This window comes from Numida meleagris, chromosome Z (assembly GCF_002078875.1).
Source record: "Numida meleagris isolate 19003 breed g44 Domestic line chromosome Z, NumMel1.0, whole genome shotgun sequence".
Classification (NCBI taxonomy): domain Eukaryota; kingdom Metazoa; phylum Chordata; class Aves; order Galliformes; family Numididae; genus Numida; species Numida meleagris.
Window position 1 is genome coordinate 18,263,099 of NC_034438.1, and position 255,036 is coordinate 18,518,134.

The 255,036-nt window shown below is 39.6% G+C and overlaps 2 protein-coding genes and 2 long non-coding RNA genes across 4 annotated transcripts; 3 read left to right on the plus strand and 1 right to left on the minus strand.

Annotated features, from left to right (window-relative positions):
* On the minus strand, positions 35,970-41,617 carry PLK2 (polo like kinase 2). Its single transcript, XM_021381245.1, has 14 exons — positions 41,295-41,617; positions 40,894-41,001; positions 40,604-40,720; positions 40,285-40,414; positions 39,917-40,004; positions 39,416-39,511; positions 38,990-39,188; positions 38,748-38,895; positions 38,235-38,332; positions 37,468-37,591; positions 36,968-37,208; positions 36,743-36,872; positions 36,529-36,639; positions 35,970-36,412 (listed from the first exon to the last, which is right to left on the minus strand). The coding sequence occupies exons 1-14, from the start codon at positions 41,526-41,528 to the stop codon at positions 36,221-36,223; spliced, it is 2,016 nt and encodes a 671-aa protein (XP_021236920.1). The 5' UTR covers positions 41,529-41,617; the 3' UTR covers positions 35,970-36,220.
* Positions 73,170-78,972, plus strand: LOC110389259. Its single transcript, XR_002433096.1, has 3 exons — positions 73,170-73,208; positions 73,331-73,424; positions 77,897-78,972. It is a non-coding gene; the product is annotated as an uncharacterized LOC110389259 (long non-coding RNA).
* Positions 91,397-239,994, plus strand: RAB3C (RAB3C, member RAS oncogene family). The gene is made up of 5 exons (XM_021381225.1): positions 91,397-91,629; positions 99,890-100,117; positions 166,772-166,890; positions 218,846-218,970; positions 231,610-239,994. Exons 1-5 carry the CDS (start codon positions 91,606-91,608, stop codon positions 231,795-231,797), a joined length of 684 nt encoding a protein of 227 aa, XP_021236900.1. The 5' UTR covers positions 91,397-91,605; the 3' UTR covers positions 231,798-239,994.
* LOC110390050 lies at positions 141,391-147,041 on the plus strand. Its single transcript, XR_002433506.1, has 3 exons — positions 141,391-142,062; positions 144,518-144,792; positions 145,451-147,041. It is a non-coding gene; the product is annotated as an uncharacterized LOC110390050 (long non-coding RNA).

Consider the following 255,036-nt stretch of genomic DNA (forward strand, 5'->3'; position numbering starts at 1 on the left):
CTGCAAGGTAATTCAAGCACTCTAAGTCTAAACCCAGATATTAACAAGTTTGTGACAGGAAAACTTTTCAGGAAACACTTTACCTTTTCAAGCACAGCAGTAAGACAGTTTAACTGCCAGTTTTGATATCTCCTGCAGACTGACTTTTTGTCTTGAAAGACTTGGGATTTGAGGCTTTTTTCCTCAGTAGAATTAATCTGGTTTGAAATTCTCTCATTAAGATCTCATGTTAGTATTAACAGCACACACAGCATGAAAGTCTCACAAACCAAACAAAAAGCCAACTTACTGCACACCGAAAGTACAGGAAAATTTCTGCAAAACAGTATTTATGTTGGTGCAGCCAGATTTTTATTTAAATGAAATAATGGAGAAATACAGAAGTGAAATCTAGTCAATTCAGATAGGAATCACCCATTCCTTGTAAAATTCACTTTTTGGAAATCAGGTGCTTAATAATTTCCTTGGGTTTATGCTCAAAGGTTGCAGTGCCTGAGCGCGGCTGCAGCTCACCACTCACTCCAGCTTGCAGACCTCCCAGACACCCAGGGCCCTTGGGACTGAAGAGTCTGTCCAAATATGGGGCATGTCAGCACTCTTCAAACAGCTCTTGGACAACTGCTTATTCCTAAGTAGTTACTCATTTTAACCACAAGCATACACAGACTCCTATTCATAATACTTTGAGGTATCATAAAAATCTGAATGCTCAGCTAAGACTCATACAAAATATGTCCTTTTCCCAAAACATCTCAAATTTTATTTTCTTGGAAAACAAAGTTTTGGGTGTGATCTTTTCTTACAGTCATCTATTTAATGTAGTGATCTTGTTTTTACATGGCTGTTTGACACTTTGCAGTGGGTTAGAATACAAGAAAATACAGTGAGATTGTTAACTAACTTAATTGTTTACCACCAAATGTCAGCTGAAGACTTTAGGCTCTAGCAGAGTCACAGAGCAATTCAAAGGCGAAACTGGAGATTTACTGATGATTAATAGTTTAGTCTCTCCAAAAAAGGCATAAGAATAATAAACATCTGTAATGATCTGACAACATGGTTTCTTTATAGAAACATGTTTTAAAAGTGTTAGTTTGCATTTTTTCCATAAAGATAGAAATTTGATGCTCTCTGCAGTCCTCCTGTATTCAAGATCCCTCAGTTCCCTAAGAAATCTCGCTGGATGTTTTTAGTAGTTGTATATTTGCAGCTCTTTATTTCCAGGCTGGCAATCATGTGATAGCTCTTGAAGAGCTATAAAATCTTAAGATTTTATTAAATTAAATGTGGAAATGAATAACAAAATCAGGCCAATGATTTCCTTTTTAATTCTTTTTACTCACCTTAGATTTTTAATGGCAAGCCACCTGCTGTGGCGTACCCAGAAGCAGTCATGCAAATTCTATTTTACAAAATATGAAACAAAACCCATGTATCTGTAATTATAGAATTGCCATGAGAAGCCTAAAGAACTGGTGGATGACCTCATGCTCTGTTCAATTGTGCTTTTGACAATAGGAAGGACTGAAGCTTTAGATGGGTGGACAAACTCATTGTCTAGGCGCTAACGGAATATGCAGTTAAGCTGTCCCCTGCTAAGAAGTATTTCAGATTCATTTCAAAAACAGGTCTCTCTACAACACACTGCAAGCTGATATGGGAGAAAAAGGGGCTCCTTGTTCTTGTTGAACCTCTGCCACTGCATAGAAAGGACACAGTAGCTTTCTCCTGGCAGAGGTGAACTATGCTACCCTGATGCCAACTTACTTGTCTGCATTTTATGCAGTGACTGTTCACTTGCAATAAGAACTGTTAGAACAGGAAGGAACCAATGACTTTCTCCATTGACCTATCTACAGACTGGAACAATGCTGTGTTTCCAAAGTAATAGGCCTAGAAAAGCTGGCTAAGTACCTTGCTCCAGGTTACCAGGTTCTGAATTCTTCGTGGGGGAGGTATGCCAGACAGCACTGACTAACATGGAAAAGCCTTAGTGATGCATGGGATTTAAGTACATTTCGTTGTTGCTATTTCATGTGGGAGCACTCCAGGAGCCTTTTGCAGCTCTCCCCTAAGCTGAATCTCATCCCCATCCACATATACTGCACTGAGCTGCAGGTAACACTTTGGATTGCCGGGCAGTATCAGGTACAAAAAGCTTCATTTTACGATGTTGAAAAGTGTATCAGCCTCAGACTCTTTTAAAGAATGCCACAAAGCAGTAGGTTCATACAGAGATGACAGTGACTGGATGGAGAAAAATACCTCATTGCAATAAGAATTTCTGTAAGTGTGCATGTTTTTGCTTCCATGGGCTACACAGAATTTGTGAAGACTTGAATTCTGGTATGTGAATCTAAAATAACACAGCTTCAGGCTTGCAGAATATAGCGGTTTTACTTAAAACCAGGACAAATCTAAAGCTGCAGCGACCAGGAAGAAATGAGACAGCAAAACTTTGAAGCTGCAATGCTTCAGTGAACAACTGACACTGTATTAGCCACTGCAGCTTTCTAACGCAGGGAACATTTTGGAATCTGATTGCATTTGCTAAGAGAGAAGGACAGTCTCAGTCTCTTCTTTATTTAAGTATTATCCATTTAGTAGACTCTAAGCTCCATATAGGTCAGTCAGTGCGTACTAAAAAATGCATTGAAAAAATTATGCTCTGAAAAGTAATATTATGTCAAAAAGGGGAACTGCCTTATTTAAATATGGTCAGAAATAAGTAAAGTCAGTGATAAAGTTCACAGAAGGAATTCATGACAATGATAGCTCATGCTTGTACAGTGAAAGCTTTGACACAAAGCTTGTGTCACATTGAGCTCAATGGAAGGTTAGTCACTGTATATTAGTAAGCACTTGAGTGTATGATTTCCTAATAGAAGGTGCAGGACATGTCTGAACACTTTTTACAATAGTAAGAATGCCTTTTTCACATTGCAGAGCCTTGGTTCTTCCTGGAGGCGGGAGGGAACATGCAGTGCAAAGCTGTTCCGGTACTTTACCGAAATACATATCGATAGGAATTTATTTCTAATCTGTAACGACTCGCCAGCTTGGCTTTCATTAGCAGTTTGTCAGGCTTCTCCTATAAATCTCCATTTTCAGGCTTTATAGCTCAGACATAAAAATTCACTGCAGTCCAACAATTGGCAAGAAGTCTGAGCCTGTGGTGAGTGCAGGTCTCATCTCCATGCTTAAACTAAAATTAAAAACACCTTAAAAAAAGAGAAAGAAAAGAAAAATTAAAAACAAAAACAAAACAAACAACAACAAAACAACAACAAAAAACCAACCATGGGTATGTAATGAAGTGCTGCACCAAATTCAGAATGGAAACCCAGGGCCAGGATCTACACAAAAAGCTGGATGCTTTGTGTTGAATGCCACATCTAGCACTCAGGTATCGAAATAATTTCCTGCAGGGGACCATCTTCCTGTTCAAACAGTGTTTCACCATATACACACGCACCAAAACTGAGCCGGGCTGGGCTAGGCTCTGTTTCTCCATGTGTGCCTGTGAGAACCAGGCTGAACTTTGCAGCTATTTCCTTACCAATTGCCAAATGTAGATAGATGCTGAAACATCCGTTTTACTAGACCTATTAGTAAAGGAGATCTAGTAGCAGATCTAGGAGCAGACAGATCTACTGTCAAGTTCACTGGTATACTAAAGTCCTTCAGGTTTGGGAAAGCGTAGCAGAGAAATGGCTGCAATTGCATTGACCCATAACACATAGAATAACGTGCTATGAAGTGTCGTTTCTGGGTGCTTTTCTTTTCCATGCCTGTGCTGAAATCTGCAGGGAAAGGAAGAGTTGGTAGCTGTGCCAGCAATGTGTCTACCAAGGAACCCACCACACAAGCCTTCCCAGCTGGATAGGGTCTACTTCTTTTGTAGTGCCTGGCTGGCACAAGGGGATGACAAACAATAGAATTCCTTCATATTGTTTATTCTAATTTCTGTTGTAAACATATGCTCCAAGGATCCTGCATGCAATGCAACACAGACAGGAAGAGCACTCTCACGATTGTGGGTGAAGGTTTGTCTAAGCAGAGCTCTCATCTTTAGTTTCCTTTAATGTCTAAAGCAATTCTCCACCTTGTTATCCTTAGGCACTTCCTAATGACACATCTCTATTTAAACAGAGTTGTCATGGCCAAAACCCATGAGCAAAAGACAACAACCAGGCAGATCAGGCTGTCCTTGTAAGTAAAAAACAAAGGTGTGAGAGCTGTCTTTAGGAATCTGTGGTTTATTGGACACAGACTGAGAAAAAAATTTTAAGCCATATCCTATGCAAGCTTCAAGCCTTCTCAGCTTTCCTGCAAGACATCTTCACTGTGTTTCACGCCATCAGATCCATGGCTGTTCAAATAAGGCTTCCATACTTGTGCTGTGTGACCTGTGGGGTGGAACTGAGCCTTCAGAGACTAAGACTCATCTTTGAAAGAGCATTTGGAGGAAGATACTGGAAGGTTTGTCACTTAATTTACATAATGGCTTCGATACTGGCTTTTAAAATAAAATATATGTTTCATATAGACCTCATTAATTGCAATTAAAATGTGCCTAGTGCAGCAAGTTTTTAAAGAAATGTACTCAAAGCTATCCAAGCAATCTTTCACTTTACAACTAAAGATTTATTACTCAACCTCAAGTATGATAAGATGTTACTGATACTTTAGAATTTATTGGAGGAGCAGCTAATTTTACAGCAAATACAGAATTGTTATGTTGCAAAGCCTTATACATATTTAAAACATATAATTCCCTCCAGTTTCGGGGGATAACAGCCTCTATTATCTTTTTTTTTTTTTTTTTGCAGTGTTTCCTTAGTATCTGCCCACAAAACATAATGATGGGCATGAAACAAAATGATGCAGAGGTCTTCTTGCATCACAAGCATATTTTGAAAAATGAAAACATAACTGTATTTTCACTGGCTAGTATCATTATTAGCTCATCCAAATGAAGAAATGATAGATGCTTTCAGAGAATATATCGCTGCTTATTCATGCATAAGAGTTACCTGGAAAAATAAATCCTGATGACCATTTAAGAGGAGGTTTTACTTTCAACATGTAAGTGCTATATTATTGTGTGATTATTAAAAAAATCACATTTAAAGGCAGCCAGCTGCCAGAGTGAAACCACTGGATTTGGTTTGCTTATGCAATTTACAAAGATTGTTTCTCTGTCTTTTTTGCAGATTTAATTGATCTAGAAAACACCTGTGTTGGCTTCTGTCTAATTTTTTGCTTGGAGTACAATTTCATGTTCAGCAGTGTGTCTCTGTGGCTGAATGACAGAGATGAATATATTTTTTACTGTGTGACTTGGAAGATGCAAGATAGAAAGCTTAGCCCAAGGGGGCTTGAGAAAAGAAAATCCAATGTTAAGCAACCCTACCCATCTGCTCAGCATTAAGGCGTCTCACTGGTGACTCCCTAGAGACTTTATAGGCTGCTTTTCAATCAGAATGACCCTGGTCTACAGTTTTTCAGCCATATCCCTCTAATTGTGGGTGCTGTGAGGAAGGACAACATAAAATGGTTCTGTCAAGTCTGGACTGCAGTTTACACAAGGAGAAGTCCCTGAGGCTTTATTACAGAGTCTTTGTGTGCCTCTGTGGTGGTACTGAGAGGCACAGTGGATGGAAAAGGAATTTATCTTAAAAGCTCTTTTCTTTTAAAGGCAAGTTACAACAGATATCCCAGGTCCTACATTCAAATTAAAAGCACTGTCTCCCATGCTAGCTAACCACAGTGGAATTCATGCAGCGTCAATTCCATTCATAGCACTTAACCAAGATATTAAATTGATGCTGAAAAAAATTAACAAAAAAAAATATTGCTGAAGCTTCAGACTGATGGTTATCCTTCTTTGGTAAGCATGTTTTAATTTTTGTTCTCTTTTCTCCGTCTGCAACTAGAAGACGAAATGCCAAATGGAGGCAAAAATGTTGCTCTTGCCATATTTCTGATTCAGATGTAAGTCATACAAAAATATCTTCAGAATTTGTTCCAAGGAACTAAATCCAGTTACAAGTTACAGTGTTTTAATGAAGTTTCCAGCAATCTGGACATTTGAGAGCTTAGTCATTATCTGAAGCCTATCCGTTTTTTCATCCCTTTGGGTGCAAATCAGGCAAGTAGAGGTAACCTCAAGCAAAACTCACTTATCTGCTACACGGGAGCTGAAAATAAGGGTAACAAAAGGGTTATTCAAAGGATTCAAATTTGTCTTTGATCTTGAACACAGAAGAATACTTCTGAGCTAAAACGCAACTAGTAGCACTCCTATGGATTCATGGACCCCAGTCACTTGCACAGGCTGAACAAAGAGCTTCTTGTTCTTAATGCACAGAAACTTAGACAAAGATATGAAATCTACCTCTCCACAGTCCCTCAGCTGATATAAAATTGCTCATATTTTGTTGTGAAAAGAAGACAGTGCAGAAAGAATTTATATTGGCCAACATAATTAATTGCTCATAAGTGTTACATTTCCATCTCAATACCACTGTCAAGTGGTGGGATTTAAACAAGTCAGATCAAATTAGTCTAAAAGTGAAAATGAAGCTCTATTCCAAAAGGCATGAAATAGGGAGAAAAAAATTATTTTGGCAGTTGCTTGAAAAAATATCTAGTTTTTTTTTCCTGTCATATTATTTTCTGTCTGGCAACATGATGTAGCATATTAAGTAACATGTAGGCAATGCAACAACAGGCCACAAAGTGCCGTGCTATTCTTTCAGTTCTGCACATTTACTTATACATATATATTACAAATATATACAATATATATATATTACATATATAATTCATATATAAAGAGAGAGATAAATGTTTAAGAAGAGACATTTGTTTAGCATTTCCTTTTCAAAGAAAGCAGGATAAATATCACTTTCTTCTAACCAAGTAGAGCTGATTTTCAAACTAACCCCTACAACACAGAAGGGTCCAGACCCAGCCTTCTTGTTAATATCTATTGAGAGGCAGGTGCTAACTGGCGTCCAAGCTGCTAAGTGCATGACAATCAGCAAGTAACAAAATCTCTCTTTGTTTTTGTACCTTTATTTTATTTTCATTATGCTACAATCCCATAATCACAACTCCTAATCTTCACAACTGACAAATGTTGCTTAAGAATTTAACAACGAATATGCCTATAGCACTTCCATGCCAGGCAGCTGTCCCCATGTATGGGTATTAGTGTCATGGCCACATCAACAGATTTAAAAGTGCTGGCAGAGTGCCATCATCACATTTCATCCTTTCCTGTTAGGTCTTTAGATATGTGTGTTGTAGGAGAGAAAGATGTTTTGAAAAAAAGACATCATATCGAAGCAAGCTTTAGGGAACTTCTGTTGAGAGCCTTTCTCCTCCTCCTCAAAATGGGTCATTTTATGTGGTTGCTTTTCTAGATTCTAATCTCTAAGGCTGCAAGCCTGCAAACGCTCACGCATGTGATTAACTCTGACTACCCACATGCATAAAATGCTTGCAGGATGGGGGCTTTAATTTGTTGTGACAATGTCAGGCAGAAAGGAGCTAAGTGGGGATATGTGAGGAGAGCTGTATAACTGAGGCCATCAAGAGCAGGCTGCATTAACCCTGTCCTGGGCAAGACTTCGTAAATGACTGCTGCATCTCCTCAGACCATATTCATGTTATACTGAGCTTCGTTTCAGGAGTTGCCAGAATCGCTCAAAGAAGCTGAAAGGAGAGTACAAGGACCCATCATTCTGTAAAGTTTTATTTGGAGGAAATTCACAATGTTTTTCTACCATTCAACTTGGGATTTACTGTTGTGAAAGTTAAGGCTTTGCTTACTTGTCCAGGATGGCAAGAGAGCAGCACATAAAATGCTTTGTATTCCTGAGAACTAATGTGCACGTAGTGAAAAGTGTACCTCCTGAATTTATGCAACACAGTGCTATGGTCTCTTCCTCCATCCATGATACCCTGTGTCAGGTGCAGCTGCTCCACAGATTGTGGTTACTCCCTAATTATTTGCATGTAGGACACATAATAGGAGAGATGATACTGTGCTGAGTTGCATCCAATACCCAGAGAAGCTCTGCTTTGGGACATTTTCCCTAGCTGCAGTTTGTGCCAAAAAAATTGTAACTTGCCAAAGGAGTATCCTAGTGATGACAAAAGGTACCACATGTAAAATGCAGAATGCATGCACAGGTCCCAGTCAGGGAAATGAGACAATGACATGTTAGAAAAGACAAGATGTGGTACTTGGCAATGTGATTCCGTTTCAGTCATAGTCAGTTTACAAACCAAACCTTCTGCTGAAGTTCTACAGATTTTCATTCCTATGAGATGGTGTTATAAATGTTTGGCAAAGGTTGTGCCTACTGAATACAACAACCTGCATCCTATCCTTCATCTCAAGATAAAGGTAAGAATTGTTCTCATAATCTTAAACAGTTCAGGACAGAATGATTTTTCATTTTAATCACAGTGTAGTAAACTTTGGCAGACAAAATGATGAGCAGAACTTGTAGGAAAATATTGAAATGCCAATGGGAAGTGGAGAGAGGGTGGGCCAAAGCATTTCTTCCCAACTTGTGCTAAAACAAGGGCTGCAAAGATCAGCTTGCTGTTGTAATTTAATCTGAGCAATTTAATAAGAACAAAGAATACAACATTAGAAATATGATTAAAACTAATTTTTCTAATAGAATTTGGATAACATAATGCAAACATTTAAAACTGTAGCAAGTGTTGCCTCTTGTATACCTTTCTGCTCCACTAGACTGCAGGTGCCTGAGGAGATTTTGTCAACATAATGTATTATCAAGTGCCTTACTTTCAGTTTTCAGTTCTGTGAGCAATTCAACAGCTACAAATCAAAACTTCCTATTAAATGATTAATTCACTCAAGAGATCTCTGTCACAAATACAAAAAAAAAGACTTAAGGGATCATCAGGTGTTAAAGTGCAAACACCTGGAAATCAGGTAACGATATTGTTGTGGTCCTAATTCCATAACAATGACCAAGAGTTTGATAAAGCAAGTTCTATAAGCAATAGTATGACTGAAAAGTAGTCTCTCACAGTTTCCTGCAATGTGCTTACATTCTTGCTAAGAGCATTCAAGCTCTGATTGATGATTTTCTTGCTTTCAAAACATCTGACGTAGACTCTCGGAAATCAAAAATTAGGTAACATTGCAGTGCTTCTGCCCAGTGAGAGCACAGGATCATCTGATGGTTTGATTTGATTATTTGATGGGTTGATGGTTGGACTAGATGATCTTAATGGTCTTTTCCAGTCGTAATGATTCTATGATTCTATCTCTCACCACATACTTAAGACACTATTTCATGAAACATGGGGACTTCAATATCTCTAAGCCTTCAATACTGTTAATAAACACTGAAGATATTGGCCCAGATAGGCTAATACTTGGTAGAAGCATATAGGCTCTTATTACATAAGGTACACTTCTTTTGGAATTCTGGCTAGAAATGTATACAACATTAATGTCATTGCTGTTTTTCCATATGCCTAGATGTTTTGAATTTACATCTGTTGACAAGAAACAGAAATTGAAGGAGAATAAATTTCCAAGAAATATTTAAACTGCAGCTAAAGGGATTCAAAATAATTCAGTATGTCTCCTCACAAACTACTGCATTTCAGTGCACACTATAGACATAAGCCTTTTGCGATCTAGTGTACAGTATACCTAAATATGGAATCCCAAGTGTGCCAGTGCATATCTTGTTTATAAATCCAGTATACAGTTTGGTTTAGAGTGTGTCTCAGCATATCTTATTGTGACAAATGGAAAATTTGAACCTCTATATGGTGTTTTTATGGCTTATAGGATTTAAAAGAGTTGAAAAGAGTATGATCCTTTCAAAGTGTTTTGTTTTGTTTTTCCTGACTAGTCATTCAAAAGCTGCCATCATCCAGCCAGGTTACTGAGCATTTCTTTAATCTCTTATTTGGTCTATGGCAGAAGGTTCTATTTCTTCACAGTAAATAAAAGAAGCTTTCTCCTGGACTGGTTCGGTGCTGTTTGACCAGAAGAAGAGCTGCTGTTCTGCTGCAGATTTTGAATGAACAGAATGGGGCAATATCTATACTGGAAACATGCTTTAGGATATTTGCACCCCAATGCAGAGTCTATCATGTAAGCACACTTTCTGAATTTGATTTCTAAAAACCAAAATATTTTTCTGTTTCCATTCTAAAAGATTTCTGCTTCCAATTTTTTTGCTTTATTTCTTCCCCCCCCCCCCCCCCCCTTTATTCTTCAGTTTCTTTTTTTCTACATGTAGAATAATAATAACAGCTTTATAGGGCAATTATTTTCTCAATTTCTTCCCCCCCCCCCCCCCTTTTTTTAATGTTTGATCACAAAACTAGGTTACTTTTCCAAAGACAGGAATATTCAAAGTCAAGCACACAACAGGCTTTGTATATCATGTAATTTAGGATCACGCTACAGGTTCTAAACAAGCTGGAGCATTTACCTCATCCAAAACGGCTCAGATACCATAAGGATGAGAAGAATCAGAGCTGCACTAGTACAGTGCTACCTGAGCTAATTTACCTAACTCTTCCATGACAATTAATTAGGAGATAATAATGTGCTGACATAGCAATTCCACATCCATTACTGGAGTTAGCTCAGACACCTCTGCCAGGTACAGGTGGGGTGTGCACTCTCCAAAAACATTTCTAGAGAATGTTGTAATATTCTGCACTATCTTATGCTTAATTTAAAATTCACCAAAAATCTTAACATGTACTTAAATTCTCATACAAGGTGACCTTTTTTCCTCCTGTATCAGTCTTCTATCCAACAAATACAGAGATGCAAAAAAGACATAGAATCACAGAATTATAGAATCTTGGGATGGTTTGGAGGGACCTTGAAGATCACCTAGTCCCAAAACTGCTGTGGGCAAGGCTGCCACTCACCAGATCGGGCTGCTCACGGCCCCATCCAAGTTGAACACATCCAGGGATGGGGCATCCACTGCAGATTTTGTCACTGCAGGGTCACATGCAAAACCTTTGTCTACCTTCATTGAAGATGTTTGCATCAAAAAGGTTTAGTTCTGTGAGTTATAGATAAACGTTCCAGTCTTAATAGTATCATTACTTCACTTAAAGAAAGAATGCCATTTTTCCTTCAATTTTAAAAGTACTCCCAGCACACTTCGACTTATTTTTTAGACTACATGCCCCAATCTCCATTGAAGAATTTCTCTCTGTAAGCCACAGCACTGTGTATTAATATCTGTGTGACAGAAAATGTCAGAACTGATATCAGGAGTCTGGAGCATGGCAGACATTTCCTACACTTAGTACTACCACTTTTTATCCTCCCCTTAATACCAGTTTTGCCTCTTGGAATAATGTAAGACTTACAATTTGTATCAGAAGTCTTCTTGGATAAGTCTTAATGGGTCAGATTCATGAAACACAGAAATATGCATCCTGAGTGCCACATATGAAAGACTCTCTCCTAAAGATGGTCAGAATCTGAAGTTAACTGCTTCTCTGAAGAACAACTTTCCATAGCCACACCTTGGAGGAAATATTTCCTTTCCTTCCAATCTTTCTGGAACACACTTATTTAAATTTAATTTATACTAAGATGTTAGGTATGTCTTCCTTGCACAATATGTAGACTCAGGACTCAAATGTTAAACATGCTGAACCAAAAGCCAATAAGGCTGCATCTTCACCGTTAATTTCTATACACTTCAAAACATTCCCAGTACTGAGACACTGGCTGAAATTAGCCCATTTCTAGACTTTTAAATTCCCTCGTTACTCCAAATAGAATAATCATGATGATGCCTCTTGGGAACGCTACTCAATCCATGTTACATCCTTTGCCATGCCCAGGAATTGTTTGGCCTAAAGGCCCTGGCTCATATTAGAGGTGTGCCCAAGCCTAATGATCTAACAGTATAAACAATTGAGTTTCAGTGCCCAGGAATGCTGTCTAGCACTTTTTAATTTAGCCGTATAGATGAGTCCAACAATCTGCCAGTGAGAACGCAGACCTCTGAACAGGTGTATTTACCCTGACTGTCTAGAAGGGCTGAGCAGTATCAACAGAGTTCTACAGTGCTGCCACAGAGCTGCTAATTAAACTGTTATTTAAAAGCACTGTAAGTTTCTGTTGTGTAGATAAGATACACTGCTGTCTGGTTTCAAACACCTTACACTGTTTGAAAGGAAATTGCAAAGACACTAGGGCATGATTGGGCCCATGATACTCTGCACATATCTACACACAGATTTTTGTAAATTATTGCGCCAACAGCTTTGCACTGTTTTACCCGACAGAGAAGACATAAATTGTCTTTCTGTAGCAGTTTATGTTAAATATCCTCAATTCCAATTGAAGTCAGGCTCTCTACAGGGGATTATCCATTTGTTGTATTCTGTGATCATACTAGAGTGGAATAGTGACAAAGTAGTCCTGTGGAGACTGTTAAACACTTCATATAGCTGTACTTTATTGCACAGCAGTACAAAGTTAGCAAGATCTAGCTGCGCTGTTTAAAAGGTCCTTTTGCAAGAGCACCATCCAAAAATGTTTGTATAAATATTTCAGTGATCATCCCAGAACTCTTTTTGACCTAAATGTTTGTAGTGAAGATTAATTAAGTTATTCAAACTGCATCCTGTCATTGACAACAACCAGCACTGAATGTTGCCTCAAGAAAGATGTCTGAGAAACCTCATTACAGATAGCATAGGAAAAACATATCCTGTGGGAAGTTTCACTCTGATCTCAGGCAGTTTTCAATTGACTTGCATTCTAAAGCAATCATCTTTATTTCTCACCAGAAAAAAATATAGCATATTTTATGTTTTTTTTGTGAGTGATTGTATTTGTACAAGTGCCAACTGGCTTTTGAATTCTTTCCAAGTCTTGGCCTCACTGCATCTTTCATAAAATAGTTTCCCAGGATGAATATCTTTTTCCTTCTTAACGTATGCTGCAATTTCAGTATCACTGGATTCTCTCCCTATGGTATGTTTTTTGATTAGGAAATAGGACCACACAATTTACTTTCACTCAACTACTGCTATCTCTACCATCTCCCTCTTATTATTTTCTTGCCTAAGTCTTGCCTACTTCTTCCTAACTCTAGAAGGAAACTATTTCAATAATACATTCTTGATAGAATATGTCACATACTCCCTGCAGCTCTGCATCAAGAAGATTTGAAAATAACCACCATTTGCACGGATGTCTCTCCATTTGTAATAATTCAGAAGGTACTTGGAGTTTTGATCCAGGCTGTTGAATTGGCTTTCCTTTGTATAGATACTGCATAATTTTGTATTGGAGTAAAAAGAGATCTCTCTTATTAAAGTTGTTTGCCGAAAAATACTTGGAAGAAATAATATTAATGAACAATCAACAATAATTAAAAGAGAAAATGGCATGAGGAACAGAATGTGTTACCTTGACCACGTGCACATTTAAAGCAATGTCCTTCTTCATGCTCTGAATGTCAATGTGAAGTGGGAAGGAAAAAGAATCCTTTCCCAACAAATTCAGTTATACGTCTGCCTCAAAACAGAAGGAAACCAGTATGCTAGCCCTGCTTTCTTCCTTTTCTTCTCTGCAGGATTGGTGACAGTGAAAGAGAAGGCTGCAAACTTTGCTTGGGTATGAACCTGAAAGGATTTTGCGAACACAGATAAATAATCTCAAAATGCTCCTCCACAAGAGCTATTTTGCAATGTTCCTCTCACAGAACCATAGAGGTTAGAAGGGACTTCTGGAAATCATCTAATCCAACCTCCCTGCTAAAGCAGTTCCTACACGTACCTCTTTGCATGGCTATTTTGGATTATTTCTGCAGGTAGAGAAGATTCTAAATGGCAAGATATTTCCTTTCATTCATCTGTACTAAGAGTATTAAGTGTGTAAGAACTTGCAAAACACAATCACAAATATCTGTTGTCCAGAGAGCATTCTACCAGAGAATTTAACTTGATATGCTTAGATCCAACTTATGAATCTAAGCCTGGTCTGTGAGGCATTAGCTTTAGATCACTTTCATAGCACAGCATAGCTTCTGTGACTACAAAGAAACATCAGCAGTCTAGTTCTCAGAATTAGGCATTAATGAGGATGAGCAGCAGGATCAGAATCTGGTTTTAGGTGAATAATGTTTACAAAGAGCTGGAAAAATGTACATGTGTCCTGGGCAGGGAGCAATACCACAGGAAAGAAGGTCTGAAGCATGTAGAGCCTCTCAGAAACATCTTATATTGACATCTCTATTTAGGTGCCATGGCTATTTATTCTTCTATGAATATTCAAAGAGGCAGATGTCATACTGAAAAAAGTATGCCTCACACAAAGAAGAATGATACCTGCTAGGAGAAAATCTTACATATTTGAAAACAGAAACAAAACAGAAGAGATGATGACACAGTAAGGGTAATTGAAGGGTCCTAATTTTTCTGAGGAGGCTGAAAACACATCCCTTTACATTCTGTCAAGAAGAAATGTCTGGAAAAGCTTATACCCCGTTAGTGAACACAGCTATACAGAGAACTCAAAGGTTTAATACTTATAGTGGTTTATATTCTCCCACCAGGAACGAACTCATGTTTAAAATGTCCTGAGCTCTCCCCATGAAGGGCCTTTTCAACCTTCTTTTTTTGGGGATGTATTTGCAAATTTCAGACTTTCCACAGATAAGTAAATTTTCTGTCATGTTTTGTTTATGTCTTTGCAGGCAGAGAATAAAGAAAACTCCAAACCACCACTGAAAGTTCAAAGATGACAAGTATATAAAAATGGAAGAGACAAGATTATTTCACAGAAGGAAATTGTAACTTTCCATATTTAAAAAGGTTTGGGTGGATTTTATTGTTTAAGAAGGTATGAGGTGTTGACTTGAAACCCAAAGTAGGGGGAGGTTTAATGATACAGAAACAGAGAATGTTTGGAGATTATGATTCATCACACCAGCGTGTGTGTTTTAAATAGATACTTATGTATCTAGATAGATGGCTACCAATTTTCAGCTTTTTAACCTATTTAACTGTTCAAAGTTTTGGCATGAAGGATATGCCAAAACATATGCTCTGAGGTCAAACAGAATCAATGTTATGTATGCATAGAGATCAGTGTGCTTTCATTCCAGTTTGTTCTGTATTTCATAAAATTTCTCCTAACTCCATAGAAATAAATGTCACAACACTTTTTGCCCTCCTCAATGTTACGCATTAAATTATTTCATCATTATAAGCACAAAGACAGCATCATTTTCCTTAGACACGACACTCTTCTGAAAAGGTATAAAACTCATTACATTAAGTCCTTAAGTCCAAGATACAAGGGAGGGTCTTTCTTCAACCTTTATAAATAAGTACTTCAAGCAGATCTCATTAGTTAGGCATTTGAGGGTGAAACTAATGGATGTTCTGGAGTATGGTTAGACTATAACCTCTTCTATGACTACAACTCTAATAGGCACAGTAAGCATGATTAGGCACTGCCAGAAGTATGGAGCTCAAACATACTAGTCACTGAAGAACTTACCCAACACTCTGTTGGGTTTTGCAGCCTGTGCTGGACTCTGTACTACTGATATCCAAGACAATTTATATTAGACTGGATACATCTGCAAGGGAGACCTCAACAACAATAACAGCCTTACAGACAATTCCCAAATTGTCGATATTGCCAACTGCCAAATTTTTCCATAACTACCATTCTGTAGTTGCTGTTATCAGAATTCAAGTGGAATACAGTGCAGCACTACACAAGACACAACGTGGCCTTCAAAACACCTGTGAGGCATGGGAATTACTGATGGAAACGGTCTTTATTATGTTATATGTTATGTTATATCAACAGCGTTTGTTAATGTTATGGCTGGATGGAAGAGAAAGAGGAACTGCACGGATGTGGAAGACAGCCTGCTGCACTAGGTGCTTCTGAAGGACTTTTGACCTTATCAGCCAAAGGTTCTATCTGGATCTGGCGCACTGAAAAGAATTGCTCATGTTAGTAACTTGTAGTATTTTTATTCAAATGAGTATGTTTGTGTTTCCTTTTAGTTAGGTTTTCCTGTCTTTGCCAATAATTCCTTTTAGACAGCAAGGCAAGGAAAACTTTATCAATGAGGGAGCAAGATGTAAAGGCTGGAATATAGAATTGGAAGCATCTCTGGCCCAGAGAAATCACTGCAAATTAGCAATAGTTCCAGGATGCTTGATGTATCAGCCTTTAATCCTGGGAAGAGGGAAAAATGGGTCATCCTTTTCACATTGTTCTGCAGAGAGTAAAATCTGGTGAAATAACATGAGCTTGTTAGTTTCAGTTGATAATTTCTGCCCTTTTCAAAAACTGTCAAATCAGTCGGCTGAGAAATGAAGTGCTAAGGGTACAAGTGAATAATGCAATCAGGGGAAAAATGCTGAAGGATAGTTTTAGACAGTTCAATACACTGAGGAAAAAAAACATGGAGTACTGTTGAGCAGAAGCTAAAGAAAATATGTCCATTCACATACAGTGCTTGAAACATATGAAAGAGAGACCATATGTGTATTATGAGTAAATCACATACTGGATTTAAACTGTTTTTTACAAAAGGAGTTTTTAAAAGCTGATTGTCAAATGTCAATTTAAAAATACAACAAACAACATTAAATAAGCAACTTAGTTGCCCAGCTTTTCATGTAGAGCTGTTAATTTGTACTTCAGACATATGGACCGAATTTATTATTGGACTTCAGATTTGTTATATTGTTTTAAAAACAGTGAGAGGAAGTCTGAAAAACAGACTAGGAAGTGCTAATTATGAGGAAAGGATAAAGAAGCCTTGTAAAACAATCTTGATCACAAGGCAGTAAGATTTCTCTTCCCCTTTAGTAGCATTCCAAAATTATCTGAAATCAGAGGTCAGTGCTATTCCAGAATTTAAAAATAAAGAGATTTACCCATTTGCTTTGGTACTGCTTGCATTCTGGGAACTGACTAGAAGTCAGCTGCACCAACAGTGCCATGCACAGCAGCTCCGTGGCTGGTCTTTGGGTCTGTTCCCACAGCACCAAACAGACCAAACATGGCAGTGCAGAACTGGAGCATAGCAGCCCCAGCCTAGATCACAGTTGCCTACAAGATGCTTCCATTGCTATCTGCTGATAGATGAATTGGCTTAGATTTTTCCCAGCTGTGCTATGGCTTCTACACAGCAAATTTGCAAGGGCTGTTCTGCTGAGATTTTGCCTAGTGTGGTAAACTTGTATCCCAGCCTAGCCAGCTAGGAATTGTGCTCAGCCGTAGCCCTAGGAAGTTCAAGAATCAGATGGCTTCCAGGTCTGGTTTCATTACAAATAAGCAGTGACCAGCCTGTGTTTTTTAAATAAAAGAGTACATGAACTCCTATTTTAGATAATCACATTGTGTTAGCCTAGAGCACAGCAATGAGATGTTCAATTACTTTTGGGGAGAACAAAAAATGCATTAGCATATTTATCATTATACTTTAAAATAAGACTGAATACTCATTAAACATGCATAAAAGAATGTAAATGAAATTAAATCCCCGGAGGCGGTTTTCAAACACAGGACCTCTCCACTTCAACCAAAACCCTTTTGCCATGGTGATCTTTTGAGATTAAATGTACATGTAAATTGGTGTTTTCTCACTGCCTCTGCAAAAAAAAAAAAGCAATTACATTTTCAGAGTAGTTAGTATTTACTTCTCCTTTTACCCCTATTGTCTCCTTTTCATCCCTACCGTCAACAGTTTATGGGCGTTCGGTATCAGAAGTAGTAAGTAAGCTACTCTCTTTTTCTAGTCCAGCTACGTATGTATGGCCTTTGCTAGCACCTTCCTCCCAATACCAATTCCTGAAAACTTAAGGTACTTCCTAGAAAGATAATATTTTTTCCCTCAGTGGTTTTATGATCTATTCTGAAGAATCTGGATTGACTTAAAAAGATCATGTTACTCAGTGCATACTTATCTATGAGTGCCTGTGTTGAGGAGAATACATTAATTGTGATATTTAAAATCATTATTTTTAGAAACAAGATATGAGACTAATATAGAGTATCTACAAAATAGGCTGTTTGCCTTACTTGTCAAATCTGCATTGTTATTATTTATTATGTAAATAGTATCACTGACAGGTAGAGAAGAGCAGATACAGATTAGTTCAGTTTTCTCTTGATTTCAGCCATCACAGCAATCTCACAGTCTTACATAACAAATTCATAAGGTACAGGTCCAAGCCCCCAGCCTTCCCCAAAACAGCAATCTTTCTTACTAAATCCCCGTAAGTATGCCAAACTCACACTAAAATTATGATTGTTTATACATAGTAAGAGTATTATATTCTTGTATCTGCTGTGGCCTTCTCTAGGAGTTTGACTGGAAAAAGACTGACTGAAGTCTGAGAAAGATTTTGCAGTTTGGACTTGAGTCAGGAATGAATATTGAGAGGTAAGCCTAGCCTTTGGAATGCCTTCTCTTTAAATTATTTCCCCATTTCTATGGCATAAGCATAGAAATAATCACAGTATCAAGTATGACAAATAGAAAATGATCTTTTCTCTTTGAAGAACTTACATCAGAATAAGGGGTTGGTTCACCCACTATTACTAAATAAGAAATCAGAAATGGTCTTCCATTTGATAAAGTATAATGTTCATTTGAATTGCAACTATAGCTACAGAAAGATGCAGAAGATGACAGCAGTAAATAGGTCAGAGTGGAAAAGTACCTCATTGGTGCTGCTGTGGGAAAGGATTATCTCAGTGTGACATCCCTCATTATTCATGCTGATGGAAGTTTGGCATAGGGGAACTGTTAAATGACTAAATCTGCTTTAAAAACCTGATGTACAACATGAAATGGCTTACATCTTCCTAAGGAATAACTGTTCTTCAGGAAAACAAATGAAAGAAAAAGATGTTGTAGGAAGAAAATAATAAGCATACATAAAGCATTACTTTTGTAGAATTTTAATTTATATGAAATGGCAACTCCAAAAGGTTCAAGCTGCTCAATAACAGATGCATAAACTGGACAGAACATCAAAATAAGCTGTATTGGAAACTGCAGTCATCAAAACAAGTCCAAAGAAGGCTAAAGGTGACAAGTCTGAAAACAGTTTAAAGTTTAATTACTGTCCACTGAAGTTACTTGCTTACTACAAGTGGAATCTAGAGTCCTAGGTTAAGCATGAGGACGAGGCACCTCCAAAAACATCTGTCAAATACAGCACTGAAGATATCCAAAAATCGCCAACAAGAAACAGAGAGGAAAAGGATAGGTGTTAAACTTCTGAAGGGCTTGGACAGTTTTTTTCCCAATTTGTAAAGACGTGGTTCTGGATTTTTTTTTAAAGGTAAGAAGATCTGAAATACCACCTCACAGTAGAAGCCTACAGCAGCATTTCTCCCCCAAGCCCACCAGCAGCTTCCCTCTCCATGCCAGGAACTCAGTGAGCCAAGAAAGACCAGATTCTGTCAGATATCGGATATCCACCAAAGCTACATCTATTTCAAGTTTCTCTTCTGAATTGATCAGATGACTTTGTGCCCACTGAGGGAAGACTTACCTTCTCCTTCTAAGAGCAATTCTATCCTTCACTGTCAGAAAGAACTGTAAGATATAGTAGCATGGATTAGATAAACTGTTACTTCTATAAACCAGCCAAACTTCAGAAAAATTCTGTAGCTCAGTGGACCATGGTCCACCAGCCCAGCTTGTGTACAGTCCTACACAGTTAAGAATCACTCAGCAAGCTATAATTAGGGAAAGCTGAAAAATAATGGCAAAGAACAGAGAAAAATATTTCTTTCCTGTTAGAGGGATAACATGTATGTTACATTATGTGACAGGCAGGAAGTAGAAGAAACCATGTAGGCCAGTGTCCAGGAACTCTGATGCTGGTAGGGGTTTTTACGCTTCAGCATGGAACAATGTCCCTGTTCAACATACTGGGATAGGGCAACATGGATTTACCAATGGTAAATCATGCATGACTGGCTTGATAGTCATCCTTTTAGAAAAGAATGAAGGAAAAGTAGTGGATGTTGTTGACTTTGACCTTGGCAAGACTTTTGGTGTGATATTCCACAGCACATTTGCAGACAAATTAAGGAAAAGAGTTTTGGATAGGTAGGCTGCAAGGCAGCTGAAATCTGCCTGGTAGGCGGAGTTTTACCATTGCTGTTGTTTACCACTGAGATTAAAACTGATAGATACAAGCAGCATTCCTTCACGTTGATATGGGGGCTAACGTTGTTTAACATTTTCATAAAGAACAAAGACACTGGGAGGAGATGCACTGTCTGGGAGTTCATGGATGTCATTAGATTAGATCACAGCTCAATCCACAAGGAGAAGTGGAATCTGGCTGCCATCTTACTCTATGTAAACGACTGTTATAGAGAAAATAGAGACAGACCATTCTGAATATATGTACCAAATGCCAAACCAGACAGCTATGGATATATACCGCAAAATGACAAGTATGTGACAAGTTGAATTGTCGTTGTATGCAAGGAAAAAATATTATTCACAGTGAGTGCTGTTAGCACTGCACTTAGTTGCTCAAGCAAGTTGTGGGATCTCCATCCTTGGAGAGTTTCAGAACTGGGCTGGAAGAGGTCCTGAGCTAATCAGTCTGCTTGTTAATTTAGTTCTGCCTACAGATGCTCTACAGAAGTCTCTGCCATTCTAAATTTTCCTATAACTCTATTCCCACCTTCTTCAGACCTGCATGTGTGACAGAGGCATGCACAGATGAGTCTTATTCCTGAAGTGGAATGGTACTTCCCATAATAAAGTTTGTGTTTTACCAGTTTACAATGAAAAAAAAACATTTTGAAAAGCACAAGTAGCTTTCAAAGAATCTGGAATGCCCATGCAATAATAAAGCTTGTTATCTCATAGAACAGAAATACATATACTTGGAAAAATATTTATTTCTGGGTTGGCAATAAAGAGAGAGACTTATCTTATAAAAGTAAATTAATTGTATAAAACAAATACATAAAAATCAGTACACTGTTCTCACACTTCAGACTTCACCCAAGTATTTATATAGACTAGAAAAACACCAACTGGTTCATGGTATTACCAATTACGTTGTTGATGGATTCTGGTATGGTGCAGGACAGTTTTACTTTCCCACCCATGAATCAAAGATAGATTTGCATTTAAACAACATAGATTAATTTCTGCTCATCCTTTGAAAGTACTTCAAGAAGCCCTGTTAAAGCTCATGTCAAGAGGTTTCTTCACCAGTATACTTCACCAGTGTTACCTAAAGGAAATTTACTTGGTATTGTCATGTGAACCAACTTCTTATGCCAGGCCAGTGCTCCAGAAGGACATCGCAGAGTGGTTCATGATTTTCACAAGTTTGATGTGTTTTTGTGTGAACTTAAAGGAAATTTCTGAAGAGCCTGAATACGTTAAAATATCAAGTAAAGAACAACTTATGAGTGATCTAAAAGTAAAGTCCCATAAAACTGTTCAGGTGTGAACAAATGATATTCACTGAATTCCTACTGAAATCCCCTTGATCATTTAAAGTTTGCATGAGAATAAAATTTGTGTTGCAACATAATTTTCCAGATAAATAGACTTTATCAGATCTCAAGTCTAACAACACTTCTTTACACTAGTAATACCATATATTTGCCTATGCTGAGGAAAAAAAATTGCGTGCTCCTAATGATTACTTTTCTACATAGAGGAAAAAAAAAGAAAAAAAAAGTATTCTGTGGTCACTTTTATGCCAAATAACAATATTTGAGGATCTATTCCCAGTAGGAGAAATTCTCTCCAGTTAGACAAGTAAGAGTTAATAGTATCTGTGTGTACAAATATTCTGTGGAAATTCTTGCCATGTCCTCACAATACCTGCACAGAAGGGCAAGATCTTAGACGATTTCCACAAGAGGGTTGGGAAGTGAAGTTATAAGGCATGGCACACATGGCATGCCTCCCCAACCTCACAGGGGGATGTGTTGTGCTCCTTTTTAGCCATATCTGAAATCTACTCAATATTTGCCAGAATCTTATCAGTTAGTTTTAAACTTCCTCAACTCTTTTTCACTAATATACTACTACAGCTTGGTTCCTTGTGCCAACTGGCTCCATTGCTAAACTCTAACCTTTGAATTATCTGCTTGAGTATCAAAAAAGAGAGGGCTTGTGCTGACCTGTAAAGTACTCACATTTATTTGGATGATCCTATATAACATACAAACAAACACAACAGCAACAACACAACAGAAAAACCCAAACAAACAAAAAACAACTCTGAACACAATATGAAGGAAAAGTGAGGGTACTTGTACTCCTACATGAGAGAGCATTTTATACAAGGCATCTTTTTTTTTTTTCTGTAAGAATTCTTTACTATCCCTCCATATGAACTTCCCAGAATTATCTATAAAGGATACAAAAAGGTCACAGAACTTCCATTGTGCAAGAACCAGCCACACCAACACAATCAAACTTCACAACCTCAGAGAAAGGTGACAGAATTTAACTCTTCAGTTTAACCTGACCATAGATTATCAGTATACTGTTTGTGGGTTTTATTTATTTATTTGTATTTTTCCCAGATATAATCTAGTCCTAGATGGATAGGACATTTTATTTTTCAGCACAAAATTAATTCTCTTTCATGGGATAGGATAAATAAATTGCATTTATTTTGTGTGAGAGAAAAAAATAAGAGTGTCTAAGAGGATTTTATTGTCATCCATTTCAACATCAAATTAATTTAGGAAATAGGGTAGAGGTGTAAGCCACAAAAAGCTAATGGGAAATATTTAACATGTAAAAGCTAATGAGTTTACTAACTGAGTAGCTGCAGATAAGCTGAATAACGTGTTATGAGAAGTGTTAAATTATCTGGTAGCAAAATAACAACATTCACAGATTTTCGAAAGAGAATAATGAATTAGGGCATCTCAATCTTTTTTAATGAGGTTTCTTACTGGAACCAGCAACCCTCACCCATTCCCTGAGAAATGCATCTTTATTTAGCCTGGATCAAGTGTGAACTGCTTACCTGCAGGAGTTCTAGAATTCAGCTATGATTCGAGTAGCATCACTTTTTCTGTGATTAATGAGGTATCATTCACCATATAATTTTATATTCTGCCACATAAAGTGTTTATAAACCACATTTAATAAGGATTGTTTAACTTGTGATATGCATTAACTGTGATTTTGTTCTACTTCTAATACTAGCACACTAGTGAAATTAATAAGGTGGCAGGGTAAGCAAACAAATCTACTGTTTTCTGAGGAATTCCAGCAAGGTCAGACGAAGGGAAAGGCAAAGGCATGCACATTCACACACAAGTGTGTTATCTCTTTGTAGGCAAGCTACAAAGACTAAAGAATAAACCACCACAGCAAGAATCAATTGATATGGAGAGGAAAGCAGCTGATAAAGAAACTCAGGAAATCTTATCTGTCAGGTTGTCTCACATAGTAAGAGGACTACATATAAAATGATTTGGTCTCACTTAGCATATTAAAAACAAACAAAAAACTGTGAGACAGCTTTCATAATGCTTTTAAGATCAACACACTGTTTTTCGTGGTGTTTTGTATCCCACATTTCCCTGGCTAATGGGCAGCAGGCTGATGCAGCGTAATTATAATTCCCATGAAATAAATGCACAGTCAGTTCACTGTGTGAGTACAGTATATGTTTGTTCCTACTGACTCACACTTGACACTTGTACACTTGTATATTTTTAGCAGCTTTGACATAATAAGACAATTTCTCTTTAAACCAACTTTGAGTTACATGAATAAGATAACATTCCTTTGTAGGAAAATGAGAAAAGAACATGCAGAGAGACTAACTTCTGTCTAATTTGTGCTTTGGTGTCGGAAAGAGCAAAATATTCTAGGAGGCTTTGAAGAAAGGAACCAACATGGAATGGAAAGTAGGACCTATCCAGAGTTTAGTTCTGAATCTGAATTTGTATTATCAGGCAAAACTTCTTACCGGGAATTCTGGACAACTACTGTCTATGTGCCTTTGGAAGCTCTCCACATCAGCTTTTCATCCTCAAAAAGAAAGAGGCAAAATTAGGAGGACTGGTAAAAGCTCTGAAGATTTATGAAATTCATCAAATACAAACAGCTACCTCCACTTTCCTTAGCCCACAACAGGCAAGTATTATGCTCCACTGGAGGTGACAGATTTTCCATTACTGAGGGTCACAGCTCCAACCACAAGTATCGTGCTCAGAAATCAGTCTTTCACAAAACAGTCTGGAGTCCTTGCTCCAGAGCTCGCTCACTGCAAATTCAAGCCATGCAAATGGAGGGATGGGGGACATTCTTCAAAATGCTCCCAGGTAGAAAGCATGAAGGGAAATTCACACTTCAGAAGACATGTTTAGAGTTTACTCATTTGTAGCAAACATTAACACCACCTGAAAACACTCTAGACCTAGAACTGGAGATCTCAGCATTAGTGGTGATCAGGAAGTTTATACAGATGAGCACAATAGATGCGACCACCACAGCCTATTTTCCTGTCAGCCTGAATGTAAGCCAGCTCCATGGAGCTGTTGGAGCAGGTCCATAGGAGGGCCATAAATATGATCAGAGGGCCGGAACACCTCCCCTTGAAGACAGTCTGAGGGATCTGGGCTTATTCATCTTGGAGAAGGGAAGGCTTCAGAGGGACCTCATTGCAGCCTTCCACAGTGCTTAAAGGCAGCTTACAAACAGGTGGAAGACTGACTTTCTACACAGACAGATAGGACAAGGAGGAATAGTTTTAGACTAAAAAGGGGTGAGATTTAGATTAGATGTTAGGAGAGAATTTTTTACTCGGAGCGTGGTGATACACTGGCACAGACTGCTGAGAGAAGCTGTGGGTGTTCCATCCCTGGGGGTATCAAGGCCAGGCTGGATGCACCCTGGGCAGCCTGAGCTGGTGGGTGGCAGCCCTGCCCATGGCAGGAGAATTAGAATAAGATGATCTTCAAAGTCTCTTCCAACACAAGCCATTCTGTAATTCTGTGATTCCATCCAAAGGACATATATAAATACCACACCCAAGGTGTCTTTTCTCAGGGTGTATTTGGGATAACAGCTGCAAGGACCTGAGGTTCTTGCTTCTGACTAGCTTGGAGCACTACAAGAGAGAGCTCTGGTCAGTCTGCTTCTGCCTATTGAGACATTTTCTCAAAAGTAATGTCTCTGATCTTACTTGTGCTTCTTATTTAGGTTAATGGCCCATTGATCTAAGCAGTAACAGATAAAGTCATATCACCACTTTGCAATGTCCTGTTACCCCTGATTTACCAATGCCAACCATCTTTGTGATCATGTTCCAGCAGCTTTTCTCCACATCATACCCTCTACACAGAATACCTGTCCTGAGTTACTCTGCAAGTTCATTGTCCTGAATTCTCCTAAGTCCATCCCTCAGACACTCTCCTTTCACAACACCTTAGTAACATTAGCCAAAAAGGACATACACTCTAATTAGAATAAAAAAAAAACAAAACAAACAACCCCCCTTAACTGCATTATACTGAGCACCATCCCTTGCCAAGTGACCATATAATCTTATTGTTGTTTGTCCTGTCATTCCTTACTGCCTTATTACTCAACAATTATTCTATGTCTATAATTAGTACACAGCGCTGCAACAGAAGATACTAACTCAGCTCCTTGGGCTTGTCTGAACACTTCCTGAAATCAGGAGGATCTTGCAGAGGACAGCAGCCATTGCTGGCAACTGCTTGGCAAGTTCCTCAGGAGAAAGGATCTCGAGTCCTTCCTCTTCAGAAAGACACTTAGCCGTTTCTAGAAATCATTAGCACTAATCGCAATCCAAAAGACTGGTTATCTCTAGCCTTTATGTAATGTCAGCTCTGGCAACAACTACAGCTTCCCTTTCTCACTGCAAAAGTTCTTGTATCGGTGGAATTACTAATGTCCCAGCTGAGCATCTCTTTCCACAATAAGTATCTAAGGCAATAAGGAATGTATATTCTATCTAAGTTTCTATCTTTATTCTATCTGTATTCTGTCTATAATTCATATTATAGAATGATTTCTACATTCCTTCATTTTGGGGGAAGCATTAATTATGGGCAAAGTAAGAGTTTACTTTCTAAAATGTGGCCAATCAGTCAAATTCAGCCAAAATCAAAACAAAGAAATAAACAAACGCTAAGCAAACAAACAACAAACAACAACTTTGTGTTTGTTTTTAGCTCAATTTGGAAAAGAATAAGAAGCCAAAGCTGCATTGCAATTTGCTGTGTGGTATCCAAAATGCTGAAGGTTTTCTAAATTCAACTTAAAAACACATTCTGGATTTACTCACTCCTAGATAATACTAGGTATAGTCATCTTATTTGTTCTTTATGCTTAATATAATCTTACTTAGAGAGCATTCTTGAAAGCATGTGAATTAAAAGCTTCATGGTTATTTTATATCTGTTCATTAGTAGAAAACACTGAAGAACAGATCTCTCTAGTGAAATTAGAAATCTTTTTATAAACATTCTTAGAATTAAAGATATGAAAATGCTCTGTCTTTGCACTATCAAAGGGAGAATTACTTTAATGAAATTTCAGAAAGTCCTTGAAGTGGCAGAGGATACACTGATTACTTTTTGTTCCATTTTCTAGTTTAGTAGAGTTCAGGCTGGTTAAATAAAAAATATTATTTATAAATTTCTGCTATTGGCTGTAATTACAACTCCAGTGTCAAATATCCAGCCTTATGAAATGTCAGAATGGACCTTACTAGTAAATCAGTCAATGCAATTACAGTATCATCTGTTGTTTTTCCAAGACTGTTTTCTGTAAGTCCTCAGCATAAACTCAGTGTTTGAGTAATGAATTTGTGTAGAAAAGGCCATGGCTTCTTACAGAATTCCCTTCAGGGGTCTGTATTATTTTTCCACCTGCAAAAGCAAGGTCACCACTAGTTGCCAAGTTCCTCATTATCCAAGTTCCTACATGGAGAAACCAGTACCTGATCAAGAGAAATACTGAGCATGAGGAGGAGCAACTGATGTCAACAAGAGCTTTGACCATTTGAGAAACACTGGTGACAGAGATCTCAAAATAGTAATCAAATATCCTTTGAGCTCCGTTTTACTTTTGTAAAGCTGATATACTAGCCCCACTCATCTGACAGGATGGTTCTACATAGAAATATATTAGTATTCTGGAAGAATTCGTGAAGCAGAAGCCCTGCAGAAGAGCCGCCAAGTACTAAACAGATTCCCACAGGGACAATCACTACTTGAGGTACAAATCAGGTGTGGACAATAATCAAGAAGGGGAACCAAACTGAGTAAGAGAGCCAATGACATGGAAAATTCTTATTTGGGGTGAGGCTCCTGTTTCATGCTGCAGATTTGTTTCACTTTTTAGGTAACTGTATTTCCAGCTTCCACACACCTCTCTGAAATCTACTTGTCCCATACACTCTGCTTCTGTTCGTCTGTTCCAAAAGTTTCAGACTATCTGAGTTCTGTATGTCAAACTTGTGATCTTTAGATACAGAGGAAACATGAAGGCTCCTGCTTCCTGCTATATTAGCTGTTGCTAGTATTTAGTTTAGCTAATGTGTTTTCTGCCCCCCATATTTCTCCAATTACACAAATGTTGCATGATGCAAGGAGAGATAGTAACTAGTAAAATCAAGAGACAAGAGGTTTACAGTTGCCTTCCTTTTTCACCTCACTTTTCTCATAGAAAGATGGATTGTTACAACTATTTTCTACTGTGCCTCTAAATCTGAAACTACTTGAATGGGGAAACCTGAGGTAGAAGAAATAATCTATTAAGACACTAATTTCACGTCATATATCAATTAGAAAACAGAAGTTATATACTTTGTTTGTCATTTATATAGATGATGCACAACTAAATGGAAACTGCAACAACCAGGAAGTTGGAAAGCAAAGTATAGCAAAATATTTGGAGATGGGAAGTTCTTTGTATTGTTAGCAGCAGTACAAGATAGCTGCAGCATAAGAAAGCCACAGATCTCCATCACTGCTGAAAGCTAAGGTTTAGAATGTCAAGTGTTTAGTTCCAAAAAGGTCACCCAAATCTGACATGTTTCAAGGCAACAACTGCCTTGTGTACCCTTGGCCACCAACCCAACATAGTCCCTGTCCCAGCTTGATGGAAACAGGGTGATTTAGTTGCCTTACCTGTTGGTTAGTCATTAGCCTTCCCTCTGAAGACTTCCAGCAAGGATACCAATTAGTGCAAATGGCTTGTAATTAGCAGTGATGTTTTTTGTAATGTGGATACCTGCTCAGTATGAGCAGGAATAAGCCACCAACTCACTTCACATGGTCCACAGGCAACTGTCAGGAGGTAAAGATTTGCAGTTAATAAAGGCCCATGCAAGAATGAAACCAGTGACTCAGAGGAGCAACACATTGTCTTGCAATACTGGTCCCCAAAGCTACCACCTCTAATCTAACTGGATCATTCTTAATCCTTTGTTTTACTGAGAATGTGAACGTTTTCTAAGCACTCACTTTAAACGTTCTCTGCCACACATACTATACGTAATAAGCGTGCTGCCCCAGGCCTCCTGACATAGCACCTTCTCCTTCAGGCAGAGGAGAATTTACTCTCCCTGTTTGCATCCCACTTTACACCAGTCTCCTTCTGCCATGCCCCACTGGCACCTCGCTTGCATCTCCTGCCTTTATTCTCTCATTGCTAGTCCTCTGCTTGACCCACTTTAGAGCTGCTCTCCAGCTTTCTTGGCAGCAGAGGTACAAAGGCTACTAGTAAATAAGTTCAAATATTTTCCTTCTGCTCTCAGCTCCTCTTAATGGGGAAAGGCTCTAATTTTTCTGGGATTTTGAACTTTTGCACTCAACCCTTCCTTTTTCTTGATTTCTTTTGCTATCTTTTCCCTAGTCACATCACCTTCTTTTCTCTGTATTTCATCCCCAGTTCATGGCTGCTTTTATCACCAGAATGGTGTGCCAGCTGCCTCTTCTGTCATTTCCAGCCTCCTCAGAGTGCAGTCTCTAACAGCTTTCTTCAACACAAATTCATGAGATGACATTCAAGTTCACTGCCTTGCTCCAAACATGAGCTCTCACTTGCTCCTTCTTCCCTTTTACCGTAAAAGTAATGGATCAATTTAATTTCCTCTATAGCTTTTTAAAAAATATTATTTTCACTTCCAAAAAACAAAAACAGTTCTTCTCCCCCTTTCCAGTTGTCCTATGGGCTTCATGTGGGGCTGAGGTGGCTGAAAGTGTGCCTTCCCCCTCAGGGTCAACTGTGAGGCCTCCTTAGAGCCTGCCCAGCTCTGCTGTGAGACCCCACCTCCCCTAGGCATCTCTGGGCCTGCACTTCACTGCCTCCTCCTGCTCTGCCTCCTCAGCTCTCCATTTCCTTCACAACATATTTGTGCTGGGAGAGGATTCAAAACATGCACCTCCCTGGCTTCCCCAGCCAGCCCTCTCCCATGTTTCCTTCCCAGAGCTCCCTCCACTGACACATGGTCCTCCAACAACTTCCCTTCCTCCTAATGGTACAAGTTCCTCCACCTTTTCCAGAGCCCTTCTGAAAACTTAAATGTTCCTACATATCATCCATGCCCTGACTCACCTTCTTGAGCCAACCTTCTAATTATTTGTAATTAGCAATAACAAGAAGGAACTGGCATGTTGGGAAAGACGATCAGATGTGAAGATGAGAAGCTCAGTATAAATGCTTAGAGAGTCAGAAAAAGCATCATGTAACTATACTGTATGCTCTCTGCATGCGTTTGCCTTTCCACAACCACTTTTTAACAGCACCTCACTCTGTGTCATATTGTGAGATGTTTCACCTCCATGCTAAGTAGAGACCATCCACTTCTTTTCTATAGGTACTCAGCACTAACGGAGTTTGGTTCATCTGAAAATCAGGTCAGCTTTCTTCACTTGTGAAGTGAAACTTCATATAAAACTGTTGCAGCCTGTGCTAATATATAACAAAAGGAATTTAAATTAGCATGAGTTTGTCTCAACTGCCTTGTACTAAAAAGTCCAGCCTTTCCTGTTCTATCCATTTGTTGTACCTCTCATGCATTTTTCACAGCAGCTATCCACAACTTAATGTGATGGCAGTTATGAGAAGCTGGCCTTGAAGAGGATAAGCAAATTGCTTTTTTTTTTTTCCTTAGAAGATGAAACTTGCTTTGATGGCACAACCTTGCTTCCTTTCTTCTGTTCTCCTTGACTATCCTCATCTGCCATAGCCTACTTTATCAAGTACTATACTTCTTCCCTTCCACTCCTATCAGAAGCAGTAGTCTTCATCCGTTACAGCCAGAAGTGCTAACATCCAAGTTCAAATCTCATTTTTATTTATTTTACAAGTCTTACAATATATTAGATACACTGCAGTCAAAGGTCACTTATAAAAGAGAGAAGTAGGGGAGGAAGGAGTGTGGAACATACATACACACATTTCTCTCCAGTTTTACTTCTTTGTGACATGTTAGAATAGAAGCCCTTGAGAGAACTGGGAGTTTGAAAGATTTATTTGCTTCTTCACATTTTATTTTTGAAATGATAGCAACATCAAGTCTCAGTAACCCTGGTTCTGAAGGTTCTGTCTTGAGAGACAAAGACTGTGGCTTTCTTAGTTCTCAGCTACAAGTAGTTCTGCTTGTGTTTGTGTCTGCATTGGGGACAGTCTCCAGGAATTGCATTTCTTCCAAAAATCTGTTAATAGTTAGCACTGCAAAGGTGTTAAGAGAAGTGTATAAATAAATAAAAATTCAACCATCTTAAATGGACATTTGAAAATCCATTCCTCTCTGAAGTGCTCAGCTCCCAGTAAATATTATAATCACATAATCTAGTCTTTAGAAGAGAGGAAGAAGAAAGCTGCCAGTCCCTCTACATAACCCCCACCACTTTTTCCCTCCAGTGAATTCAAATACATAAACCTCCTTCCAGCTTTTCAATGTCTTAATTTATACTACGTAAGAAAAAAATGAAAAAAAAATGGAAAAAATGAAAAAAATAAAGGCTATTTATGGCTACAAGTCATAACTTAGAGTTTCTGTTTTAAAGATGAGAAAATTCCATGTGTTGAATTTTCTTGAATTGTCATTTTACACATTAACTTGATTCGAATGCTTGTGTCTGTGAAATCAGCATTTGAAACATGAGTGGGAGCAGCTGAGGTCTTCCGGAGTCTGTGTTACAATTGAAAAGTGACCTCAGAGTTCCTTTTATTTATATTGATAATAGTGTTGATATGGTGGTCATTTAATGTGAAATACTGCTAACTGAGTCTGTCAGAAGAATGGTCCACAGGAAAGACATCCAAAATGACTGGGTTCTAAATGTGATATTAGAATGACTGCAGAACTTTGGAGTCATCTTTGTCTGAGATGTGCATAGCTGTGTGATACATCAGCCCTAAATATCTTCAACACAGGTAAATAAATTATTTTATGTTCATTCTTCAGAGAAGAACTCTGAGAAAAAGAACAGAAAAAAAGAGGGATGGTGAAGAGAGGTGTCCAAGAAAGGAAAAAGGATTAACTGAGATCTCTAGTAATAGTAGTAGTAATTCTTTAAATATTCTGTGGACCAAGGCTCAACTTAATTCTTAAATGGAAATGGTTGAATAAAAAGGAATTTCAATCTGAGCTATCTATTCCTTCAATGTCCACAGTCAGATTACAAGTACTCCTCTGAACAAAACGTAATAAGTCAGGAAAAAGATGGGGTCTTCTCTGGTGGGAAGGATAGAGGTTGTGCTGAGATCATTGGGAAGGGCTAGAGAGGAGAAAGGGAGCACCTTGTGTGCCTGGGGCTCTGGATCAGAGCAGCTTGGACTGACTACCAGCTGCCTCTACTTTCTATCCACCTCTGCCTACAATTCTCCGTATATGAAAGGACACCCACACACTCACCTACAGAACACCATTGTTCCACCTTCTCCTTTAACTGCCTTTGAGATTATCAATGGAAAATAAGCAGTGACTTTCATGAATCATTCAAGATAAGCAAGGGAGGCAGACCATGGGTTAGTCCTCATCCCTGGCTTGCCTCAAGAGAAGACAAAGTGCTGAGGAGTTCATTCAGCCGAAGTCCTTTGTGGAGGTGACTATAAAGAACCTTACTGCAATTTAAGTTCCAAAGAAAAAGTGTTTAGTAACTCATTACCTGGGCCAGTTTCGTATCAATAATACATGTGTTCAAGGTACTGTTGATTTCATTAACACTTTTGTCATAGAATCACAGAAGCATCCAATCACTGAATCATAGAATCATCCTACAATCACAGAATGTTTTGGATTGAAAAGGACCTTAAAGCCCACCCAGTTCTAACCCTACTGTCATGGGCAGAGACACCACCAATCAGATCAGGCTGCCCCGGGGCCCCATCCAACCTGGCCTTGAATGCCTTCAGGGATGGGGAACCCACAACATCCTTGGGCAACCATTGCCATCACACCAGATTTAGGTGTCTCTTTATATAATACGCAAGAAAGAACAGTAAATAGTCAATCTGGATAATACTTTACTCCTGTTTGAAATACACAAACATAATAATAGAGACAGTGTAAAATGTTTTCGTCCTCCTGATTACACGGCTGAGAAAAAAACATGAAACAGTTTAAACTTAGCCTAATTCTATATCATATAGCAGAATCTTTCCAATAAATTTTGCTTCCATGCTGAAGCTAATTTACACAGATAAATCTCAGAGGCTTATTATATGCAAATTTCCAAAAACTGATGAACCACGGCATTCATTTCCAACACTTTATGTATATGCAGAGTTTAACTTCTTCCTTCAAATGCTATGCTCTAACATTGTGGCAATTCAGTCAAAGACTATTTATGCTAATATGGCATAAGGAGTTTAAAAACAGGCAAAAAAAAAAACCCACCAAATAAAAAATCTACAACAGCTTTAATAATTATCTTTAAGAATCTACAAATTGTTTTTAGAAAATTCACATTTGAATTTGATCAGTCGGGAAATTGTTATGGATAGACAGTTAAAGGATTACTTTCCAATCTGATTGTTTTCAGAAATAATGAAATTAGTTTAAAGAGACTGAATCTTTTTTATTGATTCATAACTAGCCTGGGCAATATATGGAAGTTTGTTGTATATTGCAGAATAACATGTAATGCAAGAAGTATTTTTTTTTCTTGTATACTGTGTATGAAGTAAATTCATGAAATGGAATAATTTCAGAACACCTTAAATGAATTACAGAATGACCCAGAACACTTGAAACACTAGTATCATCACTGGGTACTGCATTATTATTTTGAAGATAAACTGTTGGAATTGTTTCCTTGATTCGTTTGCTGGGCAGATTACCACACTGGGCTATGCAAGTGTTCATGTATATTTGCAAAAAAAGTATTTTAAGATTTGATACATATGTTTTGATTGAAATACAAAAGAGTATTTGTTTTTTGTGACAATGTTATTTCCTGGGTCCACCACTCAGACTAGGGAAACCTATGTGTCAACTTTCACCCTTAATCACCACATTTTCCTTCAAATATATATGCTTCCAAAATAAATGCTCAAGCTATGCTTGCTCTTGTTTTCAGTAGAAAAATTAGAATTACTGCCTAACAAGTGTAAAATCCACAACATATGATTTTCTTTCAGGAGAACCTAAGACACTTATTATATTGAGGAGTGGAAAAGTATGTTTCTAATATTTATTTTTTCAAATGCAGAATTACAACAGGGATTTTGTGACTGAGTAAAGGAGGTCAATTAGTGCACTACAGTGTCTTATTTAAGACTTGATCCACCCTGGGAAAGAATTTCAGAACCTTTGTTCTAGATACAAGTTCTTATGTTACAAGTTCTAAAGCAGGCACGAGGGCAAAGGCAGTGTACTTAAAAATGGGTATTTCATAGAATGGCCTGGGTTGAAAAGGACCTCAAAGATCATCGAGTTTCAGCCCCCCTGCTGAGTGCAGGGTTGCCAACCACTAGACCAGGCTGACCAGAGCCACATCCAGCTTGGCCTTGAATGCCTCCAGGGACGAGTATTTTTCCTTACTCTGATCCAAAAGCCTCCTTTATTTGGCAATATGAAAGTTAAAAGTGAGGTAAGGATATAGAAAACTAATCAGAAAGACACAGAAGGGTTTAGAAAACACCAAGGATCCTGGTACTATGTGTGTACGGCACACAGACAACTGATTGACTTAGCTGTATTGAGTGAAGTGCGTTACAGCTCTCCACAACCGATTAGTATTCTACAATAGGATTTGGGTCTTTCACACCTGCTTTTAATTATCCTGTGCATGAAATCTGTTTACTTGCTTACAGGAGCCTGAATTTCAGCCACACAGGAAAATAATTTTGATATTCAAAATTATTGCAATTGAAGTAAAACTTCATAATTTCTCCAAAAAAAACCACATTCAAAAAGTATTTTTTTTTCTATTTGAATAAATAAGCATTATAGAAAAAGTAATTTTTATGTTTCAAATTGTGCGCTGGTGTCATAAACAAAAAGTGAGGTCTTCCTTTGTAAGAAGAAAGGGCTCAATAGGGACTGCATGTGTGCAGCACAATGAAGTAAGACATGGCCTCCCAGGAAGAAAATTAATCATTGTCCCTCGAAAAAAGCAGATAGATGGGAAACTGAATTCTGCTCACTATAGCAAGTCCATATTTAACTTCACTGAAATGCCTAGAGTTGCATTAACGAATCCATTTGAAGAACTCCATTAGGTCTTCCTGTCTAGAGTTGAGAAGCAAATAAATAATACCTAATGCATAGTATTCAATATAGGAGAAACACTCACTTTTACATATGCTTGCTGCAAGATGAAGGAAGTCAGTGATATAGCCTCTGCTCCCTATTTTGGATTGCCACCTGTACTGTTTAGTCTGCACTTTAGTACATTGACTGCCTTCTCCTTGCATTCAGCTGCTTTGAAACACTGACAACAACCGAGTTCTGTCTTTTGAACAGACCTGGTTCAGTTATATGAAGATTAATCCAAATAAACAATTGAACTTCTGCTTTCTGCTGTATCAGCTGTTTGAAGATTGGTATGCATTTAGGTTTAAGTACTGTACTACTTGTAGCGAGAGAAATAAACCCAGGCCACAAGTAGACAATCCCATCCCACACTGAGTCATGAGTCCTCAGTAATCCCATCTATTTGCATACTTTAGTGGACAAATTGCATTCCCTTCAGTTTAGGAAGGCAAATGCTTTTACGTTTGTACTCTTAGGAGCAATGGGATTGCTCTGCAGGTTAGGCTCTCCTTACACTGGTCACAGCATTGAATTATTCCCCTAGAACAACAATTAAGATAACTAAGTGTCAATGTCTACACCATTGTCCTGTAGCTTCATCAACATGGATGCTTATGTGCACAGACATGTACAGACTTGTTCAACTCTGGCGCTTGTTACTCTTATCTTGACTCATAGCCAACTTTTTTTCATTTATTTTTAAGTGGCTTTAGGAAAGCAAACCTGCAAGATGTACACCAGGATGAAGCAAGGGATGTTAAGTTGTACTGTAAAAAGAGTGGACATAAATGCTTCAGGTTTTCCATTCACTTTATTTCCAACAGAATTATATTCAAAATGTCGAGGTCCAAAAAAAAAAAAAAGTAGTGTAATAAATACTTCACTTTGGGCTGTAATAAATAAAAAAAGTTATTAACAAGGAATGCACTTTGCCAGCCACAAGTGTGGGTAGTTTCTGGAAAAAAAAAAAAAAATTGGGGGGAAAAAAAAAAAACATATGGCCATAGTTCACAGTTAAGCAGCCAGAAGCTGCTTATTACAGCTATTCCACAACCATGGAGCTCGCCCTTCCCTCCCTTTCCAGATGCATATTCACAGTTTAACTCCATCAAAAATGCTCTCTTATAGGGGAGCAAGAAGTCACACTCTGCTCAGAATTCAGGTCAAAAATATCTTTAACACACACATGAAGCAAGGAAAACTACGGTCCGAAGAACTCCTTGTCACACCATTTTAGTCCAACAGTAGGTTCAGGCGTCTGTAACAGAAGCGTGCCCAGCACACTATGACAGTCAAGTTTTCGTACCACCACATATCCCCATTATCAACATACTAGTTGCTTCAGTATCCCCACTGTATATTTCACAGTGAACAAGAGGGTCCGTTTGGTTTAACGGAGTCAGTCCCTTCAGTTACATCGCTGCAGTAGCATGTTCAAAGCATACTCCATTCTATGTTTTAGTTCCAGTGAGCATCCTGAAACCAGAAGAGTTGTCAGACGAAACGTTGTGGATATCCTGTCTTCATTGATGTAGGTAAGGAGATACTCCTCACTCTGACTGCAAATGATGATTTTTGTGTGATCATGATAGAAGTTCACCTGCAAAACAGAAGAAAGTTCCTGTTTGTATACTTTCTCATCTTTGTCTAATACTTATCTAGTTTTGCAATGAAGTACTGCAGAAGCATTTTGTCAGGTGATGCTACCAAACTTACTTGAAATGTGCCATCATTAAAGAGCATCATCAGTGCTTTATCAGATTTAAGCCACTGTAAGAGGTAAAGCCTGGGCCTGCGTACATCTGTTAGGCTGGGCAGATCTCCTCCCTAGGAAAAAAAAAAAAAAAAAACATACACCATGTTAAGCACTCCATTCACTTAGCTCAAGGTTCACTTTTACAGCTCAAAATCCAGAATGTGCTGAACTTACATCCATGAGGTTTTCTTCCATGTAGTGGGAGAAATACTTCAGTACGGTCACTTGGCTAATGAACTGTTCGGGAGCCTCTGCAGCTGCGAAGACAGAGCACTGGCCTAGCTCAGCATAGTAGTGGACTGTCCTGCAAGAGCAGGAAAAAAAATATGGAGGTCAGAGATGGGCAATTTGAACTTGAAATTATCTCAAGTTAGTCATCTGTTTTGTAATCATTCTTACTTTTTATCTGGCAGAAGGCTCATATGCGCCCCATTGTTGAAAAGGACACCGACAGTGTGATCTGACAACTGGTACCCAAAGCCATACTTGTTAGAGTAGTCCACCCATTTTGTAACCCACTGGAAGGATGTTGTCAGCTGCTCTTTGGGAATGCTGTCTGCTTCTGGCATGTTCTCCAGACATCCACGCAGTACCCTCGCAACTGTATCTGCAACACTTCCCATGGTACTGTCTTCCAGGCCTGAAAGAGAGGGATTATTAGACTGACATGACCATACAGAGCACACTTTAATTCTAAATCTTAATTTATCTAGCTTGTTATTTTAAGACCATCAGCCTTTAGGACTTTCCAGTTTCATTTCTTCCAAGATACTGGCTGTGAAACGTGAAGTACTGAAAATAAGGGAGGGAAACAGCTGCTTTTTCATGCTTCCACGTCTGAGGTATGAAGAAAGAAGATGCATGGTTTAGCATTGGAGACAACATTTTACTGCACTTACATTCACTGCTACTGCTGCAGCTTCCTAAAGTTCCTCTGACAATCATCCGAATAGAGTCTCCAATCTGCTTTGTTTCTGGTAATGCTCCTGGCTTGGCTACTGTTGTGATAAGAGACTGGACCTCCTAGAAAAGATGTCAGACATGTTACATTTGATGTTTATATGAGCCAAGCCTTATACACAAGGTTTTGGATGGCTCTCCTGTCTATCAGTAAGTGATAAGTTCCAAGAAAACTAGTATTAGTGTACCTGGAAAGTACAAAGAACTGCTATTAGACTGAACTCAAAGAATCACGTCAGGTCTTCCCATTCTTCCAATCTCCAGTTTACATCTTAAACACTGTTAATGTTTTGCCAGGGCAGAAGAGCAGAAGACTGAAAAGCTGCATGCAGGCCACAACACCACATAGCAGGAATTAGAACTCAGCAGCTTATTCTCTAGGAAGCCCTACTTAATCATGAATTGAAGCCTTGTATATGGAATATTGGGAAAGAGCACCTGGCTAGGTGCTAGACTAGTTTCCACACAGACAACAATGGATGCTAGGCAGATACTGTAATTACTCAAAAGAAGAAATACTCTCTCTACAAAGGATACCATGCTTTGCTGAAGCTTGGTTAAGCTCTCTTAAAGCAACTCTGCTAATCATTTAAGCTTGATTATGCTGTGTACAGCCTCAGCTTTGAAATCCAAGTCAAATATAACTTAATTATAGCTACTCCACCCAACTGTTATTGGATTTGAATTGAACTTCACTTGTATTTACCTCATCTGTTCTGTGTTTGTGGGGCTGCTGGGTTATCGATGTCTTCTTCAAATCATGCCTGAGCTTGTAAATTTCTTCATCTTCTTTAGCTAGTCTATCTGCAACAAAGGAAAATAAAACCAAAAAAAGTTTTGATGATGCATCTAGAAGTGCTGCTCGATAACCTGCATTACAGAACCTAACAAACTAGCTGCAGTTTGTCTCCTTCCAGATGTATTTTTAAGCCTGCCACAGTCTCCCAGAACAGCAGTGCGTTTCATTATAAACAGATCTTTGAGAGTAAACTGGCTAACAGATGGCCCATATAGATTGTCAGAATGCCAGAAGAAGCCTCTACTTATGTATGTCGGTGTTGCAGCCTGCCATCTACCCTTATTGATAAAGAGGTCAAACCTAATCCAAAGAAGCAGAGACACAGATACAGATGCCTCATTGCCATCTCATAGCTGTACGTTACTGGCATGGTACTGATGGCTTAGAGATAAGTTTGAAGCACAATTATAGTTCACTTACTGTGTGTGTCGAAGTATCTGGCTTTATCCTTTTTACCACCAAAAAGAGCAGCAGCTGCTTTTTTGAAAAAGTTTTTAGCAGGACTTGACAAATGAAAGTCAGGAACGGTGTGACAACAGCTAGCAGAAAGTCTGTCAGGTGTGAAGCCCTGTGGAAATGAGATTGAAAAAGCAATTTTCAGACCACAGGGAGCATTTGCAAGGGTAGATAAGGTTTAAGCCAGAACACTAGATAAGACAAACCTGTACAAAAAAATCATGTCGAATTATTTCATCTAAACTGGGCCGGTCTTCAGGATTCTTTGACAGCATGCTAGCTATTAAGTGTTTTGCAGGTGCCAAGAGAGATGAAGGCAGACTGTATCTTGCTTCCCTTATACATCTGTACGTTTCTTTAAGATTTGTAGTCTCAAACGGGGGTCTTCCCAACAGCATTGTGTACCTGTTTAAAAGCAAAAGAAAGCCAACTTCATTTTGTGCACCAACAACACGAGCCTGCAACTACTAAAAACATTTCACCTGTCTCCTAGCAAGGAGAATTTCTGCTCTTGCGTTAAGCATCTAAAAAGGGCTGCAAACCAACGTAGTACTGCATCCATTTCCTTTGAACTCTTAAAAGCCTAAGCCAATGACAGAAATATTTTATTTCAAAAGCAGCAAAGTACTTACATTACACAGCCTAAGGCCCAGATGTCAGATTCACAGCCATGCCCTTGTTTGTTGAGGACTTCTGGAGAGAGGTAATTTGGTGTGCCACATATTGTTCTGTAAATCAAAGACGCCACAGAGGCAGGTTAGGTTAGGAACACAGAGAGAAAAGAAGCTATTTTTCATAGGGCAGGTTTTACTCTCAAATTTGGGCAAGAGCTCAGAGACTCCCAAAGAGGACTTTATGAATGCTAATAGTGTAGACGTGTTTCATGGTGTCTTCACGATACAGGAAAAGCAGACTCATATCTGCACTATTAGTCAGGTATCCTGCCTCAGGCATTTGCTATTATTCAAATGCTCAGAGGAGGAATGCAAACATGGTAAACTTCTCTAGGAGGGGAAATCTTGATTCCAGAGCAATAAGCTCTTCCTATGGAACAGGATCTCTCTCATTTTTAAGTGAATTTGGTTTCATACACTAAAAGGCTTTTTTTTTTTTTTTTTTTTTAATGCTCCTACCTCCTCCTGTGTTCCAGTGGTTCCAGCCTAGCTGCCAAGCCAAAGTCACCCAGTTTCAGTTCCATATTCTCATTAATGAAGAAGTTACCTAGCAGAAAGAAATTCTGGTTAGTCTTCTTGCAAAGCAGGAATGCATTTGCCACAGGTGCTGAGTCATACCTTATTCAAAGCCAGAAGCTAGCCAAAACTTTTTTTTTTTTTAAAACATATCAGTACTTAATATCACTGCTTAAACACTTCAGCTTTCCACTGTATAGATAGACTAAGCTGATTCTATTAATTAAGCTATCACCACACAAGTTTAAGGTGGTACAACCCTGACAGAGCTGGAAAAATATGTTTGGAAGTCATCGAGGAACAGAACTTACCTAGTTTAAGATCCCTGTGCAAGATTTCCTGTTCATGAAGATACTTTAGCCCTGACACAATCTGCCTGAGGTAGTATCGTACTTCTGGTTCTGTCAATACCTTCCGTGCTTTCAAGATGTGAGCCATTGACTGCAGAGGAAAAAACAAAGGCAGACATGTCAGCGAGCATTAACACACACAATTCACGTTCAGTAAATGAAAATTAACACATGAATGAACTAAAGAAGCCATAAAAAAATACCTTTTACATGCTACCCCTTTAAACTAATTACAGATTCCAGGCAAGTAAATACTGGATTTCTCCCAGCTGATGCTCACCCTTCTACTGCAGTACTCCAGAAGAATGTAAATATTCTCTCTGTCTTCAAAGTAGTGGTAGAACTGCACAACATGTCTATGATTAAGCATTCTGTGCAGCTCAATCTCTCTGTCAATCTGGAAAGATAAGAGAGGGGGAAAAAAAAAATCACTGTTAGCCGTGCGACCACAAGACTGGGAAGCACAGAGCAGGCAGCTCTGATGGAGTCGTTCCAGGAAAAGGGTTGGGCAATCCAGCACACAAAGAGAGTTTGAGGGACAAAAAGAAGAAGTCATTCGCGCACACACACCTTTTCCCTTTGATGAGGTTTCGCTACTCTGCTGTGAGGAATGATTTTTGCAGCATAAACTTTATTTGTTGTCAAATCTGTCATCTCATAACACTTGGCGAATCCACCCTGAAAAAACACAGGAGAAAAACGCAATTAGAGCAGGTAGGAAAGAAGCCCCGCACTTAGTCATGTACTAGCTCGCATATTATTCAATGAGCGTAACTTCCTTCGGACAGGACAGCCGGCTAAGACGCGGCGGTGGGCAGATGTCCCGCCCCCGCCCCACACCCGCACGATCCCCGCCGGCGCTGGAGGCACGGTTCGGCGCACGGACGAGAGGGGCCGCGGCCGCAGCGCGGAGCGGGGCAGCGCCGGGCGAGACCCCGGGACATGGCTGCAGGCGCAGGCGCGGCCGTTACCTTTCCGAGCACCTTCCCGCGGCAGTAACGCTTCCCCGTCGTGGGGTCGGTTATAATCCGGGAGACCTCGGCGGCAGGGTGCGCGTGCTGGTGGGGCTGCTCCTCCGCCTTCTTTCTCCGCGGCTCGGCACTGCCGGCCCTCCCCACGGCCGCCTCGCAGCCCCTGGCAGCGGCGGTAGTGCTGGAGGCTCCGCTGCCGCCCGGCGGGTAGGCGATGGTCCGCAGCAGCTCCATCTCCGCACCGCCGTCCCGCCCGTCTCCCACCTGCCGCTCCCCACCACTCCCCTCACCGCTCCCGACGCGCTCCCAGCTCCGACGGGCGCCCAGCTCACGCTTATATCGCGGGGAAGGCCCCGCCCCGCCGAGTGGGCTGGCCCCGCCCCGCGGCTCAGCCCCGCCTCCTTCTGCCCAGAACGGCCCGGCCCGGCGCGGAGCTCCGGGCGAAACCCGGCGCTAGCTGCGGGGGTTTTGCGCGGGACGTGACGGCCGCCCGCGGCCACCCCCGGCGGGAACGCGGCGAAGGGAAGGGCAGCGCTGGGCGCGTCTTACTGCCCCGGCCGTGGCTCACACGGGGAGCCCTCCCCAGCGACGTCCCCAGGCTCTCGGAGCTGTCTGACCACAGGACAGGGGCAGGCAGCACTGACGTTTTGTTTTCACGGACAGAGACGTTTCTTCAGACATCCCAAACGCACCTCTAAGGCAGCGGTACTTTTGCCATATAGGGCAGCCCTCGTCTGTTAGTCAGGCTGCAGAATGACTGCATTCATTTTGTACTGAACGTGCAGGCTGCCCTGGGCAGATGGTCACATCCCGGTTGCTCCTTTTTTTTTTTTTTTTTTTTCCAGAGATACTTCAAGTACCACATCCCATTCTCTTCTTCCTCCGGACACCTCCTCCCGGCAGCCCGGAGCTTTTCCCCACCAGAAGTCGCTTGCAGCGCATGGCACCGAAAGGGTGCAGCTGGGGGCAGGAGGACAGCCGCTGGGAAGCACCTCCTGCTGCAGCACACTCTCCCCACTTCCAGGACGCTGCTTTGCAGCTGACATTAAAATTTCTCCCTGCTTCACATCAGACAGTGGGGAGCACAGTCCTCGGTCTTTGATACAGATGTCTGAATAGGAATGGTCCTTGAAGAGTGTAGGGTGCGCATGAGAGAAAAGTTTTAAAGTGTGAAAGTTCTGCATTTCCTTCATTCTGGAAGTGCAAAACTTGCAAAGTTCCTTGGTTGCTGTACATTTCTGAAAACGTGTTTGCTTGTTGGTACACGCTGGGAGTACTGCTCACATACACTGCTGGTAAAAACAGAAGTCCAGTTAATTCAGTACTGATTAATATCTGAGCACATGACCGTGTAAAAGAGCGTGATATCTTTCCCTGAGCTTTTCTTCTTTCAGATCTTAAAATAACAGTAATATACAATAATTATACAGTGTCAACAGCAGTACATGTTTTCTCAGAAATCCCCAGAAAGAAAAAAAAAAGTGAAAATAAATATTTATGTTTTTCTAGATAGGTATTACTTTATGAAGGTAGTGCTTGAGTACACATACACTTGACTGTGTGCACTCTACACAGTCTGCCCATCTTCTGGTAGGTTCTGGCCATGTGTTTCTCCTGCAAAGAGGTCTCTTTCTTCATACCTCTCTCTGCGAATTCATGATAGTATTGTTAGAATTTAGCCAAAGGGGTAGGGGACAAAAAAAGGAATAAGGAAAAGATACCCAGGCTTCACTCCTCAGTTCTGTGACAACTTTTCCCTTAGCCTCACACCAATTGGCTTCCCAGGCCAACAGTATTTCCATCGCACAATTTAACTTTTTCCAAATTATTATAAGTAATTGAAAAATAAGTTGCTTAATGTAAAAATAATTTCACGGTGCTTTGTTTTCTGTCAGCTAAGTTGCTTTGGTCTGCTGTGCTGGGAGGCATATGGGAGAAGAGGACGACAGCCGCGATGGAAGTGCACGTTTTCCCTCCACTGGAAAGGAGTGGTACTACACATGGCAAAAAAAAGCAAGTTTAAGGAAAACAGGCTTTGTCACGAAAAGGGGAGACTGTTAAAGATATATTTTAAGAGGACGTGCACATATGCTTAGAGCTGAATACAAAGAGTGTTCTGCTAAACCAGGTTAGCACTATTTATTCTCATGCACTTTGCTGAAGCAAAGTCTTTAAGCACTGTTTCCTCTAACATTCCCCTCAAGGCGCCAAGCTTACCATGCTATTCATTGAGTCCTCACAAAGAAAAAGATCTTGCAAAAATTAGGATTTTTGAGAGCGTTCTTAAACCCATTGATGAATTGTGTTTCTGCCCTTTCCTGCCTCTGAACCTCTTACTTCATCTTTCCTTCTGTCCCGTCTTCCCACTACCTATCAAGTTCTGCCCTCAGGGAGCTCCTCAGGGAACTGTAGGCACTAAGCTCAGTACATAACTGCTGTGGAGGTCTCTAAAAGCCCATGCATTGACAATTATATTTCTAGCTTCTGTGAAGAGCTACCGCATATTTTGAAATCAATATATTTCACTTTTCCTTTTAAAACTGGATGAAATAGTCAACATTAACACAAGGACTTAAAAATGACTTGGGTATTTTAGAAGAGAAATCCATTCTAGCTAGAGTTCTGTAATTTATTTTGTCTCCAAGTTACACCAACATTGTCCCCAAGTATACCTGCAGCCTGCATGAGAAGCTCATCTGCAGGATTGGCAGAAGCTTTCCAGCTCTATCAGTATGCAAACTGCAGTTACTCTACCAAGAAGCAAGGCAACGTAACACAAACCCAGGCTTTAGCATTCTGTCTCTGGTTCCAGAAAACAAGTAATCCCTCATACCAACAGCTTCACTCTCACAGACACGCATAGCCTTTCCATAAAGCCTGATTATCACGGGACTTGGAAGCCTGGACAGACATAAATCTCTGGGTCAGGTGAGGAATGGGAATTTTCAGAGTTGCAACTGGCCTAATTACAGGCTTGTAGCTAGCCACTATGGCTGCTCTGGGAAGGTCTAGGCAGGAACTGCTTGTTCTTACCTGGAGTTTGGGAAAACAGGAGTTTCAGAGCTTACATTTCCAGAAAGCAGTGTGTCCAGTCCCTGCATATTACAGAGCCATGGCACCTGGGGTCAGGACCATGAATGTGATGAGATACCAAAGTTCTTATTTGAAGTCAGTGTCAGACAAGCCGCCTGGCCTACAGGTTGTCTAAAACCTGAACTTCCTTCCTCCACTGCCAAATAGGCTTTTCCTTCAGATGTTACAGCCCATAGGCAAGCAAATCGCTGCTGAGTTTGAGTGCTAAAATGGAGTTAAGGAAAATGAAGGCCTTTGAAAATAAAAGGTGAAAGATAACATTTCCATCAAAGCTTTCAGAAAGTTTTCTCGGGTGTTCCGTTTGTTTTCTCTTTGGGGGTTACCACCGGGCTGTTCGTATTTCCATAGCCGTGCCATCGCACCCGCCAGCAGCCCGGCCCCGCACAGCCCCCGAGCCGATTCTGCCGCCCCGCAGCCGGTCACGGAGTGCCCTCCTCTGGGCAAGCCGGGATATGACAGTCTGTTCAAAAGGGCGTTCTGCTTAGAGATGCAAAGCAGTGAGCCCCACGAAGGATTTTTCACTTGAATGTATACCATACGAAAGATAAAGTATACCTTATTTTTAGAAAATCAGTATATGGAAACACTTATTAAAACGGTGGCTTTTACAGCTCCAGGGTCCTCTGTGACTTGCCAGAAGAGATGGCAGTTATGTCTGAAGCAACTGACGCAAATCTCACTGTATTTTGGTGACTGAGTCTCAACTTCTCTTGCCTCTTCCTCTGCCCCATCCCCTTCATTTCATTCTCTAGTTCAACCTCTTCTACCCCAGCAGCTCCGCACCACCCTTCCTCCACCACTCCAGAGAGCGCTTTGCATTCTGCTTTTATGTTCCACTCTTCTCCAGGTCACCATATGTTGTGCTTCCAGTAAGGTACTCAAAGCCTGTAGAAGGCATGGGAATTGAGCACGGCACAGAACAAAACCTTTGATCTGATGCTGCCATGCAGTTCATTGATGTGTCATTCCCTTGCAGAGTTTCAGTGTCACAGATCATCCTTCCACATAGATATGACTCATTTTTCCTCCCTAACTTACTGCAGAGCTAGCGCAAAGAACTTGCTTCAGCTGTAATTCATATATTTTCATTTCCTTTGTTTGAAGCTTGGCAAAGCTTCCAAAGACCTGAATTCTCTCACAGTTCCTTTTGGAGTGATCAACCAATTAAAAAGCAGGCAGGCCACCAAAAGTTTAAGACAGTCATAAGTTTTCCCAGAAAATCTCCAAAAAAGCGGGTACTTGGCCCAGTGGGTCACAGACTGTGCAAGTGTTTGGCAAGGAGAGTAGCTCTGTTCCGACCATGCCGATTCTGCGTGAGTTCCCAGGCCTGGCAGGAAAGCAGAGCTGCAGCTGAGGTGGTGATAGGTTCCTGTATTAGGTCCCCAAATACAAGGGGTTTTATTTTGGCTTTATGTGCTCAGGATAAATTGGTGTCTCTGAAAGGTGCAGAGATTGAGTACAGGCAGATAAATGGAAGCAGTGTAGTGTCCAGTCAAGTGTCAGACTGTGCCAAGGAAAGACTGCTTTCTCTCATCCCTTAATGCTCTCACACTCTTTCCCTGTGCTACTTGGGGTGAGTAATGGCTCACAGCTTGATTTCAGGCACTAGCCCATGCTCTCAGCAAAGTGCAGTAATGCCTTCACACACCCTACTTTTATGAGTGAGGTCAGACCACAAGTTTGCACATTGTGGTATTTTACACATTTTGCTTTTTGAGTTTGACTTGTTTTTCTTGTACATATCAGATGAAAAGAAGATTACAGCAACCTCAAAGCTCTTAGTACTGAAAGGTGAAGGCCTTTGCTTCTGCCCCTAGAAGTTGATCAATTTTGTTATTTTTCTAAGCTTTACAAGGTTATTATCTGAGGATGTGTTTGCACAAACAATACTGTCAGATACAGTTTCCTTCACTGAAGGACCATACAACCTCCATTCTTCCCCAAGCATTGCAAGGTAGACAGTTAAGGGTGCCAACTGTATTACCCATCCTTAAAAAACAGTTTAACCTTATGATACAAACACTTGAGAATATTCATGCAGTGTCCTGTAGAATTATGCTCCCTCTGCCTGCAATGTGAGGGCTCCTATGTACCCACTTAGCCAAAAAATACCATAAAAGACCACAAGCCATTTAGCGAGATACCCTGACACTATAGTCACCTCTTCTGCCTGCAGCAGCTTATTCCAGTTACGGCTTTTGCTGACATTGGTGATTTTCAGCATGCTAGTGAAGGTGTTAGGAACTTCATGAGACCAAGATTTAAGATGGTGCATGCTAATGATATAGTGGTTATACCCAGAATTCGACTGTCTCCAATATAAAAGACTGCTAGACCTGTTATACAACTGCATCACTCACGCAGAAGGAACAAAGATCTGTGTGATGGTAAAGCATCATGCCCGGTATTAGAGACACTTGGCTTCAAACCTGAGGAACAATCAGAGTAGTGTTTTGTGCCCTAAAAGAACCGTCTTGATTCTTTTGCTTTTGTAGCCCTTCTCAAAGCCCAAATATCTTAAACATAAAGCCTCCTTGTTAAAGAAAATAATGCCAAAGAATAGTCAAAATCCTCTAAACAGAACAAAGATTTCAGTACTTCAGTCAGTTAATTTCCCTTCCTGTTCTCCTTTCCAATTTTCCGTCTTCAGTGGCTGCAGGACACAGGACAGGAATGTTTCTTAGCAGTTAATCTTGATGTTTGTTTTCTTACTATGGGTAGGAAAGTATTTTCCTGAATCCACAGAGAAGAAGTCAGTGTTACTGGTGCTCAGATTGCACGGACAACACAAAAACAGAGTTATGAGATAAATGGGGCAAAGAGCCCGTAGCCAGGTTATTATAACACAGCTTAGGTTGAAGGAGACCTTGAAGATCATTTAGTTTCAACCTCCCCTTCCATAAGCAGGGCTGCCCCCCACCAGCTCAGGCTGCCCAGGACCCCACCCAACCTGGCCTTGAATATCTCCAGGGATGGGGCACTCACAGCTTCTCTGGGCAGCCTGTGCCAGCACCTCGCCAATCTATCACTATCAGACCATGTAAAAAGTTAGTCCCTGCTCCTGCTTGTAAGCTCCCAAATCTGCAGCTCCCAATTATCTGTCTTCAAGATACTCCATAGAATCATAGAAAGGCCTGGGTTGAAAAGGACCATAATGATCACCAACCACTAGATCAGGCTGCCCATAGCCATGTCCAGCCTGGCCTTGAATGCCTCCAGGGATGGGGCATCCACAACCAGCTTGGGCAACCTGTTCCAGTGCGACACCACCCTGAGTGAAACACTTCCTCCTAATATCTAACCTAAATCTCCCTGTATCAGTTTAAAACCATTCCCCCTTGTCCTATCACTATCTACCCATGTAAACAGTCATACCCCCTCCTGTTTATATGGTCCCTTCAAGCATTGGAAAGCCACAATGAGGTCTCCCTGGAGCCTTCTCTTCCCCAAACTAAACAAGCTCAGTTCCCTCAACCTTTGCTCATAGGAGAGGTGCTCTAGCCCTCTGATCATCTTGGTCGCCCTCCTCTGGACCCATTCCAAGAGCTCTGTGTCTTTCTTGTGCTGGGAGCCCCAGGCCTGGACACAGTACTACAGATGGGGCTTCACAAGAGCTGAGTAGAGGGGGACAATCACCTCCCTCTCCCTGCTGACCACTCCTCTTTTAATGCAGCCCAGAACATAGTTGGCCTTCCGGGCTGCAAGCGCATGCCGCTGGCTCATGTCCAACTTCTCCAGAATAACTGTATCTGTTTTTCCATGTACATATTACCAGTAACCAGACATGTACAGGCTACTTCTTATATTCTATAAACATGGTGCTCAGAAAAGGAAATCAGGTATTTAGGAGACTGAAGGGATTTGTTTCCCTGTTTTCTACAATGAAGTATGCTTGCAAAGCAATACAGCAACAAATAACTAAATGCTCTGGCACGCAGGAATACAAATCAGTATTTATAATCCTTAACTGTTGCCTGTAATGTTCAAATTCAGCAAGCCAGTGTCTATCCCATGCATGCGGTGATCTTGAGGAGTTTCAGAAAGTTAGAGTTGAATGTAAAAGGTCGATGGCCTACAGAAAACTGGGTTACTTGGTAATTAGATACAAGCCAGCACTTCCAGCACCGCAGGTACTCCAGAGGCACTTTGCTACACAAGCAAGGCACAGCAGAAGCAATCCTGAGCAGAACAATTGATCAAGTGCTCATAAGGGAAAAGTGGACTAAAAGCTGCTGCTGTTAGAGCCAAGTGATGCAACTATGTCACCTGTGAAAGACAATATCCTGCACTCTTTTATCCATTGAGATTAAACCCAGCTAATGTTTCACTACGGCTTTCCCAGGTTAGAATATTTTTTACATTTATACACATATTTAAAAGTGATTGGCACTACGTTTAGCTTAGTGGAGTAACACATGCTGTGACTACTAATCCTAAGTATTAGATCATGTCATTAGGAAACTCTGTGTGCAAAGTCACAGAAAAAAAAAAAATTAAAGCCTCTAATGAAAGCCATGGTATCTAGGAAATAGAGACAGAAAAGTGACTCTGCTGGCCTCTTTAAGAACAGAAACAACAGCAGGTAGAGGTTAAGACAGGATGGATATAATTAATGAAAAGCATGCTCTAAATTGCTAGGTGTAATAGTGAAAATCCTATGCTTTTCCAGTAACTCACTTTGATCTGTGCATTCTAGCCTCCTTTTCTGATTGAAGCTCTTATTGGCATCAACCATCCGGGGAAGGTAGGTAGGTCACTACAGTATTTTCCTACTCCTGCATGTTCCACCAATGGCCATAGGCTTCAGGCAGTAATAGGATATCTGCTTTTCTAACTAGGTAAGCTGGTACCTTGCACAAAGGAAATTTCCTGTCTGGCATAAAGAAAATGCCAGGGCAAGGTATAAATCCAGAACTGTGACTAAAAATGACTAAAAATCAGAAGAGTTAACATTGCCTTCCAACTATGGAGAATCTATCTGAGGGTACTTACTGACCCCTCAGACTGACCGTACACTGGGAATTAAGTAGTGTAAGAACCTTCCCATCATTATAACAGGTGCTTTCATGCATACCCACATTAAGAAGAGAAAGTCAGGAGTTCCAAAAGTGAAACTGAATATCAAGTTCCACAGCTACATACATACTAAAGCATTTTGTCTAACATGGAGAATGTTTTGACAAACTTTAGTTCTATATAACCTTTGGTTCTATATTCAGTGCACATTTTTAATAAGTTTGGGCTGTCTGCTTTTAATGTCCTGTATTGCTTAAAGTGAAATACTTGGTTGTAAGATTTGAGAGCTGTTACTGTTGGCTCAGACCACAGCAAAAATATTGTGTAACAAGTATATCACATTTATGTCTAAGTACCTCCATAGTATTAGCCCACAGAAAATGCAAGATAACACAGAGGTACAAGCTCAACTGAAGTTAGAAAAACATAAAAACATGAACAAAATAGTTACAGAGCCAAGAGAAGCTGTGGTACCTGGCAAAGACCAAGCTCTCAGGAAGGAAGTTAAGTATCAGAAACAAGTTTATCAACAGGGTGTGATAGTGCAGTATACAACATGGATTACTGGACTTTTGAGATGGGTCTGGACTAATTTTAGCTCATTTCAAGCAGTCTAGAGCACTTCCTTCAGTGAAAGAGCAGCAATGACCTTCACAGTCAACAGTGAGGTTTCTCCTATTGATGTCTGCATATACAGCTTTACAAGTTCCTTCTTCTATTTTAGTCTTCCAGGAGGGCTGGTGTGCTGAAATATCTGTTTCTTTTTTTAGACACATCACTTTGAGTAAATAAAAAAATGTTACCTATCACTGTAAACCTTGACTGGTTTATATTTTTAGATTCTCACAGCATCGATGCTGCCACCACAAGCTTGCTGAGTTTTTTTTTTTTTCCTCTCCTTACATGGCTCATCACTGCGAGCCTTAAATTACAGTTTTGAAAAAAAGTGGAGTCAAACTTCTGTTTATGACAGGCATGGACATCTTTCAGTCATCTGTTAAATGGCAACAGAATCCCATGATCAGGATTCCAAGAAACACCCATCTGATAAATAGAACATATTGAGGTCTTCAAGAGTGTTCCAGATGGAGGTGTTGAAGACACAGATGTTGTACTGAGGGACGTGGTTTAGTGGGGAAGTATTGGTGATGGGTGAGTGGTTGGACTGGATGATCTTGGAGGTTTTTTCCAACCTTAATGATTCTATGATTCTAAGGAAATCCTCTAATACTCATTTTCACAAGGCAAACCTATTTCAAAAAATATAATTTTGGTTTCCTGACCTTCAGTTCCTCAGTGATGGTGTTTCTGAATACATGTACAGCATATAAGGAAATACATCTGCTCCTAGAAGAGCAATAATGGCTGAGATAGGCAGAAAGAGCGTACAACTTTACAGTCTAGTGGTTTACTGCCCTTTTGGCACTCAGAATGGCTGTTTACACTTCTGTGTGCTTTGCTAAAAGCAGGAGAAGGTCAGCTAAGTGGAAAACAATGTGGTGAGTTGTTTTGTAGCTACATTAGAGTGCTTTAAAAAGATGTATTGAGACATTAAATATACATAGCTACTGAAAGTGAAACAGACATTTTCAAACACGCTTCAGTCCCCTGCAGAGAACTGTATCAAAAACTCACTTAGAGCCGTCCTGGGTTCAGTTAGACTGGCCCCCAAGCGTGCCTTTGCGGGAAGAAACAGAGAGGATAAACTATATCTAGGGCTCTGATCAAGAAGTACAGTTCCTCAGGCCTGTAAGCATTAAGAGCTACAGACTTTAGTGGACTTTGCTAGACTTGGACATACTTTCTTCCCCATTACTCAGGGAATGGAAATGTTTGTCATGAGTCTGCCAAGAATTCCTTGTCCTGCATGGAGTTGACCATGCCCAGGAATACTTACTGAACACATCAGAGGACTTCTTCGTATTTGCAAGCACAGACCTAATTTAGACTAAGAAACTGTTTTCTTATGTCTCCATTCCCAATAAAATGTTCCTAGTTAACAGACTTTTCAGTGATACAGTTTCATCACAGGTGAGAACAAAGAGCTGACCAAAACGAAGAATAAACCAGACTGTACTATACTCCTTTCTGAAGAAAGTATGGAAAGAGCATCTGGATTTTCATTAGACTGACATAAATATATTTTTGGTAAAGGAATGACTTGGATATTAGGACTTCTTCACTAGAAAAGATCGTAGAAAGCTTTGGGAATAATCATAGAATGGCTTGGGTTGGAAGGGACCTCAAGGATCATCAAGTTCCAACCTCCTTGCCACAGGCAGGGTTGCCAGTCACTACACTAAGTACTAGAGCAGATTGCCCAGGGCTGCATCCAACCTGGCCTTAAACACCTCCAGGGACGGAGCAACCACAACTTCTCTGGGCAACCTGTTCCAGCACCTCACCACTTTCAATAGTGATAATAATTATCCCCTAATATTTTCCTGCTCCCTCCACTTGTGAGGGTTTCTTCATTCCCCCCCCCCCCCCCCCCCCCCCCCCCCCATTCTTTTAGTCATGCTGTCCTTGTTACGATTTTGGTAATAGCCTCAGATTCACTCATGACTGAAGCTAAGCTGGGCTTCCACAAAACAAAGGAGCAGCACTTCACAACAGTCTCTGGGGCAGTTCTCAAACCCTTCTGAGCAGCTCAGACAGCAGCCCTGGACTTCCTTCTTACTTGTATTAATTCACCCTATCCATATTGCCCTGGTACAAAGGAGAGGAATCTTCAAGTAGAAGAAAAGTCATGGCAGTTGTCTTAGGGAAAAATAAAACTTTAAAACATTTTTGGAAACATCAGAAAACAATGTGCAGAAGCATACAAAAATAAAGTTTATGGTAAGGGAGGAGAAGAAAAAAAAATAAGTAATATGACCAATGGAAATAACAGAAGAATGTGGCAAGTCCAGAGTACAAACAGTTTTAGAAGCTGATGTTTCAAAAGAAGTTGATGCCCAAACACTAAGCTAGATGTATTTTTAGGTTAGCAATGCTTGGGGCCAAATACTTCACAGATGTGGGTAATCTTGCCTGAATTTAACTGCTAGGTGTTTTCTCCTATACTGCTGTCTGAGAAGGAAGGAATAGTTTTCAGCAGTCCTCCTGAGATCCTGTATCAAGCAGCATTAAATGAATTACCAGGAGGTTAGAAAGAAGAGTATTACAGAGATAGAGATAACACCTCTCTGAACAGCAAAGGCTCTGGAACTGACAAACACCTTGTTCCATGAACATTTATTATACAGTTGCTCATTTTAAGAGCATCATCCTGTGCTTTATGAAACAGCGATGTCATCAAGGGAACAAAACAGTGCCTGTAAGGTGAGGGGAGATACACTCCAAATAACAATTTGGAAGTTAAATATCAGCTAACACATTCTCTCAACAGGTTTGATTCATTAATGTTCAAATTAGTTGCAGGGGAGAGGGGATAATAAAAGCAAACACCTGCTTTGTAATCTTATGAGAAATTACGAGAAATTCTTCCTCTGGGAGTGAAAATGAGGGACATGTCTGGGAATTAAAGTTATAAGGTGTTCATCTATGGTTGTATCTGTTTTGTTGCATATATGCCTAGTGGTCCAACCCAGCAGGCACCCCTGCCATTTGGCTGGTACCTGGCTGCACCATCCCATATGGCTCAACAGGCTGCATCCAGCAGCTTCCAAGAGCATAATGAAGATACATTAAAACAAGAAACACCATAATGCAAGAGGGAAGGAAAAGAAGATTGGATAACAGCAGATTCTTAAAGACAAATAGGTGTAATTTACACCTCCCACCCCCTCCTTTTTGGGGTGACAATTAGACCAATTCCCACTGATTTCTCGGCAGGTTCTATGATAACAGTAATCTCCTTTGGAAGGAAAAATAGCTTCAAGTTGAGGTGAGCTAGCACTACTTCAGTATTTCTAAAGAAGAGCATGATAGCTTATCTCCAGCCGTAGGTGTATCATACTGGACAATACTGCTTCTAAACAAGCCTAATATATACATCAAGATACTATTTAAAGATTAACATTCCCTTTATCAACTCTCAACAGGCAACTAGAGATTCATTACTGATTTTGGAACAACCTTCCCCTACCCTCCCTATCCCACATTTGTATAAACATGCCCAGGTACAAGAAATTTAGCTTTGCTCAGTTCTGAGAGTTGACATCTTTTCTGGAATGTCATAACTACAAGTGTGTTACAAGAAGCTCTTCTCAAGATCACCTAAGAGAAGAGTATATTTCTCTGACAAATGGACAGGACAGAACCAGTAGTAGTTTTTTTTCTATGACTGTCCTTGCCATATGTTATTCTAAACAGAGAAAGAGCATATGTGCATTGGCCCACCATGATTTAACCCAGCAGCAGGTCAGCACCTCATGGTGATTGACTTGTTCCCTAACAGGATAAGGAAGAGAATTAGAAACAAAATGTAACTGCTAGGCTGAAATAGAAACTACTTAATAAGATGAGAAAGGAAAATAATTTAAAAACCAATGATGACTATATATATGCATATATACACACGTATCCACAATGCAGCTATTTACTCCCAGCTAACCAATACCTCAGCAGCAATACAAGGCCTCATGCTTACCAACTAATGCTTAGCAAATCCCCAGTCAGTGGCTACCCCTAGTTAGCCCACAGTTTTATGGCCTTCTGAGCTATGTCACCTGCTATGGAATAAGCCTGGACTAATTCAGGCCAGCTGTTTTGGCCCTGTCCCACCCTAAGCTGCTGCTCCATAAAGGCTGCAGCTCTTCCCTGCATGTGCTCTTACCAACATCAACTAAAATGTTGGTGTGTCTGACTAGTACTGTACCATGTGAGACTAGGACACAGCCCATCCTCTGTTTCCAGGTTATGAAAAAGTAAGACATATTTCCATGGTGAAAACTCTAGAGGTTTCTCATTCTTAATACTTAATTTTCAGCAAGAAAACCAAAGAGCCCATTCTGTCTACTCAGGGGCTGCATATAATGAAGGAAGGAAAGCAGCATAAGACAAGACTGCATATTTTAAGCTTCTGTTTCTGAAATTGGACCCAATACTTCTTGTGAATCATAAGTGAACTCATCACAGAGCAAGGCCTTCTAGCTGCCTGAAATGAAGAAATTCTGGCCCCAACAGTCAAATTACCCCTCTTCAGCCACCTGAATTCAAATCCACTTCAGGACATGAGTTAATGCATTGAGTCAGACTTTTTCTTGACTGTGCCTCTCTGTGTATGGGGAAGCAGAGCACTGCATCCTTCCTACTGCTTGGCTGGTACTCTGTGAGAGGAAGACGTACCTCTGTCCTCAACATGTGGCTCATACTCATGTAATAGTCCCAGTGCCCACAGGTCAGATAGTCCTTTAATTTCAACATCTCCAAACAGCTCAACTGCTGTTATTCATCTCTTAACATGAATTATGTAAACTGTGACTGATGGAAACCCAGGCAGTATAATGATTTGCACCTTTTTTTTTTTTTTTTTTTTTTCCTCAGTACTGGGATCATGATGAAAGGTTAAAGGTAAATTTTGCAATTACCAGTTAAAAATCGTAAGTTGGTGTCACAGGTGCAGTTTTAGCATATAATTTTCTGGACCAGAACATTTTCTAGAGCACAAAGAAGTTAATTGCAGCACTAAGCCTCTCTTCTGTTTTGGACATCTGCCTGGCTGAACACATTGGCTGCTCAGAGATCTCAAATTGTTTGAACTATACCAGGGCACAAAACACTCAAGATTTAGTGGACTTGATACAATGTTTGCATTAAGTACTATATTGGCAACAGGAAGACACTGCACAGATTAAAGTACATGGAGCTCATAAAGGAGAAGAGAAGACAGAACAAGTGATGAAAACAAGGTAGTGAAGCCTACAAATAACAATTCCACATTTCATCTTGCACTAACTTTTATGGGAGGTTATGAACTACTTTTATTAAAGGATTTAGTTCATGTATAGTGTATATGAAAAATTAACAGGAAACTGTAGCCGTAAGATTGAATGACAAGAAGTGCTCCTGCTTCATTATACACAAAGCAACCCACAGCTCAGTTTTAAACCATCTATCTGCAGGCTATCCTTTCCACCTACTTGCAGAAAAACTCATTAATACTATGACATACTCAGGCAGCATTTAACAAGAATGGCCACAGGCACAGGATTCACCCACTGTTAAATTGACTAGGTTTTTCTCTGGAAATAGCATTCGAAATCCAAAATAAGCTCATTTTTGCTGAGGGACATCTCAGCAGTAATGCCACATTAAGAATAATATTTTTGAGTGAGAGTGTACAGCCCAGGGTTGGTGATCATTTACAGGCAGCCTTAGAAGTGAATTATGGCTACTGCTGCAGTTAACCAGTTCTGTTACAAAGGGCACTTCCACTTCTTACAAAAAAAAAAAAAAAAAAAAAGGCAAGATGAGGCACTGGAACAGGCTGCCCAGGGAGATGCTCAAGTCACCATCCCTGGAGATGTTCAAGAAACATTAAGATGTTGTCCTAAGAGATCTGGTTTGGTGGGGAAATATTGCTGGTAGGTGGACTGTTGGTTTAGATGATCTTGGAGTTCTTTTCCAACCTCGGTGATTCTACGATTCTGTGATTCTTTGAAGATAAACTAATTCCAAGCAGTTTTTAGCTTCCATTGTAGGGATCTCTTTAATGGATGCAATTTTCAAAAGTGAAGGTGTTTTTGGAGACAGGCAGGAGAGAGACATTCCAGTCTTCTCTCCTGAAAAGTAGGTCCTCCCTGCTCACTCCCTCCTCCCCCAAGCTTAAACCTTTCTCATATTTGGAAGAAAACACCAAGAAAAGCAAACTACTATGGAGAACTATAGAAGTATTTTTCTTCCTGCTGTCCTTATCTTCTTAGGGCAGGGTCTTCCACACATTCATATACCTCACTCAGGTAAGTGTTTTATAGCTGCTACAGGCAACAGTGTGTCTGCATGAGTTTTAATAAGTTAAACATCTGTACCAATAAATATTGATTTTTAATTAAGAATTCTTATATCATCTTAGTATCTTCTAAAGAGGAAGAAAATAAGAATGGCAATTTAGATGTCAAGTAATTGATTATTCCTTTCCATTCAGATAAGAAACAGCTAAATCATTATGTGTCTGTGCAAGTTTATTTTTCATAGTAACATATCTCTATTAATCTCACATTGCATCATTGTTTGTGGATAATAACCTAAGTGTTTGAGTTTCTCATACTTCTGTAAGAGGAATTTAGTAAAAAAATAAATATTTACACTCTAACCATATACTTAGATTCCAAGAGTGAGATGAAAAGCTAAACAGCCCTGTTAGGTAGTTGGCTGTAGAGTTTTAAGCATATATCGGCTTTAAAAATACAAATCTATTCCATGTATACATTAACCATTAGTTCCAAATTAGATACTTTTGAGTAATTTGAGTTCAACTTATGCAGTAAAATACAGATGTGATTTTGTCCTGAAATACTTAACTGTATATACTTTAAATGTGAAAAAATTATTTTCCTTTTTTCAGTATTTCCAAATTATAACCCTACTACCTAAGTCCTTTTAGGATGCATTATTTTTAATAAATAAAAAATACTCACTAAGAACAGTGCAGCAAAATTGCCAAGTCACAGCCTCAACTAATGGTTGAGCACCAAGTGAGAAGGGGTGGCTAACCCAGGGAGCTCAGGTGTAAGCAATGCACCTGAGTGATCAGAAGGGAGTGGAGACTGAATCCACCCCTGCTCACTCTCATTTAAGGGTTAGCAGCTGAGGGAATATCATCCCTCTGGATAGAGATTATGCTCATCTTGAGCTGTCAGTGGAAGGTGTGAGCTAATTTTCCTTCTTACCTGTTCTTGCTCTGTTGTGTTTGTGTCTCATTAGAAGACACTGTTATTGCTTTCTTTCACAGTACAAGCAGGAAGAAGCATTTCTATCTGTTGACACAGAAAAACAGTATAACTGCTATTATCAGGCATCTGCTCCCTTCTATCACCTACAACTCTAAGCAGAGCACAAAGGCATGTCAGATTTGGCTTCAGTGTCTTCAAACATCCCTGAAATCGGCTACAGTGGCACAAGTATTTAAATTTCTCAGGAATACTCAGCATTACTAAACCAGACTAATAGGAGGGTATTGCCATAGAAAACATAGGTGACTTTAAGCAAGAGAAGAAAATAAAGTTCATCTGCAGCTACACATCCCCTGCTCACCAGAGGTGCCCAGTGTGTCATATGGGGCTCTCCAGGATCTGGAAAAAGAAAAACTGGGAAAAACTACGAAAGAAGCCTTCTGGACACCTTGTCTGGACATGGGCGCTGGATTTAGGGAGCCCGTTTCCTGTCTTTCCAAGTGAAACTGGCAGAAGAAGCAATGCCAAGGATTATTTCCAGCTGTGTCCCACAGTAATGCGGAACAACGTTGATTAACAAGGGCTCCCTGAAAAGATGGTCCCTTAATGTGATCAGTACAGGCCCCTTCTCAGTTCCACACCTGTGAGCAAAACACTTTCTGCTGCTTCAGTGGCGGAAAAGGAAAAGTAAACACCCGTACACCGTGAGAAGTCTCGGGCAGAAGAGAGATTATTTTTAACAGGCAATCAGTTGGATACTGACATAAGAACCTGTTCTTGCAAGATATACAGAAATATGAATGGTACAGTTTGTTCTTATCAAGCTTCACCTTGTTTAATATCTGCATTTAAAAACAACATTTTCCAGCTTGTTTACTCAGCTCTTTCCTTCCTTATTTTCTCTGTTATTAATTACAATTGGAAGTGGCAAAAGCCCAGTAGCCCAAAGAATACTTTGCAGCAGCCAGCCACTCTCCTGTTGCTCTGTGTTGCGTGGTTCCTCCTGATGTTCAGCAGCAGTCTACTTCAAACAAGGAATAAAACCGGCTAAAGAAGAATCAATGCCCTGTCACTAAATATTATAGCTTGGATTGTTAGCAAAGGAAAATAAATCCATTTTGGATGTAACTTGCAGCAGTAAAAGGTTGTTTAGGTGAAGGTGCACAATTACAGTATATACCATACAGCTAATCCTTGTTCTTTTTATACAGGGGACAATTCCTAAAACGGCAGAACATAAACCAGTTTTCAATGTGTACAGGAATATTTTGTGTTAAGAATTAAATTTAAAAACTCTCTAAATGCAGTCCGTTGCCACAGAACATTTGTTTTAGGTAGCGACTCTTAGAATTATTAGTTAATTATTAATTAGAAATATTAATTAGAAATATTAGTTAATTATTAATTAGAATTATTAGGCATAATTTAGGTTACTGTGTGCTGCTTCTATTTTAGTAGTAGATAAAATGTGAAGTGAACAGGATTTGATGTTACCAGTGCTAGAATTTATGGGAATAGCTCTTTTAGTGTAATTTTACCACTTCATTGTCAGTAATTCTTGGTTATGATGTTATTAGCCTATCATTTAGCATTTTCTTAATTTGTGAAGGCAAAACCTGGAAAGAAATCCCAGGTAATGGGATGACACTCTGTGCAGTTCTCAGTGCATGGTTTGCTTGCCTCTGCTCCTGAGACATCCTGTCCCTCAGATCCAAACGTATCCTGACACAGCACCGCTCAGCTTTAGCCACACTCACCAAGTCAGGATGTTAGCCAGCTAAGGAAAGTAATGCCCCTAGTGATGTTCTAGCACGCTTGCCCACTAATATCAATTCTATCTGATATGCAACTCTATGAAGTTGTGGATTTTCTATTAGTTCAAAAGCACTCTAAAAGCATGTGTTGTACAATTTTAGTGATCAGTCAAAATCAGTATATCAGAGTATACAAAAGTTGAAGATTTTCTCTAATCAGTAACAGGTACACAAAGAATGGGACCCTCAGGGACCCTTTTCCAGGTTGCAGAAACTTGGGCCATGGGCCAAACAAGTGTTTATTCTTTTAATGGGTTTGGCAGTATTTTTTGTCACTATGCTATGTTTGCCTTGTATCTTTCTTTCGTTTAACATGTTGTCAATTGAAAGGTTGGCTTGCTGGATGGTCAAGCAAGCTAACATGACGATGTTTGTGTTTGATGTAATGTTGGAAGGTTTGAATAGTGTGTGATATGCGCTTTTGTAGAATAGAGCAGCTATGCTAACCACTATACCACCAACACCAGATTTCTTTTTGCTTAAGGCCATGGATGTCAGGGCTTGAGTCTTTTATTTTCAGGAACTGCTGATGGGAAGACTTAAGCCCAGTAAGCTCTAATGGAAAGAAGACCTCGACAAGGAACCGCTGATTTCTTCAAGAATCATTCTTTGAAGTGACCACCTGCTCATGGCGCGCTCATTTTCTCATTCTTTTGACTTAGCTCTTGGTGCTGCACACCCAGAATGGTATTTTTGTGTGGCACAGAAAATGAGCAAGGTGGCTTGACTACTCTGAGCACCTTGTCATCCATATGGAGTCTACTTGCTTGACATGATTCAGAAGTCAGGTGTTCATGAATAGGTGATGATTCCATTAAGGGCTGACATCGACTTCGTTTGGAGGACTGGGATCACGGCTTGCATAGATACTTAGAGGATTAGGTATAAGGTTTCTAATGCTTATTGTTATAATGTTATGCATACCTCGCTTTGTAGGATGCTTATAGCGTGTGAGGCGAATGTGATGGCCGCTACACTACGGAAACTTTGCTTACAGTGTATGATGAAGTCTTAGATCAGCATATAGAATACCATAGGCTGTGTGAAAGCTTGTAGTAAGTTTTAGGGCAGCTAGTAATGAAATATGCATTTATATTATGCGTGTGTGACAGAGTTTTAATAGTAGATAGCTTAGTTAAGAAATAGGCTTAAGGATAGGATATTTGCGGTCGTGTTTGCAGTCGTGTTGTAACGGGATAAAGTTTATAGAGCATGGGGAGGGGGAATATGTTGTATTAGGCATATAATGGAGCGCTCAGGTTGTAACGCAGAAGGCCCTTCCCCATTTCGCTTGCTATTGGTTGACCTACTTACTTGAACCCACGTCGTAAGAAGGAGAGGCTGTACCTCTTTGTTTTGATAACAAACTGCATGACCACCCCTTATATGGATTTTCAGAAGTGGGTGGAAAGAGCGCGATATTCAATATGATTGGCCAGTAGCCTGCGTGAGCTTCTGGAACAGTCTAGTAAAAGATAAGAAATACTATATAGTTCTGTAACTTTTAGCAATAAATGCCATTTTGCTGCTCATCATATTGATGAGATCATGTAAATCTTCTCCAAAATGACTTTTCTCCCCCTTGAAACCTAATCTAACCCTCAGGATCTTCACTGTAATATCACACAAAGTTATACTGAAGTATAAATCCTACCTTATCCACGTATGGGTGATTCAGATTAAGGAATCTTCCTAAAAAACAATGCTACATAGAATGACTACAGACTTCACTTGCATGGACAATCAGTTAAAGCATGAATGCTGATACTTAAGGATTGCAAACACAATTCATGTTTCAAACTGCATATGAAGTTATGACCTAAGCAATTCAGGCATTTTAGTGTACTTTAAATTAACAAACCAACAAAACAAAAAAGGCCACCAAAGATGGTGAAGTTTAATTTATTTTATTTTTTCATCTGCAAAGTCAACACTGATTGTGAATTATCTAACAGTAGAAAGGAAGTGTATAGCAAATCAAGCACATTAATCTTTATCTCTCAACCACCAGGCTAATATTTTGTCTTTATATTGCTCTTCCTCTGCATTGGGCAGCTTATACTTCAAATTGTTGATTCAATATAATAATTTATTCCATTCATTTATAGTGTAGTTGAGACTAGATAAGAGAGAGTGGAAATGTTCAATTTTTTTCATTTTCTAATAAAAAGACTACTTCAGGAATTGTCTCTTACCGTAGAAATGAAAACCAGTCACCAAATCAAACTATGCCTTCTACCAGTATGTCATAGCATACAATACATTGCTTTCAGACTTATCTGGAATGTCAAATTTCACAGTTACTGTTGTAACCTAATATTATGATGCTTGTATTGTATTTACAAGAGTTAAGAAAGCAACAGGTAATCTATTGCTATTTTTTTTTCTTTTTCAATGAGCCAAAAATGATTGAAGCATTTTGATCACAAGATGGGATAGCAACAATTCCATGCAGACTTCCAGTGTCCTCATTAGCTAGAAACCCCTTGCAGAACTGCTCCAGACTGTCCTTTGCAGAGCTAGGCCACATCCCCTATTCAGGTAGGGTATGGTGCCTACTCCTTTTTTCTGATCTGTTCTTCTCTCTCACCTTCAGAGCGCAGCTAACAGATTTGTGTTCTGTGCAGTGCGGGGGCATGAAGCGGGAACTGCTTTTGGAGAGTGGTAAAAGGATGCTGGTTTTAGTACACAGGCTGCTAGATGAAAGAGACAGAAGTTAGAGAACAAACACTCAACTTCAGATCTTTCAGTTGTGGAAAAATCTGAGGCAGCATTTAGCAGAAGAGGACAAGAAAATAATTCTGAAGCTGCAGGTAGGTTGGAAGATACGTTAAAAAAAAAACAAAAAAACACTGTCTAAACAAAAGGGCACAACTTTAAAGCAGTCTCATAGGGCTTTTGTTTACCATATGTTATGCCTGCTCCAAATAGGATTTTAACTCATGAACATTTGATGCTCCATGGATAGGAGCCTCCCTTTTTACTGGTGTTACAGGGCAGCACTGTGTGCTAATTTTTGCTGTTTTCATGACTTCGCAAAAAAAGGAAATTTTATCACTCAGGACTGCTTTGATAGGACAACAGAAGAGAGAAGGAAGTTTGTGGATTTCTAATGGACGTGGCCCCAACAGGAGAGACTGAACATATGCAGGGACCATCCAAGGACACAGTAAGAGGATGTGGTGCAAGGAGCAGGCCTCACGCCCTAACCCTCAGGACCCCTTCCTGCTCTGGCACACCAGGCCTCTGTGCTGCTGCCTAGCCACTTTCCTACGTCTGCATTTTACAGTTTTCCTGCAGGAAACAATTTGTAACGGAGGTCTTAGTGCCATTTCATACAGTAACCTTCTCTTCAGGATGGCACTGGTTTGAGTAGCAGCTTCCATGACTGGCAGCATTTGCCTGATATCTTTCTTCTAGTTCACACTCCAGGTATAAACATTTCCTGGCTTCAGATCAGACCCATACTTATATCAGAATCTGCTGGTGTTTTGACCCTCTCTGTATAGGTGAAATACACTCAAGCACAAACTTTTAAATTTTACTTGAACATCACTTCATGATTTTAGGGTCAGACTGGCTCAGGCAAACCAATATTTACTTAGAAGACAGGGCAAGACTAAGTTTGAAGGGAAGAAAAAGGGTCTTTCTCACCAAAAATGTGTACACTGATTCTCTTATTTGCCCACATCCAGCTGTCATAAGCATCATCTGTCTTTCTAGTCCCTTTTCTAATGGTGGGAATTGGCTATTTACTGGTTCCTTGTCTTCTTGCTAAAGCACCCGAGGTGCAAACCCCTGACTACATTGCTGTAAGGGGATGATCTACAATTAATTGCTTGAAGAAAGCATCTCTCCCCTCCCCTCCTCTCCCCTCCCCTCCCCTTTTTCCTTTCCTTTTTCCTTTTTTTTTCTTTTCTTTTCTCTCTCTCTTTTTTTTTTCCTTAAAGAACACTACTGACTGTTTAAAGGATGCATGTCCAAACTTTATTTGTAAGGATGAGCTCCCTACAGGGAAAACTTGGGGCCTGAAGGAATTGGTGGGTTTGCTGGACTCCTGATGCGGAGCTCTGTGGGTTGTAGTGGCTCAGTTGTTTATTCAGATGCAGCTTCTAAACCTCAGACTACTTTGAAGTCATTGGATGAAATGTAATTAGAGAATATGAAATGTTCAGTTTTGTTATTTCCTTAGGGATTTCTTTTTACTGAGCCCAGCAATGACCCAGATTCCTCATCAGATTTAGGACTGCTTCTGTTTCCTGGGAGCCAGAATAACAATTGCAGCTGTCTGGTGCAGATCATGAGCCTTTCACACTGATAACATATGCCTAAATACATTCTGATACCTTGCAGTAGCACTTTTGCTAGGATGGAGGCTTTGGTGCAACCAGCACTTCTATTGGCAGATGCAGCTCTCCAGGCCCCTGGGAGAGTGCTCGGGCCTCTCTGCAGAAACTCCCTGTCCTGCAGGAGGTGTGCCATTCTGTGTATCTGTGCTGGCCCTGGTTTTCATGGGGAATTTCAACCACCCTGACATCTGTTGGATGGACAACAGAAGAGTATAAACAGTCCAGGAGGTTGCCTTTCCTTGCCTTGCCTTACCTTGCCTTGCCCTGTCTGATCTCCTTTTCTGCAATGTCTAGCTTGCTCTGACATCCTCTGAGCTTTCACAAACTTTCTTGTCCTTCTCTGATATTCTGAACTTTTCTGAACCTCTATGACATTCTATGACCTTCTCTGCTTTTCCTGTGTCTTGTCTCACATTTGTATCTTTATTTTTCTCGGAACTGCTTTTTTCTAACTTCTCCTCCCTGTTCATTTCTCTTCTCCATCATTCACTACTTTTATCCTCTCTGCTTTTCTCTTCTATGACCTTCTTTTTCCCCGTCTGACATTCTTTTCCGCAACTTTCTATTCTCTAACCTTTTTTTTTAACCTGTTCTTCTCTTTCACCTTCAGAGTGTAGCTAACAGAAGCAGCTGACGGGCAGCAGTTTGTGCATCAGTCTCTGGTTCTGCTTTGGAAGCTTCAGGATCTTCTGTGTCCCTTAGAAAGAGGAGTGGATGAGATGGCTTCTAGAGGACCTTTCCAACATAAAACATTCTGTGGGCAAGATAAGTATGCCAGTTATGCTGTTTGGTTTTGCTCAGTATACAGACAACAGCCAGTGACATTAAAATGAGTGTCCAAATTATTCACCCTGAATTGAAGTTTGCATATTCCCTAGACTTTCTACATTTACATCTACAGATGGTACATGTTTATTGTGCTGCTGATATACATAAAAAAGATTATCTCCTCATCTTTTGTGCAGATGCAAAGAAAGATTGGACAAAAGGGTGTTACTAGCTTTTGCTGGACAGAAATTTAAATAGAGCATATAAAGACTGCCCTGTGTTTTGTTTTACTCAGTTTTTAATAAGGTAACATGGTTGTTCTAATTTGAAATAAATTATGACAAGGACAGATCTGCTTGTATTCTGTATCAATTGTGATATGTAATTTGACCTCCTGCCCTCTGCTTCATCTTGGAACACGTGTTTCAACTGTGCTGATCCAATTGCTCCTTTTTTGTGTGTATTTGTTCAGGGCAAGGGAAAACAGAAGTAAGCTTTTTCAAGCTTCAAAGACCTTAACAGTGATAAAAACATCACTTTTATAAGTGGAGTTTTCCAAACTGCTCAGCAGTAATACCTTAAGTAAACCATACTGAGGAAAACATTTTGTTCCAGAAAGAGATTATAGAGCTGAAGAATAAAGGAACAGAGGAAAAATAGAGGGGGTATTTGAAACAAAAGTGGCTGACTACTAAAAACGAGCTCTAAAATACATTCTTTCTTACTCTTATCCCAATATAAGACAATCAAATAAAGATCTGTGGCTTAATTTTCAGTTTCCAGAAAACACGTGGCATGAAAATTACTGAAATGAGCATTTTAGCATGAGGATAAGGAAAAGATGGCCAGTTACTTCTCATCTTCCACAGTACCTCCTCTCTGTGACAAGAGAAACCCTGATTTGCTATTGTGCCCTAGCTACTCTTCCTTTCCAGTGAGGCACCAGCCAGTCTGAGTAGCTTCTGAAGGTTAGATTAAGGTCAAAGGAGGAAAAAGGTGCTATGCTTACTGCATATGCATGCATGGTACTGTCTGTGGGACCCATTTCAGATTTGTGCTTTACAGTAGACTTCTTTATAACATTCATCTGGAAACCCATGCTGTTATTAAAAGAATTGATACTAGAACTGTTCCTCAGAGGTTACTCTCCTACCTATTAATAGACCCTTGGCCTCAGATACTGATAATGCTAAATTAGCCTTTCTGTTGGCAAGTGCTCCTCACAGTTCAAGCTGAGTTTCTTAGATGTCAGGAACCACCGTTCCTGACTCCATTCTGATGATTATAGAACATTTTATTTTCCTTCTTTTCAGATATTTGAAGAATGTCAAGTTGTCTCTCAGTCTTCTCTTGGTTAAATGAACCTCTGCCTACATTTGCTATTTAGTATCCTTTGGATACTTTCCAGTCTCTCCATACATCTCCAGAAAGAGGATCATCATGCCAGGAATCCAACAAGAGCTTCACAAGTGCACCATACACTGAGAGGACTGTGTCTTGTGCCTCACTAACTATGCTTATGATTTCATTATTTAGCTACTCAATTTTTCAAAGTATTGCTCTTTTTATACTGTGATGCTAATCATATGATGTTTATGCTCTGGATGCTCTTTCACAGAAATGCAGCACAATCAGTTTTTGAATTTCACACACCCATGCTTTTGATTGCTGTTACTCCCATGTATGGAACTTACCACTTTTTCTTCACTCATTCCAGAATATTTTTCGAGTAGATTCGGACCAATTAGTGTAATTATTATTTTATTTGTATATTTATTGTGTGGGCTGGGCCTTAGAGTAGATGCAGATGTATGCAAATCTTATGAACTTGGGATGCACAGACAACATTCCTGTGCTCCAACCCATGAACTAGCCCTGCTGAGTCAGGATGATGTAATTGCAGATCCCTCTGGTGTTCAGGACCTTACCTGATGCTATCTTATCAACAGCTACAAGCTTCTGCTCAAACTCCCCACTAAGCTAATCATGATTAAGAAGCTGAACAAATGAAACCTGAATCCTGGTTTTGGAAGGATAAGACTAAATCTTCCTCCATAGTGAAACTTCTGATAGGTAAAGATTTATTTTATGCTGTCCTATACAGTCGGCTTTCTATGCTCTGCTAGCCTGGGCTGACAATGACAATGTGATAGCACCAGGTTGCTCACTGCATTATTCTTTAATCAACTTAAAGCTTCAATGTCAGTTCCCCTGAAAACAGATGACTGCAGGCCATGCTTTTCCTTGCATTTGCAGGTGATTAAAATAGCCAAGAGTGACTTGCTGAAACAGTGCAATTAGCAGCCATCAGCCATTTAAAATCCCAGAAACAGGTAGAGGGTTATTGTATCACCTATCTTCTGCCAGTAACCATCACTCCCAGTAAGATCCATGATTGTTATCTGGACATGAGCCAGCAGTGTGCGCTGGCAGCCCGGAGGGCCAACTATGTTCTGGGCTGCATTAAAAGAGGAGTGGTCAGGGAGAGGGAGGTGGTGGTCCCCCTCTACTCGGCTCTTGTGAGGCCCCATCTGTAGTACTGTGTCCAGGCCTGGGGCCCCCAGCACAAGAGGGACGTGGAGCTCTTGGAACGAGTGCAGAGGAGGGCGACCAAGATGATCAGAGGGCTGGAGCACCTCTCCTCTGAGCAAAGGTTGAGGGAACTGGGCTTGTTTAGCTTGGAGAAGAGAAGGCTCCGGGGAGACCTCATTGTGGCCTTCCAATACTTGAAGGTAGCGTATAAACAGGAGGGGGATCGTTTGTTTGTGAGGGTGGATAGCGATAGGACAAGGAGGAATGGTTTTAAACTGAGACAGGGGAGATTTAGGTTAGATATTAGAAGGAAGTTTTTCACACAGAGGGTGGTGATGCACTGGAACAGGTAGCCCAGGGAGGTTGTGGATGCCCCGTCCCTGGAGGCATTCAAGGCCAGAATGGACGTGGCTCTGGGCAGCCTGGTCTAGTGGTTGGCGACCCTGCACTTGGCAGGGGGGTTGAGACTCGATGATCTTTGAGGTCCTTTTCAACCCAGGCCATTCTATGATTCTATGATTCTATGTTATTTAATTTCCAAACACTGATAATTCAACAGACATTGCAAAGAAGAGCTGAAATGACAAAAGTGTTGGGATGAACAGGGCCTCCATAACAGAAAAAAAACATTTATATACATATATATGTCCTTCATGTTTGTACTCTGAATTCTGTGAACATAGATGGAAACATGAGCCCTAGATATCTGGACTTATACATTTATTCTTAGCAAATACACTTAGGAACATTTAGATTGTGGTGTTTGGAAAATATTTGTGTTTGTAAATTAGACAATTGTGCTGAAACCTTCAGGATTTCACATCTTTGCTATCAGAGTACCTTATTCATCTGTAAAGTGTATACTTTTGCCTTGTTCCATCCAGTGGGTTTTGAGGGAGGTGAATCTTCTCCTGAGTCGCGCCTCCCCTAGTCAGCAAGGGATCACTACTGCGATGGAGTCATCCAAGACTCAGGGGAACAATACACATCAATTTATTGAGAGCTTTCTTAGCAACTAACAACAACTACTGATGGAGTCATCCAAAAATCAGAGAAATAATACACATTAATTTATTGATAGCTTTCTTAACAACTAACAACTACTTAGAGGTAAAACTGGCTAATTGGCTGATTATGATTAGTAAGCATTACAGGTAAAACAGTTTTAGGAAATGGCTATTACGAAGAGTGAAAGAACAAAAGAAGATAAAGAGAAAAGATAGAAAAAAGGGAAAGAGCGACAGACAGAGAGATATATAAACACAGAAAAGCAAAGTGGTTCACCACTCCTGGATCCAGCAATGTCTTGGTGTCAGATGTTGATCTTCAGTAGTGATGAGTCATCAGAGGTTGTGTTCTTCAGTTGATGACTACTCACAACAATGGTACAAACTTATTTATAAGTCCAAAGTGGTTGAGTCAGCTCTTTTTGGAGTGACAGCTTCTGGCTTAGGGATCTCAGCAGGAACTCCTTTGTTCCCATCTTCCAGGCCTTGAAAATTTAAGTCAGCAGACAAGAGGAAGTAGGGAGATGCCAACTTGGATCCTGTCTTCACAGGATAGAATGGTAGCATCTCCCAATCTCCCATATCAAGCTGGAGTTATTTGCTCACAGGCCACATCTTCAGCCAATAGACACCCCTGAACACTCCCTTTCGAAGGCAAAGAGCTCCAAAGAAATGCTTTCAAATGTAAAATTGTCCACAAAGTGATGCTGGTAGTCTCATGCTGATTTGAGACAGTCCTTACCAGTCTCAGACAGCTTTATTAACAATTACTGTATTCAGCAGCATTCTTTTTCTCATTAAAAAGGAAAGACCAGTCCTGAACCAACCTGACCAAAGCATTTCATCAGAAACAGGAAATGTTTAAAATAGCTTGACATATTAACTAAAAAACCTTTTGCAGCTGGAGAACATTTAAAACGTTAGCCTGTAAGAGCCTAGTGGTTCAGAGGTAGTCGCTGTTTTCTTGATGGCTATGGTTTCTGTGACTGCTCTTTTTGGGCGTTGCTGCTAATTAAGGATCATTCTGTGTGTGAGTAGTGTCAATAATGAGAGCTAGAGATGATCTTTAATTCTGTACTTCAACCTGCAAGGCATTTACATCCGACATTGATATATGTAGCCTGGGATGATGAGTCCTATTGACTGTCTAAAAGATAAGAGAATGTTGTTGTTCTTTCATGTAAAGCTATCTGCTCTCTAGCAACGATAATGTACCTGCTGAATTTTTTGTTGAGATAAATAAACTGATGGTTTACCTGCTTGTATTTTGCTAGTTCCCCAATAGTTTGTAGTTTGTGCCCCATATGTCTTTTCCCCATTTTCTTCCTCCCTTTTTACCACCAATCTCCTTTTACATCTCAGATAATATAAACTTTTTTCTTTTTTTTTTCCACAAGAAACTATCGTTTACTCTCCTGTCCTAAAAAATAAAGGTCAGAGAATTTTGCCCAGTGATATGTGTTTTACCCCTAACTATCTTCTGCTTGAACTGCTGCATTCAGGTTATTTTAGAGTCAACCAACTGTGACACTTCTCTTGGATTTTTTTTGTATCTTGTTATTTCTTTCAATGCTTATTTGTTCTTTCTATTAATCCAAGATTATTTCCAGTTTGAGCTTTGCTGACAAGCTTCCAAATTTTTATATCTTGCCCGTCTCTGCTAAACTGAAACAATATGGTATCATCAGCTCTCTGATAGCCATGTCTGCAGGGTGAAATTAAATAATCTCTTACATTCTTTCAGAAGGTAGATCAATTAGGTATCTGTCAGTTGTTAAAAAAAAAAAAAACTTATTTTTTAGGGTTTTTAAAAGTAAGGTCTTCTAATTCCAGTACAGGTGAGGGATGCTCACCTGATAAAGAAGACTGTATAGAAGAGACCTATGTGCATAAAACATTGCAGGGATCTGAAATGGTGTACTTCACACTATCATACATGGAATAACATCAGCATTGTACATGTTATAATACTTCTGCCAAGAGCTTCTTCTTTTTTAGTTAAGACCATACAAAGGACAATAAGCAGACAGAAATTGGCACCTTAAAAGGCCTGATATTAATACTTGGGAAGTCTGAGGATTTAGGAGTTATTTTTAACATAATGAGACCATCAGCCACTAGAGGCCCTTCAAGTCAAGGAGACTGACTGACTTAGCTAAGAGGCTGCAGAATATCCATCCCTCTGGTTTGATTTAGTGCACCCAAAGAGGAAATATTAAAAAATGAATAACCAGTGCTCTGAGAAGTAACATTCAGAGAGTCTGTCAGGCACCACTGACAGGATTTAAGCTCTTCTTAGTTTCCACATCACTCAAAAACTACCCTTGTACAAGGGTACAGCCTCTTCTCTCAGGGACATTTTTTACTTTTCATTCTCTCCTTCTCAGATTTTTCACCTGATTTCCTCAGCTGTTGAAACTGAACTATGGACACTGATATTTTATACAGTTTCTGGTGTTAGTGCCCAAGGCATCTGATTTGGAAAGCAGAAGGTGATCCAGGCAGCCAGGCAGGGGAAGCAGCAGCAGGGCACCTACACAGCACTACCATGTGTCTGTCCTCACTAAGAACAGATAAAGTACATGAGTTTGGATATGCCACAAAGTGGGGACTCAGACCTGCAAATATTTAACATAAGTGTGTAGCTGGAAGCTTAAGGGTAATTTGATGACTTACCAGAGTAGAAAGTAGGTTAATATTCTCTTGGGAAAGGGAAATTCAAACTGAATTACAATTATCTGTGTTACTACTAAGCAGGAGCCTTAATCTGAATTAGGGTTTTGTTGCGCTGGATGCTTCTCAAATAATAGTACATAGTTAGAGTATGATGCTGCCTCACCTCTGAACTCTAGAGGGCAGGACCTGGGATTTACTGGTATACAGAGAACAGTGGCTCCTAGAAGAAAAATGATCCCTTTGCCTTGTAAAAGAATGAATGTATTCTACAAATCTTCCTGAATACCAGGAGTGAGGCCTGACCAGACACAGCCATGCAGACACAACCCATGCTGTCTTTCAGAACACACACGCATTATCATGCAGAAAACCCAGCATTTCTCATGTGTCACCTTTTTTTTCTGACTGTGTATTGTCTCTATGAAAATTAATTATTACCTTTGTGGTCTTTAGTGTTGTTATAATATTAATACAGCAATTAAGATAGGATTCAAATTGGAGAATGAATGACCTTTCGAGATTGCAGTTAAATGAGAAAGAAGTTCTTTCAAATGAGTTATGCCCTGTGCAGGATCAAAATTACCCTTTGAAATGTCTGGCAAATCTTTGAAAGGCTGGTAAAATTTGGGAAAAGTCCTCGAGCTGATCAGACCAACCGTAAGAAGTGAAATAGTTGTGTATCACTGGGAATGTCATAACACATCAAGGATGATGTCCACAAAAGAAAGCAGATCTGTGTGAAGGACTTTAAATTTCAACAGGAAAATAAGCACATTTCTTAGTAACACTAAAAAACTTCACAAGGGACAGTCCTGTTTGAAGTGGACCAGTATCTCAGGCAATATTGGAGCTCAAAATATTTGAGATGTTGCTGGTGTCATGAACTAGAAGAGAGGGACAAAATTAATTCTCTGGAAAGATAGACCCATGTGGATAGCTGATAAGTTCATAGACCTTTTAATTCTTCCAGATCACTTTGCAAAAAACAATTAAAGTAGTATGTCAGAAAAAAATATTTTGTCAAGTACCTTAAAATACAAAATGTAAGATTGTCTGTGCAGCTGAATTGAAACTCCTTGTGCGCATGCTTAACTTCAGATTAACTGTGGTTTTCCTAATCTCTTTGCATAGGATATACAGCACTCAGTCAATGAAATTCCATTTAGTATATACCGCATACAGTTCACAGTCTGTTCCAAAGGCAATAGTATTAATTTTCTCCTCGTTTCTCGGTGTTTCTTATCAATATATTTTGTATTCCTGAGAATTTTTTCTTTTTTCCTTTTTTTTAGCTACTTTAGCTACTGGTGTAATTTAGTCATTCCCGTTTTATACTTAAGACTTAGATAAGAGAATATTCACTTTATTCACTTTTGTTTTTGATGTTGTATGCCCAGTCTTAGAACTCTTAGATATAACTTAAAGACAAGTAGCACTCTTCAGAGTCCAGTTCTGCAGCAGAGGCTATTTCCTCCAGATTCAGCGCTGCAGCTCAGCATACCCTATACTCATCACTAGAGGATGCCATATTTTTAAATTACATTTTAATTCAATTTTCAACAGAAAAGTGCAACCTTATTTTGAGTTCTTTTCTGCCTGAAGAAACAGAAAACTTTAGCGCATTTTCACAAAACTTAGAACCTTCTGGCAACTGTCTTATAGTGGTGGATGTCTAGCAGTACTAGGGTAAGCTACTAGTCCCATTTACTAAAAATGAAGGACTCATGTGAAGCAAAGTGAGAATAGCATCTTCTCTTCCCTCACTGTCCTTCTTATTTTTTTTATTGCTTTTTGTTCATTGAAGAAAAAAAAGGAGAGAGAGAATAATGTCAAGAGTCTGATCAAAAACTGATTTCTTTTTTATCACAGTCTTGTCAGATCCTTTCTATGTAACTTACACTTCAGATAAACAATAAAGAAAAATCTAGGACAAAGTTCCTGATCAACAATACCTCTTAACTAAATGAAGTAATGCTAGTTGTTGCCAAGATGCAAGCTGGAAAACAACAACAACAAAACAATGACAACAACCCTGCCAGTACTTTGAAAAAAATTGCATGAAAGTAGTTCATTTAAAATTCTTCTAGCTCAGCAGAATTTCAGAGTCTCATTAAGCCTATATTTGAATTGTCTAAGTCTTTTGTCTTGCTAAATTTATAGACTCTGGAGTATTTGTGCTTTTATTTTGTGGGTAAATCCCTTGTCTTAAAAGAAAAATCAGTGCAGGGAAAGATAGAATTATGCACACAGGAGAGAGCTGATCACCTTTACCTGACAATTTTTTTTGTGTTTGTTTTCCACCTCAGTATTGTTCAGTGTATAGATAGACTGCCTCACAGTTAGCTAGACCTTATCTAGACCTGCCCCTGCTGTTAAACAGACCTTTTCAAAGGTACTCTTTTATGCGTGAATTAGTTCAGATAACCTTCAGGTTGAAATGGAAGACATGTTTTCCTAAGTGAATTTTGAGCTACACCGAGTTGTACTGTCAAATGCTGGTTGTATAGAACTACTTTTGCAAAGCATTTCTGAAAAAAATTGATTTACTTTATAAGCTTGATATAATCAAACTCAAGTAGGGAAATTGAGAAAGACATTTGGAGTGTGTAGTGGAAATGCTAAGTCACGGCCTATAACAGGGACTGAGCACCTGCTGGGAAGGCAGGGCCAACCCAGGTGAATTCAGGTACAAGCAATGCACCTGAGTGACTGGAAGGGTTGGAGCCAGGATCCACCCCTTCCCAGACCTCATTTAAGGGTTGGCAGTGGAGGTGAGGGTATTTCTTGCTGGAGATCCTTGCCTACCTGAGGCCTTCTAATGGTAAGCAGTTCTTTTCTTTCATTTCTGTATCAGTAGCTGCTGCTTTTGGGTTCATTCTCATTTGTTGTAGCCAAAGACTTTACCACCTTGTTATTAATGCAGTACCTTCCATCCCATTATAGGGTGGCAGCCAAAGTTGCTGAATCTGATTCTTTGGTCCTTCAACATCTGCACAATTTGTGCTCTTGTGCAAGCTACCTGCAGTGGGTTACACATGTAAGTATGGGTGCAAATGTGTACAAACTGTTCACTGCCCTTACTGCTCCATGAGATTGCATCAAACAAAAGTACTTGGCCACTTCCTAGATGAGCATTTATGACTTTGGGTTGCCTAGAAATACTTTTCAAAACTTGAATACTGCAAGATTGAATGCATTCATGATAGAAGCATAAGAGCAGTTTTCTAGTTTATACTTTTGAGCCTTGGTGTGGACTTCTTGCTTATCTAGTTTAGAAACCTGGGAGACTAAGGGTTAGTAAGAGGGCTTTAGAGACAGGCAGGTGTGTTCTGACTGCCACTTATTCTACGTACTGCAAACTTTGAAACCCAAATGCATCCCACAAATGAGCTGTCTATGGGGAAAAGACTACTTTGAAGTAAGAAAATGTGTTATCGGGTAAATAAATGGCTCAAGAAAAAGGGGAGGAACAGCATTTCTAAGTAGTATGATGACCTGTAATAAAATCATTCTTTAGAAGATTCAAGATCTAATGGTTCTGTGGGACATGCTGTGTATCTAATACATCCATATGTGTATACGACTCTTTGATCTGAGTGAATAACTTGTACAAACACGTTGATCCATTCTGCCTCTCTATCAGATTTCTTGTATTTTCTTGCTGTTAGAAATTATGCAGAACTTTTTCTTCTATATTTCATGTCTTTGGGGGCTGAGGCTAATCCAGCCACAGTCCCAGAGGTCTGGGAGGTTTACAAAATATACAAGGATGGCAGAACAAAAAGCCTTCAAACACAAAGCTCAGAAAGAGACAAAGTATATTTAAGTCAGGGTCTACTGTCAGGAGTTGATGCAAGCAGTAAGTAAAGAGATTAGTGATGTAGGGGGAAATACTGCAAGGACAAGAATCTGTTTTAATTCAGAAAATAAGAGATAATCAAGGACCAAAGAAGGATGAAAATAGCATGGGATAATCATGATGGTAGGATAAGTGTTTTTGAAGTTATTAAATGTACTGTAAGGAGGAAACTAAGATAAATACACATTTTATTGAACTTTTTTCTTTTAAGTTTCATTCTAAAGTAATCCATAATCAGAAAATATCCATCATCTCTCCTGAAGGTCAGGCACATATGATCTTAAGAAAATTAGGCCTGCCATAGAAGTAAGAAAGAAACAAAAAACTATCATTGTATGAAGAAGAGATACTGGATGAAAGCAGTCAACACTGAGAAAAGCAAGGAGTGACTGTGGTCAGTGCAATCTGGACTTGAATAGTCTTTTTATTCAGTACCTTTTTAACAGAAAATGTAATTTAAAACACCTCAGAAAAGAGCAGTGGTAAATGAAGAAAAACATCTGCAGGTCTGTAAATAAGCGATGATGATGGCAGAACTAAGGGTGTGTATGCGAGCATGGGTGTGTGAAAAGCACTTTCCTCCAGTAGTCTGCGTCATGCCAAATCAAATTTCAGTTCTTTATTAGCGATTCTTCCAGAAGATGGAGTAAGCTCTTAGCAAGTACTGCACTGGCAATACTCCCTCTGCACATTCAACTTACTGTAAGAAATGAATAAACTCAGAAAACATTTGCCAATAGATTTGTGAAAATCAATCTCCTAGTTCAGGATCTAGTAGAGCAGAGATTACTCACACAGCAAAAATTAGGCAGCAGGCATCCTGCAAAAGGAGAGATAGCAGAAAACTACTTAGGAATCACATTGCTGCAAAACTTAGTGGTTAAAAACAAATTAAGGAAAAGGATAACCCAGCCAGAAATTCAACCTCAGCTACTGTGCCAAAATATTCACCCAGGTTTAGTTTTAATGTGATGGTTTTTCCACACAAATGAAATTTCCCTGTCAAGATTCCTTTCTTGGAATCTTTTAGCTACAGCTGATATGTGGTGCAATTTCATCACAGAAGATGGAAATGCACACAAAGCTAAGAACTCTGAAGTCTTGAAATTACACAGGTTCTGAGGGCTGAAAATAATGACCTGTTGAAAAATGACTATATGAAACACCTGTGAATATGATGAATATGAACTTCAGATGGAACATTAATATGCCAAAGAGCTCAGGAGATGAAAGTGGCACAAATGTCACTCCTGATTTTTTGCCAGAATCTACCGCCTGAGATGGAGGGGAGTCTTTCTGCTTAGGTCGTTTTATCACTAAATTTGTTAACAGTTGCTTTAAGATAAAAAAGCTGCCTGGATATATATTTAAAATGTGACGTGATACTACAAGGCTAATGATAAACTCTTATTACCTCATGATGAAGAACTCTGAATAAAAATACCAGGAAACAATCTGAAGTAAATATGAGGGAAAGTTCAGAAACAGAAAGTAATGTGAGCACTCAGAAGTGATATATGACAAGAAAATGATACAAAATTGTTGATGATCTCATTTAACTGTCATCAGAATTCAGTATTTTCAGGATATACTTTGATGAGAAGATACATCTGTGGAGTGGATAGAATTGCCGTGAACAGTAGCAAATACATTCAAAGTGTTTTGGAGACACTAGGCTTTGGCTTAACAAATGCTTAATTTGAAACAATGTAAACAAGATGGATAATGAGATTGAGCCAAATATAATCTGAGGCTATGGGGAGTGTTTATTCTCCTTTCTGTGCATTCAGGGATTTGTATACAGTAATTAACTCCTATGAAGCCACAGAAGATGTTGATGTGAGAGCAAATCCCTTGAGAAACAGATCCCTGTCGTTTCAGAGGGGCAAAGAAGATAAACGCAGAGATCGGCTAATCCTGTAAAATCCTTTTGCAGTGCTGCTCAGAAGTAAAGGAAAACAAGTCCTAAGCACATATCTAAAGATGCTCATCAATAGCAAAGAAATGCTGATCTCATGGAAATTGGTGGATAAAGAGACGTCCATGAACCTGAAGTTCCTTGCAGGTCTCCAACAATTAGGATGCATACCTGAAGCCATTTTCTCACTAGTTCAAAAGCAGTAGCTTGAATATTGCAGAATTCCATACAGATTTGAATTCACATTTTTAAGGGTAGGATCTCTGTAATTCAAAAAGCACAGCAAGGGAACTGAAGCATATGAAAAATTAAGGCACAAATTACAGCAAATGTGTCTTCATAACCACTGACACTTCTGAATAAGATTCTAACAAATCTCGGCCACAAACTGTTTCTAGTCCGCTTACCTGGAAGAACATCTTCTGGCCAAAGAGCAAACAAATGGTGTGAGGAAAGAGTGAAAATTATTTTAAAAGTTCCAGTTTAGTTTAGCTGCTTATTCTTTTCTTGGTAATTATTCCAGCCAATCCCCCTTTGTCATTTACCAGAGGGTCTGCAGAAAGAGATATAGCATGTGAGGCTGAATTGCAGCCGTAGAAGGCACAGTACAGATAACTTAAATATATATCCTGGATGTAATTACATGTGAGAAGACAATTCTGATTGCTTAGTTCTGAATTACTGGTAAATGCAATCATGACCTTCCTTAGCAGTTTGCTGACAGTTAAGGTAAAGCGGATTCAGACAGATATCTCAGGGTGCTCAGGAGTGGTAATATTAAGCTACTTTCTCATTTCCTGCTGGGTGAAAACATCTAACGAGAGGCAGCATATGTAACCTAGCACTTCCCATTTCCAATTTCTTTTGTGGTTGAGGAACTCTATGTATTACCACTAGTCGTTTTTTTTTTTTTTTTCTCCCAGAGAAAAATCTTTGAGAACTGACTTCCCATCTTTTCCAGAACCTGTTTGAAAGTAAACACAAATCTTTTCTGGTAGAAAGAGGTGGTAGAAGAAATGGAGTAGTAATAGTCCAAAAGAGCAGCTTGAGAGATGTTTCATGACCTTAGTCAGCCCTGATGTGACATCATCCTTACCAGGGTTCTGGGAAAGGGATGGCGGGAAAGGAACGTGAAGGATAAAGACAGAATTTTAAAGCATCCTAAAGAAACTCAGACTTCCTGTGATTTATCGTCAATCTCCATTTTTCAAAACAATTTTTTTTTAATATCCAGAATATATTGATAGTGCTTGCATGTTTATCTCAGCGTAATGGCTTGACTCTGACCCCAAATTAACACCCCTTTAATTAATCATCTATAAATGTAATCTTAGCAAAAATAACTCCAGAAAGGAAATATGTAGTTTATTCACTTATCTAGTAATTAAACATCAGATTGCCTTAAATTCGATTTAAGTTATACATAGTTAATGATACTGTCTTTGTTCAATTTATCAAAAATGTCAGCCAATGAATAGGATATATCTCATGATACCTACTTATTTATTTTCAAAGATATTGTGGACTTGATGCTAAAATTTATCAGTGTTTCTGTTAAACTTGTACAAATATTTTTATTTTCAAACATAGAGTTCTTTTATGCTTCCTTTCTGTATGCAAAACGGTTTTTGTTACTCTTCATAGTGTAATCTTCTCTTCAAGTATTATTATCAGTATGAAAATCAGCTATGCATAGTTAAATATTATGAATTGTCTTTACTTCCAATTTTAGGATTGATAATACAGCACAGCTACTAGTATTGTATTACAGAGAGCTGCTAACTTTGAACTATTATTTAAACTGGTATCAGAAGTACAGAGATATACAATATGGATGTAAATGGAAACGTCCAATCTGTTTCAAAGGACATGTGATGTACATGGAATTCTGGTGATCACAGAGAACAATCTCCCACACTGAAGATGCTTTCAGAACTGTCTATTCTCAGAGCCTTTACCAATAACAAGCTGAATATGGTTATTACAAAAAGAAGACCTAGTTTTCACAAAGAAAACTTAAGAGACAATGGCTAGAATTAAACACCAGCTAGATTAAAGCTACTGAAGGACAGCAGTCATTTGTTCTTCCTTTGGCCTACTATGCTGCTTTAGGAAGTGTTCTTTCTTACTAGATACACAGAACAAGACTATCTACAATGATCAGTGCCTGTAATATTGCTACAGATGGAATATTCTAACTCTGGAATAGAGCCAAGGGTTTGTGGGGGAAAAAAAGACTACTTCAGACAGCTCAAAACTTCAGGAACAACAAAACAAGTGCATAGCGACTAACCAGATTTCTTCTATCATGGAAAAGTGTTCTGAAGGAGATGGCATTAATGTTAGTATTTGAGCCTGGGCACAGCACCAGTATGCTTGTCTGAGCTGTGGAGGCAACTCTGGTAGGCTTGAAATTCTTCTCAGTGACAAACCTGTTGTAATAAGGGTAAATACTGTTCTTGCAAGTAAAATAGAATATGCAACAAGTTTCTATTAAAGAAGAGGTGCAGGTGACATCTTTGTGCTATGCTTTGATGCCAGCCTCCTACTGTCATTGGGAAGGGCTGACTCAAGAGCTGCTGCATAGGCACAGCATGTAGATCAATATATCTGCTTTTCCTATGTATAATTAAGGCTCCTGCTGACTTTCATCTTTGTTTCCTGATGCACTGGTGTTAGAAACCAACATCATGTTTGTTATCTCTAAAGTTGACTGTTCATGCAGTGAAATGGCTCCCATCTGAGAGGAACATACTGCAAAAAAGAATGTCCCCAGTTGGAAGGGACCCATAAGGACCACTGAGTCTAGCTCCAGGCTCCACACAGCACCACCCAAAATCCAAGCCCCATGTCTGAGAGCGCTGTCCAAATGCTTTTTGAACTCCGGCAGCCTGGGGCTGTGACCACTGCCCTGGGCAGCCTGTCCCAGGGCCTGACCACCCTCTGGTGCAGAACCTGTCCCTAACCCCCACCTGCTCTTCCCCTGACACGGCTCCACATCGTTCCCTTGTGCCCTGTCAGAGCCAGGTCTCTGACCACAGAGCACAGTGCTGCCCCTCCGCTCCCTGTGAGGAGCTGCAGCCGCCATGAGGCCTCCCCTCAGCTCCTCTGCTCTGGGCTGAACAAACGCAGGGGCCTTAGCCACTCCTCACACACCTTGCCCTCCAGACCCTCCCCCAGCTTTGTAGCCCTCCTCTGGACACTCTCATGTAGCTTTATGTCCTCTTCATACTGTGACACCCCAAACCTGCACCCAGTGCTGGAGGTGAGGCTGCACAGCGCAGAGCAGAGGGGACAGCCCCTCCTCTCTCCCACTGGCAGTGCTGGGCCTGGGGCACCCCAGGGTATGGTTGGCCCTTTGGGCTGCCAGGGCACACTGCTGGCTCATGTTCAATGTGCTGTCAACCAGCGCCCCCAAATCCCTTTCTATCTGGCTGCTCTCCAGCATCTCGTGCCCCAGTCTGTACATATATTCCGGATCATCCTGTCCTGGGTGCAGAATTCAGCACTTGCTCTTGTTAATCATAAAAATGTGTTATATGTGATTAGAAAATGTTAAATAAGTTTGAACAGTAGACATAACCCTACGCCTGCATGTCCTTAACCAAAGTATTCAGTCCCTTTGCTAGTTGACTGAACTAAATGTAGATCAGTAGCTGTTGCAGGGCTGGAGTGACCTAGAACTTTGGATGAATACAAATAAATTGATATGGCAGTATATATGTTTGTACTCTACAAGACTGATCAATTATGAAAGAAATCCTAGTGACAAATAAGTAAACAACTAGAAATCTTCATTTCATGTACTTGAAACTATTCCTTCTGACCTTGTGATAGGTTTCTAACTGGGTGAGAATAGTAATGTACTGCTCTGAGGAAGGAGGTACAGCTGAAGATAAATCCTTTCTTATGAGTGCACCTATTCAAAGAACATAAAGAATGATTCATAAACTAGAAAGAAGTTTAAACACAAACCATCAGGCCCTGAGAAACATTGACAAATATCAAAGAACATAACTGTCCTGGTTTCACCTGAGACAGAGTTGACTTTTTTTATAGTATCTGATATGATGCTGTGTTTTAGTTTCAAGTGAAAAACAATGTTGATAACACACCAGTGTTTAAGTTGTTGCTGAGCAGTGCTGTATAGAGCCAAGGATGCTTCCATTTTTTCAGCTTTTCGTACTGTCCTGCCAGCAATGGTGCTGGAGGTGGACAAGGAGTTGGGAGGGGACAGAACCACCGCAGTTGACCTAGACTGGCCAAAGAGACATTCCATACCATATGAAATCATGTGAAAAAAAAACACTATAAAACCAAGGGGAATTGCCTGGGGAGGACAGCCACTGCTTGGGAACTGGCTGGAATCAGTCAGCAGGTGGTGAGCATTACTTGTTTTGTAAATATACACACATACATATATGTCTCTCTCTCGGGAAGAGTACAAGGATGTTGCTAGGATATGCAGAGAGAAAATTAAAATAGCAAAATCCCAGAAAGACTTTAATCTGGCCACCAACGCTAGAGATAATAAAAAATGTTCACAAATATACCTACAGCAAGAGGAGAGCCAAGGAGAATCTCCATCCTTTATTGGATGTGGTGGGGAACATTACCACCAAGGATGAGGAAAAGGCTGAGTTTCTTAATGCTTTTTGTCTTTAATAGTCAGACCAGTTATCCTCACAGTACTCAGCCCCCTGAGCTGGAAGACAAGGATGGGGAGCAGAATAACCCCCCACAGTTAAGGAGGAAATAGTTAGAGACTGCTACTCCACCTGGGCTGTCACAAGCCCATGGAGCCAGATGGGATCTGACTGAAGGTATTGAGAGAGCTGGCAGAGGTGATTGCCAAGCTGCGTTCCAGCATCTATCAGCAGTCCTGGTCAACCAGAGAGGTCCCAGATGACTAGAGACTTGCTAATGTGATGCCCAACTACAAAAAGGGTGCAAAGGAGAATCTGGGGAACTACAGGCCTCTTAGCCTGACATTGGTATCAGTGAACATCATGGAGCAGATCATCTTGAGTGTGATCACATGGCATTTGCAGGACAACCAGGGGATCAGGCCATACTAGCATATGTTTATGAAATCCTGTTTCACCTACATTCTGTGACCAGGTGGCCTGCCTGGTGGATGAGGAGAAAGGGTGTGGATGTAGTCTACCTAGACTTTAGTAAGGTCTATGGCTCTGTCTCTCACGGTATTCTCCTGGAGAAGCTGGTAGCTCATGGCTTGGACAGGTACACTTTTTGCTTGGTAAAAAAACTGCCTGGAGGGCCAAGCCCAGAGAGTGGTGATGAATGGAGTTCAATCCAGCTGGCTACTGCTCACAAGTGGTACTCTCGGGGGGGACAGTATTGAGGCCAGTTCTGTTTAACATCTTTATTGATGACCTGGATGATGGGATTGAGTGCACCCTCAGTAAGTTTGCAGATGACACCAAGTTGGGAGGAAGTGTTGATCTGCCTGAGGGTAGGAAAGCCCTACAGAGGGATCTGGATAAGCTGGATAAATGAGCCAATTGTATGAGCTTCAACAGGACATAAGTGCTGAGTCCTACACTTTGGCCACAACAACCTTATGCATTGCTACAGGCTTGGAGCAGAGTGGCTGGAAAGCTGCACGGAGGAAAAGGATATGAGGATATTAGTCAACAGCTGTCTGAACATGAGCCAGCAGTGTGCCCAGGTGGCCAAGAAGGCCAATGGAATCCTGGCTTGGATCAGAAACAGTGTAGTCGGCAGAACTAGGGAGGTAGTCATCTCCCTGTACTCAGTAGTGGTGAGGCTGCACCTTGAGTACTGTGATCAGTTTTGGGCCTCTTATTATAAGAAAGACATTGAGGCCCTGCAGCATGTCCAGAGAAGGGCAATGAAACTGGTGAGGCGTCTGGAGCACAAGTCTTATGAGGAGTGGCTGAGGGAACTGGGATTGTTTAGTCTGGAAAAGAGGAGGCTCAGGGGAGACTTTATTGCCCTCAACAGCTACCTGAAAGGAGGTGGGGACAAGGTGAAGTTGGCTTCTTCTTGCAGGTAACTCGCAATGGAACGAGAGGAAATGGCCTTAAGTTGCACCAGGGCAGGTTGGATATTTGGAAAAAATTATTTTCATGAAGAGTATTAATGCATTGGGATGGGCTGACCAGGAAGGTGGAGGAGTTACTGTCCCTGAAGTGTTCAAGAAATGTATAGATGTGACAGTTACGGACATGGTTTAGTGGGCATAGTGGTGATGGGTTGACAGTTGGATTAGATGATCTTAGAGGTCTTTTGCAACCTTAATGATTCTATGATTCTATGACTATTATTATTACTGTTATTTCTCTCTTCATTTTCTGACTTACTAAATAGTTTTTAGCTCAACCTATGAGATCCACATTTTTTTACATTCTCTCTTCCATCCCATGAGGGCAGGGAAAGTAATAGAAGAGCTGTGTGATGTTTAGCTGCTTGGGGGTTAAACCACAACAAGAACATAAAACATTTTCTAGAATGTTGCATCTTCCTGAAGGAATATTTTGACTGAAGTTACCTGAACTGACAGAAAGAATACTGTCTGTGCATATTACCTGCAAAACCATGCAGAGAATATAGAAAATCCAAAGGAATAGAATCATAGAATCATAGAATTCATTTTTCATTCTCCCTAATTTGTAATTCATTTTTTTTTCTCCTGCATATCTCCCAAACTGCTGTCAATTAAGATATGAGATTAAAATACTGTTGCATTTTACAGAAAAGGAAATGGGAGACAAAGAGACTTCCTTGAAGCCACCTAATGAATCTGTAGTAAAAGTAGAACCAAAACCTACTTTCAAACAAATTTCCAGACCATATTTCACAGAATCTTAGAATTGCAGGCATTGGAAAGGACCTCAAGAGATCATCAAGTCCAATGCCTCTGGTAAAGCAGATTCCCTACAATAGGTCAAACAGGTAGGCATCCAGATGGCTCTTGAATATCTCCACAGAAGGTGACTTCACAACCTCTCTATGCAACCCGTTCCAGCATTCTGTCACCCTTATGGTAAAGAAATTATTCCACATGTTAGTATGGAACTTCCCGTGTTCCAGTTTTAGGCCATTACTCCTTGTCCTATCGCTACACATCACCAAGAAGAGCCTGACCTCATCCATTTGCCTCCCCCCTTCCTTTAGGTATTTGTTAACATTAGTCAGATCCCTTCTCAGTCTTCTTTTCCAGAACACACAACTTGGCATTTTGATTGTGCTTGCGAGAACTAAACATATATGGCAGTAAAACACTGTTTAGGTACCCTAAAACTTAGGAACATATATGTTTTCTACGCTGTGAGTTTCACTGCAGAAATGACTGAAGCAATGTAAGATTCCCTGTGCCTGTTAGTCCTCCTTGCTGGAGGTTTTAGCTGCTGGGTGAGACAATGGAACAACTTGTGTAAGTGCCCATTGTCAGATTCAATCAAGAATTGGCCAGCTCTACAGAATGTTAAAATGAGGCAATTGTTCCTTTAGTAAATGGACTATGAACTAACTATGGACACTGGGGCCAGCTGCCAATCTTTTGTTTGGCACCTTTTGCAGAATTAATGGTGGTAGAACTGGGTTCTCTTGCAAAACAGTCATAGAATCAGCAAGGTTGGAAAAGACCTACAAGATCATCCAGTCCAACCATCCACCTACCACCAATATAACCTCACTAAACCATGTCTCTCAACACAACGTCTAAAACGTCATCTATTGTATCCCATCTTTATCTATCTGCCTTCATGGTCTCATTTTCTACATATTTTCTAGGTGGATCTGTGGGCCTGCTGTTCCACTGTCACGGACACAGATAGATCTAGAGATAACTCTGTGACATGAAGTTAGCAAATATGGAGTAAAATGGAGGCAGACAGTATGTCATTAATCATAGAATCGTAGAAGCCAAGAATCCTTAGAGTTGGAAGGGACCTCTGGAGGCCATCTAGTCCAACTCCCCTGCATTGAACATGGACACCACAGCTAGATCAGGTTGCCCAGGACCTTATCCAGTCTCACCTTGAAGTCTCCAGGAACAGGGCATCAACCACATCACTGGGCAACCTGTTCCAGGAAAGAGCCAACTATTCAACATCTCTACTCCAGTGGAAAAATTAGTATGCTTTAAGAGATTCCAAATTATGCTGATGAAGTTAATCTGATACTTAAGGACAAACTGGGGCTCCCTCCTTAGGTATGAATTTCAGCTGAGCTTCAGAGTCTTATTCTTCACCTCCACAATGAAACAGGACTGATGTCTGAGTGGGCCTGGCGACTGGAATTGTAAGCACCCAGGCAGAATAGAAAATCAAGTAATGATTCTTTTCTTCCTGAGTCATACATAGCTAAGGGACCCAAAAATAGCTATTAGGTTGTTTCCTGCCACAACAGCCTCTTCTAACACAGCTGCACGGTATTCACAGGAAGTACTTGATAAAGTCACCATGATATCATTAGTAGCAGCTCTGTTTTTATCTTGAAATGTTTATTAGATGAGAAAAAGCAAGCAAAATTAGATTATATTAGAGCTAGATGTGCATATACTTACTTCCTCATGAATTTTTACATTTTTGGCTGAAAAATGTCCAATCTGTCTAGTTGCACTTCTTTTAGCTAGATGTTTCCTCTCTCCCTGCCTCCCACATATTTTTTCAGCCTAAAGTTACTGTATCAGAAACTTTCATTATAAAAAAAAAAATCTAGTACTTTGCACAAAGACTAAACAACTGCATCAGTATCGCTCACTGTCATTTCCATTAATTATTGGAACCTTTGTGTTAACATAATGCTGAGGAAAGACAGACAAATCAGAGGCAAAATGAATGAATGAACATAACACCCACAGAAGCTTCACTGATGATGCGCATATCTGATAAAATTGCTACGATTATTTCTTTAACCAACTGGCCTTTCACCAAGAGTAGAGAGCCCATTTGGCCTAACAGCCTAAAACCTGCCGTTTGCAGCTGCTGCTTCCCTTGGCTATTCTGCAGAACTTAATACAGCTGACATCATTGCACAGTGCTGTGTATGCTGTGCTGTTTTAACAACTATTTTGGCAATGCACACATAATTTGACAGCAGGAACTGCATAAAGATTTGCACCAGAGCAGTAGCCTCAGAACCTCTCTCTCTAGGTCATCTGATTATTGAACCATCAATGTCACCTAATGACTATCCAAACTGTGACATGGTATATTATTGATCTGACAAAACTGTATTTTGCTTGCTATGATTAAGAATTTCCATGCTCGATAAGACACTAATCCATGTTTTTTTCTCTTGCAAGAGCTTCCTCTCATCTAGGACTCATCTTGTGATGAATGGTATAGGAATGCAGAGATAAAGCCTTTCTTCTGAAAATACAGAAAGCTTATGATGATATTTTGCCATGAATAGAAAGCTTGTTGCAAAAGCATTACATAAGCAATATATTTCATCTGTAATTTAAGTGCATTGTTTGATTTGATGATGCATGCAATGCTACTAGAAATCTCTACAAATATACACACGATTCCAAGCCCAGTTCTTAGTTCCAGAAATTTTATAACCCTTAAAGCCTACCCATCATGATGAGTATATACACAGGTTTTCTTGAATGGTGGGCAAACTTGAGCATAATGCCCTTGTTCAGGAAACAGCTGAGCAGATGTTTTTAAGATTTTTGAAGTTACACTTTGAACCAATGCCTGTGCTGAAAGACTTACACCTTCATCTCCTGGTGGCAGCTTGTTCCTGCTGATATCACTGGATTTGCAGATGCAAAGCTGTGAGAGTGCTCAGATTTGGTGGTGACTGGAGTCAAGGGCTAAGAGGCTGTTTCCTGCAGCACCAGGACATGTATCAAAGGGAGACACCTTCACTTGTATGAAATGCTCATTTGATCTCCATTTACCAGGTTGAGCTTACCGGACACAAAGAAGTGTGCTACGCAACAGAAAAAACACAATGCAGATGTTACCTTTTCTATCCAGTGAAACAATTGCATGCAGTATATGAGGATGCAAGGAATGTGACAGCGTATATGCTTCTGTGACCCAGTAGCCATGGCAACTACAGTGCAAAGACACATTATCCTGGTGCTCAATTCCATCAGCAGCAGAACTGCAGTTATTTATGCTGGCCCCTTAACCAAAGAATGAAAAGCTGCATTTCAGTTCTGCATTACAGTTTTAGTGGCTGCACAGTTTCACAGGGAAGAGACTGTGACTGCACCTTCTACGATGAGAAACAGAAGAAAAACATTTCACTGACAGGAACCATTTATTTGTCTTTCATGGTAATGTGGACCTGTCAAATCTCATGTGCTGAGTATCAGACTTGCTCTTTTTGCCACTGCTATCTCATTCCCCACTGTGGCACTCTAGTTCATGCATCAGCAGCATACTGTCATGTGGCCTGATGTGACAGCCTTGTCTGCTGGGATTACAGAGGCTTCCAGAATCTGGCAAGGTCACCAAACCAAGCATCTATGCAGTGGTGAAACTTCTTCATCTGTTGCAAATATAACAACCTCCATCCTTTACTGCTTGACAAGATTCTGTTTAGTTTATCTGCCTTCTAGTCTGAATAGAAGTGCCTACAGAGATTTTCAATCTGAGATCTATAGTTCAGGCAGATTTTGTTGTGTTTCAGTGCCACATCTGCTCTCATCAGAATTTCTATTTTCATTTCAGAACCCTATTTTGTTAATTTATGCTTGCTTTCTTGATTAAATAGTATTAAAAACTGTAATTTGAAAGAACATTCCTGAGATATTTAGCTACCATTTTCTTGTTTACCGAGTCAAACACATTTAAAGATCCCATACTTTCAAAAAAAAGAAAGACAATTCTAAAGAAGGCATGCCTTAACATTTACATTTTGCAAGTGTAAGCCAAATTTGCAAACCTGACAGATAGAGTCAGGGTGAATGACATTTACTGCTTTCTGAAAGACGCATGCCTCTCTTTTTTTTTTTTCCTTTTCTCTGCATCCAAATTCCAGTCCCAGGATAAGTCAAATGGCATGCAGGAGTAGAAATACTGTGTCAGAGGAGAAAAGAAAGCTATTTGACACTAAGAAAGAAAATAGAGAAAAGCATTGTCAAGATCTATAGATATTTGCAAATGGCTGGCATCTTGTACCTAATACCTAACAAGAATATTTATTTTCTTTAATTACAAATTAAAGAATTTGTATTTCAATCTAAAAATTATCAGAGAGGAACAACAATCATCATTTAACACTTCTTGCTTTATTTCTCTCTTGCTTTGCACAGATTTCTTCTATGTTTGAATCATACTTGTTAATTTTATAGTATAGTCTACTCTTCAAGTTTCAAATCATAGAAGGTACATGCTCCCAATACATGCATTGAACTGGTGATGTAAAAGTTGAATTGCATTTATATTCTAGTTACGCACGCCTCTAGCAAGAAATTGAAACAGCTTTGTTAACAACGTGTCTGTCACTCCAGAATTCACTCATCCAGAACAACTCAGTTGGATATAAACCAGATGTCTCCTGATGCTATTCCTAATACAAGATGTATTCAGTATGCAGTCCTGAAATTTACTGCTTATTTTTTATGTACTATAAAATTAGCGGTTTAGGCAAAATAAAATTTGTGTTACAAAAACGTACTAAAGTCACAATCTTCTACGTCAAGATAGAACAGATGTATTTTATTAGCTATCTCACAGACAGCAGGCTAATACTGGGTTAGCTTTTGCGATGACTTATGATGACTTATGTTACCTGTACAACTGTTTGCTATCACTAAAAAAATATGAATTTTTCTCCTATTCTCTGCAGTCCAAATCAATGAATAACAGCTTCTTCTGTATATTCGTGATCTAGTATTTGGTACAGAAAAAAAATACGCTTGTGTTAGCAAATGAAAAAAAGGTAGTATAATCAAAGCAGTAATTGAAAACTTTAACTGATTGAAGTTCATGGCTGGTACTATAGTATTTTCTTAGGCTAAAGTAATTAGATATTTAACTGAAATGAGCGTGTCATATGTTAGCATTTTGTGGAAACAGCTAATTAATAGCAACTATGTACAAAACAGAGTTTTAAGCACACTGTGTCCCAAACTTATTTCATATGTTCTAATCGAACAAGAGCAAGTGCTGAATTCTGCACCCAGGACAGGATGATCCGGAATATATGTACAGACTGGGGCACGAGATGCTGGAGAGCAGCCAGATAGAAAGGGATTTGGGGGCGCTGGTTGACAGCACATTGAACATGAGCCAGCAGTGTGCCCTGGCAGCCCAAAGGGCCAACCATACCCTGGGGTGCCCCAGGCCCAGCACTGCCAGTGGGAGAGAGGAGGGGCTGTCCCCTCTGCTCTGCGCTGTGCAGCCTCACCTCCAGCACTGGGTGCAGGTTTGGGGTGTCACAGTATGAAGAGGACATAAAGCTACATGAGAGTGTCCAGAGGAGGGCTACAAAGCTGGGGGAGGGTCTGGAGGGCAAGGTGTGTGAGGAGTGGCTAAGGCCCCTGCGTTTGTTCAGCCCAGAGCAGAGGAGCTGAGGGGAGGCCTCATGGCGGCTGCAGCTCCTCACAGGGAGCGGAGGGGCAGCACTGTGCTCTGTGGTCAGAGACCTGGCTCTGACAGGGCACAAGGGAACGATGTGGAGCCGTGTCAGGGGAAGAGCAGGTGGGGGTTAGGGACAGGTTCTGCACCAGAGGGTGGTCAGGCCCTGGGACAGGCTGCCCAGGGCAGTGGTCACAGCCCCAGGCTGCCGGAGTTCAAAAAGCATTTGGACAGCGCTCTCAGACATGGGGCTTGGATTTTGGGTGGTGCTGTGTGGAGCCTGGAGCTAGACTCAGTGGTCCTTATGGGTCCCTTCCAACTGGGGATATTCTACAATTATGTGCTTAGTAATCACCAAAAACTCTAGCCCCATGAAAACAGCACTCTGTGAAGTACTGTCAGAGCATATAATTGGACTGGAATAGAGGAGCAATGTGAGTTGTGTCTAGCATGAAATTATATAATTCTGGTCCATTTCTTTCTCATCTTTTCCATCTTCAAATTATTTGAAAAAGAAGACAAAATGAAAATCACACAGTTACTGCTGGAACATAAATAACAAAACCTAAGGGCGGGGCAGGGGCAAAGTAACATCTCTGCAAACACATGAAGGAAAATTCCAGCATTTCTTAAATTTGTATGCATTTTTAAAATTAAACTAAGAATTAGAAGAGTACTGGTTATGGAGAGATGCTGTTTGCCTTAATGTTATTAGTTTTCATTAAAAAATGTCATCTTAATAATTTAAAGAAAGACATGCAACAATCTGAAAAAGAATCCTGCCTTATGTTTTATTGATAGTTCCCTGTATGGAAATTTTAGATGTGAGATTCTTTGGGGACTTCAATGATAAGATAAATTCCAATATAATAAAAAGATGTTGAAGATAATTGTTTTGGGATAAATTTTGGAACCTAGCACCATTTAAGTCTTATATTTTCTAATACAGTATCTGCAGTATCTTTCTACTTTAAAAGCTTAATAGAATAATAAATTCAGAGTATGTTTTCAAAATTCTAGAGTCTAAAGTTGCACTGAATAGTTGAATCTGCTGCTTCAAAGATCTATTCAGCTAAGATTTAAAATACCATTCCAAAATGAGAGCTTTTTTATGTAACACTATAATTTATTATATTAAAGATTGTGTATTGTATTTTTTTTAAAGCAAAACTCTAGACCAACACATTTCTGGGAATAAGAATCTCTCTCCTTTTCCCTAATTGCAACTGTTAATAAATATAATGTGCCCTGTTTTCAGAGACAAATATTACTCAATTATTTCTTGGTACATATTCACTTAAAATTGATAAAGAGAATAAATCTCGGGCATAAACATTCAACCACTAATGCACACACAGAGATAAGATTTTAAATGCAAGTATTGAGCAAATTCATAATGTCTGCAGGACCCTAGTGTCAGAAAGAGTAATGTCAAAGTCAGTTTTGTTCAGGAAAGAAGAAACAGCTGAAAGCATGCATGATGCCACATGTCATGTTTTGGAATAAAAATCAACACTGCTTAATTCCTATTTTCATGTTATACTGAGGCAGCTTTAAATATCTTTTAGTGACATTAAAAAACAGCAATTTTGAAATTACTTCTCATACACACTTTAATCCATACTCATGTCTCCTTCATACAGTTTGCCGAGGTCATAGCTCCTCTAGGTGTTGTGCTTTATGCAACATATACCATGCACACAGAAAGGGGTACTCCAGAGGACAGGCTCGTTTCCACACAGCATTGTCCAAACCACTTCCCCTCTGCTCTGCCCTGGTAACATGCAACCTCTGGCAAGCATCCCTGAAGCTGCTCATTTTTGCTGAACACAGCAGTGCTTTATCTTCAGCACTTTAGTAAGGAAGGAGATGTCAAATCTTAAATCTGATTGCAAAACCGATTATACATTTTCCTGCCTGCTTGGAACCTGTACAATCTGGGCCCATGATAATTAAGGACTCAGTAGAAGAGAGTTATGGGAGAATTGCTGAGAAAGATGTTTAAAGCAACTTCTTGGAAAACAAAGCCAGCCGTGGGAACACATGTGAAAGGCGTGCAGCTTTGTAAGTGTTTTGCTGGTGCTCCTATCTGACGGCCCCAATACTGCTGCCAGTAGCACATGCCACCACCCAATGCTAGGCGCCATTTCAGAGCAGGGCTGCTTCTACCGTGCAGCAGCACTACCATTTTCCAAAGCCCAGCAAAAAACAAAGCAAGGACACAGAAAAGGGACACGGAGAGCAGAATGTGGCCGAGAGCTACAGGGAGGAAGCCCAGGGGCTGCTGTACATACAGCACCGCGCTGCCCAGAAAGATGTACGGGAGGACTGCGGGCGAAGGGGCCACAACGCGGCGCCACAGCGGGGAAAGCGGGGACGAACCCCGCGCGGCCAGTGCTGCGTGGCGGCGCCGGGCGGGCAGCGCAGCCCGGGCAGACGCAGGGGCCGGGACGGCGACGCGGGAGCCCCCTGCTGCACGGAAGTGGGGCGACCCCTGCAGGCCACCGCCGCCTCCCGGCCCGGCGCCCTTCGCCCGCTGCTCTGGGCCCGGCGCTTCGCCTCCGCGCGCCCCGCGTGCCTCCCGGCGTTTGCTCAGCCCGAGGAGTCTCCCCCACCGCTACTAACTCGCACTGAGCCGCGCGGGCTGCACCGCCACTGCCCGCGCCCGCCTCCGCGGCAGGACGGCGAGCGCGAAGCATGCCGGGAGCTGTAGTCCTCAGCCGCCATCGGGGAGAGGGGCACCGCGCGGCTGGGACTACATCTCCCTGGGGCTCACGGGAGGGAGGGGCGGTGCCGTGGGCGGGGCGCGGACAGCTCCGGTGCTGATCGCGAGGCGGGTTTGCCGGCAGAGTCCGGGAGGGCAGCGGGCGGCGAGCGGAAGAGGGGCGAGCGGCGGCCGCGCCCGGCGATGAGGCACGAAGCGCCCATGCAGGTCGGTCCCCGGGCCGGGGGCGAGGAGGCGGCGGGCGCGGCGCGGCCGGGAGGCGGGCGGCGGCGGGACAGGGCGGGAAGAGACCTGAGCAGGATCTGTGGCGCCGCCGGGCTGGGCTCTCCTCGCAGTCGGCTGCCGGGAACGGCGCTCAGCAGCAGTGGCAGTGGCTCGCTGTTTCGGCGAGTGCGGGGCCCAGTGGGCGAGGTTCCCCGGCCTATCATGACCCTGCCCGGCTGGTGAGAAGCAGCCCCGTCTGTGGGGTTCTGTGTGCCCCATCCTGTGCGCAGCTCGGTGCTCCAGGCTGTCCAAGCAGGAAAGCTGGCCGTGCGATCCCACTTGGGGGGTTTGGATCTTTAGTGGTGAACCAAGCGGTGCCCTGCAGGTACCGTTAATGCCCTTTGAGTGCTCATCACAGTCCTCTGGGAGTAGGTGAGTGTAAGTTTTCAGGGGATGCTGTGAGAAATTGGTATCTGGGCGTGCAGGAAGTTGGTGAGTTGTCTCCACCTGTTCGTTTGTGTGAGAAGCTGCTGTCGGTCTCCAGCGGGGAAAGTGAGCTCATTGAGAGAGCTGGGAGCAGTGAAGAGGTGGCCTCTTTTCAACTATTTCACACATGGAAGGATGTCAGACACAAATGGTGTACATACAGATACAAGTAACACTGCACAGTTTGAAGCAGTTTCTGGGTAGTTGTTTCAAAACAATTTGTGCTGTGCGGTTAGCTGTACATTAATTATTTCTTACGACCCCTTTTATGATCTCTTGTGGGAGCTCTGGGCCCCCAGATTGTATACTCAAATACATGACTGCTTTCTAATAGGAGATCAGTCATGTTTCTGGTGAATTGGTAGTAATCAATCCTGCTGATTCTGTGCAATGCAGAGAACACTTCTGCAGTCAGTGGTGATTTAAGTTATGAACTGCAGCTCTGTTAGCTAATATTTCTCATGCTGGATGTCTCCTGTCAGTAATAAAATATCAGCTTGAAGGGAAGATCTGCATCTGCTTTAATATGCATGCTCAGAAAGCAATCTGAAATCTTAAGTTACAGTGAAGTGGCATTGGCTTTCTTTGACTTTGGTCAGAGAATGATAATTTCATAAATCTTTTGCAGAGCAATTGCTTGGATGTCATACGCCGAAATCTTTCAATCAAAGATGTGCACTAGAAATACACCAGTCTTCACTAAGAACGTCTTTCACTTTTCTGATTGGAGAACTGCAATAATTAGTCTGCTGTTTAAAGTGCCTTGTTCTGCATGCTTCGTGCATGTGTTAGGAATATTTGTATGGCATTTGCCATTTATTTACATGTGTCTATTGAAAAATCAAAGTCATATTTAGCATGTGTTGACTTTGGAGAGCATTTCATTAAAAGCAGATTCTTCTAAGAGAGGATGAAAAATACAGATTGGTCACTCTTGCATTTGACATTTGACAGGTCACTGGCATGGAAAAAAAAAAAGGTTGTTCAGTATTAAAATAAAATTTGAGGAAAACAAAGTCCATATTTAAAAACATTTACTTGGCATATATCAGAGAACTTCTGCTTTTTTTTTATATCTAGTTATCAGTATAAATTGAATTATTGTTTAACAAAATTGAATAAAAGCAGATAGCAGAGCCTCAGTATAAACAGCGACAGTGAACAGCTATATAAAAAAAAAAACTTCTGTAAATTCCAATTTTTCAAAGCTAGAGAGATGGTCAAACAATGTCTGTTTTTAAACATATACGATCCAAAATGATAATCATGTGAAAATGCAGTATGAAGTTTGATTTTCACTTGTAGTTTCTGTACATTTTTTCTTCTACTTACACCATTCCATGCATACTTGTATATTATTCTTATTAAAGATTCAAGTAGAACAATATTCTATTATGGACTCTTCTCCCTAAGAATCTTTTATTTTTCCATCATTAGGATAGAATGATTGGTTCTTGTTCAAACGTGGCTTAGAACTGGCTGGACTAATTGCCTGATTTCCATGAAACAAATGTTGCTTCTTTGTACACAACAGCTTTGTAGAACAGTCTGTTCTAGAGCTAACATCTCTCTGAACTGTAGAGCAACAGAAAAAGTGATTAAATATGTGTCTTTTGATCACGATAAAAAGAAGTCAGAGGAATGTGTAAGTGCTATTTTTTTTTCCATTTCCATCAAACAAGTATTAAAAAGAAAACTAGGAAGTTAAAATTTTTTAGAAGGATAAGAAAAAGGGCCTGTGCTTTAACGCAGGCTTTTTTATATTTATGAATTCTTTGTTTGAAATTCAGGCTCATTACATTTCTCTTTAGACAAGAAGAGCCAAAACTTACGAGAAAGGCAGCTCAAACAGTCCTTCCAGAAAAGAAGTTAACCAGCATAAGAATTGGCTATTGTCATCTGCTGGATCTGGGTCAGAGTTTGTGACTACTTTTGTCACTTGCTGGGGCAAATAATTTCAAAGATCACTAATGGCATAGAGATGAGAGAAAAGTAAGGAAAGGGAAACAATCTGTAAAGACAATATAAGCATTTCTGATGCTTTGTCAAGAAACAAATGAGAACATTTTTTTTCAGAGCATTCCACATCCTGTTGTCACTGACAATGATTATGCTCAGACAAAATGGTTTATAACAGACACATCTAAACAGAATGGAGAACATCACGACCAAGTAAAAAGAGTGTTTCTAGATATTTAAGAGTTTATAAAATTATGATGAAAAAGAAGCCAAATCAGATCTTTTAGACACAGAAGTTAGTATGGCAATGCATCTCCTATCAACAAACAAAATTATTAGATACATCATTCTTGGTTAGGATTAGAAGCACTGGAGAAGAGCCTGCCAAACCACTGAGTCCACACAAGTTGTACATACCTTTTTGTTAATTAATCATTTGGAGTCATTTTCTGCCACTACTTCTATTTGGAAGTCACTTCTTTGCTGGTTCCATACTTTCTAATGCAGCTCAAAAGTACAGAGGTCTAGTTTATACCCAGTTCTTCTCGATGTCCAGTGTCTGTTCCAGAATATGTCTGCCTGAATAGTTTTCACTCCCTAATGTTTACTCAAGGTTACTATCTGTGCATGTTTTACTCTTTTCTTAGATTTCACTCACAGGAGAAAGTTAGGTTAAAGAAAAATAGCTGAGAAATAACGCTTAGTTCACCATAAGCAGATCATTAGAATTCATGTGGTAAAGCTTTTCCAGAACTATTCTTTATTGTGCCTTGCGTGCTGCTGTCCTGGGCAGTAGCCAGTGCTTGTGGCCATATTCATGCTAGTTCTGCTGATACAAAGTAAGTAGAGCTTGTTTTAGATTCTCACTTCTCTGTTATCTCCTCAAATTCCCCCAGCTTGGCATTTCGTTATGTCTACTATAGTAAAGCATCTCTAACAATACTTTTCAGATTGAATATGATATGCTTACAAATATTCATGAATATAACTTCATAATACCTTGAAGCAGATAAGCTTCTCCTGACGCTGCCAAGTACATTGTTTGACAAGCTATATGCCACAGATGGCCAGCGATCCATAATTCCAAATAAGTGATTGTCCACTGGACTCTGTTAAAAATGAGATGATACGGGTGATCTGCAAGGCTTTGTGAGGACTGTCTGTGGCTTGCATCTGTGGATAGTAATGTAACTGTTGAGAGAGCAGCAAAGTAAGAGAAGTTAAGCATCTTGCTGAAGATATGAGGAAAAAAAAGGAAAATGGAAGTCAGAGTATACCTCTGAAAGAGTCAGAAATAAAACTCAATCTCTAGATTACTTATCTGTCTGTTACCTATAAAATCATTATTTTCTTCATGAGTAGGTAATATAGTCATAGAATAAATGAAATGCTCTTCTATATAGGGATCTTGATAATATCTTAAGTACACTGATGATGACCTCTGATCTGCAGTTTCAAGATGCTTACTTGTGGTGCATCCTACATTCAGTCCCAGCGGTTACAATTACTGAATTTTCCCCTCATATTCCATTATTTCCATTTCCACTGGCTGTCTTTGATTAGTAATATTTGAGAAGAAGGAAGATCCATCTCACAAAAAGCTGCCTGTGCACTGAGTTGCCTTTTTGCTAAAATAGGTTGTCTTTTGAAAGCAATATATATGTATGTATTTCTACACTATATATAGAAAATAAATCCTACTCTTTGAAACAACTATAATGTAGCCAATCAGTCTCCATCTATTCTTACTGTAGGTAGAAAGAGGACATTTTCCCCAGGCTTACTATTAATCTTTTTCTTTAAAATATGCCTGTTGTTATAATTTTTAAAAGAATAGAAAGTAGTTGTGGAATACACGAAAGAATGAGCCTTAGTATTCTCAGTCACAGCTTTTCTTTTTGCATCCTCTCTTCCAAGACCAATTCAATCTGCATAGACATCCAGATATGTATGGTGGATATGTAAGTTCAAAATGAAGTGATGTGCAGGCCGGGAAGGTCACAGCACACTGCCCTGCTTAAGTGAGAAAGCTGTTCAAATTAATTCTATCAAATATAAAGGTCCTCTAAGGCCATAGAGAGAAACACAGTGAAGTGTTTCATCATTATCATGAAGACCTTTTCAGATTTGTCTTCTTGGCCCTGTTCTATTTTAACCTGTTCTTTTGGAATCAAAGAAGCAACCATGCATGAGACTTGAAAAAAACTGAGCCTGCTAAAGAGAACTATACTTGATTATTAAATTTGCCTATGTCTTTAATTAATCTGCATTTAAGGAGCTTAAATATATGCTGAAAGTAGGGAAGCATACAAAGCCATCCTTTTTTGTTGTTGGACCACATTTAATCTGGGGATGAATCTTCTCCCTGGTTTTGGTAAGGAGCAGGAGTGTGATTCCTCCTGGCTATAGGTCTTCTGATCTTTGTCTTGAGCTTAGGTTTCCCTATGGGCTCTCAGGCCTGTTCTGAGTCCTTCAAGAGGTGGCATGAGGTTGCCTTTTTTGCTGAAATACTGATGACTGTGAGGATCTGAAGAGGCACTCATGCTGTTAAAAAAAAATGGTGCATGAAGTGAGTTAATGGAAACAGCTTTGCGCATCTTCTTTTTAATTTTACTAAATACAGACAAATTTTAATTGGAGAGAAAATTCAATGTGTTTTGCTGAATGTGTTGCTTGTGTAATGTAGCCATTTAATCACTTGAGAACTTTGTCAAAATAAAGGTGAAGTTTTGGCTTTCTTAAAAGCAGAAGATTATAGCGTTAGCAAATTTGGCATGTTTATCTTGTTCCTGTCAATATATATAGCATTTAATTAACATGCCTGAGTATGACTGTTCTGCTGCTTATTTCCAGCATTTTTTCCAAAGGAAGAATATAACATCAACATCAGCTTTTTCACATTTGTTAAATGCCTCCACTGTTGAGACAAGTCGTGTTAAAAGTTAACTGCAATATTAATTTCTCTGGAACTGGGCTACAGTGCAGTCCATACTTGAAGCCAGCAGTTTGCATTTAAGAAAGAGAAGCACTGCAACAGTATGCACAAATCCCTGCAAGATCAAGCATCTAGGTTTCTCTTCCAGTTAACAGAAAAATAGAGACTCCTCTATAGTATCATTTAGAGTGGGACCCTGGTGCACAATTTGAAGCTTATTACAAAATGAATGAGCTTTGGGAAGTAATGGCACCAGTGCTGAGTTTGATGTTTCTTCAGGCTGGTGCAGGCAATAGTACTCATCTGGGTTTTGGACACAGAACTCTGTGTACTCTCAGAAGACTGCTTCACTTTGCTGAAGTTAATCTCTCCAAACGATCTGAACTATTATTAGTAACTCACTAACCTCCTCATGATTTCCTAGATGGAAGGTGGAGAAATTAGTCCCTTCCCTTGCCTTTCATGTATGCTTTCTGCTATGTATAATAGGCAGAAATACTGAAATAAAAGTTGGCTGCAATTCTATGTTCAACTTGCCCTTAATTCTGCATATGGCACTGCAAATAATGAATCCATAGGTTCAAGGCATAGTGAAGTTGCTGAGCTTTATTTTTTAATTATTGTTAAGAACATTTAAGAAAACTACTGCATGGGTAATACACAAAAACATTAACTTAGAGGAACGGTGTTTAAAAGCATCAACAGGAAATGTTCTTACTTAAGAAGGCTACATAAAGTACAAGCTTTAGTGAGACTATTATTGGCACTATTATTAGAAACCAGGCCTCTTGATTACTCTGCTCACTGAATCATACTGTTTCTGAAGAAGTGTGAGGCACTGAAGTACTTAGTGATTAAATGTAAGGCACATGGGCTCCAGCAAGCTAAATATAAGGCTGGTGGGGACCAGCAGGCTTTGTCAAGAGGTAAGCTGAAGAAGATACATGGAAGTCTTCTTAGGAGCAAAAATCAGGAAAGTAAATGCTTCTTCCTTCTAGAACTGGTAACTTACGGTTTCAACTGCTAGATATGGAAGAGAGCCCAAAGAACAGCAGAACAGGCTGCTTACAAAAGCATAAAGACTACTCACTGGCATGCCCAGCTACTGCACAGCCTTTGGTTTGGAGGATTTTATTGACTTCCTCTTGTTGCAAGTTGTACAATACATTAGCTCTTTACTATTCGATAGCCTGCTGAGATTAGATTGGCATAAACACAATATAATTTTCTTTTTTACGTGTTCTAAGTAAAATATACCCGCATAATTTTACAACAAGGGAGAGTGGTGAGGATGGACAATATTTGTTTCTGTATTTCACTGGAGAAATAAGAAAGGTGAAATACTAGTGATATTCACACCTGTTAATTTTTACTTTTTCATTCTAAAACATTTTCTTGCATGTTTGAGAAAGAAGTGAATTAATATTAAAACTAATGCAAACACTCAGGATGCAAAGATGTAGATAACCAAGACTACATTTAGTCAAGAACTTTAGTCACTACCAAATAAAAAGGGAAATTCTGAAATCAAACAGTCCCTAATGCATTATTTATGAAATATAACTCCTACACTGCATTTTCCATTGAAAGCTTGATACTTGTATTGTCTCCTTCAGAACTTTTTGTCCCCACTTCTATATAACTCTCCATATGCCCAGAGAAGCTAGCATAGTGTTATTTGTATTAGAAGACAAAAAATTGGCTCAGAAGATTTATGCAGTGATTGAAATTCTGCTGAGAAATTCACTGAGTTAGTGTACATTCTTTGCCCTTCTGCGAGGTCCTGGTTTCAGCTGTCCTCTCAGACTGCCTGAATGCACTCTGGGATGTCTAAGTTAGAAAGCTTTGACACAGGCTGCTTTTCCAAAAACCTTTATGTTAGGATAGGCTGTTGGTCTTGCTGTCTGAAATTGGTGTGCAAATGTATTACCCTTATTATTGCCCAACTGCAAGAATTTAAAATACTGCCAGGTTCCAAAAATACTTGAGATTTTTCTTTGCATGTGTGTAAGGTGAAAAACTATCTAGTTTTAAGTTTTTGTTTTTGCTGTCTGCTTTTTAATCATTACAGGTAAAATTTCGATCAAGTTTTCAAGTTAACCTCTGTGACCCTTCTGAAAGTAAGGCATGCAGTTTATAATGGAACCTGTTATCTTTGAAGCCTCTAAGCACAATAAACTTGATATTCAGTAGCATTCGGTTTTTGTAATCTGTGCTTATTCAGGTGTTTTATATGAGTTAGAAGTCTTATTTTAAGGATTCAGATTTGAAGACATTATCAATTGTCATTTATTCCCATTCCAAAACTATACAAGATAGCAGAACTGAAAAATATCAAGACCTTATTTCAGAGGTATATACTGAACTCACTGTTTGATGGTATGATAACTGAAAGCCAATAATGGCAAATATATACAAAAGGCAGTAAGCATTAGAAATGACTGTAGCATATTTATAGTAAAATAAATTATTCAAGAATTATATCACATATGAATGAGATGAAGTTTTTGCTTGGAATTGTACCTCCTCTGTAATAACTTACACCGATCTCTTATTTATTCCTTGTGAAGGTGAAGAGAAGTATCATTGTCTATATTTTCACAATTTACTTAATTCCTCACATTTTCTGAAAGTAGGTCTTAACCATTATTCAAGAGCTGGACTTCTAGAAGGATCTTTTTTTCCAGTACAGTGATGTATAACTTTGATAAATCCTCTTTTAGAACTATTATCATGAATACAAGAATCATAAAAGTGTCTTAAACTTCTGTGAACTTCTTAGCTCTATATGCCTGTTAACAAAAATTCCAATAAAATCTAGAATTTTCTTGTTTTATATGACTCGAAAGACTATAAACTATTTCTCTTTATTTTGAATTACAGATGGCATCTGCTCAAGATTCCAGATATGGCCAGAAAGATACATCTGACCAGAACTTTGATTACATGTTCAAACTGCTCATCATTGGCAACAGCAGTGTTGGGAAAACCTCCTTTTTGTTCCGATATGCAGATGATTCCTTTACTTCTGCATTTGTGAGCACAGTCGGGATTGATTTCAAAGTAAAAACAGTTTTCAAAAATGAAAAAAGAATTAAGCTACAGATCTGGGTAAGCCAAGAATAATAATTCTATTAACTAAGCAAGCTGTAGAAGTTTGATAGATAGCATTTAAGCTACTGTGGGTTTCCACTGAATGTTATAATCTGTATATATGAAAGAATAATGAAAAAGAAATTCTTTCCTACATCATTTTACTGTCTTAACTCCTAGAACATAAACAATATTTTTAAGGCATTCAAATTCAGCAAAGTATATATTCTGAATTAAATTCTTTTAAGAAATAGCACAGGATGACATATATTTATAATCTGTGCAGCCAGGTGCAATATATAGTCTATTGAAAGTTACATATATATTAAAGAGAATTTCAAAGTGCTAGTTAGGACCTGTTTTGTTTTGTTGTTCCCCTCCATGCAATAATAATAATTATTAATAATATATTATAATAATTATAATAATAATTAATAATTGTTAATATATATTATTTATATTATTAATAAATAATATTATTATTATTATTTAGGAGAAATGGTAGTAGATGCAAACAGAAAGCATAATTTTTTGCTATGTCATCTAACTTTGTTATCCTGATCACCTGAACCCTTTTCCTTTTGTTGAAGAAGCAAACCCCTTGTCTTTTTCCTACACTTCAAAGATGGTATAAAAATTCTCAAATGAGGAAAATGTGATGGTAGGGGACAGATGTTCTTTTCTGCAAACTATCCTCTTCAATAGGAAAAGAGAGCAAAAAATTTTCATGCACCAGCTAGTGATACTTATATATCCTAATTTTTGGGTGGCAGGGTGATACTCAGCTAGAGAGATGTTAGAGCTTTTAACAGTGTGGGAGCTGGAGTTAAAGCTTCAGGTTTGTGCCATCTTCCTTGGGTGCCTGAGGATTTTCAATGTTTCCTTTGTAAGGTATTTGTAATAGCCTTATTAACCAAAGTATTCTTTTTTTGTGCATGAATACAAGTAATTTAAAAAATATATTTAATGATAGAAGCCATTATATCTAGGGAAGCTTTGGATCAAACATGACTATGTCGTCTAACATGTTTTAAAGTGAATTTCTTTTTAATATGGAATAGTTTCCCAGCAATCTCATTTTTTTATGATAAGACTGTGATCATCAAGGTAAAGCCAGCGGTGAACTTGCTCTTGTTTCCTAGGCTGTATCTCATTCATGTCATCTTAACAAGGCTGCAGCCCTTCTTATCTCAAATCATTTGTTGGTCTGTGCCCTCTAGTTACAGGAACACAGGCTCTTTTCCTCTCAACTTCTCTGCCTTTTTAAGCTTAGTTACTTGCTGTTATCAAGAGATATAAGAGATTGTGCAGCACACTAGCTATGTATCATGTGTTCTTTCACTTCAGTGTTGATGATCACAAGGTAATTCTCATTGACATTACCTTATTTTTTGATGAGAGCAATAGAAGTGTGTTCAAATTATTGTCTTTACACAGTCCTTCTTTTAATCACCAAGTAGCCTCTATGATTGATTTTATTGTTCATGTATCTCCTAGCAAAATCAGCAACATCAGTTTATAATGTTATATTAATATGATTAGTTTGACATCAGTGTATTTCTCATAATGTCTCTCCATGCCAGAGTACAAATATGCGCTTGGCTCAAAGCAGTCTATTAATCTAAATGTATTCAGGGCCATCCACGGCATAGAGAGGATATAGCAGCTGTACTTTTGCCAGCTGGAGTAAACTTCCAATTCTAGCCAGATGAACATTTTGTTGGTCTTTGTATGGCAGCAGCACCATATGGACTGCTCTGAGAATGACCCCCTTTGTTCTACACTGACAAACAGTACAGGAGAATCCTTGCCTAAAAATACTTGCAAGTGAAATGTGTGAGTCAAACACAAGTTTTTCATGTCCCACAAGGAAGAGGGGGCAGAGACAATGAAAAGAACCTCCCTGAAGACACTTATCAGGACATAGGGCTAGGAACAAGACTATATCATACTTTCAAGCAAAAGCTTTTTTCCCCAGCCAGCACTGCCTCATAAGTTTTCTTTGCTTGTTTGTTTTGCTTTTTATTTCTCCCCATTAAAATTTTAATGCTGGTTCTTAAAAGCCCTTGTCATTGCCAAATGAACTGAAACTGTAACAGCTCACTATTGCTGTTTGCACTTTTTAGATGAAGTATTAGAATATTGTGTTGCAGTTAAGCTTGCCGGTGTAAATCTGGTGTAGTGCCCCTGGAAACTTAGACAAAATCAGCTAAGTATCTCAGAAAGCTGTTGCAGTACACAAAATGTGAAATAGAGCACTATCACCCCGTCCCATAAGTTGTATCAACAGCTGCATTATCATTTATATGGAGTATCTGTATACATAGTACCTTTCTATTTTAAACATTATTACTTTGATTATGCGAATACATTTCTAAAATCAGTAGTTCTGCAATATCCATTTACATTTCAAAATACAATTATGAAAGACCATTTATATTACACAAAATATAAAACTGATTGACTCAGTGTGTTTTTATATTAATTCTGAATAGAAATGTGCATGAACTTGTAATACTTCTTTCAAAATCACTGAAGAAGTATTTGAGGACATCATGTAATAAACAATTTTAAGTAAGTATGTAATAAAGCATTCTGAAAAATCTCACAGATTTACATAGTCAGATGAAACTGGAAATGAAATGCAACTTAAAGCATATTCTGAATGATGAGATCAGAACTGAAATACTTTCTCGGGTACTGTAGTGTGGAAATACATGTAATATCCTTGCCTGGCAGTAAAATGAAAAAATGCATAAATAGTAAGGCTGTTAAAGTCCCTAAAATTCCCTCTCCAGGGATGCAGTCGATCCAGCGTGTTTTCAGCTACAATTTTGTACATACGCTTTTTGGGTTGAACTTCATGTTTAATAAGCATTTTGGCACTATATATTGTGTTCAGTTTTTCAGATCTTGGAGCATTGACTTTTTTAGAGTAAGTTCCTAATACGCTTATCAGGGAAGGACATAAATTGGTTTGAAAGTCAGTGTGGACACTGAAGGAAACAGTCATTATTTTTTAATAAATTTACCATTCAATTATCAGTGAGGGTTAGTAGGTTGAAGTAATTGCTATCTTATGTAGTGGGATACCCTGCAGATCTTTTCTTTGTTGGGAAATGTTTCTTGTTTTGAGGCAATGGTGCCTTAATCTTGGATTCAAAGGACCTGAATTGTTTTCTTTAACTGTTAAGGTCAGGGAGGATGCAGATTTTTCTAATACTTATCATTGCTTTATGGTATGATCAGAAAGAGCTTGCTGGGAGCTCTATAAGGTTTTCTTTTTTTCTTCTGAGCCAAATGCCTTCTTTCCACAATATTACTTACTGGAACTGGCAGAGGTTCAGGGTTCAAGCGCTATATTCATTAGTGAAAGCACATTACCTTGCCGTAAGACCATGAGCTGGCCCTGAAATTTTGTTTCACAACAAATTATAAATATGGCCACCCTGACATTACATTACATAGACAGGATATTATTAGAGTTCTTACCTTTTTAAGAAGAGAAATGCGTAAAATCCACTGTACTCCAAAAGGTATTGATTTCTCAACAGAAACTGTAAGAAATTTTCAGAAGGAGTTTTGTCTGTGTATACAACCCACGTGCATAGGATAAAAGTCCATGCAAGGATGTTAAATGTATCAGTGTTAAAAAATAAACAGTAATATGTTTTTTTTTTCCCCATTTGGATTTAAACTACTAATATCAAAGAGATAGGATTAGAAGGCTATAAGACTCTTTCTGTTTCAGACTTCTGGGTTTCAAATCCTGTTGTTTAAAAAAGAAATGGCTTGTTATTCCTATACTGACAAAAATACAGTATGGAGAAAATGAATGAAAGCTCAGAGGGGTGAATACTGGGGAAAAAAAAGAGTTTAACCTTATAAATCTGTCACTATATTCACTGTACAAAGTACTGTATACCATGCAGTTGTGATGCCCTAAAGGTTTACATTACCTTTGTAAAAACTCTAGATTGTTTAATAGAAATAATAGAATGCACAAGCTGATAGAGAAAATATAGGGAAAATTGGATAATAGAATTTGTTAGCCAATCCTTGTCCAAATATATCAGTTGAATAGGAAGAAGAATAAAAATGAATCATTGGTTCCTAGAAAATACAATTGCAAAGACAGATCAATATATTTATTTATCTGACAATATAAGCTTGGGGGGAAAGCTTGGGATGCAGCGATCATGAAATGGTGGAGTTCAAGATCTTGTGTGGTAGAAGCAAAGCAATAAGTAGAATTGCTACCCTGGACTTCAGGAGAGCCAACTTTGATTTCTTCAAAGACCTACTTGGAGGTATCCCATGGGCTAGAATGTTACTGGACAAGGGGGCCCATGACAGCTGGTTGGCAATTAAAAACCACTTCTTCCAAGCTTAAGATCAGTGCATCCCTAAGAGAAAGAAATTGACGAAACGTGGCAAGAGGCCTGCATGAATGAACAAGGAACTCATGGATAAACTGAAAGGAAAGAAGAAGGTCCATAAAATGTGGCAAACTGTCTACCTTGAAAGAATATAGGAATATTGTCAGCGCCTGCATGGATACAACAAGCATGGCTAAGGTCCTCTTGGAATTAAACCTTGCGAAGGACGTAAAGGGTAACAAGAAAGGCTTTTTTAAAGCATGTCTGCAGTAAAAGGAAAACTAGGGAAAATGTGAGTCCTCTACTAAATGAGGTGGGTGACTTTGTAACGGGACGCTGAGAAAGCAGAGATTCTGAATGCCTTCTTTGCTTCAGTCCTTAATTCTAGGACTAGCCCTCAGGAATCCCAGTACCTGGAGGTAAGAGAGAGAGTCTGGGTAAAGGAAGACTTTCTGTTGGTTGAGCTGGATCTGGTCAGAGAGCATGTAGCCAAAATCAGTGCACGCAAGTCCATGTGGATGGGATGCACCCATGTGTGCTGAGAGAACTGTCAGAGGTGATTGCTCTGTCATCTCTGAAAGGTCCTGGTGAATAGGACAGGTGCCTGAAGGCTGGAGGATAGCCAATGTCACTCTAGTCTTTAAAAAGAGCAAAAAGGAGGATGCTCGAAACTACAGACCAGTCAGCCTCACCTCTGTCCCTGGAAAGGTGATGGAACAACTTGTTCTAGATGCCATCTCCAAGCAATTGGAAGAGAAGAAAGTTATCAGGAGTAATCAGCATGGATTCACCAAGGGGAAATCATGCTTGACCAACCTGGTAGCCTTTTATGATGTCATCACTGTCTGGGTAGATGGGGTGAGAGCAGTGGATGTTGTGTACCTTGACTTCAGCAAGGTGTTTGACACCGTCTCCCACAACATCCTTGTTATGAAACTTAGAAAATGTGGGATAGATGAGTGGACGGTAAAGTGGATTGAGAACTGGCTAACTGACAGAGCTTAGAGAGTGGTCCATAGTGGCGTAGTCTGGATGGAGGCCTGTAACTAGAGGTGTTCACCAGGTGTCGATGCTGGATCTGATCTTGTTCAACATCTTCATCAAGAACCTGGATGAAGGGATAGAGTTCACCCTCAGCAAGTTTGCTGATGATACAAAGCTGGGAGGATTGTCTGACACACCTGAAGGCTATGATTCAACAAGACCTGGAGAGACTGGAGAGCTGGGCAGGGAGGAACCTGATGAGGTTTAACAAGAGCAAGCGTAGAGTCTTGCACGTGAGGAGGAATAACCACATGCATCAGTACAGGTTTGAGGATGATCTACTGGAGAGGAGCTCTGCGGAGAAGGACCTAGGGGTCCTGCCTTCTTGTGGCCAAGAAGGCCAATGATATCTTGGGATGCATTAAAAAGAGCGTGGCCAGCAGGTCGAGGGAGGTGATCCTCCTCCTCTACTCTACCCTAGTGAGGCCACATTTAGGCTACTATGTCCAGTTCTAGGCTCCCCAGTTCAAAAAAGACAGGGATCTCCAAGAAGGAGTCCAGTGGAAAGCCACAGAGATGATTAAGGGCCTGCTCCATCTCCCATATGAGGAAAGGCTGAGTAACCTGGGTTTGTTCAGCCTAGGGAAGACTGAGAGGGGATCTAATAAATTTTTATAAATATTTTAATAAATATTTTAATAATTTTTTATAAATATATTGGGCTCCTCACTGCAAGAAAGACATTGAGGCCCTGGAACGTGTTCAGAGGAGGGCGACAAAGCTGGTGAGGGGTCTGGAGCACAGGCCTTATGAGGAGCAGCTGAGGGAGCTGGGATTGTTCAGTCTGGAGAAGAAGAGGCTCAAGGGAGACCTTATCGCTCTCTATAACTACCTGAAGGGAGGTTGTGGTGAGCTGGGGATCGGCCTCTTCTCCCTTGTAACTAGTGACAGGACGAGGGGGGATGGCCTCAAGTTGCACCAGGAGAGATTTAGACTGGACATTAGGAAATACTACTTTTCTGAAGGAGTGGTGAGGCGCTGGAATGGGCTGCCCAGGGAAGTGGTGGAGGCACCGTCCCTGGAGGTGTTCAAGAAACCTTTAGATATAGCATTGAGAGACATGGTTTAGTGGGGTTATTGGTGGTAGGTGGATGGTTGGACTGGATGATCTTGTAGGTCCTTTCCAACCTAGCAAATTCTATGATTCTATGATTTAAAGGGAGGTGGTAGGCAAAAGGCTGAGGCCAGGCTCTTCTCAGTGGTGTGTAGTGATAGGACAAGGAACAATGGCCAAAAACCTGATCATAGGAAGTTCTGTACTAACATGCAAAAGAATTTAATTATGGTAAGGGTGATGGAGCACTGGAACAGGTTGCCCAGAGAGGTTGTAGAGTCTCCTTCTCTGGAGATGTTCAAGACTCGGTTGGATGCCTACCTGCATGACCTATTGTAGGGTACCAGCTTTAGCGGGGGGTTTAGTCTTGATGATCTCTTGATTTGGCGATTCTCTGATATCTATGCCACATCTTTAAGTGCGGTTTCGAATTTACTTTGTCTGAAATCATTAATTTCAAACTGATTTCAGTACAAATTTTGTTTGAGGAATCTAGTATCAAGTTTTCCCTCTCTGATATTATAAAAAATTTCTAACTACATTCTTACAGCAATATTTGCATAGTTTCTATCAAGTTGCAGCATCTCAGTGAAAAGATCAAACAAGAACCCTACATATTCTTTTGCTGGTTCAATGCCTTTTCCCTGGGACTAGTTAGACTTTATGGACTGTATACCACGATCACACACAAATCAAAGATATCCTCTAAGAGAAGATGGTGTGAGATCTGCTTGTGTCAGCATACCCTTCCTAGAATTTTGTGTGATATTTCATTTGATATCCAAAATCTTGCTGTCTTCAAAACAACTGTCACATTAATTCTAGAGTTATAGGGCATAAGGACTAAGTGAGGAATAGGTTTTATAAGGTGAATGAGGAAAGCCAATATCAGCATTTGATAATTAACTTACAGTACTTTCAAAAAAAAGTCAATAAACATTAGGCACGTAATTTTTTTTTGCTTGAAAAGCTCCCTAACAGTGCCCTAGCAATAAAAAGGTGTTCAGTTAAAAAGAGAATAATTTCTTTTGTGTGTCAAAGTAGTCTCTGGAAACGGAACTATGAATTAAAATTACCTTGATATTAGAATCCTAAAGGAGAATCCTACAGTACCTTGGAAGTGTGAAGGCAGTGCACTATTCCAGAAATATCCTGTAAAGGTGACTAAAGCTATAGTGTCAGTGGAACAGTCAATGAATACATTGGTTTAGAATAAGGGTGGTGGAAAATGAACCTACAAAAATGTGTTTTGGAGTTGAGACTAGAGTGTGGAGATAGATGAGAGTGAATGTAGCAAATGTTTCATCACAGGAATTTTAGAGCCTGATTTTGTCACATCTGACTTGGTATGATAGCCTCCATCAAAGTTTATTTTAAATAAATATCAAAGTTTATTTTACATCAAAGTTTATTTTATGTCCTGTCCTTGGAGGTGTTTAAGGCCAGGTTGGATGGGGCCCTGGGCAATCTGATCTAGTACTTGATCTACCAGTTGGCAACCCTGCCAATGGGAGGGGGGCTGGAACTTGATTATCCCTGAGGTCCTTTCCAACCCAAGCCATTCTATGATTCTATGATTTCCTGATTCCTTTCTCTGGTGCTGGTGACAGCATTGCTGCTGCTTAGAATACACAGCCTTTTTAAATGAGAATAAGAAACGTAATATTGAAAATAAGATTTTGCCCTCTCAGGATGAAAATCAAATGTGTATCTAGTGAAGGAGTAAATGATTTGCATAAATCAATACAGAAAGCTGAGAAGTGCAAGGCTTTGGGATTTCTCGGGATCTGTGTGTAGCAGTAAATTAAACATACTGAGATTTATCTTTTGGCACTGAGTTTAGCTGGCGTGGGACAGTTTTTGTCCATATGTTTTAACTCTTTTCGTCTCTGAAAGAGGATGGCTGCATCAAGACTTTGTATGGTATGGTCTCTGGCCTCTGCTAACTTCTGAATCTTGTCCAGGAACTGTTTGGCAGAGTGCTAGCAAGCTTGGGCCAAAGCCATGCCGTAAAATGTGCTGACAGTTTCACAGTATAGACAAATTCCATGGCCTAGAAATGCTGCCTGGCACAAACTGATTTACTGCTCAAGGCATACCTGAAAAGGGCAGCAGCTCTGTCCAACGCTGAGTTAGGCTGGCCTGGATACTACGATAAGCAATGCAAATTGTTCACAAATGCTAGTCTGTAAGGAGGCTCACAAGGAATCATTCCTGGGCAAAGGTAGTTTGTTAGGAGCATGATTGTGATGGCCAGAAGAAAAACGCTTTCTGGACTTTCCCTGTTAACTGAAAATAGCTGGAATGTTGCACAACTTCTGTCATAGTTTAAGCTGGACTCAAACAGGTGAATAATAGCCTGAAATATTCCCCTTCCTCTTCTTTATTTATTTCTCTCTTTCCTACACTGTGCATATCTTTGAAGAGACATAAAAAATATTTATCTGAAAGTTTCACAGTAGGATCCTTTTTCATGCTGCTGTATTTTTTCATGCAGTGCTTACTACAATTTTATCAAGAACCTTTCAATTTCTCTGCAAGTCATATTTGGTATATTTTGTTTCTCAGAAAAATTGCAGTTCATTAATCATTATTTTTCTTTTGTTGTTGTTGCAATTTTTAAACACCTGATGTTTTCAACAACAGATGCCAAGGATTCACACAGCCAAGGAAAGCCCATTATGGTATAGTAGTTGTGCAGACAACTACCGTGTTCAGATCTCAGTCAGATAACTTCCAGGAGTTCATCTTTATATAGCTTGAGCACCTCAGTCACTTCCAGAAATTCTGAGTTTTCATTTACTCAAGGATTCTCAGTGCACTTAATATTTACTCTTCATTCTGTATTCTTCTTATTGCACCTGTTCTTATATTAAAGTGCCAAAGGATCCAAGTCAGCTTGGGTTCCCACTGTTTTAGATAAAAAGCCAAGAAAAAAATGATAGAAATGCTTGTAGTCAGGCAGTAGAGTGAGAATGAGCACATGGAAAGGGTTTCCTAATGGAGATATTTGACAGAAAAAGAAAGCTGCTTGCCTGCGGCAAGACAGCTAGACTTTTCTCTAAACATTAGCAGATACTGGTAGTTTTTATAATCTATTTAGTTTGTATATAACCTTAAGGTCACCACAGGAAAAGAAAATATAGTAAGAGAAGGAAAAGATGGTATCTGTGTGGCTATTTGAAGTTTGACTACATACAATGTTCATACAATAAGATATGATGGGAGAGAAAGCAACTCGGTGAGTCTCAGTGAGAATGGGGCCAAGAGCCCCTTGTAGAGGGCACTGTAAATGTGGTAAACGTTCAGAAACAGTTAAAGGTGATTTCTTGTATTTCTTCCTTGCAAATGACTCCACAAAAGCAGAAACAGATTTGACAATGCAGTCCTTTACTGGAAGAGTCAAAACAGAACTCTGTGAAACTGTGCAAGAAATACTGCCTTGGAACCTATTCTGGATGTAAAGTACAGATGTATCCTTTATAGAATGTCTGTGTCTTTTAAAACTACTTGAAATATCTATTGTATAGAGCCAGGAACCAGTCTTAGGTTCCAAGGATCTCGGCACAGTACAAGAATACTTAGTTCAGATGAACTTCAGTGAAAGAGTGCAGTACGTGAGACTGGTCGTACTTCACAGCAATGGCATATTTTAAAAAATTATGTGTTCTTATTTGAAAAGTACCACACTGACTGTTCAGATATCAATTTTTTTTGCATTACATTTACTTTTTTTTTTTATTATTTCTGCAAAAATCATGTGTCTTGAGAGTTTCAAACTCTAAACTCAGATCAGAAAAAAGGTTGTCCTATCACTCCAGTATTCCTGGCTTTCACTACTGAAACTGTTATTTTACAGAGATTTAAAAATCTCTTATATATTTTTGTTGTTGCAACAGCAGCTTCTACTGATGGATTGAAAGACATACTGCTGTCGTTTTCATAAGAAACTCTATTATATATAAACCATGTCAGAGCCTGTAAAGCCCCTCAGTTGCTTACATTATACAGTAAATCATAATGATTTTATTACTGCTTAGCAATAAACAATGTGGTTACTTTTTATTTATTTTCAGCTCCTTCACTTCCTGCTGCTTCTACTTCTATTCTGTAAATCCCTCTACTTAGGTAAATGCATACTGGAACTTCTGATTGTCTTTGAGTCGGGACATCTGTTTTTCTGATTTCCAATTAAAGTTATGCTCCTACAATATTATGTGGTTCAGGCAATGCTAACCATGTACAGAGCTCTTCAGCCTCAGGCCTTTGATTTAGATCAACATCAGAACTGATCAATAGCTGTTTCAGTGGGATGGATGTTCCATTGATCTATAAGAGAAGTGTTCACTGGTCTTAGATTAGTTTCTAATTATTGTATGTCCACTTTGCTTCTCTGAACTACTAAAACTAACTAAAATTCTGGCATTACGAATACTTTTGTACATTCTTAACATGCTATATGCCCCTAATTCTTTTAGATTCAAAATGTTTCTTAGCCTTACGTCTAATGCTACATATGTCAAAATACACCACAAATTCTTAGAGAAATATCATGTGGGTTTACCCTATGCTCTTTCATAGCCATCTGCTTTTGGCCGCTGGCAGGATACTGGGCTAGAGAGCTCCGTGGCCTGATCCAGCTAGCTTGCTTTTATATTTCAGCACTCCAAAGTGACTGTAAACTTATGGCCACAGGTATTTTTGGAGAGGAAATGAGGTAAAATCAGTCTTGCAAACAGTATTACATTTCAGTATCTTTCATAATGGTTTTGGAAATACCTTCTGTAACATTAGTTAAAACATTTTACTTTTTAAAGAGGTCTTTGCTATAGGAAAAACCCTTTATTGCCTACTTCAGCAATCTTGCTGTATAGCTCTGCTTGCAGCACAGAGATCAAGTCTCTGAACAGCTTTGTACTATATATATGTATATATGTGTGGACTTCAAATATTTTCTGAGAAAGGCTTCTGTTATCAGTAAAATGATACATCCCTGTTCAAAGGCAAAGATTGATTGGAAAAAGAAAGTGGCATTTAACATAACTAAACATTTAAATAATGCTCATCTGACTTTAAGTGGAAATTTCCAGGGAGATTCTTTTGGAGAAACTGAGCTAGTTTAAGACACTTTCTAGAACATTTTGCTGTAGTGCCTCTTAGGCAAATTTTCTCATAGGACTACTGGGAAATGCATCCTTTACACCAACAAATCATCATCCTGCCAGACCTGAAGTAATTGCAACTCTTCCTAACCTGTGATCAAGCAGTTCTAGTGTTACATTTATTTCAGTTGTTTTTGCCTTCCACACTGTGATCTGCGGGTCCCCAGTGTTTCCCACACAGGCAACATCATTACCAGTAGAGTAATTATTATGAGGTAGCACTTACGTGTGTGTAAGCATCATATAGATGGTACACTAACTTCATGGAAACTATTAATGAGAAAAGGAGAAAGAAGATAATACAGTTTTTCATGAATACATGTGTCTCTGAAGAGCAAGATTTGTGACTCCCTTGAAGTGAGAATTCAGAATGGAAAGGGAAAGGCAAATGGAAAGATTTTACTGTAGTAGGTGACTGAAGCAAGAAAAATACTCCAAGACAAACAGTGGGAAAAAAAAAAGCTATTTTAAGTGTTGAAGCTCTATAAAATTCAGAGAAATGTGACAGTGTATTTTAAAATGTGAGATGAAAGTAATTAAGACTATTATTTTACCAATCAAGAAAGTCTGTTTCTAAAATGGAATTAATGTTGACAGCATTTCTTAAAGTGAAATCAGCTGTGCTGACAGCTTCTCTGAGGCATTTTAATGGCACACTTAAGACATCTGTACAGCTGTGGTGAATCTACAAAGAAAAGGCAAGCCTATAGGGGTGCTTCACTGCATTTTAATAAGATTTGTGTTGCAGATTATAGCAAAGTGTTGTACTCTTGATGTGTTATTGTCTTTTTGAAATCAAAGAACTAGAGACTTGGATGGGAGCCATAAGGTAAATGCTATGGAAAGGGGAGTGTAGAAACAGTATTTAAAGCTCACTTTTGCATTCTGCTGCTCAGCGCAAGCTGTTTCTCTGTGCTCTGTTAGAATAGCTTGAAATCCTTCTGAAATTGTTCTGGATTGAGAGGAGCAGAAGTGAGTAAGGGAGTCTGAGGATCACATGAAAGCAGCTCTTTTTTTCTTTTTCTTTTTAAACACTGCGAATTTGCATTATACTGTGGAAGTAACCCTAAGTGCACATGATAAGAAATCAGAACCATAAGGGACTCTGTGCCACTTCAGGACAACGTCTGTAGTAGCTAACATGTTAAGAACAATACATGCAGCTTTTACTTGTGAAATGATGGCATCCCTGGAGGATTTCACTATGTATTTACATTCTGTCTCCCACCTCTGAGCCTAGAAAAATCAGTTAGGATATTGCTTGCATTTGTTTTTGGAGGAGAAGCTGCTTTTTCCACTTCAGTTTCTTTTCAATGCAATACAGTGCTAATTTCCTTCAATCTTTTCTGAATAAATCTATTGTTTTCTGTAATCAGCTAACAACTTTCTGGTTTAAGCTCTCTGCCCCTCACCCCACCCTCCCAGAAAAAAATCCACGGTTTATAGGTGTTACAACTTTATTTATTTCTTAAGTGCAGTTTGAAAAATACAAAGAATTCTGCCTCACCTTAGTCATCAGTTCAGGTGGAAGATGTCAGTAATGCAACTTAATGAGGCTGATTTCTCTAAAATTTGGATGGTGCATAGGTATAAATAGTGCTTGCTTTCCTTCCTAATAGGTTATTTAGATGTATTTATAAAAGAAAAAAAATGAAGACCTGTCATGTGAAGTCAGTTTTTTGTTTCTGACAGAAAGTATGATATTCAGTAGATGTTTGGCCCATGTAGATTGGATATCATTCACTTTTATTTGGAAATAAAGCTAACTCTGCAGGAACCAATATGAAGTAACCTCTTGCAAGGGTATGTCAGTGGTAGCAAAGCCTATATTTATTCAGCTTAAATAATCATTCTAGGATGAGCTGAGCTAAAAAAAAAAATAAGCCTAGAAGAGTAATGTGTTATAATTTTATATTTGCCTATAATTAGGACTCATATTTTATGTCTTCAGGAACTACATATTTCTGATCTTCTTTTCCAAAGAATATTCTAATTGTAGTCTTCACAGGAGATACTTTAACAGTAAGTGCTGTTTCCTTCAAGTGTAATTTATTTGGAACAATCTTTGTGTCTTCAGTGCACAGTGACCAGTGAGATGGAGTTGTGATATAAGACTATGGTTCCTAGATTTTAGTAGGTTTGATCACATATGTGACCACTTCACCTGTACTAACTGTGAACTTAAAGTGCCAGAGAGCGAAATGTGGAAGGTTCCCACGTAATTATAGGAAAATCTAAGGCTTTTTAACTGTATAAAAAGAAGCAATCAAGGGAATTTCCTGAAGATGAGAGTTTAGTAATGGAAAAAAAAAAAAAAAAGATGGCTAAGGAATGGATGACAAGTTGTCTTGGAAGAAGAGATCATCAGATTTATACATACATTGTGGAAAGGCCTTAGGTTTAGTTAGTAATAGGTTTAGTTAGATTTAGTTAGTTATCTTAATACTCAGTAGGTATATAATAATAAAATTTGTTAATGATGGGAAGTTGGGAAGTGTTATAGAAGAACAAAATATACAGTTAAGGTAATGATTTTCAAGTGTGCAGTAGAAGAACTGAGATTTATTTTAGTAGTGGAAGATTGCTCACTTTGGGAACAACAATCAGAAGTTAATTTACAAACTAGAAATTATTCAGTTAGCAATCACTGAAAAAAAAACACAGTCTGGGTACACTGGAAAAAGAAAGAATTCCTGCCAACCATCCATGTGATGTACAATGAAAAGGAGTTAATTTGGGACTTGCATGTGCCTGTTGAAGGAAACAGAACCATGCCATTATCTGTTGTACTGGAGATGCTTCATAAAGAATAGGTGCAGAAAAACAGTATTGTAGTGAGAATAGAAACAAAAGGAAATAGAAGGAAACAGAAAATCTGACATTTTTACTCTAGGAAATAAAGGAAAGAGCAGTGCTTTGGTTTTTTTTTTTTTCAATTAACATATTCAATCGATAATATGTTAATTTTGTGAAGAAAACCTTATTGTCCACTGAGAAACAGCTTGGACAGGAAAACCATGGAGGCAGATCTATCATTTATGTGACATCAAGGTTCTGTAAGTAGCTATCTGCCACAAATGAACTGGATATGCACTGATGGGCTGTATAAAAGACAGTCACTCATGAATTGTGTTCAAGAAACATTTAGATGTTGTACTGAGGGACATGGTTTACTGGGAAATATTGGTGATAGGTGGACAGTTGGACTGGATGATCTTGGAGGTCTTTTCCAACCTTGGAGATTCTATGACTCTATGATAAATTGCCTTAGAAAATACATATGGAGTTAGGCTGGCATATACACTGTTCTCAGTGCTCTCACTTGTTTCCTCATCAAACTTGAAGTGAATAATAATGTTTGTACAAATGTTATTTAAATATGACAGTCTTAATTATGGTATCTCCAGAGCTTATTTAGGCTGAATTCCTTTTGGCAATTCCATCCATGCAGGTGCTAAGAATGCTGTATCCACAGCACTCTAGGCAGTTTAATGAAATGGGGGATCAGAAAAGTGTCATTAAGTGGCTACCTGCAATAAGATAGTGCTGCTGGCAGGTGGAAGTCATAAGAGAAGCATGAATCAAAGGCAATCAATAGGAAATCACTTTTGTCATAGGACAATGATGAATCTGGCAACAAATAACTTCTGAATGTGATTATGCCCGTTTGTAGTTTTGCTGGGAGTATATTGTCTAGCAAGGCAGAAAGATGTGGAGCAACAGCATTGGTGGATGGGGAAAGGGCAATGGATGTCATCTGCCTGGACTTCTGCGAAGCCTTTGACATGCTCCCCCACCACGTCCTTCTCTATAAATTGGAGAGGTATGGATTTGAAGGATGAACTGGTCGCAGCCAAAGGGTTGTGATCAACAGTTTTATGTCTGGGTGAAGGCCAGTCATGAGTGGTGTCCCTCACGGGTTGGTCTTGGGACCAATGCTCTTCAACATCTTTATCAGTGCCATAGGTGATGGAATTGAGGGCACTCTCAGCAAGTTTGCAGACGACACCAAGCTGAGTGGTGCAGTCTATACATTGGAGGGAAGGGAAGCCATCCAGAGTGACCTGGACAGGCTGGAGAAGTGGGCCCATGTGAACCAAATGAGGTTCAACAAGGCCAAATGCAAGGTGCTGCACCTGAGCCGGGGAAATTTTATACAAACTGGGGGAAAAACTCCTTAAGAGCAGCCCTGCAGAGAAGGAATTGGGGGTCCTGGTGGACAAGAAGCTGGACATGAGCCAGCGGCATGCGCTTGCAGCCTGGAAGGCCAACTATATCCTGAGCTGCATTAAAAAAGGTGTGGCCAGTAGGGAGACGGAGGTGATTGTCCCCCTCTACTCAGCTCCATCTGCAGTACTGTGTCCAGGCCTGGGGCCCCCAGCACAAGAAAGACACAGAGCTCTTGGAATGGGTCCAGAGGAGGGCGACCAAGATGATCAGAGGGCTGGAGCACCTCTCCTATGAGGAAAGGTTGAGGGAACTGGGCTTGTTTAGCCTGGGGAAGAGAAGGTTCCAAGGACACCTCATTGTGGCCTTCCAGTACTTGAAGGGACAGTATAAACAGGAGGGGGTATGACTGTTTACATGGGTAGACAGTGATAGGACAGAGGGTAATGGTTTTAAACTAAGATGGGGAAATTTAGGTTAGATATTAGGAGAAAGTTTTTCACTCAGCTGGTGGTGACACATTGGAACAGGTTGCCCAGAAAGGATGTGGATGCCCCATCCCTGGAGGCATTCAAGGCCAGGCTGGATGTGGCTCTGGGAAGCCTGGTCTAGTGGTTGGAGACCCTGCCCAGAGCAGGGGGTTGACTCTAGGTGATCATTATGGTCCTTTTCAACCCAGGCCATGCTAGGATTCTATGAATGATATTAAAAGGATCGTATAATGGCAAAGGGTGTTACAGTTGTTTTGCTTATAAAGTGCAAAGTCTAAGAAAGCCAGCATTGTGCTAGTTAAGGGGAAAGAAAGAAAACTGATGTGATTGGAGCATATCTGAGTATTCCTGTGAAAATGAATGCCAGACCTGAAGCAAGAGAGTAATTAATAGCCTAGAATAAAAAGACCTTATGTAAAATTCAGATAGTCCAGGAGAAATGCCTCAGTGCTGAAGATAATGAATGCCATTATGATCACACAGGAACAGGAATCTTAAAAGTGAAATGGAAGAAACAAAGATAGAAGATGACATTTGTATGTAACACCCTTAATTGGACATCAGCTCTGGGGATTAAACCCATGTTTATTTGGAGCTGAGATTATGAGCACTTCTTCCTTTGTTTGAAAGACTAATTGCAATTACAGAACCGTCATTTCGTAAACCTGCCATTTTAAGGGGTGGTCTGGAGGAAAGGAGTGAACCTGCAACTTCAAAGGAACAGAAGAAAACTAGGAGTCTCCTCATTCATTCTGTCAGTCCCATACATATAGATAAGCAGTAGAAGTCCTTGCTAAATGACATTGCACTGACGGAAGTTCACAAGAGTTAAGGGAAGTCAAGCAAATTCATGGAAGGGATATTCACTGAGAGCACTTAAAGACACAGACACTATGTCTAGCTCAGAAAATCATGGATCTAGATTGTTTAGAAGCTGGGAAGAGTTAAGAAGAAGTATCATATATGCTTATCTTGCTGTTATAATTTTCTCTAAGTGTATTCTCATCAACACTGTCATAGAGCATACCAAATAAAGACTTTTGGTCAGACCCAGCATGAAATTATCTTAAATAATTGTTTATTTACCTGAAAATCAATTATATTCTGTGTTTTCTTTAAGGAAAAGCTTAGCTACTTTTTATGAAGCTCTTTTCAAACTTAAAGAGGGTATATTTAGGTTAGATAAGGAAAAAGTCTTTTATAGTGGTAAAAGGATGGTAAGGCACTGGAACAGGTTTACCAGAGATATGTTAGATGCCCTGTCCTTGAACACTTTAAAGGCCAGGCTGGACCAGGCTCTGAGCAACCTGATCTAGCTGTGGATGTCCCTGTTCATCGCAGGGGAGTCAGACTAGATGACCTTTAAACGTCCCTTCGAACTCTAAGGACTCTATGATTCTATATTTCCTGATGGGAAAATTGCTAGAAAATTCAGTCACCCTCATTTTAATATTTTTTTTTGGTCTCTGTCATGTACGGATGAGTGTGAATACTTTAAAAATAACAGGATCAAGGGAAATAGGAATTTTCCCTGGTTCCTTTGTGAAGCCAGAATTTGAAGTCAATAATCCTTGTGGGTCCCATACAACTCAGGCTGTTATATGATTCTATGACTTTCTTGATAAGACTGTGAGAAGATTTTCAAAGACATCTGGTTAAATATTGGATAAGGAGATGGTTGTATTTTGAACATTTTCTGGAAACACGCTAGAGACTGCTAATAGTGATGGATACAAGTTTGGATGGATATAGCTTTTGCCTCAATACAGTCATGGTGCAAAACAGAATTTCCAGCAACCAGTGTCATACCACATAAAGGGTTTCAGACAGGGAAATGGCAGGAGCACAGAACAGTGGTGTCGTAGAAACAGGCAGTGTCTTTCTAAACCTTTTAAAGTTTGGGGGCTTTAAAAATCTTTTTTAACCTAATTTAATTCCATGAGAACATAAAAAGTACTCCGTGGGTCTGCATAATTTACAGACAAACTCTAAATAAAATCTGTTTCATACAAAGGTAAATTTGTTTTTTACCCCTTCATGCAGATGCTCTTTAGAATGGGAGTAGAATCATTCTGCAGAGCAAAAGGATTAACTTCCTACAGCTGCTTCTTTCTATTATGCAGAAGGGAGTTTGTGTTAATGTTCTACCCAAATATAAATCTCAGCAGACCAAAATATGTGTCTGGCTCTTTTGGGAGCTTGAGTTTTGAAGATTAGCACTCATCTTTTAGCATGGTTGTCTCTCCTGGAAGCGTGTATTTATATCCACAGGTACAGTCACAGATGAAATGTATCTTGTGTAGTGTGTTTATAAACATGACCTACATAAAATGTCCTTAGGTATAACTTTCTTTGATTTGTCTGCTTAAATGTAACTCCAAACCCAAGTAATACAGTTCTGGGTTTTGTTTTGTTTGTTTGTTGCTTGTTTTGCTGTTGTCAGTCTGCTTGCTTGTATCTGACTGCCAGTGGATTTTGTGAGTTCTATCTAAACAAGAGTTTTTAACAATGTTGACTGATTTATAGTTTTTTTTTTTTTTAATCACACATCACTTTTAATAATAGAACAAACCTTCCTCTATGGCAAACCACTTCCAGGTTGGACAGAACCAATGCTGAATGGCTGTGAATCATCCTCTTGGTAACCCAAATTGTATTTCCAGGGTTGTAATAATTTTGGAGAATCACAGAATGGCTTGGGTTAGAAGGGACCTTAAAGATCATTTAGTTCCAATCCCCTGCTATGGGCAGGGTTGCCACCCACTAGAACAACTGAACAGAATTCCAGAATTGAATTCCAGAATTGAATCACCTGTGAATCAAATTTTGCAATTAAACTATCATTCATATATCTTGTACAGAAAAATAGCCAGATTCCCTAAAACTAAGTAAGGAGCTAGGAAAGATTTCAGATTTGTTACAGCAATGAAACTTGTCGTCTTGACAATATTATGTTAAGTTTAGTATGTACCAGTTTTACCAGGCAGCAGTGTTTTGTAGGAAAGTTAGGCTCTTGACTGTTACAACAGAAGATATTTTCTTCTCTCCTACATAACTAAGTAAGGTTTTCTGAACCTTTTCTGATGAGATTTCCTCTCTAATTTCTAAATCCAAGCTTAGTGATGTTTGCTCCTGAGTAGTTCAAAAAAGAAAACCTTCAGTAAAGTGTACAACAGCAATTTCTTGTTTTCTCTCATCTAGAATCATAACCATTATACTTGGGGACAACTTGTCAGTTGATACACATTGGCAGTATTTTGCTGCAGTGAAAAGCGTCAAGTTACTGAGCATGGTAAGATGGAGATCCAGGTTTTATATTGAAAAATGATAGAGGGAGATGTAACAGAAAAGTGGAATCAGAAACTTAAGGTTTTAGCTGAGATTTAGGTATCTGCTGTAAGCTAGTATAGAATTAGGCATCATCCAGAAGGTGATTAATTCTGTGCTAAAATACCTTGCTAAAAGAAAATATTCCACTGAAAATTTCCCTTTTGGAAATGTCTGTTCTACTAAGCTGAGACAGTAATAGACCCAAATTATAGATAGGTAGGTGTTTGCTAGATGTGGCACTTAGGGATGTGATTTAGTGGACATGGTGGTGATGGATTGATCTTAGAGGTCTTTTCCAACTGTAATGATTCTATGATTTTAGGTGGTTGAATCACACCTTTAAAAACTAAAAAGCAAGGGGGTACTTTTGACAGCAAGAGCCGCCAATATTGCTCTTGTTTTTGTCTTGCTTCTTGTACTTTTTTTTTTTTTTTTCCAAAATCTGTATACTATAAGTCACTGACCAGCAGAGTACTTTGGACAAGATGTGAATGACACAAATGATATTAAGAATGTAGACATTAGCCAATGAATCATTATTATGCACGCAGCAGCCTCTTGAACTTGGATGCTATTACCAAGATGATGCCAGTGGTTAAAACGTTAAAGTATTTTTTATTTATTAGAACCAGGTGCCTATGTTCTCATTCTAGATTTCACTGTCTGGTGAAGAAAATGATTTTGCAGAAGGAAACTGAAGATGATTACTAATAATTATAATATAGTAAGATTTAGAGACCAAAGATGTTACTGTGCCAGACTTGTTAAATTGTTGAGAAAGGTTATGGTAGTATTCTAAAGCAAAACAGTAAATCTCTGCACGTATAGATGCTTTCAACAATTTAATGGAAAAGTGTTACCTGTGTGATTTGTTCTGATGTCTCTATGGAAACAAAATGCTTGTCAGAATCTTACTGTAGTTATGTATCTAGATTTTGTGGCAGGATCCAGAATACTCTAGAAAGTCTCTACATTTTTGTCTAGAAAATTTTACTGATTTTTGCAAGGAGGAAGAGAACTGAGAACAGGACTCATATTATTTGTTTAACGTTGGGGTGATATTTTCTGCAGTCCTGGAAGGACAGATCTTAACATCTCTTGCAGACTGATAGTTTTAAGATCCTCTGTGCACTTCTCCTCATCTCTGAAATTCTTTGTGATGGATGCTTACCAAGGAGAAAGAGGCTGCGCTTCCTTAAATTTGCTATTTCATCAAGCAATTCTGGCATGATTTTTCCAAAGAAGAAACTAATTTTATTACAGTCAGTGGCACAGTGCTTCATAAAGAACTTGCTGAGGAGGTTGTAAGGTTTCTTAAGCAATTTTGTTATATACTACAATTAATTTTCACACTGATGTGTTTTACCCACCAATCCATTTTCTGTCTGATTTATTTATATTTATCAGAGAACACTGTGTAGTGCATGCTGCCATTCTTTTTACTGTTAATTACCTGAACTGTAATTCAAACGTCTCTTATATTCTTCGGCATTATAAATCTTCAATAGTAGGGTTTTTTTTGTTGTTGTTGTTTTTTTTTTTTTTTAAAGCCAGGTATTTTCTTTATAGGCAAGCCAGGATTTTGTAGCATATGTCTTAAGTAAATGAGCTGCATGTGTGATATTGATCATTTACAATTTCTCTTTTTCAGTTTGTAATATTCCTTGGCACAAATCTGTACTTTCATGTGTCTTTTCAAAGTGATTTCTGCGGCTCTTCAAAGAGGCGAGTTGTAACTCATTTTTGTGATTTGGCCTCCATACCTGTAAGCTGCTCACTTGCATGAAAATAACATGTTTGCCTCTACCATTCACAAGAAAATGTTCAAGAGAAATTATTCTCTTTGTCTTTGTAATTCTTCTTGTTATAAATAACTTCCAGAATTGAAATCATTTGTAGCTGAAAATCCTTATTTTCAGACTTAGATCTCAGCTCTGCAGCCCTTATGCGAGTGATTTCTGATCACATGAAGACATTACTTAGAAAAACAAAGACTAGAAGACCAGGTCCATATCATATCCCCCATAGAAGTCTGAATTTGCAATCATTCAGCTTCAAAGATGACCATCAGCTTAACTCCATTGAGTCATAGCTAAAGGTATTTCTACCATGTAACAATTAATTCCTGGTGGTAGGTGCCTGTTCTCAACTCACATTCTGTACCCATGAGCTTGCAGCCCATGTAATTAATTATGACAGAGAACTTGGAAATGTTACTACAGTCCAACCACTTAGAGACCCCCATTGATTTCATGCAAGGCTACCTGCATTGGCTACAGTGTCTACTTAGCATGATCTGTACAGAATTGAGTCTTTTTATAAAGAATAATCATAAGGAAGAATTAACTTTGAGAAAGATCTACTTTCTAGTCTGTGAAAGACAAGAACACCTAAAAATCTTCAGAAGTGGGAAAAAAAATTGCACTGAGATCTTATTTCTTGGTTATCTAATTTGTAAGTCCTGTCTACTGGTGGAATGTCTGAAATCTAAATTTTAGATATTGAATGATTGTATATATTCATTTATTTTTATTATTTTTCCAAAAAAACTACGATCTTTTGTGAGGTCTGTTAATGCTCCTTGGGTTCCCTATGAGTGTTTGAGAAAGGAGGAAGGAAGAATAGTGTTAACTGATGCACTTGGAGGCTGGGAAAACCTACTGCTTTTCATAGCAGACTGTCATGTCTTCAGGACATGTTAAACTTGGTTGTTGTCACATCACTGGTTCATGTAGAGAAGTGTTAAGGTGGGACCTTCATTCTAGGGAACTGTTAACACTAGAAAAAGAGGTAGAGAAAGACAGAATGGTAGCTAAGTAGGGTGGAGTAATTGAAAGAGAAGCCATACTCAGGAGTAGAAGGCAGTTATGGCATTTTTTTTTGCGCTATTAAGATATGCTCAGGCATACTAATATTAATTTAAAGTGTTTCCTCTTTCATGTCCTTACTTCCTTATTTCATGTTACATTGCATCAGAAGTTGTTGTTGTTGTTGTTTTTTTTTTCCAGCACTAAGCAGATGTGAAAAATTGAATCAGAATGGCTTTTCTACTTTTACAACAAATATCACAGAACCTCTTGAAATATCCCTATAGTTGCTGGGAACAGGACTTTACTGATGTGATAAATAGCGGTATCTACTCTGCTATTTTGACAAAATAACTGAAACATACAATTTTTCAAAATTAGCCCAGGGTTACAGAGCAAAACTGTCATTCCTGAGCTTTCCTCTTGCTCTTTGACATTGTTGCCTCTTATCTCCATTAATTTCACAGAACATCTGTGAAGTAATCAGCATATGGCTTTCCTGTGTGATTCCTAATGAGCTTATTAAAAGCTGAAACACAAAATTACAGTTGGATGTAATTTTGCTTTACTTTACACTCAGCTTTTAATTACCTACTTGCACTTTATGAAATTCTTTAACTTAGTAACTTTGCAGTTAGGAAAAACTCTAGTGATATTTGAAAACAAAGAATTAAATGAGCAAGTAATGCTAAGTTTGGCAGAGAAGTTTTTAAATTTTTACCTAAAGGAGCATTTCTCCCCAGGCTGCTGGTGTAGAGAACATGTTAGATATGATAATTCTGTTGATATAAAAAAGGAATAATTTGATGTAGATCTTGTGCTCCTTGTACAGGGTTAGATATCAGTCTTAATCCTAAAATGATGGCTTGATTTCAGAAGAATTTAAGATCAATGGAGAATTTTTATATCCCTAAAATTCTAGAATTTCTAAATTTCTAAAGCTTTCCCGTTGAATGACAAAAGTTACATAAATTTTCATGCTAAGTAAGCTGTTTTCACGCTAAATTTAAAAACAAAACAAAACACAAATTTCCATGTCTTCCAACACTTAAGAAAAAGAGCAACAAGGAAACAGGAAAACATTATTTTTACGTAAGGAAAGAAAAATGCAATGTGTGGGTGTTCTGCTTTGATTTCATACGTTTCTTTCCTTTATGCCTTCCAAGACTTTAATAGTCAGTGAATTAGTTTAGTTTGTTTTGTTCACTGTAATCTAAATACGATGTTTATTCCTCATCTTTTTATTAAGGGTCGAACTCTGCAATGGTAGGAATTAAGTGAAAACAGCAGCACTAATCATTCCTCTTGGATGGATTCTGGGAATAGCTGATTCAATCTGCTTACTTTTCACTAATTAGCCTATTAGGTTTCTCCTCCTGTCATTGTTCTGATCTTCATCAGGTCTCTGTGTTTGCAGTGATAAGATTTTAGATAGACAACCTAACAGAGATAAAAGATCACAACTGTTCATTCTAAAACCACATCAACTTTTAAAACACAGCTTTCTTCAGTTTTATTTTAAGCCTCTGTCAGTGAGATATGGAGTGATGGTCAGTGTGTACTACGAATTACAGGTACCTTTTTGAATTGCCTTCAGAGAGTCAGCAACTGGAACAAGCCTAGCGTGCAGACACTTCAGTTGTGCCTGAGGACATCTTTATAAAAGTTTTGAGCTTGGGACAATGACGTGCAGAGATGAGAGTGAGGCCACTGACAGCCAGGAAATAATTATTTCTATCATCTGACATAAATACCCCTTCTGTATGGAGTAGATAAGAAACATGTATTGACATCCCCATGGCATCACAGAACTCTTATCGACTTTCAGGACAGTCAGCGCAGCAAGAGTATCACTGCTTATTCTGTCAAAAGAATTTAAGCTTATAAGTTCCTTATAAAAAGAACTATCTTACTGCTAAAACAAATCAGTCTGGACAAGTGGATTCATTATCCATTCATTATCCATACAGAGCTATAAATGGTTTGGGGATACAATTCAATTATTATAAAATCTCTCCAGCCTTGCTCTTTTTAAATTCTTTCAAAACATTTTAGTTGCAGCTTCATTATATATTTTCTTTTTTTTTTTTTTCAAATTCTTTCATCAGCTCTCTGGGTGTGAGGCAGACTTGGACTGCTTTGTTATTTTATGCAGCACACAGTTTTATAGTAGTATGCTAGATAACCAGTTGAGATAAATTTGTTTTTCCTTTGACTTCTATGGAAATACACTGACCTACATGGACATTAATGTTAATACTTCTCTGTAGTGGAGCGGTGTGTATTATTTATGCAGGTAGCAGACTTTCTGAAGAGGCAATTTATTTTAGACATAATTATTACACCTAAGAAGAAGGCATTCAATTGTCATTAAAAGAACAAATTTCTCACCAATTCAAACTATGTTAACAAAACAATGACAATGTAAATTTATCATGTTAATATAGAATTGAAAGGTCTCTCTTCTTCCATACATTTAATCATTGCACATAGTGGAGCAGTTTAGCCATTTTTTCTGCCTTCACAGGTTAGGTTAAGTGCAACTGAAAAACCTTGCAGTGTCTTATTTGGTGTGCTTGCAGCATAGAAACCACAAACATGAAGATGATAAACAGGGTTACTGATGTGATTATTGAAGTGATTGGGCATGTAACACCATGGACAAGTTATTTTGGACTGCAACACAGGTTCTGCCTCGGGAGTAGATTAATACTGAAAGCAATGTCTTTGTCTTGTCCATGTCCTGAAATTGCTTGTAGTGCCTGATTTATATGTATATAATATATATGTATGTTTTGTTTCCATATTGGAAAATATTTGGTCTCCAGTTTTGCTCACTGACACAGGAATACAGCTCCTTTAATCAATGAGAGGTGTAGCCACGTAAGGGCAAGCATTCTTAGTAACAGCAAATCACTAGGAATTCATAGAGTCACAGAATTGCTAAGGTTGGAAGGGGCCTCAAGAGATCATTGAGCCCAACCCCTCTGCTAAAGCAGGTATCCTACAATAGGTGACGCAGGTAGGCATTCAGACAGATCTGGAATATTTCCATAGAAGGAGACTCCACATCCTCTCCAGGAAACCTGTTTCAGTGCTCTGGCACCCTTACCTTACCGTTAAGAAATTTGTCCGCATGTTCAAGTTTTAGGGCATTACTCCTTGTCCTATCACTACAATTAAAGTTTTTTGTTTTGTTTTTCTTGATTTCTTTCTTAACTTTATTCTCCAATGTCTTGTTTTCTCATGTAACCATACAACAAAACATTATATAATCCTTCTTTTAAATGAGGAAAATAATATGCTTCCCCAGCTTGTCATTAAATCTATATCTGATCTCAATAGAGTAAGAGAACTTCATTTCAGCTTTAGTAATCATGACACCTATCCCTGTTCTTTATCTCTTCTACTTAGAATCACACTGAGCTTCTGAAATCTTGTGAACTTTGGTTTCCTCCTCAAAATCTGAGAGTGAACAGACATACGAGCTGTACAGTAAATGACATTCAAGATAAGAAGTATCTATTGAAGAGCATGCGCCAGGAATTCTGTGTTGCTTTGTTGAAACTGTTTTCTGATTACACTATTGCTGAAAAAGGCTTCTGAGGTTCTGCATAAAATTGCTGTCCATAATTAAGAATTAGTAAAGTCCAAAGCACTTCGTAAATAGCCTAGTCTGTAACATTAAAAGCAAGTGTTCTTTTTCCTCTCTCCTGCTTTTGTTTTGTTTTGTGTTTTTTGTTTGGTTGGTTTTCACCATAAATCTTTCTTAAGGTTTTTGCTTTTATTGGGATGTGCTCAGGAAGCTTTTTAAGTAATCCATTGTTTACCATGGAGAAAAACTGTATATTTCTCTCATATCTTCTAGTTTCCTGGTAAAATTTAGCCGATAGTTACAAGGAGTAAAATGTTAGTCAAACTGCAGATTCGACTCTCCTTGCAAATTGGTCTAATCTACCTGTTTTAACTTGTGAGTGGCTGTGTTGGCTAATTAGACTGGGTCTGGCTGAGCTTCAATAAGACCTTTAAAGAATACATATTATTTGCATACATTTTCATGTATTGCATTGTAAAATTACAGCTTACTTTATCAACATGAATTACTGGCATGGTTTGGATCTTTCTTAAAAGCAATTAGCGGAGAGAAAAGATTTACATTTTTTTAGATTCTTTTGAATAACATGAATGTACTAGAAGATGAGTCAGTGCTATTTTGCCACAGAATTGCTCATCTTAATAACAGTAAGCCTGGCTTTCCTGGCAGAATTCACCATTAAGAAAAACTAGCCACTATTTATTCCATAATCACTAGCACTTTATGCATCTTCTATTGTGGTTGTACCTAAAAAGAAAAAATCAAAATCAGTCATTGTCAACAGTAACTGCAATCCACTGGAGTTGTGGTTTTACAGGGGCTTTCATTTCAGACATTTCAGAATCTGAAATGATAAACAGGGATGTGCATAAGAAATAGCAATGATACCACACTGTCAACTGAAATACACCCTAATTTATACAGTATTTAAAAAAAGAAGTGCTTAAAATCAAACTAATCTAGAGAAGAGAACATCTGAGGTTATTTCTGTCTATCTCACTGAGTGAAGAAAAAAAATCAAGGAGGAATAGTGTAGCCAAGCATGCTGAATCCCATCCAGTATGGTTACGTTTTCAATGGTCAGGAAAGTCCTTGAGGACTCCTTAACTATCTTAATGTTATTATGCATCTTAGCTGCATAATATAGTTATTATATATCCTAACTACTAAAGCTAGTGGGTTGACCCAACTTAAGGTATGTACAACAAGCATGTAAACACACGTATGTTTTATGATCTCTAATAAGATATGTTCTACATAGCAATTCACCATGGTGCAAATTTATAAAAGAATTTTCTAACATGGTGGACTGCATAGGCAGGGCACACACCTTTACATAGCACTCATTAAGCTGCAACTCCAATACGTTGTTGAGCTCACCCCTGTCGTCCCCACGTCCCCCAACATATGAGAATGAATAAATAACAGAATTGGAACAAGTTCAGCAGAGGTTACCAAAATGCCCAGGGAGCTGGAGCTCTTGCTCTGTAAGGAGAGACTGGGGCATGTGGGTTTGTTCACCCTTTAAGTAGGAAAGGTTTCAAAGGATCTCAGAGCTGCCTTTCCATATCTGTGAGGATATGTTAAGGTTCAGTATAAGGAAAAGTGCTTTTCACTATGAGGATAATCAAGCAGTAAAGCAGGTTGCCAGAGAGCTTTTATAATCTCATTTTGAAAGTTTTCAAGATCCAACTGGATAGAGCAATCTCCTCTGATCTTAGATAGCTGTCTTTGCCTTGAGCCAGAGGCAGAGCTAGAAGACTTCCCAAAGATCCTTCTGATCTTAAATATTCTATTAGTGTAGAATTTGCTACCGTGTACAATCACATAATTAGCAGTCTGTAGCTGTGATTTACTGCTAAATAGTTGCTGCAATTGGATTTAAATTCCTGTGAAGCTTAGACTTTTGGAATAAATTTGTATAAAGCTGGGAGTGCAGTGCCCCACTATCTCCTTTTCCCTTGACTGTAAACTATAAAATTTTCATGATGTAGTTCTATTGGCTGAGAATTTAAGTAATTATTTATTACCACACTCTCAGCTAACATCAATATCACAGCAGTACTCCTATCCTAGATATAGCTGAGCTATGTTGAAAACTGTTCCTTTGGAGAAAGAGTCAGTATGCCACCAGATAAGCCCCTTGGGTTGCCATGTGTATGTAAAGGAGTTCTGCTACAATATTTTACTGCTGCAGGATACTAATGTTACTGTAGTGTAGTGGGAAAAACTGACAAAAGATATGTCTATACAGTCAGGTTAAGAGACTCAGTGTATTTGGTTATACATGGCAGTGCAGAACTATCACAATTCTGTGTCCATCCTTGGACACACGTTCTCAAAACAAATTGAAATTTTTGTGTGAGGACAGATGTGACATTTCTTTTAATGTTTGATGGATCTAATCAAGTCTTCCCTGATATCGCACAGAGTAAAGAAGAAATTTTTCTCTCCAGGACATGTGAGGAATGGGAACACTGGAAATGATTCTTTAAAATCTTTTGGGGATGTTTAAATGAGAAGCACTATACTTCAACCATTACAGTAAAATGAATCCATATTATCAATATAAGCTTCATCAAGTGATTTTAAAATGCAGTAAATTTACAATAGATAAAACCAATACAGTTAATGAAGTCTATAAAATAAAATCTATGCTATCAGTGTGAGCTCATCAGAAGTAAAAGACTATTTTACTATTTTAGTACTATTTCCACTTCCTGGCTGGATGATGAAGGTGTATAGTATAAGGGGAGAAACATCTGTAGTATAAAGTAAAAAGCATCTGTAGTATGTAGTGAATATTTTCAGCTGTTGTGCCTTTGTGAGGCAGGGAGTAGTAAATACAGTTGTGTGCATCGTCTTCATTTTAAGAATGAAAGTTTTTTCAGAAAAGTAAGGAAACATGTTTGAACATAGCAAATTTAACAGATTAAGAACTGAAACTTAGCTGTAAGCGTACATAATTAACAGCTACTGTTTGAACTGTGCCTCTATCCTGAAATACAGTATTGCAGGAATCCTACAAACCCACCAATATTTGAGGTTCCTAAGTAGATTTATGGGTTTGGTGCCAAGCTGCCCACTGAATCATGATGTGTATTTCCCATGTAGATAGTATAGTATCAAGAGATACAGTCTTCTCAATTGCAGGTTGTTCTGAGAAGGCCTCTGCTGTGTGCTGTAGCACTGTTTCATCAGTAAGATCCCTTATGACTGATGTTACACAGAAGCAAGTAACTCCTCTCAGCAACAAAATCTTTTTAACACCTTTTTAATGAAAGATTTATCTAGGACTCCTCTCAACATGCAATTAAATTCATTCTGAAGCCACTTGGATTTCATTCTATTATCAAAATCTACCTAATGTAAACAATATCAAAATAAAATGGTAGAAAATCTATAGGCTTAGACATATAAAGCAGTGAAATAAGGCTTGATAGATTACAAGTCAGGAAGCCTGTTTATAATACCAGTTTTGCCACTTCTTTTTGATAAGCAACTGTCCTGCTCATTTGCCTTTTGTATAAAGACACTTTCTTTTGGAAGTATTTTTAGATTCAGAGTTTGATGGTGGGTCTTCAACTGAACTGTTTGACATGGCTTCTCCGTATAGAGTGGAGAATATCTTTTTCCAGAAGGGCATTTTTTTGTGCTTTTTGTATTTTTATCATATTTGGATTTGGGTTTTAATTTTCTTAGGAAAATCTAAGTGTGAGACAGCAACAGTTCATTCTCTAGTCAAAGTGAAATATCGATGGTATTTTATGATTTCCTTGATGTTCTTCTGTCCAGGAGATAAAATATTTGATTTAACTGGGGATATTTTGGTCCATTTGGTCAAAATTTGAAGTAGAAGTTTTATTATTTGTAGGCTGCTTCCTGAATTAAACAATTTCATAATGTGAGGCAAAACATTTTCCTAATGTTGTCCATACAACTGCATAAATATGATAGATGCAGAATTATGGCTATTCTATGCAATGGCTGTTGCGTAGAATCTGTGGTCTGTGCAGTGGCTCTTACACAGAATCTGTGGTAACCCTGTGCCCTTTCTCCCTTATCCCCTTCAGGAATGATGCTGATGCTCTTTCCATTACCTGACATGAGCATATGAGTTGGAATAAATGTTATCTTCTCTTTCCTCATTTATAGGGGAACTTTGCACATTCCTATTATACAAATTTCACACATTTCAGAAACATCTTCCTTTTTTGTGGAAAGAGTTTGTGCACCCAGAACAATTGCAAGTTTTATATTAAAATCTAGTCCCTGTTTAAGATATATCCATTGGTTATGTGTTTAAAAAGAAAAAAAAAAAAGAAAAGAAAAAGGGGGATTGGAAGAGAGAGAGCAAGAAAATAAGACCCAAACATTCCAAAAATCTCCTTATGAGTATGCAGGCAGTAACAAGGAAAGATTAAACTGTCCGCCTAATGTCTCCGGCTGCCAAAACCCTGCTTTTTCCTCTGTTTCCTTTTCTTTTTAACCTCCTCATTTTCATGCATTTTCTGAAAACCTGTGACTTATTTAAGGTTTTTATACTTCTAAGTACATTTATGTTGTGTGCTGTACTGGCTTGTATACAAAAAAATGCAATTGTTTAAGTTTTACAACTAAAAATGTTTTTGCGTTTAAAATGTTTGCCAACCTAATCCCGATATGTCAGAAAACTGTTCTGAGGCAGTATTCACACAGAGCGAGCTGCAATCAGTGCAATCAGATAAAATTATACTCTAAATCTTTGATTTCATCTGTGTCACAGAAATGAAGGGAATTTTAATTCTTGAAAAAATTAATATTAAGACTAAAAGGCCTGTTTGGTATTGATGCTACCTGGAGAAATCATAGAATCATAGAATCATAGAATTAGCTAGGTTGGAAAAGACCTACAAGATCACCTAGTCCAACCATCCACCTACCACCAATAACCCCACTAAACCATGTCTCCCAACGCTATATCTAAAGGTTTCTTGAACATCTCCAGGGACGGTGACTCAACCACCTCCCTGGGCAGCCTGTTCCAGCGTCTGACCACTCTTTCAGAAAAGTAGTATTTCCTAACATTCAGCCTAAATCTCCCCTGGCGCAGCTTGAAGCCATTCCCCCTCATCCTGTCACTAGTTACAAGAGAGAAGAGGCTGACCCCCAGCTCACTACAACCTCCCTTCAGGTAGTTATAGAGAGCTATGAGGTCTCCCCTGAGCCTCCTCTTCTCCAGACTGAACAATCCCAGCTCCCTCAGCCGCTCCTCATAAGGCCTGTTCCCCAGGGGTCGGTGCTGGGGCCTGTCCTCTTCAATGTCTTTATTGATGACCTGGATGAGGGCATTGAGAGCACCCTCAGTAAGTTTGCAGACGACACCAAGCTGGCAGGAAGTGTCGATCTGCCTGGGGGTAGAGAAGCCCTACAGAGAGATCTGGACAGGCTGGATCTCTGGGCTGAAGCCAACGGGATGAGGTTCAACAAGACCAAGTGCCAGGTCCTGCACTTTGGCCGCAACAACCCCAGGCAATGCTACAGGCTTGGGGCAGAGTGGCTGGAAAGTTGTATGGAGGAAACGGACCTAGGGGTATTAGTTGACGCTCGGCTGAGCATGAGCCAGCAGTGTGCCCAGGTGGCCAAGAAGGCCAATGGCATCCTGGCTTGTATCAGAAATAGTGTTGCCAGTAGGAGTAGGGAAGTCATTCTCCCTCTGTACTCAGCCCTAGTGAGGCCCCACCTCGAGTACTGTGTCCAGTTTTGGGCCCCCCACTGCAAATCAAAAGCAACTGACAATGGATTTTCACTGCCCTTTTATCTACTGTTACAAGGGACCCTTTCAATTAAAAATATGCAGCTTGCTTCCCTATTTTTTTTTCCCATAGATTTTTTTTTTTTGCATTATCATTATTCCAGTGGAGATCTGATATTTTTCACTTTTATGAAACTTATGCTTTAATAAAGCCAGCATTGTTCATACTGGTTCATCTATGACATTGTTGATTCAGAGACATTTCTTGCCAATTACCATTGCAGAGAGAGGTTATTTGGGGCACAGAAGACCAATCCCTAGTACTATAACACTGCTTCAAATACTGATTGTTAGTGTTCTTGGGTTCAACAATAATGGTATCTTTCAAAAGGTATACTTGCATCTGGTTTTCTGACCCAGAAATAGATTCTTCACCAGACCCATTCATAAATAATTGGAAAGTACCCTGGATCCACAGTGAAATTGATGTTCTTAATTCACTAAGAATGGAAACATGCTGTAGGCTACACTAAATCTCATTTCTTGCACAATGCTGTCTGTTTTCAAATACCCCAAGTATACTCTGGATGACCTCTACTCTCTATTTGGCAAACATCATCCCATGAGGCATCACTGCTTAAAAATCAACTGCTGTAGGTCTACAACAGCAAAATGGATTTGAATTCTTAGATAACTGTCTGTGTGGCTCTGGCTTATGCTTGAAATCATTAGATCTATGTGCAGCTTCTCTCTGAACTTATCCTGTTTCCTGTTGTTTTGTTTGATTATTTATTTACTTATCTATTTGCTTATTTACTTTTGAGGTGGTGGTAAAGAACTGCCTTTCCCAAACGGTTAGTTTGTTATGAAGTCATTCCTGAAGACACAAAGCTAGCTGAGCAAGCACTGACACAGTTGATATTTGAGTATACTTTCCTAACTTGTAGGCATATGACGCTGCAACATTTTTGTAATGTTTATTTTCCAAGAAATAGTTTAAAGACATTACTGAAAAATGCGGTAAAAGGAGAGAAACAATTGCATTCCAATCTGATTTAATTTGATTGAGTAATTGTTCTCACTATTGTTCCAAATCTGCTTCTCAGTAATTAACAACTAAGAAAGGTCCTAATCTTTTAATTAATATATGCGTATATTGCAAAGTTAAATGCTGCCTCTGGATGTGCATATGGCCATCTCCACAGTGAATTGCTATTCTTTACTTTCAGTGGAAAAACACTGAATAACTCTACTGGAATTTAAATGTCTCTGTGGAAAATGAGCTTACAGAAAATAGATGCCTATTCTGGCAGAGAGGAATGTAAAACTAATTATTCATGTCCTGTGAGTGGCTGAGATGAATGGGAAGCAGCAGATCCTGAAACTGTTTCTGATATCTGAGAATGAAGGTCTCAGAGGTCAACTGACTTTTTACTTAGCCCTAGTTTGCAAACTTGCTGACATGAGCTGAGGTTTAGATTTCCTAACACTGTCTAGGTGTATACCCTGCGAGTCATGTCCTTCTGATCTTTCTTGATGAATAATTTCAGCGCATCACTCTCCCTTGCCACGTGACAGGAAAGCTGTGCTCTGCAAAGAATCTGAAATTGTATTCTTTGTCTTACAAAGGAAATCTCCAGCAGAGATTCCTTCATCCTATGTCAACGTTGACTTTAGGTTTCTTTTCCGTAGAGCATATAAAGAGGTATGACTTAAGCCAGTTAAAAAAAAACATTAAGTTTTAGCAATATGGTATTAATTAGAAGAAATAGAGAGTTCACTATCCATTTTTGTATGAGTTGCTGCCTTATTTCTTCAACATGTTTAGTAAGTAGATATTTTTATAAATAATTATTTTTAAATTATACATGAGTATTAACTGCAGATCTTCTGAAACCTAGTTAAATGGACTGACAGACTGTAAATTACACTAATGGTATGGCTGCAACACCTGTTCAGTGGTTGTATTCACCACAGTTTTCAGCTTCTTACAGTCCTGTAGAACAGGAACAATGAGAACACTTAGCTCTTACAAAACATTTTCCATCCCTATTCTTCTATCGTTTCATAATTTTACTGTTTCAACTCCTGAGTAGTACAGGAAACAATAGGATCATAAATCACAAGTGCTTAATTCTCGCTATCAGCTCTGTTTAATAGCTGATGGTTGAGTGAAGGTAACAAATTTCTAGCTGGGAGGAGTTGCATATGAGCCATGGCAGTTTTTCCTTGCTTTCTTTAATAACTTGGTCATTTTCCACTTTATGGACTATATTATTGCTTGCAATTGCTAATGCCTGCATGCCTGCTTATCGTGTATTTTAGTCCCTTGTGCACCCATTCTACTACTGCTGGAGTTTCAGGAAGGTCTAGCGTGGCTCCGTGGAGCAAAGATAAAAAGTTAAACACTTGTAATTTTTAATTATATTTAATACTTATATGTTTTCAAATATATACAGAAAAATAAGTCAGACTCTTGCAGTGGTTTAGGACCAAGTCAACATTATATATGTAACACTAGAAGGAGAGATGCATGCAATTATCATTTTATCCAAGAGTAGAAGTCAATACTATGTGAACATTTTCTCTCCACCTATTTTACAATATCAGGGCACATGCAACACTTTTCAGATAGCTGAATTTATCACCAAGGCAAATGCTTATCCTTTAAAGTCAGTGAAAACTTTGTCCTTATTTCAATGGCACCAGAATTTCTTTGCAGAATTTCTTCTGCCAGCTGTCCCAAGGAAGCAGGAACTTCCTCTCCTTCAACCTTGTGCATATGGCACTTCATTGCTGCTTTTGAATGAATAGTTAATGCAAGGCATTCATTTCCCACAAGGCAGACAATCTGCGGGACTGAAGATGAAACAGCATCGCTCTTTGAAGTGAATTTAATAATAGGATATGATGTTCTGTTTTTAAAGCATCCTTGTTTTATTACAGTAATAAAAAGAAGCTCTCAGAAGAATAATTCTGTAACGCTTTGTGGAACATGAAAGCTGTGTGCTATATTTTTTCCTCTATTTAAAGATTGTCTTCATCAGACTTTAATTCAGCTATCAACTGAGCATCCTTCAGTTAGCATTCTTGGTAACTAAGAAGCTCACAAATCCCTGTAAGCTCAGGACTAGCCTATACAGGACTATGTCTCCCTGCTATTAAATAAGGGAATCTCAGTTACTTCCTGTTGCTGTTCAGCCATTTCCTGAATTATATTACCTTCAGCTTTTATTTTACTACTCCTGTTTTTGCCCCCTATCTTTTCTAGATCTGATCCATATAATAGTGCAGCAGTTGATATTCTACAAACCAGCCTTCATCCTTGTTCCTGATCTTGGTTTTGGTCATGCTGATCATGCTGATTCCTCTTTCTTTATAGCTTTCTTAGCTTTGCTGTTGTCACAGCTGCTTCTAGCTGTGGACTCTGCATTTCTCTGTCATTTCTGTTCCTGAAACAGAAGGTTTTGCTTGCCTTCAAACTTTCTGCATGTGCACATCTATGCTTTTCCACCTTAGCCAGACCTCTCATCACTTTTTCACTCTCCTGCTTGACTTTTTGTCTTTTTTTTTTCTGTACCAATCTGGCCACGGTTTACTCCTGCTTCTTCTCTCTGTGCTAAATCCAGGTTGGACCCCACTGATAAAGGAACAGATTTGAGGGGTGAAGAACTGTTTATATGTATTCATTATCTGGATATTCTCCAGATCTTTTTTAGGCCTTTTCTGCATTCATAGGAACAAACCCATAAGCATTCTCATTATTTCTTCTACAGTTTTTTTCAGGCCCAGCAGGACCTGTACAAGAGAGCCTTTTAATTTGAATGAGATCTCAGGCATCATCAGTCCACTGCAAAGCTTTGTTTAGATAAAAAATTAAGTGCAAAGTCTAATCCTGCTGGAGTGGGGAAATATTCCACGCTAAGAGACGGTAAAACGAACAAATTCCAGTCTTCTCAGCATCAACTGTGGTTTGGTGAAAAAACAAAGAAGACTACCTTTGCGGTCTTAGTATCGCTGAGGAAATTAATGGAAATGCATTGATTAGTGTACTTGAGACATGTACAGATGCAGAGAAGACTGTTATTTTTCATATTGAATTGTAATGCAAATTGATTATGACCTTCATGGGTTTTCTCTAAAAAAACTATTTTTTTTTTTAAATGGGGGGGGGAGGGGAAGCTGCAAGTGCACTGTTGTCTTAATATTCCTTAGATATATGTTTCATCCCTACATGGAAATACAGTTGAGTAGCCATAATATTTAAGCTGAGATTTACGATGGTGTGCTTTTCAGGAAACTGAAACAGCTTTTAGATTTTTACATAAGAGCTTTTGTGTAGGTGATGAACTGGAGTAAATCACTTCCGTTTAATCAAGATTGTCTGAGACATTTTCAATCCTGTACTAGAAAGCTTTGGATAGATACATTGCAACATGAAGAAATCAATCCTGCTGGCCCTGAAAATATATTGGAACAAATCCAGGAATTCCTCTATCTTAAAAAAATAAAAAATAAAGAAATCCTTAAACATAAAGTGCCTCAAATTAAGAAAACCCTGCAACAGAAATTGAACTACTTCTGAATGAGTTCAGGATGCAGAGAAGTGAATCTCTTCCTCTGAAGATATTTTCTTTTTTTTTCTTGTCAGATACAATTATCAAGATATCACGATAATTGTATCTTGATAACTGGTAACTAGCCTGCCACAGCTAGTGTAAAGGACATGAAAAGCTGTTTCTCTAAGTGTCTGATGTCAAGATGATTTCCATAGTGATTTACACAACAAGCAGTAATTAAAGGATGCTCCTGTCAAGTTAAAATAAATAGGTATCTGAACCTTAGTAATGCATTTGTTGCCATGTAGCTCCCACTTTAAAATTGCCATTAGGAAAGTAAATCAAGTAAAATAGTAGTGTGCCTTTATACTAGAGTTCTCATTCATTTGATCTCTTCTTTGAGGAAAAAAACTAACTCCTGAAAGAAAACTAAAATAACGCAAAGGAGTTGGTATTGCTTCAATCTGGCATAGCTAACATTATTTTGAAGGTGCTGTAAACCTAATTCTAACCTAATACGGCCCTTGCAAATTTGCATATCTATTTTAGTGGAGTAGAGTCTTGCTAGAAAACAGCGTGAATATAAAACCTTGCAATATTTCATCTGAACAAGAAAATAGAAGACTTACAGAGGACAAAACATTAAATGAGAGACACAGAACGTTGATAGAGATTAGTTATGTTATGTTTCCAAATGTAAACAATAAAAATAAATAGTTCAGAATGGTTAAGGCCTCCACAAAGAGAAAAAAGCAAACTCTGAAAACAAAAGTTTTTTTTTTTTAATACTTCCAATACTTGGTTAGTCATTCTTAAGAAAATTTAGGTTTAATATGGTTTTATGGTTTTAACAACATATTAAAATAAAAATAAAACCAAAATATGGTTTTATTAAAAATTTAGGTTTTGTATGGTTTAATTCATGACATTTTTATTTTTTTTACTAGATGGGAAATAAATCCCTTGGGCAAATTTTAGTAGAGGGTTTTTTTGGATAGCTTTGTGCTATGTTGAGCTCAGGTCATAAGAAGGTTATGTCAGCAGCAAAATCACTCGACTCAAGCCTCTGTTGTTTAGGAACAGCCTTTGAAAATTAAGATTATATATGTAGTTTCCGCTTTCACAAATTTGCAGACCTTTAATAAAATACCTTATTCTGAATGGTGAAAACCTTCACATTCAGAATACAGAAAACCAAGCTGGAGAGTTGCAAACAAAAGCAAGACATCAATTAGGTGCTTAGCTCAGTTTGGAAACACTTAGTCATTCTGTGGGTTTGAGGTGTAATTATTTCCTATAAAAACTTTTGGAGAAGATTAAATACAGGATAAATTAAATAGGCCACTATATTTGCTTTTCATATAATTTTCTTCTTCAAACATGATGTGGAAAAGTACCTGTTTGTAATAATTTGGAAGGGAAGTTTTCAATCAAACAAAACAGAGTACTTTAGTTGCTCCAAATGTAGTGCCTCCTATTTATTTCCACACAAACTACAACAGATACAGAGACCACACTAATACTATTTGATAGAGCAAATTCTCAGCTACAAAATACCATTTTTCAACATCAGCACTGTTAGCAGTGCATTTTTGCTAGTGATGAACAAAAGCTTGCATGCCATGCTCATGAAAGTCTACACCAGCAGAGGTGACCCACTGTCACCACTGCTGAAACTCACCATGCACAGCCTCACTGTGCTCACATCCACTGTTTGGGCTCCATCAACATTCAGCAAGTGTCGATGAATGTCAATGGGTGCCATTTTTGCCATGGAGAGGAGTTCAGTGATGCACATTTGCTTCATCCATGCTTCCATGTCAGACGCCATTCTGTCAGACTGCCCCTCTGCTGCCGTCTGTCACACAGCAACAACATGTAACAGGATATTGGCAGGAAGGTTCAACCTCTACTTCCATACTACCAACATCTGCCTCTGACATTGTGGGCCTACATAATAAAACAGGCAATACTTTCAGAGCAGCCTTCATAGTTGTAGTAGGATAGCTTTTATATGTAAATTATGAAATTAATTCATAAAATCATAGAATCATAGAATTGCTCAGGTTGGAAAAGACCTTCAAGATCATCAAGTCCAACCACAATCCAGCCATACTACCCTAACAACCCACCGCTAGATCATGTCCCTGAGCACCACATCCAAACGGTTTTTAAACACATTCAAGAATGGTGACTAAACCACCTCCCTGGGGAGCCTGTTCCAGTGCTTAACAACCCTTTCTGTAAAGTGAAGTTTTTCCTGATATCCAACCTAAACCTCCCCTGGCGCAAGTTGAGGCCATTTCCCCTTGTCCTGTCACCTGTCACCAGTGAGAAGAGACCAGCCCCGCTCTCACTGCAATCTCCTTTCAGGTATTTGAAGAGAGCAATGAGGTCTCCCCTCAGTCTCCTCTTCCCCAGACTAAGCAGCCCCAGTTCCTTTAGTCTCTCCTCATAGGGCATATTCTCCAAGCCCTTCACAAGCCTTGTTGCCCTTCTTTGGACCTGCTCCAAATGTCACCTGCTCCAGCACCTCAATGTCCTTTCTGTACTGAGGCGCCCAAAACTGAACACAGTACTTGATGTGGGGCCTCACCAATGTCGAGTACAGGGGCAGGATGGCTTCCCTAGTCCTGCTCACCACACCATTCCTGATTCAAGCCAGGATGCCATTGGCCTTCTTGGCCACCTGGGCACACCGCTGGCTCATATTCAGCTGACTGTCCATCAGCACACCAAGGTCCCTTTCTGTGAGGCAGCTTTCCAGCCACTCCTCCCCAAGCTTGTAGGGTTGCCTGGGGTTGTTGTGACCAAAGTGCAGGACCTGACACTTGGCCCTGTTGAAACTCATATGGTTTACCTTGGCCCATTGACCCAATCTATCCAGGTCCCTGTGTAAAGCCTTTCTGCCCTCTGGCAGCTCAGCACTCCCTCCCAGTTTGGTGTCATCTGCAAACTTACTGAGGGTGCACTCAATCCCCTCATCAAGATCATTGATAAAAGAGGTTGAATAGAAGAGGCCCCAGCACTGAGCCCTGGGGGACACATGAAGTAATCTGCATTATTATACCTGATTTTCTGGACTCTACAAAGTAAAGACTCTTGAACTCAGGCTGAATAATTGTTGTGTTAGTAAATATCCACTCTAGGTCAGAAAACAATAGAGGTCAAAGAAAAATTAAATATAAGAAAACCATATAAATATAAAATTCTACTTTCTGTATAAGTTGGTAGGCAATCTATTGTAGAAATTTATGAGAATGGCAACCAGTTATAAAATTTTGACTTTTCAGAATTCTGAGGAAGTTCTTTTGTGAAATTATAGGGTTTTGGTTTTTTTGTGTGTGAAATTATAGGCTCGGGACCTCTGAAAGAAAACCATTAAAAAGGACATTAAATAGTGCACTGTGTTTACAAAATCAACTAAAAGTACAATGCAGAATAGAAATGTCTGCAGAAAGACTGAAAAATATGAAAAATATGAGTTAAACCATTCAAGTAACAGATCCATATTTACCTTAACAAGGATTGCAAAGATTGGTATAGATAAAGCCTGTTACACTAGTTAACAATATTTTAAAAAGTACTCTTAATTCTTTTAAGTTCAGAGTCCTTTTTGTTTGTTTGTTTGTTAAAAGCTGAATTTAATTAAATGTAGTTTTATGTAGTAACTACATGTTCAAGTTCCTGGTCTTTGAACTGAATTCAGTTGTTCCTGTTTGACAACAAATCTAGTTAAGATGGTGAATTACACAGGGGAGAAGAAGCTGCTAGTAATGTACACACAGCTCATTTTCCAGTAAAAAAAAAAGAGGCATATTCTGTGTCTATCCCTCAATCTGAAAAATGCTGTTTCTCCAGCATGGTATTTAACTTGTTTGCACACTGTAATACAAAAGCTAATGCTCGAATGAGGCTGGAAGGGATGATTTAGCAACTAATCACCCTGAGAGCCAGGATTTCCTGACCATCAGGAGCAGTGTAAGTTGCAGATCTGCCAGAGGCATTTGAGAAGGAATCAGGGATTGTGATATGTATTGGAGTTGTGTGCAAATCCAGACCTGGTAATAGTAGCTGCATTTCTTGTAACTGGGGCTATGTTTTTCAAGTGGAAATAATCTATGTGTTCTGCCCGGTACTGTCACTAAATCCCTCCTTCATTTTCTTCTTTGTTTCTTTATATTTAAAGTGCTTTTAAAAAATATTTTCTGAAAAGCATTTTCTCTTTTCTTTTTTTTTTTCCTTTTTGTTCTTTTTTTCTTTCAGAAAGTGATAGCATAATTTCGGGCAAAATTTTAACAGCAGGAACGCTTGGATCTAAATGAGTCATTATTGATCACTTTTTTTCCACTGCTTCCTTGTGGCAAGGTTTTAACAGCAGGAATGCTTGGAACCAGCTGAAGTCATTATTGATCTTTTTTTTTGCCACTGCTTCCTTGTATTTGCTATGCTTCTCAGAAAGGATATCTGCCCTCTGTCCTCCAGTAGATGTACTTTTGGGCAGCTCCTGGAAAAGGAGGGAAGAAAAGCTTCTACTGGAAGTACAGATCAAATAGATATTTGATGACCTATTTATATTTTCCTAATTTGCAGTGAGGTCCAGCCTTATGTAATCAGTCTGTTTACAGAACTGTGAATTTCAGTGCTAGCCCAGGACTGGGCCCAAATGTCCATTTAAAATGAAAATTTTCAGGCGTGGTAATTCATGTCCTAGTAAACAGTTAAAATCTTGGTCTATTTTATTTACTGTTTTGCTTCTAAGTCAGCATCGCTGTTAAAAATTCAAGATCTAGTCTTTTTTTTCTGATTACAGATTTAAATTGCAGATTGGCTCATTCTGCTTTTATTCTAAATTTAAGTAAGCATGATACAGTAGCGCAACTCAGATGTGGGGAAAATATTGCCAATTTTACACACTTATCTTGAACAAAGTCTGTCAGCAGCCCAGTGGCTGTCCTCCAGTGCATAGATTGCATCAAATGCTATTGAGTTTTGCAGCAGAGAGGTTTATTATTACTTTGTTTACTGTTTGTGTTCATACGAATTTATTATGCACTCCATTTTCGTTATTGTTTCTTTTTAATACAGATTGGCAGTCTATGAAGTTCAGGGATTTTACTGTCTGTCCTGTTCATTAAGGCAAAAATCTATAAAGGCACTTATACTTGCAAAGACCCATTGTAGAGGTCTAGCTCCCAGAGTCAAAATCCCACACCTGGATTAGGCAAATGCATTTCCTGGTGCATTCAGGGAGCTGAACACATGGGACCAGAATTTAAAACAGCCAAATGATGCCTGGCCTGAAGGTCTGGTATTTGTAAAACAGCATGGGAAATGGAGAGAGGCCTGAAATGGGAACGTTTATGATGTCAGAATTCACCACATGAAATCATCTGCTGGACTAGGGTGTTCCTGTGTTCTCTTTCCATGCTGACAAACCAGTGTATTCCTGTATTTTGAAGGTGATGGTTGTTAAAGAATTTACCCCAAACTGGAGAATTCAGTGCTCACTGCTGCCAGAAGTCAGAGCCAATGTTCTCATCTCACGGAGAAGTTCTAACCTGCAGGCTGGAGATAAGTTTTCTCCTGTTATGTCCGCCTGAAGCTAAGTCTAAGTGATGAAGCCATGAGAATTCCTGAGGTCAGAGACAAAAGAGGGGATTCACTATAGGAGTGCAGCCATGTGTTAAGATCACTTTTCTAAGCAATGGACAAAGAGTCTTCAAACCTTAGGGTGAGCAGGGCACTGAGCAATAGAGCCTGGGTTTTTCTCCTTCTGGGCTAAGAGCTAACTGAAGTTATTATACCAAACAAAACAAAACAAGCAAAAAAACTCAGCACCATAGCCACACCAAGACAGTGGTTTTCATTAGAAAATTGTCAGTAGCTACAGTGTCTTGTGCAAAACTCAACATGTCAGAAGCAGCTTAAAGGAAAATTGCTTGGGACTTTATGCACAGAAGTCCCTAGTTTGTGGTTTCCAAATATGGTTGGATATAATGAGAGTGAACCTTGACAGACACAGGCAGGTAAAAGTTTTGCACATGTGCAGTGACGTTATTGTCAGGACTATCACAATTTATAAAATGAGCATGTACAGTTTAAACTAGGCAGAAAAGCTCTAGATTGTATTATTGGTACCTGTATTCTTTAGCAGACACTAGTATTTCATAGAGCATTATGAATATTGTCTTCAGACTATGGTCAGTATTTCTTTAGGAATTTGATTCCTAGGTCAAAGTTTGGCTCCTTCATCAAAGTTGTTACACAAATTCATTTCAAGATGACAGAGATTCAAATCTCAAATAGTCCAAATTTTCTCCATCCTAACTTTTTTCTGATACACATGATTTACATATGATGAAACATCTTCATGGGCTTTTGAACCACTTCTGCAATCCAGGAATTATTAATTCTCATTTAAGAAAAGGAAATGATTTCTTGACAGTATTTTCTGCCACTTTTTCAGTTGTTAAATAATTCTAGGAGTCAACACTTTGTATGGAAGAGATGATTCCAACCTAACCACTGTAATTCATTTAAGGTAATAGTAATGAATTTGTGGCTTGTTTTACCTTGAAGCTACTAGCTAATTCTAAAAACATAGGACTCTCTAAATACAGTGTTTAAGATTGTCCAAATTCTTTCGCTGGATCAAATGTTCCACACCATACAGAACTGTCAAAATTCCAATGATAATAGTACTTCCTAGATTTTAAAAGAGAAAGTGCAATCACATATGTGTGTGATACTTCTGCAAAAACAAGATATTACATCAATACTGTAAGTATTAATAAGTTAAATTACCACAAATTGCAGGAAAATGTTTTTAGATAGTCAAATGAATATTACCTATATCCACAGCTGATATTAATTACAAGGATTAGAATATTTGTTCTAACTATCTTCATCAAATAAGGACATCTTTTCTGTGTTCAACTGCACATTGGATGCATAGTTTGAATGATCTCACTTATATTAATGTAATTTATAGACTGCCTTCTGAGAGAATTCAGCAGGGGTTGGGAAGGTATGCAATTCACAATTAGATTAGTTTCAGAGTGCCACTTCATATTACTCATGATACGTACCTTTGCATAGAAGAGATCAGAGAAGATATCTGCTTTTTGTTTGCAGCAGGACTCCCTCTGTGCATCCTGTTTTTCCAGGTTGAGCAGAGGCATAACTGGGCGGTCTGCAACAACTAGTTACAAGAGATCAATGGATCACTGTAAATGTATCAGAAAAGCAGTATAGAAGAGGGCTTAAATGGAGTAGGGCTGGAAGTCTTGTGTCTGAGCTTGTGGCCTGTTCACAGTGGAAGAAGACACATGAGAGAATCTGTTGAAAGTATAGCAGCACAATACTAAACTGGGAGGAGATGTCATCTCCCTTAAAGGCAGAGAGGCCTTGCAGAGAGATCCTGACAAATGGTAGGGCTGGGAAATCACCAACTGCATGAAGTTTATTCTGAACCTGTGACAGAGAAATCATACATTTATGTACTGACAATGGATGAGAGCCTGGAGAGCAGGAAAGGAATCTGGGGATTCTGCTGTCATCAAGTTGAATACAAGCCAGCAGTGTGCCCTGGCAGCTGAAAGGACCAACCATATCCTGGGGTGCACCATGCCCAGCACTGCCACCGGCTGAGGAAAGGGGTTGTCCCCTCTGCTTCTCACAGGGAGCAGAGGGGCTGCGCTGAGCACTGCTCTCTGTGGACAATGACAGGGCCCGAAGGAACGGCATGGAGCTGTGCCAGGGGAGGGGCAGGTCGGGGTTAGGAACAGGATCTGCACCAGAGGGTGGTTGGGCACTGGAACATGCTGCCCAGGGCAGTGGGCGCGGCCCTAAGGTGCTGGAGTTCAAGGAGCGCTGGGACACTGCTCTCAGACACAGGGTTGGATTTTGGGTAATCTTGTGCAGAGCCAGGAGTTAGTCTCAGTGATCCTTCTGGGTTCCTTCCAACTGGGGATATTCTGTGATTCTATTCTATGATTCTGTGGATGAACAAATGGACAAACTATCAAACTAGAAAGCAGAAGCTGGTAACAGTCCGGTGTTGTGACATGCACAGCTTTTCTCCCTTAATGCAGTGGCATTTGGTGTACAATCAAATCTACAGTATCCAAGTGGCATTACCCAAACTGAGAAATTCTGAGTTGTCATACATGAGCAGTGGCTGCCAGCATTGACAGTAGAAAATGAAAATGAATGAAGAAGTTCTTCCATAGCTGGAAGTCTGAGATAATACACTGGAGCTAAACAAGGAGGCCTCTGCAGCCAGAAGTGTAATTTCCTCTTATGTATAGCAGTAGAATTCACACTGCAACACCTCCTCATTACTGCCGTCACCAATTATATTCTGAAGGTAAAGTTTATTATTTTGAGTTTTTCAATCTTCAGCAACTTGTGTAAATGTTTCTTTTGATATTCATTTAAATTCATAGTACTGAATCCACAGAAAAATCTGCAGCAGATCTGATTCCTGCTCGCACTACAAAAAAAATGCAAATTAATGTGACATCTTTCACAAGAAAAAGACACAATAATTAATTCTTAAAAATTCATTGAAAATCAACAGCTATCTTGTCTGGTTTTGTATAGGTTATAATTTGGATTAATTCATCATGCATTTTATATAATAAATAACAGAGGATATTATCTCCATTGTTGTTTCCCAATGACGTAGATCCAATCTATAAGTATTCTGTATGGTTAGTAAAAAATAAAATGTAGACATGCAGGATTCCTATTAGAAAAACTTAACAATGGTTTTGCATAAATAAGCATTTTTAACTAGTATTTTTCTTCAAATTTGGTCTTTATGATAAGTAGTTTTTATAAATACTGTCAAATTCTTTCATACAATCCAGTGAATTATCCATTACACATCTCAGAGTGTTTTGTAGGTGATACAGTAGTGGTAGACATAATTGTTATGCAATTTGTCATTGTGTTACAATTGCATTTTCTTTAGTAGAGGAAAGATTTGTCATGATCATATGTGGAAATTTTTACTATTTTAGGAAAAAATGATCTCTCAGTCACCCTTCTCCGGAAGAGAAAGAGTAGCAAGGGAAGAGGAAGGCTGACCTGGTAAGAGGTGTTGGATTTAACATGCACAAAGGACCTCTAAGAAGCAGAGAGAAGACAGAGAGGACAATACATCATGTTTCAACTGCAAAGCATAGCTGTTGTACTGAGCACTGAGAAATAAAGACAGAGACAGAAAGAAAGAAAAGGAATAAAAGAAAAAAAGTTTTGCTTTAGTCTTCGCCATTGCAACTTCTATTTTATTTACAGAATTAAAACAAAACACAAAGAAACAAAAACCACAAACAACCAAGCAAACAAACAAAGCAAACAAACAAAGCAAACAAACAAAACTGAGTGTCCTGAGTGACCTTTTGTTGCACCAACATCATGGCATATGTATGACCCTAAGCCATCAGTCAGGACGCGTTTTATCAGTTATCACCTATGCCTCATGAAGTTTCAGCCAGTTGAATCTTCACTAACACTAATCATAGTACAGGGATCCTGGAGTGATCACTGGAGGAGAAGACAGATAGTTTTTTAGGCCTTATTGGTTGAAAGTATGCCAGCTAGCTTAGACATTATACTCCTCTACTATACACTTTTTTGGTAGAAGTTAGCCTAAACTGTCATATATAAAAATAGAATTGATGATTTTATGTTTTAAACTGTATGCTTTTATTTTAAAAAAGGGGTTTATTTTAGACTTCTGAACAACAACAAAAAAGAAAATATGATGAAAAAATAGATTTGTTTACATATACTTTTCTGCTAAATGTTATTGGAATGGATCTCACGTTATTTTCAGGAATTCTTCCAAAGACTTGTTAATTCACATCATGTTCTAGAAAATACTGAGTTACTCTGACATTCCAGTCTTTCTATTTTAAATAAACATGGTATCTATTAAAAGATTTGAGAGGAAGGAATCATTTTTGTGGTAAGTGATTGTGCTCCAAGTTCCATTAAATTCTGCTGTAAGATTAAAATCTTGCTAGGCTATGTCAAGTGACTAAATTAAGTGTATTTTAGTTACCATAATTTGTGATATATAAGTATTAATTAATTATTGATTGACTCTGCTATTTCCCTATACTACATTGTCAACTCTGTGTAATAGCTTATTAGGAAATGTGTACACTGGAACCACTTGAACTTTATAGTTTCTGGTGATGAGTTTGTGTAATCTTTCTATAAATACTTGAGTTGTTTTTATTACTGGTAGGTGAGCTTTGGGAAAGATCTAGCATTGAAACAAACAATTAAAAAAGTATACGTTTTCTTCAGGATGAAATATAAAATTAATTATAGTCAAAACAGAGACACATAAGTGTAACACTGTATTACAGATTTGGATACCTGGAACTCCTGTACAGGCCCAGAAAAGAAGCTTGTTTTTCATAAATTTGGTGAATCTGTAACTTCCATCAGAGTTGCTGGACACTTTTACTGGCATAAAAGAAAATGTACAAAACAAAGCACTATAGTACAGACATCTTAGCTAAAATAGTGTGTCATTACAAGTCATATTTTCATAATGCTGAAGATTAAAAGGAAAAAATTGGGAGAAAAATCATGTTTCGCACGTTCATTTGTTGTCTCTTCTCACAAGTAAAGGTCACTTTGAAACCTGAAGTACATTTCAGTGTTTCTAAGACTGGGTATAATACCCAGGTTTAAGTGCTGAGCTCTGTCATCTTGTAAAATTGTTCTCTTTGATAACAGATATTTGGAAAGGGTTACTTGCCCCCCCAAGTAAGCATCAGGTAGACTTAGCAAAATCAAGAACTTCTCTTTGAGCTATGTACTGTGGACTGAAAAAGGAACCTGCTGGAGCTTATAGGTAGCTGACTAATAAACAATTCTGGCAAATTATCCTCCTCTTAATTTTCTGAAGCAGCATTCTTTGAGCAGTCCTATATGTCAGTGGTTTACTTGGCACGCCCAGCCTGATGGCTGCAGATGGGTTTCACCTGTCTCAAAGGGGGAAACAAATCCTAGCCCAGAAGTTGGCAGGGCTCATTCAGATGTCTTTAAACTAGGTATGAAAAGGGAAGGGGTTAAAATGAGGCTTGCTAAAGATGAGTCTGCAGAAATGTTGTCTGAGTTGAGGGTGAGGCAAATGGCTCTGATGAATTGCATCTACACCAATGCATGCAGCATGGGCAACAAACAGGAGGAGCTGGAAGCCATCGTGTGGCAAGCAAACTATGACTTAGTTGCCATTACAGAAACATGGTGGGATCGCTCCCATGACTGGAGTGCTGCAATGGATGGTGATAAGCTCTTCAGAAGTGATAGGCAAAGAAGGAGGGGCAGGGGTCTGGCTCTCTGTGTTAGAGAGTGTTTCGATGCTGAGCTCAGGGCTGGGAATTACAAGGTTGAGTCTCTGTAAGGATCAGGGAGAAGGAAAACAAGGCTGACAACCTGGTAGGAGTCTGTTATAGCCTGCCTAACCCTTATGAAGAGACAGACAATGCGTTCTACGAGCAGCTGGCAGAAGTTGCATGATCACCAGCCCTTCTCATGGGGGACTTCAACTTCTCTGATATATACTGGAAATAAAATGCAGTGCAGAAGCAGCAGTCTAGGAGGTTTCTAGAGTGAGGGGAAGATAACTTCCTCATGCAGCTGGTATGAGATCCTGCCAGGAGAGGTGCCCTGCTAGACCTGCTGTTCACAAATAGAGGACTGGTGGGAGATGTGGAGGTCATGAGCTGTCTTGGGCAAAGCGACCATGAAGTGGTATAGGGTACCTGCTTTAGCAGGGGGGTTGGACTCTATGATCTCTTGAGGTCTCTTCTAACCCCTGCAATTCTGTCATTCTGTAAATGCTGAGTTCTCAGTTCTTGGTGAAGTCAGGAAGGGGGTCAGCAAAACTGCTACCTTGGGCTTCTGAAGGGTGGACTTTGTCATGGTGTTATCTATGGATCTGTGTCTGTGACAGGGGGACAGCAGGCCCACAAGCCCACCAGCCCAGAAAAGGGAGAAGGGAGAAAAAAAAACTGTCGGCGGTTTAGGGACCAGCCTGGACCAGTCCCATGACTAATGCGGCAGGGGACCTGCGGACCCACGCTCGGGGAAAAACAAAGGGAAAAGGGGAAGGGCAGGAAAATCGTAGACGGGTCTAAAATAAAACAGCAGCAACAATCTGAGGAGGAACATTAATTTACTAAATATGATATCAAAATTGAGGCCAATAAATCAAAACAGAGAGAGTTCAAAGCTGAGATTCTTACTCTGTAAGCTGCAGGGGGACCGCATGCTTCTCCGCCGCATACGAAGAGAAGCTCCCACTCCACAGGGCAACTTCACCAGCCCCCTCCAGACGCAAAGACCCCTGGGGCATGCAGCTCCTCCCCTCCCCCTCGAGAACCAAGCACCCAAAAAAGGCAGTTCGCAGAAACCAGGACATTAACTCTTTAACTGCCAGTGCTTTACGTGATGTTATGATGTGGAATACTGACAACAAAAAATCACAAAACCATGACAGTCTTCGTACTAGACTTTGAACTATTCAGGACATTGGTGGGGAGGGTCCTTTGGGATTTAGTCCTGAAGGGTAAAGGGGTCCATGAAGGCTGGATGCTCCTCAGGAAGGATGTCTTAGAGGCACAATAGCAGAATGTCCCCATGTGCCATAAGATTAGCTGTAGGGGAAGAAGAGTGGCACGGATGAACAGGGTACTTTTTCTGAGGCTCCAGAAGAAAAAGACAGACTACCTCATGTGGAAAAAGGGACATGCAACTCAGGGAGAGTACAAAGAAGTCGTCTGGATACGCAGGGAGAAAATTAGAAAGGCAGAAGCCAAGCTTGAATTCAACCTGGCCGCTGTAGTAAAAGAGAATAAAAAACTTTTTTGCAAATATATTAACAATGAGAGGAAGGCTAAGGAGAATCTCCATATTTTACTGGATGCATTGAGGAATGTGAGGATAAGGAAAAGGCCAAGGTTCTCATTGCCTTCTTTACATCTGTTTTTAACAGTCAGACCAGTTATCCTCAGGGTATTCTACTCCCTGACCTGGAAGTCTGGGGTGGGGAGAAAAATAAACACCCCACGATTCAGGTGGAAATAGTTAGAGACCTACTACTCCATCAGGACTGTCACAGGTCCATGGGAGCAGATGGGATCCACACAAGGGTGCTGAGGTAGCTGGCGGTGGTGATTAACAACCTGCTTTCCACCATCTATCAGTGTTCTAGGTCAACCGGAGAGGTCCCAGAGGATTGGAGGCTTGCCAGCATGACTCCCACCTACAGGAAGGGTCAGATGGAGGATCCAGGGGACTACAGGCCTGTCATCTTGACCTCAGTGCCAGGGAAGGTTATAGAACAGATCATCTTGAGTGAGATCACACAGCATTTGCAGGACAGTTGGGATCAGGCTCAGCCAGCATGGGTTTGTGAAGGGCAGGTCCTGCTTGACCAACCTGATCTCCTTCTATGATCAAATGACCAGCCTGATGGATGAGGGAAAGGCTGTTGATGTAGTGTACTTAGACTTCAGCAAAGTCTTTGACACTGTATCTCACAGTGTTCTCCTAGAGAAGCTGTCAGCCCGTGTGTACCATGACAGGTACACGCTTTGCTGGGTGAAGAACTGACTGGAGGGCCAGGCCCAGAGAATGGTAATAAATTGAGTTAAATCCGGCTGGTGACTGGTCACGAGTGGTGTTCGCCAGGGGTTGGTACTGGGGCCACTCCTGCTTAGTATCTTTATGGATGGCCTGGATGAGGGGATTGTGTGCACCCTCAGTAAATCTGCAGATGACACCAAGCTGGGAGGAAGTGTCATTCTTCCAGGGGGTAGGAAGGCCCTACAGAGGGATCTGGACAGGCTGGATAGCTTGGCTGAGGCTAATGGGACGAAACTCAACAAGACCAAGTGCCGGGTCCTGTACTTTGGCCACAACAACCCCAGGCTTTGAGCAGACTGGCTGGAAGACTGTGTGGAAGAAATGGACCTGGGGAAGTTGGCTGGTGGTTGGTTGAACATGAGCCAGCAGTGTGCCCAGGTGGCCAAGAAGGCCAATGGCATGCTGGCTTGTATCAGAAACTGTGATCCCAGCAGGTGCAGTGAAGTGATCTTCCCTCTGTATTCAGCACTGGTGAGGCTGCACCTCGAGTACTGTGTTCAGTTTTGGGCCCCTCACTACAAGAGAGAAATTGAGGCCCTGAAGTGTGTCCAGAGAAGGGCAATGAAGCTGGTGAAGGGTCTGAACCACAAGCCTTGTGGGGAGAAGCTGAGGGAATGGGTGAGCTGAGGCTTAGGGGAGATCTTATTGCTCTCTACTACGACCTGAAAGGAGGTTATGATGAGATGAGAATCAGACTCTTCTCCCATGAAACTAGCAATAGAACTAGAGGGAATGGCCAAAATTGCACCAGGGGAGGTTAAGTTTGGATATTAGGAAAAACTTACTCCGAAAGAGTCAGGCACTGGAACAGGCTGCCCAGGGAGGTGTTCGAGAAACATTTAGAAGTTGTACTAAGGAACATGGCTTAGTGGGGAAATATTGGTGGTAGGTGGACAGTTGGACTGAATGATCTTGGAGGTCTTTTTCAACCTTGGTGTTTCTATGATTCTATGATATTAAATCATCAGAATTCAGAGTTATTTTTTTCCCCCGTATATTTGAGGATATGCCAGGAAAGAACTCCTTTCTGGGATGAAGTCCTCATTTTTATCTCTCTTTGTTCAAGTCTCCTCTTTTGCTGTCAGTCTTTCATGTCTGTCTCAGTGGCATTGTCAGCTGATGGATGATGATTCAATTATGTTTGCACAAAAAGAGAACGTGTCCCACAGCTTAATCAAATCAGGGTAGAAATAATTCTCATCTTTTATCTAAGATCAAACAATATTTGGTTGAGATAATGCAATTTCCAGTTAACATGCTATTCAGTGTTATATTCAATGAAAAGATTTCTGGGGCTTCTTTTCAGGTTCCAGCAGCCAAAGGCAGAGAATGCATGCAGAGAAAATACTCATCCACCCCAACCAATGTCCTCTCCAGTGAAAGAGGCCTGGAGAGGCACAGTTAAGGAACCTGAATGATATTAACACTGCTTGGTACTTAACAGATGTCCTATCAAGGGATTAAGTTGGATTTTGAAATTAATTAAGTGTAATTTGCTGTTAGAACAGATTCCTTTGATTGGATATCTTCTACATTTAACTTTGTATTTTACTTTCTTCAGTAAATACTATATGAATCTGAAATAATTATAGACTAGTATGTTTGTCTTTTTCATTCCTAATCCTGAGCTTAACTCTTCTGTAAAATGATTTTCCTCTTTGTTTATGCTTGGTGAAAAGTAGATATATATGGGAACAATTGTGATTTGATACATTCCTTTCTCGTCATGTTCTTATGAGGGAAGTCAAAATTCTAGGATCATAGGCAAGATTTCACAGTGTCACAATTTTGCTATCTTTATCCATGATATAAAGACATAGTACTTACAAAAGATTTGCCAAATAAATCTTTGCATTGTAATATGAATATAATATGTAATTATGGTCATATTCTACACATATACATTTATATCTGTATTTTTGTGTATATGCACAGAAATATGCAGCTGTGTGAATATATTGTTTAAAAATTAGTGAAAACTACTACACATTTAAAACCACTACTGTGTGGTAGAAGACTGGCAAAAAATGGAATAGAGCTCTACTAGAATATCATAGTTTCCAGGAAGCTGCATCTTTGTTTTAACGAATTTTAAATTAGAGAAGAAATAGAACCATGTGTAAATTAAAGCAGAGTTCTTGCCATCAAACATCTTCTATATAGTCAGTGCTTCGCTGCAAGCGTGCCCTTTAGAAAATTATTAGACTGCTCTTAGACTACATATAATCCCAATGTCTGGTTTTGTAGTAGTTAGTGCTTTCATTTAGCTCTGATTGTAATACTTGCTACAGTTTTCACAGCGGGTCATTTTACTACTTCCACTGGACTGTAATTTCCTATCCTTTTATGACGCATTACAACAGAATAACTCTTAATTACTGGAAAGGTATCTGTAGTTTGAAAATCACAGCTGAAGCACTAATTATAGTACATCATATGTGGTCTAAATCTTACTGTTAGAAATTATTTATAACTTATGTTTCATTTCATTAAAATATTTGCATTGAGATCTTTTCAAATAACATATGGCAATCACTTCACCTGGTAATAAATATAAGAATTCCAGAATGTTTCTAGAAGGAAAGGTGCATTTAAATCAGGCTTTTTACCTTAAAGCATCAAAATCTTTTCATACTGTTTTTCTTTGGTAGTCGATTGAACTACCAAACTGATAGAATTGTCCATGTTATGATCAGCATAAGTGTGTTTGGATCTTTCTAAAAAGTTAATTAATTTACTAGTAATATGAGCTAGGATTTCTGCCTTACTAAATACAGATTTTATTATTTAAAAGAACGAATAGCATGGATGTAATGTAACTACTAAACTTACACAATTGTCAATGGTTTACGGGCGTTCGGCCCGGTTCCATGACAAAGGGGACGGGGGACCCACAGGCCCACGCCCCGGGAAAAGGGAAAAGGGTAAGGAGATGGCCCTGAGAGCAAAGAACAGCGGCAACAATCTGAGGAGAAACAAACTAATTTACTAAATAAGATATCCGAATGCAAAACAACACACTATAATACAATATAATTACAATTTGAGCTGATAAATCCAATACAGAGAGAGAGAATGTCCCAAAATCAAGGTAGGCCTTACTCTACTACCAACGATAAGACAGCTGGAGAGCGAGGTGCTGCCAAGACGAGAGACGGCGGAAAAAGGAACGAGGTCTCGTGATCTGCAAGTTTTTATACTGCGAGCTTTTATCTTTTCCCTCCGGCTGGAAATGGTAACAGAGGAGCAAAGTACCGTGGGGACTGTAGTAGTCCTTCTCTTCTGAGAACCAGGTACATTCACTACATGATGTTATGATGTGGAGTACCAATAACTGAAAATCATAAAACCATGACAACAATGAAGAAGTCTTTTTTCTTATATTATTCTGCTTGAGAATTTCATGTGGTTGGATCCCATCAACAACTGGTTCACGTGCTGATTTAAAAAATAAACCCAAACAAAATAAAATCACCACTGTAAAATTAGAATCTCTCTGAGTTTCTAAGAAAACTTAGGAATCTATCTGTTTGGATTCTGAAAGGATCTCTTGTATTTAGGTGATATAATTGAAGCAAATCTTCAAAGTAGTCACATAAATTCTTGGATAAAAAGGCAATTCTTGTGCCTCTGTGTGTGTTACACTCTGTAAATATGGACATGTGAACTAGAAGATGGCCTCAGAGTCAGGTCCACCAAGTCCCAGTCTTTTTTAGCCAGTGTTTCTATGATTCTGTTTCTCCCTGCATTTCTACAGCCTGTGATTTAGAACCTGCTTCTAGTGGGAGTTATTTTATGGTTTTGGCCAGAAGTTCCTTGATGTGTTTTATTCAATTACTATTTTAATGAATACAAATCTTGTTGTTTCTTTTTTCCCCATTTACTACCTCTGTGTAGCCAGCAAACTGTTATTCATGCAAAACAGTTAAAAATGATCATCACTTGAAAATGGTAAAGCATCAGCAGTTTCATATGCTTTTTCCAAATGTATAAACACAAAGTGTTAGTTTTAGAAGTTATGTTAACCTTCACCTCTCTTTCTCTGCCTAAGCCTAAAAAAAATTTCCTACAAAGTCCAAGAAATAATCTTAGTTCATTTAAAATTTGATTCTGGAATGTGGTATCATTTGAGTTCTCATCCAGCAAAGTACCCAAAAGTCTGAATTCCTGTTGAAAGTTCATTCTTTACGTAAGGACCTTTGGATTTGTATTTTTTTCCCACAGTGCATGAGCCTACTCCTGTATTTATAAAGTTTGCTATATGTTATTTGAAGAGCTGTTTGTAGATTGTCTTGACAAGCAGGCACTCATAAAGCTTTAAACTCTCTCCCCTTGTATGGTGAGGTGTTGCTACTGCTTTGCTTGCCTGATCTTTTTTGAAATATACACATAGTAGGTAGGTAAGATCCTTCTTGTGGAAGCACTTCTTTTCTTCATATATTGTTTTTTTGTTGCTGTAGTTTTTTAAGAAACTTTGAATGAACATATCTTTCCTTAAACTGTTGTTGATATCAGTGTGGTTCACTCTTCTTTGAAAAAAAATGTATGTCAGATTTTCTAGAAAGATTTTTATGGAAGTATTTTGACAAAGGTTGATACTACATTCTAGATTGTCAGGATAACTGTATTGCATTAGACCAGTGGTTCAGCTAGTCCACTAGTTTTTCTGGGCTGGTTGCCAGTAATAGATACTTAGAAAAATGGCTAAAAAACAGTTAAGTGTATTTCCACACTGTAAATGCTTCCCGTCTTTTAGCTTGCTCAGGCATGTGAATTTGCACACTCATACCTACTTACGTGTCAATTTTTTTTTCTCACAAAGTTTATACTTTGCACAGAAGAATTTACTGCAGTTTATTTGGCAGTTGACAAGTGTGCTGAAATTGTATTGTCTTCAGGTACTTAGAAAGTAAATTCCCAAATATATAAGGCAAGTAAAATAATTGTTTAGGCATTTAAAAATCCAGTGCATCAAATATATCTCCAAAAATATCTTTAGTATCTTTACATGTTTATACTTTGGTGAAATCGGAATCCAGCTTGATGACCTCTCTTGTCAGAGGAGGAGACTTTTGTCAGAGGTGTTTGCACAGAGGGCCAAACCTTTATTAACAAAATTTGTATAGCATTTTTGAGATGTGTGATAATACTTTAAAAAAAAAAAAAAAAGCAGAATAACTGCCCAAACCCATAAAATAGCCTTGTGCTGATCAAGGAAATAACTTCTAATCTGTTAAAAATTTCCTAATTGTTTCAAAATTACCTTGTAGAAAAATTTAATGGAACTGATAGTGACCATTTCTGAGGGAGAAATAGAGATACAGTGTTCTGAATTCTCTTTCTATACAAGCAGCAATTGCCATAATGCTGGTATGGATGCCAGCTATAGTGTCATTGTCTATTGCAGCGATCAGGACTCTGAAATAGATGCTGTATGTAAAAAGATTAAATTTCTAATTAGAAGAAGCAAGAAATATTAATAGGTCGATAGGTGTGGTAATTATGCTTTCTGGTGAGACTATGTTCGTCTCAAAAGTTTGAGCTTAAAATTACAAAGAGTTAATTAGAATTGCTAAATATTATTATACGTATGCTAAACACATAACTCTCAACCAGTTTGAGCTAAAAAAGAAAAGAGATCAGAGGCCAAATTACAAGGCAATTTTGCTGAAATCTAGTGTAATTATTCCACTTTATGTCAGAACTCCCCCTGACATTTTTAACATCTACTTACAGCTCTCTCTTTAACAATTTACTGTTTTATACTGGAACAACATAAAGTTCATGGTTGGCTGACGTGTGTTACATTCTGTCAGCTTCTGAGATGTTTTCAGGGTAAATAAAAATTTCTTTGTCAGAGTGACCTGTGCTCTCTTGAATTATATTTCTTTCATCAAATACCAGTACAAACAAAAACCCACCATACCAAGTCATATGGTAGACTGTATTATTAGTTCCATTTAGCATCTTTAGCCTTTTTTTTTTTTCTTGAAGAGATTCTTGCAGTTCTTCTGGTTTATCTAAGAAGTACGTCTTACTTTGATGACACTTATCTTTCCTTGTGACTACAATACAGTTTAAAGATTCCCCAAATTAACAGACAAATCCCACCTAGGGAAAGATAATACTAGCAGCATACTGGTGACAGTGATATCTTTTTGTTAATTTTTCCACAACTAATCTGAATTAATTTAAAGGCAGGCAATAGTAGATTTTCTGGAGTCCTGTAAGAGTTGATAATTAAAGATCCACTTTGAAAGAACTAAAGAAGATATTCAGAATATAAAAGGTTTAGGGACAGCTTCTTGGTCTTTCATGTATCACCTTTGTTTCACAAGCCATCTGGATAGAGTGGTGGACTCCCGTGCTGTAAAAAAACTTTTTAGTTCCTGATGGCTGACATTATCTGTCCTGTGCCACCTGTCCTTTATCCATCTTCCCCTTTAATGCAGAACCACTTTGGACAGGCTCAGCTGAATGTGTTGAAGATGCTAGAAGAACTCACCTGGGACATGACATTAATGATTCTGGCTAGCTGACCACATTGTGTAATATTTATCACTGCAGAAGTAAATTACTAATCACAGATATCTGAACCTAGAAGGAAAAAAAATAGAGAAAAAAGTTAAAGAGAAAAGGAAATGCTATGTTGATGGGGAACTCAAAAATCTAACTCACAGCCACATATCAAGGAATTGGTGGTGACAGATCATTGGAGAGCAAAGGAGTTAAAACGGAACGGAAGAAAGGAGAGTTTGATGAAGGCTGTCCTGTAAACACAGCTCTTTTTTCATCTTAGCCTTAAAATCTTAAGGTATCTTCCTAATATATAATGTACCAAGACTTAACAGAATTTCTTCAAGTAACTTGGATGTCTACTCTAAAAGACAATGATTCTCTAGAAGTCAGTGATGCTCCTTTTATATCTCAGTATCCTGACACAGCCATAGAAAGAGATGATACAGAAGTTACCTAGAAAGTTCACTACACAAGGAAACTTCCAAAAGTATCTCAGTGGGATTGAACTTGAACAATGCCTGAACTCTTCCAGAAACAGTATATTTGCAGTCTTTTGCCTAAAAAAGGTAGAATGTGACATGTTCTGTGATACAAAATGTCTCTTTTTTTTTTTTTGGTAGTTAACTGAAATTCAAAACAATTTTGTGTAAAAACCTTGAGTTGATAGTAATTCTGCTGACCATTTAAATACATTTTGTGAACTTAATATTCTGCACAGAAACACATTCTTTTAGTCTTGGGAAAGTTTGAAAGGTCATTAATATTTAATAAGAACATTCCTGGAGATTTAAACATGGGGGTTTATCACAGGGAAAAGCAGAGGTGAAGAGACAATTTCTGGCAAGTGTGCTTGGTTTGTGGCTTAACAATGTCCTTTGAACTACTAATTCAAACTTTTATCTGAAAGAGTTACAAAACTCTGCTCCTAAAAAAAACTGCTGGAACAAAAATCTGCTAAGCTTGGTGTTGCCATGAGGGTAGAATTATGTTCATAGCTCTTAATAGCTAAGAGGTACCGTTAGCTAATCAGTGGACAAGGATTTGCATAATCTTGTACCATGATGATAGTATTACGCAAATTTGTGCAGAGCAATGAGCTGCTGACATAGAGCTATGATCAAAATGGCTGGCCAAACTTTTCTCTATCCATGGAGTTCACCCTCATCCTGATTAATAAGAGCAAGTTGATTAACTATGTGTAATGAATATTAATAGAGGAAACTGTCTTCAAGATGCAGAATAGGACATAATGACAAAGAAGAGAGTAATCTGAAAGCTTCTTACTCATATTTTCTGAATAGCAAGTTCTAGAGAGAAGTAATTAATCCAAAGATGTATAAGTATCTAATCAAAGTATAGAAGTGAGGCAGAAGGCATAGTGTCATTCCAATATATCTAGGTGATGCTCCCTGCTTGTGTCTTAAGTCATCTTAGTTTCTGAATGTATATTTTAGCCCATTGTTTTTTACCTTTGTTGTTAAATGAAAGGCAAATGCCTTTCAAAAATGATGAGAAATCAGGCAAAGATGTAAATGCTTTAGCACTACTGTAAAATAAATAAAAAATAAATAACAACATCTTTGTCATAAGGCAGCCACACAGCCATTTTTTAGACCACCAATTGCTTTGTGGGTTGAAGAGCCAGTTTTGAAACAGTCAAATTGCAAATACCAAACAGCAGTCACCAGGGCAGAGATAAGGACTGTCTCCTTCATCTGCGCATGAGACATCTCTGCTTCTTGTTTAGCTATTAGGCATAAGTCTCATATCACTGGGACTGAGTCTGCTGCAAACTGTCCTTACACCACTGTATGTACGATGGACGCTGGCTAGCTTCACAGTTGCCAAGTAGACTCCCAGAGGCTAAGGAGACTAACTGGTGAGTCTGAAAATCGTCAATAGTGTGCTCAAGTGTCAGATTTCTAAGATGACCGTTTCTTGAAAAATTATTGTTGATATAGCGATTTTTTGTGTGTTCCTTTCACACACAAGCAGATTGCTCTGATCCCTTCAAGCTTTACCAGAATTCAGTGCCAGGCGTTAGTGTTCCAAGATTAGCTTGCTAATTTAGCTGCTGTTCTTGTATAGTCACAGAACTCCGGGAGCAGGAGCTTTAAAAAGCAAATATGGCAAGACCAGGAATATCACACTGTTTTCCTTCCAGACTGATAATAGCTGCCCGTAGAACAAAGATTCATATCAAAACTTTGCTGATTTTGTTTGTATATAGCATTTTTTTCAGCATGGTTCTCTGTTGTCTTAATTTTTTTTTCTGAAAAATATGAGGAAATTTCTAAAGCCTGATTTACAAGTAATTAAATGTAACAATAAAAATATGAAAGTATTCAACTGAATGAGTTACAGCCTGTAACTTTTGATTTGCCTTTTAATTTTATTCAGAAAAGATACTTGCATTATTACATGAATTGCAAATTATTTTGTAAATTCTTGATTTCTACCATATGTTTTTGGAGCTGAACTTAAAGTTTGGTTCTGCAACTCTCTCCTTAAAATAGAAGAAAATATATTCTAAAACTAAAATCCAAGCCTTTCTAGAAAGAAAAATACTTTGTAGGCCATAACATGAAGCTTTTTTAAAATACAAAGTGGTACTTGAATAAAATTAACCTGTTTTATTTTTTAAGAAAAGCTGGGACCCACTGATTTAGCAGTGTCCAGGAAACACAGAGACATGCTACTAATACGGGAGGGAGACTCAAAATTTGACTCTAGAATGAATGGCAGCTATGCTGAGCTTCAAAGGAGGAAGTGGTTCAATGGCTTTCGTAAGCTATGTGTTTTAGGAAGGGGTGGTAGCTGGACTGCAGAGAATGAACATTTTCTGCAGGTCTTAAAAATAAAGAAAAAAAAAGACAATAAAGAACAGGAAAGGAGAAAAATAGGAAATCTGAACGGAAATGAACTTCAGGCACAGTTACCAGCTGGAGGGATGTTCTGAGAGAAAGCAAATCTACAAAGTTCCTACAACCCTGGCTTGAGTTTTCTGGGAGCCAAACTGTTCCTCTAGGAGAAGCTCTGCCATACCTTCAGCCACCAGGACAGACCTCCTGGAGCCATTTTGCTGGGCGCATATGGAATATTGCTTCTCTCCTCAGCTCTGCTCCCAGCTATTTCCAGCTGGCCCTGCCATGCTTCCACAGCCCTCCTATATGATGAATGACCTGCCAATTCGGATTTCAGGATGGGTTATAGGGTCTAGCATATAGCTCTAGATTATGTGTACAGGCAGACTGAGTAGCTAGCTTTTTAAGTTCCAAATGTTTTGTTTTTTTTAAATATGTATATATGTAGATAGACACATGCACACGCACACACATGATCAGAATTCCAGGGAAACCAAATTCATTAGAAGTCTGGAAAGAGCTGCTGAGAGGAGATAGGTACACAATCAAGAGCTGAATTGGCAATACACAGTGCTGTATTTTGTCTGCATACCTTAGCTAAAGAAACAGGTTTGAAATGTTTTCCATTCCAATCTGTAAGTGCTCATATGTGTCTTTCTGTGGCCCCAGTGATTTCTGATGGAAGTGCTCTTTCCTGAGAAGCGATGCTCCCAGAACAGTCTGCTCATTTTGCTGCAACACTTCTCCTCTCTTTTCTCATTCTTTATGCCCTGCTCAGTTACTTATGCTGTAGACCTGCAGCTATTCTTCCTGGGTGACTGGCAGCAGGCTTTGGATGGATTTGCATCTGTCCATACCCAGAGGAAGATGATTTTTGCAGAGATTGCCCCTTGCCCCTCTTTGAAAAGTGTACATACTGATTTTGGGTTTGTCGTATTTCCCTTTTTGTATTTCATTCTCTGAGCTCACAGAGATCCCTGAGGAAAGATCAGAGCTGCTCAGGAAAGAGCCAGTTTAGATTTCATTCACTTACTGCCTCAAGTTCTTTTATGTAAAAACAGGAGAAAAGAGGGAAACATACAGTCCCTTTGATGAAGTATATAAATAACCACTGGGAAGTAACAGCAGGAAAGAAACATGAAACTCATAAAGCAGCTGCAGTTCTTGATTGCTCTGCCAATTTTGTTTAAGTTCACAGAAAATATTGACCTGTAAAGTGAGAATTCACCCAATTCACATTTCTTATTTTATCTTTCTGTTTGCCTCTCTCCAAATGCTGTTGATGTGCATCAGAGATATAGATGATGTCGAAGAAATCTTCTTCCAGTACTACCAATTTTCTGGCACAAGCTGTATTGTGATGTATGTAAAATTTCCAATGTGGGGAAATGAATCTGAGATGACATTTGTATGTTTAGCATACAGTGCAGAAATACAGAGGCATAGAGTCACTCAAATGTGCAATAAAATCAGTTTGTGTTTTCCAGACTGAATTCCATAATGACAGCCTCATTAAAAGTTCTTGCTGCCAAATGTTGTTTGCTTTCACCTTCAAAAATGTCTACATTAATAATGAGTAAATCCACTTGGAAGTTATTTACATAAAGTATTCTTTATGTCAGTGATGCAGTGGTAGGCAAGGCATAGAGAGAGCACACACTCAGCAAATTAATTCAGAAAGGGACAGATTTAATGCATTACTCAAAATCGTTGGTATAATTGAAGTATATGTTCTAACGTGGCAGATTCTGGATGATATCTGCCTTAGCAGGCCTTGACAGTACGGGGGATTTAATTCTGCTAAATTAGTTCAGACAACTCTGTATTGCAAGCCTAAATGGTTATTATTTTCAAAATATTTATAAAAACCAGTGTTTCTGTGTTTTGTGTTTTGAGACTTTCTAGCCCCATAAATGCTTATCTTCAAGTGCAGATCAGGTTATTTCTTCTGTGCCCGCTAGACTGCTGTCTCTATGTGTTTCTGCTTGCTCAGGTGAGTATTACATTATAGCTCTCCACTCCTCTGCAACCATTGCTGTCAGCAGCTAGTGCTTTTCCCATACTCTAAAACTTCCAACATTATGACAGTTACATAGTAATAATGAGAATCTGTAGGACATTTCCCAATTATTCAAGACTAGCTTCAAGGAAGAAACACATGACAAAAGCCTTGTTAATGAAGTTACTGTAAAAATAACTTATCTTCATCTAGAATTATCTTGCTCCAGATGCTGTTTGCTACATATATGGGAAAGGACAGGTGGTCAAATATGTACCAAATTGGTATCTTCACCACGAGCCACAAACAGGTATTTTGCCCACAACTGATACCTCCACCATTCTTCTTTTGTTGCCTACAGATACATATGCCTCGGACAAGATCTTTACTTACAGAAAAGCTTTGCTGATTCCTTTGGCTGTCAGCTGTTTTTTTTTGTCAGGGAAGGAAGGGCATGGTGATGCCCTCTCTGTTAACAAATGGATTGATTGTGAAAAGCTGCCTTTGTGAAACAGCCATGATCACATTGACAGATTGTAGGTAAAAAATTAAGGACCAGACCAATAGAGAACATCTGGTGGTCAGGGTCTGCTACAGGCCACCTGATCAAAGAAAGCCTCTGGATGCACCTTCTTGCTTCAGCTACAAGAGGTGTTGTACTCACAGGCTCTGATTCCGATGGGGGATTTCAGCCACCCAGATGTCTGCTGAGAAAGCAACAGGGCAGGTTATAAGCCATCTAGGAGACTCCTGTAGGGTGTTGAGGACAACTTCCTGGTGTTACACAAACAAACCAGATGTGAAACTTTGTCAGACCTGGTGTTCACCAACGCACTTGAACTCATTTAAGAGGATAAGATTGGAGGTGATCTGGGTTGTAGTGACCATACCCTGGTTGAGTTTGTGATCTTGAGAAATATGTGCCTGGCAAAGAGCAGAGTCAGGATCCTGAACTTCAGGAGAACAAACTTCTGTCTGTTTAAGGAATTATTGGATGAGATCCCCTGGAAAGTTGTCCTTAGGGACAAAGGAATGGAGCAGAGCTGGCAGCTCTTTAAGGACACCTTTCTGAAAGCACAAGAGCTCTCCATTCACCAGTGTATGAAATCAAGCAGAGGAGGCAGAAAACCAGCATGGCTGCACAAAGATCTGCTGTTCTAACTGAGGGATAAGAATGAAATGTACAGGTAGTGGAAGTAGAGATGAGTGGCGTGGGAAGAATGCAGGGATGCTGTCCAGACATGCTGAAATAGGACCAGGAAAGCCAAGGTGCAGACAGAACTGAGGTTGGTGAGGGATGTGAAAAATAATAAGAAGGGATTCTGTAGGTACGCTGATCAGAACAGACAAAAAAGAAAGGAGAACTGGCTTCAAAAGACATGGTGAAGGCTGAAGTACTCAACAAGCCTCCAAGTACAGGTCTGTGGGGACTGATGGCATGCATCTCAGAGTCCTGAAGGAACTAGCTGATGTAGTGCCAAGACATTCTTCACCATATTCAAAAAGTTATGGCTATCAGAGGCAGTCCCCAGTTACTGGAAAAGGGAAACTTCACTCCCATTATTAAGAAGGGTAGAAAGGAAGACCCAGGGAATCACAAGCCAGGGAACTTCACCTCTGTCCCTGGGAAGATTATGGAATGGATCCTCTTGAAAGATATGTTAAGGCACATGCAAGGCAAAGAGATGATATGAGACAGCCAACCTGGCTTCACCAAGGACAGACCATGTCCGACCAATCTTGTGGCTTTCTACAATGGAGTGACAACACTGATGGACAAAGCAAGGGCAGCTGATGTCACCTAACACACTAGAAGCTAATGGATTTGCATGAACTATACTCAAAACAATTTAACAATAAAAATTCTATATTTGAAAATACACTTTGAAGCTGTTGTGAGATGTTTTGTTATGTTTTAAGATTTGTAAAATACCCTTTTTTTGTCTTCCATGCATAGAACTTTTCATGAAGCATTCCCTCACTGTCATTCATTCCCTTCTGTTTTTCTACTCTACTGCTTTAATGAACAGTCAGTTGTCCTTATCAGATTTTGTTCCCATGAAAGAAGGAGCCCCCAGGACAATCTATGTGTCCTGTTTTCTGCCCATCAAAGATGAAAATGAACTGCCTTGGTTAAAATGCCACTCATTACTTGGTCAAATTTTATTCTTCCTCAGGCTTATTTTGTTTAGTTTGCTAAACTAAAAATCAGTGCAATATACCAACATATTTCAGAATATAAACCTGAAAAGATGGTCACCAGATCAATTCCATGGTCTTGCTAAGAGGACTAAAGTAAACTAACAGCAGCCAATAGCCATACCTGAATTGGAGGTTTTCTTTGAGTACAAACTAGTACCTGAGTATAAAAACAGTAGTGATTTACAGATATAAATATGATGAAATATGAAAATTATTTTTTTTTCTGCTCAGTTCTTCCATAAGAATAAAAGATAATAAACAGAAAAAATCCACTTACATTACTGCATTATCTACTTCAGATACATTAAATCAGTATAATTAAACATGTTGCTTAATATTAAAGTACTTTATATTTTCAGTATAGTACTTCTTCTCACATGTTATTGTTGTTAATTATCAATACTATATAAGGAGCTATCTTTGGGGTGGTTTTGAATGTATTCTAGTCAGAATACAAAGGAAATGCTTATGAACATGTAAAACACAAAAGGTTTGACAAAATGGATTACTGGTATTCGTTTCATTTCTTACAGAACCATAAACACTCCAGCACATAATTTGTACGCTAGACCAATGAGAATTTTGTTTTCTTATGGCAAGTGCATTGATAATAATGTCAACATGAATGTGATTGTCAACATGTGATTCTAATATACTCCACCTTGTTAATGGTCATCCATCTATGCCATATGCTGAAATACCATTTAAGAATTTTGTTGTTGTCATTGTCACATTAGCTGCAGGCATATATTAGATTTCTGTATCGAGAACAACCCCCAAATACCTCCTTCCTTCCTTTGACCATGTCAAACCCAGTGCCTTGGTTCACTCAGTCTGTGTTTGGATTCTCATCTGCAGATCCTTCCATTTGTGTAAATTATTTAAGAACTTTTATGTTTGTCTTCCTTTACACTCATTTTTATTCTCTGTAATTAGATTACCTAGGTCCATACTGACTCCCTTTAAGACTGTCTACAAAGTGCTTAATGTCATAAGATAGGAAGCCTCACTTCCTTATGGTTCAATAATGAGAACTGTTCACTCGTATCTGCAGACAGGTTTCGGTAGGTATCACCCAGAGCAAAATAAGATTTGCTTCACTAACAGTGGGCTTCTGCTTGTCACAGCATCATATTTCCTATCAAACACGCCCCTAATAGACAAGCAAGCAGGCAGACACTGACAAAACTTGTTTGAAGATTGCATATGTTCTGTACAGTAAGGCCGTGTGCTTACCAGAGGCTGTCCCTCTCAGCTCTTTTCCGTAGTACCAAATCAAATACATGAAGCCAGCAAAACATCTGAGGGTAAAACTTAGTCCGTACAAGAAATACAAAGACATGTTTTTTTAGATAATGAAAGATGGTATTTCTTCTGCTAATAATGTTTTTACTTGAAATTTCAGTGGTAATTTTCCTCTTATTTACAGAGCGTGATCTACTGAGAGAGAACTCACCTCTGCATATTAGAATGTACACAGGCTTAGTGGAAGAGTCTTAATATTCATTGATAAGAACACCAGAAAATTTGGGAGCAGTTAAGACAGCTATCTTGCCTCCAGACCACACCTGAAAAAGTCTCAGCCAGCTCTGAATACAAGTACAAGAAGTTTAAGCCTGTCTGGTGTTTCCCAGACAGGCAGAGCTTAACCTCCCATGAGGCCTCTTAGGGTCTAACTTCTCTATGACTTTTAGCCTTGGAGCACTGAAGCTACATCAAGGCAGTAGCAACCATAAACCAGAATGAACTGAATACATGTATTTTAGCCATATCCTTGTTTGGTTTCAGCAGCTGTCTTGGTTATATTTCTTATTTGGTAAGTTGTTTCTGATGTATCTAGAATCTCCTTTTTTACTTTGCTGGGTTACAGGATGCACAACATACGCATAAAGAAGGCCTGATTATTTTTCTCCTTTTCATAAGACAGTACGACTAACACAGAAACCATTTCAGAAAATAAACCAAGTAAAACATTGTTTACCTCAAGTTATTTCTCTCTTTCAGCAGGAAGGCAAATTAAGTAAATTTGTTGATATTGTGAACTAGTTCTTATCTACTCAAAATGTCTGAAGTAATGGAATTATGATTCAAAGTCTGTCAAAACAAAAGATATCCAGCTGATCTATTGGAGAGTTAGAGGACTGCACTGAAATGTTACATATGGGTCATCTAAAGCTTTATAGATAAAATGTTTATAAATGTTTATAGATAAAAGTATTAAATAGGTTTGCTGGAACAGGATATTGTTATGCTATTCCTGTAATTTCATTATTACTTGTCTCTCACAGTCTCAGTACAGACTCAGTACAGGTAGCTATGCCAGACACTGCATTTAAATGTATTAACAAATACTCCCTGAGCTGAGGATTTTTTTAATGGGAATAAGTAAAGCAAGGAGTAGGAAAAAGGAAAACTTACATTCCTTACTTTACAGAGTTACAGAGAATGAGGAGTAAAACTGGTCTGTAGTAAGGGACTTCTAGCCAGCTTTTATTTGACAGATGTCATTCTTATTTTAGAAGGACAGTATCTCAGTCTATATTTTGTCAGCACACATTTCAGTTTGTGCTAAAGTTGGCATGAACTCCAATGGTGTAAAATCACAGGAACAAAACAGTCAAACACTGCCTTTTATCCGGGACATTCAGACTTCAAGAACCATACTGTTCTTATGGTGAAGTTCTTAAGGATACCGATTTGCCCAAACTTTTTCTCCAGAACATGTGACCTCACCTTTCTCTTCTATCAAAATGGGAAGCTTCTAGGTAGGAGCAGGAGACAAGGTTCTCATCCAAAATACATTGCACAATATGAAGCAATGAATGGCTTCTGTTATAAGCCATTCTGCTTTTCTCCCCTCTCACCATATTGCAGAATGGATGTGATCCTCCTATTACGATCCAAAGCAGAATACTCCTTTTTATTTTTACTCTCATTTTTCTCTCCTTTCAATTAATTTTATGAATAGGATTGCAGAGTTGCACAATAACCACTACTAGTTTTCTTCCTAATTAAAAAACAAACAAACAAAATACATTTGTCAATTTATCTGCAATAAGTAAAAAGTGGTTTTGTTTCTGTTTCAGGACACAGCGGGTCAGGAGAGATACAGAACAATTACCACGGCTTACTATCGGGGTGCAATGGGTTTCATTTTAATGTATGACATCACGAATGAAGAATCCTTCAATGCTGTGCAGGATTGGTAAGTAAAATTGGAATTCGTGTTAGCTATCAGAGGTAATGTTTGATATCACTTAACTGTTGAGACAGTGCACATGATTTTGAAAAATTTATTTCCAGATACAGTGCCTATACCCAGAGGCAGGATTTTTGATTTTGTGGGAAGACAATGAATACTTTAAAATGCTTTGCATATGATTCATAGCAACCATCATGTTTCCTGTGATGTCACTTAATGTGGGTTATTCCACTAGGATGAGCAACTTGATAAGCAGCTTCTAAGTTAGCAGAAAGCATTACTGTAGCTCAAGGAAATAAACTGGATACTATGTGTGGGATTGTCTTTTGATTTAATTTGTTGATGTTGCTTTTAACCTTAGCTGGTTAGATGTCTCATTCATGTGGCTCAAGTGTAAAAAATGTTGAGAAAACTTTCATCAGAGTTACAGAACTTAAAATGCGTGGTTATATTACCATTTTGTGAATGTCAAGATGTTTCCATAACAGTGTCGTTTTAACCAGACGTGGATAAATGAGGATCCAAAAAATGTAAGGTTTTTAAAGAACAGCTGACCCAAAAAGAAAGCTAGAGTTAGTCTCAGACGTCTCATCTTATTCTTCAAGAGGTATTTTTATACCTAAGAGCCTTCTAGCAGTGCACTGGGTGGTATGTATAGCATTTTTCTTGCGTGCTCTGTGTGCTCTCTTGCGTTCTGTCTCAGTGGGACAATTGTGTTTGAGAGAAGATTTTGTTCTGAGTTTGTGTGATTTGTTCAGTACATTTCTTTTTTAGCACCTTTTGTTGAGATAAGTACCATTGCGTACTTTTTTTCACAACAGACAAGGTCACAAACACATTTTACACTTGAAGTAAAAGGCAGTGATGTTGTGATGGTGTTTGTAATGTGCCCAGTCACAGGCTGCCGAATAAAATTTTTTCTCTTTCATACTCTTTAACTCATTGTGGCAGAAAGAGCCACTAAAACCATGGAGCACATTTCTTCTCCACACGTGGAGATTTTCATGGTCTGTGTATGCTGAGTCTGGACATTCAGCACTCAGAAAATAATAATTAGGACACTTAATTTGATTCTGCTCTACAAGAAATAGGATCTTGTGTTGCCTAACGTGTCTAGTCTGAAGACTAGTGATGTACTCAGTCATCCAGGAAGAAGGACAGCTGCTGTCAGTCCAACTCCACACTGAATTGCTCTTAGGAAAGATCCATCTCTATTTTCTAGAGAATCAGTGAGCTTCCATGGCCTGTACAGACCAAAAGATGAGCTTTTGGACAGGAGAATTTATCTGAGGGGAGTCACTACGTGATACTCAAATTGGAAGATGGGTTTGCACACTGTAACTTGTTATGACAAGGGGATGTTCTGAGTCATTTGTACCAGCTGGTAGTGTCATGCTGAGGGCTTGCTGTTCACAGTTGCAAGTGCTGCTCTGTTCAACGGCATGGGACAGAATCTCCTACCTATTTAGAAGCAACTGAAAGGTTTATTTGAAGATGCTGCTCTGAAAGTTTAGCAAAAACAGGATAAAGGATTACACCCCCCTCAACCACTGAGCCTGCAATCGTGGCAGCCAGCTTGTTGGGCCTGCCAGCTGAAGATTTTCTTTCAGGGAAGGAAGGCTCTGCTGCCCTTTGTTCATCGGCTAATTCCATTCAAACTCTGGGTTAACTGGGTGATAATGGCTGTGAGGGGCCAGCTGTAACCTGCAAATCTCATTGCCCCAATCTGTGGGCAAACCAGATGGCATCCCATGTATTATCTATTCTCCTCCGATACAAGGATTTCTTTATAGCAACAGTAAATATGCATACTTACTATTAATTTCACCACCTGTTTGTTTTCCAACCTCCTAGATCTAATATTATTGCCACTCTTTCTCTCCTGGTGAAAAATAGCTAGGCTTCATACCAGTTAAAACAAAAATCTCTGTAAAGTGAAACAAAAAAAGAATCATTTCAAAGATACGGATCTTTTGGGCTTATGAAGTTCAATTTCCCACACTTTTTATCTAGAAGCTTTACAAACAGTTGGCAGCAACTGTAGAAATTTGGTGGACAGGGGATTGCATGATTACATGCCTAGAGCTACTAAGCAGTCATCTGCATGATGAAAGGGATGACAGACAGGCAGTCCTGCCTCATTTGTCAGGATGAGACACTGATTTGCTTTTATTTTCATTTTTAATTTCATGAGCCCAGTTGCTGCCTTGCTGTTCTTCCTCCCTGTTTTATTCCTCCTGTCTCAGAGTTGATAACTGATTTTAGCCCAAGCTTCAAAACTATAGTTTACTTCTGAATGGGAAAGAATTTTAAAAGCCTCACAATTACCAGTGCTGCAGGAGACCAGATATGCCTGTGTGTGTGTGTGTCTGTGCATTTGTGAAGGATATGGGGCAAAGAAATAGCAGCAGATTTTAAGCCCCTCTGGAACTTAAAATGCTTTTCCCTGTGATAAAACTGCCTCTGATGGCCATGATGGCATTTCATGTATGTGCACAATAGGCCAAATTCAAGCTCAAAGTCCGTCAGCTTCAAGGCTTCATCTAGAAACTGCATTACAATCAGTACAATAAATCTACAGGTACCTTTTAGATCTGGATAAGGAAGGGCAGTTTAAAATGTGTGCAGAGGTCATTCTTTAAAAGCATTTCATACAAAGCTGTTGTAATGTATTGAAAAGCATTTTTTTCAGTCTGACATCTGGCTGACATCTCTCATTTTTAACAGCAGATGGATTGTCATATTTCCAAGTATGCCATGGCTAGGTCAGCGTGACTTTGCTCAGCTGTGAGAAACACTATGCCTAATTTGACCGTTAACATTTTACATACAAAAAAGTCAGTCTGTCTTTTTGTCTAAACCTATTAGCACCAATATATGCAATGCAGCAGTACCACAGGCAAGCATTTGTCCAGCACTCTGTGGGACTGAGAAATTGTTCTGTCTTAAAGCTTGGCTAAAGGACTTGAAAGTCTAATAAATTTCAAACACTTGATACTTCAGGAAACATTCATGTTCTACATTCACTAAGTAAAATAAAAAAACGTAAAGATTACAAATAATAGTAACAACAAAAAATGTAACTTAAGTAAATATGTTTTTTTATATCCAAAAACAGTTGGCTTGAGAAATCTTGAGATGCTCTCTTTAGGTAGTTTTTCCACATGTCGACATAGTGATGTATTGCTTATAACCCTTTTCCATTTCTCTGTCAAGGGCTAATTCAGGTTTAATCCACGTCAAAGACTAAATTGTTTCTCTATTTTATTTTAGAGCGTATTGCTAGTCTTCTAGCTAGCTCCACTGAAGAAGAATCAGTTACCTGCTTTTATCTCTGCAGTGTATTCTGCTAGTAGTCTTCTCTAAACTGACTATATTTTTAATTTTAAATTTTGAATTCTTTAGGCAGAACTAAAATGAAATGGGAACAATAAAGTTACAGAGGCAAAAGTACTTCTCTGTTCTAGACTTCGGAAGGAATTTGGATTTGAATTTTGTTGCTGGAAAGATTTTTGTTACTTTTTTTTTTGTGAAATATTTCGAGTGGTTCTTGTATCAAGACTGAAGAAATGCTTTGCCCCTGCACAAACTTTTCCATGATGGAGAAAAGTCAGAATGTATAATTTACCGTTTTGAAATTCCAAAGTAACATTGTAGGTCCAGGCAAAATGGGAATAGAGAATATGTCTTCCTCAGACAGGAAGGATCATTATTAGAAGTGTAAGCGTGACTCAGAGAAAGTTAGTTTCTCTCACTTCTGCTCCTCATAGCAGGTTAGGTGGGCAACTTATGTACATGAACCATTTTGTGAACCTTTTCCCAGGACAGCCTGAACAAGCCAGTACTGCTGGCAAGGAAACAATGCTAGGTCAATCTCTGAATTTGTTTCCTTCAAATAAAAGCTCATGGTAGTAGTCACAGCACTGAAAAATATTCTCCTTTGTAGATACGGACTATCAGAAGTTCCCAAGGACCAACAGCTTCTGTTTTTTTCAGTGAGAGAGGATGTGTGCTGAAAATCTGTCTGCTAGCAGATACAGCAAAGCAAACATTCTTTGACTCAGCAGATCTCCAGTGGAGCTCTGCCCAGATTTTAGCAGGAGGTCTTTTTGCAGCTGGCACTGAAAGAGCAAGGTGTGTACTTGACAATGCATTTCCGCATGTCAGTGATGCCACCCTAAAATGATTCACAGATTTAAGGAATATATATATTTTTTCTACAAATAGGAATCACTTGGAGGGCATCATTTTTCTGCTTCGCTGATGTCTAGAGCCTACTTAGAAATGAGGAACAAACAAAATGTGTTCTTTAGGTAAATTCCTTAGGTAGCACATAGATGTTTCAAGTAATTAGTCTGATTTTCTTTAACATTCTCTTCTTTTTCCTGTTAAATCTGCATATGCAAAAAGTGAATGTTAAGAGTGGCTCCATGCCACTTCAAGTCATGCTTGCTGTAGTAGTTTGGTTGTAACACCACAGTAGATGTTTTAGTTACTCTATTGTGCTGCCATTTGCAGCATTTACAGCTTTTAACCTTTATCATCATTACATTTCTGCAGGGACTTTTCTCTGCTCCCTTTTCTCTTAGTGGTTCAGTCGACATAGATGAATGGCTCTGGTTCCTTTTGGTAGAACGAAGAATGTGAAGGCTTTGTGTATTTTTTAACATGCCATCAAATCAGTATGTTGAGTTCCATAGATATGCCAGGAAAATAAATCTTTCTGAAATAAAGTGCTCTTTACGTACAACCTTGCTATCCTTTTACTGACAGTTTTGAGGTTGAGGAGTTATTTATACCTAGAATATTTCTAATGCAGTGTCTCTGGCTAGGTTAGAAACAGCAAATAAAAGCCTGAGCCTTTATGTCTGAGTTTGAAATCCAGCTGAATGACTTTACATTCCACAAAGTTCAAAGCCTAGATAGGGGTGTTTTTACATAGTACACTCACTTTGAGTCAGTACTCTGTAAATGAAAAGGTTGTCCCAGCTCAAACTGTTTGTTTGGCAATATCTATCACTGTCTGGTGACTGCTGAAAGCATTGCTATGGAGAGCTTCCTTGTGTTTGTATTCAAAATTTGAGAATACTGCACTGCTGGAGTCCCACATCCAGGGATGCATCCTCAGGTGACCCACATGGCTGAAGGCGATGCTAAGGGCTTTGTATGGATAATTTTTAATGTCTCCTTTGGAAAGATGTACAGTTATGTCTCTTTAGAACGTCAGAGAGTCTTCATGCAAGATGCTTCTCTTTTCTCTCTTTCTCTTGCTTTTTCTTTTTCTTTTTTACCCCTCTGGTGTGATTTAAACAGCTTACTGTCTTCAGTATGCTCAAGCTCATCACCTTCAGGAAAGTATCAGCTGGCATTCAGTGTATATTGTGCCTATTTTATGAAGGAGACAGAGGCTTAGCATACAGCATGCAATTTCTGATTTAAGAATTCTATTGTCCTTTGTTTATTATATATTTCCGTAGGAACTTGTTGCAGAACTTAGTGCTAACCAATTTGCCTGGAATATCAAGAAAATTTAGTGAATTTCATCTAAAAGCCAAAAGAATAGGATACTAATCATATGTTATTCGTCTGTGCCCATAACACATGGGAGATAGTTATTGGGAATGGGGTCTGGGCAAAGACAATAGAATAGAAACAGCAATCATTAGTTAAGAGCAGAGTAGATCCTGAGCTGTGCAATTTTGAGTTAAGCCATTACCAGAAATTGTGCTGTGTTTTTTCCTGAAGGATAGCTGGCTTGGAATTAATTCCTCAAGGTACCATTTGAGGTATCTTAAAAGCAGAGCTTTAAAGAGCAACTGTGCTACTACCAACACAGTGTAATATTCAGAATTACGGCTTAAAAATATGAACATTCACTGCACCGTGTCATTAGGCAGCTGAATGCACTGGATATACCACTAATAGTTGTTGTTCTAGACAACATTGTGGAAAAAAAGTCCAGTTCATTCAAACTGTGCTTTTACTTCATCATCCTAAATTAACTACAAGTTATCAGGTAGAGCAACAGTGCACTAGAATTTTTATTTTTCTGTGTTCTATTAAATGTCTCTCTTGTAGGAAGAGACATGAAGGCATTTTTTGAATTGTCTTTAAGAGAAAAAATATAATTGGAAAATACATTAGCATGTTAATGGACAAATGTAAAAAGCCTCAAAGCAAATTAAGCTCATTAAGTTAATGTCAGTACTGCTATGTGCACTTCTGAAGGGCATATGTTCTTTTTGCTGTCACCTCTTAACTTTCAGCCTAATAATCATGCTCAGAGCATGCTTGATCTACAGGCAGGCTATTTTTCTTCTACTCAATATCGAACTTAGTTCTATGAGTTAAGAAAAATCCATTATTTGCTGTGTACTGGGGAGAAAACCTTGAAAGTACTTCCAGGCAGAGTTAGTCCATCCTTGTCTGCCAAAAGGTATGACCTGACAGCACCATTTGTGCGGTCCCGCTGTGCAGAGCACTGACACAAGCTATATGTGCCACCTCCCATGTGTGTCCCTGGAGCTCTGTCCCATGGGGCTATGTCCAGCATGAGCCATGTCCAGCATGTCCACCAGTGATCCGTGTGCAGGCCGAGAGACTGCCGTGCAGGCTGAGAGACTGCCGTGCAGCTAGCAGCCTCCTTCACACAGCAATGCAGCTTGCAGCCACCTGGAAAAGTGTTCTGATGGAGCACTCTGGTAGTGCATATATTAACTTGGGATTGGATGAAGAGATGTTAGTAGATTCCCTGCTTATTTGAGGTAGCTAGTTTTTAGCCAAGTAGATGCCAGAAGTTGTGCATTGCTGCATAGCTTCATGTCACTCCTATTTAAAATAAAAGAATGAGACACTAGTGTTGCATAAAAAATATCATGTGAAAAGAACAGGATGAAATTTAAGGATGAATATTTCAGAATAATCAATTTAGTGTATTTTTTCATTTGTCTTCTTTCTGCACAATGGATGAGCATTAAGAGGACTCATATTCTTTACTGACTTAAATATAGGAAACAAATACATGAAATTTCAACTTTTTACTTTTGATGATCATGCTTGGAAATGGACATTGTTAAGCACAAGATGACACTAAAATTCTTTGTTCTTAATAAGCTAAATATCTTACTTTTTCTTTTAACTTTTTATTTCTGAAAGAAGAACCAAGTCTAGTGGAAAATTAGGTATGCTTCTTAAAGACATTTTTCTTCCCACTAAAAATAGTACCTAAAAATTTATAAAAAATTCTTGGTGGAGTAAATGTGCTTTAAAGTATTTAAACAAAATTCCATATTCCATGTCAGTTTGCTCAACAGTTTACCATGCATTGTTTGGTACCAAATTCCTGATATCATACATTGCGTGTGGAAAACAGTTCTGTGAAAAGATGTCTTTTTTCCTTCAAAAGTCTGTCATTAAACATAATTTGGATCACGTATGCTAAACTGGCGACAGCTTAAACCACCTACATGTTTCCCAGTTTGACAGACCCACTCTTAAGTCTGTCACAGTGTTTCTTCCAGTACATCAGAAAAAAGAGCTACACTGCATTACAAAGTAAAGGATTTGAGTAGTAGCATATGCAGAGACTGATTCTTCCTAAAGTGAATCTGTTATGACAATGTTGCAAATTGTTTTTCCATTTTTTAATTTCAGTTTTCTGTAATTTTCAGCAGATCATCCTTAACATTTACAATGGGCCAACAAAAAATGTTCAATATAAAAAAATCTTTATTTGTTAAGTTGAAAAAAGTAATGTGTTATCCTCTCTTGTCCTTGATGTTTCCAAAGGCAAGATTTTAGGTTTGCCTGGAAAACAGCTCTCAGTAATGAAAAAAGAACATCTTTCTGATAACATATCTGACTGTGGGCTTAAGCAGCACAGTAGCCTGGACGACATTACTTTGATGAAGATAATTTTCTTATCATTTTCTTTCTGTCAAATCCTGAATTTAAATATGCATATTATGCATGGAAATTTATGCAAAATCTGTATCCAACTATTTTTGTTTTGAAAATAGTAAACCTTTGATTTAAAAGTTCAAACCTCATCAGAAAGTGTTTTCAGTGCATTTACCGTCAAAAAAAAAAATGTTGTTTCATGCATTGTAGCAATTAATCAGAAAAGACAGCTATTACGTTTTCATGACATTTTGCATTCTTTTCTATTTTTGTGTTCTCAACCAAAGGGAAAAAATACTTATGGGACTGATATTATTCATATTTGCTTCTCAGTCCTATTGGCCTCTCCTTTCACTGGTTTTGCCACGGGACAAAGCACTTCTGCAGAAGTTCCTGAACCCACATGAACCTACTCCAGTATGTATGTGTGATCTCCTTCTTAGAAATTAGTCTGCTATCAAGTATCAGGGTGTTTGCTGAGCTCTGCTGAGCTGTATCACACTGTATTAATATGGAAAGCAGGGCGTCTATTCAGAAAAGGGAGCAAATACTATCTGGACAGAATTTACTCAGAATGCTCCATGTCTTTCTTCTCCCTCAGATCTGAGATGGGGCAGCATAGCCATGAATTTGTGGTAGCAATCATTCATTCATCCCAATCGTGCTGATTCGTTGATGGCTGAGTAGAGCTCCTCCTCAGTTGGGCTAATCTCAGTGGTATGCTTCAGGAATTCACCAGCAGAATGAAGTCACTTCCACTGGACCTAACAGGCTATGTGAGCACCTTAAATGCTTGCCTGTTAGTTTTTTTCATTTCTGTCTCATGTGGCAGTTGATCAGCCCCCCAATGGCCATAACTCAACGTGGCTCACTGCAGGGCCAGCAGGACAGAGGGCAGGATTGTGGACTGCAGCCTGTCTGTGAGCACCAGCTGTGCCATCACTGCAGCTGTGCCTCTGCAGCCTGCACCCCTACAAATAAGGGCTGCAGTTTGAGGGATGAATTTAACCTCTTGTTAGAACTGGGTAGCAGTAAGGACATCTTCATTGCTCCTTCCCTGGGCCGTTTTTCCTCACTCAGGAAAACATGGGAGTCCTGATGAATTTGAAACACCAGATTTTTTTAGCTGAGAAAACGTGACAGATCATGCCTAGTTAATAACGACATCTGCCTTAACATACTTCAGTTTTAATTCTGAAAAACTCATAGCATGTGGCAGAATTAGCCTGTAGTTTTTGAGTTCCTGCCCATTGTTCTTTATGAATACACAGCAAGAAGCCGAACATACCTGCTTTGTAGCCGGCTATTTCTCATCTGGTAAGTGAACTGAGCATCAATAATTAATAACAACAGTGCAGATGTGACAGTCTGAAAATAAACCTGCTTTGCTGGACCAGAAATTTCACAATGGACTTTGCATGATTGGTGAGACAATACAGATTCTCAGCTATTCAGAGAACTGATATTAAATGGAGGAATTGTCTTCTATTCTGTTCCAGATCCTTCTTCAGATATGGCTCTAGGGGTTACACTGGGGTAGGTGAAAGCAAATCAGATCAGATTAACATCTAAACGCTGCTGTGCTTAACTCATATTCGTTATTTAAATGATGCTATAATTCTCTTAATGAGAAATACCATTTGGTCTGGTTTTTTTTTCCTGAACTAGATCATACACTTCAATTTTTCAAAAAGTGGAAAATGCCAGTGCTGAAATGCCAGAGTTTGTTAGGAAAATAACAAACTTCACTGTGATAATACAACCATATGCTGAAAGGAGTGAAAGAAATGCTGATTCCAGTGTTCAGACTGGTCTTTAATTTACAGAGACTCACAGCTAGTAGCAAATTAAACAAAAACTGTCATGTTATCATCAGCTCACAATATTTCATATTGCCAGTAATAAATGTCATAAAGTCTTGTGGCAATGATAGCTTCTATTGCCTGAACAGTAACTAATCTATTATTTTTATCTCCTTCTAGCTGAGCAGGTTGACAAAGTTACACTGTTGCTCAGCGTTCCCAAATGAAAGCTCTGCTGCCAGCCAACAGCATATGAGTCTTATCACTGACTCAGTAATATCCTTAAGCTGTTCCCACTCTCAGCTCAAGTTACAGAAGATTTACTTTCCTCTGTACTCTAGTAGTCTAAATCAGTTATTCGTAGCTTTGGAGGAATATCAGGTCCCTGCACCAAACTCAAACCTTGTGATACATTGAAGAAGCCTTTCCAGTTAGGGATTTCAGACTGGCAGTAAGATGCTGTGGGTTTGGATAACAGCAATAGCACCAAAGGCTGGTTTCATCCATGCAATCTGGAGGCTGTTTGTTTAAAAAGCCAACAAAAAAAAAATGTATATGCCAGTAGCAAAGCAGTGTATAGCTTTGTGGGTATAATGAGGGAAGTTTATCAGAACACCATCTCCCTTATTAGCTCCCTTACCTCGGCTACCCCCTGGGTTGCTTCTTTTCTCCTGCTAGCTTGTCTGTTTTTGATTCTGGCTTTCATCTCTGCCTAATTTCAACACAGCTTGTTTAAAGTGTCAGGTATTGACAGTTTTAAAAGGATGGTAGCTATGTGTGACATGGGATATATATGGGCAAGTATAGCAAGTTCCAATGGAATTCAGCCCTTGAATCAAGAAGGACAAGTACCATCAGTGTTGTTATGTCAAGACTCTAACTGCGAAGTAACAGCGATATAATCCAGTAGGAGGTTTTTTTTTTTAATTGTAACTTCATGCTATTTAGGTCTGGTCTGCAAAAGAAACAACCTTTAGAGTATCCATCATCAGAATATTGCAAGACTCTGACCATTAAACAAAGACATTCATAATGAATGCTTAATAATGAATGTTTTCCATTAAAAAAAAAGAATGTAGTCTCATCAGTCCTATTTCTTGTTTGAGCCACTGCCAAATCCACACAAAGAATATAAAGAACATGAACAATGAAATGTAACTTTTGGAAATTTCAGCTTCAAGGAAGACATGAATGGTGACTTAAAACAGGCCATAAAGCTATTACGGTGATAGATTCCAGCTGGCAGCCAGAGCAAATTACAGGATACTTGAAGAACTGTATTTTTCAACTTCTATAGAAGCTTAGAACACAGATATATTCTGGATAGGCTAGATGTCTGTTACAAATCTAGCAGACTTATAAAAGCTTCACAACCTAACTCTGTCTGATGATTGCAAAATAAATCCAAAGCTGGAGTCTCAAAAAAGAGTTTCCATTAGAAAATCTATTTTTATCATATGCATGTTTCTAGGTTTATGAATGTTAAGTTATTATAAAATAAGGAAGAGGAAGAGAAAACATCATCTTAATATGAATTCTACTTCTACCCAATGCTCACTCTTCTCACAATGTGAGAGACATTACAGCACATCCTCTTTCTGGAGGATAAGCAAAACAGAAAAGCCTGTCTTGTACTGCATAAAGGTTTTGTGTGTTTCGTAGGCTTTGTGTTTCAGTAGGCTTTACAGGAAAATACACCTCTACAGCATGTAATTTCTCCAGGCATTGTATGGTACCCATGTAGAACTGGCAGTGAAAACAGTGAGCCTTGGAAGTCACAAGCTGCTTAGAAAACTCCCCAGGGGGACCAGCGGAGAGAAAGTGTCCTGCTTTAATCCTCCTCTGTGCTGGCTGGCGAAGAAAGGAAGACCATCTGAGTGGCTGAACATGTTGTGATTGCCTTTGCTGTATAATGCAGTGATGCACAAAAAGATTCAAGCTCAGTGAGACTCTCCAGCAGGACTTGAATAACACTGTTTCAAATTCTTTGCTAATTTTCTCCCACTGAACTGAGATACCAGTGTGCAGTGCTTAGTTCACGCAGTACAGACTTTGAACACCAGTTATTCCTGCAAAATAATTGCAGTTCTCCCTATTGGTAGGGTGGCAAAGCCCAGCACACATTGCCTAAGAACTTTAGGGGTGTTTCTTGTAAGCACTGGGCAGAAGGGGTCAGGCAGTGGCAGCTTGGTCATCATGTGAAAGGTATTTCATCTGTACATTACTGCCTCAGCAGGAGACTGTGAGCTATGGTTCCCATGGAGCTGTGGAGAAGCAATCAGAAGGCCTGTGCGTAACTCCTGGGAACACCAAGGAAAATGTACAGAGAGGTATGTCAGGGCAGCTCTAGCTACTTAGAACAGCAGGGACTTCTCTCCATCCTTCCCTCTTTTTTTGCTACCATTGGAACTGAGGGTTAGTTTGCACATGAAATCAAGAGAAGAGCAGTAACTGCCTGGCGTTCACAGCAGGGAAGCCTTTCATAGTCTCCACTCCCCTCTGTTTGCAGCAGCCATCCTCTGCCATGAGTTCACATAAGAGCAGGATTCTACAAGGGGAAGAATAAATCAATGTATTTTATCTTGAATTACATCCTGTCACACACATTATAAATCTCTACTTAAACTGCTTTGTTCAAAGCAAGTGAAAAGGTGTTATATCAATTAAAATACAGTTGATATGGAATGTCTGCCTTGGAAAGCCAAATTTTTCTGTTTTCAGGCCCAGTCTCTTTTGACAAAGAGACAAATCTGTGTGATGTCACCTGTTTCTCCATATCTACATTTAAAACTATGCCTTTCAGATGTACCCTAAACAGTACAACCAGTATCTGTCATGTGAGGTGAGGTTTTTTGCTCTTGTCCCTGGAATGCAAAACTCTTTGGGAAAACCATATTAATTGAATTGAAATTTGCACTTTGATAGACATTAGCAGAGGCAAACTGAACTAAAGGAAGGAAAAAAAAAAGGAAAAAAAAGAAGAAGAAAGAAACACAAATAAATTCTATGCCAAATCTAGTCTGAAGAAAGAATAGGACTCTCCAGCAGTTTCTATTGCCAGTCAGTGAGAGGAGCCTGCATATTACAGCTTCCTTATTAAAAACAGTGAGATAATACAATTGAGTGTTACGGCCTCTGGGAGAAAAGGAGAGAACAAAAAATAATCCAGCCTGAAAGGATGGGGATGCAAACCTTCCTTTGATGCAATATTTAATATCAGTCCTTTCACTTTTGGCGGCTGGGTGAGAACCAGTAAACATTTCATTAAGACTCAGTGACAAGTCACCCATAAACAACTCGCACCTGCAATTATAAAAACAAAATGAAGCATAAATTAAAATTGCATGCATGTAAACTGTGGGAAAGTTGAGAGCAATAATAAATATCTCTTTTGTATTGTATTTTTAGATGCACAAATTGAAATTGGCCGTCTCTTAGAGTTTCCCCTTATTTACTACAGTCTTTGCAATGTACATTTTTTTTCTGAGTATTTATACCACAATTGCTCAATGCAAAATTCATAGCAATTGAATTTATATTTCTAAGCAGATTTAAAGACAGTTCCCTTATAGATAAAAATCAGTATTGGTAGCTGGTCTTAAATACAAGTGCTTTTTCATTTCTTATAGTCTTCACAAAGTTTTGTGGTCAATCTGTGTATTTATGTGAGTAGATTACATAAAATGCAAAAGCAACCAAGAATGATCAGCAAATGTTGCTGCCAGCTGAAAATTCACATGATAGCTATTAAGAAAGATTTATATACTGAAAAATCATGGGTATTTAAAATGACTTTTCAGTCTCCATGGAAACTCATCACTGCATAAGTTACTGTAGTCGAAGCTTAGATAATATAAACAAAAACACAGGTACTACAGCTACAGGGGAAGTCTGCATTTATCTGGGGCTTTCAAATGCTTTCTGTACTGTCAACCACGATGAAACAGTCCTCTAGATACACAATATTACTTAAAGAAAAACAAACCTAATCTTTTCCTCACATTTAAACAAAGGTTTTCAAATCCGAATGGTTTTTTAGATGTCTTCATTTTTGCCATCCCATAGGAGAGAAATTCCAGGACTCATATTTTCAAGAAACTGGGGGCATGTTGTGGGCTCTATTATAGGTACATCAAAACTGCAAGCCTTGAGCTAAACCTTCATTACTTTTCCTTCCAGTTCTACACGTAACTATTTCTCTCTTTCTCAGTAGAGTCACACTAGGAAAACCCAGTCAGAATTGACTGTGCTAACAAGAGATGTCCTGACAGCAGAATGTGAAATGTCCCAAGAGACAGAAGGAAACCGTAAGAGGGTTGCAATACTGAAGCTCTCTTAAACTTACTGAAAGCACTGTCCCACACAGCAAGCAGGGAGGGCATGAGATCCCATCTCCTTTTTGAATACGATGGCAAAATCCTGAATGGACAGAAAGGAGGCTTTTAAATGAGGGAACTAATAAAAACGATATGTCCTCCAAGTGAAAGTCACCCAAGGAGAAGCAAAGGTGTTTCTCAAGAGTGATAGCTATGTTGTAAAGTAGATGCGTTTCTTGTAGGGAAGAACTGGAAGGTGATCAGATGTCCTTCAGTGCTTTCCCCAGGCCAGCTTCTACAGTAGGTGCAGGGCAGCAGCTCCTGCTGAGAGGCACAGTCCTCTCAGTGGAGTTTGCAGGGCTGTGGGGGGTGTCAGGGGGATCTGCAGGAGCCAGAAAATTCCCATATCGGAGAGAACTGAGTGAGCACCTGCAGCCTGAGCACCAGTTCTTAGACTGCGAGTGGGACAGCACAGGAGGGCTCACACACAAAAACTACCTGGAAACTGCTGCTGCAGGCTTGTCTTTATCTGCTATTATTGCTATTGATCTTTACTGAATTCATACAAACCCTCATACTGATTTATCTCCCTAGTCTCTAGTGAAGCTATTTAAAATCATTTCTCACTACTGTGTGGCTGAGCTATCTTCCATGACCCCTGGCCTATTGACATCTTCATTTTCCCTGGTGTTCTTCTTGAGCATCTTGAGACTGCTCTCCCAAAAATGGAGTTTATTCACGTTTTATGTACATGGTGGAAGGCTTCATGGAAAATGATGAAACTGGAAGGGAGCAAAGGCTTTTACTGTGAAGAGGGAGGATGCTGTAGTCTCAGTATGCTACAGAAAGCTAAAGGAGGTTTGAAAAATATATTTGAACAATTCTTGGAGTGGTTCCATTTTCACAAAGGAGAATTCACTCCTGCATACATATTGATCAAATGTCTATGAAGCAATTATCTTCCATTTCAGTCTGATTTTACATACTCAACTGCTGAAGTTGACTTTTCTGACAGCAGAAATTATCTTGAGAACAGTACAGCAGAAGACAAAGCAAGGGTTTCAATATTGATCTGGTATATTCATAGCACAAAGCTTAAGCTGATAATGACAGCCCTTTCTCCACAAAATCATTTCCTGAGCGTTAAAGGAAGAGTGCATTTTTGAATAACAGTCAGCTTAAAACAGCAGTGAACTGTGCTACCCAAGATGCTTCTGCATCTTATTTTCATCTACGGAGAAAGCACTTAAATTTGCTTTTATGCCCTCCAGGTTATTGCAGCCTCACATGCAGCAGCCATCTTACTCTGCAGATGTGGACAGATCTTGCTACCGATGCCCACACCAAGACAATCTGGCTAGGAGAGCATTTTGAAGTGTAAAGCTGTACTGCATGTGCATGTTGAATTAAAATCTTATTGTAGAATCCTAAAGACTGCACTGCTGCCTGTTACAGCTTTATTAAATGCAAATGGTTTTTGCCTAGTCTTCTGTTTTCCTGCCTGGATACAGTGCCATAGCTTTCCACTGCCCTAATAATTTTATTACCCTTGAGTAATTTCCTGCTTTCATATTCTAATAAATCTTCTGAATTTGCTGTTGTTTGCTTTGCTGTTTTCATAGTGGAATATTGCCAGCATAGCTGAGATCATATGGGACACTCAGTCCTTTTCTACTTTATTGTCTCCTGTTGTATCTACTCCTTTTTGTTTTCGTATTAACAAAATTTGCAGATTTTTTTAAGCAGGGTAGCTAGATCCTAGCCCCATCCAAATTTTTTGTTGAATGCAAAGTAAAGTTGAAAATTTTCCTGACTTCAGGAAGACCAACTTTTCACTTTCCATGTCTCTGTAATCATGCTTATTGGGATGCACATCAGCGTCAACAAAACACAATATAATGAAAACACTTTCTAGATTTCATTTTCATTAACAAAGACATCGACATTGGCATTAGCATTGACAATAAAAATGAAATTTTACATGCTGCAAAATCTGTGGAGGGAAATTATGATGTAGGCTTATTGTTATTTAGTACAGTACTTGAATCATTAATTCTATGATGCAAGTTCACATCCAATTCCTATATTTTCTATGCTTTTTCACTGTGTTAGAGGGATTGTCTTGTACTGGACTCATCTTTCTCCTAGACTTCAACTGGCCTGAAAACAAGATCTTGATTTAGACCTTGAAAAAAAGGATCTTTTCCTGGTAGTAGAAGTTATCAGGAAGTGAATGGCATTGTGAAGTAACTATTCCAATGCTGAAATATCTTTTTATTACAGATCATTAAAATGATTATTAATTATAACTCAAGGAAACATAGCACTTCTTTCTTACGTGGTAAGATTTGTATACTCATACACACACACACACAAAAAAAAAAGCCAACAAACAAAAAGAAAACCACTGACATACTCCACATGAGAATCTTTGAGGGGAAAATTCTCATAATCACAAGTGTTTTGATTTCCTTTTGAGCATTATTAAGGCAATCATTCAGGACAGATTTTATTACCTTCATTTTTACTGTATTGCTTTTTGAACTTTTTTGTTTATCCTGAAAGATCTGTGGTACTTTCCTAGGTATATTTAATTGAAAACTATTGATTTTTTTCATTGGTTGCTTTTCTTTTTGATCTTTTCTATTTTGTTTTTTTTTTCTTTATTTTAAAGCCATGTCCAACATCGTACACGTATAAGAACTTGCTGCAGAGCTGAATACCTTCACAGTATTAAAAATCAAGTTTAAAATGTTCTTTGCTTTCTCATTTGCAGATATAGCTAAGGCACATCAAGGCGGAAATCACCAAGTCTTTACTAATTAGGTACCTGAGAAATACAAATGCTTGAAATATTGCTTATTTAATATTCAGGAATTAATTAGCATTTACAGCATTCCTTTTGATTAGCATTTTTAATTCTCCATTCATTAAACAACAAAAACAACAACAAAATCTGAGGAAGCTCAGAGAGAAGAAAGAAAGAATCTGAAAAGAATGTATACGTACCTTATTTTGTGGAGTATATGGTTTACTTCCGAGCCCTAACAACGAAGACTGCTGGGAATGTCTTTCAGTTTTGCTTAGTGTTTGGACAGGGGGAAAAGAAGCAAAAGGTATGAAGAAAATGACGTGGACTCTTTTCTCTTAAATCAGTTGACTGATTATTTTGTTGTATTTTTCCAGTTGTTTTCTTGGTATTTAAAGGTGTAAATCAGGATATTAGGAGCTACAGATTATTTCTTTGAGCTTTGAATTTTTGAGAGATGAATGTATAATAAAGTAGAAAATATATTTGTAAAGAGAGGTCCAAATTAAATGAGAGATAAGACTCTGAATAGTAAGATTTCATGCTCAAGAAGGATAGGTAAGACTGGTAAGAAGTATTTCATTTTATTTTTTTGAGGAAAGAAAACAGAGGTTTTATCAGGTAATCAGCATTACATGTACCCACTCAAGTCATTTTCCATTTTGGGAAATTCCCTGCACTGATGGCTGACAAGTAGCATACATTTTGTGCTAGCTCACTGTGACACAGAAGAACAGTTTTGCTCATCCTCCAGGCCAGGACCAGTTGAAAGCCAGAGCAAACTGTTGTCTTTAGAAACCACATGAACCCCTCTGTGCAGCCAAGTACAAGCCAGAGCTGAGCAGGCTTTCTGGAGCACCTATATCCTTGATGTTGTCAGCAGAACTTAAGACCTCTACAGAACAGGGTTCAGGAATATGACCTTGTCAAGCTTTAAAAAAAATCCAGACATATTCTCAGCTAAAGTGTCATATTCACAGTAAAAATATGTCACAACATATGCCTCCTTACATGTACAAAACCGAGCAGATGAAAAATGAAAATAAAACACACTGGAGCTTTTTTATTGCTTTGCGAAATGAATTCACTGCAGCTGCTAATTCATAGTATTTTTTAAATACTATGCATTTAAATAGAGTTGGGTTTCAGCTTTTAGGCTTCAGCAACAGTGGATAAACAGCCTATTCAATGTTTTTCTGCATACATTTCAACCTTTTATTGTTGTTGATCTTTACTGAGCTGTGACTAAAAAGAAAAAAATTGCTAGGGAAGAATGGAGTCACTAGAATGAATTCACTAACTTACAAAACATTTGTAACTAGTAAAAATTGCTGCCTATGTCCTAGGAAGGAAGGTGTTAATCTTCAGCTAGACAAAATTAATTAGAATAATGGAAGGATATGAGAATGATGTCTGTAAATTATATTACTGATACTCATATGTCAATATAAGATATAACAGGAAAAGCAGACAATGAAATTCTAGGAGTGTTATGGAACTGCAAGGAGAGTATAGCCTGATTGTTGACAGTTGGTCAATATGAATGATTTTTGTGATGGATTTTATACCCTATTGTAGGAATATCTATAATTATCTAGTCTGAACACAGTATACACTGAAGAAGGACCTAGAAATAAATGTTCTGATAATCATTTTAAGCCTGATCTGGTCTGCCTGATACATGCCCAGCATTTTAAGGACAAAAAATAGATTCCTGCCTACAACCAGGCATCATATCCTGTCTGACCTGCGGTTGGCTACATCACTGGGATGGGCAAGTCCTATTTCTGTGGCTAAACTAAGACAAAATACTTCAATCAGTCCAAGAATCTTCTCTTTGTTTAAATAGTTATTTTACCCAAATAAAAGCTCAGGAGAAAAGTCAGGGTGAAGAAAATACCTTGTTTTCTCTTGAAACTGTTAAGAGAAGAACTGAATTGACTTTCTAGTGAAGGAGACTGTATGGCTTGCAAAGGACTTCGGTTTGTTTTGTTACTAACTGTACTTTCATAATGGAAATAAAGAGAAGGAATTATGCAATCTTCCCAAACTCACGATTTCAGTGGTGGGAAACCTTTTTCTTAAACACAGAGGGTAGCGTGTAGAGCACACGCAACTTGTAGGCAGCTGGATTTACATCCATTTTCTACTTGAGAGTCTTTGAGCTTATGTTGCTTACCATGTGTGCTTCTCAGTGGTGTGTCCTGTCATATTGTGGGATGTTCCACAGGTCATTTTCATACTCTCTGGAAAATGTGATGTGATTGCTAATAAGATGCATTCCATATATAATTTTGAGTTAGGGGAATCAATGAATGAAACACATACCCTGGTGTCTTTGTAGCTCCAACTGTTCAAGTGACGAAAGAGATGAGTTTTCTTTGTTGATGAGTTATGAATTCAGTCTGAAAAAAGGCATTTATAATGAAAGCTGTTCAGCAGCCTGTCATGCCAATAAATATTTCAGGCTTATTTTAGGCATATTCATTTATACACTGCTTGTCGTACATTGCCTGTCATCACAAGGAGGATGTGCAAATATATTTGCCATATTACTTTAAATGCCACAAATAAGACTGTGGTTAGACATGTTCTCTGAAAAGTGTTCAGTGTCTGTTAACACCAGAATAGTAGTAGTGCTGAAGAACTACCTACTGAGAGGGAAGAGAATCTCATTCCAAATTTTTACCACTACTCCCTGAAAAGGTAAGTGGTCTTCCAACCAGAATCAAAAACTTAAGTAGTCTCACAACTCAAGCTCATTTCACTAGTAAGTATTGAATGCAAAGAGAAGTCTCTTGTCCACAACACAGTCAACATCTGTAGTAAGTTGAGGCTCAGAATTATTTACACTGCTGAAGATGGTCTGTCTTGCTAAAGTTGTCAGACTTGAAAGTCTCCATAAAAACAGGAGATTATAAAATATGCCAGGCATTGCTACCTGACATAATGTAAAACAAGGAAATAGAAAATAACCTTTGAAGAGCATTATATATTTTAAGGAATGGTATGTGAACCAGGTTCAGGATTCTAAGAAATATGAAACTTGAGTTCATTTAATTCAACTTCTTTTGATGTTCTGAATGTTTTCAGACCTTTATCCAGGACCATGAAGGACAATCTTCCTTTTTTATTTTAAAAAACAAATGTAGCATCATAATCTCAAGAGGTGATATTTCAAATGCTGAATATTTATGGGAAATTTTAAGATAAGTGAAATCTTTTCAGTTGGAATGCTGCAAACATATAAACTTCTAATATATTTGCTTGCAAGAAACATTCCCTAGTGCAAGCAAATCCATCTGTTCTCCCCAGAAATTATTAATAAATGGTAGGCTTCGGAAGAAATGCTATATATTGTGACCTTAAGAGTGAATCACATTATCAGTTAGGTATGACGATGTGAACTACTTATACATTAGAAATGCAACCCAATTTTAATTGTACAGTATTGTTTTTTACAATCCTCAATTATTTTCTTCTTTCACTAGATTCAGTTGAATTTCAGTTGATGAATTTTTGGCTTTCCTGTCTTTTTGCTCATTCCCCAACTTTGTCTTTCCACGGCACCAAAGAACAGAGACTAAATGTCCCCAAAATGTGTTAGATCAGACAATACTTGACAGTTGAACAAGACAACACTGATTGCTTCTAGGGTATGATGCTAGAATATATTGTACTACTTAGACATCCAGACTGACCAGGAGTATCCCTAAATTAGCAACACATGTCGCTGTACACCTGCTTCCTGCATTATCCCTACATTAATGATTCCTTCTGTTTTCATTTTCCTGTACCTACCCTGAAGTTTAATAGGACATGATGAGAAAGGTAGATTGATTTAGACACAGTTGTCCCTCTGTTGCTAATGCAATGCATTAAAGACCTTATCAGAACTGAGTGCCAATTTTAATAGGCTTAGTCCAAAAATGCTATGTAAAGTGTCAGTTCTTACAAAAATAAACAAACCTTTGGAGGTGAGGCTGTGGAAGAGAAAATAATGTTAAATATCTGGTGGTAATTTATCTCAGGCTTGTAAATTCTGTAATAGGACAGGGGGTGGCTTATTTCCATAAACAACGGCTTACCTATATTTTGTAAGTAGCTATTGTGATGAAGATAACATCTAGGCCAAAACATTTTTGTGTTCACAAGTACTTTAAATGCATTCAATACAAATTCTTGTTAAGATTTTTTTTTATCACATATTTTTAGATTATTGGTATTTCTGCAGTATTGTTCTCAAATATCTGTCTCACTTTATAAGCTTATAAATGAGAGGGAAACACAGTAATGCCTTTAAGCAGTACACAAACCTTTTTTATAAACTTTGCAAAAAGTTGCACCTTGAATCCATACAATGCAGTTAGAAATAGGTCAACAGTGAGCATCTTGTTTGAAGAAAAAATTCAAACCTGTTTCCAAGGTAACCAATCCCATCCTTTGTAAATCTCTGCCATGCTTCCACCTGTTTTGTGAAGCTGAATGCTTTCTTCATTTCCTGAGATATAGTTTGAACTTTAACACATACATGTACACACACACCACATGCTGCTTTCTCTCCCCTGTAACAAAGGAGACAACAAAAGTAAATAGGAGGTGGTTAATATTTAAACTGTTAATGCAGGTGTCTCTGTAGTGCATTTTTAGAAGTATTGTAAGTGGTGCCAAGGAGCACTTGAACAAATTGCTCTTACAGGAAAGACAGATTAATTTTGGATGGATTCCTGGGTATCTGGACTTCAGGCCACCATAGTTTCCTTTGTTCTCTGCTCTCTGTACAGGCTGAGAAGAGTACTGTATTTTATGGAAAGTAATAAGGATATGTCAATAGAGGGAAACGATATTTGATAATACTATTTAATTGCCATCTTCTCTGTTACATTAAGTGGTTGCACTGCACATCTGATAGTAGCAGGTAAAGGCAGAACAATTATTTTTAAAAGTTATCTTTGGGTGTTCCACACACTTCCACACACACTAAAATATTTACTGCAAATTGTTCATAATGCCTCTTTTTCTTGAAGAGATTTTTTCCGTTTAGACAGTAAGTCTTTAGAAGGGTTGGATCACAAAATGTATAGCAGGAGAGTACAGAAAATCACAGAGTGGAGAGAGGCAATGAAAAAAGCCTTGAAAAAAATATATTCTTTTTTGTGAAAAAAAGAATATATTATTCTTTTATGTGAAAAAAAAGCTTGGACATGATGCATCATTAAGAACTCTCTAAGTGTTGCTAATATTTTATAGAAAGCATGTCCAATTAATTTTGCTTTTGATTTATTCAAATATTGACTAGAAACATAATTTACAATTTCCTAAATAGCTCTCAGAGCAAAATAAAACAAAGCAATTGCTGCAGGATAGAAACCATTCCTGTTCCGTTGCAATAGGTGATTAATCAAATATATAGGTTACAAAATAGGAGGCATTACTTCCAGTGGAGCCTGTGTAGTCATCTACTAATCATGCAAGTCAATATTTTTAACAAAAAGTATGTCTAATTACCTTCTTTAAGTCTTTTTTAAGCCGTTCAAACTTTGTTTACCTTTTGAAAAATTAATCTGCTATCTGAAAAGTGGTGAACTGTGTCAATCAAATAAATCATCTTGATAAAAGATACTACATCTGATAGACATTGTCTCATATCTAAGAAACAGGTAATTTATCAAATATATTTTTGTCAAGGTCTTTCAACTATATATTTGTGACTACAGCATTTTTCAAATGCTTTCAATTTAATTTAATTCAAATGCCTTCAATTTAATTTGAAGAACCAAGACCATCTTTAAGTTATGTTTGCGATGGCATTATAGGAAGTATTCTATTGTCAGAAAATGAAAGCTACTTCAGTGCTTGTAAGCTTCAATGCTTATGATTGCTGTGGATAATTCTAGCAAAGGGAACTTTCAGCAGCATTTCCATCTGTACCAGAAGATCTGCAGAGCCTTGGCACATGGTGCACAGTTCACGGAGAAGCAGTGAAAGGAATTCATGTTTCTTTTATGAAAGCCATGAGTGAGCATTTTTCTTCATGTCTTTTCTGGAAAATGTTCTATAATGATAGGCATAAAACACATCAGAGATCATTTCTGCCTAAGTTATCAGGAAATCAAAAGGCATCCTTTATCCATGGTTATATTTAGTCTTGAAGCATTTGTTTTACAGTATTTCTTGATTAAAGATTTTGATATAATAGTATCTTGTGTAGGTCTTTTTTAATGGTATTTAATATTTTGGTCACAAAAAAAAAAAAGCTATCAATTGTGTTATTTAAAAACATCTATTTACCTAGATTATAGAGAAGCTGTTGAACATGTACTTCAATTTTAGTAAATTCTTACTGTGGGGGAGTTTAGGAACTTGTCAATAAACGTTTGTCTTGTTAATTGCCCTGGGCATTGCTGTATTTCTCTGCCTTAGATCTCTCTATTTCCAGTCCAAACTTAATTTTTTCTCTCTCTTTGTATCTAGAATCTTCAACTTGTGAAAAGCCTGTTTATTTTCCATATATATTGCATATTAATCAATTTTCACTTGTCTTGCCCTTCAGTTCTGTGTAAATATAGATGATTAAAATAGAACCAATTTATCCTAACTTTAAATTAGCTATCAGTCTAAGCCAGTCATCATGTGTCTATTTATAATAATAGAATAGAAATAGGAACCTGCAAGAGGATATTCATCTACGAAATTTTTGCAGTAATTATAAAGTGGAATGAACTGATTTCTGCAAGGTCCTCTGTCTTTGTCTTAACTATAGAATGAGTCAAAGCAACTGACTTAGGCAGTTGAAACTGCTAAATCCTAACCTTGCTGTATTTTGTTACGGAATTATAATTGCTTATAGTTTCATGAGGAAGTTGTGAAGTAACGTTGTGGATATTCAGGATCAAAATGTCAAGACACAGCATTTAACCAGCTAGGAAATGTTTTCCTTTGCATACTGTTTATAGATAAAGACAGCATGGGTGGACAGCCGAGATTGGACGGGGCCATGGGCAGCCTGGTCTGGTATTAGATATGGAGGTTGGTGGCCCTGCCTGTGGCAGGGGGGCTGGAGCTTAATGATCCTTGACGTCCCTTCCAACCCAAGCCATTCCATGATTCTATGATTCTATGATTCTAAGATTCTATCACTTAAAGGCACAGGGATGTTTCATCTACTTTACTGCATCATTCCGTGCTTGAAGACTCTTATCTCAAATACCTTGGTTTCATCTTGTGTTGGAATTATGTTACAGGGGTACATTGACTGTTGAGGGGATTCTGAGACTTTTCATGTTTTCAAAAATCAAAGAAACATAAGAATCATCATAAAATCATAGAATTTCACAGGTTGGAAAGGACATTCAGGATCATCAAGTCCAACTGCAACCAACCATACTGCTCTAACAACCCACTGCTAAATCATGTCCCCGAGCACAACAAATGGTATATAATGGCTTGGGTTGGAATGGACCTTAAAGACCACCCAGTTCCAACCCTCTACTGTGGGCAGGGTTGCTACTTACTAGATCAGGCTGCCCAGGATCTCATCCAACCTGGTCTTGAACAACTCTAGTAATGGGAGACCCGCCGCTTCCCTGGGCAGCCTGATGATGCTCTAGTGCATACAAAGGAATTTTCTCTGAAATAGTGTGCACATAGCACATCTGCAAAGTACAAAGAGATACACTGATGCATGCCCAGGTGGCTCTAATAAGAAGAGCAGCAAACTGACTAAACATTTAAAATGATATTCAGAAACATAGATAAGCCAGGCTCTTCAGCTACATCAAGAAAAAGCAGCATGAAAGCAAAGTGCTCCCTGCCAATGGGGTCTGTGGGAAACCCAGAATAGAACCTATTTAAAATCCCTGTGCTTGACATTCTCCATGAGATGTTCACAATTTTTCATGGGCTCTGCAACTTCTATCACTCAACTTTTAAGCATGGTGAAGTAATTGATTTTTATAAGCCAGCAGTGAACAATTTGCCATAGTTACAGTGTTATATAATTTGCTGCTGTAGTCTCAAACTAGAGCTAAGGAATCACTGGACTAGCTTTTTCCTTAAAAAATACCGTTTATCTATCATAAACTAAAAATCACTAGAGAAGAGGTCCTGTAACTCCCATGAATTCCTGTTTCATTTATTGTATATCTCTCTAGCTTGAAAGTTTACAATATTAGCAAAAAGCTTACTTCATTGGAAATTATGCAAATTTGCAACTAAGTGCATTCTTGATCTGTCTCCAGTTGAGGATGATCATTTTTTCCCTTCCTCTTTGTTTTATAAGCAGCAGAACATTGATACTATGTTTCTTCTTCTGCCACCATTTATCTTTCTGAATTAAAATTGTAATCTTTTAATATTTGTTCACAAATCCTACTTCCTAAACCTCTGATAAGTCTTGTTTCTATCTTCTAAAGCCTTCTCTCTGATTACCAGCAGTGGGACCCAAAGGAATGGCATGAATATGTGTCAGGAGGGTCAGGTGGGTCTTAGGAAAAAGTTCTTCACATGGGAGTGCTGGGGCCCTGGAACAGACTCCCCAGGGCAGTGGTCACAGCCCCAAGCTGCCAGAGTCCAACACTGGACAACACTCTCAGACATAGGGTTGGAATTTGGGTTGTCCTGTGTGGAGCAAGGAGTTGGACTTGATAATCCTTGTGGGTACCTTCCAACTTAATATTCTGTGATTCTCTTATTCTTGATTTGTCTGTCCATTTCTCGGAATGTAGCGCACAAAATAGTGCAAAGGTCCTGCAAATGCTGAATAGAATGAATAATGCCAATTCTTTTTTACACTTTTTATCTCTGACTTGAATCAGATTTATCTTGTCAGTGCATTACCCCCACTGAGGGGTCATTGTAGCCTCAGACTCAACTAGTCTATTTTTTTCAAGGCTTATATTTATGTATTTGCTCTCTTCTTCCAGAAGGTAGCATTTTGCACTTGTCTATACTAAATTTCATCTTGTTGATTCCAGATTGCTTTATCAGTCTATCAAGACCATTTAGAATTCTGATTCTATTCTCTGAAGTGCTTACAAGTACTTCCCTCCAGCTGGTGTCTTCAGATTTGCTCAGCATCTTCCAAGTCATTAATACAGCATCAGAAAGAAATATGCTGACAGACCACATTCATTGTGCCTGTCTAGTTTGACAGGGAATCATTCATAACTTATCTGAGTGTAGATTTTAATTTGGCTCTGTTTCTCTTCCACATATTTCCTTTGCTGCTGTATAGAAAATTTTTCCTTTGTGTTAACCTTTCATTTGTTTTCTCAACTGTACCTACCAGATTAGTTAGCCTATCAATGAAGTCAACTAGATTGCCATTCTTTTCACTGGTATCACATTGCCAGTGAGACATTTACTGTGTATATGTCTTATGAACTTGTTATACCTAAGGAGCCAGGGGACTAACTGACTTGGTTTAAAATATTTACAGTCATAAAGTGCACTCACTAGTGTATAATTCCCCAGCATCTGCTTGTTATGCTTTTTGTTTGGTTTGGTTTCTATCATTTTGTTTTTAAACAGTTCTAAACTTTCCCATCTTTAACTTCTTTGGACCTACATGTCATTAAGAGTTTACAGATTATTTCAACAGTTTCCTGAATTGTTTATGGCAAATTTTATCACTCTGTGGTGACTTTTAATATGTCTAAATTTTCTGAACATTCATTAACATCTTTCTTGCTATTTTGACATGCACTTTTCTCCTGTTGTTTAACTTTCATTATGCATGAAAATTCTGAAGACTGAATAAGGTATCAAATACAGGATATTGAACACTTGGAATTTCTCAAGCTATCGTGATTCCACTCAGTCAGCAGGTCTGTATTTCCACTATTTCCCCTGTTGCTTCCAACACATGTACAACTTTTTTAGTCCTGTTGTTTTTATATATCTCCCATACCTTCATGAGACATAATTCTTACTACTTGCAAGAATAAAATTCATACCAAGCCTGGATTCAGGTTGGTACTCATAGCTTTGTTTCAAGCAAAAGTACCTTTCTGTTTATCACTTAAAGACATGAAATATAGATGGACTAAAGAGGCAAGATTTTAAGCTTTTTTTTTTTTTTTTCTGAGTACTTTAAGGCAGATACATGTGCTGAAAGCTTTTTGATTCTCCCAGGTCTACCACTTGGCCCAATAGTCTCCTTGTGTGCAACTGATATTCTGCAGATGCTTTCCTGATACACCTGGCTAGGAATTTCCACTTTGTATGTTCTCTATCTTAGAATTTATTCCTCAGGGGCACAATAGTTTTCTGATGGAAAATACATGCTTTTTATGGAACTTTAAAAGATTCAGACTGATATAATCTTTCCTTTCAAAACACATTTACTGCTAAATTATGCAAAAATAGACATAATGCACTAAGTAGATTAAAGATAAGTTCATGTATTCAGAGAAACAAATACCAGTTGAGTAGATGTGAGGCCCTCTACTGTACTTGGTTGGTCACAGAATCACAGAATCATAGGAAGGGATCTCTGGATTTCATCTAGTCCAACTCCCTGCTAAAGCAGGTTCACTACAGTAGGTTTCAGAGGAAAGCATCCAGGTGGGTTTTGAATATCTCCGGAGGAGACTCCACAGTTTCTCTACATAGCTTGTTCCAATGCTCTGTCACCCTCAAAGTAAAGAAGTTTTTTCTCATGTTTGTATGGAACTTCCTGTGTTCCTGTTCGTGCTCATTGTCCCTTGTCCTGTCGCTGGACACCACTGAAAAGAGCCTGGCGCTGTTCACTTGACACCTGCCATTTAGATGTTTATAAGCACTGTTCAGATCTCTCCTCAGTCTTCTCCAGGCTGAATAGCCTGGAGGTCTCTCAGCCTCCTCATAAGGGAGATTCTTCAGGCCTGTCATCATCTTTATGGCCTCCTCTGGACTCTCTGTAGAAGGTCCCTGTCTGTCTTGAACTAAGGAGCCCAGAACTGGACACAGTGCTCCAGATGTGGCAGATTAGAGGGGGAGGATCCCCTCCCTCGACCTGCTGGCCATGCTCTTCTTAATGCAACTCAGGATAGCATTGGCCTTCTTGGGCACAAGGGCACACTGCTGACTCATAGGGAATCTCTTGTGCACCAGGACCCCCCAGGTCCTTCTCTTGAGAGGTTCTTTGCAACAGGTCATCCTCTTACCTGTACTGATGTACAGTTATTCCTCTCCATGTGTAGGTCTCTACACCTACCCTTTTGAACCTCCTAAGGTTCCTCTCCACTGAATGACAGCACAGCCTTTTCATGTATCAGCCACTCCTCCCTGCTTCGTATCATCAGCAGACTTTCTGAGGATGCACTCTATTCCTTTATCTAGATCACCACTTGACAGAGAGTAACTTCCTCTACTATTTTGCGAATCCATATGCATTTTAAATTGTAAGATGACCATATCTACTGAATATTGTTATTTATATTAGTAGATATTCTCAACATAAAAAATATGAATGGGTTAAATGCTTGTAACAATACTGATTTTTGAATAGGTCTAGTCAAAATGGTCATGCTTTGTACTCAGGTACTTGGCACAAGGGTATACCTTTGAGATGGATGGGACAGCAATGTCTTGTCTAGTCTGTTTTGCTCACACTTTGCTCACACTTCTGAGTCCTCTGTTGCTCTGCATATATTTTCATCCATTTCTGTTTTAAGGAAGATAATTCAGCCAATATGACTGAAGATGTTTACATATCCAGTATGACAGATTTGAAGTTGGTGCCATACTTCTCTTTATCCTGTTTCACAATTCTGCCTCCTCCAGTTTCTCAGTGTAGGAATGCCATAACCTAAACAAAATAATTTTGGAAAAAGACTGCATATGTTACATCAAAATAGTGATTTCAAAATATCTCAGTCTTCCCACAGAAGATCTGTTTTATTTATGCATTTGTCTGTTCCCTAGTTCCTTACATAATTAGTGAATCACTTGTAGTGTCAGAACTGAAAGGGTGGACTGAGCAAATCTTCTGCTTTTATATAAAAAACACAAACCAAATTTTCCAGAATTTATATGGAATGGTGCAAGTGTTGTTGTAAAGTAGAGAGACATCAGTATGTTAATTTTTATGAAGGCTTTCATCTGCTTGGAATCAATTTTGATTCAGAATACTGTAAGATAGAATACAGAAAGATATGTTTAAAATTGACAACTTTGTTACAAATATTTATAAAAGAAAGGGAAGGAAAACTGGAAGAAGAAAAATCATACTTCATCAATTTACATAGACAATATATCAGAAAGACCTTTTCCCACTATGCCACTTACTTGCGTAAAAATTTCATAAAAATATGCTGGCCCTCAACAAGTCCCTGCAAGGCTGTTTCCCTGACTCCCATAGCTCCTTATCATACCCTATCACCATGTGTGACACCTGCATAAGGTACTGACTAACTACATACCCTCTAGATTTTCTGGATTTTCACAGCAAATTGTTCAAGTTCTCCTTTGTAATATCCTCTGAGATCATCAGGTGTCTGCTATATGTGAATTTAAAGATTTTTCAGAAATCCTGGTCTACTAACCCACAATTGTTTGCAGACTTTTTTGCAGACTTTTTCCTTCAGTGCTTTAGGTTTTTTGCTGTTGTTGTTGTTTGTTTGTTTTTTTCTTTTGGAACTTCTGTCTTGGCTAAGGGAGAGTTAAAAGCATCCCTATTATCTACGCTTACCAGAAGACCTTGACTGACTCAGTTATGTACCCAAGCAGACATCACCCATTTGCGTATGGCAATCATTATTGGATTTAAGGCTAAAAAATTAGATGCTGAGCATGAAGAATAGAGTTAATTTTGTGTAATATGCTGAGGCCTGGAAAGACTATTTTTAAATACTCTTCTTCTTCTTTTTTTTTTTTTTGGAGGCTTATGATTTGTCTTATATTCTTTTCTGGGATAAAATTATTATGGTTTGGCTTCTATGTGCTACTTATTAAATAAAGACTTTTATTATTATTTCCATCCATCAGTAACAAAAATCTGAATGAAGACTTCCAACTTCTTGTATTCAAGTGCCCTAAACTCACCATAATTCTGGCTTTCGTCTATGACACCTGAAATCCCAGGATGGGTTTTCACCCACAGGCATGGACAGAATAATTTTTAGTACTATTTTTGAAAATTTCAAAAATAACTGAATAGTTTTGCAGAATGAATTAAATGTTCTTCTGTCACTGAAACTAATTAATTCACTTGTCTGAACTGAAAATAAATGTAAATGAATCCATTGTTTGCTTTAGGTACATAGGGCACTGAATATTCAAAGAATGAAAATTCTAGTTTTTGTATCATAAGGAATGCTTTTTCTCATGTCCTGTTTATATCATGAATTTCTGTGCTGGAGTGACTAGAATTCAGCATTTTCTTCCAAACAAACTCCTGCAAACAATTTGTATGTTAGAGTTACTGGTTTGCTATGATGAAGATCAGGTGAGAGTCTGCTACAGATTTGATGGCAAAACATCTTTAAGAACAATGGAACTCTTTTGGAACAAGCTAATTGAAAAATTCATCATTTCTACCCAAAAATGTGTATTTCCCACAGTGTTTTGGGGGGAAAGAAAAAAGAAAAAAAAGAAAAAAAAAGAAAAGAAAACTGCCACAAGATCTGTTAGAGCTGGTGGGATCATGAGCTGCTGACAATCTGTAATTCTGGTGTTCTGACCTTATGCCAGTATCAGTCCTGTGCTAGTTACTCTAGGCTTACTTTACAGCCAGTGAAAAACACTGGGCAGTTCTGTTGCATGATTTGTCTCATCCTAAAACAGACATCTAAAATACAGTGCTCTCAAGAGTCATCAGAGATTGCACTTACACTGCAGCTATCTCAGGTTAGTTAAGGTGGAGTCTATTCTGTGTACCTAAAGACAGATGGCAAAAGGGAAAAAATAATGAAAGTTGCTCCTCAGAGAGAATGCAAGGAGTTCTTCTGCAAAGATTTCTTCAGGCAATAGGCTGGTTTTATGAGGTTTGGGAACTCATACATAACATAAGAAAGATGACTATCTCCTAACTAATTTCTATTGTGACCTCAGCTTCGAGTATGTTTTTGGGATTAGGAGAACAGCATCAAAGATAGGAGCATTTCTCCTACAAAAATTAAAACACAAACAAAAAGGGACAAGAAGAACCCTGTCTACAAAACCTTGCTTTGTCTAACCACAGTAGGCAGGAGGAAGATTTTTAGTATTCTATCATGTTATTCCAGCCAACATTTTGCTTGATGATTTAACTGTTGTGGCACATAGAGCACCAGTTTTCATTAAGTAGCTTGCAATGACACTTGAGGTTCTTCCTAAGTGATTGTAGTTAATTTAGACTTCATTAGAGAAGGTAAGTAGTTCAGATTATCCTTTCCAATGTGCACATTTTAAATTTATTAACACGATTTTAAACCAGCCATGACTGCGTCTTTTCATTTTAGCATTTAGATGCCTTTACTTCATACTATCCTGGCATGTCTCTGTGTTATCATTTTACCTTGTTTTTCAGAATGTTATTATTTCTACCATTTCACAAAAATTGAAGGCATCACTACTTTTCCCACTGAATTAAATGTTGATTTTTTCCCCGAGTCTCCAAGCTGGTTCCTTTTCTAAAATGACAGTATAGCGCTTGTCTTGTACAATAGTTTTCTGCTTGTGTTTTGTAGAAAAACAGCTGCAGTAGCCTGAGATGGTAGTTTCCTTCCTTCCCTATCTCTGACTGCTTTCCTCTATTTCATTGCTCCTATACAAAACTCAGCAGAACAAAACATGTACCTGCCTACCAACCAGCTCGCAGCTTGGAGCCTTAGTTCATCAGTAGATGAGAGTACGTGTTGCTGTGATATAAGTATCTGCTGGACTAAAACTCTGGCAGCAAAAGTGGAAAGGCAACTGGGAGTTCACGTGACAAAATCCTCTTCTGTATGGGCTTCTTAACGGCCCAACAAATTCTGGCAACAAAACAGTTCACAACTATGAGGAAAACAGCTTCTAAGCTTTACAGAAAAGTTCAGAGCACTTGAACTGAGTAAAATCTGTCCTTAATAATCTATGGGCAAAATAAATGTTATTCTGTTTGATCTTGTAGAATTACACGTAATATCCTTGAAAGTACAGTAAACATCAGGAGTTTAAATTGTTTTTATTCTGTTACCAAAGCCTCAGAATGCTGTGAAGGCTGTGTACAGGAGAGGTAAGGAGGGAGGAAGGTGTTCTTTCACAATGCCTGTAAAGCACTCTGCATCCTACTGTCATTAGACCAATAACTAGGAGTAGCTTTAAATATAAATGCATTATTCTTTACTTTTAATGTCATCCTTGGTTTTCTCTTGTCCCATGAAGTTAGCTGATTGTCGGTTTTTAGCACTGCTGTTTCTCTGTGATGGAGAAATCAATTATATTATTCAGATTTAATGTTCCTAATTTACAAATGCATCTTCAGTGTTTACCCAAACTCAGTAAAAACAAACAGGAGCCAGAAGTCTTCATATGTATCAGTCCATAAAATTGTCATGCCTTCCTCCTTCTTCTAGTTCTGTTTTTTGGAATGATATTGTGAACCCATGTGCTTCATTCTAACCTGCTTTCTGGCTTAGTTTTGGGGCTTTTCTTTCAGTGTTTGCAGCTTTATTGTTGAGTCTGAAGGAGTAGGCTACATACAATCATGTTAATCACTGTGCATGAATATAACAAAAAATCCCCGATCAAGAAAGCAAGAAGCATGAACAGAAGTGTAAGGAATAAAGAAATAAACCAACACAAAGAAACAGTGCACCAGTATAACAGTGAGTATTAGTGTAATAATTCACAGCATCCCAGCTAGTTTCTTAATAAATAGACATCACTATACAGGTTGCTTTTTCAGAAGAGATATCAAGAAGGGTAATATCATGCAGCTTTTTTCAAAGAACAGCTTGGGAGAGTGTGTGGAGGTTACTGCTAGAAAAAATGAGACAAGTTGGCCGTCTAGTTGGAGCTACTTGTACAGCGGAAATGAGGTTTGGTGGCATGATGAAATATTGGAAAGATGAGGTGTTTTGTACAGAAACATTCTAACCAGAAGTAGTAATCTGAGATTTCAGAGAAAGAACAGCAGCTTTCTCCCATTTGTTCTGCTTGGTAGTCAAAGAATGATCCAGTCCACATCCAGTCCAGCTCAAGATCAAATGTGTGGCTATCTGATGTCCAAATACTGTGCACTATCCTAGAGATCCTTAGGAGGCACTCAAAATGAGAGTCTTTCAAGCTTTCCCCATTACTTTTGGGACAGCTCAGAAAGAAGGACAGCTTAGATTTCACATCCATTCAGTGAATCTGTGAATTGTCAAGCACAGCGTTGCTCTGACCATTCGGTGACTCTTCTAATCGACAGTCTGCAAATAAATTTATAAATCCATATTGAGGCACTTGAACAAACAGCCTAGTTTAGTAGAACTCAGCATTTAAATTCATCATGCTCAGGACAGCATGACTTCAAATTTTAAATGTAATTTCCCTGAAAATCATTGTCACAGATTTAAATTTTTACAGAACAAAATATACTGCTAAAAGAGAAGGAAAAGCCGTAACAACAACCCAGTAGGATGATGCAGTTATTATCTGTCAGTGATTTATTGTCAGTATTTCAGATTACAAGTAAAAATGCATATCGTCCCCTTGTCCTCATTCAGAGGAGTTAAAATTCGAGTTCTGGAGTGTTTGCTTTTCCTTTGTCCCTTGTAACTGAAGGTGTTATATATCCTGCTCTTCACAGTGGGTCCTCAGGGCCACCTGTGCTGCTTTACTCCCTGCTGTGGATTTGCAGTCAGCTATAAGATACTGCTATAATCAGGATTAGAGCCCAGGTGTCCTGCTGCTTAGAAGCACACAGTTAACTGGGCAGGCAACGCTTGACTGTTTTACCACCAGTTCTTTAGCTAAAGATTTGAACTGAAGGAATGAGTTTGCAGGTATAATTTCAGGGAGTCCTATCTGCATCCCCTTACAAGTATCAGGATAGAGAGGATGTCCTCAGCTTCTTTCTACAGCCATACAGTGAAGAGTCACTCCCTTTCCCCAACCCTTAGCATTTATACCCACAGTAGAAACTATTATGTATTATTTTTAAAGCACTGAACAAAGGTGAGAGACAGAAGCACAGAAAGAGATCAATTTTGCGTTGCCTACTGTTTCTCTGCATGAGGGCTTTACAACGTAAGTCATTTATTTGATTGCTGTGTGCACTTAAAGTGGTTGCCCAGAAAGCTTTGAACTTCACTGAAGTACAAAAAGCAAGCTGCTCATTTAATCAGCACATTTAATTCATCCTGCTTTGCATGCTGCTCCACGCTGTCTTCTTTCCATATAAGGATTCTGTGGTATCTTCCTGCAGCACCCCTGCCTTTCTTCCGAATGCAGCCAAAGATGGCTTTGTGCATATTGCTTATGTATGCTATAGGCCCAACTGCTTTTTGGTGTGCAATGTAGCAGCTACCTACCTCTCACATATCTCTTCTCCTCAGGTGAGTTGTTTATATTAAAGTTCTTTTCACGCTGATTGAGAGCATGTTCTTAATTTATCCTGCTTTTTAGTATTTATTTTTGTTCTGCATATGTGGGCAGTGAATCAGCAAACTGTGTTTTGGTTATATTAAGGATTTATATCACTGATAAGTGTCTTTTGTGTTTAGACACTTCTTTTTGTTTGATACTGGGTATTCATCAGATTTCTCTTTAGGCAGCCATTGTTTAGAATCCAGTGGGTATTTTCTAATGCTGTTCAAACACATTTAGGAAAACCTTCAAGGCAAAACTGAACAGAGGGAGGAAAGACTTTCAAATTTAGCTACCATTAACAAAAATGTAACGTTTCTGTTCTACATTTTAGTGAGGTTAGAGATGTTTGGTTTTTTTTCTCTCAGTCTTGCTCACTCACCCCTGCATGATATATAAATAGGTGACATGCAGTTGACAACCTATTAATGGTACCTTTGGGGTTGTTTTCTATGGTCTCTGTTTTTTTATCTGATTTACCTTCCTATTCTAAATTGATTATGGACAGTGTTACACTTGGACCTTCTGAGATTACCTGCCATAAATGTTAGAAGAGGTACTTAATTATTACTTAGCATCTGTTCATGCTGTTCATCATTCCCCACTTTCCTTTACTGGATGGGTTTCAGATAACTCATTCTTTCTTTCTGAGCCACATCCTCTTTCTCATTCTAAGTCCTTTCCCTGCCAGACATCCAGAGGACAGAAGTTAAAGCTTGTTTACCAAATGATCAGTCCATTCAGCACTGCTGTGAAAAATCAGAAAAGGCAGTATAGATTCAAATATTGTTCAAATTTTCCTCTGTGCTTCTCTGTGGAAGACTGAAGCTATGAATGCTCAGTTGGAAGTCATGGGATTGCTATGGGAAGCCCCACTTTTCTAGAAGTACTCCGCATGCTCTCCAAGAGCTCTGTGGCCCTCAAAAAAAGAGAGCAAATATGTAGTTGTATTGTAATTTGTTCTGAAAGTCTCCATGTTAGATGACAGTCTTGAGATGATCCTTTAGGTGTCTTGGGCAATGGATCAACATTCAGACCATAGTAAAACTTGTAGGAGCAATGAGCCAACAAATTAAGTATCTTTTTTGACTCTGTACCTGCAGTTCCCATATCTATAGCATTGAAATAGCTCAGAGCAGTACACGCTGATAAGAAGACAATGAGCAATACCAGAAATTCCTGAGTTTTAAGTGTTTTTTACTCAGAGATTTCTTGTTCTAGTCCCATCAGAAGCTGATAAAGGTATATTTAAATCAAGCCAGGTTTTCTGTAACATTTCAAATGTTGCTAAACAGAATTTAACTTCAGTGAAATCAAGTATCTTTCCTGCATGGAGTCCGTCATGGCCTCCCTTTACTGTGGAACATGATGGTTAATCCCATCAGGTAACTGAAATACACTGTTCCTCCCTTTAGCCTTCCTTATCTCTACTTATCAAAGTAGGAAAAAGTGTGGCTCCCTTCTAAGATCTGTCACAGTCTAGTGTGGCACCATTCATAGACAAATGAGGAATTCTTCTCCCTGTCCACATTCTAATATGCCTTTCTGAGTTACAATCAGAAGAACTGATTGAGGCTGCTAGGAGAAGTTGAGCACCAGGCTCCCTGCATGTGCAAGCAGTAGCATTGCTTTTACCTTGTACTGTAGTTTTAATTGCCAAAGTGGCAGAAGTTTTATCCATTTGAGAAAATAATGACTGCTGAGATAATAGATGCTGAGATTCTGCATAGCAAATTAAAGATTCCAAAACAGTGGATGGAGTCACTCCATCTTGAGAAGTGGTCACTGACTTGGTACAACTGAAAAAAAACCAAGTAAACATAAGGGAAGAAATAATATATATTTTTTATCTGTTTCTTTTTTCTCTCTCTCTTTTTTTTCATTTTTTCTTCTTTTTCTTCTTTTTCATATGTGCTCTGTGGCAGTTGGGTTCATTCTTAGTTTTACAAAAAAGACAAGAGAGCTTGCCTTCTCTTTGAATACAAATGCTTACATTTGCATGTGTTTAGTGCTTATTTAACAGCTCTTTCTGGTATATGGAGTATATATGTACATATGCAATGTGCAGCTAATTGCTATCCTTTCGGATTCTTAAAAGGAATTCTTAATGATTGTGAGTGATCCACAGAATCTCAGTCTCCTAACTAAATTCATGAATCCCTACCAGCACCTACATTATGGGAAATACAGGTCCCTGCACCCAATGTCCTTCTGGCTCTGGACTGGGCTCTCTACACATTTCTAATGGTAGGAAAAGACAAAGCTGGACTTGAAACTGTGTCCAGAATCAGGATTATATCCACAGGATTTCCATATATAAGAAGAAAATCATATTGATCTTTCTCATCTGCTCTATCTTGGAAACACGTCCAAAACTCTACTATACTGGGAAAGGGGCAAGGAAGCTGGATAGCAGGATTTGGAGCTGTTTTGTCCCAGACTGTAACCCTTTTGCTATTCTGCAATACGCCCACAGCTGTATTCAGCAGTTCCCATGGTCTGCCACAAGTCAGGTCTTGTGCTTTTTCTTCATAAGTTACAGGTAGCAAACATGCCTTATAGAATCATCTTTTGTAACAAATGTTTCATATCAACAAAGCTTACAAAACTGTCTCCTGAGTGTTACAGCTCTGCATAAATCTTTCATTGTTATGAGAAAAATCTACTTGGAGGTGCTTGCTAGTTTATATCTATGAAGTAAGTCTATGGGGAACCTTCTCCTGATACCATAGACAAATCTTACACTCTGAGTGAGTTCTGTAACCCTGGAGACCTTGACAACATCCAAAGCTTCAGAATAAATTTAGCTGATAAATTGCAGACACCCATATCCAAATTAAATGCTTGCCTTTTAGTCAATGGCAAGAAACAGACGCTTTTAGCTCATTAGTCATCTCATTCTAAAGTAGCTGTCTAGAATAGACCAGATGAATTGCACCCAGAAAGATCTCTGCCAGCCTATCCTTGTCAGAGCTATGAAGAGTTGTGACTCTTAACTTGTCAAGCTCTGCCAAGAGAAATCTCTTACTGAGATGTGGTTATACTGAGAAAAGTTTTGCTTCTTTATTCTGTTGTCCTGTAGGATCAGAGTTGGCAGTGCCCAATAGTTTATTACATTCCTGAGCAAAATACAGTTTTGTTGATATAGTTAAGTCCACACTGGAAATACTTTCTGTTCAGGTGCAGTTAACGCCAGTACTCCATGCCTTATAATGTCCTACTGTCCAACTCGTTCATTCACCCTTACTGATTTTCAGTGGTAGACTATCATTTCTGGAGCAGTACACAGGAAATAATTTTTTTCTATTTTGTTTTTTCTGTTTTTTTAATTACGTTATTTCAGAAATCTTTCTTCTTGTAGACCTGTACTGCACTGAGGATACAGAACAATTTCACTGCTGAGCTTCCCATTTTGTGACACCAGCTCTTCTGAACTTTCTGTCCTAAGATCTCTTAGGACAGGAGTCAGCAGGACAATCCTGCCGCCCTGTGCTAGGCAGGATACAGACAAATGGTTGCTTTTACTCCTGGAACCCTTACAAAACTGATTTCGAAAAGCAGTGTTCCAAGTGCAAAGCATGGCCAAAGTAGTTAAAAACTTACCTTCCAAGCCTCAAAATAAAAATATAACTGTTTTTTTTCTGATTAACTCACTTATATCAGCTAGGAGCTGTATTAAGGCAGCTGCCATTTTGCCAATCCTATTTCAGGTATCTGTGGGAAAAGGCCATGCCTAGTCTGACTCGGAATTGCAAAGCTCAAATCCTTTGTGCTTGCAAGCATATAGCCACAAAGGGAAAGTACTTCCAGACATCATGTGAGGACACAATGTTGGAATCTCAGTTTTGTGCCTTCAGGGTTCATGTATAGCTCCTCATGTTTCCTTTGCTCTATCTTCAGGAGATTAACAAGATAAGTAACTTTAGAGATAAAATGTTGGTAGAGCTTGTACTAACTCTGGTGTAAAATGCAGCATTTTGAAAGCTGTGTATTCTTTATGTTTTAGTAAAGCAATCGCACCTATCTCAACAACAAGAAGTCTAATGATTTTAAGACATGCCCTGACACATGGCTTGTATGCTGGATGAATCCTTGCGAAGGATAGTTCATGATGATCTGTCACAAGTGGCTCCTTGTGGCTCCTTGTGGCCCAATTAGGCCAGATTTGTTTTTCTTTTATCCTATTCATAAAAAAAAAAAAGTACAAAAACATTTCAGAACACCATTTATGTACATGTAAGACTTAGTTCTTATGAAGAAGATTATGCCAAACACTGAATGAGAAAAATAACACAAAATGATCTAACAAGATCAGATATAAGAGAAACAATAGAATTCCTTTAAACTTAAGGAAAAAAAAAGCAAAAATAATAGAGGAAATAAAATCAAAAGCAATGAATTTGAAAAGCGAGAGAAACTTGGAAGGCATTCCTGTCAAAATAGGCAGAAAGAGATTAAGGGCCACAAATGTGCACTGAATTTCATAATGAGATATGACAGTACAAAGTATAAGTCGATCCAGATTTCCAGAGAATTGATTAACGGGAAGTTTCCCTAAAATAGGGACGTCTTGTTGTTAGATATGTCCCATATATATTAACAATATGAATCTGGATTTGGATTTTTTTTTCAAGATAAAAGTACAAAGGAAAAATAAATCCAATGTCCCAGCTAAATTACAGCCACAGTATTATCAATGGTGTTACAAACCAAGAGAACTTCACTGTACCTGTAAAAAAAAAAAATCTGCCACCTCCACAATACTATCACCATGTTCCTGTTTTGTGGGACTGGCAGAGGAATGCTAACAGATAAAACCAGAAGAGCAAGAGATTGCAGAGATTGTCAGATTAGGGCCACCCGGGGTTATGAGACTGTTGCTGATGCAGTGAGGAGGGAAGTAGTAGAGCTAATTGTGTCACACCAGGAGGACTTGCTCAGTTTCAGTATTGCATTTTTTTTAATATCAAAAGCATATCACTGCAAGAAAGAAAAAAGGTAAATGTGAGAACACGTGTGTTTGTATCTGTTTCTTTACGTATATATAAATGGGCACAAAATTTCAAGAAAAATAGAAATATGTATTTTACAGTGGCAACAAATCACTCATTTACATGTATAAGAGTAATGTACTCAGACACTGTAATTGCTTTAGTAAATGCCATCAGTATTCCCATATTTCACAGCTATGATTTTCAAATATAAAAGTTTGGATCAGATGTATTGATGAGGATCATTAATCCAAGTTCCAGTGGCAGTTTGTGCAATCAGCATAAATTGGTGATTAACAGGATCACTTGTTTCAAAGCATCTGGAACATGAAACCATGGGGATAGATATGTGAGTGCAGACTGTGTTTTGCCTTTTATTGTTTCCATGGATATTATTTTCCCTACAAATACTTTGTTCCATCCCCTTTCAAGCCCTAATCTTTGATTGTGCACACTATGCATGAGAAGTAGTAGCTTTGAAGGATGACAATTTAACGGTAGGTTTCTCAGTGGGGAGAAAATTAAAATGTACAGCCTTTTGTCTGTGTGGTGAGTTACTAAATCACCTCCCACAGTATGACACAGCTTGCAGCATTATACACAACATAAATACTCTTCATTAACATGTATTGTTACTGTGTCCCACTGTGAAAAATGTGCTATATTAGTTGGTCTATTCATAAGTAAGCCTTGTTGTAGGGGACGATTTTGTACTCTTCTAAATAAGAACTAAAAATTGAAATCTATTTTGTATTGTTTTCTCATGATACAAAATATAAGAAGTCAGTTGGAAGATTTCTCTGCCCTTAATGCATTAGTTTCCACTCTCTATGTAAACATCTGCTTAACTTTTCCAAACAAAAAGTGTGCAAAAGAAGTATATACCACACATCAAAAAATGAAGATATTACATTTGACTTTCATAGAGAATAAACTATTTTATTAATTCTGCACACCTTCAGTCAAAGTCCATCTTGCCCAGGAGTTGGGGGCGAGCTTCTGTCATCTGTCTCCAAGAAAAAAAGGTCACCAGGGTTTGCGATGTCTGCATGATGTAATATATACTGGGACCAAAATCCATCTAAGGCTAGCACTGTATGTACAGGAAAACATTTGAGCTGGTGGTCTTTTCTTCTAAAGAGATGGCCATGAGTTACTGGAGAAGAAGAATATAGAACATAGTACTAACATATAGCACTTTTTTTTTTTTTTAATGCATAAGTACATAATTGGGCTTCTGGTGTTGGAAAGTACTTTCAAGGTGTGTTTGACAGCTGGGAACAAAGCAGGATCCAGAGATCGTGCCAAGGATGCAAAAAAAACAAAGGACATCTGCAACCTGATTCATACAAATTAAGTATTCCCTGAGGGTTTCTGGTCCTTCTAAAGGAAGTACAAAAGAATTACAATTTGAATCTGAACATCTTTTACCCTCAATATATTCACTCAATATCGTTTACCATTATCCTGTGGATTTGCATTTTAGTGTCTGAAATGAATCTTTTTCTGACCACAGACATGAGGTACTCTTATTTGAAACAGCATTGTACATACAAGCACCAAAACTAATTCATATGCTGTTAAGAGTATTATTTGTATATTACATTAAAAATGAAATGTAATTTGATAAAGTACTCAGCAGAGGATTCTGGATGGGAAGGCACTTCCATAGGAAAGATAGTACACAGACAGTAATGGTTAGTTAGAAAGAAAGAAAATTTTGATTGATGTGCCCCAGTGACGCCTGTCTCCCATCTTAGGCACCATACAGAATTATATAGTTATGAATAACATGTCAGTTCTTATTGCATTGTGTTAAACACAGACCCAGGGCATTCCCAAGAGTGGAAGTAATTGAATATGCACACACTTCTTCCATAGAGTGGTAGTGGACTGTCACTAAGATAACTGCATAAGAATAAATAGAAACACACTGAGAATATCAGCCTTTATATCTTTAGGCATTATCTTCTTTCATACTTTCTTTCATTGTACTATATAAAATAATAAATTACAGATTAGCTCAGTTTTACCTTCCAGAAGAATTGGATTCATTTTGATTCTTATTAAAACCTCTCAGAACTGAAAATGTGCACATAGTTTTCTAAATGAAGTTATGGCCTTAGAAACTTGTGTTTTGTTCACTGTCAAAGCTGAGTTGATTTTGCTTAAAGCAAATCTAGTTCCTTCTGGAATACTGCAGACATGTGATGCTCTGCTCATTTTGATTAGTCTGCTGTCTGAAAATTAACCAGATACTTGTTAGTGTCACACCTGTCACACAGCTTCTGCACCATCAATTTATCTTCCTCCAAGGGAAGGTTAAACATGTAGCCTTTCTGTGCAAGATGTGCACTGCACAAAGAAGATAAAGCTGCTCAGAAGGAAGTGACGACTCATTGGTATTCTGATTTCTTTAAATGTCAGCTTGTTTCAGAATCATCATGCATTTTTTGATACATTTCAATCCAGGAAAAAGATAAAATACTATGTAAAAAATAACTGACATACCAAACACAGTCAGCCCTGGCAAATATTCATATATCCAGGTCTTTTGCACGAGCAAAGGAATTGGTATACTCCATTTTTGCTATTACATAAACATCTCCTCAGATCCTTTTCCTTTACTGCTTTGTTGCACTGAGAATAGAAGGATTTTATTCCCATTTTTTCCCCTTCTTTTGTCCCTTCATCCATGTTTAATACTTTTATGTTGCTGGGACATCTTTGCCACTATTGTATGTTAACAGGCACTCACAGTCAGCAGGTGCTGGTGCTATCACTGAAATTAAACATCTCAAATTCAGAATGTATGTCATGTACTCTAATTAAAAGTGGACATGATAGGACACCTACTAGTTCTTAATCATCTGTTAGAAGGGCCTATTTCTGCACAATTGCCCCACTACAATCACGAATTCACCTCGGTTTTCTATATTGATAATTATTTCCTTTATTGATTGTTTTTTTGGTTTTCATCAGTTGCTTCAATAATTATTAAGCAGTTCATAAAGGCAAGAGGTAATAGAATTTTCATTACCTGTAATCATTGAGCTTTTATGGCCCTCACCTGTATCATGCCACAGTGATGAAATGAGTTTAAAAGCTGCAAACACCCGAACTTTCTTTGTCAGTAGCTGAAGGAGGAAAGATCCTATGCTGTTTCTCAAAGTAGTTCTGGTTCTTGGGGCTGTGTGCTCTCCCAGATACTCATCAGTTCTTCTAAGATCTGACAAACATTAGGATCTCCTTTTTGGTTTTTTATTACATTGCTAATATGATCACAATAATGACCATACAGAGTCTATTATTCAAGTAAGCACTTCAAAGCCTGAGGCTACTCCAGGATTTTTACGGCTCTCACTCTTTTTTTTTTTCCAAAATGGCAATCAGAAAGTTGAGTAGGTGTTTCTGGCTGGGGGTTTTATATATTTTGAATGGCTTATTTCCTGCTAACAGTGGGTTATTCTAGGGAACAGATGGAAGGCCTGAGGCCACACCTCTCCCTGCCCTCCCAGCAGCAGGGTCTGAGTGCCAAGAGCAGAGCAGCTGGTACAAAGCCAGCTTCCAAATGGCCACCAGGACCAGGCATTGCAACCTTTTAATGTACTGTGTAGAATCATCCTATACAATCCCCATCTCCTTCATATCTTAAAGATGAGTGGGGTAGAGAGCAGAGATGGGAAAGGCTCAAGACAAAAGGGTATTCTTGAGGGACATAACCTTTTGGGCTTGCTGGGTGTAAGTGGGTTTAGGAGAAAAAAGTAAGGCATAAGAAAGGACTAGAACATATGATACCTACTGAATTATAGAAGTCATTTGGTAGCATGAGGAAGACCTCAGATCCACCTCATAGAAAAGACTGATTGAACTGAGAGTGCCAGACCTTTTCCCAGACTGCAGGAGCAGGACAGGGCTCCTGAGGTGATCCCATACCCTAGAAAGATGGGAATGACAAAGCTTCCTGTTGCCACCCACTCGGTGTTTCCCACGCCATAGAAGGGGGACTGGGAGAAGAGAGGGAAGATGCCAACACTGCCTCAGTGACAGCAGAAAATAAAATCTCCAGAAAATGCTGGTGTGCCAGCCTTCCTGCTCAGAGGTGGCCAGGCATTCAACAGAACTTCCTGCAAATAGAGGAGGAACACTCTTTTATTTGCAGCAATATATAAAGCTATGTGTTTTTCTACATAGCTCCTAACTTATAGCAGCTTTTCTGACACTCCACCTCACCAAACACTTGCAGAAACTGAGAAAGTTTTAGAACAGTTTTAGACAGCCTGGACTACATCCCAGGTCCCATCACTACCCTGCAGCCCCTGATAGTTCTGCTAATAGACTTTGGAAACATCATGCTGGAGACAGAGATGAGAGAACTTAGGAACCAGTAAAACCAACCTAACAGACGCTTCAAAAATTAAAAACATTTTGGTAGGAGTTTTGTTTATTTGAGTGTGGGGTGGCTTTTTTTGTTTTGCTTTCCTTTTTTTTTTTCCTTTCCTAGCAGGATAATGCACTCCATTTAATTGCATGCTCTCTCTGAAACCAGAACATCAGAAGTACAGCATGTTCCCTGAACTTGCTGGAATAAACATTATACATGGTCCCCCTGGAGCTTTTCTATTAGGGTGATTCTCTGCTGTCATTGCATGTGGCTTACTACACAGTTCATCTAAAAAAGCCATAGAAATTAGCCCCTGTAGAGACTGCAGGAGTCCTTGGAGGGCTCTGGATTCAAACAGTAGTATGCATATTAGAGTTGGCCCTAAAAATTCGTATTACTTAGAGAAATATTTGCTATATGCACATATTTTTATCTACTAGATTTTTTGCCATTCTTGCTGTCTGTGGGTAAGAATATATTAGAGACTATTCTGAGTTAGATTAAAGTTTGTTCTGTTCATACGAGAGTTATTAAAAAGTAATCATCTGGAGACATATTCAGAGTGAATCCTATGATACCAATCAGTATGCCCATCAGTGGAAGCAACCTGAAATATATCAAGTGCAGTAAGCAGCAGGTTTAATTTCTGTAGCAGTTTCTGCATGGTACAGTTCAGTGTTACACAGCTGAGCTGAGTCTGGTTTGTTAGGGGAACATTAATCACACTGGATGTGACAGCCCCAGGGAAGAGAGGCTCCTGCTTCTCTGTGCTCCAGCTCCAACCATTAGTGAGGCTGAAGGAGCATTTGCAGCAGGCACATGCACACAAAGCACGTGGCCATCCCATATAGGATCATAGTATCATAGAATGGTTTGGGTTGGAAGGGACCTTTAAGGTCATCTAGTTCCAACCGCCCTGCTATAGGCAGAGACACCTCCCTCCAGACCAGCCTGGCCTTGAAAGCCTCCAGGGAGGGGGCACCAACAGCCTCACTGGGCAACCTGTTCCAGTGTCTCACCACTCTTACATAAATAATTTCTTCCTAATATCTAGTCTAAATCTACCTTCTTCCAGTTTAAAGCCATTTCCCCTCGTCCTGTTACTACATGCCCTTATAAAAAGTCCCATCCCAGCCTTCCTGTAGGCCCCCTTTGGGTACTGGAAGGCTGCTATAAGGTCCCTCTGGTGCCTTCTCCAGGCTGAAGAGCCCCAGCTCTTTCAGCCTGTCCCCATAGCAGAGGTGTTCCAGCCCTCTGATCACCTTTGTTGCCATGCTCTGGACCCATTCCAACAGCTCCATCTCCTTCTTGTGTTGGGGGCTCCAGAACTGGAAGCAGTACTCCAGCTGGGGTCTCACAAGAGCAGAGCAGAGGGGCAGAATCACCTCCCTCAACCTGCTGGTCATGCTTCTCTTGATGCAACCCAGGGTACAGTTGGCCTTCTGGGCTGCGAGTACAGATTGTTGAGTCACTGAGTCATTGCTGAATCATGTTGAGCCTTTCATCAACTGGCACCCCCAGATCCTTCTCCTCAGGGCTGCTCTCAAGCCATTCTGCACCCAGCCAGTATCTGTGCTTAGGATTGCCCAGACCCAGGTGCAGGACCTTGCACTTGGCCTTGCTGAATTTCATGAGGTTGGTGTGGGCCCTCCTCTCAAGCCTGTCCAGGTCCCTCTGGAGAGCATCCCTTACCTCTAGTGTGTCAACTGCATCACTAAGCTTGCTGTTGTCTGCAAACTTGCTGAGCGTGCACTTGATCCGACTGTCCATGTCACCAACAAAGATATTAAATAGCACTGATCCAAGCACCAATCCCAGAGGAACACTACTAATCACCAGTCTCCAGTTGGACATTGAGCTGTTGACCGCAACTTTCTGAGAGTGACCATCCAGCCAATTCCTTATCTAGCCAGTTCTTTATCCAGTGAGTGGTCCATCCATCAAATCCATTTTTCTCCAACTTGGCAACCAGGATGTCAGGTGGGACAGTATCAAACACTGCACAAGTCCACGTAGATGATGTCAGTTTCTCTTCCTTTATCCGCTGATGATGTAACTCCAACATAAAAGGCCACCAAGTTTGTCAGGCATGACTTGACCTTGGTGAAGCCATGTTGGTTACCACCAATCACCTCGTCTTTATTTTCCATTTGCTTCAGTAGGGCCTTCAGGTGGATCTGCTCCATGATCTTACCAGGCACAGAGGTGAGACTGACTGGCCTGTAGTTCCCTGGATCTTTTTTGCCTTGAAAATGGGAGTTATTTTTCCCCTTTTCCAGCCAGTGGGAACTTCACCAGACTGCCACTGACCTTTCAAATATGATGGATAGCGGCTTGGTAACTTTATCTGCCAGTTCCCTCAGATCCCATGGATAGACCTAATTGGGTCCCATTGGCTTGTGCACCTTAATGTTCTTTAGATGGTCTTGAACCTGATCTTCACTTATAGCAGGCAGACTTTCCATCTTCCAGTTCTTACCTTTTCTTTCTGCAACTTGGGCAGTGTGGCTGGAGCCCCTGCCAGTGAAGACTGAGGCAAAGAACTCATTGAGCACCTCGGCTTTTTCTGTATCCCTCCTGACCAGGTCTCCAGTTCCCTGCCAGAGAAGGCTGACATCTTCCTTGGCCTTCCTTTTATCACTGATATACCTTTAGAATTTTTTTTTGTTCCCCTTTGTGTCTCTGGCTAGACTAAATTCTATCTGGGTTTTAGCTTTCCTAATCTAATATATATAGTACCATAACATATATAAATATATATTTAACATATATATAACATATATAAATTTATATTTACATATACATTCATATGTGTGTAGAAGTTGCTCCAAAAGTAATGCCTTCTACTTATTTCTTTGAAAAGCACAACAAATACAGTGAGCACAATAACACTATTTGATAGAACAAACTTTCAGCACAAAACAATTTTTCAACATAGTCACCACTGTTAGCTACACATTTTTGCCAGTGTGAACTGCAAGCTGTGTTCATAAAAATCTACACCAGTGAAGGTGACCTGCTGTCGCTGTCACCACTGCAGAAATGCACCACCCACTGCCTCACTGTGCTCACATCCACTGCTTGGTCTCCAGAAACATTAAGCAAGCACTGAAATGTCAGTGGGTGCCATTTGTTCCGCATGGAGGAATTCATTGACACACCTTTGCTTCATGAGCACTTCCATGTCAGACACCATTGTGTCAGACTGCTCTTCTGCTGCGATCTGTCACACAGCAACAAAATGTAACGGAATATTAGTGGGAAGGTTCAGCCTTTACTGGTGTATCGCCAACATTTGCCTCTGACATCATGGGCCAACATCATAAAACAGAGGCATTACTTTCAGAGCGGCCTTCATACATGTCTGGCACAGATCTTAGACAACACACAGAGCACTGCCATGGCAGAGCAGGATGGAGGTCCACTAGCAACAATATGTATATGTACACATATATATACATACGTGTGTGTGATTGGATCCCTCTGTCAGCTGAGCAGTCACTCAGACTGCCTGGTAGCTACTCCTGTGACATGCTCTCCCCAGCTGCTCACACCTGGAGGAGCCTCTGATGCCCCAGCCCTGTTCTAGCAAGTACAAACAATTTGTACAGAGGCAGACATAGCTGGCCAGGACTTTCCTGGCTACTCACAGCAGAGCTCCCCTTAGAGATACCCCTTGCTCCCGGGCTACCTAGCCTACTTGCCAGCTGGCCTGGCTCAGACTTCACCAGTCCAGTCTTTGCACCTCTTCCTCTGCATCCCAGCATGTGTACTGCACCTCCACTGAGACCAAAAGCATTGGCCCATAGGGATGGGTTTTGGGCCTGGACAGTAGAGCTGACACTTCTGAGAGAGGTCTGGAGCTAGTATCAGTTCTCTGATACTATCAGTCCTTCTTTTGAGGACTTCTGAGGCCTTAGTTTGGGTTCCTGCCTGTCTTTGTGCACCTGTTCTCCTCTGGGCTTGTGTAGGTGGATGTCTGACAGGCCAATGGCTCCTGGGATAGGCCTGTGAGCTGCCAGGGCCAGAAGATTCTTTGGGCTCCTTAGTCTTCCTTTGCTTCCCCATGCTACTTTGTGAATGTGCAGATGAGCTTTTATCATATAACGGTAACTTCACAGTGGTGATGCTCTGTGCTAGTGACCTTGCCTTGCAGCACTGCAGCCATGCAGCTGGCTGGGGCTAGGTGTTTCTAAACCACGCTCCATCACTCTGTGCAAATATACTCAGCACGCTCCCTGCACACACACACATCCCAGTTGCCCAGACAATTATTTGAAGCTCTTGCATGTTCTGAGGTTCAAGATTACCCTGGTTCTCAAAGGTTAGTCTCCTGCTTTATTTTTTTGAAATGTTTGTTCTTTCCTTGTTTTCAGTATCCCTACTAGGACCAAGTTCTTCATTCAGCTGATTCTTTTGCAGAGCTCCAGCAGAGTCTAACCTGAGAAAAGGCATGTGCCTTTGAGCTCATACCTGTCATAAAATGTGCTGCAATATAGATCTTTTACAGACTGTTTCACCTCAGTCATGAAGGCATTTTTCACTATGCTTGGTAATAGCTATAAATGACAGTGAGGGTTGGGCTTTTTTTGCCAGTCTTGGAGGAGGTTGTGCATGATAATAGTGTCTTGAGTCTTTATAATTGTGTTCACCATTTTAAGCATTGTAATACTCACTTTTTGAGACCTGTATGCTCATTAAAAATGAGGTAACGGTAAATAGATGGCTTTGCCTAGGCAACACTGCTTTTATTCTCTCCAATAAATGACAGAAGTGGCAGCAAAGCAAAATCCTGTTGTTTTTCTCAAAACTATTCATCTAATAAGCAATATTGAGAATATTTCTGAAAGAAAAATGCTTTGTGAACTAGTGAGAATTACAAGGCATTTCCTAGGAGCAGAAATAGGATGTGCATATAAGAAACAAGCACTGTTTAACACTGCCTTTCCTTTAGGCTTTATTTTAAACAAAGTACAATTGAAAAACTGTCTTTTGAACATTTTCTTCAGACAGAATTTCAGTCCATCAAATAAAGGAAAAAGCGTCCATTTTATCTTTGGTAATCTTCTGTCACAGTAGTCCAAGACACATTTGGAGGCTTACTGATGTAACTTTACAGTATTTTGAACTATTACGGCAAAATACAATGCCGTTTTAGGATGAAAAAATAGCTTTGCTTTACTTAGCATTCAGCAAGTACTCTTGTGATAAGGATTATGGCAGAATAGTACTGGGAGAAAAAGTCTTGTGTTGATCAATGACAGTAATGGGTCATTGAATTCCTGCATTAATCTGCCCCTCTGGTGTCCATACATTATAAAAATTCAGGCATGTTGCAGATTGTCTGCATACCATACAACTAGAATGTGAAAGATTTACAGGGTAAATTACTATTGACATACACCAGGGAGGTGAGACTGAACAAGAATTGCTGTATTCAGCTAACTGCAAACATCAGCTTTGCTTTTTCATATCTTAAATCTTCCTTAGGCTAAAGTTCTTTACAAGGACAATGTTTTGTGTTTTGGATTAATCAGAAGCCTCAGTCATTTGAAAGGACATATATGCAAGGAACAGCAGAATCTCTTTTGTAAATGACTTGTGTGTTGGCTTTTGTGGAGAATTGTGGGCAAAAAATCCATAGAAGCCATTAGTAGAAATGTATGTCTACAAGAAAACATAACAGTGATAAGTCTATTATATTTTTTGAATCCATGCTCCTGCTGATGTGGGATCGAGTGGGGATATGTTTGTCTGATTTTTGCAGTCAGTCGTATGTATCCTTGCAGTACAGAGACTTTTTCAAAACACAAGCCCTTGGAATCATTATCAAAGACAAGATCTCTTTTCCTATTGCTTAAAAAAATCCCACAACTAGATGCAATGTTAGAAAACCAGATAGATATGTCTGAGAATAAAATAAATGGCCTTGGTAATGAGAAGCATTTGAATGCACAGGACCATAATTCACAGAATGAAAAATCACAGCTGGCGTTAGTAAAATGAAGTGTTTTATATTCTTAAGCAAAAAATTTGGAGAAGGTTAAGTAGAATGGAAGACTGCAAAACAAGGTTAAATGAATTCTCTTTACACTGGCATGAAAATATTCTCCAGGACATAATTCTTCATTCATCAGTTTATGATATTTCACCTTTGCAGATGTGGTAGTTTCGCAGCTTCACCACACTGCTCTCACTCTCCCTTCTCAAAAGAACACAGAGAAAAAATATGAAAATATTACAGAATATGCAATTGATTCCTTCTGTGAAATATAATACTTTTACTGTATATTTTGCTTTTGAAACTACTTCAATTTCCTGCAAAGTTGCTATGGTTACAAATGTAATTCTAGTTAAAATATAATAATAATCCTCTTTTCCTTAACCACAAATTTCTGAAGAGCTCAGCATGGTTTCGTAAGTACATTTTTGCCAAAATGAATGCATGGTGTCCTTTTTTCTGAACAATTCTATCTTTAGTAAAAGCGTAAATGGAAGTCTGACCTATGTTTTGTCACAGTTCCTTAAGATAGCTTACTCAAATTATCACAGTTTTTTACCACAGTTAAAATACCACACTGTCCATTTCTTCAAGGAAAGATCAGGGCCAGCCCAAGGGATCAATCTGCAGCAAAAAGAAATGGAGCAGGGCTTGCTTCATCTTTTTCTGGTCATTCTCGTGAAGTAGAGCAACACTGAAGTCAGCATGACCTTTCCCTTTGAAACTGTTCTTCCCTGAACAACAGGCCCATCGGATGTGGCTGCAGGCAGCTGCAGCAGGCTGCTTCAATTCATGCCAGCAGGCCGTCGATGCTGGCCACGGGTACAAAGATGGCCTGAGGCAGCTTTTGCCTATGTCCATCCCTCTCGACTTGTGATAAGCACAGACAGATGGAAAGATATGATACATATCTCTCTTTAACTATAAGTAAGTGAGTGTTGGACTACACCATGGTCCTTTCTTGTGTATGAATCATTCTGCCGTGACGGAGTCTCATTATGCAGAGGGAAAAGCTGCATTATGAGAAGTGGGCACTAGTGAACCAGCACCCACATGAGCCATCTTCCAAAATGTTCAGATGGCAGATTTTTGATCCTATTTAATCTTTTCTTACAGAGACCTGGAGCCCTGGTATACAGCATGTATCCCCCACATGTGGCTGAACAGGCTGTTTTCTATTCTAGTGCAATTTTCCTAAGCATACTGTATTGTCCAAGGAAATAGAGATGCTCTACATCTTCTCTCTCCTTTGATCCTATAGGGGGAGAAGAATGTTACCACCCTACCAAGAACTTGAGACAGAATGTAGAGACAGGTGTAGCCAAGTCCAAGTTGAAGTGTAAGCACTTAGAGCAATCTTATTGCTCCCTGTGCTTTGTTGAGGGACAAGCATTGCTCTCAGTTAGAAGATGCTGCCAGCAGCATCACTCCCAGCAGAGCCTAGAGTCTTGGCATGGAGGTTTTCTTACTACAGAGCAGATCGGAGTATAAGCAGAGCAGCTGAGAGGTGCTACAAGTGTGCTCCTACGCTGCCCTTTAACTGCATCCCATTCAGATTGCAGAAGACAGCTTTCTAGGGTGTGCTGTATCACCATCAGTGCTCAAGGTCATCATAGGGTATCAAGGCATGGGATACCTCTGTTCAACTGTACTCAAGATGAGAGTTTGAATAATTTAAATGGAAGGTAAGTTAAAGTTCAAACTCGGCTCTTGACTGTGGCTTAATGTACAACATAAATGTTACTGTCCTCCCGGAAGATCAGAGAGCTGCTATGGAACGTGCTGAAGAGAAACAGCAGAAGGAAGACAGAATGTTGTTGAAGTTATGCTGATAAGTTTAGATCTTAATTTTAAAAGGTGAAATATAAGATATGAATAAGCTGCTGATTTTGTTTCAAGTCTCTGCTTTTAGATAATAAGGTTTGCATTAAAATGTGAAAATACTTTTTTTAATTGCATGGGAGAAAGTGACACTGCTTCTTTCTAAAAATATAGCAAGAATGTCTATGACAGGAGAAAATACTGAAAGACTGACTTGTTTTAACAAGCAAAAGTTAAATCTATAATTCCCAAAAGACAATCCTTCATTTATTTGAGATCCAGAATTAAACAGAAACATGGTACCTTAGATGTCAAAATCAGTATTGTCTTTTTTTTCCTGGTTACAGTTCTCTTTGAAATTGATTTAAGGGGAATTTGCTTTGCTTTGACTTATCTTCTCTCTTGTCTTTCTTTTAAGGTCAACTCAAATCAAAACCTACTCTTGGGATAATGCCCAGGTTATTCTGGTGGGTAACAAGTGTGACATGGAGGATGAGCGGGTAATCTTCACTGAGAGAGGAAAACAATTAGCAGAGCAACTTGGTAAGGAAAAAAAATGACAAAAGCTTTATGACTGCTTGTAAGAATGCACGAAGTAATCTCATTAATTGCTACTGTTCTTGTAATAAAATGTTCACGAAACACTCACTGCACAGAAATACAGCTATACAGCACCTCCTTTTTGTTTCTGCAGGCTGAGGTCTAAGCTGTCTGTGATATCACTAAAACATTAGAATCAATAGAATAGACCTTATGCAGAACTGTGATGTGTCATCTATAAGTGTCCATAAGATCAGTGCTGGCTCAGAGGCTGGCTCAGATTTAAGACATCTGATAAAACATGCTGCTCCTTAGATAGGATATAAGTTATCAATTTTGTGATAAACAGAGAAAAATTATGCATGTGTCTATACATATACAATATGTCTAGGTAGTTATAGCCATAGGCAGATATGCTCTAGGGAGGGAAAATGTGAAACAAAAAAATTGGAAGGAGAGGATAGACTGTAGAAATCTTTTATTCCAAACACCAGATAGACCTCCTGAGAAGCTGAATGTATGGATTGTGGTTTTCACAGCCAATAATCCCAAACAGAAAGATATCAATAACAAACTCCCAGTGCTGAATAGGTAGTTTACACTGGTGTAAATAAGATGATCCTCTGTTTCACAGTCTCCCTCTAGGAAGCAAATGTCCCCACAGAAAATTCCAGAACTGTGGACATCTCTGTTCTGCCTGCTCCTTCTCAGCAATGATACTCTTTCATACCAGCAAATGTTTTGGGGGTGAGACAGGCCATACAGTGATGGAAAGACCCCAGAGCATCATAATACTACCAGCCTGCTTTTTCTCCCAATCCAAACATCTCTGCAGAGCATGCACAGCAGTTGTGCAGATCAACCGTTGCCTTTACTGGAGCTTAATTTCTGTGCTGTACCATGCATGGGATTGTTATTATATTTAGAACTGACTGTGGTAAAAGAACAGTCTGGCTTCTTGTGGACAGTGTATGTAACTGTGATCTCCTAGTCGCTATTTTTATATGGATGTTTTGGGAAGAGGGTGTTATAAGAGCAGCATTTCACCTGTGTTAGCTATAATGTTATTTTCATAGCATACTGATCTCATTTTTTAAAAATAAGTTTTACAATTATTTATCCAATCAAATAATTTCATCAGAATGGCTAATCTTCATATCAGTTCTATCTCAGTAAGCATTGCATGTGTATAAAAGCACACCTCATAGGTATCAATTAAAAATTAACAGGAATTAATTAGTCCTTGAAAAGCAACAGAAAAGATTAGCAACATGTTACGTCCAGAAAAATTGCCAATATTTTTGAAGAACTGAGATTTTAATACTGTGTGTAATAAAAACAAAATGGTTGCCATAGCATGTGACTGTAATGGTGATACTTTTCTTAACAGAAATCCCTATTGCACTGTATGTATTTCTATAATCTGTTCTTCACTTTGTGAACATTTATAATATTTATTTATTTCAGTTGGATCAAGGTAAACGTCTTAATGTCTTGAGTGGAGAAAGAGATCCAAAAATTACAAAAAAAAAAAGAAAGAAAGAAAAAAGAGTGAAGAGACAGACAGACATCAAAACTCATGTTTCAGGTTTTAAAGCAAACACTGGCTCCTGGGATATAGAATTCACTGTTTATGGAAGCAGATTATACTGTAGTCCCGCCTTTATCTGCTCTGGGGTTTTCCTTTCTCAGATACGTGTCCTGCGGCTATCTCAAGGGCATGCTGGATAAATTTTGTCTCTGATCCAGTATGTCACGTTCTGTACTCAGACTGCACACAAAAATGTTAATATTTTTTTCTGTACAGCTCTAATCATTTCATAAATCTGCCCAATGACTGAGGGAGATGAGGTCAAGGAAAGCAGAAGAACGAGTTCCACTGAATTACACGGAAGCATTGTCACCAGCTTGAAGGGCACTGGGTTGTGTCACGTATTTGGGACTTCCTTTTCTTTCTCTGCCAGTGAGCTGATAACCATTCCTATAGGCAAGTTTTAAACCATAGATATACCTATAGATTTTTTTGTCCAGCGAGACATTTTAAGACTCTGAGCCCTCTGTATAGTGTGGTCCGTAATGTTAACAACAACCACAATTACAAACGAACACTATAAGTCCTGTACAAAGAGCATGCTAGGAAACACTCTGTTCTCAAGTGAGGTTTTATTTTGAACCCTGGTTTATCTGAAGTCACATCCAGAATCGATATGTGCATTCTGGGCCAGGTTTTTAAAAGATCAACACAAGAAAAGAAAAAGTGGATGTTTAATGCCCTGGAAGACGCAGTTAAGAACCTCACTTTCTGCTGGAAAATTGGGCCTCTTTGTGGCTTCTGAGCTCCATGAAAAGTGTAGCCTTCAACTGTATGAAGGAGGTATAATCAATCATTTCTTCAACTATCAGTACTGGTTTATTTCTCAAGTGTAACTCTCGAACTGACAATAGGTCTCAGTAACCTGCTACTGCCTGGCTAAACTAGCCATCTATCTTGTGGTAGCTCCAAGCAGGCCCCTCACAGAGATAACAGGAGTTCAGAAGAGAGGTAAGGAATTGCTAACAAAACTAAATATCTAAGAATTACCCAAGGGAAATTTTCTAATCAAATCTGCCCTTGAAGGGAAGTGAGTAGAATGTTGATGACAACAACATTCGTCTAATTTTCGTTTACATATTTTAAAACTTTTTGTTGATGAAATATGGTCATCCTTGGGCTCTGTCACCACAGGTCATAGCTTCAAGCTGCTGACAATATCATCTGTGGTTATGGCCAGAAGCAGGTGCACTGGGAAGGGACTACTATAGAAGGGCAAGCAAACAGTCAGCACTTGCGTGCTTGAAGTATTTTAGTGAGAAAAGTTTGAAATTTTCTTGAAAATCTTGTGAATGTATGCACATTTACCAGCTGCATTATTCACACAGCTTTTCTCAGACATTGATCTCATACATCTCAGCTGAGTTCAAAGCCTCATACCTTCATAAAGGTCTGGTGTCACTTGTCAGAACAGAAGTGAAAAGAATGATTCACAGATGGCATGATTTTCTTGGTGCCTTTTATTTGTAATCGGTATGATATATTGTGATCTACATTCTGGCAAAGGCTCAGCAGGCAGGGCTGTGTGCAGAGCTTTGAATAGATACTGAGTAGCTGCACATGCAAATGGATTATTGCATATGTAGTTCTGCATACAGTTTCCCCATTTACTTATGCCATATTGCTGTGCCTGCAAAATGGATAATTTTGTATGCGTTCTTGCCCGTGGTAGTTTATTTGCTTCTGTACAATTCATACTTGCTATGTGTATGCTACAAATTATTTAAACATTCATTAGCTTTTAACTGGAAGTTCTGCCATTAGAAGGTACATTATATCCTCAAGGCCACTGCTCCTAAGATTGACGCAGAAGTACAGTCCTGCTACCTGCCCAAGCCATGTGCTCATGCATCAGCAGACACTAGGGGAATATTTCAGTCTGCCCCAAATGTCTGTCCATCTCTGCTGTAAGGTCCTCTTGGTCCTATCCCACCTTTTTGTCTTGGGCTGGTTAAGTCTTTGGGAAATAGAGCTGTTGTATGCTAGAAACATTGTCTGGAAGGGACCCCTAATTACCTAGTGTGATGTCTTGCTAAAATACTCTTCTGGCTGTAAGCTCTGTTGAGCAGCTTTCAGGGCAGTGTTTTTTTCCACCAATTTTTCTGTGCCTCCATGTTTCTTTCTTGCTGCCAACCTCGAGCCATCAAGGCTTGGGCACCCAGCACTTCTGACCATGCCTTGGGGTGCACTTGTCTGCCTTGTAAATATCATAGAATCATAGAATGGCCAGGGTTGAAAAGGACCTCGAAGATCATCAAGTCTCAACCTCCCTGATGTGTGCAGGGTCACCAGCCACTAGATCAGGCTGCCCAGAGCCACGTCCAGGCTGGCCTTGAATGCCTCCAGGGATGGAGCATCCACATCCTCTCTGGGCAACCTGTTCCAGTGCATCACCACCCTCTGAGTGAAAAACTTCCTCCTAATATCCAACCTAAATCTCCCCTATCTTAGTTTAAAACCATTCCCCTTTGTCCTAACACTATCCACCCTCGTAAACAATCGTTCCCCCTCCTCTTTATATGCTCCCTTCAAGTATTGGACGGCCACAATTTGGTCTCCCTGGAGCCTTCTCTTCTCCAAGCTAAACAAGCCCAGTTCCCTCAACCTTTCTTCATAGAAGAGGTGCTCCAGCCCTCTCATCATCTTAGTGGCCCTCCTCTGAACTTGTTCCAAGAGCTCCACGTCTTTCTTGTGCTGGGGGCCCCAGGCCTGGACGCAGTACTCCAGATGGGGCCTCACAAGAGCTGAGTAGAGGGAGATAATCACCTCCCTCCCCCTGCCAGCCACCCCTTTTTTAATGCAGCCCAGGATATAACTGGCCTTCCGGGCTGCAAGAGCAAATATATCCTGGCATAGTCTCCCCCAGAGGCCACCAAATGCTGTCAGAAAATAAAATGAAATGGGTCCTTTCTAGGTGAGCTCTTGCATTTCCTTCTGCAGTCCAAGTTGAATTCATAGTGCCTACATAGCTCGTCACTCACAAAACTGGTCATTTTATACCTTGGATTTGAAACCACACTTTATTTTTGCAAATTTGTTTTTTTTCCCTCCTTTCTCCATCCAGTCTCCTATCATCTCTTCCGGACTATTTCTTCCTTGTTGTCTTTTCTTTCATCTTTATCTTTCTTTCCTCTTCTTGATTTGTAGTAGTTTAAAAATAAACCCTAACAACAACAAAAAAAAGCAGAAAATTTCTCATTTCAAGCCAAACTCATCCCACCTTGCCTTTTTTATTTTCATATTGCTCCTGGCTTGGGCATAAGGAGTGTGAGAGATCTGATTTGAGTGTGATAGATTTCTTCGATTTAAATCCATTTAGAATCCCAACAAGCACAAAAGGAGAGCAGTTGTCAGTGCTTTATGCTTACATGGTGTGTAACTCTAAAGTCAATCAAGTCAACAAATAAACAAAAAAATTATTTGCTACAAATTTATTATAGTCACCCTTCAGCTTATTTATTTGTTTATTTAATTTTTTGTTTGGCCACCTTAAAGGATGAGTAAATCCTACAGCATTTCTGTTAACAATGCTTATACTAGCTGTATCCAGAATTATGCTAAAGCACTGATCATTGCTGAAGTAAAAATAACAAAGTCCAATTTGGGGCTTAATGTTGTTTTAATACTTTTCTTAACGTAGTCTAGCCCACAGGCTTGTTTGGACAACACAGGTGCCATCCACTAGGCCTGCAAAGCACAGTACAATGTAGGCTGGTCTTTTACATTACCTGCAGAGGCAGGGAATGTTTTGAAGAACAATGGTGACCACCTACTTTCAACTTGGTCCCCCAGGAGAGATGACCTTTGCAATCATGACACATGCGCCTGTCTCTCTGTGTCTCTATTTGAGAGAGGGCTAAAGGTCTCTAAGGCATAAGCAGTTTTAAGGAAGTGGACAGCTGAGCAGAGGAGAAAGGTCTTGCAGTTGCCTTGACTGACGGCCTACAACGTGAATGCAAAACTTATTACGTACTATTCACAGCAGGATTGAAGATAAGTGCCTGCCAGTGCCCCTCAGAACTGACCACAGGATGCAAATTCAAGAAAACAAGGCATTATTAACTCCTCTCCTTTATGCGCTATGACTCTGTAGAATGATTCATTCCCATAGCTTCCTGGACTTTGCCAATTGTACACCACTGTGTTACAAAGAAAGCAGCTTCCTGCAGTCACTTCTTGCTCTGACATTGCATTATACTACTGCTCCTCGAAATACTGGATTGAACTGGAAAGAGCAGTGCTAAAGAGCACAGTTCAAGCTTGCCTACAAGGAAGGACAGCTATCAGGGAAAAGCAGCCTTGAAGATATCTGTTAAAAATAGCATAACATCAGGGGGGATAAATAAAATTGTCCTTGTTATGGACAAACACTCTGAAACCAGAAGGTCTTTCTGATCAGAAAACATTACCATAACTCTTATTTGTGTGGTGCCTAAAGTTTGCTAGTTAGCATGTCCTCTTGATGTCATGTTCTTCAGGAGTATGCAGAATGTTCTTTCTTTTGCATGAAGCTCTCTTTCTTTTTCTTCCTTATTTTTTGAAAGCAGGCATAAACAAGTGCTAATGAGCACTGATGAAGGAGCCTTTGCAGAGCCAGTACACATGCAAGGCAGAGAGAGAAGAAAATAAGTAAATTAGACTGTTCATGTGCTTCAGGGTTGCTAAAGAAACTATTCTATATGCACTATAGATCACCAGGTGAGCAACAGCAGCGTACCAGTGTCCTGGCCGGCTACTATATCTGCAGCGTGCCAGCTATCTTTGAGTCACTGCCATTGGGCAGAGGATACATAAAGAAAAGAGACAGAGTAGTGGAAGGACAGCAGAATGAGTGAAACAACAAAAAAGGGATTTAAATGATGCATCTTCATTCATCTTCCACACATAATGTTCATATGCTCAGGAAGCACTCTGATATTTTGTATTTTCTCATTTTCACTTCCATTCTGCCTTACATACCTACGCACAACTTGGGCTTTTTCATATCTTTCCAATAATATGCTCTGCCTGATCTCATCCAGTTCTACAGAACAGATCATCATGGGTGGTAGGATCATGGTGTTCTTTGAACTCTGCTGCCCTCAGCATTGCGAGGGAGTTGCCTCACTTCAGTCTCATACTCACACATAAAGCCTTTCTTCTCAGTTAACAATAAGCAGTAAAAAAAAGTCCTGAAGACAGTACTGAAAGGTATAGATCTGAGGGCATCATACACCAGCATTTTAGGAACTCACAGTCTCTAAGCACTACTAGTGAAGTATTTGCAAAATGAGTCAGGAGGAAAGCAGAGATCACTGGGAAAAGAAGTCTGTAAAATATAACAAAATGAAAAACAATCAGAAATCAGGAGTTTTTACATGTTTTTTTTCCTGAAGTCCCTTTTTTCTGAAGTATTTCTTTCATACTCTCTTATAGAAAAAATACCCCCTATCTTGCTGAAACTGTTCCACAGACATTCATAGATAGAGTTCCTGTTAAAAATAAATAAGTAAAGTCACTTGCATAAGGTAATACACTCATGGGGAATTTAATTCCTTGCACAGGATGGTCAGGAGAGACTGTTGCAAGGGCCACAGAATCATGTTGGTTGGAAAAGACCCTTTAGATTATCAAGTCCAACCATCCTCTTAACACTATCAAGTCCACCACTAAAATGATTCCACATCTCCAATGCCTCCAGGAATGGCAAGTCCACCACTTCTCTGTGCAGCCTGTTACTATGCCTTAACAGCCTTTCTGTGAAGAAATTCTTCTTGATATCCATAGAATCATAGAATCGCCAAGGTTGGAAAAGACCTACAAGATCATCCAGTCCAACCACCCACCTACCACCAGTAACCCCACTAAACCATGTCCCTCAACACAACATATAAACGTTCCTTGAACACCTCCAGGGTCAGTGACTCCACCACCTCCCTGGGCAGCCCATTCCAGCACCTGACCGCTCTTTCAGAAAAGCAGTATTTCCTAACATCCAGCCTGAATCTCCCCCTGGCGCAACTTGAGGCCATTCCCAGTAGTCGTATCACTAGTTACACGAGAGAAAAGGCCAACTCCTAGCTCACTACAACCTCCCTTCAGGTAGTTATAGAGAGCTATAAGGTCTCCCCTGAGCCTCCTCTTCTCCAGACTGAACAACCCCAGCTCCCTCAGCCGCTCCTCATAAGGCCTGTGCTCCAGACCCCTCACCAGCTTTGTTGCCCTCCTCTGAACATGCTCCAGGGCCTCAATGTCTTTCTTGCAGTGAGAGGCCCAAAACTGAACACAGCACTCGAGGTGCGGCCTCACCAGTGCTGAGTACAGAGGGATGATTACTTCCCTATTCCTGCTGGCAGCACTATTTCTGATACAAGCTGGATTTAACTCCATTCACCACTACTCTCTGGGCCCAGCCCTCCAGCCATCTCTTTACCCAGCGAAGAGTGTGCCTGTCCAAGCCACGGGCTGCCAGCTTCTCCAGGAGAATACCATGGGAGACAGTGTCGAAGGCTTTGCCGAAGTCTAGGTAGACCACATCAACAGCATTTCTTGACCTAAACCTCTCCTATCTATATCTAACCTAAACCTCCCCTAGATCTACTTGAGGCCATTTCCTCATGTTCTGTCACTTCTCACTTGAGAAAAAGAGACCATCACCCACCTTCCTACAGCATCCTTTCTGGTAGCTACAGAGAGCAATGAGGTTTCCCCTCCTTTGCACCAGACAAGACAACCCCAGTTCCCTCAGCTGCCACTCATAGTTCTTGTTTTCCAATCTCTTCAGCAGCTCTGTTGCTCTTCTCTGAATGGGTTCCAGCACCTCCATATCCTACTTGTAGTGAGAAGCCCAAAATTGACCACAGCACTTGAAGTACATTCTGTATCACCGAGCCAAGGAAAGAAGGACACTTTCCAAGGCCTGCTGGCCACACGATTTCTGATGCAGGCCAGGAGACCATTGGCCTTCTTGGCCAGTTGGGCACAAAGCTGGCTCATGTTCAGCTGGCTGTCAACCAGCACCACCAGGTCATTTTCTGCTGGGCAACATTCCAGGCAATCTTCCTTAAGCCTGCACCACCACAAACCAAGTGCAGCACTTGGGTTTGTTGAACACCGTAAAGCTGGATGCAGCCCATTGATGCAGCCTATTCAGATTCCTCTGCAGATTCTTCCTACCATCAGGCAGATCAACGCTCTTGCCCAAGTTGGTGTTATTTGCAAACTTAGTGAGTGTGGACTTGATTCCCTCATCCATATTACTGATAAAGACATTAAAGAAAACTGTCCCCAGTCCTGAGCCCTGCAGGAATTTCTTCAGCTGTGTTAGATGAGACTCTGAACTGTTGTTCTGATGAATTCTTGTAATTCAGCTGGTCCTATGGATGCTATCCAATACATGCCAAATCAGTTGAAAGTGATTATTTTAAAATGTGCACAAAATATCTTTTAACTGACTACAAAAGGCTGTTCTACGTGACCCTTTCTGCATCTGCAAGAACAGTTTCTACAGAACATCTACAATCACCTTACCTGTGTGCAAATGAATCCATTCTACAGCAGGAAATGTTTGTGTGGAACCTACTGGATTGTCCACATTCACCATTCAGAGTATTTATCAACACATGTAAGCATAGAAATAGTACCTATCAACTGGTCTGTACACGGACAGAGTTGCTTGGAGGAACCACCTCTTGAGTGACTGAAATTTGTACATACAGTTCCTATAAAAAATAAGTTCAATACTTTGTTGTGGAGACAGGTGGGAGTTCAGTCACCTTCTCATAGATCAGTGCATTGTCTCAAGTCTGTGCATCTCATCTTTGCAAGGTCAAGTTGGGAAGGTTCTGGATCACACAGGAAATAAAAAAGTAAGCAGAGGCAATGTATACACAGGCACAGCCTCTCACCCAACCGTACCACTACCGTAACTATAATTTTCTTCTTATAACAAAATCATAACTGCATTCCATAGATGTCTCCACAGCTGTTCTTCTTCGAATAAATATATTTGTGCTTGAACATTCCATAAGTCCTTATTCTACTCTGAAAAAGGGGTTCTCAGTTTTCCATTGTTAGGCAGAGCATCCTCACCATGGTAGTGGACCTGTTGTCTTCATCATGTCTGTGTTACAGTCTTTTCTGACACCAGTCTCCTATGTTCTTTATGACTCTTTTCCTTCCAGTTTCTGCCTTCTCTGCCTAGCTGTCTCACCTGCATTTTCATGATTCATTATTCCTGTCATTTCAGAGGCTTTGGTGTTGCAGCTCTCAAACATCCTCTAATTGTCCCTCAGACTTCATGCCCTGCTGTCCTGCCTGTATACTTCTCTCTCTCCTCTTTCAGTCTGCATTGCATCAAATAGTGAGGGCATAGGGTTTATGCTATCCCTTTCCCACACATCAGATCTCTGTTACTCATATAGTAAAGTGTGGGTTTTTTTTTCTGCTTGAAACATGTTGGAGCTGGCAGGAAATATAATAAATATCAAAGCAATGCCCTTGCGGGGATTAGGAAGATTTCAAGGCAGTGATCCCCTCTTCTCATTTCATACTCAGTTTCATCTTTCTATTTATATGAAAAGAGAATCATTCAATGGGCACAAATTCTGCCACATTACCCAGGGGATCATGGGAGGTGACAGACCTGGTTGATAATCAGGAGAGAGACCTGTTATCTAGGCAGTAATAATGATATTCTGTCACAGCTGTGGCTTGTTTCTACTGTAAATACAATGTGATGTTCCCAGCAGCGAAGGAAGTGACTCCAGATTTCATGCCATCTTACTGAAGTTATGCCCACACTGCAACTCAAGTGCTCTGGATTCAGCTTGCAGAAGCACAGCAAGCACCTTCCCCTGGTGAGCGCAGCCTGACCAACACAGCTCAGGTTGCTCTCAGAATCCGAGTGAGATAATGGCCTGCAGTCATCCACTTGGATTGTAGCAGAGACATATCTTTGAAATCAAATCTAACAGCATTAGAACAGCTGCTCTCATTCTGCTTCCTGTGTAGCAGACGGTAACAGCTGTGGGAAGATCTGACTGTATCGCTGTGCCACAAAGCCACATCCATGTTTCAACACAGAGCACTGGAAATGGGGAAGATCTTCTTTTCACCCAAGCAGCTCCCAATAGAACTGAACAGTTTCCTCCTGCATGGAGTTCTGTAGGAGCACTGAATCCATCAGCAAATAAGACTACACTGGCTTTCCACATCTTCCTTCTATTTTAGAACAAGGTGATATGTAAGCCCAGCTAAACTATAGCAACCAAACAACTGGTTTAAGACATAGATTAAAATCACCTCTCAGTATATGATTTCCATACATGGTTTTTCACCCCCACTTTTCCTGCTTTCCAGAGAAATGTAGAAAAGAACATTTTTCAGGCTAATGTGCTTGAAAAAAAAGCTCATGTTTGGGAGATTATCTTTACATTTCTTGCTGATGCTACTGTAAGTTATATGACTAAATCCCTTTATGATGTTTGTATCTCCAAGGGTTTGTTATTTAAACTACCTACATTGAGCACCAACACTGGCCTGTGTTTAGCTCCTACACATCTACGTAAGTTAGTACTTTCTGACTTAGCACGAGGCACTTAACACAAATTAAAAATATAGAGAATGTTCAGAACACAAAGTTAACTTTTTGTATCAGTTGTTTGCACATAGCATGTTATCATGCCAAGCTAGATATAATTAGCTGCTCTACCTCTAGGTGTGCAAAAGCTACATGGTGAGTGGTTACAGGACTGTGCACATGTGCTTTATATCCTGTTTAGATTACATGCTGAACATATAGTACTAATACTATCTAAGTAGTTGAATTTTAGTTTCAAGTAGCTTCTGGAAATAGAAGATTAGCTATGACACAACATAAATAAAAAAGCTGTTTCCTGCATTTCCATCAGGAGTTGAAGCTACTGATATTTTCCAACTAAATATGGTGGTAGGGGCACATTGCATTTCAGCATTGATTGAAAAGAATAAAAATAGTTCTGCAAATGTGAAGCAACTTCTGTAAGCTTACCAGTGGAATAGATGTTTTGGAAACTCTCTTATTATTGAAACCTTAAGCAATGGAAAGTCAGAAGTAGAAACTTCTAAATTTCTAAAAAGACCTCAAGTCAGTAATGTGGAAACTATGAGAAAAAGATGTAGCATGGTCTGCATGGGGGGAGAAAGAGGCATAGTAAACTAATAAGCAAACAAACAAACAAAAAAGACAAAGAAATTGGAGAGAAAGAATAGAGAAGACCCGGCACTGGTAGAAACTTCCTGGATTGCAGGCTGAACAGCAAGCTGCAAACCTGGCATGGAGCAGACATGGGAGATAAGACGTGGCACAAATCAGGGCAGAAAAGAGAGTTAGGAAAGCTAGTTTTGCTCCAAACAGGCTTCTGCACTGACAGTAGTTCTGATTGCTACCTTTGAGGTAGTCACTGGGAATGGATAGATAAAAAGTCCTTCTCTGTAAATGAATGAAGAGAAAAAACAGTGGTTGTTTATTGGTTTAGTGTGGAGGTCCATTTTTTCCCCACGGATTTATCTGCATCTCAAGGAGATACCAAGTTGCAGGAAGCTTTCCTTTCCTTGTTTGCTTTTTTACCTGCTTGTTTCCAACTATACTTGACTGTTTTGGCACGAGGTTAATGAAACGATGCAAACGGATTTTTCCAGTTGAATAATACTCAGAGAAACATAATAGCTAGAGATGGAGCAGTAGATTATACCTTCACAATGGCTGGATATACAGGTCATTTCTAGTTCAATAGGATGCTCAAATTGGTGTCAGTTTTTAGATGAAACAGTTTTAAAGTAGAATTCATTTAAGGGAATATATTCAGGCCAGTCTATATTTTATCTGACTTGTTATAATGCAAATAACACTAATGTAGTTGCCCTGATTGTGTTACAATTTTAACTGCGTTCGCAATACCACTCTTTTATGTGTGTGCTCTCACATATTTATTTTCTGTTTGTCACACCATACTTCCTTGCCAAGAAGTTTGTACACTTATTGGAGATTCTTGAGTATGCATCAAACATACACGTGTTGTTTATTTTCTTAGGTTTTGAATTTTTTGAAACAAGTGCCAAGGACAACATTAACGTCAAGCAGACATTTGAGCGACTTGTGGATATCATCTGTGACAAAATGTCTGAAAGTCTGGAGACAGATCCCAGTATCACTGCCGGCAAGCAGAACACACGACTAAAGGACACCCCTCCACCACAGCAACCCAACTGTGGCTGTTAATGCAGCTACCAGCAAAGGCAGCTCCAGCACGTTCTGTTGCCAACAGAGTATTTATGAGTGGTCTATATGCCTTTATTTATACTGTCCTAGTAATTTATTTCGGAGAAAAATCTTTTATTCTACATTAGCATCTGGTTGAGTATATGTACGAAGATGGGGATATTAATAGTTTGAAAGAATAATCTGTTTTTTAGCTTCTGGCTCTTGCATGCAGGATGGCTATTAGTTTCTCTTTTCTTTTTACTGTTTCACATTATACTGACTTCAGCCGGTGCCATGTGCCTAGAAATGATTTACTTCATCAGCTTCAAATTATATAGTTGAATCCTTAGGGCAGTGGCCAAGGTATTTTAGAATAAGCTTCCTAATGCCATTTATATTTTCTCCTGACCGAAAATTAATTTAGAAATATCACTTTAAAGAGCCAATCACTCATTCTGTCTAGATCATTTGTGTAAGGAACACTTCCTTGAGCATACTGCCTGAATAAGTCTGGGCTCAGTATGTTACACATCGTGTGCTTGGAAACTGCAGCAGTTAGAACTGACCTCCAGCCTTCCTGAACCCTAAGCCACCAGATCTTCCTTTCAGACTCCAACTGGATGTGGGTGTTCGGTGCAGATCCTCAGAGATATTAGATACTTTATCCTGGCTAGCCAGCTAGTATGCTTACATTTCTGTGTGAACTGCATGTCTGTTCAACTCCTTTCTGAAACTGTACTCATTTTCTCATTCCAGCATGCAGAGGCCCTGGTAGTTTCTGCCCTAGAGGGCAGAAAGAGGGCAGAAAGAGGGCTGACCAGCTCTTTTTACTTCCATCTGCATTAGAAATTTAACATTCTGTTCAGATATTACCCCTGAAAAAGCCAAATCCATTACAGTCAGTTGTTCATAGCCAAAAACTGTCATGTCATGTTGCTGTCAAACCTGCAGGCGTAAGCTTTCAGGAATTGTATCTCCCATTCAGTCACTGGGACAACCATCACCATACTGGCTACTAATGCCTTTAGTTCACTCTGACCTAATGTAGATGTGCTGCTGATGACAATGAGCTTGAGTCTGACCTCATTTTTACTTTGATGAGGAAATCTTTTTTGACAAGACAATCAAAGATTGGCAAGATTTTATTAAAAAAAAAAAAAAACAGCAACAAACTTTAGGAATAATAAGAAATGGCTATCATTTCCAGAGTTAAACTGAATGTATCTATCAAATCAGGAAAGGCTGTGAAGAGCGCACACACACGCGCACACACACACACACACACACACAAAGGCAGAAAAAACACACAAATTCTGTTTCAATTAATTTCATAAAAATAGTCATATTTCACAGTTTTAAAAAGTACTCCTCTGGTAACTGGTGGCACATCTATGCCCAGTACATAGTGCTTCGTGCAACGGCTTTATTTCAGTCACAGTCACAGTGACATTTTTAAGCTAAACTGCATAACTGGGGAAGTGTTAACTATTTTATTGTTCCTAGCTGGCAGGCTTTAAGACAAGGCTGACATTTCCCAGACTGTCTGCAATACAAAAAAAAAATAGGAAGACAAATTAGAAAATGGAAGTAACAAAAGTTACTGAAAACTGCTCACAACTGCAAAGGAATCCCTCTGCACACATTCCTGTTTTCCAAGGTAATTTATATTAACTCCTGAAAGACACTGAGGAAAATGGCCACTGTTTTTTTTTTCTTTTTTTTTTTTTTTTTTTTCCCCCACTGGTTAAATAACCTACATAAACTTTGGTGTGGTGAAAGCAACTTTCAAGTAAGGCATATAGACGCACGCAAAATGGATAGGCCACCAGGGGGCAACATTGGCTGTCTAATTTAAATTAACAAATGCGCTTTCTTCATGCTAGGGTTTTAAACCTGATGTCCTCTTAACAAGCTTACTTAAACACCTGTTTTCCTAATAGACATGGAGGCTGAACCTTCACTTGCTTAATTTCATGAACAGAAAGTACGGTCTTCTCTGGAGCTGATGAGCAGTCAGGTAGAAGAGGCGTGTTCTACCCCTACCATAACCCTGCCTCTTACAGGGCAGTACTTTTTTCTCCCATATCTAAGGCAGCATGTTGGTAACTGTGCTGAGGAACTTTCAGTGATACCTTTTCACCCACTAGGTACCAGCTGCTTGGATAGAAGTGATAGGGAATCAAGGGGCCTTTATATGAGATGGTGGCCAGTTTACCTCCCCATGCTTGTTATATTCATTTATACATACTGGAGAAAAAGGGAGCAGAAAAACTTTGAGACAGCAATCAACAGCAGCCCGCATTTATTTAGAAAAGGTTTAAGTTGTATTATATGCCTGAGGCATCACATTCTCAGGCAAGGCAAAGAGAAGGGAGGATATCAACACATCATACAAAAGCTTGGGCATGTCCTGGATCATGCAGCACCTCTACAAGTGCAAACATTCACCTTTGCTCTGAGATTCTGGCTGCAAACTGGCTATTTCCCATGCACATTGTAAGAAGCAAACAAAGACAAAAAGATACCCCTTGCTATAGCCACACCTTGGTTTTATTCCGTTGCAATGAATTCTAAACCCTCACTGCCTCCTTGTGACAATGTAGACTCTAATCAGCAGTGGCAGTACATTATCAGCATATATTTTTTTTTAAAAGTTGAGAGATAGCTAAATCATTCATTAATTAAATAGTATTACTGAATTGCTTTTCATTTTGCATGAGGGGCTGGACAGAAGAGCAACAGCAAAGAATCTCTCCTTCCCTTTTCTGTGACAAGTAAAGTCTCTAGCCTCTGACGTACCTGATCTTCTGTATAGGATGGGGAGGCTGGGGAAGCAGCTGCCAGAGTAACACTGACTATCTGCCATGTGTTGTGAGGAAAGGCTCACCTGAAGCAAAAATGCAGGGCCTAGCCACTATATAAGAACTCTCAGAGTCTTTGTATTGACACTCGGACATTGCCATAGAATTCAGAATTATTCAGATTAATTTTTAATGTGTTCACATCAAATCCTTGGAGGTTTTCAAGACAAAAATAGATAAAATCCTGAGCAACCTGCTTTGACTTCTCAGCTGACGCTGCTTTGAGGTGATTGGTCTGGGACCTGCTAATGTCCCATCCAACCTGATTTATCTTACCCTCCTTTCCTCTGAAATTTGACATTCCTGGATGTTCAAGGAGAACTTTTCTCAACAGTCAGCTTTACCCACTGTTGGAAAAACAGGTTTTGATTTTCCAACCAGTGGAATAAGTTGGCTTTTAAAGCCATATGTTTCACAGCAATATTGAGTTTTCTGCTACAAATTTTGGTCAGATTCAGACGAGAAGCATCAGATCTCAATAGCTCACCTTCCTAGGGTGGAACCTGGCTGTTGCAGAGGAACATGAAAGACAGAAGGGCTTCTGGGAAGTAACTTATGATCCCTTCCTCAAGCATTATGAAAATTTAGCTTGAGTTCTGGGGAAGCCAGCAGGAGTAGAATCTTCATTCTACTTGAAATTATGCTTTGGCCCTTTTCATAGTACAGGATCTACAACTGAAGCATGTGTCAAACTAATTCAACTCCAACTGGTCTCTGAGACAGAACTGCAATTTTCTTAAATGTAGGCAGAGGTATGTTACTACTGAACATTTTGGAAATTCCATCCTCGCCTAATTGGGGATCAAAATTCAATCAATAGATCATTCTTCACCCCTATCCAGTAGTCACTGATTATGAGTTAGTCATTGGAGGAGACAGAAGCAGGATTTGACACAGTTCTGCTAAGAGAAAGGATCAGGACGAAAAGTAATATTGTAGTGATACAACAGGTCTGGATCATTAAGTTGAAAACCTGGGGACAAGATATCCAAAACTATTTTCAGCCTCACGATTTTTGGTCAAGAAGTACACACTTTTCACTAATTTGTTGTCACTCTCACACAGAAATAAGACTGATTGTCATGGAGCTTCATTGTTCCAGTCACAGATGACCTCTTCCGCTAAAATTTTGGCCAACTGATGAGATACAGCAGTTGTCACGGAGAGCATATTGCATTTTTGAGAGTTTAGATGCCTATGGTCAGAGGGTCCTAAGCTCCATAATGCCAGCTGAACTGTCAGTTCACAACCTATTTTCCAAGTTACAATCTAGACTACTGCTTTCAGCAGCAGGCTAATCCTGTGCATGGATAATACAGCAGCCATATCATTTTCTGATACTGTATTGCTTGCTGTATGATCAAACCAGTGCTCAGAAAATGCCTTGGGATCACATGGGAACACAAGACACAGTTGGCACCTGCAGTGCCTCCTGGCAGTGACCAGCCAGAGAGCTAGCAAGCCTGGCTGGGTTAACCTTCAGACACGTGTTTTTGATTCCAATAAGAGTTCATGTTCACAGGCATTTTAGTCCTTATAGCATAGCTAACTTAATTATTTTTGTTGTTGTTGCTGTAGTTTGTTTATTTAGATCTCTTTGTTTGGTATTTGAAATACATATAAGCTAGCTGGATTTTCTGCCAAAAAAAATTCTCTCTGAACAGCTGTGTATGTGACTGTTACCTGGAACTGTTTGTTCCTCTGTGCTTATACTTAATGCAATGCTTAGAGAAACTACCTGAGCAACTACATCGCTGTGGCCTTTCCAGAGCATCAGTCTGAAAGACTAAGCTTTCTTCCCAGTCTGCTCAGCTCTGTATATTCAGCTGTACCACATGCACCTTCTTCATTTCAGGAATGAAGTATTTTGTGATACACAAAATCTGCTGGAATTTGATCCCAATCTTTGAGAATGCTTTGAGTTGAATTTTCAATTCTAGGGGAAAAAAAATGGTGGTACAAATTCTACATCTGATGATGATGCCTCTGTTTCTGCAACACCAGATGAAAAGATGCTGCATTTGCATTCTAAAAAAAAAACAAAAAACAATATCTCCTCCAAACTACTCTTTTCTATATTTTCTATATTTCACTGAGAGAGGCAAGTTTTATTACTTGTATTTTTAAGGGCATCAACTAAATTACTGTTCTGCTGATTGACTGTTAGGACAGTTTCCTCCTTGGCCTGTTTCTTAGTCAGACAGTATGTGAGCCTGGTTCCTCTTTAGGATGATAAATATAGCAGTTCGAGACCCTGAGTACGTAAATCCTTATAGATAAGCTCTTAGGGGGTGTAAAGCAATATCTTCACTTCTGCCAACAGGGAAGTGAGTTTTGTTGATTTACACTGTTTAATCTACACACATAGGCTTTTCAGTACAGTCTGACTCCAGATTCTCCAAGGTTCATCACATGTTTAGTGTCATTTAAAGAGGCAACTCAGTTCAAATTTTTGAACAATTTTTACCAGTTTCTTTGTTAAGAATAGGTGAATGCAGTTCATCTTATGAAGTTTTTTTCTTTTTTCTTTTTCTTCCTTTTATTTTACTTTGTTTATCCATGGATGTTGATTGAATCAGAATTGTAACTACACACATTTAATATGCACATGCAGCAGTATGTCTTTGATGCTCACTCAGTTCCTACTGCTACTTATCTCATTAAGTGCGGCTTTCCATAAATGCCACAGCAAATTTATCCAGAACTTCTCATTAACAACAGAAATCCACGGGGTTACATCTGTAGTCCATATGTTTATTTTCCATGGTTCCAGCCGTGTAGCTGGCTTGTCATTTATAGAATAAGGTACCTGGTATTTGATTTGATGAAGGAGAAGCAGAAGAGCAGTAACTTCAGGTTCATGTACAACATGCATTAATGAAAGCTGGGGATTGCGTACCACTTCTGGCGATAACTTTACTTGAGTAACTCTGACATGTACCTGCAACTAGTGTTAAATGAACTGTTTGTGTGTAAATCCTGTTTAATATTTTGTCAGTAATGTCAGATGTGTTGTGGCTCAGTTGGACTGTCAGAACGTGTAACCTATATACTAGTGTTTGTGAAACTGAAATGTCTTAAATGTTGCATGAAAATATGTTATAAAAATAGATATGTTTTCTATTTTTTGAATACCTCAAAACTGAGGAATCATGGGCCAATAAGTGCAATATTTAATGACTTACTCAGTGTATATAAACCTGTGTGAAAGGGAGAAGTGTCCTGTATGTGTGATAAGGTGTTGATGATGCCTGTGTGGGTTAAGATTTCCAGTAGCTCTACTTGTCTTGTAGTAAAATTTATATAGTAAATGCTTTATCAGTGTTGTGTAAAAATACTCTATTCTTAAGTCATTTAAACTATTTTTCATATATGAGATGATGGTAAGAGATGTCTGTATGTTTATTGCAAGTGCATGTCAATTTTACTTTAAGAATTGTGAGTGTCCTCTTTGGAAATGGTCGCGTTACATCAACGCTAGTGGGACAACACATTTAGTCAGAAGATGCTTGTAAACATTTCTGAACTATCTGCATATATTTTTAAAGCATGCTCTCTAGAGACATTAGAATAACCTCCTAGAGCGTTATCAGTTACATTATCTGTTTGCCTATATTGCATAATATCATATGAGTGTGTTTTCTTTAATATGATATAGTTAACTCGTAATATCTGAAAAATTTAATAGGAGTATCCAATAATCTTGCAGATAACTTTGCAGACTTCAGCGGATGCCCTGATTTAATGTTTTTGGGAACAGCCTGAAGGTCACAGTCAAAGTGGCCTAGCACAGTGGACAGTGACTTTAATTAGTCAATAATGCCAATTAAGCTTATTAACTTTTCTAGATCCTAAAGAGGGAAAATATATCCTTAAATATATTCACCCAGACTCTTCACTCAACAGCTACATGGTCCTTAGTACATTTGGCAAAAAGTGCAGTCTAGAATCTAACCATGACAAAAAAAATGAGAGATCCAACCATTCCTATTTCCTTTCTTCTTATCATTGCATATTTCTGACAATTCTCTAAGCATGTGAGCAAGGCCATCACTATTCAGCAAAACTCTCAAAAGCTTTGGGCAGCTGAGGAACTTCTAACTCTGAAACACCTATCCACCAGTTTCTTAGATTCCCAGTTATGTCTATGGACTCCATGGAGGAGAAGCTTGTTCTGTTAATTCTTGCTACACCTCTGGTTCAAAGGGAGTGTGTCATGATCCCTGGGAATCTGCTAAGTAAAGTTAGGCCACTGAGACTGGGACAAGGAGAGTAACTGTTTTTACTGAAATTTTTCTGAAAACCCGTTTTCTTTACCACCACATTAAAAGGTGCCTAAGTACATCTTCAGTTGACCTGATGCATTTTTGTTGACAATATACAAAGTTAATTTGTTTGGTTGTTTGTTTGCTTTTTGTTGTTGTTGTTTTAAATTGGACTCACGAAAAAACGAATCAGTCTAAGGCCTACTGGAAACCATTACTGTGGTTTTCCTTTCCTATGTCTTCACATAGTTTCTCTGAGAAAGCAAATAGCCAAATTGCATTAAGTAGCACTTGCAATGACCTGAGCAGCCCTTAGAATTCTTCCTGCTTTTATACCTTCTGCTATGAAACCACCTGTGAAATTATACAGTCTAGGGTGAAATGATTTTGAGAGAAATTTGAGATTTCTTAATAAAAGAAGGAAATTCTGGACATCTTTATAGCTAAGCAGCAGTAGTCATAATGCGAAGTACCACTTAAGTGCATATATACAGGCTGCTACAGGACTGGGGATATATTACCTAATTTTTTATTTTGCTAAGTGACCTGAGTATTCAAGGGCTGGCAGATAATTTTACCTACTATTTTTATTATTCCTTATAGACCTATGAATATATACACAAAGAAAAATACTTACCTTGAAAATATGTAGCTGTTCTGGCTCCTTCAAGCTAACTTACTTGCTTACTTGCTCTTGATGATAAGTTGTTGAAGTTCTTGCTTAGGATGCATTTGTGAGGGCATGAGACTCAATCTGTCCCTCCTCCACCAGCTACTTCTGCAATATAGTGACTGTGGTTCTAAAAAATATGTTAGTTTAAAATGCTGCTGGGTGACAAATGTTGTGAATCTTCTGCATTCATCCACAGGAGTTCTTGTCTGAACGTGAAGTACAAGTTTTATCCATGTGCAGAGTTTTAAATCTATGTGGACGTAGAGACTGTGTGTATTCCACTGAATATTCTGTTTGTATGTGACTTCTGTATACCAAGTGGATTTTGTTTGTTTAGCTTTTTTTGTTGGGAAACTTCTTTTTTCCTTTTTTCAATTACAATAAATATTCAAGAGACTATATTCATGAATATCTTAGTTGTGGTGACATAGTCTTACCCTCCTTCTCCCTATTTCTTTTACCCTACTGCAACTGTGAAAAAAAATGACTTCAGTTTTAATGATAGCCACCTGCAATAATTCATTACTGAATATCCCCTCAGCAGCACTGTTGAGTCTTAGATCTGTCTCCATCCCACACTTTACTGAACATTTTGCCCTAGGACTCTGTAGGAGAAAGACCAGATATTTTCCTACCAAAAGCACAATGTTATGGCATCCTACATGTTAGCCTTTTAGCATGAGGTAAAGCTTTTTAATTTTTGCTTTCCATTCTGTAAATTTCTAAAGCTCCTGCTCACTGGAGTGCGCTTGCAATTCAGTAGTTCCTGTTCCCTCTCCCTGTTACACTGCGCTTCAGTCAAGTCCCCCAGTTTTTCTATTACCTTAACATCTCATCTGCAGAGTAAATATTGTCTGATTAATTCCCAGTTCTCACTCAACACTAGGAGCTTCTCAGCATATTATTGAGGGTCCCTTATCTCCAGGGAGGTTTTGCTGAGCAGCTCACAGCCCTGATTGACAGAACTTGTCTCTCTGGCACTGGCTCCTGTTATTGAATTGCCTCTGAGAATGAAAGTCCTTCATTGCTCCCAGCTACAAGCAAATGTAGTAACTTCGCCATTACCTTCATCTTGCTACTGATCTGTGAGATTGCCTCCAGTGTAATTGGAAAACAAGTGAATGAGGGGTAAGAGATGAAGGATAAGGGGGAAGGAACAGACACACTTCTGACTGATACCTTGGAACCAGGGTATTTTTTCATTGTTTGTATTTGGAATATGTTAGGGCTTTAACATGCAGAACTAGAGAGAAAATCACAGATGGGTAGATGAGAATGATCATCCAAAAGGATAAAACCTGTTTCAACATCGAGTGTTTCTTGTTCATGAAAACCCATTTGTATCTTATTTCCTGTCAGTAGGCTAGAGCAGGATATAGAAAGTTCCCAAATGCCAATGAAGAAGACTTCAGAAAAGATGATGTAAAGGGAAGATACAAAGTGACAATGTTCCTAATTTGATTAAGGAAGGGCAAATGGGCAGAATTTCCCTGTGAAGTGGGGGCACATTATTTGGCAATAGCACATAACAAAACTGGGAAAGACAAAATTCAGGCTTGCAACCAACCAAATGGACTCTGCAGCTTAATCAGAAAACTGAGGCTGCTAAGTTGCAACGTAGCTGGATAGTATGGAAAAGCTGTAGTGTATGCACAGGTGATGGGAACCTGGTGTGAGGTCCTGTCCCTCGTGAGGTAAACAGAGGGTATGCCTAGGGCCTAGTCTCAGTGTGCCTGGGCTCTGTCAGGTCTAGAGAAGCTGGAGGTGCTGGAGGAGCAGCGGCAGGAGGAGACACCCCAACCTGATGTGTGACTGGGCAACCCGGAGAAGGGGAAGGAAGATGAGAGCAGAGACCACTCCAACAGCAGAAAAAAGGTGTGGAAGGGCCAACACCCACTCAAATACCACATCACTGGAAGAAAAAAGACACATGGACATCACAAAATTATAGAATCATATTCAGTATGCACGTATTCAGGCACATAGCAGACAGACTTGCTGCGAGGCTTGTTCCGGGCTGCTGGGCTTTCCAAGGACCCAGGAAATGCATATGCTCTTGTTTCAAACAATTGCTTGTGGTTAGAATCTAAGTCTATGAATAGCTGTAGAACATCTTAGGGTGCCACACAGGATGCCTGCCCCTCAGCAGCCTCTTGAGGTTTTAAGATTAAAATAAGGTTTGGGAACATAACATCAGAGCAGCTATTTTTTTACAGCCCTGCCCAGCTTCTCTTTCATGAACACATATCCAAAGCTGGCTAGAGCATGTCTCCACTGTTACTGTTATTTTTAATACTCTGCAAGAAAGAAAAAATACCTGGTCTCCGGCCCTAGTCTACATGATGGCAGGCACTACCAGGGCTCAGCAGCACAAGGTGTGCCACATGTGTGAGGCTCCGCACACTGCCCACCAGCCCTGCCACTGCAGCGAGGTAGCAGCTGGTGGGTGTAGCAGGTGGAACTTGCCTTCTGGCCCTCTCTTTTATTTCCATTTTGGAACAACATCAGAAATTGAACATAAAATAAAGCCCACGTCAAACTGCAGTTTGTATTCTCTCTTCAGTAATTAACGACAGAAATATGAGTTTTCTGACATCTTCCCTGCATGAGGACACATATCTGTCCACACACCACCTGGCAGAGCAGAAAAACACTCAGGTTTTCCTGTGTCACTAAAACAACATGCAACAAGCACAGATTATTATACACACAGGGTAAAAACACCCGCTCTAACATTACTGACAGGGATAACAGCCTCCCTCTGCCTTGCAGGGAACTATCTGTCAGGACCCTGTGTGTGGTGGCCATGTCCGTGCTAGAGGAGGGCGCCTCGCCCACGGCATGTGCAAGGGCTCCTTTCATTATATGAATCCTGTGCTCTCATTCAGCAGGCTGGCTGCTATCCACTTTTATTTCATGGGTAATTCCTGTAACTTGGTATCAGGGGTGAAAGCACTGGACCCTGGGATGAGGATTTCAGCTTAATTCCCTTTCAGCACATGACTCTCAGTTTTCATCCACTAATTACTTTCCTGAAATATAATAGTAGAGTTTTTTCCTACGGCATTAGCAGATAGTGTCTTCGCTATTACATTTCAGAGGAAGACAGAAAGACCACTCATTAACCTGCTGAACCTTCTCTACTGCATTACCAGTACTGGCTAACAGTAAACTGCTCCCACACAGCCCCTTTAACATAAGAAGGATGTGGAACTGTTGGAGCAAATCCAGACGAGGATTATAAAAAGGCAGGAGCACCTCTCTTATGAAGAAAGGCTGAGGGAGCTGGGCTTGGTCAGGCTGGAGAAGACTCCGGGGGTGAACCTCACTGTGGCCTTCCAGTACTTGAAGGGGTCTTATAAGAACGGTGGAGACCGACTTTTTATGTAGCCTAATAGTGATAGAACAAGGGGTAATGTCTTTAAACTAAAACAGAGGAGATTTAGGTTAGATGTTAAGAGGAAATTCTTTACTCAGCGATCAGGCTGCCCAGAGAAGCTGTGGGTGCCCCATCCCTGGAGGTGCTCAAGGCCAGACTGGATGGGGCCCTGGGCAGCCTGAGCTGCTGGGGGGCAACCCGCCCGCACCTGGGGGTTGGAATCGAGTGAGCTTCAAGGTCCCTTCCAAACTAAGCTATTCTACGATTCTATGAAATCCGTGGCTTGTTGTGGAAAGTGCCTAGCAACTGCTGCCAAAGCAAAATGGAGAAACAGAACTACATTTTGGGGACGTGCTGACAACAAGCTTTCTCCCTGCACTGAGCTCACTGGTGGCCCCGACCTTGTGAGCATGTTTCCATAGCCGTATCAGAGCTGGGTCCCCAAGTGCTGGGCAAACAGATGCATTCCCCCTGTTCACTGCTTACTCTTCAAAGATAAACTGTGACCTTTCGGTGCTGAAATTCTGGGAAGTGAGTCCTGTTTCCTGAAAACAAGGTCCAGTAATCAGAAGAACCACTCACTGTGCCAGGAAAGGCAAGGACAAATTCTGCACTTGGATAACAAGCCACGTGTGGTGTACGGGCGACGGGGAGAGACAAACCACAACAGAGGAAGGCAGCTGTGGGCGCTAGTTTCGATGACCACAGAGACCTCAGCAGAGCTGCTTCCAAATACGAGCAGGAAACGCCGCTCCCGCGGCACCGCGCTGCACAGCTGCTGCTCTCCGGAAGGTGCTGCTCCAGCCCAACGAGTGCTCCACCTCACGGTGCTGAAGGGAACGGACGGCGGACTGGGCAGGTTGCTTCAGCGCGACAACGAAGCGCCCAGCAATGAAGGGCTCAGCTAAAATCTGGCTTTCTGCCGCTGTACTTCGCACATAAATAAAAAATCAGACGGTCAGAAATGTTTTTTGGCTTCTGGTCTCAGCAGGAGCCGAGCTCCGCGCAGGTGTTGAGGGTGACGTCTCCCTGCGGGGTGTACCTGCGTTACATAGCCCTCTAACGTGTGCGTGCCGCAACCGTACCGCTCACCGCCGCCTGCCCGACCCGGCCCCTGCCACCGACTGCGAGGGCGCCCACGAGGGGCAAATCCGCCTTCTTGTCTTAAACTGCCTAAGAGCAGTCTGGATCTGAAGAGGCTTTCCAGACTGTGCCTGCTGGCGTGGGTGTTGCCGCGGGCCTTTTTCTGGAAATATGCTCTTCAAACGATTGACCATAATTTATTACTTTTGTATGTTACAGGCACTACTGTGGTCAAAAAGAGCATCCTCCCACACTGCTTGCCGCCTGCTGCATTGGAAGCCATCTAAAAAGGGGCTGGCTCAGAAACTGATCACTGTCCAGCTATGCCAGCCAGCAAAGACAGGTGTTTGAGAAGGCTCTGGCAGCAGCCAGAGACTCACACCATGAGAAATTGGAGGGGAGGCTGAGGCATGCACAGGCAGAGTGGGCAAACAGGGTGCTTTAGGCTACATGGATAGCACAGGGAAACAGGGCAAGTGACAGCAGAGATGATAGACAGATGGCAGAGGAGGTGACAGGAGCCATGGAAGAGCTGGTAAGCGCAGCAGCAGGAGGATCTGGTCTTCGGGGAGTATGGAACTACAAGCTGGTGAGTCTCAGCTCTGTGCCTGGGAAGATCGTGGAACAGATCCTCCCAGAAGAACCTCTATGGTTCTTTGATTCTGTGATTCTATGATGTTAAAGTACATGAGGGTTAAAGAGGTGATCTGAAACAGCTGGCATGGCTTCAACAAGGGCTGATCATGCCTGACCAATCTGGTGGCCTTCTATGATGGAGTGACAGCATCAGTGGAGAAAAGAAGAGCAAATGATGTTGCCTACCTGGACTTCTGTAAGGCTGTTGACATGGTTCTGCACCCCATCCTTATCTCTTGAGTTGAGAGATACAAAGAGTGGATAAGGAATTTGTTAGAAGATCACAGTGAGAGAGTTGTAGTCAATGGCCGTATGTCCAGGTGGAGTCAGGAGCAGTGTCCCCCAGGAGTCCATCTTAGAGTCAATTCTCTTGAATGTCTTTATCAGTGACATAGATTATGGGATCAAATGCACTGTCAGCAAATTTGCCGATGACACCAAGCTGAGTGGTACAGTTGACATGATAGAATCATAGAATCACAGAATGGCTTGGGTTGGAAGGGACCCCAAGGATCATCAAGTTCCAACCCCCTTGCCACAGGCAGGGCCACCAACCTCCAGATCTGGTACTAGACCAGGTTGCCCAGTGCCCCATCCAACCTGGTCTTGAACACTTCCAAGGATGGAGTGTCCACAAGCACTTTGAGCAGCCTGTTCCAGCACCTCACCACTCTCTCTGTAAATAACTTCCCCCTGGCATCCAATCTAAACCTTCCCTCCTTGAGCTTAAAACCATTCCCCCTTGACATATCACTATCTATCCAAGTAAAAAGTTGATTCCCCTCCTGTTTATAATCCTCTTTTAAATATCAGAAGGCTGCAATGCGATCTCCGCATAGCCTTCACTTTTCCAAGCGGAAAAGTTCCAGTTCCCTCAGCCTGACTTTGTAGGAGAGGTGCTCCAGCCCTCTGATCATTTTCATCACCCTCCTCGGGACCCTCTCCAACAGCTCCACATCTTTCCTGTATTGGGGGCCCCAGGCCTGGACACAGTACTCCAGATGGGGACTTACAAGTGCAGAGTAGAGATCATGTCCCTCTCCCTGCTGGCCACCCCTCTTCTGATGGAGCCCTGGGTACCATTGGCCTTTTGAGCTGCAGGAGCACATTGCTGGCTCATGTTCAGTTTTTCATCTGCCAGGACCCCCAAGTCCTTCTCTGCAGGACTACTCTCAAGAAGGAAGGGACGCCATCCAGAGGGAGGTGGACAAATTTGAAAAGTGAGTTCACAGAAATCTCATGAGTGTCAACAAGACCACGTGCACGGTGGGGAAATTCCAGATATGTGTAGAGACAGAGAAAACACATTGAGAACAGCCCTGCCAAGAATGAGTTGGGGGTTCTAGTGGATGAAGAGCTGGACATGAGCCAGCAGTGTGTGTTTGCAGCCTTAAAGGCCAACAGTATCGTGGGCTGCATCAACAGAGCGATGGACAGCGGGTAGAGGGAGGGGATTGTCCACTTCTGTTCTGTCCTCATGAGCAGTTCTGTGTTCAGGCTTTGGGACCCCAGCATAGGAAGAATGCAGAGGTGCTGGAGTGGGTCCAGAGGAGGCCATGAAGATGATCAAAAGGCTGCAGCACCTCTCCTGCAAAAAAAGGTTAAGAGAGTTGGGCTTGTTTAGCTTGGGGAAGGGTAGGTTCCAGGGAGACCTCATTGTGGCCTTTCAGTACTTTACACGGTTTAACAGTGATAGGACAAGAGGGAGTGGCTTTAAACTAAAAGAAGGGAAATTTAGGTTAGATGTCAAGGTGAAATATTTCCTGAGAGGATGGTGACACTCTGACGCAGACTGCCCAGAGAAGCTGTGGTTGCCCCATCCTTGGTCAGGGCTATGTTGGATGGGGCCCTGGGCAGCCTGAGCTGGTGGGGGACAGCCCTGCCCACAGCAGGGGTTTGGAACCAGATGAGCTTTGAAATCCCTTCCAACCCAAGCCGTTCTATCATTCTCTGATATATGAAGAGGTGAAATTAAATAATCTGTGGGAATTTGAGGAGAATGAAGGAGTGCAGAGAGCTGGCAGAGCACCCCGCTGATGGGAAGCAAGAGTGAGGTCTCACTGCTCAGCTGCTGAGGACAACACAAGTCCAAATACTTTAATTCTTTACAAAAGCCAGTTCTGAAAAATAATCTGTTTGTTAGTTCTCGTTGTTGCTGTTCAGTGAAGAAATCCCCCCTCTTTTTTTTTTTTTTTTTTTTCTTTTTTGAGTATTTTGCCTTGGGAGTACTTTGTCATTTCATGTTCCACAGGAAGAATTTTCCACTTGTAACAGCCTTGCTTGCAGCAGGATGCTGCTCAGCCTGATCGATAGTTCAAGCTGTCCTGCCATGTGAAATCCACTTTTCCCATCACTGTGATCTCTGCAGATGAGCACAAAGCCAGGCTGTTTCCCCCATCAGGAGGGGAGGATGCCCGAGAGTTGCTCTCCTGATCAGAACAAGAGCTGAAGCGTGGGCTCAGAGTGTCTTGCAATGCACACGGTCACTTTGACCACCTTCAGCGTGAGCCAAGAAGGAGAACACCCTGCAGAACTGATCGCTATTGTATCTCAGGAGGAACCCTAATTCTAAAAGCAATTAGATCCGAGAGACGTGCATTTTGACCTACCCTCACTGCTCCGTGCTCGAGGCGTAGCGTGCCGGCTCTGGACGGGCCGGCAGCGGGCAGCAGGGGGAGCCCCGGGCCGCCCGCATCTCTCCCCGCCGGGACGCAGCCGGGGTGCCGAGCGCGGCCGGGCTGTGTGCTCGTTCCGTGCACTGCTCCCCTCAGTTTTCCTGTACGTGTGCTCACAACCCGACCCCACTCCCTCTTTTTTTCCACCTCCAAATTATATATTATTATTTATTTGTTCGTTTCCAAGTGAAGCGCTGTTTTGTCTTGGCCACCATGTGGCAACAGGACTTTTAAAAATTATTATTATTTTAAGCTCAGTGCCATCTGCTGAGCCACTTGCATATCTCCTAATCTTTACCTAATCTCCTTTACCTCTGTCTATCCAAGCGTGGGAAAAATGTATGCTCCCTTCAGGCCCTGTCCCTCCTTTTCCCACACGGGCCCCATCCTGCTTCACCCGCAGCACGCACTTTTGACGGCAGCTGCTGACGTTTTTTAAGTCTGTCTTTAATTATGGCTTTCAATATTGTCATTCCGCTAATTTCCCAAACCACGGGTCTGACTCCAGGAAAGCTGTGAGATAGGCGCCTAAAAGACGTACAATATATTGGCTTCATCTGCTCTATTGTCTGGTGCATAGGGCTTTTGTCAGTGCTCCAAGTGTGTCTGGGATGTGTTGAGAGATGCTGCTTAGGTGAGGGCAGAAAGAGCAAGCAAGAAAAATGCTTTGTGCTGCCAGTTCTCCCTTCTTTGTAAAGAGACATGGGCAGTGATGCTCTCCCACTGCTCCTTGCGGATTCCCTTGTCTCTGTTTCCATGTCCAAGCTTAGCATCACAATGCGCCACTTGCCTCTGATGCCCCCTGATGAATTACTTTTTACTGCTGAAAGACCTACCAACTTTAAGACAGGACACTATCCACTGACAAGCCTGGGGACTTACCTGAATTTCTGCATTTATTCATACACCAGGGTATTTGTCTGGTGCATTCACCAGCACTTCCAGGTGGGCTCACAGAGCCATGCAGAAAGTCTGTCTTGCCCAAGTCCAACTCCAGAGGCAGGGAGTGCTGCAGCACAGCATCGCTGCCTGTGGTGGCCTGAGCAGGGGGCTAGCAGGCAGATAGAGCCACGGGAGGGGAAACATGTGGCTTCACGGTGCTGCAGGGTATGCTGCAGTCTGAGCGTGGGTCTCCCATCCTAATCCTTGTCCCCCTTGGCCACGGGAGAAGGGACAGAGAACTTTCAGTGGGGGGGGGGGGGGGGTGAGAAACATCTTTCCCACCTTCCTTGTATCCAGTGCATCCTGTTCTCCCTCTCCTTCCTCTCAGACAGGAGAGAAATCATCATGAAATGCCATGGGAAGGAGTTTATGCAATATAGCAAAACAAGGAAACATAATGCAGAACATAGGAAACACTCTCTAGCACGCTGCTAAGAATCCCCTGCTACATTTCTTTTGCCACATGGCAGGCATGTGGTGCATGAGGCTGCAGTCTGCAAAAATGCTGCATCCCACTGCAAATTCTAGGGGTTCTCTTAAAAGCTTGGCCCTAAGAGTGACTCATCATCATGCTTAAAAAAAAAAGCTTACATTTTCCAAAACATTTATTGCGTAGGTAAAGCTTATAAACCTGACTTTTAAAGGCTGCCAGACTCATTAGGGAAATAGCAGGAACTCCAAATATATTTCTGTTAATCTCCTTGCTTAAGAGAAGTATGCTCATTCCTGTACCTGTTGTCTCTCCCCATGCTGGGAGTTCAGCATCTGCCTGTCTGCCTGGCTGTCAGAGACAGACCAGCCCCACCCTGAGTAAAGCAAAGGCTGTGAATGTCACATCTTCTCTTACCATCTACCCCATGGTTGGAGCTTTGGGACCAACATTAATTTAAGCATTGATGGAGAAAGTAGAGCTGGCTGCAACTGCCTGGGTGACCTCCTGCTAAAACATCTTCCCAGAAGAGGAGAGAAAGCAGCTTCTCTCATCACACTCCCTGCATCTAAGTTATCACAGTCAGCCCCCGACAGCTCTGCCAGTGCCTAGTTCTGCCAGGACTGTGACCCTAGATCTCAGCAACCTGCCTAAATTTGCCTGCAGCAGTCAATTAGGAAAAGTAATCCAGCTCTGATTTATACAGTCACAGCAGCAATCATTGCCTGCAAGAGTGGGCAGCTCTAAAAGTACAGAAAATGAACCACAGGAATGATTGCAAGGCAGTATATCCCACTTCAGGCAGAAATCCCCAGTACAGTGAGCTTTTTCCTGGTAGGACTGCTGTGGCTATCCTTGGTAAAGTATCCCTTACCATATCTGTTTTCACCTTCTTATGCCCGAGCTTTAACTTAGCCATCAATTCATTTTGGTGCCAGTCCAGGCTTTCTCTCTGAATGGTGTCCATGGAAGAGAAGAAGATCTTGTAAAGGCTTATTCAATAAAAAAAAACAACTACCTCCTGATTACTGACCACTTCCCTTGTCAAACACTGCTGAGGGAAGGGCAGCATGGAAGACTTCGCTTCCAGTGCCATCCTGGTGATGCCTCCCCTGCCATCTCCACCAGCTCTGAATTTCTCAGCTTAAACTGAAATTGACTGACAATGGCAAGGAGGGGTATGTTCCCAGCTGGACTAGCAGCTGCGAAACCCACTAGGTCGCAGACAGGGTCACAAACTGAACACACAGCACACTGCATTAGGGTTTGATTTATAAACTTCATGGCCATTAAATAAATGAGTGAAAAATATTTCATATTTCTATTACATGTCACGGTGGGAGAGGTTCTACACTTCATTAATTTCACACAGCCTGTGGCCGCATGGGCTTTTTGGACATCAGAAAGACGCATGATAGTGAGTGAGCTACCAACGTGCTGGAGCAGCTCCTTTGGCACAGAGAGCATCACTCCCACCTGGCCATGGCAGGAAAGCAGCAGAGCCCAAGGCTGCGGGGAAGTTTTTCAGCTCAGCCTGAGCACAGGGAAGCACAGACCGTGCTTCTGATCATCCTCCTCCTCAGGCACAGGCAGCAGGAACCCAAGTCATCATGGGGCACTGGGTCTGAAAGAGGTGACCAGTAAATAGAATAGGACAGAAAGCCTCCTGCTTGGCCTGAAATACACCTCTTACGGGAGGGATACAGAGTATGGTCCCATCCTGGGACTGCCACACACGGTATTTACAGCCAGCACCTGGAGATCTATGTGGAATGGTGTTTGGGCTCAGTGCAAGCAGGGAGCGTGGATTTGGCTCACCCAGTGTCAAGCCATGCTTGTCTGCCTTCAGTCCCTGCACCTGCCTAAAATGTGTGCAGCACAGATAGTGAGCTGGGCAGAGAGCAACAGCACTGACATGAAGAGCTTATGAATTGTGCTAAAATGACAAAGTGCTAGTGGCTTCAGAGGTGCAATCTGCAGTTGTCCCCCAGGACCAGAAGAAAGGCTGGCCTGTGCTGGTGGGGCCCGGGAAAGCCTCCATTCCTCCAGAGCAGGAGCAGAGCAGGTGCCAGGTGTCAGACATGGAAAGATGCTTGCAGGCATAAGGGGCCGCTTGGCAGACCTGGCGAGCTTAGAGCTTTGTGAGAGACGTGGCAGAGAACAGAGCCATTTATAAAGCATCTCAGCAAAGAAAGTGTCATATGAGAATTAGGAAGTATCAGGTATAGAGCAGGTTGTGAAAGTTTGCACGTACTGAGGGAAAAGTGCAAACTCTAAGGAAAGCTGAAATAGAGAATATGGGAGCTGCCTGAGACCATGAAAGAGTCTTCTTTTGCATACCAGCATCTCTGTAGTTGCTGCTTTTTGAGTGAGAGAAGAAGCTGCCCTTCCTCAAAGGGAAGCAGAGCTTTACAGGCTAGGGAGGGTCTGCAGGGTGATAGAGGCTGCACAGTGGGTAACTGTCACTAATCCACTGTCATGTTGTGCACTTGCATTTAACAAGGGTCCTTGGAAACTGGTTGACTTGATAAGGATAATAGCAGTGCTCATAAGGCCAGTTGTCATCTCCCCTGCTGCCTGCCCGAAGGCTGGCTGAATGCCTTCTTTATATGTGTCCATGAATTGTGGCAGTCCAGGAATGACTCTGCAGACAGCTCTGCTGCAGGGTGTGGTTATCACAAGGAAAGGCTGATGCAGATGGCAACTGCCTCTGCCGTGGGAGCTCAGCCTGCTTCTGCCTGAATGCCTCTGTTAAAGGCTGGAGGGCATGGATAAAGTCATGTAAAGTGTGCAGACAGCAGTCACTTCCAGGAAAGCCCTGAGTGCAGCGATGGAGAAGGGCCTTCCAGGATGAAAGAGACATTTTCTGTCATTTCAGTGGAAAATCTCTACCTTAGGCACATTACTACTAGATCTCCTAAGTTCCTTTTTAAAATCTGGCTCACACACTGAGATGAAAATGAAAAAAAATGGCCTAGGAGTTGCTATGAGGTAATTCTGGTTGCTGTGCTGGAGCTTTCCAGTTCTTGATGCCCAGATAGGTTACACCCTAATACACCATGTCCAGTAGATAGTGGCTTTTCACAGAGCTGTAACTAAACATTGTCTCACGACAGCTATGCTATAACTCTCCAAATAAAAATAATTTCAAATATGTGCTTAAAATCTCACAAATATTTTGCAGTCCTTTTAATTCTCCAGCAACTCGCTAAAGCCTGTTTAGCTTCTTTTTTTATTTTATGGTTTTTGGTGCTCAGGGTTTTACCTTTATTATAACCACTTAGTGCTCATCAATAAATGCCATTATTTTTATATTTAAAGCAGAATAAGCTCTGCAGCGGAAATACTGTTTTTCTCTATTACTTACAGCAATAACTATCTCTGGAAAGGATTCCAAATGTGCAATATTTTCACCTTACAGCAAAGCAAAAGACCAGGGGATCCTCTCAAGAGAGTCAGACTCCTCTCTACGAGGTTCGTTGCTTTTTCATTAGCTCAGAATGGAAAATAAAGTTTCAAAAAAAAAAAACAAAAAAACCCAGCTTTTAACATAATCCAGTGAAACATTTGTTAAATGCCAAACTCTTCCCATTTTTGCATTGCTGCATGACTTCTGTTCAGCTGTGGTTTTTCTTAAATGGTTTTGAGTCAACAGAGAAATTGAAGTTAAAATCTACTGTTACTGTGTGCTAAAAAGGCTGTCTTCCCACTGCAAAAAGGTCAGAACATAGACTAGAAGAGCAGTGATGTGTATAAATAGAGGTGTTCAACATGAGACAACAGCAATTATTTAAATTAGCATAGATGATTGATGATCACATATCAAATGTGTAAAATCTGATTCACCTTTCACATCCATGTTAAACAAGAACTTCTCAAAACAACTGCAAAATTATTTACTGTGAGGTTACAAATGTATTAGGCTTATGTGTCAAGGTTTTGGTATCAGGAGGGCTGCAGCTGTGGCCTCTGCGAGCAGAGCCCAGCAGCAGCCTCATGGCAGATCAGTGCCAGCTCCAGCTGCTCCAAAGGGACTGGCTGCTGGGCAAAGCTGAGCTGTGAGCGAGGCAGGGTGCACCACTGGCAGGAAAAAACTGCGGCACAACAACAGTGGGGAGAGAGGAGTGAGAAGTGTGAGAGAAGCAGCCATGCAGCCCCTGGAGTAGTGCAGGAGGGCAGGAGGTGCTCCGGGCATGGAGCAGCAGCTCCCTGCAGCCCAGGAGAGGCCCACGGAGGAGCAGGCTGTCCCCTGCAGCCCATGGGCACCACTTGGAGCAGATCTCCCGGGCAGCCACGGAGGAGCCCACGGTGCAGCAGTGGCTGAGGCCTGGAGGAGGCACAGCCCGTGGGAGCTTAGATCTGAGAACACTAAGGCCCATTAATTTATGTTTTAAGCTATGGGAGATTCTTTATCAGACCTGCCAAAGACTGTAGAAGTCTTCACATATTAAAAGAGACTGAATTATGCAGTGCTTCCAGGGTAACAATTGTAGGGTGTGTTCATAGCAACCTGTATATATATGAAAATCTGGAATCATAGAATAATCATCAAAATGATTAAGGTGTGGGAGACATCTGCCCGAAATGAGGTTTTAAAAGTTCAATCTGTTGGGACCCACGCTTGTTTTATTAGCACTGTCATGACTAGCTGGTTTCTGATCATAGAAATAAATGTATGATTCTGTGGCCTCAGCCAGGGCCAGAAGAGGGAGAAACAAGGGTGAGAGGGGGCAGCAACCCCAACTGCCTTGTCAGTAATTCAGAGACAGGGCCAGGGCTGAGGGTGGCCATGGGACTGTCCTCCTTCCCTCCTGCAACACAGGTGTCCTGGGAGTCCTGCTGCCGGTGCATGTCTGGGAGGCACAGGGCTGCAGTGATGGCGTTGAGCCTCCCCACAAAGGGCACTGTGACGTCTTTGATGGATGGCCACAGCACCCACAATAAGGCTACCTTGTCGAGCCTGAATGTGCACAGGGAGCCTGTGACAGTGCACTGTCCTGCAAACACTTCCCACCACTCATTGCTGGAGATCCATCCTCTTGATCTCTTCTAGGAGCCACTGGACCCAGGGTGCGAGGTCTTCTGGATGTTCTTAGAAAAAGGCAGCCTAGACCTCAGGTGGGAAGTTGTGCTCAAGAGTGACGATGAGCACCAGTTCTGCAGGCCATAACCTGAGTGCTCTGTGGGCTGCAGGACAGAGCGTACGAGGTAATCATCATCCACCCTCACTGAGTGTTGTATGATCTTTATATGTTGCCTACATAAGGCACAATGTGGCTTCTTCTTTGCCCACCAGAGCACAAAGCCATAGCACAGCTGATGGAAACGAGGTCATGTAGGTCACGTCACCTCAACATTGCCAGCAGATGGGGCAGGTCTACTCTGATGCCATGTCCATGGCCCTGGTCTGTGCAGTGGGCTGGGGAGAGCTGAGGTCAGGAAGATGCTCCCCTTACTGGTGCTGCAATGATCAGGTGTTACAAATTGTAAAAGAGAGAGAGGCCCTGGTCACTTACTGTTCCTGGGGCAGGCAGCAGCAATGCCCCAGTTCCTCAACAGCAATCTTCCCAGCCCTTAGTCCCCACCAGCTGCTCCAAGGCTGTTCCCTGTGCCACTCACCTCTGCTGCTGCACGCACACCCTGCAGGGTCCCAGCTTCCTGAGCCACAGGCTGATGCTGTGGGATGGGCACCAAAAACTGCTGTCAGCAGTCCCATGGTACAACCCAACCAAGGCCTGGTTCATTGGTCCAAGTCTCGCAGGTACTCTCAGCTGGAGTCCAGGCACAAGTCCATGCTCCTCACAGCCAGCAGCTGAATTTATTCATTGAGAGTTTAACAAGGTCACAGCCTTGCTGACATCACAATTCCTTGATCAGTTACCTCACCATCCATGGATGCATGTATTAGGGCAACAGCCTGGGCCTCCATCACCCTTCATTTTCCTTTGTAATGGTGATATATTTGGAAAAATAAAAATTGTACCAGTTTACTATCTCCACAATAAGCCATCTTCCATAAACCGTTTATACTTTTTGAAACTTCAAGAAACATATTTTTGACTGTTCTGGTTTGGATGGAATACAAATTGGTGGTAATCTGTATGCCAGGATTGCATTTTATATGAAGTGCTCATATCACAGCAGATTGTTTGCTCATACTTTCCTGTGCAACCTACTGTACAGGACCTGCTGTAGCAGGTTGAACTAGGTGATCTTCTTGTCAACGGTTTACGGGCGTTAGGCCCGATTCCGTGACAAAGGGGACGGGGGACCCAAGGGCCCACGTCCCGGGAAAAGGGGAAAGGGGAAAAGG

Bases quoted from the DNA above. Each gene is read 5' to 3' on its own strand.
- RAB3C (XM_021381225.1), top strand. From the start codon at position 91,606: ATGAGGCACGAAGCGCCCATGCAG. The intron at 100,118-166,771 runs GTAAGCCAAGAA...TTTCTGTTTCAG, and splicing joins GAATTAAGCTACAGATCTGG to GACACAGCGGGTCAGGAGAG. The intron at 166,891-218,845 runs GTAAGTAAAATT...CTTTCTTTTAAG, and splicing joins TTCAATGCTGTGCAGGATTG to GTCAACTCAAATCAAAACCT.
- PLK2 (XM_021381245.1), bottom strand. From the start codon at position 41,528: ATGGAGCTGCTGCGGACCATCGCCTACCCGCCGGGCGGCAGCGGAGCC. The intron at 41,002-41,294 runs GTAACGGCCGCG...GTGTTTTTTCAG, and splicing joins GCGGGAAGGTGCTCGGAAAG to GGTGGATTCGCCAAGTGTTA. The intron at 37,209-37,467 runs GTAAGTGCAGTA...CCTCTCTTTCAG, and splicing joins CTGCAGCAGTAGCAGTGAAT to GCCTGGAAGACAGTACCATG.